Raw genomic sequence first — 241684 nt, forward strand, 5'->3', positions numbered from 1 at the left:
GACCTCCTTGCATCCTTACACTGGCCAGCCTGTTCAACCCTTGACTCCTATCCTGAAGGTGAGGCCAGCTGAGATCACAGGATGATCCTGATCCTGTTCCTGCGTTGAGCAGGGGGTTGGACTAGATGGCCTGTATGGCCCCTTCCAACTCTATGATTCTATGATGATCCCTTGGCTTTCTTGCCCCTCCCTAACCTGCCACACCTGTACATCAGACTAGCTAACACAGGATACGCGGTCTTATTCCTTTCCGATCCCCACTTCTATTTGGCTGAGCCCTGGATGAAAAGGTGATGCTTCCTCCAACTCCCTCTCATGACCTTCCCCATCTCGCCTACCAAGCATCCTCTCGTTGGCCAGAAACAAAGAATTTGGATGGTGAATCTGGAAGCCATCGTGACATCTTTGGAGTACTGGATCCAATGTAATGTCTCCAGTCGACTGACAGATAAGCCATGGCGTCCTGGCAACAGTAAGGGTAATGGTAGGGAGAAAGGCTTTGTACAGAAAGGCTGAGCGTTTGCCTGGCCATAGGGCAAGGGGGAAAGTGGGTGACCCCCCAAGTGTGGGGGGGGGGAGGGAGCAGGGAAAGCTGGTGCTGAGGCGTTTCCTTCCTGGGAGAATTTCTAAAGTTCCTGTGGAGACGGAGAAAGGCAGTCTTTGGACAGCATCTCTGACTTTGGGTTGGAACACCCTGCAGCACAGTCTCTGTGGTTCTTCTCTTTCTCAGGATTTTGGTGGCTGAGTGAGCTGCAGCATTTCTCAGGCAGGGGTCCCTGAGCCACAGGGCCAACGCTGCGATCTCGCTTGCTCGCTGAGCTGTTGCTGCTTGGCATTCATGGCCAGCGGCCGTTTTCAGTCCGTCCTCGTTTCAGTCCTCGTTGCAGCGTTCATCTGAAATGGGACAGATCCAGAACTACGTACCAAATCGTGCATCGTTGCTGGAGCCAAAAGCGGCTGCATTTCTGGCCACCTTTGCCATTGGTGCAAATGTTTCAGGGCAACTTAAACCGAGCATCGTCCTCCAGCACACACCCAGATATGACCCGACTACTTGGGGAAGGAGGAGGAAGAGGCAGCTCAAGGAGCAATGCAACCAAACAAGATATCATTACAGTCACCAGGGAGGGTGGGGCTTCTGCCCTCCCACCACTGCTATTTTCAACCCAGGAATCAGCACGAAAGAATGAGCATGAAGCTCCGAGCAAGTAGCTCAGCGGAGCTGTTGCTGCTAGATTTTGCGTAGGCACCAGCCTGGATGTGTGTCATGAGAGAATATGCTCAAGGGTCTGTTATAGCTCAAACGGTGACATATTTCTCCCGCTATGATCCGTGGGGGGGAGGAGACCTCCAGCAAATAAAAGGCAAGCAAAGTTCCTTTCTAGGCTGTCAGCTGGTAGATCTCCCATCTTTCCAGTGACGGGGCCTAGTTCCACTTTGTTTCCCCCATATCTGCCTGTTTTCCACAAGCCTCTCCTTTTTCAGGGTGCAAAGGAGGACAGGGTTCCCAAATTCTTCTTCAGCTGGGTTGAAGAAGGCGTTTGAGCTGGTGCAGCCTCTCCCGGCAAGAGTGACAGAAGTTTCATTGTTAAAAAATAAATCGATTCTGGTCACCGTCCCCTTCCCGTTCTCTCTTGAAATGATCGTTTACTGGCGCAACAGACCTTAGTGAGAAGGGATGCAGTGAGCATCTTGTGTCCATGGGTTTCATGCGCTTTCCAGAAGGTTACCTGGTTTCCTAATCCAGAGCCATCTTCATGTAGTGGTTAGGAGTGCAGACTTCTGATCTAGTGAGCCGGGTTTGATTCCTTGCTTCTCCACATGCAACCAGCCAAGTGACCTTGGGCTCGCCACAGCGCTGAGAAAGCTGTTCTGACCAAGCAGTAATATCAGGGCTCTCAGCCTCCCCTCCTTCACAGGGTGTCTGTCGTGGGGAGAGGAAAGGGAAGGCGACTGTAAACTGCTTTTGAGACTCCTTTGGGTAGAGAAAAGCGGCAAAAAACAGCTGCAGAAATCATACGGATTCTTCTTCAACCCGTCAGTGGGATGTCCTCAGTTATGCAAGCAGGCTGTCTTATCCTGGCTCTCTGTCAAGCTCTTGATGCAGTCTGGCTCTTTAATTACAAAGGGTTGCAGGCAATACCAGGTATTCCTCCTTGAACACAATCCCAGAATGTCTGCACCTTTTGGCATAAAAGCCATGGCTCTTCCCCTTCCGCCTTATTTAGCTCTTCCTTCTCTTTTCCTATCCCCTGAACTTTGTTTCTGCTTTCTTTGTGAAAACACTTGAAGGCTTCAGCCTTCTTTATGTGCCTGAGCACTTATCCACCGGCCCAATTTTTTTTTTTTTGCTGAGTGGGCTGAAGCATTGGGAATAAGCACTCTGCAGCTGGTGGGTGACCATGGCAGCTGGCCAACTCCAGAGAGTTTTAGAGCCTTGGAATTCCAGCAGAAGAGGCCAAGTACAGCACAGAAATTTGGAGGATTCCAACTGGCAAGGCCCTAGGAAGTGCACGAAAGTCACTTCCCCTTTCCCTGTTCTTTACTTCTGCCCTCAAATACTTTGGGACCAACTGCTCCTGAACATGGAGGTTCTATTTCTCCATCAGTGCTTTTGCGGAAATAAACAGGCTCGATTTAGGGATGATTCCTTGTGCCCTCAGGATATTAAATCCCTCAGGATATTAAAACACTATCTTCCAATAACTGTTGCTATTTTTTTTGTTGCCAAAGGGTTTTGAAGGGACGAGATGATCAGACGTGGTTTGTTGTCATCTGCTTGAGACCCTGGAATTCCGTACTGGCAGTCTCTCATCCAAGCACTAATCACAACGAAACTTGCTTAGTTTCCAGGATCTGTCAAGATCCAGCTAGCCTGGACTCTCTAGGACAACCTTTTTCAACCTTTTTACAATAGAGAAACAGCTGAAATATTCTTCAGGCTTCGAGTGGAACAATTGTGGAGAATATGGTTGGGAAACAGAGCTGTGGACACGCCCACCTGCAGCCCCTCCCCTTCCCACCCACCCCCAGGTCCATCATTGGCCATTTGGTGGAGGGGGCAGGCCAACATGATTATATATGGTCATATCATAGATAAATGTTTAATACATTTTTTAAATATGTTAAAGGTTAATTAACTCTCACCCATTCAGGAAACCCTTCCCAGGCCATCAAGAAACCCCAGGGTTTCACGAAACCCTGGTTGAGAAAGCCAGATCTAGGCCCCCCTCTTGCCTTCAAAACCTCTTCATGGGGCCACCAAGAGTTAGCTGTGACTCAAGGGCCCATCAGATTGGATGTTTAGGTCTGCAGCAGCTATTCTTAAACCTGAATTGAGTGCAAAACACTTTCACAAGTCCCTGACTTTTTATAGCCATGTCTGACAGCTGAATTGTACACATTCCATTCTGAATTAAAATTGGAAACGTGCTAAACTTTACAGTCATTCCAGTCGAGTGCGAAAGAGCCAGAATGATCCGCTCTCCACTGGGACTCGCTCTGGTCTGCCCGTGGCCGGAAGGAAGCAAGCCAGCCCAAATTGGTGCATCTCACAGAAACAACAGGGAATCTCTCTTGTAAGGGGCTACCTTGAGAGTGTCACTGTATCAAAAGGGATTAATTGTTGTGGTCACAACAAAATGGCCTGCCCTCTGTAGACAAGGAACAAAAACAGAATGGTAACTCATACAGAGAGACAACAGGCACCTTCCTCCATGGGGTAGGAGGATTCTTTGGGTCCATGGGCACTCTAGAGCAGGGGTAGTCAACCTGTGGTCCTCCAGATGTCCATGGACTACAATTCCCATTTGTAGTCCCATGAGCCCCTGCCAGCAAATATATATATATATTTAAAGGGTCTGAGCTACTCCTCTGCAACCAGCCCCACCTTGATTCATCTACGCAACTCAAAGCTCTGTATTCTGAAAGCCAAGAAGCAGTCAAGCTACTAACGCAGGCAGGAATTCACAAGAGCTGCTCCAACAGACCATATGCTGGGCTTGGCCTCTATGGCTGCCAATTTTGGGTTGGAAAATGTGTAGACTTTCAAGAGCCAATTTGGAAAGAGACCTCGGTGAGATCCCATACAGCCCACTCTCCAAAGTCGCCATTTCCTCTAGGGCAGGGAGGGCAAACTGTGGCTCTCCAGATGTCCATGGACTTTGAGCCTCTGCCAGCACATGGCTTGCACATGTTGGCAGGGGCTCATGGGAATTGTAGTCCATGGACATTTGGAGAGCTACAGTTTGGCCCCCCTGCTGTAGGAGAACAGATTGCTGTAGTCTGGAGAAGAGTTGTATTTTTGGGATATCTCTGAGTTCAACCCTGAGTTGGCCTGCTTCCCCCTCTAGCTCTGTCCAGCTTTTCCAGTTGAGGCCTTGGCATGCTGTTCAGAACCGAGGGCAGCTTGGAAGCTAGACAATGGCCGTCCTCCAGGCTGTGCTTGGCATTGCTTGGCAGCGTGCCTGTTTAGACTTCTTGAGGCATGTTCCTTTTCATTCTGGGACCGAAGATGGCATTCATTTCCAGAGCCCTGGGTGGTGCAACTTTTAAGCAAGGGATTTGTTATGAACGGCCCTCGTTCCAGAAAGCCACAATCCCTCAGGGCTGCTGCTCTGTGCATTGATCATGTGCGCCACTTCCTAACAAAGAGCTCATGAGAACCAGGGTTTGAGCTGCAGAAATTGTATGGCTTCTTATTCCACATGTCTGTTATCCATGCTAAAAAATAGCGCATCCTCAGTTATGTAAGGAGGCACCTTCCTCCTTGTGGGAGAAGCCCATAGGTGTGGGCTGAAACATTGTTGAAAAGTTTCTGCTGAGCTTGGTTCCTTTCCCTCTCCTCTGGCAATTTCCTCAATTCGTTCCCCCGGAGCCTGGATCCCAAAATACCCTCTCCTGGTGCCTCTGTTTATATTGCATGGCCGCCTCCGCTTCGCACCGTCATATGGCTTGCATTTCCCCCAGCTCAAGTATCGCCCATCTGCTCGTCAAATCTGCCAGCCCCTCCATCTTCTTCACTCCAGGTTTCCCATCTGGAAGAGGCCCTCTTGAAGCAAGCGTGAATGCCTCCCACCCTCCCCAAACTCAAACGCAAAAGACTGTGAAGCCTCTTCTTCTCCCTTCCTCTGGGCAGCAAGTGAGTGGGGAGCATCATTCCAGCCCGTTGGGTGGCTCAGTGGGGCCGTCCCTTGTCACCTTGTGCTCTTCAGATTCAGATCTCGCTGCTTTCCCTGCAGGCCTCCCTCAGATTTCTTGTAGCAATTCATGCATGAGCAGCAAGAATGCCTTTATGGGCAGCAAGGTGGGGGGAGACCGATATGAGCTATGAAGCTGTTATTTGGGGAACTCCAGGACTGCCCCTTTTTGCACAAGATATTTAGCAAGATTCGTGGGTCCTTTCCTTGGTTATCCATTTTTGGACGAGAAGGGTCAGACTTGGCAAATTGGTTTTTCAAAAGTCACCTGGGGAAATAAATCGATCTTTTGTTTAACGTCAAGGACTTTTAAATTTGGGGCAATCTGCAGAAACCTCACCCTGCCACAGAAAGTCGCAATGGCCATTCAACGGGCAGCTTTCGAAACACCAATTTGATGGAAGGTTAGTATGGAAGGAGGTTCAATGGAACCTCCATGTAAAGAAGCAGTCTACCTCACTGTATCAGATGCTGAGGGCAGACGGAAAAGCACCGTGACCATCAAGGTAGCGCAAGTAAACCACATCAATATGTTGCCAGAACTGGCCTGTAATAATCAAACCTGAGCTTTGAACCCTGAGCTCCTCACCCCCTCCCGCTGGAATCCAGGACTTGGTGGGAGAACATCAGCGCCAAAACAAATGGAGCAATGTGAAATCCGCAAGTTCTCATCAAGGACACTACCCTGTCCTCCCAGGAACCTGTAGAAGACAGATGGGGGATGGTGCAAAAGTAAAATGGGCAATAAAAGCAATATGCATCCTTACATCTACATTCCCCACCAACTACTTAATAATATATGGCAGAAATGGCATATATTCTGACAGGTTCTATTTTGCATTGCAGAATGAAGCATTAGTATTAGTCGATTTGCACCTGCTCGGAGGTACTTTGCATTTATTGGGTAGTGCTTGTCTGTGGCCCAATGCAGGAGGGGTGATACTGAAGGATATGATTAAAGTCAGGAGGGGGATGCATTGCTGGAAAGTTGCCTGCAAAGCAAATCCTTCCAGAGAACCCAAAGCAACCCAGAGCCAGGCACTGGGGAAGGGAAGGGAAGGGAAGGGAAGGGAAGGGAAGGGAAGGGAAGGGAAGGGAAGGGAAGGGAAGGGAAGGGAAGGGAAGGGAAGGGAAGGGAAGGGAAGGGAAGGGAAGGGAAGGGAAGGGAAGGGAAGGGAAGGGAAGGGAAGGGAAGGGAAGGGAAGGGAAGGGAAAATGTTGCGTAAGGTGCAAAAACCTGGTCCATCCTTCTCTTTCCTATCAAAGCCTATAGCTACTATTTTGTGCTTCTGTCTTGTCCACATTGAAAACTGGAAGTGGAAGCAAATCCCCACACATGCGCACAAAAGGGGGAAGAAGGTGAGGGATATTTACCCTTTGCATATGTGGTTTATCAATTTATGCAGTTGCCAGGCATTTCAGTTGGCCCCCCTGCCAAGAAATGTCCCAGAGGATTCTGTTCCCGTGTGCCATCTAGATTTTCTGCCAAAAGATCTTGGGTTGGCCCCGGGACATTAGGAGCCAAGTAATGCCTTAGTGGGGCTCTCCAGCCCTAAAGGCAGACGAGCAGGGATATGCGTGTTAATGTTTCTAATATTACGTCCCTCTCGGGGGCCTTTCTGTTCGGTGTCCCATGAGGCTCTGGCAAGTCCCTTTTTGGTGCACGTGCTGAATCTCATTCCTGTGCAGAGTTGCCAAAGGAGCATTTCCTTGTGAGAGCACCAGCAGCATTTTGCTGCAGTCTCAGTCCCTCCTCCCAGTTGAGCTTTTGTGCCAAGTGGAAGAAGAGAGCTTCCTTGAGGCAAGGCTGCCTTTTGTGTGGCCTTCAGCTCTAGCACAATCGAGACTCCTCCAGCAGCCCAGCGGTTTCCAAGCAAGACGATTGGCTGGATGGACAAAGGGCTTTCGCTTTCCGGCTTGTAGCCATGACTGAATGGGAGCCCTAACGGCGCTTGGCTTTCAGCTGTTTGCTTAGAAATAAAGACCTACCGGAGACGCAAACAGAAAACAACTGGTTCTCTTTTCAGAGGACAACAGCAGCAAAAAACATCCCAGCGTGTTTTAATCAAGGCACACTTGGCTGACTCTCTCGGGTCATTCAAAGGCCACTGTGCCTTTCTGTAGAATCTCTGCAACCATCGATGTGTATATCGCTGGCAGGAAGAAACCTGAGCGGAAGTCAAAAAGCCTTTATCGCTCTGGAGCAGTGGATGGCAGCAGCTAGCTGGGGGGGGTGTATTGTGTGTATGGGGGGGTGGGAGAAGCATGTGTAGCTGGAAGGGAGGCTAAGAAGCAATGGGTAGCAGGGGGGTAGCTGCCCCAGGCTCCCTGCTGGCAGAGACCCTCAACTACCCAGGCCTACCCAAGAGGGACAGAAAAGAACAATGGGTACTGGGTGTCACTCCTGTCACGTGGCTTTGGCAGTTCCTACCTGTCTTGCCCAGAGCATCCTGGACTTCTTCCCAGGGCCCTAGAATCACTCAGGCTGATCCTGGGTGGGATCCCTCCCACCTCCCAGAAGGCTGTTCTGGCAGCAGAGAGATCCTGGCCCCCAGCCTGGCTTCTCCAGGTTCCCCTCCCCTTGCTTCGAGCTTCTGAGCAGTCTGACCCCAAAGATGCTACCCCTTCTGTGCCAAAAAGGATCCCAAAGAGAGGGGGTGTTTCTGTCCAAGGGCTGGCAACGGGGCGTGCCCTTCTCAAATCCAGTCCTGCAGTCCACAAATCCTTCGGGTGGTGAAGCGAAGCTGCTTCTTCACTATTGAACTGATCAGATCGTACAAGGCACTAGAGCCCCAAAGGGGACCAATCCCCCCTCCTGTTTCCTTTGTGAGTTTGCAGGGGTCCCACCCGCTGCAGTCCTGTAACTGTGCCAGCATCTGTCCCTGAAACGGACAAGGCCTCTAGGCCAGGGATAGTCAACCTGTGGTCCTTCAGAGGTCCATGGACTACAATTCCCATGAGCCCCTGCCAGCATTCGCTGGCATGGGCTCATGGGAATTGTAGTCCATGGACCTCTGGAGGACCACAGGTTGACTAACCCTGCTAGGCAACGAATCTTGCACACATCCTGCCAGGTCATTCCTCCTCAATGAGATCTTGGCGTGCTGAATGTCAGCAGAGGGACTGCAGGTTCGAGCAAACCCAAGGTCCAGATCAGGGGTTGTTTTTGCACAGCCTTTTTTCTCTGGATTCTGTTAAAGGACAGGCCCAGGCTCAGGGCTCCATAGGAGACCAGTCTACCTCTTTATTCTCAAAGAGGGGCTAAGATTGGATTCGTAGCGGAGGCGGGAAAAGGGTGTGCATCTATATTAAGGTGATGGTGGGGGAGCAATGCACCCCGGCGACATGTGTAGACTTTTCCCACCTCCCCGCCAGACTCCTCGTTTCTCTCTCAGCCCGGGGAGGGTGTTTCAAGTGCAAGGCTGATCTTTCTTTTTATAGCCGAGGTAATTATATCATTTCATTAACCTCGGGCAGAAGCCAGCGAGCTCTCCACCAACACTTGGTTGCGCTGGGCCCCTGGAGCATGCTCTGTGCGCTGGGACCTTGTCACAGGTTTTGATGAGAACAGCTGGTTGGCACGAGGGACGTCGGTTTGGAGTGATTTCCTTGAGCCTCAGAAGAACAGGGATGCAACAGAAGGGTGTTGAAGGCTGCAGATCTGGGTTCATTTACAGATGAAGAGTAAGCCCTACTAGGCTCTGTTTTTGCCTTAAAATCTGAATCGTGCAAGGGATTCATAGGGGGAAATGCCTCCTTGTTAGTTATTTCCATTTGAGCAACCTTCCACCGTGGTGCTATTTTTCCTTTAAAGACAGCGGCTGAAAGGTAGTAGCAAAGCCCCTGAGCGAGTGCAGAGTAATTCTGCCACAGGGCCCCGAACGAAGACAGCAAACTGCAGAGCTTGCTTGTATGCCAAATCTGGGGAACCTTGAAGGCTAAGCCCTGTCTCCCCCCCCCCCCCCGCCCCTCATGCAGCTCCCTTGACAACATTCTGGGAGTGCACGGTGAAATTTATGCTCTATTTACTTAATTTATTCACAGTCTACCTTTCGTGTTGAGTCTCAAGGTGGAGTAGAGAAAAGTAGATCTGAAATTTCAGGAAGGCTTCAAAAAAAAAGTGTGGTACTCTCATACTAAGAGCCTCTTGTGGCGCAGAGTGGTAAGGCAGCCGTCTGAAAGCTTTGCCCATGAGGCTGGGAGTTCAATCCCAGCAGCTGGCTCAAGGTTGACTCAGCCTTCCATCCTTCCGAGGACGGTAAAATGAGTACCCAGCTTGCTGGGGGGTAAACGGTCATGACTGGGGAAGGCACTGGCAAACCACCCCGTATTGAGTCTGCCATGAAAACGCTGGAGGGCGTCACCCCAAGGGTCAGACATGACTCGGTGCTTGCACAGGGGATACCTTTACCTTTACTCTCATACTCTTATACTCTTCCACTAACTGAACCATACCCATTTTCTTTCTGCCAGAATCCTGCACCTTTCTCTTGGACATTCACCTTCTTGTTACCTTCTCGTGTGTGTTGTCCTCTTGCCCTAACCTGGGTGGCCCAGGCAAGCCAGATCTTGGAAGCTAAGCAGAGTTGGCCCAGATTAACCTGGAGGGGAGGGCTTGACTGCTCAGACAGGGGCAGCTTCAGCTGAGTTTTGAGTTTCTCATGGGGGAGCCCTTTTGCCTGGCTTCATTGAGTTTGTGCCTGTCTTGGTTGGCGGAGGGGGGGAAATAATGCACATCTGCTGCCTCTGCAGTCTGTCCCTTAATTCAGCCATGTGAAAAGTGTTCTCCATTCTCCATGTCGTTTGCGTGAGTGTCCACAGCTGAGATGAGGCTTGCTGTCAAATGAAAAGATTCTCTTGCCCGCCTGTCATTTTGAACAGTTCGACATAATCGCATTTTCCAATTATTAAAAACAAACACATCTTCAACGAAGGGGCCTCTTTCTGATATTGAAGGAAGCTTGGCATCATGGTGTCCTTGTTGATGAAAAGGATGCTTTCTACTAAGGGCTGGAAGGCAAAGCCACGGAGAACGTTTTCGTTTCCAGTCTTAATTACAGAAATACATCAGGACCAACATAGCCTTGAAAATGAGCAAATGTGCAGGGTACATTCTGGTCCTTCCAATTAAAAACTAATTGGCTACAGAGAGAGAGAGAGAGAGAGAGAGATGGGTTTTTGCACCCTGCATTTCACTACCCCAGTGGTTCTCAACCTTCCTAATGACATGACCCTTTAATACACTTCCTCATGTTTTGGTGACCCCCAACCATAAAATGATGCAAGGGTTCTTTCAAAGAAATGAAACTGAAACTGACCCATGGCGTGAAGATCCATTGCTCATGATTGTATAGAAATTGTTTTTTTCCCGGGGTTTCTCAGTTCAGCTCTGCCTCTTGTCCCACCATGCCCATCTCACTCTTTTCTGCTGCTCCAGACAGACAAACGCTCTATCTCGATCTACCCCACAAGGCTGTTGTGTGGTGCCTGCAGGAGGAGCAGCAACAGTGGCTGTGTCCCCCCCCCCCCCCCGGCCAAGCTGCTCGCTCTGCTGCAACCCCTGTGAAAGGTCCTCCTGGGAACCTCTTGGAGAGCCCATATCCAGCCGGTGCTGAGGCAGCTGCGTTGGCTGCCAGTGGAATTTCAGATCAGGTTCAAGATTTTGGTTCTGCCCTTTCACAGTCTGGGTCTGGCATACCTGAGGGGGCCGTTTAACTCCCTCTGCTCCTTGTGGAGCTCATTGCTCTGTGGACTCCCACAGGTTGGTGACCTCTGGCCCACCTGAGTTTCACCTGGCCTCGACCAACCTGGTGGAATGAGCTCCCAGAAGAACTGAGGGCCCTGTCAGAACTATCACCCTTCCACAGGGCCTGCAAGACAGAGCTCTTCCACCAGGCATTCCGAAAAAACCCAAAAAATATATAATCAACACATTTGGGATATTCAGTCATCACCGCAACACCTATGGTGTTGTAGCTTTGGGCTACATTGGTTGGACCCAATGGGGTTGGGTTTTTTATTGTTGTTGGGCTGGTTTTATTGTATTTTATTCTTCTGTTGTGAACTGCTGTGAGCCAGCTGGCCCGAGAGCAGTGGCCAACAAGCCAATTAAATCAAACTTAAAATAATTAGAAATAATTGCTAGTCATCTCTGCCAGCTCTGTGTCTTCGAAGGGGCAATCTGTGGGATAAGGTAGGGCTGTCAGGGTCTGGAGGTTGGGGGGTGCCTGGCGAGGGCAGAATTGGGTGAGGGGGAGGATCTTGGGGCAGGCGTGATTCCAAAGAGTCTAGCCTCTGAAGCTGCCGTTTTCTCCAGGGGAACTGATCCATGTACTTTGGAGAGGGGTTGAAATGATTGGGGGGGGGGATTCTAGGCTCCACCTGGAGGCTAGCCGAAAAGAGAATTGACAACGGCAGCCCAGTAAAGAAATGTATTCAAAATGAAGGTTTGCAAAGTATCTCACACAATCTAAATCAGGGGTGGCCAAACTGTGGGCCTCCAGATGTCCATGGACTACAATTCCCATGAGCTCCTGCTGGCACCCCTGATCTAAATAATGAATGAAGAAGCATGCCAGGAATGGGTACCCAGGCTTCTACCTCGTTCTTGGGAGAAGCCCTACTTCAATAGCTGCTTCCTTTCACTTCCTATATACTGATTGGTTGCAAATATTCTACGTAGTATTATTAGCCTCAAAAGATCTAGCTCTCAAGGTAAGAGAGAGTCTCTCTCTAAAGTGGCCTCTCCATTTCGAATAGATTTCATCTTGAATAAATTTCTTTGGCCAACTGCCATTGCCTTCTCGGCTTCCATCCCAATTGGATCCTCGGTCCTTCTCCGGCTCCACCTGGAGGCTAGGAACCCTAGTCCTGGGTCTACCCGGAAAAGCCCTTCCCATAGATGAATTAGTTGTCCCTTCTCCTTGTAAGATTTCCTGTCCGGGATCCGTCCAGGATTACTCCGACTGGCAGTGGCTCTGCGGGGTCTTTCCTACCCTCCGCCGCCTGGTCTTTTCCTCTCTCTCCTAGAGGTCTTTTCATCTCTCTTTCTGCATGTCAGGCAGAATCTCTTCCCCAGAGCCCAGAGGTGATAAATCAATCAATATTTTATTCACGGTCATTCAGACCAAAACCCAAATACATGCAGTTAAAACTAAGACAATACAAAAAGCAGGAAAACTGCCAATACTATAAAAATCTTAAAAATCTGACATCATAGTCAGTATTTAAAACATACTTTAAGTTACCAGTTTATAAGGTTGGATCAGAGAGAATTTTTTGATCCATATACCGAGTACGCAATTTCATGGCGGCGGTGCAAAATTTAGCTGTGCAGAGAGTTATTTGCTTATCTTCGTCTTGAAGCAGTACCTTGATTTTCTCCTTTGTGGAAGATCTCAGGTAAGTGTTCAAAATTGGCTGGATAAAGGTGCGTCTGATAGTGTCATAAATGGGGCAGAACAGAAGCACATGTTCATCTGACTCTATCCATCCGCTGGCACAAGGACAGAGTCTCTGAGCAAGGGGTTTCTTTTGGTGATAAACACAGCAAAACCCGAAGCCAGCGTGCCCTTCACCGAGCATCACTTTCTCCCCCCAGTTGAATCGGGGAGTTTCCGAGTAAGGCGGAGAGGAGACGAAGACGGCTGCCTTCTGGCGCGGAAAGAGGAAGGCGCAATCTCTGCATCCGTGCAAAGGGAGAAAGCAGCCATGGGGGTGGACTGCGCCCGCTTCTCCCCTGCCCCATCCCAAGCCCGCAGCTCACTTCGTCCGTCTCCAGCGCGGGGTTTGTAGAGCGAGCTGCCTCCCGCCCCCCCCCCTCCCCCGGGCCAAGCGCTCAGCCCGCCCCTGTTCTCCCCCCCCCCTCCCATTCTCACGTGCTTGACCTCTCCGGAGAGCCACCCGCAGCCCAGCTCGGCGGGGCGCCGGTGGACGCTGTCCGAGGTGCTGAAAGGCCGCCGGAGGGTCCTGCCGGCCGGGGCAATGCGCTTGCTTGAGCCTCCTGGGCGCCGGAGGTAGATCCCGCAGCGGGCTGCGCCGCGCTCGGGACGGGCTTAGGTCACCCGGAGGAGGCGGCGGGAGCGGGAGCGGGTCCTGCCAGCGCGCTCGTCTGCGGGAAACTTGGGCGGCCGCAAGGAGGCGAGAGCCGGACCCCCGAATCGGGCAGCGGCGGCCGGAAGGATGCAGAAGCGCAGGGCCGTCGCGGACCCTTTTCGGGAAGCCGGAGAGGCGCTGCGGTCCCGGCTGGCATTTCCCATCCAGACGGGGTGCGGGTTGGGAGCAAGGATGCGGAGCCAGAGCTGGCGGAGGAGCGCCGGGAACGTCCCGTGATCGCTCCCACTTTCTCTCCTTCCCCTCCCCGTCGCCCCAACCTTCATCTCGCCCGGTATTTGGCAAGTTCTCTCCCCGCCCTCCCGCCCTCTCTCCACAGAAGAGGACGAGCGCAGCCTGCGACTCCCTTTGAGTCGCCCCGGCCGAAGGAGACAAGCGTCCCGGCCGCTCCCCGCCAGGCTGCCTGTGGGCTCCATCCCCGCCTCCCCCCTGGACAGCCGTCCCGACCTCACCTCTCCCCTCTGGCCTCCGCTTTAAATGTAATCTCTTCGATGCCGGCGAGCCAGCTGCTTCCACTCCCGGGACAGCATCTGGATCAGCCCCAACCGGACTCTGCTCCTCCCCAGAGGAGCTTTCCTCGCCGGATGAGGCGCCGCGGCGAGCACCGAAGGAATCAGCTCCAGATGTCGAAGAGAGCCGTGGCGCCGAGCGGCACGGAGAGAACTGGGGCCAGCAAAGTAGTCCCGGCGGCCTCCTCGGGCGCTTCCAGGATGTGATTGACGGGGAGGAGCTGTCCGAGGTCCTGCACGCGTACCATGGTGGAGACCTTGACCGTGGCAGTCTTGGGCGCGCCGAACGTGGGCAAAACGGCCATCATCCGCCAGTTCCTCTACCACGACTTCAGGGAGGAATACAGCCCCACGGAGTCCCGCTACACCTACAGGCCCTCGGTCATTTTCAACGGGAACATGTATGACATGAAGGTCATGGATGTGCCCCATCTGAAGGCCTTCCCTGCAAACAGCGCTCAGGTGAGTGTGCTGCTTCTGTCCCCGGCTCAATGTGAGCTCATGGAAATATGTGCAATGCATAGTGGTGACTGAGTGCGGGGTGTGTGTTTACTCTGCCTCAACTTTACTTAGGAACACTGTCCGGTTGTTAGGAAAGGACAGGTCGTTTACGATTGCATCACCAGACTGACTCTAGGTTTCAGTATTTTCAATTAGATCCGCTTCCAGTTGACCGAACTTTGAGTCGGCAGGCTTTTAAGTCACACAGAGATCACCGTTAGATGTGGTGGGAAGCGTTCTGTGAAACTAGCAGATAGTATGTCTTTGTGAAGTAGAAATTGGCTTCCCAAGGAAGGGCATTTCCTTACCTGTTTCATCTTACTAGCAATTACAGGGACAAAAAAGCACTTTAAAAAAAGTTTCCTACTAATTCCTTTTCTTTCTTACAAGTCCACCCCATTAAATCAAATCACTGGCATTTTAAGCTGATTTAAACCCATAGTCACGCTGACTGGGCCATCAGCAAAAGAAATGGGATTGAACAACCTCCAGCCCTTCTTGCTTTCCTCTTAGCTGAGTTGTGCCTTGGGTTGCTGGAAGGAGCATTTTCCTCACAAAGTGTATTTAAACCTAGTTCTAAAAGACCATCAAACTCTAGCACTTAAATGCCTATTTGAGATGCTAATGGCAGAATAGAACATTTTAGCAAACCAGAAACAATCAGCTCCCTTTTGTGCCAGGAAACTTTCCCAACCCAATTCATTTGTACAGATAATAAGCAAATGTAAAATGCGAAAGAGTGAGAGAAACAGAGAAACAAAGAGAAAGAGAGAGGGAGAGAGAGAGGGGGATGGAAGGAAGGAGAGTCTTTCTTCTTCTTCTCCTTCTCCTTCTCCTTCTCCTTCTCCTTCTCCTTCTCCTTCTCCTTCTCTTCCTCCTCCTCCTCCTCCTCCTCCCTACTTCAAACCTTTCCATCCTTCCAGTCAATGTAGATCTTCAGCCTTTGACTGGTTGAATTGACACTCAGGACTGTCAGAAAGGAAAGTTTCCCTTACCTTCATACACTCTGTAAATAACATGTGAAATTCAGTGCTGGGCCATAAGATGGCATCTATCTTTATATAGCTTTATATAGCTAGGCTTTAAAAAATACAGAGTTCAGCTCTATTCGCAAGAGATTGGCCTTAGCAGCTACATATTTGGAGAGTTATGGGGAGGGGCAGGATTTGACCCAGCACCTGATCCAAGATTCCTGCTGTTCCTGCTGGTGCATTTGATGTCATTTGGCCACATGGTAGGACTTTGAATGATCCCATGGCTAAAGGGCAGCTTTTGACACACTAGAAAAGTTTCTTCTGCCAGGAGAATCAGGAACCTGCAGATTATAGAATCAGTCAGCGCTTCCTTAAGATTTTCCCAAGATGACTTAGTCAAGAGGAGATGGTACGTAAATCAAAACATAAATAAAATACATAACTAGTCGGAGAAGAGCTTCAGTGCAGAACTTTAGGAAAAGATTCACCACTAAGGGGGTGGGCAGTGTTTGAGGGCTCAGTTCTCCTTACATACCTGTTTTGTGCTGCCATAACTCAAACCAAAACTCTGGGCAGGGGTGTGCATGGGCCATGACTCCAATGGGTTTTAGGGAAAGGGCAGAATAGAACCAGGTTCAGGGCCCCTCTTCACTTTTTCTCCGAAGCAGCAACTCCTTAGCCCTTTGTGAGTTGCAAAGACATGATTGAAAGCACTGAGAACCATCTGCCGAAATCTCAGCAGCCAGAGGTTCCCAGAATTCGGAAAGAGGGAATTGGTGTGCTGTTCAGCTCCTCCCCCTGACCTCTCAATGGGCAAAACCAGACTAAACTGATGCAAAATAGAAACAATTCCTGCCAGCAAAACTCAGCTACCCATAAAAGGACGGTGCATTTTAGCTTAGTTCCTCTACTCTGGCCATTTCCTCCAGCACACATGCTGCTTCTCAGAGCTGTCCATGCATCCATCCTGGGCTTTAACATCCCTTAAGTAGCCAGGTGAAAAGTGAAAAATTGTGATACCTGCTGCTGTGCCAGCTAGAAACCCCCCACAGATGGTTCCTCCACCCCTCTCACTCACTCCACTCATAGCTATTCTTCTCCCAGCAGCCTCCCCTCTCTGCCTGCATCTCATCCTCTTGCTTGGAGCTGGGTCAGGAAGCCTCGTTTTTGGACTCCCGCCCTAACAAGCTAAAATCTTGGAGGATAGCCTCCCCAAGGTCATTGCTGTGTCTAAAACCCCTTCTAACACATACAGAGTGCCCAGGATTCTTGGACACCTCTTTGGCAGGGTTGGGAATTGTTATGGGCAAGGACCGAGATGCCCAGTTGTGCCCTAAGAGAATCTGACCCCCTTTCCTACCTGTCAAACCCCGCAGTGACTCTCATGAGTGGAATTCTGTTGTTTAAAGAAATTGACTTGTTCTTTCAGTTGGAATCTGTCCTCCTCACTCTCTTGCAGGGCTGATGAGGAATTCTCAGGACACTAGTTTAGTACTGTTTGGGCAGGATTTGGGAGCAGCTCCTGTTGCAGGGGAGCTGACAAACCAGCTATCCACTATAGGGGGTTCTGCAAGAACATTTCCCTTCGGAGCTGTTTTTGCAGGCTGCACTAGAACAGACACCTTAAAAAAAGATTCCTGCTTGTGTTTCTGTTGACTCCTGCAGCACTTCAGCATAATGGACGGGGTGTTAGACCAGGACCTGGGAGAACTGGGTTCAAATCTCTACTGAGCTGCAGGGCTGGCTGGATCACCCTTTCTCAGCCTCTCCTACCTCGCAGGGTTGTTGGGAGGATAACACGGGGAATGGGAGAACCACATATGCTGTCCTGGGTCCCTTGCAAAACGGGTGAGATTAAGATACACTCGCTGGATACATTTTCTTTTTGCCATCAAGTCACAGCTGACTGATGGTGACCCTGTCGGGTTTTCCAGACAAGAGACATTCAGAGATAGTTTGCCTTTGCCTGCCTCTTCTAAATAACCCTGGACTTCCTTGGTGGGCTCCCAACTAAAAACTGACCGGGGCTGTCTCTGCTTATATCCAGAAGTCTGATAAGGCTGGGCTAGCCTGGGCCATCCAGGTTAAGGCAGATACAGGCGCAATAATTAAAACTTGAAGATTAAATTATTGCGCTCTGCCAGTTACAACAGGCTGGTGGTCCCTGGCCCACAAGAGGTGCACTTGGTTTTGGCCAGGTCCAGGTACCTTTCAGTCCTGGCCCCTACCTGGCGGAATGAGCTCTGGGGGGAGATACAGGCCCTGGTGGAGCTTGCTCAGTTCTGAAGGGCCTGTCAAACAGAGCTCTTCTACCAGGCATTGGGTTGAGACAGGCCACCAGGAACATCTCAGAGCCCCCGTCCCCCACTTAAAACACTCTCTCCTGTGCCATCTAGCTCTGGCAACTATTAATATTATTATTTCAGTTTATTACCCGTCACTCCCAAGTGGCTTGTGGCAGTTTACAACAGTCTGACTAAAATTCCCAATAAAAACCCCTATTAAAACCAGACATAAAACCACATTGATCCAGTAATCTCAATACAAAAAAAGAGAAAGATACAGCAGAAAAACAGTTTGAAGCACTATCCATTCCTCCAATAAAAATTTCATAGAGGGAGGTGGAAAGAGCGGGGCAGAGGGAACCCGCACTCGCCATCTAATGGGGAGGGGGGAGGAGGAATTTCAGTGACAAGAATGGGATGCCAATTTTAGAGATTTTTTACAGATTTTGCTGAATTGTTTTAACTATGTTGATTTTATTTGATGTACACCAGGCCAAGATGGCTGGGTCAAGAGGGGCGGTCCTAGAAATCCAATCATGAATATCTGTTCCACATAATATATTTTGGGTAAGGCCTAGGAGGAGGAGCTAGTCTCATGGCTTAAGTGCCACAGTGCTTAACGCCCACTCAGGGTAGCCATCCCACCCCTGAGTGCCTCTTCCTCCAACCGGCTTGCCAGTCTGTCCAGCAGCCAGCCAATCGCCTTCCGTCCCCTACCCCAGACCACCCCTTCCTCCTTCCACTTCCCTCCGAGGCTCGGAGGCTGCAGATCCCTTCCTTGTGAGAGCTGCCCCTGCCGGTGAGTCCCCTAACAGCTGCCTGCAGCCTTTCCAGGTCCTGGGGGGAGGAAGAGATCATCTGAAGAGTTCTTCCACCCCACCCCACCCCAATCTAGTGTCCGTTGTATTCCTGAATGCAACAACCTTGGTCCTTAGTAAATAAATAAAAATAAAAGTCAGTAATGGCGCACAAGGTTCAGGAGAGGACAACTCCCTGGCCAAAACAACCACAGGGGAGTATTAAAAGTATGCCTTCTACTATAGCAGCTTCCTGGCCAGGCAAACCAGAACGAGAACTGAATGTATGCCCTGGAATGCCCCCGAGATCTCCCACAATGCCTCAGGGCTCCTCTGCAGTCAAGGGTTCCTCGAAGGGAGGAAGTGTTGAAAGGCTGCTACGAACCTCCTGGGCTAAGCCTCCTGCACTAGTCAGGATGGGAGTCGGTGGCAATGAAACAGGTGGGGAAGGCCATCCATCCTGTGAGATGCTGCACAAGGGACCACCTTGGTTAATGCACTGCAACAACGTCCTCCGTACGGTGAGACGGATCCGTCATTGGTGCCAGAGGAGCAGCTGGCTGCTTGCGAGCTGAGAGCCCTCTCTGGGAAGCCCGAACAAACCTGGATGTGTGAATTAGATTCCAAGCAGACGGACGGCTGCTCAGAGGAAACTGCGGCTTCTGCACCTGCCAGGCAGAGGCCAGGAGCTGGGCTCCCTGCAGTCTGAGCCAAAAGTGTGTATAAGGGGGGAGAGGATGAGGTTGGCCTCTTGGGGAGGGCTTGCTTGGTTTGTCCTGCAGCCCTGTGGTTGCAACACCACCGGGGCTGAGCCGAATGCCAAGTCAGCCTGCAGACTGGGGCTTGACCCTGAGGACTGGGAAGGGCTGAGCACATGCGGAGTGCTTTTTCTTTACGCCAGAGAATCTCTAACCAAGTCCCAAGAGTCAGCAGGAGATTTTGTGCCCGAACATTTCTGCCATTTGAAGCTATGTGGGATCCGCCATCTAACTTAAAGGGTAGTTATTGTGGTGTTGTGGTTAAGAGAGGTAGCCTCTAATCTGGAAACATGTGTTTGATTCCCGACTACTCCAGATTACCGCTCTTAACCACTCTTAACCTGAAGGACACATAACATGGTAAACAAAGAGTTAATTGCAAGGGACCCTTAGCAGGGTGGAGAGGCCTGGTCCGCTGCGCCCATAAGCTCCACCTACTGGCCAAGACCTAGTATGACATCTTGACAGGCTCTCTTTTAAATCAGCGGCTTGCAGGCCGTTCCGGGTTGGGGGAAACCTGGTGACTTTGGGGGTGTGGCCTGAAGAGGGCGGGGTTTGGGGGAAGGGAGGGACTTCAGTAGGGTATGACGCCACAGAGTCCACCTTTCACATCAGGGGAGCTGATCTCCTTTGCCTGGAGATGAGCTGTAATTCTGAGGGAATCCCCAGGTCCCACCTGGAGGCTGGCATCCCTACTGCTTTGGTCCGCAGGAAAACTCCCCCAAGCAAAAGTTGTGCAATGCCTTCCCTTTAAGGCCAGCTAAAGCAGCACAAAGCCCTGTGCCAGCTTTTCAAGCACACACCAAGTTACATAACCAAATTTGACCCTAGATGCACCTTTAAGACCAATAACATTTTATTCAGGGTGTGAACTCCCATGGGCACATGCACACTTCTTCACATACATGTTATATTTGTGGGACTTAAGTAAAGGCATGGCATGGCTGTTGTTCTTTGGATTTATGAAGTTTAATTTTTCCCCCTGAAGTTGACAGGATTGTCATGTTTCAGGGCCAGTCGAAAGTTTCACAAACCCCAGGAAGGAAATAGTGAGCATGGAGCTGTCTTATGAGTTTTCTGCAGCAAGCCCAGGCTGGACTACGAAGTTAGCTCCCCCCCCCTCCCAATGTTTCACTGAAAGCCAAAGAAAGTAAGGTACAAGAAGAAGAAGAGTTGGTTCTTATATGCCACTTTTCTCTTCCAGGAGTCTCAAAGCGGCTTACAACCTTCTTCCCTTCCTCTCCCCACAACAGACACCCTATGAGGTAGGTGAGGCTGAGAGAGCTCTGACAGAACTGCTCTGTGAGAACAGCTCTAACACAATTGTGACTATTCCAAGGTCACCCAGCTGGCTGCATGTGGAGGCGCAGGGCTCTCCAAATTAGAAGCCACCGCTCTTAGCCTCTACACTAAGTTGGACAACTGAATGGTTTTAGATGGGGTTGGATTAATGGGCCAAGGACTCTTGCTGTTTTCCAGGGCCCTTCATGAACCATTCCCTTTTCATCTGCTTCACAACAGATCTTCAAGCAACAGAGACCAGTTCCCCTGGAGAAAATGGCTACTTTGGAGGGTGGACTTTATGGCATTAAACCCCCACGAGGGGCAAAGCCCGTTCTACCCAGGAATACAACAGGCGCTAGCACACATCCCTGTTCTGTAGCTTTCTTGGGTGCTGACCCCCCCCCCCGCCCCATTCCCTGCTGGATCTTGAGATCCAGCGTGTTGGAGGTGATTAAACAGTAGGAGACATGTAGACGTAAAAAAAATGTGCATGGTAAAATCTTTAAATAGGTTGGGGTTGAATGTGATTCCCTCATCCAGAGACTACGCGTGGAGGGGATCCAGGCTGCCTGGCTGACCACAGGTTTCTTCTTTGTCCCCAGAGACATGGCTGCGGTCTTCCTTCAGGAAACCACCCAGATCTGTCACTGTGGCTTAGGCAGAGCTGTTTTGCTTTGTTTTCTCCCCCCCCCCCCAGGAATGGTCAGACCTCAAGAGTCGAGGGCTGAGGAACACCGATGCCTACGTGCTGGTATATGACATCTGCAGTCCCGACAGCTTTGAGTATGTGAAAATGATCCGCCAGCAGATACAGGAAAACAGGTGAGCCCAAGGGAGGGGGGGGGGAGAAGAGATGGAGGGGAGGGAGTCTTCCTTCCAGAGGCACATAGCAGGAAGGCCTGTGCCGCTGGGAGAGGGGCTGGGGGTCTTCACAATTACTACCTTTTCGTTTTGGGCAGTACATTAAATTCCATGCATGTTCCAGTTCCAGTCTCAGTCAGGCGTGCCAGGGTGGGTGGTAGGTTGTGGGAGGCTGCAGTTTGGCAAACACCATCCCAGAGCCTCCTTGGGAATGCAGAATGCAGAGTGAAGGCTTTGGAGCGCTGCCCAATTCTTTAAATAAAAATGTTGTGCCCAGATTTGGACATAGCAGTAAAAGCAAGGCAGGCCGAAAGCATACCGTTGCTAGGGGGAAAGTTGCAAAATGAAGCATTTCCCTAAAATCAACAAAATCCCTACATTTGTGTTCCTCAGTCTGGCTCCTGTTTATCCCCCCCCCCTTCCTAAAAATCACATTCTCCAAAGTCCCCCGTTGCATAACAGGACCTCCGAGATCTGAGAAGATCCCACGCAGCAAACCTGTTCCCCCACACAAAATCTGACCCCATGCGGAGAATTCAGCATTCTGGGAACGCTTATTTTTTTTAAGAGCAAACTTCTGGTGGTGAATATGTTTCCAGCACGCAGCCTGGCCTAGCAAAGTTGGCAGCCAATGAGACAAGCTCTGGAGGGGGCTTCAGTGCTCTCTATGGTCCTTTGCTCCTCCCCTCTGACTTGCAGGTACAGAATAAATTATACAAAGCCAGGAAACGTAGTAGATGCAGAATTGACAGCGCCCCATTAGTCGGACTAGAATCATAGAACAACAGAGTTGGTAGGGACCACTTGGGTCATCTAGTCCAACCCCCCGCACACTGCAGGACACCCATAACCCTATTGCTCAATGCAGCAAACAGTGTATTTAACCCTGCCCCTTTCACCAGAAATGTTTCTCACCTCCCTTCTGAAGCTCCAGGGCTGCCTTGGGTCATCCCTCTGGATTAAAATGTTCTGGTCCTAACTGGACGGACAGTTCAGGTACCCGGGGGAACGTACCCACTGGGAAGGTGACTCATGCCAGGCACTGTTGAGAGGGTGCAGAGGAGCGTGCAGAAGACAATCCAAGGCCTGGGGACCAAGCTCTAGAAGGAAAGGCTGAGGGGCATAGGGATGTTTAGCCTGGAGAAGAGGAAGTTGAGAGGGGACAGGATCGCTGTCTTTAAGTCTTTGAAAGGCTGTCACTTGGAGGAGGGCAGAGAAAGGTTCCTGTTGGCAGCAGAGGAGAGGACCCACAGGAATGGGTTTAAACTATGTGTAAAACAATATCAGCTAGATATCAGGGGGGAAATTTCAGTCAGAGTAGTTCAGCGGTGGGATAGGATGCCTAAGGAGGTGTTGAGCTCCCCCTCAGCGGGGGTCTTTAAGAAGCATCTGGAAAAATGCTCATCAGGGATGCTTTAGGCTGACCCTGCATTGAGCAGGGGGTTGGACTAGATGGCCTGTGGGCCATTTCCAGCCTGGTGATTCTATAAGACAGGGGTAGTCAACCTGCGGTCCTCCAGATGTTCATGGAATACAATTCCCATGAGCCCCTGCCAGCGTTTGCTGGCAGGGCTCATGGGAATTGTAGTCCATGAACATCTGGAGGACCGCAGGTTGACTACCACTGCTTTAGGACAATTCTCCCATCCAAACAGCAGTGCTTTGAGTTTGACCCTGGAGGTTCAGGGCAGGCTGGTTCCCGTCTCCTCCTGACCTGTGCAAAGTGGATTTCTGGCTTCTTTCCTAGGACGAGCAGTGCCAACGAGGTGCCCATCATCGTGGTGGGGAACAAGAGGGACCAGCAAAGGCAGCGCTTCATGTCCCGACGGGCGCTTTCGGTGCTTGTGAAGAAAAGCTGGAAATGCGGCTACATGGAATGCTCGGCCAAATACAACTGGCACATCATGCTCCTATTTAAGGAGCTGCTGGGCAGTGCTTTGGCCCGGGGCTGCAAGAACAACCACTCCGCCATGCGCCTACAGGGGGCGCTGCACAGAAACAGGTGCAGCGTTATGTGAGGAGATGCATTTCTTCCCGTGGCAAGCGGTCATGCACTCTTCTAAGGGCTTCAGGACTTCCGAGTGGGGAGGGGGTTCTGGATTTGGGGGTCAAATCCAGGTGGTCCATTGGGGTTGCCACAGCCATGGGGAAGGACTGTGGAGTCACCGCTGGCCAAGAAGGCACCCTTTGGAGACTAGGCTTGGTAGGTGCTTCCTGTAGAGAAGGGGTAGTCAACCTGTGGTCCTCCAGATGTCCATGGACTACAATTCCCATGAGCCCCTGCCAGCAAATGCTGGCAGGGGCTCATGGGAATTGTAGTCCATGGACATCTGGAGGACCACAGGTTGACTACCTCTGGGATCCTTAAGGCTGGCAGAACGGGAGGCAGGTAGCTCAGGAGCCCAGGCCACTGAGTAAGTACCACTGAAATAACAAATGTCCAGAAATATGATCGTGTATTTCAATGACGTTTGTGCCAGAGAAACTCCCAACATGCATAAGCAGAGGGGAGGCTGGAGAATTACATTTGGATTGTTCATGTTGAGTGTCACCATATTCCAGGCTGGCCGCCATGGGCTGGAACCCAAAGATGGTTAGATGAGCAGAGAGGTCCTTAAAATCGCCCGGCTTAGACCAAGGGGACACCTAGTTCAGCAAACTTCTTTTGCATGGCAGCACTCCCCCCCCACCACCACCACCCAAGACCACAAGCAAGGCATGAAGGCATGACCCAACCCTCTAGCTTTCCAAGGGCAGACCCCCTCTGAACACGGAGGCACTATTTCGCCACCGTGGCTGAGAACATCAACCTGGAAGAGCCAAAGTTCCATCCAGTCCGGAATCCTGTCTCCAGCAATATCTGGCAGGCTGCCCCCCGTAAGCCTCCAAGCAGGGGAGAAACTCACAGCCCCTGCTCCTTAAAGTGCTGCTTGTCTCAGCGGCTTGTGGATTTCTGAGTCCAAAGGACCCATCAGCTTTTGAGGTGGAGTAGACAAGATCTGGATGGCCTCCCTTGGAAACCCTGGCCTGGTCCCGGAAAGGGAATCTTGTGATGTTCCTGCCTTAGCAGGACTAACCCAAACCATTTTGCTATTTGCAGGGGGCACTTCAACACACACACACACACACCCCACGTTGCCTGGGCCACTATAGGGCCAGAGACACTCATGCACAGTGAAATGGCTTTCTTGGCCTTGACTGACCAGAAACTCCGGCTCATACATTGAGCATCTGTCTCCTTGCATGTCAATACTCATCCCTTTGAATGCACGGGCCTGGACAGAGCATGCCTGCAAACTGCATGTCTGGTGTAGAGCCAGTTTGGTGTGGTGGTTAGGAGTCCAGACTTCTAATCTGGTGAGCTGGGTTTGATTCCCTGCTCCTCCTCCACAAGCAGCCAGCTGGGTGACTTTGGGCTCACCACAGCACTGATGAAACTGTTCTGACCGAGCAGTAATCTCGGGGCTCTCTCAGCCTCGCCCACCTCACAGGGTGTCTGTTGTGGGGAGAGGAAAGGGAAGGTGACTGTAAGCCGCTTTGAGTCTCCTTCGTGTAGAGAAAAGCGGCATATAAGAACCAACTCTTCTTCTTCTGCATGATATTGTGCAGGGCAGCCACTGAACGGGTGGCCACCATCCAGGTGCCAGCGGGAAGCTGCCCGGCAGTTTCAAGAAGCCATGGTCAGCCTGGGCGTAGCGTAGTGAAGCAAGGAGACGCACGGAGGGAGGGCTCGTCTTCTAGTGCCGAGAAAGGAACCACAACTTGTCCTTGCAGAGGTCAGGAAAGGCCTTCATCCCACAGTGACTACTGCCTTCTCAGGAATTCATCACAGCATGGCCTGGGTGTGTGACCCCCCCCCGAGCCACAGCCACAAGAGTGCCCCCCCCCAAAAAAACGAACTCTGAACAAAAGCCATACACTGAACTGTGTCGTCACCTTGCAAACGTGGGCAGCAAATGCCCCGTCACCTACTGGGTGGCTCCAGAAACGTGGGGGAGGAAAACTTTTGATTCAAATGACACAGATGCAAGGCTGTGCGGGAGGGGTGGCTTTCTTAATCCCTCACAGCCACCCGTCCTCCTGCCTCTCAACTGCACAGAAGGGACAGGGCTAGGGAATTGCTCTGCAATGTCTAAGCCTGCCCCCCCCCCCTGCAATGTCAGCGGGGCAAGGGGCAGCAGCCGCACTTCTGGTGCCACCAATACTTAGTCTGCAAAAGGCACAGGGGCGGCGGGGCTGGATATCCTTGCACCCTTCCCTGTTGTCATGCTGTCTGTCAACATCCCTACCTGACCTTTCCAAGACAACAGCAGCAGTAGCGAGCCCGTCCAGACCATCTTCATCCCTGAGCCCAGGATGAAGCCTTGCCCTGAACCCGGCCATTGGTCAAGGTCCGTATTGGCTGCTCTGGCTGACAGCCGTTCTCTGGCCCACAATCTTTCCACTTGCCCTTTTTGACCCTTTTCACTGGACATGCTGGGGATTGAACCGGGGACCTTCTGCACCCAAAGCGGGAGCCTCACCGCCAAGCCACAAGCCATTCTCCAAAGGAGGAGCCCCAGGCAAATAGCGGAGGGTGGTCCTTATATATTCAATCACAGTCCAGTGGTGTGGAACGGAGGTTTCGGTTAAGGGCTCTCTATCACCACCACTACAAAACAAAATCAGCTCACGCCTTGAATAAACCTTTGTGGGTCCTAAAGGTGCCACTGGACTCTGGTTTTGTTTTGTTGTGCTGCTTCAGACCAACACGGCTACCCACTTGAATCTATCACACCCACTGTGCAATGCCAAGCTCCGACAGGTGATCAGAGGTTAGGAGTCGGGCCGGGCCGAACCTGGGGCCTTGCACGCAAGAAGCAGATGCCCTCCCACTGAGCCACACCCACCCCAACGTGTTCAGCCCTGTTTAATCTTCTTCCCCTGTGCCCTTTTCCCCAAAGAAGCAAGGGAGGCATGAAGACTTCTGGGAAAAGGGCACAGAAGGGACGGGGCCCGGATCCAAACCTCCACCAGCGCACCACACACCAACACACCTTTGCCTGCAAGAGAACGTACATTCTGGCCATCAGAAACGGCATCCTACATTTCCATCTCCCGAAAGGTTAACTAGCCCAGGCGAATGACCTCGCTGCCCCAGGGATACCCCCCACCCACCCCCTCCCTCCCCTTTCTGCAATAAAGACACAGAGACCAACCATTTCACTTGTCCATTTTTACTGTCTGGGTTTCAAGAGCTCGCAGGTCAGTTCAGTTAGCTACATTCGTGGGGTCGGATGGCGGGCGGGCGCTCTAGGGGAGGGGGGCGCTGGGGACCAAGGGCAGCCCCTCCTTATTACTTATATAAATATGCATAGATTCATTCAAAACACACCTACAGTACATCGAGGGGCAAGGGGACTCTAGCGGCCCAGGGGCCCGGAAGGTCGAGCGGGTCCCGCCGAAGTGAAATTCATGTGCAAGACTTCGGTGGCATCCCTCTCCCGACCTCCTCTCCAAAACGCACGTCTCGTTAAAAATATAATCCGCTATAACAGAAGCTTCTTGTCTTACAAAAATAAAAGCCCTCCAATTGCCGACTTGGGAAGCCGCTCGCTGCAGGCCACTCCCCTGTCTCATGCACACTTATCCCCTTGTCAGGAAGTATTTGCAGGACTCGGTCACCCATGAGGCTGAGGAATTGGCTCTTCTCCCAAGGGGGAGACGCGGGGTGGCCGGGAGGTCTGGAGAGCCAAAGTGCTATTGAATTCAGAAGGCTATGGGGCGGCAGGGGGAATCAACAGTGTTACAACGGGGAGATTCGCAAGGTATTGTAATAAAATTACACAGAGGGATTGGCGGGCTGTCTCTGGAGTCCTCTCCCACCTCCCTCTGTGGATCCAGTGCTCACGGACTCCCACCCCCCCCTGCACCCTGCTGAAAAGCATTTCACAGAAAAGGACCCCAAAAGCCATGCCATCTTCCAGCCTCAGTTTTTTTTAAAAAACAAACAAAGTACCACCTTTGGGATAAAATCCACCCCCTCCCCCCCACACCTTCCGGAACAGCAGCAATATCAAGGTCACAAAGGAAAGATGGCCAAGGCATCAGCAGCAGGGAAGGGAAGGGAAGAGCAGGCCAACGGAAGCAGCTGCAGCAGGCAAGCCGGGACAGGCAAGCCTTAGGCCCAAGTGCCTTCGTCGGTGACCCCTGACTCTGCTGGGCCCCGGGGAGGCTCCGCAAAGGAGGAGAATACGTTTTGCAAGGCGGCCCAGGTTCTGTGTTCGGCCTGGCGCTTGGAAGGGCTGTCCTTGGGCGAGGCGCCCCCTGCTGGGGACTGGCTGCCCCCCGCAGCCTTGTAGCTGAGGGGCGTGGGGATCTTGGTCGGCTTCTTGTCCGGCTGGGAGTCCGTGCGGGGCTTGATCATGGAACGCAGCTTGAGCTTATACATGGAAGGCACACGGTCGGGTTTCTTCAGGGACGATTTGGGCCTGAGGACGACTTCCTCGGGGGGAGGAGTTCCCGGGGACCCATTGAGGGGCTGCCCCGGAGGCTCCTCGTCAAACGCATGGGGCGGATATTCCGAGTCGGCCTCGGAGGCCATCAGTTCCACGGCGCCCCACGGACTGCCCGCTCGGGGCTCGGGGATTTCCACCCCTTCCCGGACCTCTTGCAGGCCCAGGTAGCAGTTGCTTTCGTCGGAGGAGCTCGACAGGGCGGGTTTCCGCCAGCGCGTGGCTCGGTCCAGAGTCACGGGGGAGTCCCAGAGGTCAGCCGGGTCCGCAGAGCCGTTGGGAAGGTCGGAGGGAGCCGCACCCGCGTCAGAGGCCCAGGCTCTCTGGGACGGAGGGTTCCTCTTGGGTTCGTCTTTGGGCTCGGCCTGGAGGCCGTACTTGCTGAAGAAGTTGAGGGAGGACGAGGAGGAGCTGGAGGAGCAGTAGGCGGAGTCGGCGGCTCCTTGGTCCGGGGTGGTCTGCAGGAATCGAGGGCCCTCGCAGCCCCGGCCCAGGGGCTCCACCTCTTCATCCTCCTCGTCCTCCTGCAGGCCCATCATCTGGGAATTGGCCAGAAACTCCTCTTCCAGCCGCCGGTAAAGCTGCTGCTCCTGGCTGGGGTCCAGGCGCAGCGGGGTGCGGAAGGTGTGGGCCAGTTCCTCCAGCTCTTGTCCTAAACTGTCTGAGGGCTGCCGGGCGTGCAGGGCCTCCCCGGACCGTTGGTCCCTTGGGGAGACCCGTGGCACGGTCAGACGTGGCTGCCTCTGCCTCTGGGACCCGGAAGCTGAGGGAGGTGCTCGGGCTGAGGGGTCGGTCACTTTGGTGATGGGGAGGGACCCCCTTCGGTTGGTGAGTGCTGGGCTCCTGGGACCTCCGGGCACAAAGGGGCCCCTTGCTGGGCTCTGGGTCCTGGGAGTGGCTCTGCCAGACCCTCCTGAGTTCTCCTTCGGGTCCTCAGCTCGTGCCCAGGAGTGCTGCCCATCCTTCCCTCGGTTGATGAGCAGCACGGGTTCCCCGACGGGCCTCCCCTGGCTGCGGGCCCTGGGGCGAGGGCTCTGGGCCCCTGGCTTGCCAGGCCCGTTAGGCAAGTGGGCACGGCCCCGGTCTTCCGCCTCAGTCCTCTTGGCCCCCGGAGAAGGCCTTGGCAAGCTGGCCCGCTCTCGTGAGTGGCTGCGGCTGTCCGGTAGCCTCCTGGGGCTGGCGCTGCCACGCAGAGCAGCTCCTTCAGAGACCCGCCTCCCTGGCTCCTTCCTCACTGTCAAGCTGCCATCTTCGTTTCGTCTCCTGGGCAGACTGCCACTGTGCACCGACGACGCCGAAGAGTCACTGTCTCCAGAAAGGCGACGGGCTCTGGGGGGTCTGGAGCAAAGGAGACAATAAGCATTTTTAACTTACTGTTTGCACGGCTTTGCATTTATCTGGTGCTTTTTTTGAAGTGGCCAAAAAGCCTCCTGACCACCCCACTGCAAGGTAGGCCAATATTACAGCTCCCCATATTGCAGTCCAAAGGGAGGGATGGGGCTGAGTCACAGCAACTCAGCAGTGAGCTATTTAATGAATTATTTAAAACGTTTGTCAGCCGTCTTTCGTCCTGGTGGGACTCAAGGCTGCTTACAAACATAGATGCGACACGTCAAATAAAATACATTAAAAATATAAGACCATTAAAAAAAGAACTCCACTCAGGACCACAGAGTTTGATGTATTGGTCCATGTGAACCGTTCTGAGCCTTAAGGGAAAGTGGCATATAAATGTAATAAATAAATAAATAATTGCGGGGCTGCCACTGAAAAACGCCGTCTCTTATGTGCCCACCAAACAAGCTTCTTGGGTTGATAGGACAGTCAAGAGGGTGTCTCCCTGCAACCTTCATTTCCAGGAAGGAACCCCTGAGAGAAAACACTCCTTCAGGTATCCCAGTTCCAATCCATTTGAAAGTCAAAGCCAACCCCTTGAATTGGCCTTGGAAGTGGATCAGTACCCAGTACAATTGTAATATTGGGGTCACATGCTCCTGATAGCATGCCCTGACCAGCAGCCCAGGTGCAGAATTCTCCACTAGCTGCAGCCTCTGGATACTCTTCAAGGGCCGCCCCAAGTGGAGCACATTGCAGTATGGATTTCAAGCCAGGCTGCACAGAAGGTATTTCTTCAGATCAGAAGTCACACTCAGACGTCTGGTTTATGCAGAGTGGGCTGGATTTTGTAGATCTGTTCCTCTTTTTGTCAGAGCTCTCTCAGCCCCACCTCTCTCTCAGGGGGTCCGTGGTGGGGAGAGGAAGGGATAGTGATCGGAAGTCGCTTTGAGTCTCCTTCAGGAAGTGGAAAGCAGGGCATAAAAACCAGCTCTGCTTTCCAGCACAAGAAGGTGCCTGCTGGTGAAATGGATCTAAGAGGTTCAGCCCCCTCGTACGCTCATTGCCTAGAAGATATGAATCTAGGACATCCTGGTTCTCACTGCCCCCCGCAGCCAGTATTCAATAATGCACATGCCAAATGCAACCCTCCTTTCCCAAGTTTTAGGCCCCAGTGCTCAAGTAATGTGCAGTCTGCTGGGTGTCCATATTCCATCTTACACAAAGATTTTTTCATCCCTCCCTTGGAAGATCCTGACATTGATAACTGTACATGGTGAGTCTGCCCCCTACCCACTATGAACAAAAGAGGATTTGGAAGAGAAACCTTTTTTGTTCTGTTGCTTACCGACACCATTTCCCATCCTCACCACCAGGGGGCAATATCACCAAAGAGAAGAAGAACGCACAGGTTTATTTTATAGCATTAACTTGGGATGAGCACAACTGCTTTTTTTTTTTTGTTCAGTTTGTGATCAAACCATGAACCGATACAAACCAGGAGGTTGGCTTGCTAACTGCTGCTTTTCATAAGGAGCAGAAAGCAGGAGTTTAAATAGGTCAAAAGTGGTGGGGAGCAGAAAGCAGGTGCTTAAATTGCTCAGTCATTTAAGACCTTGATTTCTGCTCCCTGACGCTTTTCACAGGGAGCAGAAAGCAGGTGTTTCCCTGCAAAAAGCAGCAGGGACCAGAAAACGGCTTTAAATGGCTCAGAATAAATCCTTGCTTTCTACTCCTTGACGCTTTTTGTGGGGAGTAGAAAGCAGGTGTTTCCCTGCAAAAAGCAGCAGGAAGCAGGAAGCAGGGGTTTTCCCCATGTCTCAGAGTTGTGTCCTGCTTTGTTTCATTTGTACTAACAGTCTCTGCTACCACTGGGTTGAGCTCATTCAGTCCTTGGGGAGTGGGAACTTCAAAACCTGGTTGAATTTGGGGATTTTACCAGATAATTCTTTTCCTTGACAAGCCTGAAAATTCCAGGATTCCTGGGGAGAAGCACAACAACTAAACTAAACTGGTATAAAACAAACTTAAAAATGTGCTGTGTGGCTGTGTCACACACACACACACCCTCGCAAATCTCTCGCAGTATGTGAGCAATATAAGACTGACATGTCACCTTCTGAAGCAGGGATGTTTATGAACATTCCATACCATCAGAATAGCACCCTTCTTATAAATGGGGCAGCTGCTGCACTGATGGCAATTTGGGGGAGGAAGGGCAGGAAAACCTTGGAGAGAGGGATGACACATTTGGAAACTGGGTTCGGTTTGGCTCACATTCTCAGCCTTAGTCTCGCAACTAGCCCAGTGCTAAATCTCAGCTGTCTGCTGCAACTAAATAATCTACGGAAAATCCTGTGCCCGGGCAGTCCTGATTCTGCGTCTGGATTTCTCAGGCTGTGTAGATTTCTGCAGGTTCTCTGTCTTTGCATAACGGATCCGTTTTGCGAGTCAAAAGGGAGCAGAAAAAGAATCACCCCACCACCCCCTACTAGAAACCCTTTCTAACCTTAGCTTCTGATATTTCAGCCCACACTTAGATTGAATCATAGAGTTGGAAAGGGGCAATCCAGGCAATCCAGGCCATCCAGTCCAACCCCCTGCTCAATGCAGGGTCAGCCTAGAGCAGAGGTAGTCAAACTGCAGCCCTCCAGATGTCCATGGACTACAAGTCCCACGAGTCCCTGCCAGCAAATTGTAGTCCATGGACATCTGGAGGGCTGCAGTTTGACTACCCCTGGCCTAGAGCATAACAAATCTTTGTCCAGCTGCTGTTTGAAGACTGCCAGCAAGGAGGAGCTCACAACATCCCAGCAGCCGATTCCACTGCTGAACAACTCTGGCTGTAACAAACTGGCTCCCATAGTCTTCCCCCACAAGTGAAAGCTGGATGTGGCCAAACTGTGGCTCTCCAGATGTCAATGGACTACAATTCCCATGATCCACTGCTGTGCTGCTGCTGGCAGGGGCTCACGGGAACTGTAGTCCATTGACATCTGGAGAGTCACAGTGTGGCCACCCCTAAGCCATTGCCAAGGGTTGATCGGTGCCCTGCCCTGGCTCATGGGCGTGCATACAAAAGCACATCCTTTTTGGCACTGAGATGGGAATGTAACTAGGCAATTAGATAAACATTGAATGCATATTTTGAACCTGCGAGGGAAAGCAGGAAGCAGGAGGGCTGATATTGCTCAAAAGGCAACGACTGATAACAGAAGCTGACCTGAGAATTTCCCCCAAAAGTAGGTTTTTTCCCAGCATTGGCCAAGAGTGGCTCAGGCACCCTGCAAACACACGTTCCCCAAACATCATCTCATGCCCCAGTGGATATTCCACCCGCACCCCTCTAAACGCAGAAACCGAACACGTCGATCTCTGGAGAAAGGGAATGCTTGGCTGAAGGAGCAAAAGGGCCCCAGGGAACCCACTGGGGAGCCCCCACAGCCCCCACGGTGCTGTGATTGTTCTCTGAGCTGAAGAAAGCTGAAGAGTACTTGGCCTCATGGATCAATCGCCTGGCTTGGCAGAAGGCAGCATCCATAAATAAAAATCGCTTTAAGGGTACCGTTCTAGTCCACGTGGCTATCAAGGTATGCTTGAATCGGTCTAACGGTGCTCATCCAGCCATGTGGATAAGTGCATCATTTCTACAGAACACAGCCTTGTAGGATATGGTTTGCTATGGGGTGGAATCCAGATGATCTTTTCCCTTAGCATCAATAGAAATAAGTCCAGTTATATGAATCGTTCCCCTGTAAGTGGAGGGCTAGGCCAGAGCTTCTCTCCCTGAGGCTGAAGAAGCTGGGGCTGAGTGGCAGAGTCTAGGCTTGGCATGCAGGAGGTCCCGGGTTCATTCCCCAGCATCTCCAGTTAAAAGGACAGGGTAGTAGGCAAGGCAGAAGACCCCGGCCTGAGACCCTGAAGAGCCAATGCTCTTGAGAAACTCAGGGTCTGATCCTGTAGAAGGACGTTTCATCTCTCGTTGTGTGAGGCATTCAGTTTTAGTTTGCAGGCAGCTAACATGTGTGAAAGCATTAAGAATATGATTTGCACACCTGCGGCCTGAAATTATATAGTCCGGGGGCTCAGTACAGGAAATCTTATGGCAGAATTAGAATTTGTAGGTTACTGAAGGAATCCTAAGATTTCTGCTTGTTTTCCCAATAAATTTGTTTAAGCCAATAAGGGGCATACTGGCATTTTTAGAAGAAGAGTTGGTTCTTATATGCCGCTTTTCTCTACCCGAAGGAATCTCAAAGCAGCTTACAGTCGCCTTCCCTTTCCTCTCCCCACAACAGACACCCTGTGAAGGAGGGGAGGCTGAGAGCCCTGATATTACTGCTTGGTCAGAACAGCTTTCTCAGTGCTGTGGCGAGCCCAAGGTCACCCAGCTGGCTGCATGTGGGGGAGCGGGGAATCAAACCCGGTTCACCAGATTAGATGTCCACACTCCTAACCACTACACCAAGCTGGCTCTTTATCAACAGTCAAAGTGGATGGCAGCTCAGGTGAAACATCCTTGGCTCAAAATGGCGACACAGTCAGAGCCAGCCTCCCAATCACCGAGAACAACCAATCAGCGAGCAACAAGCCTTTCCCGGCAGTTTACCTCAGGGTGTTGGGGCCACGTGGGTCACAGCTGTCCCGGTGGGTCTGGCCTGCGGACCCCCTGGAGGGACTGGCGGAGCTCTGGGCAGACACACCAGACCTTGCGGGCGGCCCATTGTGCCTCACAGTCGATGTGGCCCCTGACACCTGCCTCGGGGCAGCAGAGTCACCATTTCCTTTCGCTGGCTGGGCGGGACGGTTCGCCTTGGCGTGATTTGCCTCGCCCCCGCCCCCAAGGCGCTTGTCACCCACACGGAGGGGCTCCGAGGACTTGTGCAGGTTCATCGCTTCGGCCCGGCGTTGGCTGCTGGGGCTGGCGGCTTGGGGGCTCCCTGGGGCTGCCATCTTTTGCGGAGAGAAAGCGAGTCCTCGTGTCTGCGTCAGGCGGTGAGCTGCAAAAACAGAACGGCCAAAGAAGGTGAGCTGTCTGAGGGGGGTGAGGTAGGTCAAAGAGATGAGGTAAAGCCCAGCAAAACTGTGCTGGATCTCTCCGGACAGGCTCACAGGAAAGATCTTGCTTGCTGCTGCATCTCCCAGGCTTGAAAATCGCCAGCTGCTTGCTCACCTGTGGCGAGTAAGAATCCTTGCCAGGTGACCAAGCAAGCCAACAGTTTCTTATGGGCCACAAATGACTAACCTTCTTGAGCAGAGATAGTCAGCCTGCGGTCCTCCAGATGTTCATGGACTACAATTCCCATGAGCCCCTGACAGTGTTTGCTGGCAGGGGCTCATAGGAATTGTAGTCCATGAACATCTGGAGGACCATAGGTTGACTACCCCTGTTCTTGAGGATTAGCTGCTTTAATGACCGTATTCGCAAAGCTGGCATGGCCTCCTGCCTCCCAATCAGACACAAGATGGATGCTTGGCTGGCTGAATATGGCAGACGATTGGAAGGGAACACTAGCCACGGGGAGCCCATGAGCCACAAGAATATGCTATGGGGTGGGTGGGTGAAATCCTGTCAAATCACGATGGCCTTATGGGGATTCCAGCAAGGGGTTTTCAAGGCAAGTGATTCATCAAACATCGATCCTCCCAAAGGAAACAGCATGTCCTTGCAACCTCCAAGATTGTTCCCAAATCCAGTACTGGCTACAATCCAGTTCCCTGTTTTGCAACAGATAGAACGCTGGCCTCAGCCCTGCTCTGACGGGTACCAGAAGCCACCAGCTGTCAATGCTTGCCAAAAATGCTTGCCAAAAATGCTTGACAATGCTAACCCAGGGGTAGTCAACCTGTGGTCCTCCAGATGTCCATGGACGACAATTCCCATGAGCCCCTGCCAGCAAACGCTGGCAGGGGCTCATGGGAATTGTAGTCCATGGACATCTGGAGGACCACATGTTGACTACCCCTGTCCTAACCATCTAAGTCCCTTAAGGAAACTCTTTAGCCGTCGGCTGAACAGCTAGTTAAACGAGAGACAAGCAGTGCTCAGTGACATGTTCGCAGAAGCCTAGTTGTCTCCAAAGACTAAAACGCAAGACCTTCCCCCCCAAAGGCAAGGACATACGCTTGTTCCTAATCCAAATGGCACCGTGCAAGCTACTAGACCTCAGTGAAAGGTGGCACATTTCCCCCACTGGCCCCCAACTCCAAAAAGAAGCACTGGCATCTAACCAAGCCACCGAAACGAGAGGCAGAAGGCAGAGGATCAGAGCTGCAAAAACACCTGGATCCTCCCGAAATGCAGTGTAAGCAAACCCTGCCTCCATGCCCCGCAGGGAGGTCCCAAGCCTACATACTCACACAGCGAACTACATCGGCATGGGTCGTGTTTGTCCAGGTAGTGCTCCAGAGTGTCCCAGCCACCGCCGACCCGTACCATGACGTGACTCCGCAGGACCTGCATGGGTAGGCAAAGAAACAAACCTCACGTCAAGCAGACTGCTTGTTGGCTTAGGAAGAAGGACTAGTTTTTCAGAGTTACCGGGGATTGTAAGAGCAAAGCATTCTGGGTGGAAAGAAGAGGGACCTCGTGGTTCAGCAGGATTCAGTCAACCCCCCTGGCCAAAGGCTGGTTTGGCTGACTGTTTTCCCATCCATTAGATCAGGGGTAAACAAACTGCGGCCCTCCAGATGTCCATGGACTACAATTCCCAGGAGCCCCCTGCCAGCATTCGCTGGCAGGGGGCTCCTGGGAATTGTAGTCCATGGACATCTGGAGGACCGCAGTTTGACTACCCCTGCATTAGATACTCTCAGCCCTCCCTGAGGCTGAGGTTGCAAAAATCACTGCAGTCAGTTTCCAAAGTTCCAGTTTCCTAAACTTCTCATTTTTGCAAAGCCAGGTTTCTAGCCCTTAGGATCTCAAGGATATTTTTCAGCTTACAGATAGTGCTTGCTTGGCCATCTCATGGGCCAGAGGAACTGCTGAGACATATTCCCAGTGGGGGGCTTCAGAACCCTCTTGCGATCTCCTGAGCAGAATGATTAAAAATAAATGATTCCCTGCATCTATTTGAAATGGGCAGCAGAATTCAGCTTCCTGAGAAGCAACCTTTTCATTTAAAACCAGCAGGTTTGTAGCCCCGTGGGCTGCCAAAGCCTGCAGGCAATGCCCCGAGAGATTTCAGGAGGCCAAGAAGAAACCTTGCTGAGTGAGATTTCCACTGGACTGGGGTGGGTGGGAGGGGTTAGTTCTCTCTCCATAAACAGAGTAATTTAAGAATAATACCCAAACATGCCCCTTTCTGTCTGTCTGTTTGCTGTCTGTTTTCTATTGAATTATAAATGACTATTTGGCAAAAGAAGTTCTCTGCGGCCACTTCTCCGGCCCTCGAAATAGTTTCTGTAGAAACCACCTCAACACCTGCTGCCACTCAACCTGGTGTAGCCAGAGGGAAGCTGCTGATTCTGGCAAATGCTGCAGGTCGGCCATTTTTATCCCTGGAGGTTCCCCTGCTCAAATGCCAAACCATGAGCACTTTGAAAGCAGAGATGGCTTTACAGGGGGATTCATGGAGAAAAGGCCCTTCAGTGGCTGCTGGCCATAATGACTAAAGGGATTAATTGGTATGATAAGCTGATCTTTGATCGTGAATAAAAAACTCTGAACTCCTTTGATGACTAAAGGGAACCTCCATTCCTAGAGGCAGTCAACCTCTGAATGCCAGCGCTAGGGGGCAGCATCGAGGGAAATCTTTGGCGTCTATGCCCTGTCAGTCGGCAGCCCAGTGCAAGTGGTTGGCCAGGATGCTGGACTAGAAGGGCCACTGGCTCTTCTTCTGCTGCTTTAATATTCTGCAATATTCTAACCTCCCCTTCTCTGACACACAACACGCTCTGGATTTAAATCTGGTTTTACAGATTTAAAAAGACCAAATGAGAAAGCCGGGGGGGGGGGGGGCAGTTTCTGAAGCAGTTGCAGAAAGGAATGAAAACACGCCATCGAGAGATTCCGCATCATGCGGAATCCCTTGTGACGAGATTTTTTTTTTGAAAGCCCTGATCTAAAAATAAAAAATAGTGTGATAGATTTCAAGTTACAAAACAAGCAGCTTTAGAATGTAATCCAGATATTCCACCAATCTAAAGCCGACACACAGCCCCAGCCAGCAGCAGCAGCAGCAGCTGCACTGGGAGTTTCTAATCTGATTGCATTTTTAGCATGGTATTAAAACAAGAGACTGCAGAGTGTTTTGTCACTGAAAGATGCTTTCTCTCAAGGAATTGGAGCAGCGACCCTCTTCCTTTCACTTGTACGCGGCTTTCTGAGCCCCAGCTTCTATGCAGAAGGTCCCAGGATCACTCCCTGCCCTCGCCAGTTAAAGGGATCAAGTAACAGGTGATGGGAAAGACCTGAGAACCCGGAAAGAGCCAGTCAGAATAATCCTTGTTAGATCAAGGCTGTAACTCAGTAGCTTTATGTGTGATCTTTCCTTCCTAAGGAAACACACATGTCATAATCCTAATTGAAATGAACATATCTGGATCTGCCTTGGTGATGTTGATGCCATCCGTTCAGTCGAGTCCGACCCTTGGCGATTCTATAGGAAAGTCTCTGCCATGCGCCACTGTCTCTGACTGCTTCTTTTAGTTGGTTCATGGTCATCCCTATGTTGGCTTGGATCATGTTGAGCCAGCGGATCCTTTGGTGAACACTTTGTCTTTTGCCTCAGACCATACCGAGCATTTATGATTTTTCTAGCAAGTTTGATCGCATGATGTGTCCAAAGTAAGTGAGCTTTAGCCGTACTATCTTGCCTTCTAATGACATCGTTGGTTTGCTCCTCTCTAAAACTGTCTTGTTCATAATTTTGGCTGTCCATGGTATTTGCAGCATTCGTCTCCAATAATTCGAAATAATCTATTCTCCTCCTGTCTTCTTTCTTCAGGGTCCAGCTTACGCATCCATGGGTTGTTATGGGGAAGATAACGGCGTTGACTAGCCGGATCTGCCTTATTGGGAGCCAAACTGCTGGTCCATTTAGATCAGGGGTGACCAAACTGAGGCTCTCCAAATGCCCACGTACTGATCTAGATCAGTACTGTCTACTCTGTTTGGCTCTCCAAGTTCCCAGGCCAAGAAAGGGTTCCACCAGCATCTGCTACCTGAGATCCTTTCACTAGGGAGCCCGTGCACAGCAAAAACAGGGAGAAGAGAAAGGGACAGGAAAGAGGAGACATATCTGGAGAGGGGCTTACTCGAACGAAGATCAGCGCATTGGAATCTCCCACTTTATATTTGCCCTCCGAGACCTTGACCATGGGGAACTGAGACGGGCAGGTGCAATGCCCCAAAATCTCCCTTACCTAGGAGGGGAAAAATGGGGTTGGGGAGAGAGAAGAAAAGAGAAGTCAGGGTTCAGCAACAAACTGGCCAGCAATAACCCAGTATGTCTCCCTCCTTCCCTTCGATGCATTGAATCCCGATCTTAAACAGGGCCCAACAACTGCGTTCAAGCAGCAACACCCTGTATTCTTAGGAGCCACTTCATTTTCCAGAGATGGAAATTTATTTTAACCCCTTCACAGCTACCCAGAATCCATAATTCAGTTGGTACCATTGGTTTGGCTCTGCCTTTCTGGCTAGGGTGAAGCATATAGTGACACCTGTGGGTGTTCAAACAGCATAAACCAGGGACAGTCAACCTGTGGTCCTCCAGATGTCCATGGACTACAATTCCCATGAGCCCCTGCCAGCAAATGATGGCAGGGGCTCATGGAAATTGTAGTCCATGGACATCTGGAAGACCACAGGTTGACTACCCCTGGCATAAACAACGCCTCTTGGAAGGTCCAAAAGAGCGAGAGAACATTGTAATTACACCCAGCCATTTTTGACAAGTAGAAAGCCAACGGAACAAGTAAATCTGAGTGGGCAAACTCTGAAAAATATGGCTTCCACAGGTTCAATCGTGCACACGGGCAATTTTGGTCTGTTTTCTTCTTTCCTAGAGAACTTTCACTGTCCCGCCCTATGCCAATATGATGATTTACGCTCAGCCCAGCCCAGAAACCTGAGGGAAGGTTCGGGATCACCCTTTAACTTAAACCTCTGAAAACAGCACTTGTCCTACTTGCCCCCGGAATACCTAGCCACAGTGATCCCCACAATGGTCACCCTCCCCCCCCCAGGCTAGATTACTGTTAACTCACTATATGCAGGCCTGCCCTTGTCCCTGATACAGAAAATGCAACTGCTCGGGTTCTTACTACCCATATTAGACCTTTCCTTAAGCAGCTGCAATGGCTCCCAGCTGAATTCCAGATCAGCTTCAAGGTTCCGGTTTTAACCTGTAAGGCTATCTGCAGCCTAGGCCTCACACACCGTTGGACTGATCACTTGACTGACCGTATTCTCCCCGCCATGGGGGGCATTCCACTTGGCCAGGACGATCTGGCTGGTGATCCCTGGCCCCTGAGATGTACATTTTACCTCACCCAGGGCCAGGGCTTTCTCAGTACTGGCCCCAGCCTGGTGGAATGAGCTCCCAGAAGAGCTGTGACTCAGTTTCGAAGAGCTGTGATTCAGTGACTCGCTGGGTGTGCAAGACGGAGCTCTTCCGCCAGGCATTCAGTTAGCATCACCACTGGGCTGGCCCCCTCCTGCCATGAGCCCTCCCCTGGGATAAACAAGAACCATCTATAGGCAATGACTTCAGTATACGGGCAGGGCAGCGGATTTGTTTTAATCTCTTTCAACTGTTTTGTAATTTAATGTCGTTCTGTTCTAAGTGTTATTCTAATGTTATTTTAACTACTTTGTGATCGAATGACTTTTGTTGTTAACTGCCCCGAGCCGGCTCGCTGGGTGTGGCGGTCATATAAATCCACATAATTAATAAATAGATAAATAAATATTTTATTCAGCATGGGGGGGGAAAGGTCGGGTAAAATCGGGAGTTGAGATTTCTGAAGTCATTCAATCTAGATAACTCTTAAATGATACCAGACTTTCGTTCTGATGTTTTAGGCCAGGGGTAGTTAACCTGTGGTCCTCCAGATGTTCATGGACTACAATTCCCATGAGCCCCTGCCAGCAAATGCTGGCAGGGGCTTATGGAAATTGTAGTCCATTAACATCGGGAGGACCACAGGTTGACTAGCCTTGTTTTAGGCTATTGAGAGTTTCTTAAGCTTTTTCGCAGCGACTTAAATCTTTATGTTGAGAGGGTTTTAGTCCAGTGTTTTCCTCATATGCTTTCTTTGAGTATTCTCTGAGTCTTTCGGTTGCCAGTACCCCCAGCCCCCTTCTCTTCAAACTCTAGCACGCCTCCATTTTATCCTCACCACAACCTTGTGAGGTAGGCTAGACTGAAAGAGTGTGCCTGGCTCACAGTCACCCAGCGAGCTTCTATGGCACAAGTGGGGATTCGAACCCAGGTCGCCCAGATACTGGCCCAGCCCTCTTAAGCACAGCACCACACTGGCTCTCAGGAGTCAACCAGGCCTGAGAGACTGCTTGTTGCTCTCAGGAGAAGGCCCGAATCTTCAGCTGCCTTAGATCAGCACTCTAGTCCTCGCTGAGCATGAAACAAGGAACGGTAGGCCGAAACTCAGAGATGTTTCCTTGCTTCGCCTTGGCAACCCATTCAAAACAAGGAAGAGCCCCTCCCTGTCTACTGCCGGAGGAGGAGAAGCTGCAATTGGCAGAAAGCCACCTCCAATTTCTATAATTTATGACCTCTTGGTTCAGGGAAACTTCTTCCCAAGCAGACAGAAAAACAGTAACCCAAACACCAACGCCCTGACGGCCGCCTGGGCCGGTTTGGCTCCCTCTTGCCTTTGATCCAGTGCAGGAGAGGGAGCCGAGCTTTGCAACCTGGCTTAAGAAATGTTCGCAAACTCAGCACCAGCTAACCAGCACCTCCACCCCCCCCCCCCCCCCGATCCCCTGAGGCTGCAAGACTAAACTATCAACCAAACCCTTGTTACCGGGCAAAGAAGATTCTGCAGCCTGTGTATATCTAAAACTCTTGTCCTCCGTATATTTTGGTGTTAGTTCATTTTTAGGGTGCCATAAGGCTGCAATGTGTTTCTTGAACAGGACTTGGTTAGGTTGGGAAATACTTGGGGACTTGGGGGGGGGGGGGCTCAGGAGGGCAGGGCTTCAGGCGGGGAGGGAGTATGGCATAATGCCATGGCGTCCACCTTGCAAAAAGGCCCTTTTCTCCAAATAAACTGATTTCTGTTGCCTGGAGCTCAGTTGTAATCCCAGGAGATGTCTAGCCACCACCTGGAGGGGGCAAACAAAAAGGAAGCTGACACTGGCTCTGTGTAAACCAAGAATCTTCTTCTTCGTTCTTAAACCGCAAAGACAGGGCCCAAACGAGATCTGGTGCTAAACTCATTTTCAAGGAGAAACTACTTTTATCAGTGGCTTATGTTTCTCAGGTTCCAGCACTTAAACAGAGTATTCTAGATCAGTCTCAAGTATTTTTAGCGGGAGATCCTCCTTCAAGGTAGGCTATGACCATGCTGGTCCCCCACTAAAAATACTTGAACTTATGGTCAACTGGATGCTCTGCAGAATTGAATACTCACTGAGACTGATCTTGAATGCCCTGTTTAAACTCTGGAACTTGAGTAACATAAGCCACAGATAATGTAATTTCACCTTGAAAATTAGTTTAATACCAGATCTCGTTTGGGCAGTTTAAGAATGAAGAAGATTCTTGGTTTGCACAGAGCCAGTCCATCAACTTCCTTTTACTTCCCTTGGCTGGCGGGTCATCTTTTCTTGGTTTTCCCACCTGTAGGTTGGCAATCCTACTGGTTATTAGAAAGTAAGGTAAGCTAAAGTTCTCTGGAATCTCTCTGGTCATCATCATCTCCTGAAGCTTTTTGCCTTGCACACCACACAGGCCTGCTTGTGTAATGGCCTTTCTCTGCCTCTGCCTCTCCCTCTCGCTGTGACATTTTCTCTCTAGCTTTCTGGTGGCATTTCTCATAAAGAAAATTGGGAACTCAGGGCGAGGGATGCTCTCTGAGATCCTGAGGATGGACAGATGAGATGTCAGTAAAAGTAGGAGGGAATCACACCATCCGGTCACAGGCAGAAAGGCCTGGCCTGGACACAGAGCCAAAATCCATATGTAGGAGAGATGCAGCAAGAAAGAAGCAGCTGTGAATCTGATCCAAGTTTGAGGGGGGCGGGGTTTGTTTTCAGGGCATTTTTCTGATCAAAACTGCCTCCTTCCCAGTGATTCGTCACCCATGGAGGAAAAGATACAGGGCCATAAGGTTTATTTTCCCTTTACAGAGCACAGCAGATTATGGAATTTCACAAGGTTTTTTTTTTTTAGATAGATATCTAAAAAAAAAAAAAAAAGATTATGGAATTTCACAAGGTTTTTTTTTTTAATACCTCTCTCACAGAAAAAGGGAAAGTGGGAAATGTTTTTGTTCAGTGACAAATGACCACAACTTTTCCACATTAGCTTTTTTTTTTTAAGCTTGTGGAAACAAGGGCGGCAACACGGCTGAATACAAGTGCCAATTAACATTGAACATAATCCACCCAGAAATTCTCCTATACCAGCTTTCCTGGGAACTGTCAGTACACCGCTATGCTTATTTCAAAGTCTTACGCCAGAAACCTTCCTGATGACCGTACAAAAAAAAATCATTTTAAAAGAACCAACAAATATCAGCCATTGTAATATAGGAAGGCTATGTATAAGGAAATGTTGGCCTGCACTGTTTGACTGCATTTTATGATTGCTCAGCTGTCTCCACTGAGAAGCCAGCATGGTGTAGTGGTTAGGAGCACTGGTTTCTAATCTGGCAAACTGGGTTTGATTCCCCGCTCCTCCACATGTGGCCAGCTAGAAGAAGAGTTGGTGCTTATATGCCACTTTTCTCTACTCGAAGAAGTCTCAAAGTAGCTTATAGTCACCTTTCCTTTCTTCTCCCCACAACAGACACCCTATGGGGTGGGTGAGGCTGAGAGAGCGCTGATATCACTGCCCAGTCAGAACAGTTTTATCAGTGCTGTGGTGAGCTCAAGTTCACCCAGCTGGCTGCATGTGGGAGAGTGCAGAATTGAGCCCAGCATGCCAGATTAGAAGTCTGCACTCCTAATCACTCCAACCAGTGGGTCAGGTGGGGCTGTGAGAGCTCTGACAGACAAGATGTGTGAGAACAGCTCTAACAGGCAGTATTCTGGCAGTAGGGTTGCCAATCTCCAGGTGGGGCCTGGAGTTTCCTGGAATTACAACTTAACTCCAGACTACAGAGATCAGTTTTCCTGGGGAACATGGCAGCTTCAGGGTGTGTGGCATCACACCCCTACTAGGCTCCTTCCCCTCTCCAAACACTGCAGGAATTTCCCAACTCAGTCAGCAGCCTTAGTGGCCTCTGTCGGAAGCCCACCATTAGATCCCATCCCCCTGCAAGACAGATAGAATTACTTATTTTCCCCCAATGCCCCCACTTTTCAGTTAGATGTTGGCTCTCAAAGCAGCTCATGGGAATTTTTTTTTTTTAAGCAGCAACTCATGTTCAATGCCAAATATGCCTCAGGGAAGGGATCCTCCTAGCAGAGCAGAATCCAGGTACGGTATTGGGTACCTAGTTCCCACCTGCCTTTGCACACGCTCCTCTTGCTCTCAGTACAGTCTGAAAGAGAATCCATGGAAGTCGATGGCCTTTGAAGGCGCTGATGCAGACTGCTCTAGATTTTGCAGCTGAAGCAATCAGGCATTGCCCGTAGCTATCCTGCCACCAGGTCCTGTCCTGACCTGTCTACGACTGCTATTATCTACCTGCCTATCTCACCCTTCCTCTGAGGAATACAGCCTGGGAGCCTGCTTAAATCTGTATAACATCCCCCCTTAATGCAGTCGTCTCCTTGAGAAGCCTGGCTGGTATCTATGAGAAGCACAGTGTTCTGTCTTGATTGTAGAACAGTTTTGCCCAAGATGTATGCCAGGTCCCTGTTTGCTGGCTTTGAAAAAAAAGGCAAACAAAACCCAGCTTCCACATCCCACCAGGGGTTGGCAAAGTAATCATATTACTGCGAAGGACCTTTCCAAACTTCACAGGAGACAGTACTAGACCCAAATGGAAAGGAGGGGAGTGCACTGTTTCATCAGCCACTGGATTGGGCCCACCGACTCTCGCTCTACAAAGAAATAACAAATGTTAAGGGTGATCTCCCTTCTCCCTCCCATATAGCGTTTCCAGCCAGGCAATACAGCACTTGTCTAAGCCATTTGCTAAAATGCAAGAGTTTTGCACTTACATGCCATAAAAGTATGTCTGGGAGGGTCACTTTACAGTCACCTACGATCTACAGATGCCCAATAATAATTATTGTGTGTGCGGATATGTGGATCAACTTGGGGGATCAACTGGCATTCAAGGCCATCTTACTTCTGAAAGAATGTCATATCACCTGGACCTGAAGAGCCAGGTTTGATCAGTCTCTGCCCTGACCTTCCTAATTCTGTTCTGGTCCAACCCAGACTCATCAGAGCCACCCCAGATCTCCCAGGTTCACCGCAGACCAGCCACATCCTGCCTTTTGTCTGACCCACCACAGGGCCAAGCTGTACCCCGCCCTGAGCAACCCCTAATGCAGGGCTAGTCAAACTGCGGCCCTCCAGATGTCCATGGACTACAATTCCCAGAAGCCCCTGCCAGCATTTGCTGGCAGGGGCTTCTGGGAATTGTGGTCCATGGACATCTGGAGGGCCGCAGTTTGACTACCCCTGCCCTAATGGCTCAGAATTGTTCAGGCGGCATAAAAGAATTGCCGCATCCCAAGAAGTTTCTCGCTATGAGCCATGCATGCCAACAGAAATCTCTTGCAAAGAGAGAGGCACCAAAGCTGCAGATTCAGCTGTTTCTTGGCCAGAGAAGCTACAAGAAGTATCCGTCGCACCATCCAAGGGAAAGGGCTAGAAAGGAGGCCAGGATTGAGAAAAGGGACAATTTGTATCAAGTCCAGCTCATCCATTTCCAAATGGCTGCCCTTGACAGAGTAGCTCAGCACAGCAATGCTATGTCCGTGTGTGAGAGAGAGAAAGAAAATCTTTCATTCTGGAATGGTAAATCCTAATAAAGTGACACCATATGATCACTCTAGCAAAGAGTACAGCTTGCCAAAAAGTATTCACCTCTTTTTACAAAGCAAGTTTCTAGTCCCTATGATTGCAATGAGAAACATGGAATGGCTGCAGAGAACTCTGAGACCCGCTCACTTGTGAAGATGTCCACCTGCTGGGGCTAAGTTTCAGTGTCCTACTGCAGGGGTAGTCAACCTGTGGTCCTCCAAATGTTCATGGACTACAAATCCCAAGAGCCCCTGCCAGCAAATGCTATCCCTGTCCTCCTGCATTACTGTTTGCACCTATCCTTGGTCTGCAGGACCCGAATTATTAATCTGAAGGGGGGGGAGTGCCTTGCAGACTATTTTATGCAGATTCAAAATTAACACCCTTGCCTAATTATTCTCACACAACATAATTTACACAAATCCTAGCACGACACCGGGCTTGGTGCAGCATTTGGTTTGCCTGGGTGGCAGCTTGGATTCGATTCCCTCCCCCCTGCAAAGCCTCCCACAACAAGGAATTTTCCTCTCCCAGTAGATTCAAATGTGGTCTGAGGAACAGTGCTTGCACTCGAAAGCTCACGCCTTAAATAAATCTTTGTTAGTCTTAAAGGTGCCACTGGACTCTGATTTCATTGTGCCTCTCCCAATCGTTCCTCTGAAACCTCAGCAAGGCAGGAATTTGCCCCGGGTTGTGTAGGAGGATTCCGAGACCAAAAGAGGACTCTTTCATCAGGCCTCCTGTACCCAAAGGCCACAGCCCTGGCTCTGGCTTGCCTTGCCGCGTTGGCTGGGCACGGTTTCCCAGCCAACCGTGTTTTCTTCCCCGGTTTCTGACTGCACACGCAGGCACATGACAGCGCCAGTTTTCCTTGGAGAGGAGGAGGCGGAGCAAGGGAGGGGCAAACGGTGATGACTGCAGGAAAGGCCAGCAGATGTTGGATAACACAGCAGGGAGCAGGGTTCACTTTGAATAAAGCATCAGCGGCAGGAAGAGGGCTTCTGCATGGAGGAAACAAATGGCGAAACCAGGGGTAGTCAACCTGTGGTCCTCCAGAGGTTCATGGACTACAATTCCCATGAGCCCCTGCCAGCAAATGCTGGCAGGGGCTCATGGGAATTGTAGTCCATGAACCTCTGGAGGACCACAGGTATACTGTTTGAACCTATCCTTGGTCTGCAGGACCCGAATTATTAATCTGAAGGGGGGGGGAAGTGCCTTGCAGACTATTTTATGCAGATTCAAAATTAACACCCTTGCCTAATTATTCTCACATGGCATAATTTACACAAATTGTTGCACGACACCGGGAGTTGAGATTTCTGAAGTCATTCCATCTAGATAACTCTTAAATAATACCAGACTTTCATTCTGATGTTTTAGGCCAGGGGTAGTCAACCTGTGGTCCTCCAGACGTTCATGGACTATAAACGCTGGCAGGGGCTCATGGGGATTGTAGTCCATGCACATCTGGAGGGCCACAGGTTGACTACCCCTGGCCCAAACCCTTTGTCACGATGGGCCTAATTCACCATGGGCCTGAGGGATTGGCCTCCCCACGGAGAGTCAGGACGCAGCGAATCACAGGCCGGTGACGAGGCCTCTCCCCTCCTCGTGCAAATGTTTTATCAGCCAACGCAGAGTGGGAAGTTCTTTCCACATTGCCACAGCTGGCTTGCTGAGCACATCTCGGAAACCCACGTGGCCCGGCATCACCATGGAGACCAGACCTCAACAGCGGCTGTCTCCATGCCAGGCCTAAAGGTGGAGGGCGGGGGCCTGGTATTTTTAGCCGTTTTCTGAAAACGACCGTTGGGAGCATCAAGCGCAGCGCTGCCTTCTTCCATATGGGGCAAAGGGGAAGCACTGGAATTGGGAACACTCCATGGAGAGCACATTTCTTTCCGGCCACCCGGGGGGCTTTTGCTTCCCTTCCCGACCGCAATTGTTTCCAGATTGGCAAAAAGGAGCTCGGAGGAGGCAGGGATGGCCCTCATCAGGCCCCGTGCAAAGACATTTAGTGGGCTGAGGATGGAGGCTTCGCTGGCTCCATCTCACTGATTTGGCCTGGCGATGCCCAGTCTGGTGCCTGTGGAGGTCTTTTGGGATCCTTAGGATAATATGCAAAATGGCTCCAAAAAAAGTTCAGCACCTCCCCTGGTAGCTGCCTAACAAAGCACTCAATTCACACGAAGCTGGTACATTATAGCCGTGCATCTCTGGATTTGACCATCTCTCCCTGTGGCCCTTCCTTCCTTCCTTCCTTCCTTCCTATACATCTTCCTTCCTTCCTTCCTTCCTTCCTTCCTTCCTTCCTTCCTTCCTTCCTTCCTTCCTTCCTTCCTTCCTTCCTTCCTTCCTTCCTATACACCTTCCTTCCTTCAAAACCTCTGCCCTGACACCAACCCATATTTCTCCAATTTCAACAGTGCTCAGAATGTGGAGAGGCCCTGCTTGGTTGAGGAAGCAGAGTAGACTGCATAGGCTCCCATCCACCCAAGGAGAGCAGGTGATTTCTAGTGGTTGAGAGTATCAGATTAGGATCTGGGGCGACCGGGGTTCAAATCCTTGCTGGGGGACCTGAGGCCAGTTCCTCCCTCTCAGCCGTGCCTACCTCACAGGGCTGCTTTGGGGATAAAACAGAGGAGAGGAGAACAACGCAAGCTGTTTTGGGCCCCCACTGGGAAGAAAAACAGGGCATCATAAAATCCCTGGATGGTAAACGTCATCATTTCTCAAAGCTCGGATTGTGACTTGCTCTGCTGTCTGACACATGCCCCGAGCTGGCTGCCATCTCTGTGGCTGTCTCGCCCTGCCGTAATATAATCTGCTGCCAGGACAACACAGACACGCTCACACGGTCGGCCCAGCACCCTACCCACGCTTTCCCCCTTCGGCTTTCCTTGCCTCTGGAGTGGCTGCCAACGTGTGCCTATATTTGGGAAGCCTATTTGAAACTCATCCCAACTGTGGATGATCTGGACCGAAGCTGACGTCATCGCAGATTATACTGCCGCCTGTCACGAAACTAGGGCTTGCAAGGAGATGCACCTCCCATCCACAGACCCAAGCATATCTAGGGCAGTCGTTTTGAGCCACCTGCAGCGGGGGAACCAATGTATTCCCTAGGAAGGGACAGCCGAAGCGTTTAAGGGGGTTGGATTTGGAAGGGGTACAGGCTTACAAAACTGTGGTGCAAGGAGAATCAGAGGTATTTCCTTACAACACTAGGAGTCATGCTTCTGTATGTTGTTTATTCATGCATGTGTGTGTGTGGAAGATGGAATCAAAATGCAGCTGACTCATGGCAAGCCCAGGGGGGTTTATAGCAACAGATTGTCAGCAGTGGTTTGCTATTGACTTCCTCTATATCCGCCTTTATCTACTTTTTTACCATTGAGAAATCCCTGAAACATTCCTCAGGCTTTGAAAACTCAGAATAGGGTTGGGAAGCAGAGCTGTGGACAAGCCCACCTGGGGCCCCTCCCCACCCCACCCCCTCTAGGCCCATCTTTAAACCGCCCGCGGCGCCACAGGCGCTGCGGACTAAATAAAGCCGTAAGGCCTGGTGGGGAGGAGTTAGGGCGGGCTCTGTCCGGGATAAAAACTCGCTTTGCGGCTCCTGATTCGCTGCTCCAAGTGTCAATCCTGGACCAAGGAGGCAATGGGGAGGCGCGCAAAGCGTCTCTGCCATTGCCTCCGCCTCGATGCGGGGAAAGGAGGGTTGGACTAGATGACCCAGGAGGTCCCTTCCAACTCTATGATTCTAACGTTCTGTTTAGAGCCAAGGGGACCTACTTGGGGGTGGGAGCAAGCAGAGTAAGCCCTTCAGCTCAGACAATGTCATGAGCAACCCTTCTGGAACCGCCAGCTCTGAGCTTATTCTGGGGCTGCAGAACATCCCAGCCATCTTTTGACGTAAGATGATGGACACTGCTGCTGCAATATAATGAAATGCTGGAGAGCCCGGGACAGGCTGAGTCCTGCCCAGCAAAAGCCAAGTCAGTGAGAATCTGTCCTGAGCTGCTCCTCCTCCCTCCCCACCCCAGACTCCAAGGATGCCCATAAAAGCTGAGGCCTTGTCATGGAGCCCGGTCATTACAAAGCAGAGAAAAATGCTTGGGGGTGGGGAAGAGGCCCTTGAATCAACCCACTGACACAGAAGCACCCATCGCTCTTCTGGGACAGAACGGGGTCAGGGAAGGATGGGAAAGCAGAGTGGCTGCATCTCAGACACAGGCATCTTCTCTTGCAGAGGTTCCGCTTCTGGAGGCCGGAAAAGCAACGCCCAGAGTTCCAAGCAGTCCCGTGGGGGCAATCTGGTGGGAAAACGCTTTTGCATGGAGCAAACTCTGCGTCTGGTTCCTGAATCAATGAGGGCCTGAAAGAGATGCTCTCCAAAGGGCCGCCCTTACAACCGTGACTTCGCAGCTTCGGTTTCGGATCCCTGCAGAACAAGGAGTGGGAAAGGGTGTTGCCAAACCGCACGGCTGCCGGCAACCGGGAAGCAAGCAACATCGAGGCAGCTGAAGACGGTTTGTTGCCAGAGGCCCCAAAAAAACATCTAGATAGTACCTGCCTCTCCTACTCATTAACACGGGCAGGAAAGTCTCCAGGTGCCAGGAGACAAACAGGATGTGCCGAAGGTCACAGCAGCTGCAGTTCAGCCCAACAAAACCAAGCAAGTTCTCAGTGGACTGTCCCTGTGAGCTGTCTCGGGCCTCGGCTGCCTTTGACGGCACTCAGCCCCCACCCATATCTGAATGGCCCATCTTGTTGTAGACCCCAGCCCTGGACCATGCCACCTGTGCAGTCCCCACTGCTAGCAGCTTCCATTTGCCACGGGAGCTGTCTGCGGCCTAGCCAGAAATCCAGCCACTATCCAAGACTCAAGCCCCTTTTCCTTTTGGGGAATCTGACTTTTAATGCGACCAGAAGGTCCGTCATCTTGGAGACCACCCAGTGCCATGAAAGAAAGGGCTGGGTTTTGCTCTGCCAGACCCTGTGCCAATTCCCCCCTGGCATCCAGCAGTGCTGCCACTGAGAGGTGGCAGGTGCAGCGAGCACTCTGGCACGCACAGAGAGGTCACCCTCCCTGGCAGCGGGGGACTTAGCAAGGAATCGGGGCAGGGAAAGCGCTGCAAATTAAGAAGATTAGAGAGTCGGGAGAGGTCAGGCCTCCCTGCTGCCCCCCCCCTTCCTGAGAGGCTGTTATCAAAGAGCCCTTAGTAATCTAGCTGGGATTGAGGCCCTGTGGGCACTAAACTGGGATGGGTGGGGAAGAGGTGTCAAGCACCCATCAGCCGTGGAGCTTAGCACCTTCTCATTCTCTCTTACCTTTCAGTAGCACGGTGCCAAATGCTGGCTTAGAAACCACTTCAGCTTTCCCAGGACAAGCATTACTGACTATTCTCTGCATTCACCTTGTAGCCCAAATGAGGGGAGGCCAAACTGGGGCTTTCCAGATGTCCATGGACTACAGTTACCATGATCCCCTGCTGGCAGGGGCTCATGGTAACTGTAGTCCATGGACATCTGGTCTATAGCAGACCCCCCGCCATAATACCACTATTATTTCCGACTCCTTTATTTTTACCCAAAGTATTGTTCACGGTCGGTATTGTTGAACCTATGCAAACTACTGCCCTGTTTTCTAATTTCTGCCAGTTTTTGCCAAGGTCTTATTGTTGTGATTCCCCTGTTTTCTAACTTGGTGTCCCAGCCTTCCTACAATGCGTCTCATACTGTTCCTACTGCATTGCTAAATTTTGTAAACCGCCATGAGACTCGCAAGAAATTAAATGAAACCAGAGGACAGGAGGCCGTTGCTGGGGGCTGCTTTGGGTGCCTGGTGGAGAAAAAACAGCTGCATATAAATAGATAAATGTCTTTGACTGCAGCAACAGCCATTAAAGAAACAAGCCCATTATTTTTATTGAATACATTTATATCTTGCCAAATCCTCCAGGAGCTTTAACTCTTTCTTTTTTTTTGCCAGCCTTTCTCCAAGAAGCTCCAGCACAAATGGCTCTCCCTTCCTTCATTTTATCCCTGCAAGGCAAACTAAGCAACAAGACTGTGACTAGTCTAAGGCCACCCAGTGAATTTCGGGGCAGGTAAAGATTTAAACCTGAGTTTCCCCGCTCCCAGTCCAACACTACACCACACTGGCTATAGAAATCTGCCTTGCCTTGACCAGACCCAGGGCCTTTTTGGTCCTGACTCCTACCTGGTAGAATGAGCTCCCAAGAAAGCTGAGGGCCTTGCAAGAACTTTATGAGTTCTGTAGGGCCTGTAAGACGGAGCTTTTCCACCGGGCTTATGGTTGAGGCTAGCTAGGACAACAGGATACATCAATACATCATCCCTCCCTTTGTCCCCTCCCCTTTTTCCCCTCCTGGAAGTCGTAAACTCACTTTATGCTGGTGCTAACATTGCTTAGCTGTTGATTTTATTGCAAATGAATGTTTAAATGTATTTTTATTACTCGTTCTATTGTTTTATTAATTGATTGCACATCATCACGAGATGGCAAAGCTCGGAGAGGGACGGCATAAAAGCCTCAAAATAAATAAATAAGATACATAGGGGTGAGGGGAGAACCTTTTATTTGCAAAATAACCCCCCAGAGATCAGGGAGGCTGAAAGAATCTCAACAACAGCCCCATGGCTTCCCAAGGGATGCGGCACCCATGCCATAACATGCCGGAGCTTTCTAATTAACAGCCTCGTTAGACATAAGGATGGTGGGGGAGAAGAGACGGTCGCAGATGCTGGCGTGTCTAATTTATTCCAGATTCCTTTCCCTCCCTATTCCCAAGGCCCAGGGTGAATTTCAGTACAGCATCCGTCTGGAAGCAGAGATAAGACCCTCCAAGAAGTGAGATGCAGTCAGGGGGGCTGATGTGTCCCTTGTCTCTTAAAACTGAGGACTTATAAGGCTTGCGTTTTTCAGGGAGGAAAAGAAAAGTCACGATGAACAGGACCTTCACGGAACTGAGCTGCCTGTCTCAGTCAAAAGTACAGAGAACCCCTGTGACTTCCCCTGCAGCTGGGAGGCAGACCTAAAACCCACTTCTCTCTGGGCACAGATGCCCAGACCTGGTCACCCCTCCAGAACATGCCAAATCCTACCCCTGGCTTAATAATGGCCTTTCTCTTGAGACACCACCTTGGAGACACTCCAGCATCACCCCACCACCCAAGTCAACCATTAGAAGAAGAAGACTTGGTTCTTATATGCCGCTTTTCTCTACCCGAAGGAGTCTCAAAGTGGCTTACAACCCCCTTCCCTTTCTTCTCCCCACAACAGACACCCTGTGAGGGAGGGGAGGCTGAGAGAGCCCTGATATTACTGCTCGGTCAGAACAGCTTTCTCAGCACAGTGGCGAGCCCAAGGTCACCCAGCTGGCTGCATGTGGAGGAGGAGTGCAAAATCAAACCCAGCTTGCCAGATTAGAAGTCCACACTCCTAACCAATACATCAAAGTGTACAGAGTACCCATACTTGCACACATGAAAGGAGCACATGAATCAGGATGGGCTTATTGACCCAGGCGGTTGAGGCGAAGGCTTTTTCCTCAACCACGTCACAGAAAAGGCACAGAAACCACTTTGTACAAGGTGGCTGCAGACCCATGGGAACAGCCTTTACTAGGGCTCTTGGCAAGTGAAAATGCTGTGTGTGTGCGTGTGTGTGTTATAAAGAGCAAACACAACAAAGGAGCATTTGGAAACACACACAATCGATGGGTCCCTTTGGCAGAGACCCAGAGCTGCCCGGCGCTCCCCATGGAGGGCGCATTCCACAACAAGCCCACAGGTGTTGCTGTGACATGAGTGGGAACAGCACCGCAGCAAACAAAACCTGTAGCACACGTGCACAAAAGCCACGAACGCACATTTGCACTTTGGGGTCGAAAAACAAAACAAAGGCTGCTCCAAAGGGCAAGCCACAGGAGCTGCAATGCAAGGACACAAACATTAGAGAGGCAACAGAGAAGCTGTGGAGGGAAGCCCAGCTCTGAGAGAGCTGCAGTTTGGCTCCGGGCCTTGATTGTGGCTGACTCCCTTTGTGAAGGACTCGCTGGAGAGAACAGAGGCCCTACTGATCTCCCAAGAGGGAGAGGCCAATGGTCCCTCATGCGCTCTCCCCTCTGAGCCACCCCTGCAGCCCTGGGAGCAAAGGCCTTGGCTTGGCTTCTGCCAGGAGAGCGGAGAGGGCAAGGCAGCCACCCGCCCAGCTTCTTCAAGGCATGCTCTGGATCAGGGGTAGTCAAACTGCGGCCCTCCAGATGTCCATGGACTACAATTCCCAGGAGCCCTTGCCAGCATTCGCCAGCGAATGCTGGCAAGGGCTCCTGGGAATTGTAGTCCATGGACATCTGGAGGGCCGCAGTTTGACTACCCCTGCTCTGGATCCTGAACTCAGAGGCCCAAGAGGCTCTCTTGCGGGTGCCTCCGGTTTCTGCCCGCATTTGTTCAACGGCTCCCTTCCAACCACCCGACACCCTGTCACCCCTGCGCTTGGCCATCACAACCAACTGAAGCTTGTTGGAAGATTCCTGCATGCAAGGAGCTGTTAATTAACTTCTGTGCACAAGGAAAGAGGAGGCACATGAAGCCGACATAAAAGAGTTTCCTGCTCAAAACAAACAGTGGTTTATTGGCAATAATAGAATGTAACCTTTAAAGGTTCTCGGATTCTCTCTTCTGGCCATTTGTTACACTTGGCTGTTAACAAGAGAGAACGCAGACGACAGTTCTATGGCAAACCCCTAACTGGCCAAGATGGAGAGACACAGGCAGTATCTGGCTACATTATACCACAGCTAAGCACATGAACCTTCATGTTTCAGCTCTCAAGGTGACATAAAATGGCCACACGGAAACCTGTGCTGCGGCTTGGGTACTGACAGCCTACCCAAGTTCTTCTGCAGATGCATAATGGGAGCATTCGCAGCTTCCCTGGACTAAAATTCTGGTTTGCTTCCCCTTGAATCCAGCACTTTCCTGACTGTGCTCTATGGCTTTCCTTTTGGAAAAGTATCTGAGAAGCTCCAGAGAGCCAGCTTGGTGTCATGGTTAGGAGTGCAGACTTCTAATCTGGTGAGCTGGGTTTGATTCGATGCTCCCCCACATGCAGCCAGCTGGGTGACCTTGGGCTCGCCACAGCAGTGAGAAAGGTGTTCTGACCAAGCAGTAATCTTAGGGCTCTGTCAGCCCTACCTCCCTCACAGGGTGTCTGTTTTGGGGAGAGGAAAGGGAAGCTGAATGTAAGCTGCTTTGAGACTCCTTCGGGTAGAGAAAAGTGGCATATAAGAACCAACTCTTCTTCTTCTTCAGTAATATCAGGGCTCTCTCACCCTTCCTTCCCTCACAGGGTGTCTGTTTTGGGGAGAGGAAAGGGAAGCCGAATGTAAGCCTCTTTGAGACTCCTTCAGTAAAGAAAAGTGGCATAAAAGAACCAACTCTTCTTCTTCTTCAGTAATATCAGGGCTCTCTCAGCCTCACCTCCCTCACAGGGTGTCTGTTTTGGGGAGAGGAAAGGGAAGCCGAATGTAAGCCACTGAGACTCCTTCGGGTAGAGAAAAGCGGCATGTAAGAACCAACTCTTCTTCTTCTTCAAATGCCAGCTACCCATCTGTTATTACCGCCAAGAGATCAATCTTTCCACTGGAGCATTGGTTCAGAGGTCTAACCACACCTCCTCCAGCATAGCCTACCTAGAAGGCTCTAATTGTACCCTGTCTCCGAGATGGAACACAGAGGAGAGCCAGGGAAAACAAACAGAAAAATCCCATCAGACTTTTAAGGCCCATGAAAAATGCAAAAGAACGCCAAATGGGGTGGGGGATCTTCTACAGCAGCACCACTCTGTTCACGTAGGGAAATAGGATGACCCAGCATTCTAGAACAGGGATAGCCAACCTGTGGCCCTCCAGATGTTCATGGACTACAATTCCCATGAGCCCCTGCCAGCAAATGCTGGCAGGGGCTCATGGGAATTGTAGTCCATGAACATCTGGAGGACCACAGGTTGACTACCCCTGTTCTAGAAGATTCCTTTGTAGGAGGGGAAGAGTTTTGTGAAGCAGAAACTTGGGTTTCTCTGCAGGGAGGTTGATGTTGAAAGATAGAAAAAAGAATTAAGCGCTACACTGTGTGGTTTTCATCGGGTGGCGATAGAACGTGCTGCCAAGTCACAGCTCCCTTTTGGTGAGCCCGTGGGGTCCTCAAGGCAACAGACATTCAAAGGTGGACTTCCTTCGTGTCACAACCCTGGGATTCCTTGGAGGTCTCCCATCCAAATACTAGACAAGGCCAACCCTGCTTAGCTTCTGAGCTTCTAACACCATAAGATGCATGAAGCCACCAAGGGAACAGTGGCCAGGCACATACGATGCGCAAATTACTCTGTGATCTTCATGTTGAAGACAGCCTGCGGATTCAACGCAGATCCCTGACACACAGAACCCTCCCAGATGGCCAGTTTTGCCAGCACTGAGATGTGCGAAATGGGCGTGCCTCACCTTGTAGACACTGCTACGAGTTTCCACTTGCACAGCTATAAAAACAAGAAAGCCGGGTCTAAGAATAAAGTCCGCGATCTCTCCCAAGGCATTCATTTCAGACTGCTTCCAAAGGGAGGGGGGACCTTTCGGTGACTCATGCCTCACAATCAAATTATAGCTTCCATCGTCTCTGTAGCGCCTGGGCCGTATGAACTGCTTATTAGGGAATGACAGACCCGGATGGGACCGCAGAGAGGGTCAGCCCAAGATGTTGTGCACCACATCTGCCTGCATCATTCTCTCCCAGGATGCTTTGCAGTGATGCTTCGACTGCTTCCCTGGTACCTCTAACAGGCTGCTGCTCCAACTTGCTGTTTAGGTTACTTTCATGGTCCGGGCAGCTGTGGACTGAAAGGGTCTTGCACAAAACTGCTGCCCAATTGCGAGTTGCACCTCTGGTTCTGCCACGCTTTGGGGTTTGTTAAAATGATTGTATAGAGAACTTTATAAAAATTAGTGTGTCAAAGATATAAAATCAGATGTTGGCAAGTGTTGACCTCTTTATTCTGATATTTCATCAGGTTACTTAATAAATGTAGTTCCCCAATATAGCATTTTTCCCCTTCCTGGAATCTCAAAATATACATCAGCATTAGTAAATCAACATTTCAGATCCTGCTGTTCTCTGTCTCTTTCCCTTTCTAGTTTTGCACCGTAAGTATTTCTGCTGCCATCAAAAGATGGACTAATCTTTCAGTGTTCTGTTTATCCTATCAGAATATCTTAAATGTCTGGGACTAGTCAATGAATCCATAGAGATATCAATTCCTGCAGATATTGTGACTTTTTGTTGCCAGAATTCCTAGATAGGGGGATATAACCAGCAGGTAAAAGGTAAAGGTATCCCCTGTGCAAACACTGGGTCATGTCCGACCCTTGGGGTGACGCCCTTTAGTGTTTTCATGGCAGACTCAATATGGGGTGGTTTACCAGTGCCTTCTCCAATAACCAGCAAACAACTACTAAATATTCTATGTAAATGTTCTACGTTTTATGTAAACCACCCAGAGCCGTAGGGAAGGGCGGCATAAAAATCTAAACAAAATTAAAATTAAAAAAAATTAAATCTGTTTGCACCCGTCCCGATCGCCAACGGTTTGCTCAGCATCAGAATCTACTTGCTTCAATAGTGGACCTAAATGATCAACGTGAAATAATATATGACAAAGTCTCCCAGAAAATGCAATTTATAATTTTCACTATTTTGAGACTTTATTTCAACTCAGTTTAGATCCACTATAGAAGATCCACCCTGCGAAACGGGGGACTGCTGGATCCTCATTTGGATTTCAGCTGGAACTAACCCACTTGCCTGAACTATTTTTTGCATTACACTTCTTGTAGTATTGTACCCAAATTTATTTATATTATTTATTGATTGGTTTTGTATACCGCCACTCCCAGCAAACTGGGTCACGGTGGTTCACAGTCATATAACATAAACAAAATCCAGTTCCACAAAACCACATTCAATATATAACTATGACCTAAAACAAATCCCAAAGCTAAAAATCTATACTCTACAACATGGCAGTAAAAATACTCAAACTCCTCTCCCTACAGTGTCAACATTGGAGATGGTAAAAACAGAGGAAGATTACCCGACAACTCAGGGCACAGTCTAATACCATGCCCAGGAACCTAAAGGGAACCTGGGAGGGGGGACCCAATCTTATACCCCAGGACCACCACCCGAGCTCAACCAAACTCCTGGTGGAAGAGCTCCATCTTGCAGGCCCTGCGGAACTCAGAGAGCTCCATCAGGGCCCACAGCTCTTCTGGGAGCTCATTCCACCAGGTAGGGTCCAGGACTGAAAAGGCCCTGTATTCTGTTTGGTTATTAGTTGTGATGGTTTGGTTACTACTTGTGGTTGTCTTGGTGCTACTTTATAAATTACTATTTTGCACTTTTGGAAGCATTATTATTTACTATATTTTCAGAGTCACAATTGCACAGCCCTCTCCTTTTTCCTGGTATTTTCCATGTACTGTGTACCCTGGTTTTTGTTTTTTATGTCCCCATCTGGAGGTTGGCAACCCTAGTTCTGTGGCAGTCAAGTCAACATGGGAAATAAATTGCTGAGTTCAGAAAACATACCAAAACCCCCACAACACTTACACAGCTCTGCATCCAAATAATGATGAGCCTCCGGGGAGGGCGGTATAGAAGTATGATAAATAAAATAAGACCCATTTCTACGCATCACTCCCTGGTTTGGAGTCAGGTCCAACTAGCTTAGAAGCCTCTTTTATGGTTACCAGCAGCTCTGGCTGAAAACAAAGGCCTCTCCTAGCAGCTGGAGATGCCAAAGGCCTCCACCTGAGACCCACTGCAACCAAAGCAGATGTGTTCTCATCTCCCCTAGTTTGGTATGTTCATGAGCCACCTCCCGGAATAATGCCTTCAAGTGCATAAGGAAGAAAAACAGAAGCTGCTATATAAAACCCATGAAAAATCAGTAGATAACACTGTCCCAGCAATACAACCTAGTGAAGATTTTTTTTGTTTTAAGAGCCAGAGCAATCAGGAAGTACAATGATGGAACAATCATAACAATGGAAAAGATTACAGCGTGGGTCAGTACAAGCAGGATCAGGATTCCTGTACTACTGGAGGAAAGGAAAAAGAAAATCACCGCTATCTAGCCAAACTCTGGCAAGTGGGAATAACTACTTTCGCCAGGTACCAACAACAGACCCTTGAGCATAGAAACACACAAAGATGCCTTATATTGAGTTAGGCCCTTGGTCACTCAGGTTGAGTATTGTCTACTCTGGCTGGCAGCAGCTACTCAGGGTCTCAGGCTTAGTCCACACCAACCACTACCTGAGCCTGTTAAACTGGAGAACTGACCCTGAGACCTTCCGCCTGAAAATGCAGTACTCCACCAGCGAGCCACAGTTCCCTCTGCAATCTAAGACCAGGTGTCAGACAAACCTACAATGTCAGGTAGGCATTTGACAGCCAAAGCACTGCAACCTAAGAGACTTAAAGGTAAAGGTATCCCCTGTGCAAGCACCAAGTCATGTCTGACCCTTGGGGTGACGCCCTCTAGCATTTTCATGGCAGACTCAATACAGGGTGGTTTGCCAGTGCCTTCCCCAATCATTACCGTTTACCCCCCAGCAAGCTGGGTACTCATTTTACCGACCTCGGAAGGATGGAAGGCTGAGTCAACCTTGAGCCAGCTGCTGGGATTGAACTCCCAGCCTCATGGGCAAAGCTTTCAGACAACATTTCTGCTGCCTTACCACTCTGCGCCACAAGAGGCTCTTCTAAGAGACTTAGGTCCCTTTAAAAGCTCCACTTGGGACATCCTGTATGCTCCAAGAACATCTTTCCACCAGACATGTCATAATATTTATCCACCACAGGAACAAGAGCGCAGCAGCATGAATGCTGCTCTTCTTCCCAGGTACATCCCAGCCCCAAAACAAACCAGGGATCTGAAGACAAAGTTTATTACAGGCCGACACATCAACATCATAGTTTGTGCCTCAAAACAGGAGCTTGCATAAAAATGCCAACCTAGCCAAAAGGCTAAACCCGCAAACAGTCCGAAATAGAAGCGGTTCTGTCGAGACAAACACGGCAGTGTTCGTAACTGAACGGGAACCCTTTTCAGAGCTGCGGAGGCTAGTGGGTTTGTCGCCCAGAATGGTTTGCAGCTGGCAGCGCCCCTTTAAGGACCCACATTCATAGGCTGCAGAGTTAAAGAGGGCGCAGGCATGAATGGGGGCGATTGAGCTGATGTCTGTTCCTTTGGGTGGCGTTGCTGGCTTTCAACATACTGGTGCCAGTAAAAATGTGAAGGCCAAGGTGGGTTGGGGAGGGGGAAGAAATTTAGAAAAACATTCCATAAACATTCCCCATAGGAGGCACGTCTGCATTGTTATCCCCAGATGGAAGGCTCAGACCTTATGGCACACGTGTGTCCAACCTGTGGTCGCCAGCAGTATTTCAGAGGTGAACTTGTCCCGTTTAGAAATGCTGAAAGGGTCCAATCGGCAGCACCACAGGGCCAGGCGATCGCAGCTCTGCTCCTTTTCAAACGCTGGGGCAGCTGCGAGGAAGGAGTCATGACTCTAGACTAGTTCTAGAAAGGATCAGTGGTCAGGATCCTGATGGTCCCAGAAAATCTGGAAGCAGCTGTGGAAGAAAGCGTTTACCTATTGTGTTTTTTCCTGCCTTTCCTCCAAGGCACTGAGAGCAGAATAAATGGCTAACCCAGCCTTAGTTTTTATCTTTACAGCAACTAGAAGGGCTAGGCTAAGTGAAGGAGACTCTGCACAGCAGGGGGAGGGAGGTGAGCCTGGGGCGCCCCCGTTTGACTGGTGCACCATGCCAGTTAGCAAGGAAAACTGGGCTAAAACGAATAAAATGAATTTCAATAGTGAAAAATGTAAAGTTCTGCATTTAAGTAGGAAAAGTCAAATGCAGCACTATAGGATGGGTGAGACCTGTCTTGGCAGGAGTACATGTGAAAAGGATCTGGGGGTCTTAGGAGACGATACTCTGAACATGAGTCAGCAGTGTGACACAGTGGCTAAAAAGGGAAGTGGGATTTTGGGCTGTATCAAACAGAGAGTATCGTGTCCAGATCATGGGAGGTGATGGTAACACTTTACTCTGCTCTGGTTCAGCCTTACTTAGGAGCACTGTGTTCAGTTCTGGGCACCCCAGTTGAAGAGGGATGTAGACAAACTGGAACGTGTCCAGAGGAGGGCAACAAAGATGGTGAGGGGTTTGGAGACCAAGACGTATGAGAAAAGGTTGGGGGAGCTCGGTCTGTTTAGTCTGCAGGGAAGATGACTAACAGGTGATATGATAGCCAGCTTCAAGTACCTGATGTGCGGTCACATAGAGGATGGAGCAGAGTTATTTTCTGTTGCTCCAGAGGGACAGACCAGAACCAATGGGACGAAATTAATTTGCAAGAATTTTTGGTTTAACAGCAGGAAGAAGTTCCTGACAGTTAGAGCGGTTCTTCAGTGGAACAGGCTTCCTTGGGAGGTGGGAGGTTCTTCTTTTGGAAATTTATAAGCAAAGGCTAGATTGCCATTTGACAGAAATGCTGGTTCTGTGAACTTAGGCAGATTGTAAGAGGTTGGGCAGAAGGGACTGTGTCTGAGCTTGGCTCTTGTGGCCCTTTCTTCCGTGCCCAGGGAAATGCTGATAGCCACTTTGAGATCAGGAGGCGAATTTTCTCCAGGCCAGACTGGTTAGGGATTCTGGGGTTTTTCTTGGAGCAGGTGGAGACATCATCTGATCACAGAATTGGGACCACTGTGGGAAGCCAGGTAGTTGTGAATTTCCTGCATTCCGCAGGGGGTTGGACTGGATGACCCTGGAGGTCCCTTCCAACTCTATGATTCTATGAAAGCTTGCACCTTTCCCAGCAAGGTGCATGCTGGAAGTCGATCATTCAAGGCTACACAAGCTACAGGGCTCTCTGCCCCTCTTCATCCATCAATGAGACAACCAGTAGCCTGGCCACTGCAGACAGAAACAGTGGCATATTTGCCCTGCAAGGATCGGCATGTCTAAGCATGGCCATCCAGTTTTTCTCTAAGCCACAGGCTGCATCTGGCTTCCCAGATTGTTTTTTGTCACATATACATAGATTGCCCTGTCGTCAGCATTAATATATATGTAAATAGGTGTACGTCAAGAGAAGTCTCCTTTTATAACCGGCACAGTTACACAGACTGGCAGATACATTATGCAGCGGTGCCTATTTCCCCCTACTTTTTGCATAATTTATTCTGATTCGGTTAGCCAGCAAGAAGGGCCAGGAACTAGCGAGAACACCGAAATGCTACTCCCAACCATGGGAAGCATTATTTCAGCTCTCTATTTCTCTGGCTTCGGGATTACAGCAGCTGGTGACCACACCCTTTCAGTCACATCTTTATAGCCTCTAAACCTTTATAGCCTCTAAAACCAGGGGTAGTCAAACTACGGCCCTCCAGATGTCCATGGACTACAATTCCCATTAGTCCCATGGGAATTGTAGTCCATGGACATCTGGAGGGCTGCAGTTTGACTACCCCTGCTCTAAACAGGGTTTCGTTGTCTGAAATGTGAGGTTCTCCGGAAGATGAATATCACAGCAGAAAATCAAGGAACCTTTTCAAGGCAATATACTTGCGATAATGTATATACTGAATTCCAATACAATTTCTTTTATATATATACAAGAAGAAACAACCATAATGGTTTCCAGATAATTTCCGTTTTCAATGACTTCTTCAGTGGTCGAGTCCTCTAATCCTCCAATATCAGTTTGTTGCAGCAAAAGTGGAAAAATCCTACCGCCTTTCCTTATATTACTGCTTTAGCATCAATAGGCCATTGGCTCAAAGGTACCGGGGAATGCTAGTCAAATATCACAGCAGGGCAATTCACCCTTCAATAACGTTGGGGCTTTTGCCTGGGACCCTTGAAAGGCTCTACACACACACAAACACAAACACACACATACCTCTTTAGGGTAAATTGTTCCCCTTTTATTTTCCCAAACCCTAGGATACTCTGGGGGTTATTTGAACCAAATCACAACCTTTACGTTTTAAATACGGGCTTTAAAGGTGGGGAGGAAATTATCCCGTCCTTCCAGTGCATGGAAACAGCCCTCCTTGCTGAGTTTGTTTAAGTGAACAACAGGCTGCCCCACTGCTTCACCTCAAGCACTCAAAAATATGCTTGGCCTCCCCAGCTCTGAAGGAAGCTACCCAATATCTGCTGGCTGGCTGGAAAAGTCTCCAGAGAAGAGCAGTTGGGTTGACAAAGGAACTCAAAAGCATCCTGCAAAGAAGCCCCAAAACCCCCATCCTGCAATGGAGCCCAAAAACATTTAAAGCAGAGACAACAAACATTCGGGTGTGATGTATTGACCGTTGCCAAATATTTGAGAGCAGGAAGAACAATCGTTACTCAGATCCACTGAAGCAAGGAGGAGCAACTCTGAATCACAGGGGAGCCGGACTTGTCAGCAAACAGCACAACGGACGTGCTCGAAGCCTGACTCCAGCTTGATTCCCTACGGCTTCAGAACCTGGCGCTAAGTGCAAGCGCAGGAAGGATGAGGGCACCGGACTTCCTCCCTCTGCCCACTGCATTAGCATCTTACGCCACTCTTAGCTGTGGATTTACTGGCCGGCCTTCTGCAAGGTGGTCCCTTGGAAGTAAAGCCACAGCATCTGCGCAGGCCGGCCGGCCGGGATTCCCCAAGCGAGCCACAAAATGAGAAACTGGCTTCAGTGTCTGACAATGAAGCAGCTTCAAGGTGTTTTCAAAAGCAAGCCTGTAGCCCAGGTGCAATGGGGTTAAAATCGCAGCCTCTAGCCCCTGTGACTGCAGAGATGGGGTGGCCAAACTGTGGCTCTCCAGATGCCCATGGACTACAATCCCCATGAGTCCCTGCCAGCATCATGCTGGCAGGGACTCGTGGGAATTGTAGTCCATGGGCATCTGGAGAGCCACAGTTTGGCCACACCTGGCCATTTTTAATGTGCAGGCCAAAAATGTGCAGGCCATTTTTACACGTTTACACTAATGTGTGGTCCCCCTTGACCTGGGTAGCCCTCATCTCATCAGATTTTAGAAGCAGGGTTGGAAGCTTAGAAGCTAAACTGGCTGGTATTTAGATGGGAGACCTCCAAGCAACATTGGGGTCATGATCCGGAGGCGGGGAATGGCCAACCACCTCCAAACGTCTCTTGCCTGGCTGCCAGACAATCCAAGGATCTCCTGGCTATAACAATGTGCGCGTCATATGCGGGGGAAGTCTCCGAAAATGAAGAAGTTGCAGAACTTCATTGGCCTGAGGTCTGACTGAGATCCCCGTGAACTGCAGAAGCAGAGCCAAAAAAACTTGCATAATGTACAAACATAATCCAATCTATCTTTTTTGTGGATTTGGCAGGGGTGGGGCTTCACCCAACCCTGATCTAAAGAAATCTCCCCTCAGGGAAGACAGCTGAGCTGGGCAGAGTCTTACTGCAGGGTATCCTGAGACTGTCAAGGAGACTTCCTTTTCTTATTCTAAATCCACCATGCTCTTAAGAGGCTTATCTCTTGCGTAAGTTGCCCCCACCCTGAGCCTCATGGGAAGGGCAGTATATAAAAACAAAGCTTATTATTATAGTACCTGCATGAGAGCCTGTCCGGGATATGCTTCCTAACTAGGAAGAGCAGCTCCAGAGCAGTAACTCACAGAGAGGCATGATGGACAGCCTTCTCCGAAAAACTGCTGCTCTGTAGGAGGAAGGTTTAGATCAGAGGGAGTCAACCTATGGCCCTCCAGATGTTCATGGACTACAATTCCCACGAGCCCCTGCCAGTGTTTGCTGGCAGGGGCTCATGGGAATTGTAGTCTATGAACATCTGGAGGGCCACAGGTTGACTACCCCTGGTTTTGATGACTGAAAATTATCCAGTGCAGAGGTGTAGTAGTAACCCACTGCAACTGGTGATTGTAAGGATAGGAATAGTAAAGTGTGCAGACAGAAAGCACACATGAAAACATAAATCAGATCATTGGTCCATGAAGGTCATTAATATCTATGCACAATGACAATGGCTCTCCTAGGTCTCAGTCTTTATTGTCGGACTTTGATGTCACCTATTACCTCTTCTTCTCAACTAAGAAGAGTTGGTTCTTATATGCCGCTATTCTCTACCCGAAGGAGTCTCAAAGTGGCTTCCAATCACCTTCCCTTTCCTTTCCCCACAACAGACACCCTGTGAGGGAGGTGAGGCTGAGAGAGTCCTGATATCACTGCTCATTCAGAACAGCTTTCTCAGTGCTGTGGCAAGCCCAAGGTCACCCAGCTGGCTGCATGTGGGAGAGCGCAGAATTGAACCCAGCTTGGCAGATTAGAAGTCGGTGCTCCTAACCACTGCACCAACTAGAGATGCCAGGAACTGAACCTGGGGCATCCTGTCTGCCAAGCAGATGTTCTATCAATCACAGCCCTTTCCAGCAAGCGACAACATCTGTGGATAAGTACTGAGGGCTCATGGGAGTTTCCCCTTGTTCTAGGAATGCATACACACAGGCATGCCCTGGCAGACAGCTTGGGAAGTGCTGACTTAATAACGCCCCATGCAATGTGCTTGAAAAAACACCTGGAATATTAGAACTAGAAAGTTTACAACCAATAACATTTTTATTCAAGGCAGAAGCTTTTGTGTGGACACACATTTCTTCCGATAGACTTCTTTTGTATAGGAAGATGTGTGCTTGAATGCAAAAGTTTATACCTTGAATAAAATGGATGTCGGGACCTTGAGGGGTCAGCACCAGCCCAGATCCAAAGCCCCATCCTTCCCAGTTGGTAAGGGAGATTGGGAAGCAGGGTGCTTGCCAGTAGCACCCCTTTGCCATCTAAGCCAAGGAAAAGGGGCAAGAGCAGACAAATAACATGCCAAGAAAGAGAGAACAGATCCGATGCCCGCTAGAATCTCTGACCTGGCCCGTGCTAAGAAACAGAGCTACAGAGATCAGGAAGTCCCTGGTTCGGATCATGCCTTTGCCACAGCAGAAGCATCTTCAGCAAAACTGTATCTCTCACCCCCAGGCCTCCATCTATTCCACATAACATATTCCTGATAAGGCCTTGGAGGAGGAGCTGGTCTCATGGCTTAAATGCCACTCAGTGCTTAACACCCAGTTAGGGCGGCTGTTCCGCCCCTGAGTGCCTCCTCCTCCAACTGGCTTACCTGTCTGTCCAGCGGCCAGCTAATCGCCTTCCATCCCCCACCCTTAACCACCACCCTCCTCCTTTCACTTCCCTTTGAGGCTCAGAGGCTGCAGATCCCTGCTGTGTGAGAGCTGCCCCTGCCATTGAGTTCCCTTCCCAGGGGCCTACAGATTTCAACTTTTACCGGTCCTGGAGGGAGGGAGAGGCCATCCACAGAGTTCTTCCACCCCACCCCACCCCAGTCCTGAATGCAATGGGCCTTGCCCCTAGTCTGCAATATAATCCAGATCTACTTTCCAGAACAACAGTAAGGAATACTGAAAGATAGCATATGAGTACTATATAAATGATAAGACTTAAAATGGTGAATCAGCTCCAGGGCAGAGGTTGAAAAGCCACTCAGAAATAGCCTACTTGTCCCCAAGCCCAGGGGTAGTCAACAAAAGCTGGCAGGGGCTCATGGGGATTGTAGTCCATGGACATCTGGAGGACCACAGGTTGACTACCCCTGCCCAAGCCTGTCTGTGTGTGATTCTTTTCAGTGAACGGGTTAAATCTTAACATGCTGGCCAACAGAAGCAGGGACAGCTTCCTGAAGAGACCTCATGACCAGGACAGACTTACCAGCTCATCCAGATTCTTGAGGTCACACAAGGTTATTCTCTGAGTCCTGCTCGGGTAGACAGGCGACTGGGGCCCTAGATCTTCACTCGTCTGCTCTGTCTCCAACTCTCCGTAGGTGACTTGATCTCTCATTTCCTCCTCGATTTCTTCCTCCATCTGGATGAGCATGGGAGCCAGCATGCCAAACTTGGAGCCCTTCCTGGCCACCTCCAGAAGGCAGAGGACAAAGTTCTTCTCGTTCTTCTTCAGCACCAGGTCATTCGTTTCGAACATCAAGACATCCTGAATGCCCAGCTCCTGGCGGCACCACTGGATGAAATTGGAGATGTTATCCCTGGCAATGAAAGAGCCGGGCACCACGTTTTTGGCCTGGAAGATGACCTCCTTCTGGGGAATCTTCATCCTGGCAGCTGCTTCCGGGTGCAGCTGTAGGAACTCCAGCGCTATGCGGTTGACGTTGTTAGCATGCTGGCAGAGGTCGTAGCCGGTCTCCAGAGCATCCATGAAGTTCTCCACCTGGATGTCTAGGTCATAGAGGGTGTTCAGCCACTCCGCCAGGTCCTCTTTCATGGCGTAGAGATACTCCTCGCTGGAGCGGAATGGGCGGATACTCTTGGAAGCGGCCGACTGGATGTTACTCTGGTCCGCCATCTTGCATTCTCTCTTGGAGGGTTACTGTCAAGGGGGGAGAGATGGGGAGATGCCACCCGTTAGAACAGCAGGAGGAGAGGAAACCACCTTACCTAGACGGCATGAGCAGGATTTATAATAAACCAGCGACACCAGCCTTGGTCAACTATTTGACTGTTAAGAAACCCCTGAAACATTCTTCAGGCTTTGAGAAACCCCAGAATTGGCATGATCAGGCTGAATATGATTGAGAAGCAGAGCTGTGGACACGCCCACCCAGGATGGCAGCATCCAATCCAGGCTTTCTCAAGCAGTGTTTTGTGAAACCCCGGGGTTTCTTGATGGCCCTGGAAGGCTTTTCCAAATGGGTGGGAGTTTCTTTTTTTTTTTTTTTGAAATTTGTTAAACATTTATTGGCTGATATGACCATATATGGTCACGCGGATCCTCCCCCCAATGGCCAATGATGGGCATTTAGGGGGTGGGAAGGGGAGGGGCCTAGATGGGCCTGTATCCAGCTATGCTTCCCAACCATATTCTGCATGATCACATCATTTCAGGGGTTTCTGAAAGTCTGAAGACTCTTTCAGGGGTTTCTCAATGGTAGAAAGTCAAGAAAGGCTGATCTCATCCACCAGGACTCTCCATGCATTCTTAGTAACAAACCACTTCTTCCAAGTCTTTCTTCCAGGCCTCTGGTTCTCAAAATGGAGGTTGTTCCATACTGGGCAGTGCCTCACCTGGGAAACCTTCAAAGGCCATGGAGGCAGGGGGGGGGAAGCAAAGCACACGCTCCAGTTAGGAGCCCCTAGACCCTTTGTTCTGTGCCTGTTTTACTCAAAAGGAAGCTTAAGGTGTTCCACAGGGCTCTCTCCCATGAGAACCTCGGAAGGCACAGTCATGCTCTTAAAAGAAACCTCTCCTTCTCGTTCTGCTCCCTTCATCCCCCAGTCTCTCCCTTCTCCCCTTTTGGCTTGTGCAGCACTCTGATGTACGGGAGGGAAGAAGGAGGGCTGAAATCCTGGGCCTCTTTCCAGCCCTTGAGCACCAGGTCAATGTTTTTAAACTGGGAGAACAAAGAGCTTTTCACAACGGGCTTTGTGATCCATAATTCTGTTAAGCCGAATCTGAGCGGTTCAGTAGAACTGGGCGATAATAAATCGGTCCACACCAGAGGAGAGTCCGATGCTTCTGGGGAGGCTGGGGAGGGGGAGGGACATGGCTGGCTGGGCCACAGCCCCAATTCTTTTCAGGTGTCTAAACAAACTTTGCTTGGCTGAAGGTCTCCCTGCCTAGCAGATGACTCATATGTTGTATTCAGGAGCCAGCTTGCTGAACTGCAGTTCCCATTCAAAGTCTGTGCACTTTAGCGAGGGAAGGGGGGGGGGGAGAGAGACGACCTCTTTGTACACACTGCTGTTCTCTCGCTGTTCACGCTGCCTAATGCTGGGAAAAGCTCATAAGGGCTGGTTACTTAATTAAACTAAACACAGAGACCTGTGTTCCCAGGCCAGCCATGCTCCATTTGAGACAAGACTTGGCCCCTGGGGTAGTTTTGTTTTTAACCCCAGCTTGTACTCGGTCCTGGGACTAGATGGCAGAATTAAAGCACACATGAGCATGTGCAGAGGGCCTTGTGACAATCTCCACCAAGTCCACAGCAGTTGGGCCAAAGGGAAGGCTATGACCAATGGCCAAGCATTTAGTTTTTCTTTACTGGTTGATTTATATCCACTCCCAATGACACAGCTCACGGTGGGTAACAATAAACAGCCCAACATTAAAATCCCCTTAAAGCAATTATAGAATCCCTATAAACCCTCGCAGATGGCGAAAATTTCCCGCAGTAGAGCCTCAGGGGACAACGGCAGGGACACCGATGACCTGGCTAGTCAACAAGGGACGGAGATCTAACCTGCATTGGCCTCAAACAAAGACCGGGAGGAAGAGCTCCATCTTGCAGGTGCAGTGGAACTGATAGCTCCAACAGGGTCTTCTGGGAGCTCATTCTTACTTTATTTTTCCTTTTTATTTGTTTTTTAACTTTTATGCATCGCAACCTGGAACTCTATGCTTTGTCGAGCGGTCGATGCTCAAGCACTAGTCTGCCACTAACCTCAACCTTTAATTGCAGTTTCTATTTCCTGGTGGGATGAACTTGAAAAGGCAATGAAGGGGTTGCAAATTATACAAAGAGCCAGCGTGATCCAACAGTCTGCATACTGGATGTGGCGTAGGGAGACCCCAGTCCAAATCCTTTTGCAACTGGGAAAGTCTTTCTTAGTTGGAATAATGCACTTTCTTAGTTGGAATAAAATGGGAAGGGGGGAAAGGCCGAGTAGGGGGGAAATCAATGAATCCTTCCAGCTCAGCCTCCTGTTTCTAGCATGGCCTGGCAGATTCTCCCAAGAAAGGACAGCTCTTCTTGAAGATTATAGCCAGAATCTGGAATTTGGGGATATACAGTCTCTGGACTTGGAGGTTCCAGTTAGCTGTCCTGGCTAATAGCTCCTGACAGACACACTCTTCCCAGAGCCACCCCCCCTTTCCAGTTTGAAAGGCAGGCTAAGAAGTGCACATCTTGCATTAGTGAATTTTATACCCGAGAATCAATTTTATACCACCCAAGGATTCACATGTGAGCAGCAACCACTGCATGGCCCAAAGAGATAACAGCGATCATCTTTCCCCGCAAGGGTAAGAAGCAAATCCGCAGGGAACTTGACAAGGACCCAGATTAGACATGACAATGGCAGACACATTTGCTTAAATCTCGGTCTGCCCCACTTACATATAAAGCAGTAGGTGTGTGCCGAGGCCTGCGCTTTCTCTGCTATCTCTACCTCCCCCTGCAAGAGATTTCTTCCCAACCAAGATCTCTTCTAGTACCAGAGATCAGCTGGGAAGAAAAGTATCTGCAGACTTTGCAGATCTGAACCGTAGGCAGAAGGCATGTTTCACACACTGCGATGCAGTGATTTGGGCATCCCATACAAAAAAAAACTAGAATCATAGAGTTGGAAGGGGCCATACAGGCCATCTAGTCCAACCCCCTGCTCAATGCAGGATCAGCCTTTACAGAAGGCTCTCCTGGGAAGTCCAAGTTCCAATCTCCACTCATGACACTGCCCAACCTTGGACCTGACATAGGCTCAGCCCGACCTACTTCACAGGATTGTTGTGGAGGCAAGCTAGAGAAGGGGAGAAATCAGAGCACTTTGGAGGAAGAGTCTAATACAGGGGTAGTCAACCTGTGGTCCTCCAGATGTTCATGGACTACAATTCCCATGAGCCCCTGCCAGCATTACTGGCAGGGGCTCATGGGAATTGTAGTCCATGAACATCTGGAGGACCACAGGTTGACTACCCCTGGTCTAAGAGACCCATGAGCCCTGCCCTCTATACTCCCTAGTCACTCTGCACTGGGCATCCCACCTGCTCCTTTATACACAACCAAAGCAGACCCAGACCTGACCAAACCAGATAGCTTCGTTGCCTGTAGGCCAGCCAGGCACTTACTCAACAGCTCAACCGTGACTCAGGATTCAGTTCTGAAATACGTCATCTGAGCCACAAAGCTGATCCCACTCGAGAGGGAGACCCAGCCGAGAGAGACTCACCAGCCCTTGCTCAAACGGAGAGGGAGCAGAGGGCCTCTGGAAGAGGAGAAGGAATCAGATAGCCAGTTCAGACAAGCAGGGCCATCCCTCGCCAACCCAGGCATCAAGTGGCAAACTGCATGAATGAAAAGCCGCCACAGATGGCATCTTCAGGTTGCATTCCCAGGGACTCAAAGGCAAAAGTCTGCAATGGTTTTACAAGTGCATGTTTATGCTACGCTATCTAATGATGACTCACATGTGTGAATGGACTGTCTCTGCCATGACATCATAGGAAGAACTTTCCGATCCCCTCATAGGTAGTTTCTAAAAATTGAGGACGAGGTCCTTGAGAAACGACTCACACCTATCTTGGGCTATGAAGGTGTGAACCGAATTCCATTGAAAGCATGGGAGCGCAAGGCACCCTCATTCACGCATGCGAGTCATCCCCCGCCACCAGGCCTTCCTGAACCAAACCCAAACAGACAACTGCCCACCCCCAGGCAACCTCGGCGATGCACACACACCTGTGTAAGCCAGCCAGCGTCCAGTTCACACGTGTCGCCGCAGTTCACCAAGGAAGACATCTCCGCGGTGGTCTTCGGGCTCCCTTCGCGCGTGGGTGATCCCACGCCGACCCGCCGCCAGGGCGGGCGGGAGAAGCCGCTCAAGCCGCCCAGCCCTCGCAGCCGCAGCCACGCGTCATCCCGGGAGCCTCTTCCCCACGTGCGCGTTCTTCCGGGAACTTTGCAGGAAGCGAGTTGCTTTCGACCTCGAATCCCGCAAAACGCCGACGGGAGGGAGCGAGACGCGGATGATGCCGGAGGCGCTCCAGCCGCCTTTCCCCCTGCGCGGCGCAGGAGCTCCGGGAGCCTTTCCCGGGCGGCCTCGGCCTCTGCCTCCGACTGCGGCGCCTGAGCCGGGCTGGCTGGGAGGCTCCGCTTGCCGCAGGCTCCTCGCTCCGGATTGCGGGCCGGGGCTTAATCCGCTCCAAGAGGAGCCCGGCAGGAAGGGAGGGAAGCAAGAGGTGGCGCCGCCCGGGGAGGGGCCTCTCCGCCCCGCCGAGCTTAGCCCAGGTAGGCAGAGGCCGGCGATCCGCCTCCGGGACTCAGCGCCTCCATCTCCCGATGCGGCGGCGATGGCTGAGCCAGAGCTGGGCCGGCCCTCCTGCGCCGCCTTCCTCCTCTCCTCCTCCTCCTCCTCCTTCCCGCTGCCGGCGCCTTGATCTCATCCGGATCAGAAAACGAAACACGCCCATCCTCCCGCTCCGGGTCAGCGCCTCGTTTTTTTTTCCAGGGAGCGCCAGGTCGGCCCCTGGCCAGAAGAAAGCCCTGACCTCTACAGCGGCCCCCATCGATGCGTCAGGGCTGGATTAGGCGCGTAGGGGAAAGCACTCTGCACGTGCTCAGAGACACCGGTTCGTTGCTTTGCTAATTTCGGGGAGAAATGCGGCTCACGGCGTTCAGCGAGGACGAGGAGGAGGATCTGGAGCCGGGGGGGGGGGGTGAAGCCCTACTAGGAAGGGCGGAGGAGGGACTTGGGAATGTTCAGCCTGGGGGATAGGAGGTTGAGGGGGACATGATTGCTCTCCTGATGTAGCTGAAAGGTTGTCACTTGGAGGAGGGCAGGGAGCTGTTCCTGCTGGCGGAACAGGATCGGGCTGCAGTAATGGGTGTAAACTGCATAGAATCATAGAATCATGGAGTTGGAAGGGACCTCCTGGGTCATCTAGTCCAACCCCCTGCACTATGCAGGACACTCACCATCCTATCGCTCAGCCACTGGAACCCGCTATCCCCAGAACTTCTTCCGGATGTTTAGATGGAATTTTTGGGGGAGTGTCAGTTTCATCCCATTGGATGAAATTGGTCTGTAGTTGGGCAAGCAGCTGTGAATGGCATTAAATATTCTGCCATTCTTACTTATTTATAGACCTTGCCACTAACATTCCCTCCAGGCCAAGACTGGCCAGGGATTCTGGGGGTCCCTGCGGGGGGCATCATCTGGTCATGGGACTGGGGTCACTGTGGGTGGGTGGGCAGGCAGTCGTGAATTTCCTGCATTCTGCAGGGGGTTGTGATTCTGCTGGCTAGATATGGGGGGAGACTTCACAGTTCAGTTGCCTAAGGAGATGGCGAGCTCTCCTTCACTAGACAGATAACATGGATGCTTGAAGCTGATCCAGCATGGAGCAGGGGGATGGACTAGATGGCCTGAATGGCCCCTCCTAACCCTTTGGCAATATGACCCTGAATAAGAGAACCTTTTTTGGTTTTGCTTTGAAAAGATCTTTTCCCCCAGCCAGCTCTAAGACTCCCACTTGCCACCTACTGAGTGCATCCCAGTGCCTCACCCTGGCTATGTAAACACTCTCCAGGGATTGGTCCTGGTTAAATGAAGCACCCACCCACCCTCCTTCTTGCAGGGTGCTGAGCTAGATTTCCTGTTCCTCTTTGGGTGGGGAGAAGAGTTTCATGTTATTCTGATGCTATGGAAACTCCCTGTTTTTCCTTGCCCCATGAAAAACCACACAAAGAGGAGTTGGGGTGGAGAAACACTAGCAATTGGAGGGAGGGGAGAAGAATATACACCTCTGTCTTTCTCTCCTTCAAATTTGGAAATGGCCCAGAAACATGTAGAAATCAGCAGTTAGGAATTTTAAAGAGACAGGTCTTCCTTGAATTCTGGATCAAGTTTAAGGTTCAGAGGGACTGCCTTTCTGCCTATACCCTCCAAAGTACTCTCTGTTCTTTGAATACCAACCAGCTGTGATCCGTGGCCCCAAAGAAGAACACTGGCCCTAACCAGGGCCAGGGCATTTTCTCTCCTGGACTCCACCTGGTAGGATGAGCTTGCGAGCGAACTAGCACACTTCCGCTGAGCCCTTTAATCGGAGCTCTTCCACCAGGCTTTTTGTTGGGGCCAGTGAATCAAGTAACATCTATCCCACCCCCCACCAAAGCCACGTCCGGACTCTAAGAGAGCTGAGCATTAGAATATCCGTCTGGCCGATGCTGACATTGTTGCACAGTTTAATGTTAGCTTAAATCTTATATTATTGTATCTTTTTAATTTATGTTGTGTTTATATGTTGTACACCGCCCAGAGCTGGTTCACTGGGAGGGCAGCATAGAAATCAAACTATTATTATTATTAATAACAATACCTCTGCTGCAGACATGTCTGTCCTGCTGACAAAGCACAGGCCAGTGAGACAAAGTGACGTCTTGACCAGAAAGTCCTGTTGAATGGGTCTCAGCTAGCAAGCCTGGCAATCACCATCCTGAGGTCGGCTAGATGTTTATTGTACATCCTCAGGATTTATTAATATGTACAAATGGCAAAACCATTTATTATCCCCGAGGAAGGTTTCCTGTTGAAAACAGGCACTTTACCTGGGGGCCCGTTTTGATTAATTCTCATAGACTTTGGACTAATAAACTACACAAAGAAAGTTTTGACTTGTGAAAGACATTTATTAACCAGCTGACAGATTTCTTTTTTTGCTTCATTGGGACACTCTGATGAATCAAGGGTTCTGTTACCTTTAGGTGGGGCCTGGAGAACTCCTGGAATTACAATTGATCTACAGGTGGGAGAAAATGAGAAAATTCTCCCCGGGGCCACCTCCCTATAGGAACTTCCCAGCCCAGAGCTGATAACCCTGCTGTAGAACAGTGTTAATTTCTCATGTATCAAAATGTGAAAGTCCCAATCCTGGCAAGAAGGCAGGTGGCTGGTGGATAACCACAGGGGAAGTCTCAGAGTCTGCCTCCTTTGTGGGTTCTTAAGCGTTTCTGTGAACTGTGCTTCCATGTCTCTTGATTGAGACAAGAGACAGACGACTGAGTTGCCCTTCCGTGGTTGCTAAATGATGTGTGGGCAGCCATGGCTGGCTGACTCAGTCCCTACTTCCAGATAATATCTTTGCTACTTTATAGTGTTGCTTTCTAGCTTTCTGTCTCATGCACTGGAGCATAATTCTTTGCAAATATGAAAGAGGCAAACTGATCCGGAAGACTACCGTAGCACCTGTAAGAAACGGTGCTAGTTTTGTAAGATTTCTACTAACAAGCAGCATTTTATGTCTATAAAAATAGAGTAAAAACTACACCACACCATTGGCTGAGCTAATGCGATGTAACGGAATGTCTGTAAATATACTAACTTCTGAATGGGAAGAGGCAGTCATGAATGGCGCTGCTCAGGTCTGAAAGATTTGTCCCAGGGAAGTGAAAGACTAGGATCTGGAATTCAGAGAGAGAGAGAAGCAAGAATGAAATGGGCCCTTTGGTATTTAGGGGGCAAGATAAGAGAGAAGAACCATGAAGCCTCACAAATCAGAATCATAGAGTTGGGACCTTCAGGGTCATCTAGTCCAACCCCCTGCAGAATGTAGGAAATTCACAACTACCTGTCCACCCACAATGACTCCAATTCCGTGGCCAGATGATGCCCCCCCCCAAAAAAAACATCCAACAGAATCCCTGGCCTAGAGAAAATTTGCCTCCTGACCCCAATGTAGCAATCAGCATTTCCCTGGGCATGCAAGAGGAACTGTGAGAAGGGATGTAAAGAAATCAGAATGGCAGAATACTTCATGCCATACTAGAGTGACACCCTTCTAAATCCACTGAAGACAACAGAAGGGTATAACTCTGGGTGGGATAGCATTGTCTATTTTAATGCAAAATATTCTTCAGATACTTGGCTTTAAATATCTATTGCAACATTGCTTTGCAAAAAGCTGACCGCCTTTCTACTCAGAAAAAAATGGAATCTTATTTTTAAATCACCTACACGCACATCTCCTGAGTTTTCGGAACAGACGTTCAAGATGAAGACCACATTTAAGTTGGATACATCTTTCTGAGAATCTGATATGAGGGTTTGCGCAATTCCTCCTGTGACATCAGGACTCTGATCATTCTGACAAGCGAAAGGCCCAGTTAGGAGCTGTGCTAGAACAGTTTCCATTTCAGCGAAGGGGTTTGCCGCCGTCCCCACCCGTAATCATGTTTATCCACTCTGTCATCAGAAAGGAGGGCAAAGTCCCTTCCTCACCCTCCAGAGACACGTATGCATCTTTTCTTGGTAGCACTGAACTCACGAGGGGTGAAACGATTTCTGCCACGCAATGGAATGAACTTCTTGTCGTTTCGCAGTTCTGTGCAGAAGATACAAGTCCTGATTGCTATTCTTTCCCTCGTGGTGCTCTGCTGAATTCTGGGAATGTATCCCACCCACCCACCCCCTTGCGACTTGCGTTCTCCAGGCTTATAAAATTACAGGCCAAATGGAACCTTTTGGACAACGTTTTTTTGCTGGCTACCATGGGCGCTTTCCCACACACTAAATAACACGCTTTTGCAACTGGATTTTGCTGTGTGGAATGGCAAAATCCACTTGTAAATGGTCGTTGAAGTGGATTGGAACTGCATTACTTAGCAGGTGGGAAAGAGTCCCACACATGGCTGTAAAGAAAATATAAAAATGGAATTAAAATACATGGGCCTGAAATGAGCATTTTGCACATGCACAATTGGCTTCCCTCTCCCACATACACACATTGGGCATTGTGTATTCACATACGGACTGGAGTACACACTTAGCCATATTAAAACAAATATCATATATACCCACGTATAAGCCGAGGAGGACTTTTTCAGTGTGAATACTGTGCTGAAAAACTTGGCTTATACACGAGTATATACGGTACTTAATAATTGAAGGTATTGTCACTCTTTTATATCACCTAGGTTTTTAATAATTCAGCATACTCGTTAACAGGGGTGACCACACTGTGGCTCTCCAAATGCCCATGGACTACGATTACTATGATTCCCTGCCTGCATGGTGCTAGCAGGGGCTCATGGTAATTGTAGTCCATGCTGCTGAAAAGGACTGGTTTACCTTTCTTTGAATCTTATGTTATAGGGCAGGGTTGGCCAAACTGTGACTCTCTGGATATCCAGGGACTACAGTTGCCAAAAGACTGACCACACCACAATGTCCTGCTGTGAAAGAGAGTTCCTATGCACCAAGACAGTCACTGAATTATTACAAGCTCATCTGGGCTCCCTTCAGCTAAAGTACCACGATTAGCAGAAGGGATCTGCAAGATCCCACCCCATGTGTCTCTTCATGAGTCACTGCTCTGAGCTTGCTTCCTCTCAACCGGGAAGGGTGCCTGGATCAGTGATTCATGCAGGAGAGAGAATGGTTCCTTTGAGGGTTTGTACTATTTCAAGCTCTAAAATGGTTGGGAGTGCTAAAATGAAAACTTCAGCCCTCTGATTTTAATTCAGGAAATGTGTGCTTCAGCTATCAGGAGGGCTTCTGGGAATTGTAGTCCATGGACATCTGGAGGGCCGCAGTTTGACTACCCCTGGTCTAGAAACACAGAACAAACAACTTCCCTAAAGAACTTACCCAAAGTGATTGCACTTTGCTATGAGAGGGACACATCCCACGTGAGAATCATCCAGACTCTTTCACATCCTGCCCAGCACTGAAAGGAACTCTGTTGCAGCTGGTTGATGAGGAATTACTGGATAACATCTTTAAAAGGGACCCGGTGGACACTTGAGTTGAGCCCCTTGACCAACAGTAGAGATAGTCAGATCTTGGTGCCCTGTACCTCACCCTTCACAACCTAGAACACACCACTCTGTGCAACACACAAGAACAAAGCAGGTGCAAGGATTGTGGCCTAGGACCCACTGTTGCAAGTTGCACTTTGCTTTCCTTTTCGGTTCTGAACTTCTGTTTTCCTGGTAATTCCCCGGATTCACAGGGCTAATTTTCTAGGCTGGGGCTATCTAAGTGACCACCCACACCCATGCATCAGAAGAGGGAAAGCCCAACTTCCGTGGTTTCAAAACCTTGAGAGCTCTATAGCAGAGCAGGTGTGCATTTTTTTCTCTTTAATTCAGTCTGGAAATGAAAGATCCCTCGACAGCATAGTCAAACAAAGGTGAATTAAAAGTCTTCATTTGCATGAATGGAGGAGGGAGGAAGAAAACCAGGTTGCATTTGCAGGGCTGCAGACACACAATAGCTTTTGAGAGCTGCCAGTTGTCTTAGAGAAGTTTCACGCGTATCCAATAGGTCTTGTAGGTTTTCCAAAACCCAGCCAGACCAATTTACTAGGGGCTATGTAAGATGTATCCTGGACTAACATCAATCCTTTTTTTCCAGCTGCTTCCAACTCTCTGGAGGAGTAAACAAAACTATGGTCCTTTATCCTAAGATGATCTCATCCCTTCTGCCTGCTGTGCTGCAAACTTGGCCAGGATTTGTCAGCCGCTGAGTCATGACCTCATTGTTAAATTGGAAAGGGTTTTTCTTTGTTTTGTTTTGTTTTTTTGGAACAGCAGCTGTCCAGAGCAACATCCTGAGTATTTTGTTCGAAAGATGCCCCGAGGCTTGGAAGCAAGAAACGTTTGTAGCAATTCTGCTAAGGGAAGATAATGCCCTTCCTGTTCACCAGCCAGGAGGGAAGAGGCTGTATTTCCTAGTGAGCAATAAGGGAAAACGTTAGCACCGATCTTCTGCTTTTGAATGTTCAGAGCTGGGTGTACTCACAGTTAATGCAGGGCGTGGAAGGCTTGGGGCTGGGGAAGATCACTAACTACGGAAAGCTGCTGTTGATAACCCCCAGATAAACTTCCAAGGAATCCCCAGTCTTCCCCTTCTACAAGAAATGTTTGAAAAGCACAGATCTAGGCCATACTCCATGGCTTCCTAGCCCCCTGCGGTTTTCTCAGAGTCCTTCCACGGGCAAACTCATGTCTATATGAGCTGTCCAGAAGCCATTGGCCCACCAAGGTCGGAATGGTCTAAGGCTGGCAGCTGCTCTTCAGGGTCTCAGGTTGAGATCATCTGTCTGCTTAACCTCTCCCTTCCGTGACTCTAAGACAGTCCAGCCGATCAATGTTAGGGTTTTCAATATCACAACAACACGTGTCTTCTGTATTTACACAACAGGCTGTCTTGCCAAATCATGGGTTGTTTTGAATGCCACAATAGCTGAGCACCCAGCCTCCATAAGGAACTTTCCACTAGGATTAGGAAGTGCACTCTGCCTCTAAATCAAAATGGAAAGCAGAAGTCCGAGACCTCTCTGGTAAGGCAGCCTCTTTGCCTATCGGGTCATAAAATAATGGGCTAAGAGTTCCTGATTCATTAAAGGGAAGTTGCCATGGCCGGTCAGAAATAGCTAACAAGGCTCTTTTAAAGCATTGCAAGAATTTCTGGGAAGGCCGAATCACAAGAACACATTTTCATCGCTGGTCCTAGCAACTCGGTAGGAATGCATCCAGCTGCCAGTGCCAATAGGGCAGTTCTCTGGAGTGCAGTTTCTTGTTGGTTACAAGGAGCAAGCTGCTAGTCCTGGTTGCTACAGCATAAAAGGGTGTCCTTGAGAGAAACCACTAGGGTGCTCACGCTAGGACCCATGCCCATTACGCAACTCTCCCTGCTCTACAAAGGTGGTCAACCCGCAGATCAATTTTGAATTCTCAGACTGGCATTGATTAAGTTTGCAGGGCAGACTCACAGGAGAAAAACTATGAAGCATATTATTTGTAGGAAGATATATCGATTTTTTAAAAGCATCCTAAACATTCACCTTTATATTATAGGTTATTTTATTGAAGAAGAGTTGGTTTTTATACCTGGATTTTCTCTACCCAAAGGAGTCTCAAAGCTGCTTACAGTCGCCTTCCTTTTCCTCTCCCCACAACAGACACCCAGAGAGGTGAGTGAGGCTGAGAAAGCCCTGATATTACTGTTTGGTCAGAACATCTTTATCATCTTTATCATCGCAGTGGTGAGCCCAAGGTCACTAAGCTGGCTGCAAGTGGGGGAGCGGGGAATCAAACTAGGCTCACCAGATTAGACACCAGTGCTCCTAACCAAACTGGCTCTCTGATTATTGATGTAAGCAAGTATTGTGTATTTATTTAATTGTAATTCTTCCTCCAAGGAGCACTTCCCTCCAATTTTTTTTTACAAGAGGATTGTGAAATGGGGCTTCCATGGCCGGGTAGGGATTTAAAGCAGGATCTCCCATCACACTCGTTCCATTATACGACACTGTCTCTCCTCATAGAATAACGGTATAGTTTGCTAGAGAGCCAGCTTGGTGTTGTGATTAGGAGTGTGGACTTCTAATTTGGTGAGCTGGGGTTGATTCTGCACTCCCCCACATGCAGCCAGCAGGGTGACCTTGGGCTCACCACCACATTGAGAAAGCTGTCCTGACCGAGCAGTGATATCAGGGCTCTCTCAGCCTCACCCACCTCACAGGGTGTCTGTTGTGGGGAGAGGAAAGGGAAGGCGACTGTAGGCCGCTTTGAGACTCCTTCAGGTAGAGAAAAGCGGCATATAAGAACCAACTCTCTTTCTACCGAGATATTTGCTTTTGAACCAGGCAGTGGGCTGAATCTAGAGAGGATAACGGTTTTCCTAAACCAACTGGCGGAGGGAAGGCGGCATGCTCTAGCCCAATCCCATCCAATCTCAGAAGCTAAGCAGGGTCTGTACTCGGGAGGAAGATCACCAAGGAAGGCTCCGAAGAGAAAGTCAGTGGCAAACCATCTCTGCATGACTGGAGAACCCCTTGCTGGGGTTGCACCTAAGTCAGCTGTGACTTGACAGCACTTCACACACAAGCCAGATGGGGTACCTGGCAGAGGTATGATGTCACCAGGAGCCTTCCCAGCTTGTCATCTTAGACATCTTCACCACCACTGAGAGGACAGAGAAACTCTTCTCAAGGGGTCACATTCTGTCCTTTTTGATGACTCTTGGCCAATTCCACAAATCAGCTGGAGCCTGATCCCTCTTCCTTTGGGTGACTTAGTCCAATTCACTTGGGCAGGCACCCCAAATGGCACCCCTCTCTCACCAATTAGGGAGAGCCACCATTCCCTAGGTAGCTCTCCTGCACAACTCCGATGGAAATGAATAGGAGGTGAACAAGAGTATCGTCGTCTCCCACCCTTAACTGCACCCAAATCCAGTTTCATTCTAGTCATTTGGCTGTCTCTCCTTGTCTGGCAGGTTTATACCTTTGCAAGTAAAGGTCCCCTTTGACTGCAACATATCTGGCAATTAAATGTGTGGGTTATTTTGCCGAGAAGAACCAGTAGAGTGGGGCTATGTCTTGGAAGATGCTACCACCTGCTGTTGAGATGCCAGACGCATTAGATGAGCAAGAAAGAGTGGGTTATTCTTCCTTTTATTTCCAATTAATTATCTGTTTAAAGACTGTTTCCTGGCAGGACAAGAAATGCAAAAGTCCCCCCAAATTATCATGAGGAGGTCATAGATGGATAGCCATTTCCTGCCACTGCGTCATGACCCCTAGTGTTCCTTGGAAGAACTTCCTCCAAATCCTTGAAGGTCTCCCATTCAAATATTAGCCGGAGTTGGTCCTGCTTAGCTTCTGAGAACTGACAGCTTGCCTGGGCTGTTCAGGTTGGGGCGCAAAAAGAGATTTGCTTCTGTGTAAAAATATATAGCATGGGGCTGGCTAGGCAAGCAACGCTAGGAGAGGGGGTAGACCTGCACTTCCTGTTATTTCTTTTATCCTGCTTTTCTCCACATCCAGGACTCAAAAAGAGCTTTTGGACATTATTGTCCCCTCCTCTGTTTCTTCACAAGAACCAGACAGAGATTTTGTGAAGAGCCCAAGTGGGCATCTGACCTCACTCGCCACTTTATTCGCTACACCACACTGGCTCAGCTCTCTTCTTTTGCACATGACCCTCAAGGCAAGAACAAGCAATACTGAAAGCGCAAGACCCACATTGCCCCTGCTGAGCTGTATGAAGTTCCTGAGCCACAGTTTAGCCACCTGAAATCTAGCCTGTTCAGGGTGACAGACGATGCATTTGTCGTTTTATCCTTGTGACCTTGGAGCAGAGAATGACTGCCTTAAAGTTTTATGGCCTAATGGGAATTTGGACCCAGCCCCACTCATTCGAATGCTCCCAACCCTGCTGTATCCCCTCCTAAAGCAATGCCCCTCACTCAGTGTGCTCCTTTAGTTTACAGGCCGGAAAGGTCACCTTTAAGACCAACAAAGATGTATTCAGGGCGGGAGCTTTCGAGTGCTTGCACTCGAAAGCTCACGCCCTGAATATATCTTTGTCGGTCTTAAAGGTGCTCCTGGACTCTGACTTTATTGTGCTACTTCAGACCAACACGGCTACCCATTTGAATCTCTCGAGGCCGGAAAGGGGATTGCTGAATTCAGGTCAACATTCTCGGTATACCCAGCTTCTTATCTGGCTGCTCTCAATATGCAGCATGCGTATGGAGAAAAGGTACTTTGAAGTGACAGTCTTGATCCGCACCCAGTTTCTGTTCTTGTCTCCCCTCCCCATTTGCCAGGAAAATACTTTGTAGGGCAGAGAGCAAGTCTTGAATTATTAACTAGCGCCAAGGCCTTATCCTAGCCCATTGACTTTCTAGCAACAGCAGCAACGGAGAACACCCGGAGGATTAACCCCTGTTGGGCAGAGATGTGGGAAAGAGAGGTGGGCAGCTGAAGACTCGAACTCAGGATCTTGCACATCGCACATGTGCTTGGCCATACAAAAGAAGTAGCAGCCAGATTCCCCACCCCCAAGACACATGTAATTGACATCCAGGGCTTGAAGAGAAAGAATAGATACAAGCAAAGGCAGTGAATACACAAATGCTTGCTAGTACATAAAGAGCAAGGTTTTTTTTTGCATAGGATGCCCACTCAGGGATATTATCAATCTCTCCCTGCCTACTGAGGAGTTCTCTGAGGTGCTGAAGGGGCCAGTGGTCTGTCCCTTGCTTAAGAAACCATTGCTTGTTCTTCAGGACCTGAGCAGCTACTGCCCAGTCTCGCATCTTGCGATTCTGGGTAAGGTGGTTGAGAAGACTGCTGCAGATCAGCTCCTAGCTTTCATGGAGGAAGCTTCGTTCCTCGACCCATACCAGTTGGGCTTCCATCCTAGCCATGGGGTAGAGGTGGTGTTGGTCACCTTGATGGATGATCTCCAGTGCCAGCTGGATAGGGGTGGTTCGGCCATTCTTGTAATATTAGATCTGTCGGCTGCATTTGACGTGGTTGACCAAGAGCTCTTGGCCCACTCCCTCACCTGGACCAGGATTCGTGGGACATTCAGTGGCTGCTCTCCTTCCTATGGAACTGGAAACAGTGGGTTGCCGTGGGGGAAGAGTTGTCACACTCCTTCCAATTCCAATGTAGAGTTCCTCAAGGAGTGGTCCTTCCCCCCCCCCCCCACACACACACTTTTCAACATCTTTATGCTCCCCTCTGGCCCAGCTGATTTGAAGCTTTGGGCTGGGCTGTCATCAGTATGCTGATGACACCCAGCTCTATAACCTCATGGATGGCCACCTGCACTCCCTCCACCAATAATTTGCCAGTTCAGAAGCTGTTGCTGGGTGGCTCAGGGTCACCGGAAACTCAATCCCCCCCAAGACAGAGGTGGCTGGGAAGGGAGGGGGCAGACCAGGAAGCATGATTGCCTGAGCTGGCTGGGGTGCAACGTAACATCACTTCCTGTATCAGGAATGTGGGAGTGATCCTTGATGCTTCCCTTATGATAGAGGCCCAGGTCACAAGAGTAACACAGCTGGCATTTTTCCATCTTCACCAGGCAAAGCTACTAGCTCCCTACCTGTCCCCAGAACACCTGACCAAGGTGATCCATGTAACAGTCACCTCTGGGATTGGATTTATGTAACTCACTCTATGTGGGCCTGGCCTTGTCCTTGATCTGGAAATTGCAACTAATGTAAAATGCAGCTGTTAGGGTCCTCACAGGAACACCTTGGAAAGCCCATATCCAGCCAGTGGTTGCAGCCTGGATCAGGTTCAAGGTTTTGATATTAAACTTTAAGGTGCTTCGTGGTCCGGGACCCACTCTGTGGGTACAAATTTGTCGGTGGCTCCTGGCCTACGGATGTTTGCCTGGCCCCAGCCTGGTGGAATGAGCTCCTGGAATTGCTGAGGTCCCTGAAGGAGCTGTCACAGTTCCACAGGGCCTGCAAGACGGTGCTCTTCCGTCAGGTCTTTGGTTGAAGCCAGGGCGCGGAAAATCTAGAGGCCCCTCGACCTCTGAGCATATACTTAGGAACAACTATATTGTGATTATCAGAACCTTGGGAGTCTGACCCTGAGGCGCTGTAGGTGGGGGATGGATGATTTTGGATTTTTTTATATAACTTATTCTCACCATCAGATTACCTTGTGGCTTTAATGTTTTATCTTGTGGGGATCTATTCTGTGTTGTAACCCACTGCAAGATGATTCAATAGCCACAGGTAATAAATCGAGCAATAATAATAAAGTGCTTTTGAGTGTCAGTCAATTTGTAGCTTTTAAGGCAAGAGATAAGCAAAGGTTGCTTGCCATTGCTGTCTTCTCCGCAGCAGCTGTGATCTTCCTTGGACTGTGATCTTCCTTGGACGTCTTCCGTTCAATTACTGCAGCAAACTTGCCTTGCTTCTGACCTTTGATGAGCACAGGTTAAGAGCCACCTGATTACACTCTCTTCCCAGAGTGCAGCTAGGCTGGCCAGCAGCCATTTAGGACGCTCCCTCTGCATGTAAGAAAAACCCCAGCGAGAGATGCGACACAGGAGTGATGGAGGCTTTAATAAGTTGCCAAGGGGCGAAAAAAACTGGAAGAAGCCACCTTCGTTTCTTAAAATACCAGGAATGAAACACTTCATAATTACATTTACCCAACTTGGCAGTTAAGCTGACGATTGTAAGATGCTGTTACGCTTTAACAGATGAGGCCGTGTTTTGTTTAGATTGGAAGTTGCTTTTGCATTGTTTCCTGTGAATGACCCACGTGTGGCCTTTATCAGCTTTTGCGATAGCGTAAGGTCCTTGCCCAGCCCTCCATGTTCCACTGGCGCTTGCGTGGAGTTTGGAATTATTCCTGGGCTTCTGGGTAACACAGAAAGACAGGGCAAGAATTTCCCAGCAGAATTAAAGATTATGTCACATCTAATCAGTCTGCAGCCAACACGAGTGCCAGACCAGATTAAGTCATGTGAAGAAGAGCTGAAGGGAGAGGGGGGGGGGGGGGGGAAAGGTGTCCTTCCCCTTTCTCACACTCCTTTGTGAACTCCATGAAAAACAGGATGACATTATTCAAAAGCAAAACAAATTAAGCTGGAAGGGAAAAAACCTCAAGCTCCCATATTTAAAAAATTTCCATTTCTGGTGAAGACTGTACAGGATGGAAATTGCTTTTTACCATGGGTAGACTGCCACCTAGTGGCTGCAATAACTCAGGACTTGTCTGTGGATATTAGTGACTTGAAGAGGCAAAGGCAAACCCACCGGACATTCAATGTGGCATCATTAGAACTGCTGTGGCTCTGGAGACTAGCTACCTCCGAGGACATGTCATTCCCCTCACTGATATATTGAGGACTTGCATATTTTGAACACCTGATGTTTAATAGCATAGCATCAAGCTCCCCTTGATTCTATGCTTTTCACATTTTCTCCCAAGAAACCTCCATTTGTACACTGGCACAAATTTAGATTCTGCAGGAGACAAGGTGTCCAGCTGCTATCTTGGCATGATCTCAAGGGAGACAGACACGAGCCATTACTCTTTACCACTCCCCTGCTTGCCTAATAGGCACAAAGTCTTATTCACTCAGAGAAAATGCAGTTGGGTCTTGCATGTCCATTTCACCCTGACAGAGAAAAGTACACCAAGAGATCACACATGACAATTAGCCATAAAACCTGGGGTTCTGAACACACTGAATCACAAGAAATAGTAAATCTGGGTTCAGCCCTTCACTCCATAAAGGGACAATATGCAGGGGGAGTAGCTCGAAAACTGGTGATAAAGGGCTGTAATATTCTATGCTAAGAGGTAATTTGATATTAATGCTAGATGGGGTAGACACACTACTCTTTGCAGCAGCAAAATGGAACAGTGGTCCAGTTGCCCCTTAAAGACTGACAATTTACTGGCATGAGGGCAATTATATCCATTGTTGGGGGCTGCCATCAACTTAAGAGATGTCGAGAACACTTTCTTAAGCAGGACAAAATCCTCAACCAACATCTAGATTCCATTCCCTTTCTGAGCGAAATGGAGCCAAACCTGTTTTATTATACCTGGATGGATGAATACAAAAGAATGCAACACTGTAAGTAGATACAAAATCATTTGCGTTAGCAGCTGTAACATGCCACAAAATATACAGGTGTGACACATGGTTAATGTGTACAGTGTTGCATTTTGCCTTTGTATTTGACATTTTCACAGTGTATCTTCCTTGTTGTTTGGATTATGATGGCAGACTATTCAGAGTTGTTTTGCAGTACCGTTGCCAGCCTTAAAGGAGCCTGAAATTCTCTTGGAATCATGTTTTTCAGACCACAGAGATCAGTTCTCCTAGAGGATACAGTGGGCCAGACTCTACAGCAGCCTTTCTCAACCAGTGTTTTGTGAAACCCTGGAGTTTCTTGATGGCCCAGGAAGGGTTTCACAAATGGGTGGGAGTTAATTCCACTTCTGGGATTTCTCAAACCCTCTGGAATGTTTCTCAAAGGTAAAAAAGTTGAGAATAGATCCCTCCCCCAGGCACTGCCTCCAAACCTCCGGGATAGTCAACAAGCTGAAATTGACAATCTTACTTTGTGGCCAGATCAGAACCTGCTGGTATCTATTTGCTGTCCAGAAGCTTCACACAAAGTTTTTACCTGCTAATGCAGCGGAATCGGCAAAAATGATCTGGTTGCTTCCCAATGAAGCCTTGTTCGGTAGATGAAGGATCTTGGTATGGTGCACCCAGCTTTAGAGTCACACAACTGGCCTGGTTCCAAGCCACCAATTGAATCATGAGCCCCTGAATGAAAGTTTAGTCATTGGTATGCCCAGCAATGTGATTTTTATTTATAACCAGGAGACAAGTATTGGCAAACGACATTGTTGGAACAATCCTAGCATCCAAACTGAAGGATACGTTCTGCAATTCATCCTGCAGGCAAGTGCAGGTTGTACCTCAACAGGTGTGCTCCACAGCCTACTCTGATCCTCCTATGTTCACAGTGAGCCTCAGGGCTTTGCAAACGGCAGTTATGCACAGCTCCTGAGCAAACCCGAACGATCTCCATGTAGCATGGGTGCCTGAAGACACAAGGGCAACTCTCCAATGGGAGTGCAGCCGAACACATGCTGAGCGCTGCGTTTATAAACATTTGCAATTTTATTTAAAAAACATCACAACCATTAACATTGTTACAGGTAAGTTTTCCACCTCCTGGCTTTCCACAGATTTACTGAGCATGCTCACAACAACAGTTTCTCATTGGTTTTTAGTTAAACAACCATTTAAAAAAAAGGAAGGAAAGAAAGAAAGAAAGAAAAAGAAATAACTCGGCACACTACCATTTAACTTTGTTTTAATGTTTCTCCACAAATGGTGAAAAATACTAAGTACAGACAAGGAATAATCATAATGTTGTGGGCAACATTATAAATATGGAATTATAAATTTAAAACATTTTTTTCTGGTTTTAAAAAATAAATCTGGTAGTAAATGCAGTCCTGCAGGGGGAAGGGGGTCGGCTGCCCCTAGTAGGGCCTGTCTCTGCGCTCCTGGCGATGCTCTCCCCTGTAAGAAAAAGGCAGAAGGGGTCAGGGGCTCAGACAGCTTTTCCAAGCAGGCCTTTCGGCCAGAAATCCCAATCAGAAGAGGATTCTATGATCAACCACCACAGACACATTACTTCCCCCTCCCCGGTGGTTCTCACTCGGAGCTGCCCTCTCCCCTCCTGGCAAGCTGCTCACACACACACTTGCCGATGCCATGCCAGTGCCCTCGCCTGCCCCAGTCATACTTGTCCATTTTTCCTGGTCCTCCACGTCTGCCGCCTCTGCCTCCCATCTGCTCCATAAGCGGTCCGGGTGGGCCCCCAGGTCCTCCTCGGCGGCCCCCTCCAAAGCCACCTCGATCCATGCCCCGGCCACCTCTGAATCCGCCTCTGTCCCCGCCACGACCGCCGCGGAACATTCCTCCAGGGCCACCACGATCCATGAGGCCTCCCCGGCCTCCTCTCATGCCACCAGGGCCACCCCTGCCGCGGTCACCACCTAATGCCAAAAAAACCCCAGCATCAGTCATTCCAGTAAAAGGGTCGCCAAGTGGGGGGCAGCACCAGGCAGGCTGCTGAAGACCTGCCCCCCCCAGTGTGCTGCTGAGCTTAACTAGGGGGGGTTCCAGCCACCTTCACCTTAGCCAACAGGACACCTGATCCTTCATCCCATGACAAAGGAGCAGTGGCAATGGACACAGCTGCAAAATAAATGTCAAGCACCAGAACGCCAGACTTCTGGAGCACTTATGCCCTTCATACACAGCCTCCGCAAGGAAGATCCAAGAGGGAGGTTATTTCAGTCTGGTTCTCTCCTCCCCCCACCCCAAATCCCTTGTAGTGCTGAACTGTTCCTAACAGATGCAACTGAAGGAGGAGTGGTTCCTGGGGATAATTCCCTCAGATGGAACAAGGATTCAGAATGCCCAAACAAGCTGTCATTTGCACAACAGAAATGGGAATATGAGAGGCAGTGCCTCTTGCACGTCCTTCTTCCCTGTACCCCCAAATTCGGCACTGAAAGTACATTAAGAGTCTGTGAAATGGCAGTGAGTGAGCAAGTTGGATGAGGTCTGAGAGATTTAACAATGTGACTCAATAGACAGAACTATTACTCAATAAACCCTGGCACAGAGGCGCGGAACCAGCTTTTGGGCACGAGCTTGAAGCTGGTGGAGGGGCATGAACAGGCAGGCCATAATTACGGGGTGATTTGCTTAGCTCTTCCTCAAGGGAGCACTGAAACATGATCGCAGACACCTTTAGCACACAATTTGGGTAGGTGGCAAGAGGTTTCGTGGCACAGAACCTGGGAGAAAAGCAGGAACGAGGTGCAAGGCTGAGCATTTTATTAGATCGAGGTCTCTACGTCTTTTGCTAAAAGCTTCATCAGGGTCCAGTCAAACTTAGTCTGATGAAGAATGCTTGCTCTCGAAAGCTCACGCCTTGAATAAATCTTTGTAGGTCTTAAAGGTGCTCCTGGACTCTGATTTTTTTGAGGGACCAAGGTGTTTGCGCATAGGCTGAAGTGGGAGCACAAAACCCCCATGCAGCCTACAATGGGGCTAACAGGCTGATGCACGGTGATGTACCCCTTGAAGAATTTTGCAGAGGGGCACCACCAACTGAACCACCTGAAACTCTTGAATGGCACACTCTCAGTGGCGCATTGCACATACGTTCCCCCAAAGCCAAGACCCTTGAGGCCCGCCTGGTACTCCAACAAGCAAGAGTCCTTGCCAGGAGCTATACTGCTTTCCTAGAATCACAAAACAGTAGGATGAATTCAAGGTAATCTCAAATATACTTAAAGTTATGTCAGCTGCTTTGACAGTGGGGAAATGACACAGCTAGTTCCTCACCAAAAGTCACTGGAGCCCCTGCCAGCCTTCCCAAACTGCCCTGATGGGTGAGTAGAACTGGAGCCAGGCAAGAGTAGCTGACAGGGGAGGGCCAAGAGGAGAAAGTTCCTGCTAACAAATATTTAATACCCTTCCAATCCCAGCCACAGATCCTCATATACCGTGTATGCAGACCCAGTTTGCGGGGGGAACATGATGTACATATGCCAACTGTCCTAACTCGTGAGACACGTATCATTGACATGGCTGGCTGTGGAAGTTGCCAGTGACAGCATGTGCCTGTGTGAAGCTCCTGGCTGCCATTTAAGTGTCACAAGTGGTCTTAAGGAGACGCTAATTGTGGCTGGGGGTTAGGCTGGGGCAAAAGTTCATTCTCATTCATGGCCAGGCCCCACACAAACGGAGGCTCCAGACCCTGAAGACTACCAGTTTGGGCACACTGCTTTTCCTCCACCACTCAGCAGCCACACCTTCCCCCGATGATTACATGGGTGCAAGCTTTGCCCCCCAGGGGAGAGGGCACCAAAAGCCTGGAGCCTGCCCTGAGAACAGCCTGAGATTCACCCAATGTAAGCTCCCACCGCCAGTATAAATTCCTGCAAGAGAACATGTCCATGGTCAGTGCTTCCAATCATCATTGGTAATCGTATGACAGCACGTGAGACAGACTCACCTGCCCATTTATTCTTGCAGAAGTGTATACACAAACGAAGGAAAAATATACCACCTGTGCAATTCCCTTACCACTATTATTTGTCCCGTATATGAGCCCTCTAAGTGGCAGCGGTTTTCCAAGCAAGAATCCAGGACCTTGTGAACATCACATAAGCAGAGATCAGTGTCAAATAGTCCAACTCCCACCCCAGATCACTGACAATAGGAACATACCTGGAGGGGGGAAGGGTGGGGGAAGAAAGCCTTCTGGTTTAGGAGCCTTGCACTGGTTGCATTCTGTTCTCCAGGCAAAATTCTGGTTTCCACAGCCCCTAGAATGAACCAGCAGTCAGTGAAGATGCCAAACAGGTGCCTGAGCTTCACGTACAAAAGCAGAGGCCAAAAAATAAAAAATAAAAATAAAAAAATAAAAAGGGGGGGGGGGCAAAAAGCAGACAGGCAATGGCCTCATTCTCAGCACTGGTGACCAAAGCATGTCTGGGTAACTAAAAATGGACTTTTCCCACTTGCAAAGTGGGTACTGTTAAGATCGACCACCCCCCAGAAGCTAGGAGACAGGCTGAAAGAAACACTGCTGCCAGGCCTGCCAGTAACAACAATGACCTTAAGTTCTGGGGGCATTCAAGGCAAGGAATTAACCTCTGGATGTGTGGACAAGGTGTATGGAAAGGTGAGGTGATAGGGCACTAGCAGATCCAAGAAGGGAAACTTGCCACTGTCTTACTGTAAATACCCTCCAAGTATCATGGGGTTCTACTGAGCATGACCATAAAAGTACAGTTTGTCCAGTTATGCAGCCACTGGTGCACAAAAGCCATTAGGTATTAAGTAAGCGCATGGCTTACGGGTTGGGGCACTGCCAGTCTCCTGCTCGGTGTTGGACATTTCCGCCACCCGAAGGGTTTCCTCTTGATCCTCGTGGTCCTCTTGGTGCAAAGCCACCTCCGCGGTCACCACCTCTGCCTCCCATGCGGCCCATTGGACCACCAGGGCCACCTGGGCCACCAGGAACTCCTGGACCTGGAAAATGAAAAAAAAGAGCTTAGTTGTTTCATGCACACAATAAAGGCTCCTTAGTTGATAGCCAATCCATGGTCCTCAGGTTAAGGAACATCATGCCCCAATGGTTACCTCCACGGAGAGGGGGAGGCATGCCACGGGGCTCACGAGGGGGCATTCCTCCTCTCAGGCTGTTCAGTGGCATCTTCTTCCGAGCAAGAGAGACTTTAAGTTTGCTCCCTTGAAAATCTTTACCTGGGAACAAAACCGATAAGAATTGTATTATCAACATTTCTAACAGAGGGAAAGACTTAAATGGCATCTATATCTATTTAAGTAGCTTCCTCTTTGAGGCCAGATGACTTACTATTCTGAGGGGAAAAACTGATTTCAGTATTTCATAGTTCCCTCTGTTGACACATCAACCTTTACACACTAAACTCAAATAATCAGCACAATGTAAAAGTTTTACTTATCACAAAAAGGCCTAAGATTCTGATAACGCACACACACACCCCGCCACTGGCACCCGGGATTTCAGCTGGCAATGCCTGTAAACTCAGTCCCATTAATATATATGGCTCATACTGCACTGTTCCTGTAGGATCACCTGCCTCAGACCAACCCTGTGAAATGTTTCCTGCATAATTATGCCTATGTGGCACTCCTACACCTTTTCTGAGCCACAGGTTAGTGGACTTACCATCAAGCCATTCTACAGCTGCTTTGGCAGTGGGCGGGTCATCGTAGCACACAGTAGCATCCCCTTTTGGCTTTCCTGTATCCTTGTCAAGGTAGATTGTGATCATTGGCTGTCCATTTCGTTTGTTCATCTAGGTTAAAAAAAAACATGCACGGGTGGAACTGGATTCTAACTTTAAGCAAGTGAGTCCACACCTCCCGCCACACAAAGGATTCTGAAGCCTGTTGTAATTAAGACGTTAAATTCCTGAATGAAAGGCAGCCTTGGGATGATGAAAGAGGCATGGAATAGCCAGTAAGTAAAAGTACAAACAGCTGCTAAATATCAACCAGTCCTACCAAGGAACACAGGCTCCACCTTAACTAAAGTATGGCCTGCAGTCCAGTCCATTGCTCACCTTGACAGCGCCACACTGCTTGAAGAAATCTGTTAGGTCCTCCAGGGTTACATTGTCAGTCAGCCCCTGAACATACACTGAACTGTTGTCAGCATCATCATCTAGGTCTAAAGGTGGGCCTATGGACAAAAAAAAAAATGTTAATGCAACGGTGCTGTTACAAGAACTTCCTTATGAAACCAACTATTCTTAGGGTAAAATGAACCTCAATCCCAGCTCATCCCTTAAAATCATCCACATGGGCTATTTCCCCGACTTTCCCAGAGGGCATTTTGTACTTCCATGAGACTGTCCCCAGCTAGACTCTTAGAAGTCTCTGAATCATTGCAAAATTAGTGGAAGTAGCTGCTATGGGGGAGGGGGAGAGAGACTATGGCATGGCAGCACCCAAGAGCATTCAAGATCAATGGAGTCCTTCTGAGTTGCAGCTGAGATCTGTTTGCAACACATGACCTGATGAACAGATCACCGAGATAAGGGCCTTTCCCCCACGCAACCCCCTTCACTGTACTCTAAAAAGCTGCTCCAAGTTGGAGGTCTCCCTTAATAGCATTGAATACAACATTGTGAAGTGGAGACAGATACAGGCAAGAGTCGTTCAGCATTAACTTCCATGTCTGATGTGGCACTACTCCAGGGCCAGCCTTGCAAAAATACCATTATTGTTGTTAAGAGTCCAGTAGCACCTTTAAGACCAATAAAGATTTATTCAGGGCGTGAGCTTTCGCGTGCAAGCACTCATCAGACTATGAACATATTACAACATAGCCTGACGAAGAGTGCTTACAGTTGAAAGCTCATGCCCTGAGGTGCTACTGGCCTCTGATTTTATTGAGCTACTTCAGACCAACACGGCTACCCATTTGAATCCATTGTTGTTGTTGTTGTTGTTTTTAAACAGCACTTTATTACAAGCAAGAAGTCATTGAAGCAAGCTGGAAAACTAGGTGCAGTCCATCTAGGGGGTTAGGATAGAGAGCAACTTACCTAAATCGAGATCTGGTCCTTCATCCATGTGTCCTGCCGCCCCAGGGGGAGAAAAAATCACAGAAGGCATTGTTAGTACACGCCTTGCAGGCTATTTTACCAACACACACACAACTACCTATTTACAACCGCCATTTGATGGCATGTGTTAAAACTCAAAATTGACCAGCACTGCAAAAAAGAAAAAACTTGCAATGCACACCCTTTATTTGTCGCTGGGATCAGCTTGCTACTTTTAGCAGCCTTTTAAAACCATGACCTGATATTACACTTGGTTAAAGGGGCGTTCTTGGGCCAATCAGTGCACGTTTTTCCAACGTTATTTTATTTTAAAAAACCAAAACCTCTTATACGGTTCCTTCCCCAAATTACAGAAGTAGTTTCTCTCAAAACTTCATCACCCTTTGTTCTGTAACCATAGGTTAAAACCTCATAGACCCCTAGGCATTGCCGGCAGTACCCATTAAAAGTCATGTTGCATTATGGCATTTTAACCACTTATGGAAAAAAAATATTTATGGCTTTTATTTTCTGGCTGCATTTTTTTTTAAACACTATCCCATTGTAATGCTCAAAAACTTACCACCAGGCTTATTGAAGCCACCTCGCTCTCCAGCGCTGCTGGGGGGATAAACGAAGAAATGAAGGCCTTTCCCTTTAATAAGCCAGTACCGCTCGGAGCCTCTGGGGCTCACTGGGAAGAAGGGCACTGGCTAAACATATCCAAACAATGCATCTGTCTGTCTGTCTTTCTGTCTCTCATCTCGTCACTAGGCCTTTCTTCAGGGCAGCTTGTTCAAATCTCCTTTACACACGTAACCTTTGCTTGCCTGGGTTTAGACACCCCACTCCGGCAGTTGGACACTTTTGTTGGTATTAACAATGCAATACCTTGCCACGAAAAAATAAAAACTGCGCCTTTTCATGTTTATTGTGAAAACAAGATTGCCTGCTACTCAAGTCCCTCCTCCTCATGCATATGCAAAGTTGCACCCTCAGCCTCTTTGTGGATGGGAAAGCAAACCAAGTTCTTGGGAGAACCTTTAAACATTTAACAGTTTGGAAAAACAAGAAGAAAACAGCAAGCCCTAGAACACAATTCTGATGACAGTCACTAAATCTTTCCATCTAACTCCATACATTCAGGCCTCACTACCGGATTTAACAGTGTCTGTGAATGAAGAGCTTTACAGAATAAACCAGGGTTTAAAGGTCTAGGGGTGCAACTTTGCAGACACAACACAAAACGCACCACAAAAATCAGTGCACTTTAAATTTAGTACAGGGTGATGGCCACAATTTTTTTTAAACTTGTGGGGAACTTGTGTCTGATCAGTCAAAGGCCACCAAAAATGGCACCGGGGAGAGGATGTGAGAAAAGGGAACTATTTGTACAGTATTCAGAGGAGGGAAAAGGTCAGCAATCTATTAGCAAGTATTGCACCTTTAATCCGTAAAAGATTTATTGTACACAATTCCAAGCTGTTGCATGCAGCTTTGCTTCTTTTGTTAAAGTATATATACCATTATATGTCATGTTTCCCTTTAACAGAGGTTTACACTTTAATGTTACACAATTCTAAAGTTTATACCTCCCCTCTAATTTCATTACCAAACATCAAGTACTGTATGCAGTTACCAAAGTTACAGAAGATTTCCATTTATACAATGAACACATTTGGTTAAAAATATTCTATGTATATTTTTTCCTCTCCATATGGACACCGTGTCTAGTCCCACTTTTCATTATGCTGCCGGCTGAGTACTGAGTACGGGTACTTTTTAAGTACTGAAGTGTATACAAGGCTCTCACTTTGTAACCTGTAGCATATAAATGCGACAAAGCATGTTAAAAAGTTTCCATGTTTAACAGCCAGTGAAAATATAAAAAATATTGAGGCAATGAAAAAGGGCATGTTAAGAACATTGGGCTCCTTACCTGCAGGAGACAGACACTGAAATGCATCACCACACCATGGGGAAAGGGCAGATCCCCCCCTCTTCTGCCCCTTTGATGATTAATCTGCTGCTTTATGGAGCCTGTTTGGGCAGCAGAAAAACTGCAGCCCTACAGCAAAATGAGAAAAACCTCCCCCCTCCCCCAGTAAATAATCTATAGATAGTTTTCACTGATTCTACAGGAGCAGTTTTTGTGTACAAGTGTGAAAGTGGAGTGCCCTGAATCAAAAGGGCTAAAGATGGCTTGAAACAAGAGATGTGATGATGATCATTTCAAGTGTCTACGTCTACTTTAAATACATCTAGGAACACCTTACAGATGAAATCTTTTACACAACTAGGGAGCCCTTTTCCATTCAAGCCAATTTGTAAGGGTTAAATTCTTCAACATGTTAAATGGCTTGGTCATTAACTGAACAGGTTTTAAAATAAAAGCAGTTGGGCTTCAATAAAGACTTTAAACCATTGGGATCCATTTACTCAAACTATGCAGAGTGGCAAATCTGTAAGATGAAATGTATTTGAGGTGAGCAAGAGCAATCAAGTTTTCACCACAAATCACCTTTCGGTACTCATATCCCTTCGCTTTTGCTTAAGTGAACACTCTGCATAGCTTTAAACTATGTTGTCTAAATGGATGGAACACACACAAACAGACACCCTTCATTTAGCCTCATTGACCACACCTTAATAAACTGTTAAAAGGTAACTGAACCTGACCAAGCAGGCTTCCCAAACCAGATTCTGCCAGTTACAATGGCCAACCTGATTTAGAACACCTGAGAGCTCCAGTGGGGAGCTGTGTTCAGACTGGACGGGTCTTTTAGCACAGTGCTTGTTTCTCTTCTAAGTCTAAAGCAACCTGCACACACACAGTGGTCACACTAGAGCGCTGGGCTTCAAGAGAACAATTAATCACCATCCATCCAGCTTTGACACTAGCTCAAAGAGCTACTGCCAAGAGCCAACACAGCTAGGGCGAGAAAACGCTTTACAAAAGCAGAAGACACCATAGTACATACCTGTAACATCAAAGCCCAGTGAAGGGGGGAGGGGGAAACACAACATGTGGACTCCTTTGGAAGGGGTGTGTGTGTTCAATCCAAAGACTTAAACCCACAGAGGATTTTCCCTCTGTTTAACCATGAAGGGATCTGAAAGCTTTGCAATTTTAATACCCAGAACCCTGATCTCCAAGCCCCAATCAATTGCAGGCAAAATACATCCTGCTCCTACTTCCCCTTGCAAGGCACTTCTATGGATTCACTAGTAGTATGTCTACTTGCTATTAATGGATATTCTCCATAGAGAAGTGATTTTGCATTTACATCTTTCAGCCCTTCTTTGTACTGCACATCCTATAGGGTAAAACCATATTAGATGAGAAGAAGAAAAGGTTTGCTCTTACCCCAATCCACCGCGGCCGCCTCCTCCCCGCCCACCTCTGCTCACGCCTCCACGATCAAAGCCCCCTCTGCCCCTGCCCCGGCTATCAGGGCCGCTCATGCTCCGGTTTTCTCCTGGGCCCGAAAAACCTCCAGAATCCTGGCCATACACACCCATGCTGCTGGGATGGTCCTGACGGAATGAACCTGTGGAACAGCCAATGCGACATTAAAGAGGCACCATTCATTCCCACTCTGCACACATCTTCCAAACATGATCTATTTAAAATTTATATTTAGCTTATTTATATTGTAAACTACCATGAATTCTGCAAGGGAGAAATGTTTTAAGTAAGTTTTACTAAATGTTTTAAGTAAATTTTAACATGCAGCTGATATCAACAGTCTACAGTAAAGACAAGCCATTAGGACTACTACCAGATATGCAAAACATCCAGAACTGGAAATCACCAAGTACACATTTCAGCTCTCCTTACATTCCTGTACTTCGCTATACCCCGTGGCTAGTATAGATCATCATAGTTTTCCTGAGGACTAAGTATTCTGGCAGAACAAAGGCTGAAGATTATTTGTAAATTGCCTAATTAGATACAATTAAAACATATTCAATAAAATCAATTACAATAATAAAATATAATTTTAGCCCCCTCCCCTTCACACACCCCACCACCTACCCCAGACGGGAGTTGACATCAAATACAAAACTTCTGATCGCCCTGATCTTAACCACATGCCAGGTGGAAGAGTGCCATTTTACAGGTCATAGAGAATTTTTAACAGTTCTGTCAGAGCCCATAGCCCAACCAGCAATTCATTCCACCAGGCTGTAGCCTGGGCCAAAAGGGTCAAGACCAGGTGCTCATCCTTGGGGCTAGGGCTCACCAGAAAAACTAAACAGGAGCTAGCTGAAGCAGATGATTCAATCCCCAAGATACCATGCATTTTTAAAGGAGGTTCTGTTTTCTCAAAGTCCCCACAACTACAAATTTAGAAGTTCAACAGGGCTCACTCACTTTGTTGCCCATAGCTGCTGCTCTGTTGGCTGTACTGGCTTGGAGCCTGGCTGTACGATCCAGTTGGAGGTGGGTAACTAGTGGGGGGCTGCTGCCCATAGCTTGTCTGCTGCCCATAGCTACTTTGTTGCCCATAGCTGCTTTGCTGCCCATAGCTGCTTTGCTGGGAATAAGAGCTCTGATCGTAACTACTGGGCTGTGATGAGGAATAGCTGAAAAGACATTCCAAAGAACAAGGAAACGGCTCTTAGTAAAACAGTTAAAAACTATTGCAATGCAAACAGGAACAAAGAACAAAGCTGTTACCTAGGCTGTCCAGATGAGACAACACAGAAAACTAGTTCATTAGTACCAGAGATGACATCACAAATGAACACAAAGTTTTTTGGGGGGGAAATCATCCCTCTGGTATGGCCATTAGGAATATTCAGACCGATGTGGAGCACTATTCGTTGTTGGTTACCAAGCACTGGCCTTTTATGAGGTCCCTTCAAGCATTGGGGCATTTTTTTTTTTTTGCTGTATCCTCCAAACTTTTAAAAACCAGTCTCTTTACCACAGCTGTTAACCTCCAAGCTTTTCAATCACTGCTAAACATTTCTAACTATGATATGATACCCTCCCATTCTTCTACTTTGTTACATTAATTTAGAATTTTTTAATAATCTGATTTCTCTTCATCTCAAGGAAGAAAAAGGCCACACCAAGTCCAATAAAGAAAGGTTACGTTCTACTGAGAATGTGAAGTTATATCCCCTGAAGAAGCTTAATGCGAAACAAACATAAAGATGTTTTTCCCTACAAGCACCAGATGTTTTTTCTCCCTATTTTCTTCATCTCTACAAGCATGAAAGGAGAATGGGTGCCGAATAATTCTCCGAACACATCACCTACAGAACTTGGCAGTCTTGAGATAACTTGCCTGACGGAACGTAGCATCATCAGCTCTTTTCTAAATCCAGAAGCCAAGCAGTATCACATGTTATAACTGTGTCCAGTCACACTTCCTGAAGATTACCTCATTATCTGCAGTATCACACTGAGGAGCAGGGGTCTAGAACCTCATGCCATAACAATCGACACTAAAAAAAACTACAATTGATGAGCCAAGGGGATATAAAATGTAGAAGATGTTTCAAACCAAGCTGTTTCTTACCAAGACTTAAAAAGCATCAATACATGGCATAACAAAGGCATGTAACGTTTTCCACCAAGAATCCTAACCAATAGTCTATGGCAGCCTTTTTCAACCTTTAGACTGCGGAGGAGCCTCTGAAATAATTTTTCAGGCTTGGAGGACCCCTGGAAATGTCAGCTGCTCATGCCTTCCTCCTGTCATGCCCCCCAGAAGTAACATGTCACTGGAAGTGACCATTCACCCTCATTTCACTCCTAACAGTACAGCAGCTTTGAAAGAATGGCAGGAGCTGAGAAGACAACCTGGACCACAATCCTACCAACTCTCCCCCTTTGATTTTTATATCCATGGCCTCACCACTGAGCCCTCTGGGTGGAGGCAGTCAGTTCCCTAGCTTGTGGCCAACTCCATTAAGGTAAAAGAGGAAAGGCCATGGGCCCTTGGTTGGGAATCCCTGGTCTATGGGGACAAAAAAAGAATCAGGAAGACTTACCTGGTGGGAGGATAGGATGGAGGTGCAGTAACTGGTTGCATGGGGTAACTGCCAGGCACCTGGTAACTGTAGTTACTCTGTCCATATCCTAGACTGGGTTGGCTGTACCCCGTTGTACTTGATTGAGGCTGGCTAGTCTCAGCAGGCTTACTGCCATCTTGGGGTCTAAAAATTAAATTCAGCAATGAGGACATATCTTGCACCAAGACTGCACATTCTGCCCATAGGTCTACCACTTTTACTGGCAGGTGGAATTTGTGCCCCAAGAAATAATCCTATGTCCATGAAGATTCTCTTTATAAATTATCTGCAAGCCAGTAAATGTTTAGATCATTTTGGACTCATTAAAATATGACTTGGCAAATCCTAGTACAATGAAACTGACTGATCTACCTCACCTCTATTTATTCAAACATACCCTCCAGGTAGCTCAGGGATAGAAACGATTTTCTTCTGCCCATTTACACTAGCCATTCTATGTGAGGCAGTTGGCTAAGTGTGACTGGCCCATGGCCATCGAGGGAGTTTTAAGATACATTATGGACTGAACACACACCGTCTTCCTCCAAAACCTAGCTGTCTAATATGCTAATCTGTATCTAGCATAAACTCTCAGCAAAACAGTGGACACCCAGAGAGGGGTATATCATTGTTGGGAAATATATTTACCGCCCCACAAGCCAAAGCTTTAATTAGTCGATGTCTATATGGTACCTTGCAGGTGTAGATGTTGCTGGTTGCTGCCCATAAGTGGGGTAAGCAGGCTGGGTACCATAAGCTGACGGGGCAGCATAAGAAGCCTGGGTGGTAGTGACCGTGGCTGTGGTTGCATCGTAAGCAGCAGTTCCATACCCTTGGACAGGCTGACTGTAAGCTTGGGGGGCAGTTGGGGCAGTATAGCCTGGAAGACAGAGAAAAAGATCTTTATACACATGTACTTCTTGTCACTTTGTGTTTAGCCTCTTTCCTTCCATCAGTAGAAATAAACAAAAATACCTAGCAGAATTAATGAGATAACACAGGCTCTAACTCAGAAGTAGAATACTTCAAAGTGCTAACAGTACCCTGCCAAAGCTAGTAACGTTGCACATTATAAAAGAATCAGCACAGAAGCCCTTCAAGCAGCCACTGCTGACAAAGCAGGACTGCAGCCCTAGCAAATGGCAAACACATAAAATACATGGTTCCCAGGATGCCACAGCCTCATCTAATGTTGCTATGAAACAGGCAAGTTCCTCTAGCTTAGAACACAATATGATTTCAGTTCACTAAGTGGCAGAGTGACTAGATTTTCAGCAGTTTGGTTTCATTACCATTTAAAACGGTAATGATATTTCTCATTCATACTCTCTCAAACTGGCGTGGCCATGGGTTATTGCCTAGTCTGCTCCCGACCACCAGTAAAAACATATGCAAACCAGGAAAGATTTTGGCACAACCATATCTTTGTTAAGGCTGCATTAAACTAACACTTAAAAAAAAACATGCCATTACCTATCAGCCAGTCGTTTTTTTTTCTCTTTTACCTTTCTGTAAATGCTTTATATATAATAAATAATAAAACTATTTTTTAAAAAAACATGCCAGAAGTTACTGTCAAACTAAAACAAGTATGCCCACAGCCTAATAAATTCCCTGCCATGTATGTGGGTGGCAGCAGTACCATCACAGGAGTAATGGAAACATGATGTCCTCTCTGAAAGTCATATTTGCCATTAAAACTAAAGTAAACAAGATTTTATTCGCTGCTACTCTGAAAAAGCACATGTGAGAGATAGGAAGCACAGTACGAACACACACCCCATAATGATTAGGTAAGGGCTGCAACAGGGTCTCTCTTTTTTTTAAAAAAGCACTTTTAAACTTGAGTAGCACTACATTATTGAGGAAACACTATTCGAATCACTGTACTGAAAGCTACTATCTCAAAATAAGTTCTAAGGTTAATGGCTACACTTGAGCAGAGACTAACTACAAGTAATGTGAACTAGCACATTATGGCCAGGGGTCATTAACACTGAAGATAACCCAGAGAGGCTTCCTGACAAGATTACAGATAAAATTAATTTCACCCACAAGATTCAGCTTTATGTGCATTAACATCCCAAACACTGAAAGGTTTACCATCAACTCCCAAGACTATATATATTGTATTTAAAAATGATCCTTTAGCCCACAATATATATAGGAATATAAAGATGTCAAAACTCAGAAACCTGAAACCATTCAGTAAGATTGTTGAAAACACGAATTAAGAAAAACTGAACATACAGTAACTATCCCAGAACTTCAATTTACTATTTTTAAAAAGAGACATATAATGTTCCATACATTAATCTTGTTTGGAATATAAACCACAGTTTATATGTCCCTCAGTAAAAGGAAAAATTATAAAAAATGGTTCTGGATTGCACATGCCACTAGTCAGCACCTGAAGTAGTTTTTTAGATCCTGAGCAAAACACGGATCTCAGGAATAGCGTTCAGAATATAATATCTGCTTTTCTAATGGAACCTAAGGTGTTCATGTACTTGCAAGATATATTCTACAGTGAACTGACATAGTCAAAACCAAGTTTTATACCTTCAATGGACAAAGCTAAACAGTATGTTTTTCTAAATACTTCCACCCAGGGTCATCAATTCTAGGCTGTAAACACAGGACAAGGGTTAACTAAGGATTTTGGCACGTTCTGTTAATTTAACTACTAAAATAAAGGTATAGCACCAATTTACATCTTAGAAGATGTAATAAATCTCTTCTATTCTTCAAGCTTCAAAAAACCCCAGAAATGGCATGATCATGCAGAATATGGTTAAGAACTGTGTACATGCCCATGTGGGGCCCCTTCCCCTTCCTATCCCCTCTAAGTCCATCATTGGCCATTTGGGGGGAAATGGGTTGACATGGTCATACATGGTCTTAACAGCCAATAAATATTTAATAAATTTAAAATATATATAAAAAATTAATTTCCACCCATTCAAGAAACCCTTCCATGGCTGTCAGGAAACCATGATTGAGAAATATTTTGGCTCCAATGCTTAGAACATTATGTGTTTCCCTCCCCACCTGCTAAATCTACGAAAGTAGGGAATGGAACCAGTGAAGGACTGGATGTTGTCCAACAAGTGGGTGTGTGAAGGCCTGATGATATAATGCATTTACAGAAGGAAAGGTACTTGTTCGAAATTATGTTGGGATTTAGGGAATGGAGCCTCTAAATTCTTGGGCACAGTGCAGAGTATATTCTGTCTGTCTAGAATAGGCTGTTTCACACAGCAAATCCTAGGAACACATATGACATCATGGGCTCAAGAATATTCTTGCCAGTTATCTCAGAACCTATTCCATTTCCAAAAAGGCAGCTCTAGCAAGACTGAAGGTTCTAAAAAACTAAAACCTATTGACCTATCAGTTTTGTGAAGGCGAACAAAACTCAAAGCATTTAAAAGTAATTGTGTGATAATGGTGCATTGTTTTTATTCAGCCCAAGCTGCCTGAACCACTCTTTAAAAGCCTGTAATCTGCTACACAGAAGTATTGATTTTAAGTACAATGGAAAAGACATGCTGTTTCAAACAGTAGCTGGATGCTATTAGCCAAAAATGTTCTTGCATGCATTTTTAATTCAAGCCATAGGATCTAGTGGTTAATGTACATCTTTCAAAGTTTGGCTGTTTGTTCAGGACATCAAAATAAAACATCAGGATGAACAGAACTCCAGTTTGAACAGCACAAGCAAAATAATTTACAGAACATTTATGAGGACACTGAAATACATGTCTTAAAGAGGAACCAATAACATGGAACATGCAGAGATGTTAGCAACTGCTGAACATGTCTACTCATGCTGTTCACCCTTTAGGAAACCGTAAAGACCACCAAGTTCAGTTAGGCTGAATACCCTGGTCCTCAATTGTCATTTTGATACATGAGTTATATCTATACAGTTACATATTCAGAAAGAGATCACAAAATTAAATTATTTATATAGCTATGGGGTTTATAAATTACAAACAGCAAAACTGAATCGCCCTGCATTATTACAAGTTATTGTAAGATTTGTTATTGTTATTACTAGAATAAAAATGCCTAAAGGGTTAACATCATAAATTTAGACAGGATGAACAGCATTTTCCATGCAAAAGTGAGCAGGATATTCAAACCTGTACTGGTCCCTTCTACTGTGGAAGGCACAAGACAAGAAGTAGAGGGCATACCATCAGAACAGGCAAGCAATCCTCAAGCAGTAGAAATATTTAGAAAACCACAGTACTGGCACAAACGATACCAGTACTCTCTTCCCATTAGTACAACTTCAGGATCTGACCAGCAATGCCTCAATCTGCATGTTATTTAAAATATTAACATGAAATTTCCTTGCAAATATTAACTTCCCACCCTTCCGTGAGGTTAACCCCCTCTCCCGTCCCAATGAAATGAAAACAGGCTGCAAGGCAGGAGGCCCAAACATACCAGTTGGAGGCTGCCCATAGGAACCTGCATATGCAGTCTGTCCATAAGTTGCAGTTGTCTGAGCCTGGGTATAGCTGACATCGGTAGGCTGTCCATAAGTCCCATAGCTTTGCTGCCCATAGGCCTGTCAAACAGAGGAAGAGGATTTCACTGGGTACTGCACCCTGTGTTGTATGCCACTCACTGTCAACTTCCAACAAACCAAATATTTTAGCTTAATGACAAATATTTCATTTCTATGACCAAGTCCCTGACTAATTTAACATTCCCCTTTGCATGGAAACAGGTATGCCTCAGTTGAATGCAGGTCTGACAGCTACCACAATAGCAAAGTGCTTGTGTTTTTGAAGATAAGCGCTATGATGATTGTTACTTCCTTTACCCCCTTACAGGACATCCTGGAGGGCACCAAACTTGCTCCCTTATAAAGCTAGAAGGAAGGGTTAGGGGCAATGGTGATGGAGAAACAGTAATCTCAGGATCACAAAACGGCACCTCCTAAATACTTATGGAATGACTGCAGAAATGTATTCTTAAGCAGTTTTATTAATTTGTCCGATAAGATATTTTAGATTGCAGTGATAAGTCTTTATTTTAAATAAGTTGGTTCTGTTGCTTTCGCAAGGGAAACTATCTACACTTATAGTTTACCTGGGTGGTCTGTGCATATCCTTGGGTTGGCTGAGCTGCATAAGCAGTATAGCTGAAAAAGAATACAAGCAATGTGAAGACGCAGAATATACTGATAATAATTTAAGGCTGTAAAAAAACTAAGCACAATCCACTTGCAATTACATCAAAGTGCCCTTTAAAAAAGAAGCCTAAATGTTACTTGCAAAATATACTGTTTTCATCCTTGCAAAGGCCAACTTACCCCTGCTGAGCTGCTGCTTGGCTGTAGGTACTATAGTCTGTGGGTGATAATACAGAAAAAAAAGTATAAGATGGGGAAAACAATTCATTATATCAAACAAAAGCTCAGAAATGTTACAACCACCCTCTATTTTTAATCTGAAAAGCACCCCCAGGATTTGGAAATCTGTGTACACAAAATGTTAAGTATCTTGGGGCATGCATAGAAGATTGAAACCTTTCAGTTTTGTGAGTTTCCCTGTTATAACCAAGAAACATTCAAGGAGCACCCTGACTACATCAATACATTTTTAGAATGCCATTAAATACTACTGTTATGCTCTTAAAAATGATTCTCTTAAATTAATTCTATGCCAAATATAGAATTCTAGAATTGGAAGGGGCCGTACAGGCCATCTAGTCCAACTCCCTGCTCAGTGCAGGATCAGCCTAGAGCATCCAGGATAAGTATCTGTCTGTCTACTACTTGAAGTCTGCGAGTGAATTCACTACCTCCTTAGGGAGTTAATATGGTGAAACAAGTAACCAACAGACTGAAAAAGACTCCCAAGTTGTTCAAAATTCATGTGTGAAAGACACAAAGGCACCAAAAAGAAAAGTGTCATTGACTTCTGAAATACAAGAAAGTAGGAATAATTTAACCATGACCCATTTGTATTAAAATCCAGGGACACATTGCTGTGAATTAATGTGTTTTCATATTTTCCACTGAAAAATGGGCCAGGCAGTTTCAACTTTATTCTGCTGCCAACTACAGATAGAATTAAACATAGAATCGTTTCTATGTTGACAAAGCTCTCCTGAAATATGCACTTTGATGTGTGTGTTTTTCTGGTGCTATCTCCTGCAGAGATGACAAGTGAATCGTCCAAGTCTTCCAGCACCAGTTGTGTCGAAAGACACCTCCTTGTTCGGCACTGTAACTCAAACTGGATTATGTTGTTTTGGACATATATTCTCTTTCATTCAAGCAGTTGGCTCATTTAAAATATGTAAATATGGTAAGGCTTTAAGAAACTAGGAGAACTAACAATTCTCAATGGCAGGTGTTATTAAAGACATTGCTAACAAGCATAGCCAGAAATCCATACCTGACAAACTTGGGAGTAACTACTTTGTTAAAATCCACAAATACTTTCCCCCATTCAGCATTTAATCTCTACCCTGTGATTCAAACACATAAGTGGTCTGATTCAACACAGCTGATACAGAAATGGTTTTCTAAGGTGTAATTTGTACAAGGTCTTTAGTCACATGATATAAGAATGCAATCCCTTCAAACAACAAAGAGCTCAAGGAAGTCTAACACAAGAGGACAAACGAATACCCAGTGCAAACACCTCAATAAAGAAGTATTTTAGATTTATTTAGATTTAAAAAGGAAAACTGCAAACTTTCATTACTAAAAAAGACACAAAAGGCTTTATTCTTCTGCCCCTCCCCCCACAAATGAGAGATCTTGTCAACTCAGCTTTGCCTGAGTTCCACTTTTAAAAAATCCACTTATCTATGATAGCTATGCAGTCAGGAAGTGTATGGAAAGTCACAACCTTCTGGCAATAGCAAATGAGTTCAATCCAGAGGGACAGCCATATTAATCTGCTGCAACAACAACTTAAAGGTCTTAAAGGTGTCACTGGCACCAAAATTTGTTCCAACAAAAAACAATGTAAGCCTTATGGCTTCATACACAGTTTTTATCTTAGCATACTTTTTTTCACATCACAGTCCTTTTAAACTCTCCAAATTGCTAGTGCCTGATTTTGACTATTAAAAGCAGAGAGAATCTGAGCTGAGTTCACTTCCATTTTTAAGTTCCAAATAACACTGAGGCCTAACTGTCAATATGATTATAATACAAATAACAAGACAGCAATCATTGTTAAAAATGCCACACAAAGCATTCTTAAACATAAATCACAATTTCTACTGGCATAGTACCTGTTTTGCACCATGCAAATATAAACAGTTTAGATTAGATTCAGTTTAGATAAAGTATGTGCATTCAGTTTACCTAAACCAAAACAAACAAACAAAACATTACCTTGCCAGTATTTTCCAAGCCATAAACAGATTTTCTAATCTGTTTTAGCTATGGATAAAACTGACACAAATAAAAGCCAAATTTTCCTGGCTTTTATTTGGGCATATTCAGCTATACCAATCAGCTGTCCCTTTTGCTCATCCCCCCCCCCTTGCAAGCAATAGGGAGTGAAATGAATCACTAAAATGGCTGCTAGCCATTTAAACCCTTCATTATGCAACCTCTACTCCCCCTCCAAAGGGATAAAAGAGAAAGGGATTGCTAAAATGGCTCCCAGATATTTAAACCTGACAGTTGCCAGATGGGCCCATCAAGCTCTTAAGTTTAAATGGCTGACAGCCATTTTAGCTATCCCTTTCGCTTTCCCCCTTCTAAAGGGGGGGGGGGAGAAAGAGTCTGAATGGGAACACTAAAATGCTTGACAGCCATTTAATCTCTTGGTTTTGCACCTTGGCTCAGCACCACCCTGGCTGGCCTCCTTTGCAAGTTAGTTTAAACAGAGCTGTAAGGAGGAGGGCAGCCCAGCATCAACCACAGCACAATGGAGATCTCAGCTGCCATGCCCAGCTGAGCCTGTTATTTTTAATATTATTGATTTTTCTTCTTGGTTCTATTGGACCTGAACAACAAAAGATTTTTTGTGTCCATCCCTAATTAGTGTATTACTAGCTTCCTGCTTCTCGTTAAAGAAGTCCTTATAATTTTAAGACTAGATTCAAAACCACTAACTAGTAACAGCCAACACAGTAACAGAAATCATTGAGGTTAAAGATCATATCATGCCTTGCTCTTTCTATATGGAAGGAGAAGAGAGGACTTATGTACACTTATTATCCTAACATCTTAGAAGTCTTCACTAGTTTGACTTTCAGTGTCTTTTAGGAATGCTTGGTCTTGAGAGTACACACCAGCAATCAAGGTGCCAATTTTACCATTATTACACAACTGACCTATGACGTGCCAGGGGTGCAGTTTCCATCAACCTCAGCCAAGAATTGTGGAAGTTTTTAATGTGCTAACAAAAAGTTTAATGAGGCAAGCAATATGCATCTCATGTAGACAACATGTTTAATTACACTGTAATCCACTGGTATGCTTAACACATACTCACCATTTGTATGTGTCAAAGCTACCTTTTTGAAGCACAACTTAGCTCAGTGGAATTACTTAGATGTAAACAAGCTTTAAGTATTTGCAAGGTGCAAATCTGTTCCATCTAATATTTCTGGTACGCATTGGAGGAGTGTATCTCGTTTAACACCCACTCAGGGTAGCTGTCCCACCCCTGAGTGCATCCTCCTCCAATCAGCTTGCCTGTCTGTCCAAGGGCCAGCCAATCACCTTCTGTCCCCCACCTCCTTCCACTTCCTTCTAAGGCATGGAGGATGCAGATCCCCCGCTGTGTGAGAGCTGTCCCTGCTGGTGAGTTCCCTAATAGTTGCCTGCAAGGGGGGGGGGGCTGTCCACAGAGTACTTCCACTCCATCCTCCTAATCTAGCACCCATATTCCTGAATACAACATGCTTGGTCCCTAGTCCTGAATAAAACTTTGTTGGTCTTAAAGGTACCACTGGATTCAAACTTTAACTACCACCAGGCTTTCACACTAACATCAAACTTTGAATTCCACTGCTACATCGGCCTTAAATTGCCAGAATATCAACAAAACTAATTTGGTTTGTTTAGAGCACACAATCCACACAAAAATCAGTGGCACATCTATTCTCCCTTTTTCTTTCCTCCCAATTACATAGTTTAGTAATTACAGTTTAGTAATATTTGCATCTATGTTTCCAGAGAATGATCCATATGACACCACATTGCCCACATCAATTTTTCAGCTTGCCCTCCTAGAAAGTCTTTCCTGATCACTAGTCTTTCCTATTTTATCGAGTTTTTATTTTACATGTTGTTAGATGATAAGTCATGTCTGACCATCGCGACCTCATGGACAATAATCCTCCAGGCCTTCCTGTCCTCTACCATTCCCCGGAGTCCATTTAAGTTCGCAACGACTGTTTCAGTGACTCCATCCATCCATTTTACATAGTACCATTTTATTGGATACATACATAGAATGCATTTGGAAACTATGACTCCAGTGGCTTCCACCAAAATGTGACCTGACTTCAAGAGCCCTCCTCTTTGGTATACGGGTTTGACCTTCAATCCTCCCCCCCAATACTACTACCTGAGAACTAGTTCTCTTAAAGCAGTGGTTCTCAACCTTCCTAATGCTGTGACCCTTTAATACAGTTCCTCATGTTGTGGTGACTTCTAACCATAAAATTATGCAAGTGTTCTTTCACAGAAATTGAACCGAAACTGACCAATGGCGTGAAGCTCAATTGTTCATGATGATTGGATAGATGAAGTGATTATAAATTGTATATAACTTGGTGGGCACCTTCAGGAGGAGCGGCAGCAGTGGTGGAGTCCCCCTTCCCTGGCAAAGGTACTCGCCCTGCCGTGACCCCTGTGAAAGGGTAATTCGACCCCCAGGTTGAGAACCACTGTCTTATTCTATTTACACAACAAACTTAAGGCAAGGGAAATGATGTTTTAAAAATAAAACCAAAACAGCAAACCCAGCTAGTGGAAATGGAAAGGGATCTATAAGGGAAAGTAGTGTGTTTGAGAGTGAGATCAAGGAGGTAGTCTCCTTCTGATCCAGTGTTGCAGCAGAAGGGTCTCCTTTTAGGGCGGCAGTATGTTAACACAGATATACTTACGTTAAAGCAATTTCCCATCCCTTACTTTACACTCCCTCCCATTCTTTTGGGAATGCAACTAGAAACACCCACACGGATCTCTATTCACACACCTTCTGCTGACTTCACCTTGGCCCATTCCGCACACGTTGGATAACGCACTCTCAATGCACTTTAGAAGTAGACTTCCCTGTTCCTCATAAGAAAGCCCAGCTGCAAAAGCACACTAAAGTCGCATTGTCCCACGTGTGCACAACAGGCCCTTGCTAATTCGCTACATTCCACCGTGCTTTATAATCCATGAGGTTCATCACAACAAACGTTGTCGATCTTGAGAACCGAGGAGGAAAGAAAGGCGCAAACACGTGTTGGCCTTTCGCCAGCCCCGGAGCACGCGAGACTCACGGCGAGCCCGAGGAAACGTTAACTTATCCATCACTTATTGATTTTTGCATTTATATCCCGCCACTCCCCCGTGGCGACTCGGGGAGGCTCACCAAACGAGAACGGCGGCCTCCCCCAGCCTTCTTACGCGCTAAGCTTTAAAGGTGATTAAAACGCACGGCAGGCACCCTCCGGCCGGCCCATCGCCCGAGAGGTTTAAAAACTTGGTCCGAAGGGTCGCGCTGACCTTACCTCACCCCCCCCCAGTCGCCCTGCAGAAAAAGACGCGCAATCAGCGCGCGCGCCTCCCCCAGCCCCCCTCCAATATCCACCCCCCCTCTTTTCCAGCGCGGGGGTGGCTCCCCTGTATGGCCAAAGGCCCCACCTGCGCTAGGCGAAGACATTGTCTCCCACACAGCCACGCGGGGAGGAAAGGCCAAGGCGGCAAGAAAAGCATTAAAAAGGGGAAATTAATCCACTCGGGCGGCGCGGATAACAAAGGCTGGGCGTCACTTCCTAAAGGGGGGGGGCTGCTGCACAGGCCGCGCGCTTCCCGCCGCCTCCGCCTCAACCTCCCCCCCCCGAGGCCTTCCAACGGCCGCCCACCAACTGCCGCCCTCGCGCTCGCTCTGTCGCCCCCCCTTCAACGGGGGGAGGGCACCGTCGCTTTTCTCCCCACGCCTCGAAGGCCCCGGTGTCCTGTCCCCCCCATCCCTGCAGGCCCCGGCCCGGCTTCGCCTCACCCGTCGACGCCATTTTCTTTCCCTCGCCACCGCCTCCACCGTCTTCTTCCTCCTACTCTTCAACGTCCTCCCGGTCTTTCTGCCGCCCGGCGCTGCGCATGCGCCAAACTTGCCCAGCTCGGGGCCGACCACTGGCGGAGCGTTGGGGGGGGGTTCGCCACTCCCTCTGGATTCTTGTTTTAAATTCTCGCCCCCTCCCCGCCGCCCTTGACAAAAAAGGACTATGTGAAAAAGAGAACGAAGAAGGCAAAGGTGGAGAAAAAGAGCGCGGAGTGCTATCAGGTCTGTACGTTTCTGTGCAGCGCTTCTGTACACCCCCTTCCTGGCTGAGGGAATGGCTCCTCCCGACGCGGCTAGGGGTCCTCTTGCAAGAGAGTAGCCGTTTGAGAAAGGCCGAACGGGTGATTCTAGGGAAGGGAAGATGGTTGCTAGTTTGCGCGGAGGGCTGGTCGGAAAGTTAATTGGGAGCCACGATTGCTGAATTAGGCGGAGTCTCAGAAAGGCGTCTTATGTTGACGACTTGGATAATACGCGTCGAACATTTAAATTTTAATTCACTGCTTGCTAGGTGTGAAAGGCAGATGTTTAAGTAGCAGAACAAAATTTGAGTCCAAAGGCACCTTGAAGGCCAACAAAGATTTATTCAAGGCATGACCTTTCGTGTTCACGCACACTTCCTCCGACAATGGAACAGGGATCATAAGAGGACAGATATAAGGAGAGAGTAAATCAGTAGCAAATTAGTAAACAGCATTACAATGTCCCAAATAGGCAGTATGATGATAATTCTTTGCTAGAAAAGCAAATCAGTCCTTTGGGCTCAGTGGCCCTTCACAAAAACGTTGGGGCAATAAAAATGTTAAGGTTGGTGATTAATGGCAGACACTGTCCCAGATGTGGAAATAAGTAACTGGGAAAGTGCCTGCCATTAATCACCAACCTTGTCCGCCATTTTAAGAAAGAACAGGAAAGAGGGCCTGCAGGGAGTCCTGCTCACACCTTTCTAAAACCACCAGTGGACCGGTGTTTAGAGTAGCACCGGTCTGCTGCCACTAACATAGCAGGAAAACAAAACAGGCCAGCTTTAAAAAAAAGAAAACCCATCCAGACTAGCTCATGGGAATATAATCTGTGCATCAAGGGATGCTTCTAGGTTTTAGTGGCCCTTTTGGTTAAAAAGGTATGCAGTGTGCCCTCCATCCCTTTTCTAACTGAGATGGTGGCCTTGAGAACTGATAAAGTGCTTTCGCCAACCCAAAGTAGGCACTGTTGGAGTGCGATTGGGGAAGATACTTACTGGTAGTGTATTTATGAAATGTACACCCCTGTATCATGGCTCAGAAAAAGAGCCATTACTGTGTAGTAGTCAGAACCTCCCCTAGTTCAATCTTGGCGTATTTCAGTTATACCTTTTAAAACAGGGGTAGTCAAACTGCGGCCCTCCAGATGTCCATGAACTACAATTCCCAGAAGCCCCTGCCAGCAAATGCTGGCAGGGGCTTCTGGGAATTGTAGTTCATGGACATCTGGAGGGCCGCAGTTTGACTACCCCTGTTTTAAAAGGTAGCAGATGTTGGGGAAGACCATTCTCCATGGAAGAAGAAGAGTTGGTTCTTATATGCCGCTTTTCCCTACCCGAAGGAGGCTCAAAGCGGCTTACAGTCGCCTTCCCATTCCTCTCCCCGCAACAGAAGCCCTGTGGGGTGGGTGAGGCTGAGAGAGCCCTGATATCACTGCCCGGTCAGAACAGTTTTATCAGCGCCGTGGAGAGCCCAAGGTCACCCAGCTGGCTGCATGTGGGGAAGTGCAGAATTGAACCTGGCTCAGCAGATTAGAAGTCCGCACTCCTAACCACTACACCAAACTGGCTCTCCATGGGGAGGGTCAACTTGATGGACCTATGGCCTGATGCAAATTGTGGGTGGGCACTCACAGGTCTAAACTGGAAGGAAAAGTGGTAAGGCTCACCACAGGAGACCAATCTCAACCTCTGCCAAAGGTTGGGCACGTCTACATTGCAAGGGTTGTGCAAAAAACTTTCCACAGACACATCGATAAGGCAGCACCTGGCCATGAACTCACAATCAAAACGTTGCCATCCTTTGACCTTAACCTGGGTGCTGGCTTTCCCCACGGGCTGCCTGGCCCACAGCGGCCTCTGACATGGTGCGCTGTGTCCAAACAGCTGCCCTGCTGGGACCCTGAACAGTTCCGAAGGGCTTACAAGACAGAGTTGTTCTGCCAGGCCTACACTGGCCTCCCTAACCACGAAACAGGAAATATTCCATCCAAAACACCCACCCGGCCAACAAAATTGCATTCCCTCTATATTAGGTTAATGAATTACAAGCAACATAATTTAATATGTTCAAAAACTGTTTACCGATGTGAAGTTAACTGTATGAATCCCGTTGTTACCTGCCCTGAGCCAACCAGGAAGGGAAAGCTATAATTTTAAAATTATTATTATTATTATTATTGTTAAACGTGCAACTCCTCCAAGCACAAGGCAGTTCAGATGCAGCACAGCATCCAGACAGCCAGTGGGCTACAGACAAAATGAAGCATTGATGAAACGGGCTTCAGCCATCCCCTGCTTGTGAATCAGAGCTCCCTTCGTCTGATGCTTCTGTTTTCAAGGGTTTCGCTTTCTTCTCTTTCCAAAAGTCAATGTGAAAGGTTGACCTTAAGATGGTAAGGGAGGGTCTGGCTCTTTTACAAGTGGCTTCTGCTATTTGCTCTGCCCTCCTCCATGGCCTGCCGGCCACACACAGATACCACTGAGCCCACCACTCTCTACCTGGACCAGCCCCTGATCTAGCAAGGTAGAGTAAGCCTTTCGCTTCCAGATTTGGTCCCCTGGCTCTCGGGTGCAGGGCCTCATGAGGTCTTGCCCACCTGGTCCATGGGCATGGCTGTACTGTGGTTCCCCTCAGCTGCTGCTTCAGGCTGGCAGGAGTGTGCTCAAGGAAGCACCAAGGGCCGTGGTGGAAGAACAAGAATCTATATATTATTGAGCAAATGTTAAATAAACGGGGGGGGGGGGACATTGTATTTTTCCAATTAGAGAGGGGAGCAAGACTTCCCGACCTCCATAAAACGCAGCAGCAAACACAGGGTCAGAGTTCGAATCCCCTGGCGGATTGATTCCCCCTCCCCCAGACTTCGTCGCTTTCGTCTAGCGGTGACACTTTAGCGACGCCCCCTCGCCCGTTTCAGGCATGTGCAGGCGAGACTCGCAAGCGGCCTGCATGGGAAAGACTGCAAGCGCAAAATGGCTGAACTGCGCACCGGTGTCTGCCGTGCCGAGGAGCCGCCGCCGCCGCTGCCACCATCCGGGCTGGGGCGACCACGGCGGCCCGACTCAGCAAGCAGCTGCAATTGAGCCCGGTAAAAGGAAGCGGTCTGTCCGCAGGCTGCCGGCGGATTTTGCAGAATTGAGAGGAGCGCCCGTTTGGGAACTGGAACATACTTGGATTGACACTCCGGGACGTTTCTGCCCGGAGAGGAGCTGGGGTTCAAACACGACCTTGAAATGCTCTTGAGAATATCAGAACTGGGTCAAAGCAAGGGTCTGCTGCCCTGGCAGAAGCTGCGCATATGTTAGTTAGAGATATACTGCCCCTGAATGTGGAAGTTCCAAAGCTGTCTTGCCTTTGGCCTAGCTTTTGTCCTGCATGAATTGATGTAATTTATATAATCCCTTTATAATAGCCGGATGAACCATTGCCACGTACTGCTAGTTTCAGCATCTGAAATACTGTGTTAGGAAGTGTTTTGTTTTGTGTCTCTGGAACTGCCAGCCAAATTGCTCAGGTGAACCTGAGATGCAGGAGAGGAGAATTTCCCTCTTGGAAGCCCCATCTATTTTAACTCACAATGTATAATCCAGTCTTCAGGACAGTTAGAGGCACTCGAACACTCCGAAATGAATCCCATCGCTTGACTCAGATAAATTCAAGTGGGTAGCCGTGTTGGTCTGAAGCAGCACAACAAAACAAAATCAGAGTCCAGTGGCACCTTTTAAGACCAACAAAGATTTATTCAAGGCATGAGCTTTTGAGGGCAAGCACTCTTCCTTAGTCTGAGGAAGCCGCCTTGAATAACTCTTTGTTGGTCTTAAAGGTGCCACTGGACTCTCTGATTTTGTTTTGTTGACTCAGATAAGACTTCATCTGTTTTTGTTATCCCATAGCCTCCTTGAAATGGCATCATTAAATGAATTGTTGGAAGCAGCGTCCGCAGGTTGTTATGGGTTTTCCAGATTCTGTAGCCTGATGTTTTGCCAGGTACTGTGGCTGGCATCTTCAGAGGAAGGACACGACAAGGTGGGATTGATGGAGAGTTTCCCATATTGCCGTGTCCTACCTCTGAAGATGCCAGCCACAGTTACTAGTGGAATATCAGGGACAAACTGCCAGATTATCCCCATATAGTCTGGAAAACCCAGCATAACCAGGGCACTATTCAACTTGCCTTTATTATACTTATAGTTGTGGGAGGGAGACGATGACAAATAAGTTGGTACTGTCAGCCGTCACATCCATGGTTCAAGTCTTCCCTTCAACCTAGGCAATCTTATGTCTCAACTAGCATAGATTTCACATTTGTAATAACAGAAATATACAAACTGTAATACAGGTAGACATAATTTTGGATCACCTATATTTACAGGGCTGCTGTTAGAATTACTGAGGCTCCAAAAAGCAAGCAATCTGCTAAATATCAATGTAAGCTGAAAAGAAAACCTATCGTAATCCCCTGGTCTTACCTGTAGCTCTCTGTAATAGAACACCTGCTTGGTAGAGGATTCTTCTGAATTACCTGAATCCCAGAGAATCCTTGCTAGTTATGAGCTCCATCCATAAAATGGGTCCCTGCTTATTCTGCAAAAACTGAAGCAGCTCTTAAAGCTGTCACCAATAAATATGAACCTACGGTCCAAATTTTAATGTTCTCTCCTAGGGGGATGCGGCTCAGAAGGCGTCTGATCAGACTGTGGGGGTTGCAGCACCCTCCTATTGCTTCTTCCACCCTCCCACTGCTTCTCTGCCTCTTCTGGCTGATGGGCATCGGGGATCACTTGGCCTTAGTGCCTGGCCTGCTACTCAAGCCTCTCCATGGTAGGTGTTTGGCTCCTCTGGGTGGCTCTTTCCCTTCTTTGATGGTTCTAGAGGTCTTGGGTCCAGGCGCTTAACTAGTGGTATGTGAAGATCAAGGAGGAAATTGCAATGTGTACAAATGGAGAGGCCTTACACGGGCACAAAAGCAAGCACACAGGCAGGCACCCAAAGCAACATGAACTCTGTGAAATCCAAAACTCTTCCACCCCCCCAATCCATTTCAGACTCATTTCAGACCCAAGCCTTCTGATCACATGTTGGCTGGGATCTATAGAGACCAAGGAATGACCACAAACCCTTTCTGCATGCAAACAGGTTTTGTGTGTAGGCATGCACATGTGCGCAGATTAGAGATGTAAACATTTGTGAAGTGTGGGAGCTGGGGGGGTGATGATTAGTTTTTCTCTTTTTTGAGGCAGAAGGGAACAATTAATGTGAAAAAAGTTGAAGTTTCATACTTATTTAACTCGTTTAGCAATATAAAATGGTTAATTTATCATATGTAGTTGGCATGAAAGGGGACTATTTTCAATGTTTAGAGAATTTTGTAATGTAAATGTCTTAGCTTTCTATAAGCAACATTGTGAATATATCTATCTGTTATACAAAAGAGAGGGCAGGGAAGCAAAGATGCAAGCTGCTTTAATCTACAATGCCTTAGTTTTGGTATTCTGAGAAATGAATAGCTCCCTAATCACTGAAGTGTTATGGAATATCTGTGCACATTCCAAGTGCAGAAAAGTTTTTAAGAAAGAACAGAAGACTTGGGGATAGGGGGAGGGAGTTCATGATTAGTGGGAAAGGGGTGCAGTTTGAAGTAAGCAGAAGAGGAAGAAGCGTTGGTTTTTACACCCTGTTTTTCTCTACCGGAAGGAGCCTCAAAGCGGCTGACAATCGCCATCCTTTCCTCTCCCCACAACAGGCATCTTGTGAGGTAGCTGGGGCTGAGAGAGCCCTGATGTTACTGCTCTGTGAGAGCAGCGCTATCAGGGCTGTGAGTAGCCCAAGGTCACCCAGCTGGGCTCTCTTCAGGCGGCACTCTTCAGGGTCAGTTGTTCGGCTTCCTGTTTCTGCATGTGTGTCTTGGTGCGTATGAATGAATGAATGAAGGCGGGCGTGGATATGGACACCAAGAGAGTGTTGCATAGAAACAGAGGACTACATGAAGCTGCTTTACACCAAACCATACCATTGGTCTAACAAGGTCAAGATTGTCTAGTCTGCCCGGCAGCAGCTGTCCAGTCTCAGGCTGTGGTCTTTCACCTCGCCAGATCCCTTTGATGCTGCCTAGGATTTGAACCGGGGATCTTCTGCATGCCAGGTGGATGCCCTACCACTGAGCCACGGCCCCCCTTCAAATAAAGATGATCCTGAACTCGTTGCCTTCTCCGTCCCTTTGCAGCCTATCGCCTGGTGACCTACTGCCTGTGCCACGAAGATGCCACCTGGCTTCTCTTCAACGTGATGCTCTTCCCACTGCTGGGGTGGCGTCAGGAGCTGCGTCTGGGCACCCTCCGCTACCTCCACGCCTCACTCCTGGGAGCCACCGTCTCAGCCCTGCTCTACCTCCTGCTAGCTGGACTGTGGGATGCTCAGCCTGCCACTTCTGTTGGTGGCTACGCACCTGTGCACCTGGCCATGCTGGGGCACCACCAAAGGCAACAGAAGCAGGGGGGGGTCTCAGGAGCGATTCCGGCGGCTCTTGCAGCCGGGGTGCTGCTTGGGGTCAGCCGAATCCTGTTTCCCAGCTCTCCTTTCCTCTTGCACGCCAGTGGGCTGCTGACGTGCTTGGCTTGTATCCTTTTGCTGCTCTTGAGTCTGCACTGGTGAGCATCCATAGCACAGGCCGTCCTGCTTCCTCTAGCAGAGAGCTGCATACAGTGCAGTCTTATGCAGAGGTGTTCCAGTTGAAGCCTGTCGATTGCTTTTTTGTCTACACAAACCTACTTTAGCCAGGAGACTTTACTTGCCCTAAATGCTAATGGGTATTTGGCCATAGCCCTTGCCTAATAAAATGGCCCATCCATAAAGCGTAGCCTTGAAGGAAGACTGGCATTATTCTGTCAAATACCCTTATCTCATACCACTTTGATGTTGGCTAATAGGATAGGCCTGTTCATAGTAACCAGCTACGAGTGAGCATAAACCTCTTAAGGGGGACTGGAAGGACTTTCCCAGGCAATTGAGCCACTGCTAGGTTTTGTTGGGACCACTTCTGCAGGGCCTGGTTTTAAAATGAATTCGGATGCTTTGTGATGGATCCTCCCTTGGAAGTCTTTCTTTGTGGAAGAATGGCAGCTTTAAGGTCTGACACAGGATATGGAGAGATTCAAATGAGTAGCCGTGTTGGTCTGAAGTAGCACAACAAAATCCGAGTCCGGTAGCACCTTTAAGACCAACCAAGATTTATTCAAGGCGTGAGCTTTCGAGTGCAAGCACTCCTCCTCAGACTATGAACTGACCATCATGACAGTAGGAATATATAAGCAAAAATCAATCCTTTTACATTAGTAAACTGTGTCACAGCATCCAACTACAGCCATATGCTAATTCTTTGCTAAACCAGCCAATCAGACCCCTTGAATTCAGTTGTAGTTCATATGTTTTTATGGCAGATCATTTACTGTAAAGCTCCTGCCCTTAATTATTACAGGCATAGATGGTCCTGGCTTTCCTGGTTAGGAGGAATTTTCCTTGACAAGCTGGGGACCCTCTCAGACTGTGCTGGAATCTTCTCCCGACTGGAATTGTCAGAGAGAAGCCTGGAAAGGTGGCACAATGGGATCATCTGCAGGTCATTGGCAGGGGTCTCTTTCCTCCCTTTTGTCAAGCCTCCGGCCACCGGACTCCTTCCAACGACTGACCCAGCAGCCAGAACTGAAAGGTAGATGTAAGACCTGCATATGCAAAGTATCAGGGATATTTCTCTGGCGTGTGGTTGGATCCTCTCTTCATACTGGATGGGCATGTAATCAATATCTTGGTTTGAATCTCCAAGGATATTGCACCAAACCAAAGTTTTTTTGGCGGGTTGAGAAGTACATTGCAGGTACACCCATGGCCTTTGGTGAACTTTGTACTCTAGTTTTGTTTTTTATTTATTTGAATAGATCAAACAAATCCAGTCAATCGATCAACAATATTTACCTTGGAGTTTAGAACTGAAATCGAGTACCTACTCCAACTCTAATTAATAGGAGAGCTCTCACTGACAGTTCTGAAGTCAAGAATAATCTTAATAAATAATACAATAATTTGTCCAACCCACAGGGCCGTCGGTACGCTGTAGTTAAATTGCTGTTCTCCTTTGTTCTGCTGTTCCAGCATACTGTTCTATTGTCATCATTGTATTGTTACTGTTTACAACTGTTTACACGCATTACCTTTTTATATGCGCACTTGCATTTTTTAAGCACAGACCCAAATTTTTAATTTGTGGAGTATCTCAATTTGACTTCATTCAAAACCTTTTTTTTTTTTTGTCTTTTCTCGTCCAATTCTCAGAATTCCTTCTGCTGTGGAACTGCAGTCCCAACCGGTCTTCCCAAGAGTGTTTCCCACCCAGCCTCCACCTCCACCATCTCTCCCTTACTGGGGAGAAGAAAAGCTGGAGCAGGAATCCGGCCTGCCTTCCATGTCTGTTTTTCCATCTCCCTTCTCAGGCCCCTCTGGGGCGTCAAACATTCCTTTTTCAGCCCTGCACGAATCCCTGATGGAGGAAGAGATGTTGCAAGCTGGAATCCAGGCCTCCCTGCAGGATGCAGCCGATGGAAAAGTAAAACTATCCAAATCCTCGGTGTCTTCTCTCCGGTAAGGAGAATTCTAAGAAAAAGGTGTTTCATGGTGCCCACATCTCTGGGGCAACACTTTCTTGGTTTGTGCGATATGCTGAATACTGGGGTTTTAAGGTGTTTTTTCAGTGATACACCCTCCATTCAGCTTGAAGGGGACGCCTCCCAAAGAGAGACACTTCTTAACAGTTGTCACCCACTAAGGGAACACCCACAGTTGTCTTTGGAAGCTAAACTGGGCCTTTTGGCAGGAAATCAAAGCCGTTCAAATTGGGTCAGTCTGAACTAAGAACTTTAAATGCGGAATGCTAATGTGGGCAGAGTTCTTTGCCAGCAGCAAGAATAAGGCAGCAGGATCCTGGCCGCCCAAGAGTATCTCAGTTAAGAGGTCAAGAAGTCCTGGTTAATGAATGGTCTGTGTTGTGTATGTGGGCTAGCAGAGATGGGGAACGGGGATCCTAGAGCTAGCATCAAGGACGCATGATTGCACACAGGATCCAGCCTGCTATTGGTTGGTGTAGTTGTCCAATCAGGGGGCTCTGCTTTGGCTCATGGACAGGAACTCTGCTTCTTGGCTTCATGTAATCACAACAAGGATCCCCGTTTCTTCATATGGTTCTCTGGGAATAACCAGGAGGAAAGCACAGAGGATGTCTATGTTGGGGACAGGAGAAACATCAGGCCCCTTGCCTGAAGTTTTCACCAAACAGAGCAAAAGCTTGAAATGCCCCCCCCTCCAAATCTTGGTCATTTGATATTCTTCTTTGAAAGGCAAGTTAGGCGGTTGGACTAGATGGCCTGTATGGTCCCTTCCAACTTTGATTCTGTGATAATTATCTGCCCAAGCTTCTGACCATTAACCCGTCTTCTTCATGCCTCCCTCCCTGCCAGGCTGCAGCAGCTCCAGAAGATGGGTTTCTCAACAGAACAGGCAGTCGTGGCTCTGGCAGCCACAGGCCACGTGGAGGGTGCTGTATCTTTGCTGACTGGAGGCCATGTTGGAGACTCAGCCGTGGTGACTTCAGAGGGCCAGTTGGCTCATGGCAAGCCGACGGGTCCCCACCAGTGAGTCAACACAGGAAGGAAGTCTCTGCTGATATTGCTACGTTTTGGGAAGGAAACAAGCCATTCCCAGCATGAGTATAGGCTCTTCTTGGAATCTAGCAAGGAAGGCCGAAACAGGAAGACCAACAAGGAGCAAAGCTGATACGGAGGTTCAGTTGGACGGAAGCTTTGCAGTTTATGACCAAGCAAACACCACCCAAGGGGCAAACAAGCTGTTGGCTGGGTGGCAGAATTCCAGGTGCTCCAAGCGAAGAAATCTTCCCAGGGAGAATATGGCTTTTCCCTTCTACCACCCAAGACTCCTGAAACTACAGGATCTAAGATATGGATACCAGTTGCCCTTTTTTCCCCCTGATTGAGCATTTCCCCCCTCATTCCAAGCTGCAATCATGAAGACCCTTGAAGAAACAAAATACAGTTACCTTCCCTTGCATTCAAGAAGAGTGGAGCAGCACAGAATACATGTCCACCCCGGTAGATGAATTAATCTCTGATTGCAGCAACCTTTGTGTTGGCCAGGGAGCATTCTCACCACTGTCTGCTACTACTTGAGTTGCCCGCAGGACCAAGTACCTATTCTCTCAAATGAGTAAATGTTCCACGATCACCTGGGAGGCTAATAATTTGTGATCCTGGAATGAATAACCTGCAGGACTCCAGGGACTTAAGGCGTCTAAAATCCTGCCGTTTTGCATTCAAGGACTCCAAAACATAAGCTATTTCTGTGCAAAGCGACTGGTAGGACTGTGAGGAAAAAACAAAAACAGATGGGCTTGTGGCACCTGGGAGGACCATTTGCCAGGGAATGGATTAGTTCTGTGTTCTTTGAGGACTAAAATCCAGCAAACACCCCCACTTCCTCTGCTGAGAATGGAATCTTGTACAGCAGAAATATTTCATGGGGGAGGGGAAATCAGGTCCATTTGGGTTCCATATTAATCAGGAATGTGGATTTTATGGACAAACACTCATAAATATCCAGTAAAAGAGTAAACATAAAACTGAACATCCTTCAATAGCCAGGCTATCTGTGAGCATCCTCCGACTAACTGTTGTGCATGGAGTTGTGCATGACCACCGCAACAGAGACTCACAGTCCCAAGAAAAGCAGGCTAGTGTGCTGTTTGTTCGCAATTCTCGTCTTGAGCTCCTTCTGCACCGCCACTGCTCTGTTCCCTGCCCGATGTCCTACTGCACCAGGATACAATCTCTGCCCTGGGCTTAGGTGCTCTGACAGCCCCGGGCTGCTCAAGGCCAGAGTTGAGGCCGGGCTAGGGAGTCTTTCAGATAGGATTGCAAAAGGCCAAGCTTCCTAGGATATGAACTCAAGTATCTCAGCGGCCACAGAGATTTGCTTGCCAACTGCTTCCCTGGTAACCTCACCTTCATGGCACACTTCTCAGGGCCAAGCCAGAAGAGACACTGGGCATTCCGTGACGGGAGTTCCTTGCTTTAAAACATAAAAAATAAAATGCAATAAAATGCAGCATGGTGGTCCCCTTTTCCCTTGCATCCTTGTCCTGAACTGAAAGAGCCTCAAGAGGGCGCTGTTTGCCATGAAGAACTGTACTTTTAAAAAACTGGGTGTTCTAGTCTCAGAACTCTCTGCATCTTTTCTGGTTTGGCCCCCAGCAGGACAGCGTGGCTGGAACATCTGTGTGTGGCCGGGAGAAGCCATAGCTCAGCGGCAGAGTACACACCTTGCATGCACACGACCCCAAATTCAGACTCTGACATCCCCCATTAAAAGGGATTTCAGATTAGCAAACCTGGGGTAAGAGCTTGGAGATCTCCTCCCAGGGAATAAAAGCTATGCCATCAAAATAATTTGAACCACACCTAGAACGTCTTGCCAATTAGAGCGAGCTAGTGGGATCAAGGGTTATGACCGGGGAGAAGGCAGAATTGCCTCTGCTCTGACTCCATCGCGGGTCCCTGTCGCATCTCCTTCCTTCTGGGCCTCTGTTTTGAAAATCCAAAGTTTCCAGAGCCATGTAAATGCGTGCCGGGGGGGGGGGGGCACGTTTCCGCAATAAAACCACAGTAGCCCTTGCCCCGGTTTGTGCTGTTAACCGATTCCAAAAGGTTTTGGTGCAGGGATTCAATAGCTCTGCGTTCAGGTTCTTCCCATCAGTAGCTTTGAGAGAAGCCAGTCTGGTCTTCCCCAAGTAGACCTGGATGCTTAATAAACTGAAATGAAATGCACTCACCCAGTGTCCTCCTGGCTCCAGTTAGAGGAAAGACGCTCTGCTTTCTCTTGTACGAAAACATGCACACTGGACTCGTGTTCTGAGATGTTTTATTGGCCTTGATAGGACTGGTACCCACATCTGAAATCCTAAAGTGTATACGATACAAAAAAAATAGTTCCCTTCCCCTCCATGCTCCTCAGAGTGCCTGCTGAAGACATTTGCCGTTCAGCTGTGCAAAAGTCTCAAGGGCCTACGGTTTGAGCAAGCGCAGACGGGTAGTCTTCTGCCTGGGTGGAAACGCCCTTCCCATCCGACAACTGGCACAGATGCCTGAAAATCTTAGCCAAAAGCAAGTTTTTAGCCCTCAGTGTTTGGGGAGATATGCAAGGGGGAGCTGCATCTCCAAAAGGGCCTTGTGTTTCTATGCCCCCTCCTCTTCCGGCCCTGGATGTCCTCCTTTTTCATCTAGGGCCACCAGGTGACTATGCTTCACAAACCTCACTGTTCGACAGGGCTTTGTGGATGTGGGAGACAAGCGTGCCTGCAAGATTCCAGATGTCCAGGTCAGGGGTCTAGAGCAGGGGTGGCCAAACTGTGGCTCTGCACATGTCCATGGACTACGATTCCCAGGAGCCATTCTAGCTACATCCAGGGGCTCTGCAGCACCAGGAGACCATTCATGTCTTTGGGAATTGCAGTGCTGGTAAAAGGCTGCCTCCAGATGATGGGGAAAGAAATGCATTATACCGTTGGTGGTGAAGTTAACACTGAAGCAGCCAGATGGAGGATTTTGTGTGTATATGCATGTAAAATCTTGCTACCAGTGGTTGTGGGGCTATCATGTCTGACTTTTTATTTTTTTTCTTGATTTTTTCTTGATTTGTCTTGATTTTTGGACAGAGTAGTTGTACGCTAGAAGTGCACAAAAACCATAGTTTTACGAAGGGGAAACAAGCTCATAGTAGGGTGAGGCAGCCTTACAAATGCCTGAAGGTTTCACCCTTCCCCCAAATTTAAAAGCACAAGGACATGTTTCTTGCTGGGAGTGCTCAGGCTCCTAAACAAGAAGGTTGTGGTCTAAATAGCATTGGGGGGGGGTGCTGATGATCATACCGCTTATGTTACAGGTACTAACCAAAAGGTACCTAAGACATTCAGTCTGCAAGGCACTCCAAGAACATTAGTAAGGGTAAAGAATGTGGCAGGGAATTTTTTTTTTCAGAGAAAAAATACTGTGATTGGACTAGGAGTCATTCAGATGATCTCCCTCTGGATTCCCACGAGAACAGAACGACAATTGTGCATCTTTTGCATACTGAAACAATCTGGAAAGGCCTCCGGTTCTTTCACCCATTCCCTTGCCAGCCTGTCGGGGAAGAGGAGCCCCTAGGCAGGGGGAGCCAAGAACGGATGCGAGAATGCAGCACAGATCTGCAGCTCTAGTCCAGTGAAGTCCCAGGCTAGCATCCAGCCCCACAGTGGCAGGGAAGTATCAGCAAACTACAAGCCAGTGCATCTAGGGAAGGGGGAAACGCATCCCTGCAAAAATAGCACCGAGAGATGGAGAGCTCCCCCTGCAGGACGATCAGGGAATCACAAAAGGTGCACACAGCCCCGGTTCCGGCGACCGTTTAAGTCAGGCACACGACAAATGGGTTACAGACCCCTTGCACAAAAGGAAATAAATACCAAGCAGGGTTGTTAGCAAGCAAGTATTCTCCCAGGCACAGTGGTATTGCACCCCTTTCTGCTGCTTCTCCTTGCGACGGTCGGAGGTGGGCAGAGGGCTGGGCACCGCCCCAGAGGAGACCGCTGTGAATGCCAGGGTGCTTTCCTTCTGCACTCAGCAGGCAAGCTGGTTGCTCCTCATTCCGTCTTCTTCTCTTTCCTCTGGGCTTGCTGGCGTGAGGTCACCCTGTCGGCTGCCAGAATCTCATCACGCTTCCCCCGGTAGTAGCTGGGGGCGCTAGTGGAGGCAGGACCAAGGCCCGATCCCAGTTCTGGTTCTATCGGCGTGTGAAGAAGAGGGGAAAGTAGAGTCAGACCCAACGTTCCTCCCTCTTGCCATGGAATTTGACATCCCTCCCCCCACCCCCAGCACGATTCTCAGCTTTCATTTCTCCTAGGTTTGTTTTTAAGAAAAAGTTCTAAGCCTCAGCGCTTCAGAGGTAAGCGTGACCATGGACGGGTGACATCTGGTGACGTTTTGGATGCTGAAGAGGAACGTGCAGGGATTTCACTGGTCAGCTTAAGGCAGGCTTGCTCAACCAGGGTTTCGTGAAACCCTGGGGTTTCTTGATAACCTTAGAAGGGTTTCCCAAATGGGTGGGAGTGAATTCATTTCAATGTATTTTTTAAATTTTGTTAAGCGTTTATCAGGAGATAGGACCATGTGTGATCAGGTTGACCCACCCACCCCTCCCAAAATGGTCAACAGGCCCAGAGGGGATGGGAAAGGTTGGGGCCCTGAGTGGGCGTGTCCACTGCTCTGCTTCTTAGCCATGTATTCTGCTTGATTGGGCCACTCCTGGGGTTTCTTGAAGCCTGAAGGTTTCAGGGTTTCTCAGTGGTAAAAATGTTGCAAAAGGCTGGCTTAAGGACAGAGAGGTGCCCCTTGTGTTGGAAGTCACTTTGCTTTAATAACCCGTCTTGTGGGACGTAAATAACTGATTCATTTGGATAATATATGTAGACTGCAAAAGCTGGATGACGGGGCAGCGGGGCAGAGCAGATACCACCCCCCTGACATGGCCAGGGGTAAGAGAACAATGGAAAAGGTGTGACCGCAGGCTTAGATAATAAAGCTCATCTTACTACCAAAGTAAGCAGCCACAAAGGCATCTCCTAAGTTGTTTTTCCAGGCTTGAGGGGAGGAGGTCCTGAATTAAGGTCCTGGGAAGGGAGTGTTTTTCTATTTTCAACTGTACCCCAGAACTGCTGCCTTTCAAGCAGGGCAGGAACTATGTTGTCTCCATGGGCAAAAGCCTTGACTTGGGAAAGACCTGGGGAGAGGGTTGAGCCCTGCTGCCCCAAAGGACTCTGTCCCAATTGGGGACATTCTCCAGCTGCCAACAGCGAGCGAGCCGATCACCCACATTCTGATCTCCCTACCCGTTTGGCGCTTCAGCCCGTGCCGTTTAAGGCAACTCCCTCCATGTCGAAAGGAAGTATATTTTAAATATCCAATGGTGGAGACAAACATCAGGGGAAGCCACCGCCTTTTAGGCCAGGCTTAGGAGCTTCCTGGAGGCTTCTGGGAGCTGCTGTCAAAACTGGCCTGCTCTGTGAAATGGCCCTTGGTCCCATCCAGCAAGTGATTCCTGTTTGATGTTACCTGGCAGTTACTCAGGTGTACACAGAAGCCAGACCCCCCCCCCTTAAATTCTGCCTCAGTTCCTTACAGCAGGGGTAGTCAACCTGTAGTCCTTCAGATGTCCATGGATGACAATTCCCATGAGCCCCTGCCAGCGTTTGCTGGCAGGGGCTCATGGGAATTGTCGTCCATGGACATCTGGAGGACAACAAGTTGACTACCCCTGCCCTACAGTGCTTAGTTCTGCACCCTCACACAAACACATACACGCTAATCCCATAGTGCTAGTTCACTGTTAACTCCCAGCTGGTCCAAAAGAGCTTATTTCCCCTGAACGTTCAGGCTGGTTTAACAAGGGTGCCATTGAGCATAGGCAGAGTTGGACACGTGCACACATGCTTCGGAACAGCAGGCCTCCATGCTCTTGGGTTAAATCTGCCCCCAATTAAACGCCACCATTCTGCAGAAACATTGGTCCGCTTTTGCAGAAGTGGGGTATCTGCTGTGCTGGCTTCCCTTTGGATTCATGCTGGAGTGACAAAGAAGGGGCTCAGTCCACGTAGCCACTCATGGGTGGCCATAGAACAAGAAGGGTCAAACAAACAATGCCATGCTGGAATTAAAAACAAGAAGAACTTTGTCTTCTGCGGGGGCTTTGAATACACAGGAAAAAACTGACCTTGCATGCAAAAGTTTTTTTTGTGGGGGGAGAAAGCCCAGGCTGCAGTGAGACTCCTCAGGCCATGGGCTCTCAATCCACTTGGTGAAGGCATCATGCTAAAGGAGGACGGAAGGAGAGGTAGGAGAGGTGAAGCCCTTTGGTTTATTGTTACCTGGCCAGATGATAGCTTCCAGCAAGGTGACCCTCCTAGCCAGGAGCTCCAGCCGGGCCTGCTGCTCTAGGAAGCTTTGTAAGCTAATGGCCTAGTGGAGATTGAGAAGAACAGAGTGCGAATTCATTCACTCTCAATACGGGGAGAGAAAGATGGGGAAGAAAAAAAAGGGGGGAGAGCCTGTTGCTGAGAGCAGAATCAGAACACCAAGGGGTCTTGAGAGGGGGTGGGAAATGCTGCTGAGTTTGGAGGGGGGGAAGTTGCCCATCTTTACTTCTCTGGAGGAGACCAGCACCTGGACAGGATTTGCCTTCTCCGTCTCAGACTGCTGTGGAATCCAGGAAGAGAGGAGTTCAAAAGTTCTTAGTTCATCTCCTAGCATCACCTACAGTACCCAGTCGGAAAGTGTTCAGAAACCACTGGTCTAAAGAAGAAGAGTTGGTACTTATATGCCGCTTTTCTCTACCCGAAGGAGGCTCAAAGCAGCTTACAGTCACCTTCCCTTTCCTCTCCCCACAACAGACACCCTTGTGAGGTGGGTGAGGCTGAGAGAGCCCTGATATTACTGCTCGGTCAAAACAGCTTTCTCAGTGCTGTGGTGAGCCCAAGGTTACCCAGCTGGTTGCATGTGGGGGAGCGCAGATTCAAACCCGGCTCGCCAGATTAGAAGTCCACACTCCTAACCAAAGTGGTCAAGCCTTCTCTGCCTCCCAACAGATATCAGGGCCCTAACTCAGAGTGCTCTTTCTGACCTTTAGATAGATTTCTTTTGAAAGGCTGTGCGGGTGCAGTGTGTAACCATAACGCCATCAGCTGGCTCACTTGATTGCACACTAGGGAATGCTGCACTGTGCTTTTTTGCCTGTGCGAGGTCCTCCACACTCATCTCCTTTCACCACAAGTGTTCCTGCCCACTTCCATCTGCTCCTCCTTCCTGAGCAAGCTTTCTCTGCTTTAGCTTCGCTGTAGACATCGCACAGACCAGCTTAAAACTCTGGGCACCTTGGGCCAATGTGCCCAGTTAATGAGAATCAAAAAATCTGGGCCATGATTGACCATGACAAGAATGAACTGGACATTTTGGGTGGCTGGGGGGGGGCAAGAAAAGGTTGAGAACTGCCATCCTTTTTACCAGCTGCTGCGCCTGTGCACATATGTAGACCTATGTGTGGACAACCATATTCTGCGTGATTGTGCCACATCTGGGGTTACTTGACGCCTGGAGAATGTTTCAGGGGGTTCTCAATAGTAAAGAAGTTGAGAAAGGCTGGGCTAGCTACCCAGTGTTGCTATTGGCATCTAAAGTATGCTTTTCCTGTTAAAAAGAGCATGAGTAACCGTTACCTCCTTCTGCCACCAGAGGGTATCCTGTAATCACAGATGGCCCCAGGAACAGGCAGCAGTGCCCCCTAATCTGGCCAGAACTGGGTCAGTACACGTTTCCACTGCTTTGGTTGTGAGTTGGCCACACTGCCTTTGGAACCCAGAGTGGGTCCAGGAGACCTTTTCCATCCTCATGGCCTGGCAATAACCGGAGCCAGCTGTCCTGTGCCCAGCAGTGCCGCTGTCCCCCCACTGGCACCCAGTGAAACATCTGGAGAGAAAGTTTGGTTCTGGAAGGGATCTGCTGCCCATAAGCCTACCACGACAGACAGGGCTGATGTTTTCAGGACCTGGGTTTCTGCAGCTGGACGATGCGGCGATTAAATTGTTGCTCACCTGCATTACCTGTGCACAGCCTTTGCGGCAAAATTGACCACCTGTGTCCCATTGGGTCAAACACAAGACTGCCTGTCACAGAACCTTGGCACACCTGGTCTCTACCTTCTGCTAAGGACCGTCAAGCACATGGCCAGCCAAGATGCACGTCTTGTGGATCTATGTTCTTTTTGCCAAGCACAGGGTGGTCCCCTTTTCCCTAAGCCCCCTGGCCTGGGGATTCTCTCCTTCTGTCTGTCTCTACTCACCATGAAGCCCAATCATTGTTTCCAAGATTAAAACCCTCTCAGCTAAAATCTTCAAAGCCTCTCGGAGCTGGTGTAACCCCTCCCCCTGCGGACGAAAGAGACAGATACAGCCGTGAAGGGAACGCACAAGGGGGGAGGGGGTGTGCAGGGGCGGGGAGGGAAGAGGCTGGGGAGGGGGGAGGCTGAAGTCTCGCCTTTTCCCTCCCACCCATCCGGACTCCTTCCAGCCATTCCAGCCCTCCCCGAGGGCTGTGTGCAAAGGGAGGGGGGGAGCAATGCATAGATTAAGCCGGGCAGGGAGAACAACCGATCTTTGCAAGGTGGTGCATCTAGGTGCTGGGGTTATCGTCATCAACATGCACATACAATCCACTAGGAGAGAGGGGCATTCAGGTGGTTCAGTTTGTAGGGAATCTGTGCCATGGGTTGGAGGGAACATTAAAAAAACAATAACAACCATGCATGCATGCCCACATTTCCTTCCCTGCTGCATTTCTTGTTCTGCCTAAAAGAATCTTCCCTACAGCGTGTCCTTTAGGACAGGGGTAGTCAACCTGTGGTCCTCCAGATGTTCATGGACTACAATTCACATGAGCCCCTGCAAGCAAACGCTAGCAGGGGCTCATGGGAATTGTGGTTCATGAACATCTGGAGGACCACAGGTTGACTACCCCTGCCTTAGGAGGCTTGGGGGAGCTTCGGTTCTCTGTCCTACCCCAGGTGCTGCTGCATTCCACTACAACCCAGAGAGAACAGACTGAACTTTTACCCACGACCCAATCTTATGTAGAAATCGGCCCTAATGTGTCCAACTGCAGACAGTGCCGTGTTTTGCAGCCAGAATATAAGCCACCTTGCAGGCTGCAGCAAGCCCCAATGCCCCCCACCCATTCCCCCTTCCTCCCCATCCTGGCTGTGAGTGGGGAAGAAGAGTCCTGCAGGTTTCTTTTGAAGTGGAGGGCTTTCCTCACAATGGGATGGAGACCTTACCAGCCAGGGGCAGAAGGGGCAAAAGCCATTATCGTAGGCACAGGAAGGCATCAAGGCTGGAAGATTGCTCACATAGCAGGCTCCAGGTGTACCTCTTAACAAAACCCCTGCACCTGTCCCACTGGAGTAGCGGCTGATAAACTTTCTAGGCTCAGGACTAGGGTTGCCAGCTCTGGGTTGGAAAATATCTGGGGATTTGGAGGGTGGAATCTGAGAGTGGCAAAGGGGTCATTCCATCAAGGGGAACTGATCTCTGTCACCGGGAGATGAGTTGTAACAGCGGGAGATCTCCAGCCAACACCTGGAGGTTGGCAAGCCTACTCCGGACTCACCTATAATGCCAAAGTCTGCAACATGGGGCCCATGAAATCTTTTAAAAAATACATTCCTCTTTCTCTTTCTGCTTTTCACGGGGCATATGGGCTATACAGCAGACACCCTAGCTTGGGAACCTTGGTTCTGTGTATTCACAGGGGCAGTAGAAATTTAAGCCTCTGAAATAGAGTCCAATAGCACCTTTAAGACCAACAAAGATTTATTCAGGTCATAATCTTTGTTTCAGAGCCTCTTGTGGCGCAGAGTGGTAAGGCAGCAGTCATGCAGTCTGAAAGCTTTGCCCATGAGGCTGGGAGTTCGATCCCAGCAGCCGGCTCAGGGTTGACTCAGCCTTCCATCCTTCCGAGGTGGGTAAAATGAGTACCCAGCTTGCTGGGGGGTAAACGGTAATGACTGGGGAAGGCACTGGCAAACCACCCCGTATTGAGTCTGCCATGAAAACGCTAGAGGGCGTCACCCCAAGGGTCAGACATGACTCAGTGCTTGCACAGGGGATACCTTTACCTTTACCTTTAATCTTTGTTGGTGTTAAATGTGCTATTGGACTCTGTTTTTGTTGTGCTCCTTCAGAGAAACACGGCTACCCACTTGAATCTAAGCATCTGCTGAAGCATACCCCACTCGTGAGTCCTGACTCGTTAAAAGATCCGTGCACCAGAACCCAGTGCTATGCAATAAGGTGGCAAAACCTCTGTAACAGCACAGGATTTATATGCCTCAATTCCTAACTATGATTCCTCCTCTCGTTCCCACAATGAAAAAGAAACAATTAAAATGAAACACAGACAATGAATGGATCTCTCATCTTCTTCCTTCCTGCAGTTCTCTGGATAATGTTCATCCAGACACTCTTTCTCACATACAGTGGATTAATGCTGAAGCTCCAGTCAGTGTAGTGTTAACTAGCTCAGTGAAATGTCAACTGGTAAAAGTATTGGAATCTGTGGTGTGCATGGTTCAGAGACATATGAAGACCATCCTGCAGGGGGCATCAGAGAATATGCGTATTTAGCATAGTTAGCTTAAGAACTTCCTGCTGTTTTTCAACCCGTCTCCTCTTATATCCTGCTTGGCTCATTTGCAGACTTCCTGCTCCTTTGAGCGCCTTTCCTCCCTGCTTTCTTCCATAACAAAGAGAGTTAGATGGTAGGACTCCCTTTCCTCTCTCTCTACAAAGTTATTTCTCTTTGAAATAAAACTTAAGCAGCCCGGTGCTCTGCTGTTTGCATATTCTAAACCCCGCCAACACAAGAAACTCCTCTGAGCAGGAGGTTAATCCACTCCTGAAGCTGCAGCAAACAAACAACAGGCTCTCTGCTGTGTTCTGTGTTTGTTTGATGGAAAAATAACTCCCTTGGTGGGCATAGCAGCAAGCCGTTATTTGACTGCTGCAAGTGTTCATTTTGGCTTGGTAAGGCACGCTAGGGAAGACACACAGTGGATGGGGAAGGACAGAGAAAAACCTAGCCAAGGTCAAGCATCAGCATTTGGTAACCCAGGGGCCAACTCCAACCCTGGGAAGGGCGTTACCTGCCCCATTACTTGTCAATCTCAGGAGATGGGCATAGGGGGACTGGTGGCATATACGACACATGGCCTGGAAGAAAGTTCCCAGCACTTGGTTGGGAAATACCTGGAGATTTGGGAGGGTGAGGCTCGGGGAATGGAGACCTCATCAGGGTACACTGCCATAGAGGTCACCCTCCAAAGCAGCCATTTTGATCTCTGCAGACGGGAGATCCACTGTAATACCTGGAGATTTGCAAGCCCTACCTGGAGGCTGGCATCCCTAGCCTGGAATCCGGTGGCCAGAAAAAGATGGCAGGAAGATTTCATTCACCTCCCCTTGTCCCTAGAAGTTGCCAAGCTGATATAGGTGCATAAGAATAGGAGATGGCGTACATGCGGTTAGTGGCAGAGGATGGTGTGACAGGCAGTGGGGTTGGGGTGGGGGTGTGCATGGATGGCGAGAAAGATGAAGTAACCAGATCCCCAGAAGAGGTATTGCTCACTCTCTTCCCCAGACATATTCAGGAAGAGGGCAGGATGGTCAAGCTGGCACCTCTCACTTCCACCCGCTCTGTGGGACAGGACAGTCATCACTGATTTGGACCGAAAGCAGGGGTGTCTTGTTGGTTTCATGTATCGAAATCCACACAAAAACAGCCAGCTCCAGTACTTTTAACTGCACTGACTGTTTACCTCTGACAATTTACCCCTTTTTTAATGGACCCTTCAGGAGCTGTGACATCCTACAGCAGAGGCCTCCAATATGGTGCTGGTGGATGCCAGGGCACCCGCCAAGGCCTCTTCTGGCACTGGCCAAGTGCTTTTAGAAAGGGGATGGGACAAAGCAGGGGTTTTGCCCAGCAAGGCTTTTGTTCTGCTGGGCTGATTTATTGGCATCCTGTTAAATATGGCTTCTGTCTGAAATGTTGCAGAGTTCTATAGAACCTCTCTCCCTGATGTTTTGAGGCTGGCTCCGCCTCTTGTAGCAGCCATTTTGTGATTGGCCACCATTTTGAGATTGTACCCGCTGCTCTGTGTCAGAATTTTAAAGATGCCTACAGGCCCCCCCAAAAATTGAGACCCTGTCCTACAGCAAACACAGATCTTGGTAATGTATGTTCCCGCTAGAACATGGGAGAACTACAGGATGTTTCTCCCATCTTGAAGGAGTATGACCTTCCAGATCGTACCTTCCAGATTGGCATGTTGCAAATGAGGCTATATTATTTAATCAAGGCATCAATTAGACAACTAGATCATCATTCTTCTGATTGATTAAAGCTGTGCCCTTGATTTGAACTCTGGTGCTAGAGAAGACTCTTGTGAGTCCCTTGGACTGCAAGGCGAACAAACCGGTCAGTCCTAAAGGAGATCAACCCTGCTTGCTCCTTAGAAGGCCAGATCCTGAAGATGAAACTCAAATACTTTGGCCACCTCATGAGAAGGAAGGACTCCCTGGAGAAGAGCCTAATGCTGGGAGCGACTGAGGGCAAAAGAAGAAGGGGACGACAGAGAATGAGGTGGCTGGATGGAGTCCCTGAAGCAGTCGGTGTGAACTTAAACGGACTCCGGGGAATGGTAGAGGACAGGCAGGCCTGGAGGATCATTGTCCATGGGGTCGCGATCGGTCGGACACGACTTCGCAACTAACAACAACAACAATTGGGAATAGTTTTTTTTAAATTAATTGTTTTCTCTAAAAAGTGCATAGAAAAAAGCGGGTTGCCAATCTCAACAGATTCTTCCAGCTCTACTAAAATGGATGGCTCTTCCAAGGTAGCACTTCTTGTTGCATGCATATCACATTAGCAAAGTAGCAAAGCAAATGATGTTTTTTTTCTCCCTTTGGCACCATCATAAGCAAATATATGCTGGTGTGTGTTCTTTTTCAGGGGGTTAGCCATCAAATCACAACTGACTTATGGCGATCCTGTGGGGCTTTAAAGGCAACAGACGTTCAGAGGTAGTTTGCCATTACCTGCATCTGTGTAGCAGTCCGCGATTTCCTTGGAGGTCTCCCATCCAAATACTATACTAACCAGGGCCGATGCTGCTTAGCTTTCAAGATCTGATAAGATCAGGCTAGCCTGGGCTATCCAGGTCAGGAAATTCTGCTACAGTAAGTGAATTAACCTCACAGGAATAGGTGTCTTTTATGCTGTGCCTAAACCTGAGGGACCGCCTCCCCGCCTATGCCCCCAAAAGAGCTCTGCGCTCTACTACCACCAACCAGCTAAGGATCCCTGGCCCTAAAGAAGTCCGCCTGGTCTCGACCAGGGCCAGAGCATTCTCTGTTCTGGCCCCTACCTGGTGGAACGAGCTCCCAGAAGAGATCAGGGCCCTGACGGAGCTTAAACAGTTCCGCAGGGCCTGCAAAAAGGAGCTCCTCCACCAGGCATTTGGCTGAGACCAGACGTAATCAACAGCGACCAAGGGCCCCTGCTCCCCCCCACCCCCCCCCCTCAGAATTCAATAAATAAACCACCCCCCTCAGAATCCCATCAATAAGCCCTGGACCTGTTTGTAGTACTTTATTGTTATACCGTTATATTGTGCTGTTATTTTGGTTACAATTATTAGTTATCAGTTATACATGTTACAGACTGTTTTATGTATTGTTCTCTGTTATGATGTAAACCGCCCTGAGCCTCCGGGGAGGGCAGTATATAAGTATGATAAATAAATAAATCACAGGGGAGTTGCTTGTTTTGTAAGCAGCTCCTGCACAGCTGAGAAAAATTTAAGCAACACAGGAGGATGGCAGACCCCGGGGGTCTTCTATACTGAATCGGAACACACACACCATCCCAGCACTGTGCCAGTTGCGGTCCCTGCTGATGTGGGGGGTGGGTATCTAAACTTTATTGAAGTTGTACAGGAGATGATCTCAGAAAAAAAAAACTCAGTTCATAAAGGGGTAGATTTGAATGTTGCAAAATGACAACAGGTGCCAGTGATGGTATAGATAGAAGAAGAAGAAGAGTTGGCTCTTATATGCTGCTTTTCTCTACCAGGAGTCTCAAAGTAACTTACATTTGCTTTCCCTTTCCTCTCCCCACAACAGACACCCTGTGAGGTGGGTGAGGCTGAGAGAGCCCTGATATCATTGCTCTGTCTGAACAGCCTGATCAGTGCCGTGGCAAGCCCAAGGTCACCCAGCTGGTTGCATGTGGGGGAGGAGCAGGGAATCAAACCTGGCTCCCCAGAAAGTCCGCACTCCTAAGCACTACACCAAGCTGGCTCTCTAAATGACAACAGGTGCCAGTGATGGTATAGCTACAGGCCAACAGGCACTTTCCTGGTCAGATTTGTCTCACCTGAGCTGAATCTCTCCTGCGGAAAGAGTTTCAGGGCTCACTCCTGCCCTTGCTGTAGCTGAGAGGGGGATGTGCATCTGTTTGCAGAATACTGCAATCGGCACGCTCTTAGTCCTAGTTTGCACTGAGATGGTAAACCTGTATCTGCAGAGTGTTATTTCAGGTTATGGGCATAGGTCACCTGATTAAATGTCTCTGTATAGAAATAATTCCCTGCACAGATAAAACTTGATGTCATGGAGAACAGATCTAGCCTGCTTGGCTGTCTGGATATGTAGGAAGCATCTCTCCCTCCCCCCTCAACTGAAAGCTCCCGTCTACATTCTAGTCCAGGTAGAAGTTGATCACCTCAATGAGAATTAGGCTTTTGGGTGTTGTGCTTCGCATCACTTAAGAGCCATTCTCCTGCTATTTCTACTCTGCTACAAATGCTGTCATTTAAGGATAAATTGCAGATTCTGTCCTTAGAGAGAAACAATATTCTGGCTTCCTGCTTGCATTTCCAGGAAGTGTGAAGAGCACTTTAAGTATCACCTCTGTAACTGAACATTGCTGTGACAGAGGTCAGAAAAGACACAATGCAGAAGTGTTAGGTGCTAGCATACCAATCCTGGATAGATAATCCCCCAGGTGGGGTTGCAATGAGGAGAAAGGAGAGTAACAAGGAGAAAGGGAGAAACTCAGGACAAGGCTATCTAACTCCCTTTCTCCGTCTTTAGGAATACTCTTGAAAGGTCCCTCTAAGGACGCTGCAACTGAAGCTTGCTTTTTGCTTGTCTTTTTGTTTGCTATCTTTCTAGCCTACAACATGCAGCATTATTGGGGTAACACTTGGCTTTACTTTCTTTCTAGTGGCAGCCAGGGCTGGTAACACAACATGCACCCAACATGACACTATGCCTTTAAGGGCCACTGCTCATCCCCCTCATAAGCTTCAAGACCCGTGGAAGAAAGAGACACAACTCATCCCTAACAAGGGCTGCTTTGCTGTCATCTCTCCAAAGCCTCTTTACCACCTTTGTCACTCTCTCCCCACTATTATCTTGTAGCTGTCAACTATATTCCTTAAGGCTGCATTCTTATTTCCTGTCTTAACTGGCGGCAGCAGCATTTGATCATGTCAATCTACAAACACAGGTGTACCCAGCTCTTTGCCAGACCTGTTACCTGAGATCCCTTTCACTGAAGACTGAACCTAAGACCTTCTGGTTAACAGCATGTGCTCTGACCAGATTACAGTCCTGCATCAGGGTACCAAAAACTGCATGGAAGTCTCAATGGTGGTGGAGGGGAAATAGCATTCAAGAAATTGGATTATTTGATCATGGCAGGAGCAGCTCAGCAAAAGACAAAAGAGAAGGCAGCTGGAGCACCAATGCATGGATCCACGACCTGCATTTGTGGTTTAGATGGGGTCAGAAAGGGGTGCTGGTGGTAGCTGTTCAGTGTGGGGTTTACAGTGCATAAATATTCCTTGAGAAATCCCCATACATGGCGAGTCCCTTGTCCAAGCAAGATGCAAATTTTATCACGGGGAAATTCTCTCTTTTTCACGAGAAAGACTTTGCGATTTCAACCGCTATATATAGGAAACTATTCTGTGAGGTTTTTCTTAGCGTGGAAAAGAAATGATTGGAAAAACTGTTGAATTTCAGGGCTATAGGCAACCATTTAAGGCACAGAGCCTCTAGGATAGTGGGGTAGGTTCCAAACTCTTGTAACAGTGAGTTCCCGCAAAAGAATGTCCAGGAATGTAGGCATCTGCTCGGGATGGCAATATTTTAATGACACTTATGAAGCGACCACCTGGGCACAGGGCTGCCAACTGCTCAGAAACATGCAGCATTTCCTTTTCCATTTTTTAAAAGTAAAGTGATTGCATGTCTATGTGCAGGTGCAGAATTACACATCTCTAAGCAATAAACGACCACAGCATCGGACTAAGTGGATTTTGGCCTGCAAAAGCTAATGCCAGAATAAACCTGCTTGTATTTATAGTGCCACAAGATTACTTGATGGGGCGGGGGGGGGGGGGGGGAGAAGAATACAAACATGACTGCTGTGACTCTTAAACAGAAACAGGAAATCTCAAGATAAAGGGGAAAGGACCCTCTAATTTCCCAATCCTTTATGCCAGGGGTAGTCAAACTGCGGCCCTCCAGATGTCCATGGACTACAATTCCCAGGAGCCCCCTGCCAGCATTCGCTGGCAGGGGGCTCCTGGGAATTGTAGTCCATGGACATCTGGAGGGCCGCAGTTTGACTACCCCGATGCTTTCTTCAGACTTAGCAGAGGAGATATCCTATATTTTGGATCTGATTGTAGGTGGATCCTGGGCGTTAGGCAGACTTCTATAGGGATAGCGGTTTTCAGAGGATGGGTGTCCCTGGCACAGAAGGAAAACAGCTAAGAAATGAGGGGATGGCAAGAAAGGCAAGGTGCTGCTGTCCAGTACTTACCCAAGTGCCTTTCTCGCCTGGTTCACCCTTGGGGCCTGGTTCACCCTGAAACAGATGGCATTAAAGGAAACAAGTCAAACAAAGGATGACTTTGCATGTGTGTGAAGCACAACAAAACAGGGCAGGGGCAGCCCCCTGGTGTGTGGTGACACCCCGTGAGCCATGGTTGGCCCAAGAGCAGCGAGAAGCTAAGCCACACGGAAGACTTGGAGAGGGAGATGCTGCCTGCAGTTCTGAAAGGGGTATGTGTACAATCAGTGTAGCTATAATTCAGCTGGAAGATATCGTCTGCGTTTCAGGGTCATGATCCAGAGCAGGGGTAGTCAAACTGCGGCCCTCCAGATGTCCGTGGACTACAATTCCCATGAGCCCCTGCCAGCTGGTTCACGGACATCTGGAGGGCCGCAGTTTGACTACCCCTGATCTAGAGCTTGTGATCACTGCTGGCTATCACAGACACAGCAATAACAGGGAAAGGGGAAGGCCAAGGAAGTAGCAGACATTACAGGAAAAAGAGGAAACGTAATATTCCAGCAGTGCTCAGTAAGCTGGGGGCCTGGGTGACATTTGGGGTACAAGAGTGGGAGGAAGGCACAAGACATCCCATGGAGTATCAGAAGTGGGGGGGGCTTGGGGGGGGGGGAGGTTGAAAGCCCAAATGCTTGCAAAGGGCACCATCTGGAAAATGGTATCTCTTGTTAATTAGTATCAGGGTCTTGCCACTAAGTAACCAAGTGTCTTTTGCCTTCTGTGACAGTGTATTTCTCTTCCCCGCACCGCGTTCCACCCACTTACGCGCTCTCCATCCAGACCTCTGTGGCCAGGATATCCTGATGGTCCCTGGTAAAGAAAAAACACAGAAGTCTAATTATGTCCTGCTGTGGTCTTCTTCCTCTCTGGCTCCCAAAGAGAGCGCCCCCCGCCCCAATTGTGCCCTTTCTCAGTAGCAAAGTGTGGCAGAGCACCTCCAGTCACACCTGTAGGCAAGAGTGACCATTCTAGTTGCCCTCGATATGTCCCCCCATATTATGAGACTGTGTAACACAGCCAAGAGTCTCCTAGTGCTCCACAGCAGGGGTAATCAACCTGTGGTCCTCCAGATGTCCATGGACTACAATTCCCATGAGCCACTGCCCGTAGGACTGTTCATCTGCATGCTGACAAAAGCTTTCCTGCTTGGTTTCAAGAGTATCAATCTGCTGTTAAAGGCTGAACAAGCAGGCCAGACCCTGTTTTCTTTCTGGTCAACAAGTAGGAAGAAGACGATGGCCAGTTGATGGACAACTGCAGCACCAGAGACTTGTGAGAAAATTAAAAGCTGGGGCAAACTTGCTAACATTGCCGAGATATTTGGGCTGATCCTGCGTTGAGCAGGGGGTTGGACTAGATGGCCTGTATGGCCCCTTCCAACTCTATGATTCTATGATTCTATATCTCTGGCTAGTTGGAACTATCTCTAGATGATCTGATGAGGAAACTTCTGTAAATTGGTGGCTTTCTTTCTTTGGGTGTCTCGTAGGGGAACCATATGCATGTGTACACAGGATAATAACACTTTGCAGAAGCTGCTGATTTTTGTGGATATTTTTGGGTTGCAAAGCCGAGATAGTAGTATAGGCAGTAGACAGACAGGTTTCATGTCTCGGGGGTGGAGATATCCTTCCCTTGTCCATCCTTAGCTTTCTGCTCAAACAGGAAGGGTGTTTGAAACAATATGAAAACTCGCCAAACCCATTTATCGGAAGTGGGAACCAGCTAAGCACGTATGCTGCAAACAGCAATCCCTCCATAAAATTCCTTTCGACTCTCTGAATAAAACTATCACTTGCCTCTTCCCAGAAGACGATAAGAGAGGATCCTAAAGAGAACTCCATCCTTTTGACTTGAACTCAAGTGCCAAACGTAGAAGACCTGTTTTTTTATACTCTGCTTTTTACTACTCAAAGGAGTCTAAAAGCCGCTTACAAACACCTTCCCCTTACTCTCCCCACAACAGACACCCTGTGAGGAAGGTGGGGCCGAGAGACTTCTGAGAGAACTGCTCTCAGAGAACTGTGACTGGCCCAAAGTCCCCCAGCTGGCTGCATGTGGAGGACTGGGGAATCAAACGCAGTTCTCCAGATTAGAGTCCACTGCTCTTAACCAGGCAACCATACTGGCTGTCTACATTATTCCCAAAGGTAGCTGGGAATAATTAACATATTTCAGCAGTCTGGCAAACACCCTTTGAAGCTTTCTGCAGATGTTGGGTCCACCCCATGTAGTCAGATATGAGAGGATACTCACCCTCTCTCCCTTCTCCCCGGGAATACCGGCTGCTCCACCAGCACCTGGCCTCCCAGGGATTCCCTGCATGAAATCACAATTTCATTATCGAACAAGGTGTCTCCCGCCACATATACTCTCCCACCAGGCAGCTGTCATCCACTTTGGCTGGCCTGGCTCTTGCCTCTCTCAGAGTTCCTAAGACAAAGGTTCGTTCATTTCAACCCTTTATGAGAGCCACCAGCCAGGAGGAATTTGGGGGTGAGAACCCACATCCTTGCGTAGTACCTCCATGTGATGCCATTCCTGCTTGACCCCATTACATCTGGTGCTTGTGTGTGTGTGTGTTCTAGGATTCGCCTAAAACTCTATTGTTAAACCTGAGAGTGAATCCTAGAGAGGTGCACCTGAAGTAATGATGTCACTTCCGGTTTTGGCAGAAGTGATGTCACGCCCCAATGTGATGCTGGTCACATTGGTCTAGCCTAGTCTTGGAAGTGCCAGTGGAGGATGGTGGCAAGCAGTGGGAGGTCTCCATGGATGGTTCCCAGAGCTGCATTGGTGGACTTTTCTCAAACAGAGGTTCTATGCCTAATACATAGAACTATGCCCCTTTGGCCCAGGCTGCCATCAGAAGTCAGCACCAGAGGCCTGACTGGCAAGGTTTTGGTGCCAATCTCTTACCAAAGGGAGAGGGTTTGGGAAAGAGCATAACCTCTGCCACTTCTGCCTAGGGGTCCCTCCTAGCAAGGAAGGGGAGATGGTCCCAGAGGGAGTCTGTGACATCTCCCCTTTGAGCAGCTGCTGACTGAGGCTCTTCCACCCTCTACCAAGCCCTATCAGTGCCAAAGGAGTCACCAGTTGGAGTCTACTCTCTCCTCCTGGGAGGCTGTGTGTAGCTGTATAAGTGCAGGTGAACATGTGCATCTGTGCATGAAATAAGGGGCTGCCATCCCAGCCCCAAACTGAAACATTGCCCCACAATGAGGCACTCAGTGACTTCTACAAATAGTGCTGCCTGCCAAGTGAGTCACAGCCCACAAACCACACATCGTGACCTACCAGCTATGCTCACCTCCACAACAAGCACATTTTGCTGTCCTAGGCAGGCAGGGAAAATGGGAGTATTTCTGAGCCCCTGGGAAGCCCTGCACATGGCTGGTGCAGGGCTTTGGCCAGTCCGGCAGCTCGCACAGTACGCTTAATTATTTCGAACCATTGGAAACCAAGTATAGCTTCTTCCCTGTTCTGCTTGCCAACCACTCTCAGGCTGGTCCATCTGGTTCTGAACACAGCAAGGAACCGGATCCAAGTGACAAGGACCAGGCTGCCCCGAAAGAGAAGAGCAACCTACACTTCCTAGTCTAATCCACCGTCCAGTTCCCCGAAAACTGGGGATCCGAATGCCTGGAAACATCTGTATCCCTTCTGAAATGAACCACATCTGCCGCTTCTGCCACACTGGTACTGAGCACCCTTCTCAGAAAAGTGGTGTACTTACGTCATGGCCTGGTGTTCCGGGCTTCCCAGCTGGCCCTGGTGGACCTAGATGGAGAAAGATGACTTGTAACCTTGGTTGGGAAATAGTTTTGCTGGAAAGCCATTGTGACGGGAAAGGGTGGCATCGATAGCCAAGAATCCCAGCCTAAACCTCCCAAAGTAGCTTGTCTGTAAATCCCATTTCTGTAGACCCTTCATATGCCTTTTTCATGTCTGTTGGTAGCAGTGAGTGTGCATTCGGCATCAGTGAACCAGGATTGCACTGCAACCATGGACTGCCTGTGGCTGATCCTGGGTTTACACAGATTCTCTCTTTCTTCGTCCTATAATTTGGGGATCGTCAACCCCCGGTCTGCGGCCCGGTACCGGGCTGCGAAGGCCTCAGTAACGGGCCACCAGCGGCCATGCCTGCCTCCCCCCCTCCGCAGCGAGAAGCTCACCAGGCCGCGAAAGAAGCGGCTGCCAAAGCGGCCGCTTCGTTCGCAGCCCAGCTAGCTTCTTGTTGCAAGAGGGGGGGAAGAGGCAGGCGTGGCTGCCGGCACGCCTGTGGACACAAACGTGCATGCGTGGAGCTGCAGCACATGCACGTTAGCACCCCCTGGTGATGAAAACATGCGTGCCTGGCAGCTCAGCGCATGCACGTTTTCACCACCAGGGGCGCTAATGCACATGCGCGGCACCCGGGCTGCCGGCTCTTCCCCACCCCCGGTGACGGTCCTCAACCATAAAAAGGTTGGGGACCGCTATAATTAACATACATATACAAAAATCATGCAAATTTAATAAACTGACTAAAACATATAAATAATGGCATGGATCCAGCCATCCACTTAGCAGAGCGGGGCTCTCCTCCTTCCAGCAGCAGCCCACTGAGCACCCCTGCTATTTTGTCCTGGGGAGGGGGTGTCAGTGGATACTCAGGACCTGCATGAGTAGAGTGGAGGTTTACAGTGACACAAGGAACTGGCAGAAATCACCATCCCCTCTTCCACAAATGGAAATGTCATTGTGCTATTGGTGAATCTAAATGGCTGGACACATGCCACTAGTTAATGATACTATTATAGTATTACTGCATCTAATAGTAAACTGCTAGTTTCTGTGTAAATAAGAACAGCTGTACAACTGGACGGCTCTCTCTCTCTCTCTTTCTTTGTGTGTGTGTGTGTGTGTATACTTGGCATAATTTCCCAGAAATGAAGAAAAATATGACTTTGTAAATTAATAAAGAAAAACTTGAGAGAGAAACCTGGGGTGAGTGGGGGGACAGACGGCTGGAACCACCAGCCTTTAAAATGCTTCGGAGGGGACGGAATGTTGACAGAAGCTGAGCATCAATCAAAGGGAAAAAAATGGGAGGAATGAAAAATTAACCAAGAGAGTCCGACAATCCTGGAAGGAGGGGGGATTTAAAACTGTTTCCTCATGGACTCCTTCCTTGTAAATAAGAACAATGGACTAAATTCTTTTAATCAGAGACATAATGCCTCGGAATAAATTCAGTCAACTTTCAGTTCATTAGCAAATTTCCTCCCTGATTTCATCCAATTCTTTTCTAGGAGCCCCCCTCTCAACTCAACCTAATGAATTCCACCATGTCTTAAGAACGTCTGCCTTCTGTTCCCAGGTTCCCTGGATGACTCAGTTGCCCGTGTTTCTGAGAAGAAGAAACAGGCTGGATTTAGATGTTTTACTTTCTTTTCATTGTATGTGCCAGTTTGGTGTAGTGGTTAGGAGTGCAGACATCTAATCTGGCGAGCCGGGTTTGAATCCCTGCTCCCTCCCATGCAGCAGCTGCGTGACTTTGGGCTCGCCACAGCACTGAGAAAGCTGTTCTGACCAAACAGTGATATCAGGGCTCTCTCAGCTTCACCCACCTCACAGGGTGTCTGTTGTGGGGAGAGGAAAGGGAAGGCGAATGTAAGCCGCTTTGAGACTCCTTCGGGTAGAGAAAAGTGGCGTATAAGAACAACCGCTTCTTCTTCTTACCCAATAGCAAGCGAATACCCTTGCTTTCCTCTGCCTCAAATTAGGATAAGGTCAGGGAGGTACTTACCCATCGGCCCTGGCAGCCCAGGTGGGCCGGCTGGCCCTGTGATACCCGTTTCAATAAAACTGTTTGACAGAAGAGGGTCCCCTATGACAAGGAGTACAGAGAAATCAGGGTGTGGTCGTGAGCCTTTGGAAACCAGACTGGTTGGGAAAGAAGCTCATCCTGTCAAGGTCGCAAGGATTGATTGATTTATATTTATTTATTTATTTATATTTCTATAATGCCCATTTCTTTGCAGCTCTGGACGGTTTACACTGAACATTATATAACTTACATGGAACGTTATACAGACTGTAACATCAAAACAACTTTCAATAAAGCATCAAAAAGATTGTAATACATATATATAATATAAATAACAATTAATCACAATTAATTAATTTATTGAATTAATTAATGTACTTCATTAATTGATAATGAATTAACAATTATTATCTCATTATATTAATTGTTAATTAATTAGCAATTAATGAAGTACAGGACACAGAGATGCAGGAACATTTACAGGTCTAAGACACACTATGCCAGTTTCTTCAGCTGTTACTGCTGAGGGTCAAAATGTACCTGAGCATCCGCACCAAGGCAGAGGGCAGCGACATCATATAATCAAAATTCAGATCTACAAAGAGCCATTATTTAAGGATGCCCCTTTTCATAACCTAAAATATTCATGGTAACATTACTGATAATTGATGTGTTGCTATAATCCATAAATTTTCTGCAGCCCAAACAATGAAATCTCACACTAACTAATACATATATACAGGAGAAATCAGCACAGTTGTTTTATGGGACCACCTTTTCCACTACGTCCCCGCAACGATCAACAGACCAAAACCTTCTAAGGATCCTCGGCCGAAAAGGTGAAATTGGCCTCAACCAAGGACAGGGCCTTTTTGGTCTTGGCCCAGACCTGGTGGAACACTCTGCCAAGAGAGATCAGGGCCCTGCAGAACCATAACCAGTTTGGCAGGCCTTGCAAGTCAAAGCTGTTCCGCCAGGCCTACCGTCAAGACGTCACTACAGTCAAGAATTGCTGGCCTCACTGCCGTAAACTGAGAGTGGTCTCCCACCCAAGGACTAATTAGGGCTGACCCTGCTTAGCTCTTGACATCTGACCAGATCAAGCTAGCCTGGGCTATCCAGGACAGGACTTGAAGCAGAATAAGTCTTCTCTAATACCCACTTGGTTGGCCCATGCTTCTTTCCCCCAGTTATATGCTTGCTATATCACCCTGGTGCAGTGTGGGCCAACAAATATATAGCAAGGATATATAGCTATGCTTTGCAGACCTTCTCACTGGCTGAAGCAACGTGAAAGAGAAGGAAAACAGCTCCTGTTTAATAAGGGTTTCCTTTGTTTTAGTAGAACAGGAGCTCTTTCCCTAATTTTCATCATGAAGCCAGTGAGCGAAAAAGATGACATTTCACAGTTTAAACAATCACGTTTTTATAAAGTTGGCAGGGTCTCTCTTTTTGCACATAGCTACTTACTTTGGTCTGGGATTTCCGATATCTTTGGCCCTACTGGGGCTGGCGGACCTGGTGGGCCAGGGGGACCAGGGAGGCCAGGTAAGCCCTTCTCTCCAGGGAAGCCCCTTGCACCTTCCTTTCCTGGAGGGCCTGGAGGACCTAGAGGAAAAGCAAGAAAACCCTGAGAAGAGAGATAGGCCAAGAGAGGTGGCTTATTCCAGGGCTTGTTGGCAATACACAGGCATGGCTGGGATGAGAGGAGCCACAAAGGCATCACACAGGCAGGGCTGCATCTATGCCCAGACAGCACTGGAGCACAGGAAAAGCACAGATTTCATGGTGAGCACAAAAAACACCTTCCTGAGAGTCTCAGCTTTCACTTTTTAAAAAAGAGATCAGGTTTCTAGCCCTCATGGCTGTGAGGAAACCTCAAAGGTGGCTGAAATTTCATATGCCAGAGGAAATGCTGAAATAGATTCCCAGTGGCTACTTACTTACTTTATTAACAGTAATAATAACAATCTAATTGTCTCAATGTGTGCATCTGTTCCACATAATATATTTCTGGTAAGGCCTTGGAGGAGGAGTGTGTCTCATGGCTTAATTGCCACTCAGTGCTTAACACCCACTAAGGGGGGCTATCCCGTCCCTGAGTGCCTCCTCCTCCAACCAGCTTGCCTGTCTGACCAGCAGCCATCCAATCGCCTTCCGTCCCTTACCACTGACCACCCCCTCCTCCTTCTACTTCCCTCCAAGGCTCTGAGGCTGCAGATGCCTTCTGCATGAGGTAGGTGAGGCTGAGAGAGCCCTGAAAGAAACTGCTCTGTGAGAACAGCACTATCAGGACTGTGACTAGTCCAAGGTCACCCAGCTGGCTGCACGTGGAGGAGCAGGGAATCAATACTGAAGCAATATTCTGTAGTGGTTAGACTAGCAGTGGTTAGACTAGGCCCACGGAAGGCCAGGTGCATTCAGCCATGAAATTGAATCATGAACTACATGGATCTTGGACCAGTCACCCAAATCCTGACCCAGTATAAAAGGCTGTTTTAGATATTAGAATGGAGAAAGGTAGAACACCCCTTTGAGCTCCTTGGAGGAAGGGCAGGATAGGAATAGCCCAGTTTCCAAATTACTTAATAGGATAGAGTGGATTAATAGGATGGTGCCGGCTGCTCTATTAAAGGCTGCTGACAGATCATGAAACACCGAAAAGGAAACATTCCTGCCATTCATGTGCAAATGGCAATCATCCATCAGAAGGGCTCAAGTGATCTCTGTCTCCAAATCTGGCCTGAAACCAGATTCTAATGGGTCAAGAGCAGATGTGCTCTCCAAAAACCTCTGGAGTTCCTTTGTCGCCACCCTTTCAATCAGTGGTATGCGAAGTGCCATCTAGTTTCAGCAGACTTACAGCCACCCCAAAGGCTTTCTCAACTTTCTTACCATTTTTCAGGCTCCATTAAAGCCCAGCAAATGGCTCAATCATGCAGAATATGCTTGGGAAGCATAGCTGTGGACACGCCCATCTGTGGCCCCTCCCCTTCCCAGCCACGGGGAGGGGTTTGACATGACCATATATGGTCATATCGCCCGATAAAGGTTTAACAAATTTGAAAAATATATAAAAAATGAATAACTCCCATCTATTTGGGAAGCCCTTCCAGGGTCACCAAGAAACCTCAGGGTTTCACAAAACCCTGCTTGAGAAAGCCTGACTTAGGCTTTTATAGGGTCATGGATGGTGTACAGCAGGGGTAGTCAAACTGTGGCCCTCCAGATGTCCATGGACTACAATTCCCAGAAGCCCCTGCCAGCATTTGCTGGCAGGGGCTTCTGGGAATTGTAGTCCATGGACATCTGGAGGGCTGCAGTTTGACTACCCCTGCTGTACAGAAAGAAATGAAAACAGATATTTTTTTTTCTCCTGGGGTGCTAAGGGCACTCAAGGAAACTGATAGGCAGTAGACTGAAGTAATACTTCACACTGGGCATAATTAATATAGAATTCACTATCACAGGGTGTGAGGATGATGACCACTCGCTTAGACAGATTTAAAGGATGATTGGGCAAATCATGAAGGAGGAGAAGTCTGTCAAGGGACATCAGTTATGGCAGCTAATCTGGCCCTCTAGTCTCATGTCTATCTGAAGACTAAGGCCTGGGCGGAGACAGTGGGACAGGGGTAGTTGCTAGGGGTGTCAGGTGCTCTAAGTCAGCTGACAGGGGGAGGAGCTTTCCCGGAGTCTTTGGAAGGGGGGAGGAGTGCCATGACATGCTGACCTCACCCAGAAATGATGTCAGCACTTGGGGGTGGCATGCTCTAGCTTTGAGCAAAACTCTATGGTAAAATTTGCTCAAAACCATAGAATTTTGTCTCCAAACCAAAGCATCCCTCCCGACAACCTGACGGCACTCTGGATCAAGGTATGTCAGGGAGGGAGATTAAGGGGTCCAGGAGAGTCCAGAAAGCGGGGGTCTCCCACCCAGAAGGGTAAACACGGCAGCCCTAGTTGCTGCCTTGACGCCATACTTGAAGACTTCCTGGAGGCATCTGGTTGACCACAGTTGGAAAGAGGATGCTGCAGTAAATGGACCCTGGATCTGATCCAGCTGGGCCCTTTGCACACTTCTTACGAAAGGTACAGAGTACATTTTTAGCTTTGCGTATCTTGCAGCTGAAGACCAGGAGCATGTGGAGACAGTAGAGAAGGAGGGAAGGTGGTGGTGGGGGAGAGGTTTTGATCTTCCCACTCACTCCCCCTAAGTCCAGGGAGGTCCTGAACAAATAAGTGGGACATGAGAGAGGAGCTCGGCCTAGGAGGGATGCGGAGTGTGTGTGTGGGGGTAAGTTAATGGGTCCTCTGTGGGGTAGGGTTGGCTGGTTAATGTTTAACTCCAAATGGCCAGAGGCAACTTTCTCTGGGACGCCTTCCAAACCCAATAAACATTAAGCAGACCCACAGAGACGGCAGACACACTGCCAAAAATAATCGCAGTTCCATGTTAGCTCCTTTCCCTGCCAGGTCCCTGGCCTGGTTTGCAGGGGGAAGCAATCTCCCTCACTCCCCTTCCCCCAGTAACCCCAAAGCTACAGGGACTTATCCCCGAGTTTAGTCTGGGCAGTCGTTCAACTTCCTCAGATACTCTCATCTAGAGTTTCTCAAACTTCTGATGGTTGAGGCACGCTTTCCCCCCGAATGACAATTGGAGGCACGCTTCGCTCTCGCATCCAGTTTTCCTTTGAGAATGTGAGCGCTGCAAAACTGGCTTGCCCTCAGAGGAGTCCACCACCCTTGCATTTCTGCAGGAGTCACTGTTCTGAGCACCTCTCCTTAGTAGACAGGGCAGAAACTTGCGCAGAGGTGCAAAAGGATGGGTACCTGATTACCTTGGGCATAACTGACCGATCCAATCGTCACAGCTGTGGGGAAACATGACAGACTCTCTCAAGCACTTCTAGCTGATGATGAGGAAGCAAGGCCAGAACAAGGAACGATGCAGAGCCAAACGGGCCACCTCTTTTGTCCTCTGGGATCACAGAAGCCTTTGATTATTTAATGACTTTATTTATCGTGGCGCGTGAGCCATTCTTTTGTGGCAGACCAGTGTGCCCAAGACTACAACTTGCATATTGCTTCTCTGAAAGCCGGCACTTTGTAATAAGGAATAGAGTGCTGAACTAGGATTCGAGGAGACCTGGGTTTGAATCCTCACTCCTGTCATGGAAACTTTGGGCCATCCCAGAATCTCAGCCCTGGCCTACCTCACAGCGTTGTCTGTTGGGAGAAAACGGGGGAGGGAGGAGCAACGTTCCATGTCATTTGAAGAAGAAGAAGAAGAAGAGTTGGTTCTTATATGCCGCTTTTCCCTACCCGAAGGAGGCTCAAAGCGGCTTACAGTCGCCTTCCCATTCCTCTCCCCACAACAGACACCCTGTGAGGTGGGTGAGGCTGAGAGAGCCCTGATATCACTGCCCGGTCAGAACAGTTTTATCAGTGCCGTGGCGAGCCCAAGGTCACCCAGCTGGCTGCATGTGGGGGAGTGCAGAATCGAACCCGGCATGCCAGATTAGAAGTCCGCACTCCTAACCACTACACCAAACTGGCTCTCTGAGCTGCAACTATGAGCTGCAACTATGGAGAAAAGCAGGGTATAAGTGAACGAAACAGCGGGACTGTGGATTGAGAAGCTGTTCCATAGTCGGAATGAGAAGAATGGGACTTGTGTTTAGCCTTTCTCGCCTTCTTAGTATGAGGCTCTGGAGACAGAGATGGAGCAGCTGGGACCGTACTGGCCTCCGAGTTTGTGGGAGCCAGGGACGGTACAGACGGCACGGATAGAACTGATGGAACTGCTTTACATTTCTCCACTCGAGTTAGAACCACGGCCAGAACGGACCGATGTGAACCCAGGATGAGGGGCAGGAGCAGAGGAAGGCTCGGATGCCGGCTTGGAAGGGGATGGAGATTGTGGGCCTCGGAGGGCCTTCTCCCAAAGAGAGAAGGCCCTCCGAGGCCCACAATCTTAAGCCTGGCAGAACAATCTGCAGGTTCTGCAGGGCCTGCAAAACGGAGCTCTTCCGCCTGGCGTTTGGTTGAGGCTGGGCGCGATGAGTACAGGGGACTTTCAAACTCCTCCCCCCCTGGTCCTTGGGTATTAGACCTATATAGAACTGCCCTTCTGTATTCCATATCTACTCCAGCCCACTGAATCAACTGCATTGGAGGCTTGGGAGATCTTTTAGTTGTACCGCCATCTTGTTCTGTTGTTTTTATATTGTTCATCTGTATTTTATTTTATTGGGGAAAGATTTGGGGATTTTATTGCTAACATTTTATGATTTTGTGCATATGTTGTAAACTGCCGCGAGCCAGTCCACTGGGAGCGGCGATCCAGAAATCAAATTATAAATAAATAATAAATATCAATACAAGTCACCCAAGGCTTACCTTGTGGTCCGGTAGGACCCTTAACACCAGGAATACCAGGAGGTCCCCGGATGCCGGTATCTCCTTTTGGACCTGCTGGGCCAGGAGGCCCCTGTGAGGCCAGTCTTCCTGAAATGGAGGAAGGAAAAGGAGGCGCTCAGGAAGCGGTTCATGTATTTATAAGCTCATGAAAAGGAGGCGATAACAATGAGCACCAACAAATGTGGCTGGCTTGGACAAAAAGGGAGTGGTCAAGGTTCGAGATTTTATGGAAGATGTGCTCCCTCCAACCGCATGTGCATTGGGAACAGAAGCTGAGCACAGGGGAAAAAGCTATCTAAACAGGTCCAGAGGTGTACTCTAGCAACTTGGTACATATGGAGAACCATTGCTCTATTGGAGATATGTTGTGAGGAGGAGAAAAAGAGCTGGTTTTTATACCCCGCTTTTCACTGCCACAGTTTGACTTTTCAGGACCCAGATGTACTTTTCAGGACCCAGAATTCCACAATTTCCTGCCTTCCCAATGTGGCAGGAGGGACCCTCGTGTCAAGTAACACTGAACATATTTTTTATTTTTCCGCTTTGGCACCAATTATATATAGCAGTACTGAACAACAAGCAGAATTTCATGGCAATTTGGCACACTATGCTGATTTTGCCATCATGCCTCCTCTCCCAGCACACCCTGCTGTGACTCACTTTTGGGTACCACATCACAATTAGAAAACCTTGGATTTACAGGCTCTCCCTTAGTGCGGTGGTTCTCAACCTTCCTAATGCCATGACCCTTTAATACAGCTCCTCCTGTTGTGGTGACCCCCAGCCATAAAATGATGCAAGGGTTCTTTCACAGAAATTAAACCGAAACTGACCAATGGCGTGAAGATCCATTGTTCATGATTGACCCGTGAAAGGGTTTTTCAACACCCAAAGGGGTCCCAATCCCTAGGTTGAGAACTACTGCCTTAGTGCATGTGGAATGAACGGATAAGGTGTGGCAGATGCCTGAATATGATATGGGGGTGGTTGGTTGGAAGTTTGCTTTTCTTTATCAGAGGATAACCAAATAAATGCATTTAACACTGGGGCATCACATTCTGGTTTATGGAACTCGCTAGATTGCTTTGAATTTAAATGGCCTGTGGAGTTTGGTGGTGGGTGGGGGCCGGGGGACTCGATAGCTGCCATTGTTGCTAATTACAAGGGTTGAAATTTTTGCTGTGGGGATTTTTTATTGTAACCCGCCATAAACTGGCCAGTCCGGGAATGACGGGTTATAAATTAAATAATAAATAAAATCAGTACATACCGTCCCGTCCTGGATTGGTTGTCCTCAACCTCTCTCTGGGGCCTGGAAAATCTGCTGAAAATAGAGAAGGTAAGACATAGGATAGAGTCTTTGCACATGGGAGGGGGCCAGGCATAGCTGACCACCTTCAGACCCTTTTTTCCCTACTGTCCAGGGGCTTCACACTCATTAATGCCCCTTGCAAGGAAGACAGAAACATGCACACAGTGCATGTGAGTTTGAATGCTGATTCTGGGTTGAATACAGGGTTGAATATACCAGAAGGGCGACTAGGATGGTTGCGGGGTTGGAATTCGTGCCTTAGGGGGAGAGGTTAAGAGAGTTGGGTACATGTAGCTTGGAGAAAAGGAGGGCACGGTTCGATAGGATAGCTGTGTTTAACTACGTAGAAGGTAGGCATGTTGAAGAAAGGGCCAACTTGTTGACTGCGGCCTTAGAGACAAGAACTAGGAGCGATGGCTTCAAATTGCAGGAAAGAAGGTTTCACTTCGCATTTTCTGATGCTGAGGGCTGTTCATAAATGCAATGCACTGCCTCCTTGGAAGCCTTTAGGCGGAGATTGAATGAGCACCTGTCAGGAGTGTGTGATTTTTAAGTCGGAGAAGGTGTGGGGGGTTGGACCTTTGTGGTCTCTTCCAGCTCTGTGCGATTCTGATTCTGAATAATGCAAAAGAGCAAGACACCTGTCCCCAAATCACTCATAAGCTTCTGCTTCCACCCTCCCCCCTGTTTCTGACAGTCAGCAGTCTGGATTACCCAATGCCAGGAGAATCTCGGGCCATGGACACTGCCTGACCAGCAACAGAGCATGGAGTACAGAAGTTAATCAGAGCTGCTCATGAACTTGTCTCAGAACATGGGAGCAACTTACAATCACTTCTGTAAGGTTTCAGGTGTATTTCCTCCATCCTCCACTAAGACCAGTCGTGAGGGCTAGCGTGCTAGCCATGCTAGCCATGAGGGCTAGCAACTTTGGATTTAAAATAATTAAACTGAAAGGAAGGCTGATTTCTGTGACCATTTCAACATCCCCGTCGTCTTCCAGAAAAATGTGGCGAGCCACCGTCTTGACACTGGAGAAATGCCATCGTAGCAGTCACAATGCTGGTCACTGTGCCAAAACTATGGTTTCGTGGTTCCTTCGCCACATAGTCAACACATAAGCATAGTTGTGTTGTAAACCATCTGTGAGGTTTTAAGGAATCTGTTTCTGGTGCCCAAAATGCTGCATGATGCACATTTTTGTGTGTGTGCAGAAATGGAAACGAGGAACAGCACTGACTTGCCTCACAATGGGTCCAGAGATTGCTGGTACGGTATCTGAAACAGCGGGGTGTACTGGACCCCTCTGCCCCTAAATTACACAGTGGAGACCGTCACCCACTTGATGCCACCTATTCTGTCCACCATCGTATCCTTTGTGCAAACAGAAACCAAAGAGATTCTCTTAATAATTCTTTCCCTCTTCTCTTTCTCCCCCTCTTGTGTCCCAAACCAGAAACACATGTTCTGTCAGGGCAAGGGAAGGCCTGATAAATCTTTCCAGCTGCAAAAAACTTAAGCCAAAGCTGGAACCATTGCCAGACCCAAGAACAGTCCCAGCACCCAGCTGCTTTCAATTTAAACTCGCCCTCTGCCTGGTGTACTTCTAACCAGTTGTGCTGCGATGCTGGCGGGAGATGGGGAAGGGGGGGGAGGGGAGGGGAGGTCAGATGGCTGGAGATGACAGTCAGAAGCAAAACTCAACTGATCCCACTTCTCTCCGGGGAAGTCACAGCCAATCGCAGGATGCTTCTGCCTTCTTCATCTGAACTTGGAACGCTTACGGCGCATGCTGGCACTCAGCCGACCAGTGCAACTTGCGTGAGGGGCTCTCTGTGTGCGCCACAATGCTGTGAGTGCACAGAAAAGCCACAGAAAACGGCATTGGCCGCAGGATTGTTTCCTGTGAACCTCAGCGCTTTGTGCATGTGTGTGTTTAAAGATTCAAAACAGGGAACTTCATGGTGCAAAGATGCACTTCAAAGGGCTGCATGCTATGACACTTGAGTGATTAGAAAGGCTCCAGGATCGCTGTTCACTGGTTGCTTAGTCAGTGTCATGGATGAAACCCCTTGATGAAAGAGAGGCTAGAGCAGGGAACAGGCCCTGATCCCCCTCCACCCACCACGATCCCTTTCAAGTCCTTTAGGACAGGGGTAGTCAACCTGTGGTCCTCCAGATGTCCATGGACTACAATTCCCATGAGCCCCTGCCAGCGTTTGCTGGCAGGGGCTCATGGGAATTGTAGTCCATGGACATCTGGAGGACCACAGGTTGTCTACCCCTGCTTTAGGAAAGAGGAAGTGCGGGGAAAAGTGGCTGCTTCCAATTCCCTAAGACACCTCCCAGGATTTCTGCAAGCTAAAAGACTGCACTGCTTGTTGCAGGTTTTCCAGGCTGTGTGTCCCTGGTCTGGTTGTTTTAGTCCCTGACATCTTACTAGTAACTGTGGCTGCTATCTTCAGAGGTCGGACATGACAAGGTGGGGATCCCTCTGTACCAAAGTGTGGAATGTGAGAGCATTTTATTTACTTGTCAGGAAGGTTATGTATCATGATTCTGTCTTATTTAGGAGTCTCCCAGGGGGTGGACTGGAACTTTTGTTGTTGTTGTTATGTGCGAAGTCGTGTCCGACCCATCGCGACCCCATGGACAATGATCCTCCAGGCCTTCCTGTCCTCTACCATTCCCCGGAGTCCATTTAAGTTTGTGGGCTGGAACTAGGAAATGTTTTTTCCTGTGTCTGTGCTTGGCACGGGGAGCTCCACATCTTGCCATGTCCTACCTCTGAAGATACCAGCCAGAGTTACCGGTGAAACATCAGGGACTAAAAGTATCAGAAAACAACCACACTGCCTGGAATACCCACAACAGCCAGTTGACTTCAGCTGTGAAAACCTTCGACATTTCTTTAAGAGACTGTACATTTGTTCCAAAGGTTTCTAGATCCTGCCTATTCCTCTCCCCACACCCAGCAAATCAAGCCCTTTCCTCCCGGTTCACTTACCTTTTGTGCTTTCATCTCCTGGGCTCCCCTGCGCAGCCAGAGAGCCCCAAAGAGCCAAGGAATCTGCAGTGGCATCTCCCTTGGGGGACTGTCGTCTGCTGGGTACCAGGGAAGTCACAGACTCAGCTGCTGAGAAAGTTGCTACCTGTGAACAAGAACATGCAGAGGATGCAGAGGAGAGGGACAAAGCCCTATGAAGGAAAGGCTGAGGGACTTGGGAATGTTCAGCCTGGAGAAGAGGAGGTTGAGAGGGAACATGATGGCTCTCTTGAAGTAATAGAAAGGCAAGCAGGGGGCAGAAAGGGCCTGCAGTAAAGGCTTTAAACCAGGGGTAGTCAACCTGTGGTCCTCTAGATGTCCATGGACTACAATTCCCATGAGCCCCTGGCATATGCTGGCAGGGGCTCATGGGAATTGTAGTCCATGGACATCTGGAGGACCACAGGTTGACTACCCCAGCTACCAGCTCAATACCAGGAAAAAGTTTTTCACAGTCAGAGTAGTTCAGCAATGGAATCGGCTTCCTTAGAAGGTGGTGAGCTCCTCCTCACCGGCAGTCTTCAAGCAGTGGCTGGACAGATATTTACCTTAGATTATCCTGTGTTGAGCAGCGGTTGGACTAGATGGTCTGTATGGCCCCTTCTGACATTATGATTCAAAGTCCCCAGTGAAATGACCAGATCTGCACATTCTTTTGCAGTTCCCATTCATTTCAGTGGAGGCTTGCACAGGAGAATTTCCCAGCTGACTCTATGCCCCTCGTTAAGTTAGATCTCTTAGCATCCTACATGGCTGTTCCTAATGGCATCTAGAATGTGCTGTCTTATATCTGAGCACTGAAATACAGATATGGGGAAACATGGGCTGGAGGCAAGCAACAAATCAGAATCAGCTGCACATTGATTGGCCACCAGAAACAACCAGTGGAAAAGGACCTCTGGCAGGAGTCCCTCACTGGATGAGCCAGGGTTTAGCCCGGTTCCAGTTATTTGATCCTGAAGGTGGCCTGTTGCTCTAAACCCAGAATTCTTTGTTGCTCCAACTTGCACCCAAAGAAGGTGAGGAATTTTACCTGTGCTGGCCTATTATTGTCTAGAGCAGGGGTAGTCAAACTGCGGCCCTCCAGATGTCCATGGACTACAATTCCCAGAAGCCCATGCCAGCATTCGCTGGCAGGGGCTCATGGGAATTGTAGTCCATGGACATCTGGAGGGCCGCAGTTTGACTACCCCTGGTCTAGAGGCTTCCTGGATTGGGGCTGCAGGGGTGGGAGGGAAATATCATATCAAGCAGCATGGCTGAAACACACCCACAGCCACACCCACTCAAGAATAATAGAATCACAGAATAATAGAGTTGGAAGGTACCTCATAGGTCATCTAGTCCAACCCCCTGCACTTTGCAGGACACTCACATCCCAATCGCTCATCTACTGTAACCTGCCACCCCCTTGAGCCTCCACAGAATCAGCCTCTCCGTCAGATGGCTATCCAGCCTCTATTTAACGATTTCCAAAGATGGAGAACCCACCACCTCCCGAGGAAGCCTCTTCCACTGAGAAACTACTCTAACTCTCAGGAACTTCTTCCGGATGTTTAGACGGAATTTCTTTTGAATTTATTTCATCCCATTGGTTCTGGTCCGTCCCTCCGGGGCAAGAGAGAACAACTCTGCTCCATCCTCTATAAGACAGCCTTTTAAATACTTGAAGAATACTTGGAGATACTGACCTTGGCTTCCAAGTAATTGAGGCGCTCAAACAGCTCTGACATTTTGCTGCAGTTTAAACAACCTGAGGAGGTAAATAAGAGAATAATGTGGTGGGTGTGGGTGCCTTGCAGGAGATACCTGTTTGTTTCCTTGCTTGTTTCATTTATCCTGGCAACTCAACAAGTAGTCTGCAGAGGTAGCTGACATCAAAAATTGAAATGAACCCAGGACACTGCATGATTCTGAGTTCAATCACTGGCCTTTCTAGTTCATTATAATCTACTGGAAGCACATCTCTAGATCTCAGGCAGGGAAAACTATTTCCTGAGATCCTTTTGTTCATTGTAAGAGTCAGGGATGGAACCTCGATTGGGCTGCTGAGAGGGTAGCAGAAGAACCCAGGTGAGAACCGCTGTCCTAGATTGTTTCATCTTCATACCTGTCGAGTATGTGGACCTGCCGAGGATCAGAACTTGAGGTCCGTAGCAGCATTGTACTGATTTGCTCATGCCTGGCTGGTCTTCCTGTGGGAGCTAGTAGGTTCAAAGGCAACTGCCATGCCCTGATTGGACATGGCACAGCCAGATCCCCTAGGGATCCAATCACTTTAAGCCAATCAGTTATCCAATCGTTTGTAACTGTGGGAAGTTATTTTGTTCTGACTTGTATATATTCGGGGGGACGGGCTTGGGGGGGACGGGTTCAGTTCAGTTGTACCATGAACTGAGATCAGTAATAAAGAGCAGAATGATTCCAGAGTCTGGGTTCTTCCGAACCCAGATTTTACAATCCCCTTCATTAAACTGTGCTTTCATCGATATCCCAAATTCCCTTATTTTACACAGATATTTTGATTGATTTTTAAGATTCTCCTCCCTCATTAATCAGGCACCCACTATTAAAAATAACTCAAAATCCACTTTAAAAAAATCCAGTTACCTACAAAAGCCACCAGTGGCAATCATCAATGCAAAAGAGGGGGAGGCCTCTCCTCAAGGTGGAAGTAGACAGTTTTTAGTGGTGGGGCTGCTCTGGAAGAACCTTGGCTGCATATCAAAATATATCTATTCCCCTCCAAAAAAAATTAAGCAGGGGGGAGGGGCAGGAGAGACCTTCTGCAAACACTGTTTCCTAATGATCAGTTTGAAATCAGAACTCTTGCATATCCAGCCACCTTTACAACTAATACGGTTTGGGCTGTTCTCCCTCTGTTCGCTCCTCCCCATCGATTTCCCTGCAAAGGTTTTCCCCGCTGAACACCGTCTCCCATCTCTCTAGACAAAATAAAAAGAATGAATGTTATGTGAACCTTCTCCCTCTCATTGAGGAGAGAGGAGGCAGAGCTCTCCTTGGCCCCTGGGTTAAAGCAACAAGGACAGGAAACCTCCTAGCTCCCAAGCATAAGGTGAAGACAGGCATGGCATTCTAAGTGTGGTGGGGGTGTGAACACTCACTGGCTGCCCTAAAAATAAAAATCTATGGAATTCGGTGAATGTTTGTTAAAAGTTCTTCCATCCCATTCAAAATATAACTTCTGTCTTCACTCGCCATTCTTGCCTTTCTACCCTATTTATTTATTATTGATTGATTTGATTTCTTACCCGTGGCTCGTGGCTGGTTACAACCATAAAACCCCAAAATAAAACAGAACAATCCCCCTCTTAAAATTCTAACCCGCCCAGACAGTGAATACTAAAACCTCCCCTCACCCCCATCCAATGCCTCAGAGATTGGAGAAGAGCTTGCTGATCTGGTTAACCTGAGGAGGCGACCTTGATCTTAACTGTACCCGCCTCAACCAAATGCCTGGCGGAAGAGCTCTGTCTTACAGGCCATGCGGAACTGTGCAAGCTCCATCGGAGCCCTTAGTTCTTCCGGGAGCTCATTCCACTAGGACCTGCTACCAGGCAACGAAACCAGTGCAATCATTTTCATTCATTCGCGCACAGGAATACAAAAAGGCAAAAACATTGGCGTGTGCAGGCCCTGCGCTTGTGACATTTCTGCACATCTGGCAGCACCATCCGCAAGTTAGAAGGAAAAGCCAACAGTGCACGGTTTCAGCTGGCCGGTCTCCTCATGAGGTCACCCATAAACCTTCCCCACCCCCAATCTTGGAGCAGTTTTCACTTTAAAAACAAGTTCCTTTTTTTAAAAAAAGAGGCAATAAACGAACAGAGAAATCCATGACTGTTCGTGGAAGGCTTTAAAAGTTTTGTTCAAAAATATTAAAGTTGGATAAACAGTGGCCAAATCATGGTGGGAGGGACATCACGAACATACAGACCAGTTGTTTTACTTGCAAAGCTTGGAGAAAGAAGGACTCTTACCACAATCAGAGTTGCCAGACACAAACATGAAGCTGCCTTAGACTGAATCTGACTCTTGATCAAGGTCAGTATTGTCTACTCAACTGGCAGCAGCAGTCCAGGGTGTCAGGCAGAGGTCTTTTTTGCTGCCTAGTCCTTTCTAAGTGGAGGTGCCAGAGACTGAACAGGAGACCTTCTGCATGCAAAGCAGAGGCTATTCCACTGAACCACAGCTCCTTCCCACTTGAAGAAAAATAGCCTGTCCCTTTAATAGAGGGTTAATGTGTGGAAATGGGCGAGTTAACCTGTTCATGGCATGGAAGTAAATAAAATTCCATTATGCCTGTATTAAAGGCACAGGATTTTTTTTTCTCCCTCTAGCAGGACTGTTAGTAACCCTATTTCAAATCTACAAAAAGTCATAGTCAAATAAACTTTTTTAGTCTTTAAAGGTGCCAAACTGGTGCTTATTTTTTTCTGCTTTTTGCCGACTACTACATCTGCATAATAAAATGCTGCCTGCTAGGATATGTGGGCGTATAAAAATTTGAATGTGCTGTTTTTCTTCTTCTGAACAATTGTTTTTATTTGCATGCAAAGCTTTGCAGATATAAGCACTTAAGACTATTACAAATAAGATTGTTTTGACTGTTGCCTTTTTATTTGTATGCAAAGTTATGCAGATTTAAACAGTTAAAACTAATGCAAATAAGATTGCTTTGTCTATGTGAGGGTGTATATTGGTATTTTTGTGATGGGTGATGCATTTTCCACAAAACTCTTGGGAAAGTAAGCACAGGCAAACTACATCTGCTTGGGATGTTTCCAAACATTGATGATTCTCTGAGTGGCCTTTTTTGTTGCTGTAAATGCCCAGATGCACAGCATACTAAACACATGGCAATTTTCCCTGCATTTCCCTTGCCTCTGCCCCCAAATGTATGTATTTTTATTTATTATATTTCTGTCTGTCTGTCTGTCTGTCTGTCTGTCTGTCTGTCTGTCTGTCTGTCTGTATGTATGTATGTATGTATGTATAGATTTGTGGATTATTGTTCATAAATTGTAAACCATGAGAAGAGGACCGTTCTGAAAGTGCTCATGTTGCACAGGTGATGCTCTGTGATCCACCCGAGGGTTCTGATCTATGGGGTGACAATCACTGAACAAGAAAGATGGTGTACAATATTGCAAAAGTATCGCAAAAGAGAGAATCAGGGCAGCTTGTGCTTACTTAGCATGCAGATGGACTGTGCTCATGACGCCAGGCCAGTAGAGCCAATTCCCACACTCCATGGATTAGTGCCTTTCACTGCAGAACCAATTCTATTAACCCTTTGGCAAGTGGCAAGCATGACAAACTCTCATCCATCCACTGTTGCCCAAACTGGAGGGGGAAATCGACCTTCAGCTTTTCACCCTTGCCAAGATTCTCCAGATCGCACGTGAACGTTCTGCATTCCTTTACAGGAGGTTGTGAATGATCGTGGAGCAAACGCACCAAAGTGAACGAAGCCAAAACAAATGTTCGAAGTAAACTATGAAGAACGACGGCGTGTTGCTTACTGTATGTACGGATCAGATCAAAGAGAACAGAGCAGGGCAATCAATCCCCTTCTGAATTTTATCCCCGTGGTCCACACGGCAAATGTACGTTCCCTATTTGGTTGCAAATCAGTTTGGGTTTTTACAGAGTTTTATGACATTATCCCGTGGTTGCAACCCAGTTTGAGTTTTGTGTCTCAAGAAGAAAGGCGCGATATAAATTTAACAAGAAAATAAATATTGATTATGACTCTGTGTTGGCCAAATGCACATTATGTTTAACACATGATCCCAATGGGGACTTGCATGTTCCCTGTAACAGTGCCCAATTCTGGGCTGTCCATGTGGGGTGTCATTCAATGCACAGGCAGTATCCCAGAGTGACAAATAATGCATCCCTGGGCCATTTGGTATCGGGAAAATGGCATAGGAGGGAAGGCTAAAAGTCCCAATCCAAATTAAGAGGATCTGAAGAGCCTGGAATTTTTCAGTTTAGAAAAGAGACAACTAACGGGGGACATGATCGAGGTTTATAAAATTATTCATGGAGTGTAGAGGGTTGACGAAGAAAAATGTTTCTCCCTCCCTCAAAATATTAGGACTCGATAAATGAAGCTGATTGGCAGTAGATTCAGAATGAGCAAAAGAAAATTTCTTTACAGAGAGAGTGATTAAAATGTGGAATTCGCTGACAGAGAATGTAGTGATGGCCACAGGAATAAACAGCTTTAAAAAGGGATTAGATGGATTTGTGGAGAAGAGGTTTATCAGTAGCTACTAGTCATGGTGACGGAGGGGAACCTCCACATTCAGAGGCACTAAACCGCTGAATCCCGGAGCCAGGAGGCAACATCTGGGGAAGATCTTGGCCTCTATTCCCTGTTGACGGCCCTCCTGCATAACTGCTCAGCTTCTGTGTGAGACAAGATGCTGGACTGATCCAACAGAGCTCCTCTTATGTTCTTATCAAGCCCCTGCAGTTTTTTCTAATGAATTGCTATGGGAAACATGCAGCTGCCATTTGGTTGCACGTTCCCATGGTGATCATGATTACAGACTGTGAAGATCAAGATTGGGGACCACTTACAGAAAGTTATACTGTGCATTAACATATTTAGCTTGACCCTATGCCTTTGTTGCCATGGAAATACTTATACACTGTTCCATCTAAAGTGTATACGGGGGGCGATGCAACCAGGTTCTGCATGTTTCTAGTATTATCAGACGAGAAATGTCTGTGGGTGCACCTGTCGTCTATTCTCTGTGTAATCAACTGTTTTTAATACGTAAAATAATTTTCTAATGTGAAGGAGGAACATATGCATAATTAAGCCTATATGTGGTGTGTATGTATGTGTGTGTGTGTGTGTGTGTGTGTGTGTGTGAGAGAGAGAGAGAGAGAGAGAGAGAGAGAGAGAGAGAGAGAGAGAGAGAGAGAGAGAGAGAGAGAGAGAGAGAGATGGACCGCCCAGCTGAAGCTTGAGCGGAAAACCCAAGACTAAAAACTGGTCCAGCATTCAAAGTACGTGACCTATAGGTCAGGGGTAGTCAACCTGTGGTCCTCCAGATGTTGGCAGGGGCTCATGGGAAGTGTAGTCCATGAACATCTGGAGGACCACAGGTTGACGACCCCTGACCTATAGGATCGCCAGCTCTGAAGAATTTGAAGTTTGGTGAGGGGGGGATTTTAATGGGGTATAATGTTATAGAGTTTACCGTCGAAAGCAATCATCCTCTCCAGGTGAATTGTTCTCTGTTGTGGGGAGATCAGCTGCAATGGTGGAATAACTCCAGCGACTACCTGGAAGGTTACAACCCTAATGACATCTCTTTTCATTTGACTGCTGATTGCTCGTTTTACCTTTTTATTATGTTTTTTTATGTATTACCATTTGTGCTGTTTTTTACTGACACATGGAATTTTCTTTCTCATTTTAATGTGGTATGTTTTCTTTCAAGTTCTGTATGAATGCTGTTTCTGGTGGATTGGGGGAACAGGGATCTCTAGAAGTAGCTAAAACAATGCATGGATGCTTGCACACTGCATAGAACTCATTGGAGGAGGGGATGCTTTCCTAGAGACTGTACCTGAATAGGTTGCAGGTCGGACAGGTAACCTACGCAAAGAGGTGCTTCCATGCCCAGCGTCCTGAGTGTCCAGGTAACTGACGCTCTCTGAAAAGGCAAAAGAAAAAAGACATTTGTGAATCGCTCAGCACACAATCCGCTAGGCTGTAATCTCCTTGAAGGACGAGGCAGTCTGTGGGAGTGTATTCCAAATCCTAACCCGACTGCAATGCTTACTGCAGGTCCTTGCAATCTGACTGAACTGTTCTTTACATTTTATAATCCATCTTGAGTCTCAGTGAAAAAAAAAGCACACTTTGTATAAAGCAAATAAACCAGTAGTAAAAACAGTGCATTCAGGCTAATTTTACCAGCAGGAGAAGGTTGATAGCCAATGCCTTGGTAGAATACAAATCAGACTACGATAAAGAACTCTGTGAGGAGTTGCCTCAGAGGCAATCTGGTAACTTCAGCGTGCACAAAATTCAGCTGCCAGAACATTAAAGAAATATGATACCATAAGCAGCCAACTGCCTTCCAAATTGTTTCTGGGACTAATTCAAAATGGTGGTCCTTGAAGCTGTAAAGGTTCAGGTCCAAAGTACCTGAAGAACTGCTTCCCATGTACAAACAGTCCTGAATTCAGATAACAAGAAGAGTGGCTGCCTATGGTAAATAGGGCATGAACCAGGAAAATGTTCAGAGAGCCAGCTTGGTGTAATGGTTAGGAGTGCGGACCTCTAATCTGGCGAGCCGGGTTTGATTCCTCACTCCCCCACATGCAGCCAGCTGGGCGACCTCAGGCTCACCACGGCACTGAGAAAGCTGTTCTGACCGAGCAGTGATATCAGGGCTCTCTCAGCCTCACCCGCCTCACAGGGTGTCTGTTGTGGGGAGAGGAAAGGGAAGGCGACTGTAAGCTGCTTTGAGACTCATTCGGGTAGAGAAAAGTGGCATAAAAGAACCAACTCTTCTTCTTCTTTATGGCATGCCTGTTTTTGAACCACAAACTGTTAGCCACCAAGCAAAACGGTTGGGTTCACAAAGTTCATGATACAGTAGAATGCCTCCCAGTGGGCTAGAGACACGAAACTTTCAGGGGATCTCCAGATGACTCTCCTCTCCCTGTCCTCCAAGTGTGGTGAGGACTGGATGTAGAAGGTCCACGTTACAGCCCATAAATAAGGTGCTCCTAGGAAAATGCTTTCTGGGGAAATGACAGGTGCAGGTTCGGGAGTGTATAGAATGGATCCTGTTCAAGCTTGATATGTCAAAATCAGAGGATGCTCCTCTACATGCCCTCCAACTGCCTCCCTCTTTACTTTGAAACTTGGTCAACATTTAGACTGAATGGAGACAGGCTGCCTGGAAATGTATCCATTCACAAACTGCCATGAACTGCTTGAAGGTTGTGCTAGTTGACTTGCCATGAACTTCGCTTAGCGAACTACAAACTGGCCAAAATTCATCACAAATATGAGTTTCTGAGCCAGTTTGTGTCCCTTCCTAATAGTAATCCATGCTGGCTGAGGTTTGGCTGTTGGCAATTAGTAAGGTATTCTCAGATGTAGTCCCTAAACTATGAAACTCCCTCCTCTAGGAAATAGAATTGCTTTGTGGCATATGAAAGCATATTTATTCTGGAAAGCCTTTGAAGGGATGTGATTAAAATCATAAGAAAAAAATATTGCATTTTTACTGAGGTTTTATTTATTTTTTTTAATTATCATATGTTATGACTTTACTCGGACAGTCGCCTTGGGTATTCATTTTGGCGTATAGATTCACTGAATAAATAAAATAAATAATTGTTTAAGGGTTCAAATTGCCTAGTTATACTGCATCAGAGTTCACATCATTATATATGATGACTGAGTTCTGATGTTAGTTAAGATATATTAACCAATACTGATTTTTCTTTCTTTCATGTGCTGGTCATTCTTTCAGTTACCTCCTTTATTTCATTTCTCAAGTATTAATATTGGCAGCTGCAAGTGCAGCAATCCACCCCCAAGAGAACCGGGAAAATGGGTAGAAGATGTAGAAGTGGCACTCTGAAACCTGTTTTGTTTAGTTTTAATATTGTTAATGTATTATTTTTAGGATTGTGTTCTATAATTTTTTTCTTGCAAGTAACCTTGAGGAGAACTCTAGAGAGGAGGCACAAATTATTATTATTATTATTATATTATTATTATTATTATTATTATTATTATTATTATTATTATTATTATTATTATTATTATTATTATTATTATTATTATTATTATTATTATTATTATTATATTTGTTTCCCGCCACTCCCTTACAGCTCATGGTGGGTTACAGTATCCTAAGTCCCCATTAAAAGACAAAAACATTAAACATTAACATTACCAACATGGTGGAGATCAGCAACTCAACTTCCCCCCCTCCCACTACTGGCAGGTGGAGAGAAGGTCCTGATGATGTTCACTTCAGGTCCCAAATCCCAGGGGGGGCATAGATCTATATCAGGGGTAGTCAAACTGCGGCCCTCCAGATGTCCGTGGACTACAATTCCCAGGAGCCCCTGCCAGCGAATGCTGGCAGGGGCTCCTGGGAATTGCAGTCCACGGACATCTGGAGGGCCGCAGTTTGACTACCCCTGATCTATATTATCAGCCCCGGCCTCAACTATTATTATTACCTAGGTTAACAAAACGAACTGGTCAAGTGGAGGTTCACCTTTTGTCCTCTTCTCAAAAATGCCCGTCCAGTTTTTAAATTTTTAATTCCTTTATTAGAATATTTATACCCTACCCTTTAAAACTGACCAGAGTTGTAGCAGCTGACCAGAGTTGTAGCAATCAATCAGAATTACCGCAAAAGAGAATACGGAGCAGAATAAACCTTCTGCACAAAACTATGTGTATATTTAGAGGTTGTCATTAAAGTGTTGAATGGTTACCAGACAAGCCCTTAAGGGAAACTGTCTCTTTATTCATTTTTCCACTCAAGGAAAGATCTCAGCATTTTTTACATATAAATTCCCGTGGCATAGCCGTGTTAGTCTTTTTGCGGCGGCAAAAAATAATAGCAATAAAATAAAAGGAATCTCATAGCACCTTAAGGCCTAACAGATTTATTGATGCTTAAGCATTCACCGGATGCCTGAAGAGAATCCTCACTTCTTGTACAGGCTATTTTTTTTTCATCCTTTGAAATTACGTAACCCCTCTAGAATTAACCATGGCATTAACAACAGATCCGTGGGTTCAATAACTGTTCTCCTGCAGTCATATACAAACAGAGTTGCCAACCTCCAGGTGGCACCTGGGGATCCCCAATATTACAAGTGATCTCCAGATTACCAAAATCATAGAATCCTAGAATCATAGAAGAGTTGGAAGGGGCCATACAGGCCATCTAGTCCAACCCCCTGCTCAACGCAGGATCAGCCCTAAGCATCCTAAAGGATCCAAGAAAAGTGTGTATCCAACCTTTGCTTGAAGACTGCCAGTGAGGAAAATCAGTTCCTCTGGAGAAAATGGCTACTCTTGAGGGTGCAGTCTAGGACATTACACCCTGCTGCACTCCCCGCAGAGACCCCACCACCAGAATTTCCACACAACCCTTGTATACAAAGCAATGGCTAAGATAAGATTTTAACTACTATTGTTGTACATCAGGAAAATGGTTTACATTTTAAATAAATTCAATTAAAAAGAAAAAAAATAACGGCCAACATGGAAGAAACTGGACCTCATACTGGTCTGTGTCCCTGAAATCTGTCAACACAGTCTGTTTTTCTCCCTTCCGGGGTTACTTCTGCCACTAAAGTACCGATGGAGGAAAAAGGAGCAAGAGAATAAGACGTGGGAGATGAGAATATTCACCAGCATTCACACTCAGGTCCCTTTTGTTGCTTAAATTGGACTCTCCATTCTTTCTTCGGGATACAACCTCTCCCAAAGAGGACTGCCCACCAACACAGGTAGACTTGAGTACATTGTGCATGCTGTTGACGGGCAGCAGAATCCAGGTGAAGCCTAGTATGATCTCCAGACTACAAAAATCAGTTCCCCTGGAGATAATGGCTGCTTTCATAGGCAAAATTCTATTGTATTATACTGTGCTGAAGTCCATTCCCCCTCAAGCACCCCCCACAAATCTCCAAAAAAATCTCTTCCAATTTTTTCAGGAGTTGGCAACCTTGCAACAAACAAATAGAACTAACAAAGAGTAGCACAATTCGATGAGAAATGTCCCTACTGAAACCAGCCTCCCTCAAATAAAGGAGAGCTGTGTACGAGTCAATGCAAGGAGTATTTTTCTCTTCAGGTACCAAAACATTACCCCTGGCCCTCAGCGATCTTGGGCAGGCTCTTAGCTGTCTTCAGCTTCCCTGTAAGAACTTTAAAAAACTGGCCTGGAGCAGGAAAACATTTGAATAGTTCCTGGCATGTTTTAACAGGGTAAGTTTGAAGTTTGAGGCCACCTCATAATTCTGTAGATGAGAAGAAGTGAAAACCCAGGATCCTGGTCGGCAGCTTGCACTGTCAACCATCAGGCATTTTTCCAACGTCCCACCCACCCCAATGACCCCATATGTTGTTCTCTCAGGCCCAGGGCCTAACGTACCAAAATATTTTAGACTTCACACCAATGAAACCCACTAGGGTCTACCCCTTGACCTAGCAAAATAGTTATTCACTTTCTTCAGAGTCAGCAAAATTGGGCAGGACCCATGAACATACGAAAGTATAGCAGTAACACCATCTGCCCCCTGATCTCTGACTTTGCCTACTGTCCTCCTACTTTAAATATCACAAATTGCCAACCACATTTGGAACTGAGCAAGGGCTGAAAGGCCAATGAGATTAGCTGCACCCACTGACTCACCCCTGTGCAAGCCAAAATAATGGGGTGGGCCACAGTTAAAAGGAAGAGCCCAGGTATGAGATTCCAGGTTCAGTCCCTCACATTTCCAGCAAAAGGGATTTCAAATATCAGGAGTTAGTAAAAATGCTTGCTACACACTGTCAGAAGAGTCACTACTAGGCAGGTAGTTGTGAGTTCCTGCATTGAGCAATGGGTTGGACTAGATTAGCGATCCCCAACCTGTAGGCCGTGGACCACATGTGGTCCGTCGACTAATTGGAGGTGGGCCGCGAAGGACGCCCTCTCCCCCCCCCAGCCCTTTACTTCATCCCCCCCAGCCATTTACAACACACTGACAATTTCAGTCAGTCAGTGTCAGTCAGTCAGTAACCTTTTATTGGCATAAAAATATGTATAAGACATATAAAAATAGGTTTTAAAATTTCAACAAAATAATAAAATAGGCCATGGGGTTACATAACCAAACAGATTGTAAAATGATTAAATAAACTATAAAAGATAAAATACAAGGTAGGCAGCATATTATAAAAGCATCTTAGTTAAAACTCTGGCAACTAAAATGGTTACCTCTGGGTCTTTGTCAGAGACAAATTTGACAATTTGAGACGGCGAGTTTGGAGCAAGGGACTGGGATCCTGGACTCTTGAATGGAGTTCACCAAGCCCCTGTTCCTAATCACTCATTGGACAATTTAATGGACCTATGAGAGGCCTCCGTTAAGGACCAATCGAGTGTCTTGGCAGGAGCCTCAAACATGTATATAAGTTCCCCGGTGTTGCTTCTTGTTGCCTGATGTTCTTGTGCTTAGTAAGGAGATGGTTGTTTGGAGCTGAATTGTCTGTGTTTTTCCTAAAACCCGTGGATTTAATAGCTTCCCTGTGCAGAGCCTTTCTTGGTGGTCTTCCATCTGACCCTGCTGAGTTTCCAAGATCTGAGAACATCAGGCTACACCATTCCCCCTCCCCTTGTTCCTGTCAAGGGGTAGGCAAATTAGGCAAAAAAAAAAACCCTCTAAAACCTATTTCCGCCAGACCAGAGTTGTGTGTTAGAAGTGTTAAAAATGCGAATAGGGAATATCATATGTAACCTACTTTTGGAACAGGGAGTGACAAACTGTAGCAAGAAGGAAAGATGGTTTTCAAATGATTTTAAAGAGCGCAACGTGTTTTTCATGGGCTGTTTCAAGCTTACTGCAAGAGCCAGAATTAACAGGGGTCATTGTATCCCCTCTGCCCAGAACGCTTTCGTAATGCGTCTGAAGAGAGAATGGGCCAGATGACAGCAACAGGCAGGAAAACAGTGCCGGGTAATAGGATGGACAGGATCTAGAAGAGGGCAGTGCCTCTGACCTAGCAAGGGAGGAACAACGGATGGCTTCCTCTTGCAATCATCTTAGTGGGTCACTGGGTGGGGGATTAAAGAATATTGTCATAGAAAGGCAGGCAGCAGGCCTAGAAAAACACATCCCTGGCCAGGCAGGGAAAACCTGTCAGAAGGGACTAGGGGGTAGGACACTCTTAACACTTGATTCTCTTCTGTTTTCTTTCAGCTTGAAGTATTATTTAGGGCTAACAATGATATAACGGCTGCGGAATGGTCAGAAAGGCTGAATTTGGGTTGCATCCACATGGCAACGATTCTCTAATTCCCTGTCATCACGGCTTCAAATGCAGAGGCCTTTGTACTGGCAATCTTACGGAGCATTCACGTAAGAGTTTTATGTGTAGGGTGCTTTGCTCTCTCGGTTCCCAAGTGATTGTGTTTGAAATGGCATTAAAAATCCATTAGCAACCAACACCCAAAATAGTTTACAAAGTCCATCTGAATAGACCCTTGGATGCAGCACAAAGGCACACAGAATCCCCCACAGGTTGCTTATTTCCAACATACATGGTGGAGGATGAAAGAGGACGAGACTTATAATTCTACCTCCAACTAAGCACAGAAGGCATAAAAGTAACAAGCGCCATGCTCTGCTTCACTCCAGTTCAAAGTCTTCAGGAGAAGAAAAAGCTTTTGCTTCCTGGCAAGCTGGTACCGTGGGCATTTCGTGCTGCTCATTCAAAATGTTGACTAACAACTTGGGGATGTTGGCCAGTTCCCCAGAACTGCATCATGCCTTCCCTCTGCACCATTTTCCTCAGAGAAATTGGCTTGGCTGATCTTACCCCCAACAGGGAAAACCAAATGCCCATGGCTAACAACTGCTTGGAGGTGCATTTCTGTCAAGAAAATTCAAAAGGAAAGGCTTGAAACCTTCCCACTGGTTTGGGAAATTCCTGGAGCGAAGGGGTGATACTTGGGGGTATGGTTGCCAGTTTGGGATTGGGAAATACTTGAAGACGTTTAGGGTGGAGCCATAGGGGTGGCCAAACTGTGGCTCTTCAGATGTCCAAAGATTACAATTCCCATGAACTCCTGCTAGTATCATTCTGGCAGAGGCTCATGGGAATTGTAGTTCATGGACATCTGGAGAGCTAGCTGTAGTGTGTACAGGGCTTTTTACCCAGTCTCAGTTGGAATAAATCCCTTTCGTCTACACTCAATTCTATTTCCATTTTGATCACTTTAAATTTTCCCTCTGCAATATACATGATTGATCTGGAGTGATCCTACCTTTCCCCCGCAATATCCAGAAGTGGATATAACCCTCAATATTTGAAAAAACGGCATCAGAAAGCCTGGTTGAGAAAGCCTATTCTATAGCATGTGTAAAACATAACTACATTTTCTCCAAGAACTGTTCTTTTCTTCGCTTTCCAGTTCTTCGCCCATACCAACCTCACTGTTGTTGTAGCATAAAAGAAGACCCTTGTTGATGATATTCCTAATCTCTTGTATCTTTATTTTGGTCATTTGTTTTCTTTTGGCTAATATGATTATATTTAACATTAAATTTAAAAATATTAACTTTTTTTTAAAAAACCCTGCTCTTTTCCACTGTCTGCTGACAACATTCACACATACCCCTAAACAGCAAGACGAGGTTGAGAGATGTTTATAGCATGAAAATATTCACTGTCCAACTGCAGGCCACACTGGGGGCTTTTCATCCACCTCTTCCTGTTGAATCTCTCCTTCTGCATCTTTCCTCTCACCATCCCCCCTGCCCCTTTGCCCTCCCGCCCTTTATTCCAATCCCCCCCCCCATTGGTTTCTCATTTCCCACTGAGCTCTGCCAAGTTCAGTGCAGGGAATATCTATCTACAGGCTAGGATTTCACAATAATGGGAATTCACACCAGGTGTCCATTCTTTATTACGGAGCATTCCTCGCTTCCTGGCTGGCTGCCCTCTATTATGACTTGGGCCTGCCGCCTGTTGCTCTCCCTTTTCCACGCAGTTGTGCACGGCATTTTCCTATGGCCCTTAGCCCCTAGCTACAGCCTGGCTCACACATATTGGGGGAACAAGGTAGCAGCCAAGTGAAAAAATAAATAAATAAATAAAAGGTGGGAGAATGGCTTGTGCCACTTTGGAAATGACAGGTTTCAGCTTCAAACATTCTTTTTAAAAAAAAGACATCACTGCAAACAGAAAATTAACACAGTAGGGAGAAAGATATGCTGATATTACTCTTTGCTTGCTGTGCAGGGTTTTCGGTTTGCAGGGAACCAAGTGTGGGTCCAGGGGCACCTTTAAGACCAACCACGTTGTATTCAAGGTATAGGCTTTCATGTGCATGCACACTGCTACAGATAAAAATCTGAAATCCATTGGCAGGGAGCTTTGGGTTCCAAAACGTGACCTTCCCCCTGCAATCTGAAGTGGTCCTGTACATTTGAATACCTTTGGTCTCTTGTCACTTCATTCGGCTACGTGTGTGAACCAAACTGAAGCGACGGGTACGGCTTATAAACTCCCCACCACCCAGCAGCACCATCAATCCCTCAGCTCTTTGCACAATGACCTCCAATGCATTGTCGTTTCCCAGGCACACTTTAGTCCCAAAGTTTTTCCAACGTTTTCAAACAGTATTTTTTAAAACCCTTATCTTCCCCTGCTCCAAACACGACTGCATCTACATACTGCTTAGGATAGCGATCCCCAACCTGTGGGCCGCGGACCACATGTGGTCCTTCAACTAATTGGAGGTGGGCCCTGAAGGACGCCTTCTCCCCCCCCCCCCCCCCGGCTCTTTACTTCATCCCCCCCAGCCCTTTACAACACACTTCATTGTTGTGGCGTGTCTGTATCTTATTTTGAAGGGGTGTTTAAACATTACCATAGCGATCAGAGAGCGTTAGGGCAGTGGTTGAGAGTAGAGGAGTAAACTACCCCCCCCCCGCCCACCGGGCCTCAGTAAAAGGCGTTGAGTGGTCCCCGGTGAGTGGTCCCTGGCATTGAGTGGTCCCCGGTGATAAAAAGGTTGGGGACCACTGGCTTAGGACACTTGCTAGCCTGCTCATACCATTCCAACATTTTGCACTGAGGTTACCCAGAAACTGCAACCTGAATTAATGAAGCAAATCCAACCTATTTGCATGAATTATCTTTTTTTTCCCCTTTTTTATTCACATGGATGCCTAGGCGTGGGAGTCAGTATTTCTTTGCTACACCTAAAGGTAAAGATATCCCCTGTGCAAGCACCGGGTCATATCTGACCCTTGGGGTGACGCCCTCTAGCGTTTTCATGGCAGACTCAATACGGGGTGGTTTGCCAGTGCCTTCCCCAGTCATTACCGTTTACCCCCCAGCAAGCTGGGTACTCATTTTACCGACCTCGGAAGGATGGAAGGCTGAGTAGACCTTGAGCCGGCTGCTGGATCGAACTCCCAGCCTCATGGGCAGACACCTTAAGACAGCATTTCTGCTGCCTTACCACCCTGCGCCACAAGAGACTCGCTACAAGAGACTTGCTACACCTAGCACCTTCTGATTTTCAAATGTGACATTGCAACCTCTCCCTGCTTCCCTATCCAACTGCCCTCGCTCTTTCCAATAGGCTCTTCTATTCCTCCTCCCACCACAGTCAGGAGGAGAACTTGCATGCTCCAAGTCTACCTGGCCTTGCTGTCCTCTCATCTGGGTCCATTCCTGTTGACTTCCTGGTTTAAGAGAAGGGAAAGGGATGGGATGCATCCTTCCAGTTCCCCCTCATGAATCATTGCTTCCTTCACCTCGGCCAAAATGGGCCCTGAACTTCCCTCGTCATGGAAAATGTCACTGTTTGAAACCTGGGACCTATTCACAGCTGGACGAGTGCCTTTTGTTAAGAACAACTTCCTCCAGCCTCTCTTCACTCAACCCCAGCAAACTCCATCCATTTCCAAGTAGTACAGGACCATCGACAATGAGCACAGGACCATCTACAATGAATACGACCATCTACAATGAATACAGGACCATCTACAATGAGCACAGGACCATCAACAATGAGCACAAGCCCATCTACAATGAGCACAGGACCATTGACAACCTTTCAAAGACTTAAAGGGGGGGAAGATGATTGCTCACTTCAAGTCTTTGAAAGGCTGTCACTTAGAGCAGAGGTAGTCAACCTGTGGTCCTCCAGATGTTCATGGACTACAATTCAATCATCGAGTCTCCGCATCGAGTCTCCTTTTTATTAATTTCTACATTAAATTGACAAATTTATTTATAAAGGGTTTATATCTAAGAAAGATTTTGCAGTTACCATGCCTCTTGCTAATATATATTCAAATTCGCCATAATTCTCCTCGAGGGATCCATTTCAGGTAACAGAATCTTATTAGGTAACTCAGCAAAGTACCATGAACTTGGCACCAAATAAATTATAACGCCACATTCTGCAGACCCACAGGACATAAATTGACAGGCTAATCCCAAACTCCATAAATCCTGCCTCTAGAAGCCCACACACACAGCAGCAAAACACACTTCTAGTTTTCCCTGCCTTAAATACTTCCAGTAGATCTCAACACAGCTCCCTCAGCCTTTCGTTTTTGCATAGGCCTGAAGAATGTTTGGAACAAACTGTGTCTCAAAAGGCAAGAGACAAGCATAGCTGGTTTACTATTGCCTCCCTATGCATTAGCAACCCTGGACTTTCTTGGTGGACTCCCATCCAAATTCTAATCAGGACTAACCTACTTGGGGAAGGCACTGGCAAACCACCCCGTATTGAGTCTGCCATGAAAACGCTAGAGGGCGTCACCCCAGGGTCAGACATGACTCGGTGCTTGCACAGGGGATACCTTTACCTTTACCTTTAACCTACTTACCTTCTGAGTTTGAGCTGGCCTGGACCATCAGATTGGGGTCCAAAGATGACCTTTAAGGCTTAGAACTAGGTTGGATGGGACACATGATCTCCTTGAAGCAGAGACACATCTGTCTTGATCCCATACCTGCCTCACAGTTTGCCCCCGTGTGTCCTGGACAGCATTTCCACTCCAGAGCTGTGACCGTCTTGTAGGCCTGCTTGTACGTTGGTCTGACGATGATTCTGTAGCTGGTGGGAGCAGAAAACAGAAACAGCCAGTTCAGGAGGCAAGGGCAGCAGGGACATCTAACACAGCATGGAGGGAAACAGGGGATGGAAACATTGATTAGGAGAAGGAACGCTCCTGAAAAGGAGCATGTGACGAGAATGGGTCGATCTTATTTTATCAGCACTGACATCCTGAACCAAGCCAACAATAAGACTCGCCAAATCCCCAGCACCCCAGACTCAAGAAGCAGTGTCTGGTGGCGCCACACTGAATAGCAGTACTACTACTACTACTACTAGTACTACTACTATTATTATTTTAATGTAACCAAGTCGACACAATAGTTATGCAGGCAGACTGAACAATCTCCCTAAATACTAATGTCTCAAATTTTCAATCCACTCTGTTCCAGCTGGGAAGAGTACCAAGAGCTCTGTCACATCTCCTTGGAAAGTACAATGCTCACATTCCTGCAACAGATGGGAAATAGCTTGGTGGGTTGCACCCCAATCACATTCAGGAGCTGGCATTTTGCTCCACTGAAACAACAGGTCTGCACAACTGCCAAAGCCTGCTCGTATTTTACTAGCCCTCTTCCGTGCTTTCCGCAGCAAAACAAATCCTGCGGGCCTCTCACTGGTGCTTATCAGGTCGTGGAAATGGAGTGGTGCTAACGGTAGCTCGTTCACACCTCATTAAGGGGTGCGTGGCCTCTGCGAATCTGTGCAGTCACAATCATGTTGTTTTGCAGAGGGAGACTATTCGGTCACCCCATACACTGAGCCCTTGGAAAATCAACTATGCACTAAACCTAACTTGTTAACCGAGCAGTCTGTGCCAATGTTTGTCTCACATCTCCAATTTGTGTGTTCAGTCATTCACCCAACAGAAGCCTTCGCAGAAGGCCTAGAGAGAGTGAGCCGGCTGAGAGCCCTGAGAACGAACCCCAAAATGTGAGTCAGAGACCTCGCAACTCTCGTCGTGAAGGGAGGCAAGGGAGATTCAAGCAGCACTGGGTACTAAGTCCTCCCTGGGGCTCCCACGGCACCATAGGCCTTGTATGTTTGTACTCAGAGGGGAGAGGGAATGGTGCGGTTGGGAAAGGAGTGTGGAGTATGCTTCTCTTTCCTCACCTGCCTCCAGTGCAACCCATGGGCCACCGGCAGCTCTGAAAGACTCTCTGCAGGTAGGTTCCATTTTGGACGTGGCAGGAAACCGTCCTGGTGACAGTGTAGGAACACCAATTCCTGAAAGAGACCGATACACACAAGATGGGACATCCAGTTATTATCAAGGCTTCATTTTATCTGGCTAGATCCAGGGAGGGTGAGAGACATTCTTTTAATCATCGGCCGACTGATCTAGATATTTTTACCCTGCTTTCCTCCCTACTGAGGTCACAAATTTGCTTCTGACGTCATTTCCCCGTCTCCTGTTCTACAAACACAACAACAGCCCAGTGAAGTAGGTACAACGGAGAGAGAATTATTAGCATAATTTTATAAACTTTTGTTCAGTCTTCCTTCAGTCATCTTTATTTTCTAAACTCAAAAGTCCTAGTCTCATAGGAAGGCACGCTCCAGCCCCTTAATCATCTTGTGTTGCATCCACACCACTGGCAGAGTTTAAATGGCCAGAGGAGCTGAGCACTGCCGGCTTAACTATACTGAGACTGGAAACAACTTTGTAAAGAGAAAGTGGAGAGAGGGAGAGGGACCTAGCAGTCTGACCAACTTGAGTCTTCTTCATCTGAAGGCAAAGTGAGGAAGGAGTGCGTTTAAAGGAGCAGGAAGTCACCAGTTGAGCCAAACAGGACACAGGAAGAGATTATTTGAGAATACCCAGAAAATCCTGATCTAAATATGCTAACTACATGCTGTATCTGTAGACCTGCCGAGGACCAAGCTTGAGGTCCGAGGCAGGATCGTAAACCTGCGCTGTGATTGACCAATGCATGGCTAGATCCCATCTGCCAAATCCAGTCGCTTTAAACTGACCAATAACACACACTTGCGGGAAGAACTCTTGTATACAAGTTCGGGTTGGTTGTGAGTTTCTTCAGTTCAGTTTTCGCCTCTTTGTACCATCATGCTGGGACCACAATAAAAAGCTGAAATGAACCACCAGTGTCCTGGTCTCTGCTCTCACAGATCTCTGAACCCACAGATCTCCTCCAAAGCCCCCTGTAACATATTCTTCATATAGGCTGTTGAAACATGCACAATACAGATCTTGCATATACTAACACATGATTAGATACTGCATAAATGCTGTACTATAGTAATCGTTTGCTTTCCCCAAAGGCTGAGCCTGCATGGGTGTCCTACTCCGGATACGTTGGATCATTTAATTTTAGACGGTCCTTGTTTTGAGAGTTCTCAACCGGCTTGGAGGATTTCCTAATATCACCCATCTGGATGGGAAACAGTGTATTGAGGTAGTACTGAGCAAGAAGGATTCTGCTAAGAGGCATGCAATTGCATCAATTTTAGTTTGGATTTTGGTTGTTTACTTGGGAAAGGATTAATGCAATGACTGCTTGTAACTGCACATGATTATCTGTTACCGTTTTGTTTTGCAAACTGGTTTTGCACTGAGACAGAATTTTATTCTTGCTCCATTTTACTTTTGCTAGGCCAATAAAGGCTCTGCGTGTCGGTCTAAAAAAAGTACTCATTTGTTACTGGACTATTTTGTCTACACAGGAAAATTAATTGACAGTGCAATATCCAACCATGTGGTTGCTCTCTTCTGTATTTTTTTGCCAGCTTTGTAATGCACTTCCTGAGACTTTTTTTTTTTGCTGTCAAGTCACAGCTGACTTAGGGTGGCCCTGAGGAGTTGAAGTTTGCAGACTATCTTCAAAAGCAGCCCCAGGCGGAGAATGTGTCTGGTCCAATTGTTAGGAAGGAATATATGGCAGCAGCCAAACGAGGAAGAGCAGCCACTGGGAATCAGCCTGAAGTGGTAAAAAATGCTCCTGGCCCCCTAGATCAGAGGTATTCAAACTGCGGCCCTCCAGATGTCCATGGACTACAATTCCCATGAGCTGGCAGGGGCTCATGGGAATTGTAGTCCATGGACATCTGGAGGGCCGCAGTTTTGACTACCACTGCCCTAGATTATCCAGACAAAGTGAGGAACACTTGAAATGCTGGTGACAGGCCATAATTTTTTAGTAATCTAGAGAAGAATGCTGTCTGAGCTCCCAACCCCTATTTGACTCCCATTAGCAGCCCATCTCTGAGAGCTCCCTGTTTTTACAAATGACACCTCGCTGGGGCTCAAAAACAAGCTGCCAAACATATACCCCACTTGGCAGTAAAGCATAGATCCTCTCCATAATTTTTGCAGACAGTCCATTGTGTGTGTGAGAGAGAGAGGTGGTGGTGGTGGGGGGGAGACTGCACACGTGTGAGCGTAATATGGAGGAGGGGGAAGGAAGACTTGAAAAGGCTGGAAAAGGGCCCTGGAGAGGTGATTAAGGATTCTGGCGAGCTAACAGGAAGGGAAATTCCCTCCAGCCCCGGGAACTTGGTGCCAAGTCTTGATCTTGAGAAGTCTGTAATTTTCCATGCCAGAGTTATAAATCTCTGAATGGCAGGTCGCTCTCTTAACCCTGCAGGGAGTTTGCATGACCTAGCAGTGCTACCCTGCCGGTCCATCTGCCACAATAGCCTATATATGTTTACATACGCCGGTCCTTTCGGAGGGGAGTGCAGGATGAGGCTTCTCCATTGCAGCCTGCGAACAATTAAATCAGGTAATGTGAGCCTCTGATGTTGCCAAAGGACATGCAGTTTAAGGATTTGGTTCCAAGCCATCCTCCCAACTCAATGGAGGCCTTTTGGTAGAGCTAGGAGTTTCCTGTAGCCAGGACCAGAGGCAATGAGGCGTGCCTTCCAGAGGCCTCTATTGATAGTTCTAGTTTGCAGATCTACGTCCCTGGTAGACTGTGGTCACTCACTGTCCTGCCTTTCAATACATTTCACTAGTATCCATTTGCCCAGCCTGGAACTCTGCAGGTTTCTGTCTTTACTGGGTTACCTATGACAATATGTAGTAGTTTGTCCGGGACTTTACAGCCATGTAGACAAGAGTCTTTTGATGGAATCTTCCCCAGGACGCGCTTGAAGGGAAGGAGTTGACTCTGGCAAGAAGGAAGGCCCTCCTAGCCAAATGGGAATCCAACTGGTAGAGATAAGCAGGTAGGAGTTTATAGTTGGATGAAATGCCCCAGAATTGGAGGGAACAAGTATTACATGGGATGGAAGATAGTTTGCATTTTGATATCCTCAAGCCTAAGCGAAATTGCCTTGAAAATGTCTTTTTCACTCAGACTCATAGGCCACACAATATTGAGCCCCATATTTTTCAGTTTAAGTAAAATTCTATTGTACCAGTTGGAAATGTACGGGTCGCACAATAGGTCACATGGCAGGCTACCACAGAAGATATGTCACAGGAAGTGACATCACCACCCGTGTTAACAGGCGAGCTCAAGGAGGGCTGAGGGGAGGAGTGATAGGATGCGGTCTAATGCGGAAGCAGGTGTTATGGCTCCGCCCCCTTTCAAGGGCAGAAACGAGAGCTCTCGCCGTCAGGAGGTGGAGCAACAGAAGTGGCCAGCCCATTACCGGGCCAAGCAAAGGATGGCCCTCAAACCATGTAGGATGGGCAGGAGTCACAGTCGCCACTGCAGTCCCGAATCTCAGATGAGGACAAGATAACCCTTTGTAGTGTCTTCCAACTCTGTGTGATTTTGATTCTGGTTTAGCTTAGCTTCCGAGTGGCAGGTGAAGCCTCCTCTTCTTTTCATAGAATCATAGATTTGGAAGGGACCTCCATGGTCATCTATTCCAACCCCCTGCACAATGCAGGAAATTCACAACTACCTGCCTACCCACAGTGAACCAAATTTCGTACCCAAGTGACCTCCACCACCACAAAAAAATCTCCAGAATCCAGCTTGGTCTGGAGGAAATTCACCTACCAACCCACAGTGGCAATCAGCAATTCTATTGTACCAATTGGAAATGCAAGGAGGGTATGCAAGGAAGGGCACCAAGAGACAAACACTGGCACATCCCTTCCTGCCCCCTTCCCCCACTCACAATCTGCATAAGTTCATAAAATCAGAATTTTCTCCCCTCCTTTAGGTTGGTGAGGCTGTGGGTAGTCAGGGCCCCTGCCCACATAGAGGTGCTGCCCCTGTTTCCCATTGGCTAAGACCATCCCTGGTTTCTGTACTCTTGGTACCACACTGGGTCCATTGCTCCAAACTGACGTTGAATGTCTTGCCATTCTTCCAAGGAGCTCAAAGCTCAGCCTTAGCCCAACAGCCACACTGTAAGGTTGATAGACAAATATTCATTTAATACGGCACCTTGGCCAGATGAGAGGTTTAGCAATGTACAATAGAAAAATACAGGCATCCCCTGTAAACAGAATAAACAAGGGATCCTTAAAATGTAAAGTTGATAGCTAAATACTGAACATTTAATAGCCAAATCCCTCTGTATGACCATTTGACTGTCTCTCACGTATACTATATTTGTGAGCACAGTATTTTGCAATGTGTGGCAAAGGGAGCCTTCCTTCTCCATAGGAGGGATTTCATTTTTATTTCTTCTGTATGTATTCCCTACGGAGAGGGAAGATGAGCCTGGTCTTAGCGGATATAAAAAAGGGACACCTAAAGAACACATGCTCAAGAGATTCGACCTCCCCAGAATTACAGGGTTAAAGTCTTTCAGCTCTTGGGACTTTCTTAAAGTGGCCCTGGAGAATGGCAGAGGGGAACACTGAGCCAGGTGGCTTATGTAAATGCCCTCCTAAGATGTTTGTCTTCCAGCAAAGAGACATACTCAGCCCAGGCTGGACGTATCTGGTATTTGGTGGTGCAGAATACTCAGGGGGGGGTGTGAGAGCACTGTAAGGGGCACCAGGATAGTATACTTGAGAGTAGGGTTGCCAGCTCCAGATTGGGAGCTACATGGAGTTTTGACATTATAGCTTCCTCTCCCTGCCCTCCCCAGGCTCCGCCCCCAGAATCTCCAGGTATCTCCCAAACTGGAGCTGGCAGCCCTAATTTTCTGCCTTAGCCTAACCACCTTCATGATTAAGCACACTGAACTGCCTATTAAGCCACTCTAGCAGCCTGCCCACAACCGTGCCGTCAAATCACAGCTTACTTACGGTGACCCCACAGGGCTTTCAAGGTGAGAGACATTAGGAGGCGGTTTGCCATTGCCTGCCTCCGTATCATGACCTTAGTGTTCCTTGGTGGTCTCCCATCCAACTACTAGCCAGCGCTGACCTGAGAAGGCAGCTGTGTGTGGGTGTGTGCTGAACTGGATAACCCTTTGTAGTTTCTTCCAGTTCTGTTTCATTCTGATTCTGCCTCGCTTCTGGGATCTGATAAGATCGAACCAGTCTGGGCTATCCGGGTCAGAGCCTTCACAACACTGCATGTAGAAAATCTGCAAAAGTTGCCAGGCTGACCGCATAACTTTGGTGCGGGGGCTCCGTTTACAAAACGAGGGCAGAAATTAACATAGGCAGCGAGCACAGCAGGGGCAGGATTGCTGTAGACCAGCCAAAGCCCATGTACATGGCACAAGCTTCCCTGCAATAGCTCCAGTCCCGGGGAGACTCCCCCGGTCCTCACATTCCTCTTGCATTCCTAGTCAACCCTGGCCACATCACACCACCCCTCCGCTCCTCCGGGACGAGGGCCCTACGCCGTCACTCTCTACCGCTCCGGAGTCCACCACAAAAGCCCCTTTATGCAGCACTCCTTCCCTCTGAAGTGGCTTTATGCTACTGGCCTGGGGGCTTCTGGCTCGGTGGGCGGCCCCCTTTCCAGAGTGACGGCTGGGACTCCTCATGGAGCGGAGGGCCTCTTGATTTTAAGTGGCTGTCTCTACGGAGCACGGAATGTAAGCACTCAGCACGGATGGAGGCTGCGTTCCCGGCCCACATCGGGATGGGTGCCAGTGGCCAAGCAAAGCGGGGAGCAGAGTTGTCCCCTTGCAGGGCCCACAGCAAGGCCACAGAAGGAGGATTGCTCCTCGGCTGCCTCTCTCCCGCCCTCCAGCTGCAAGACCTCCCCAGTCACGGTTCCCATGACGCTCGAAGGCATCCTGCCCGCCTGCCCGGTCTTGGGAGCGACGTCATCTGGCAGGACTCTCTGCTGATGCTGCTGAAATTCGTGACCTCCTCAAGGCAGAATTTAATAAACATATCCCAAAGAACGGAGCAGTGATACATGGCAGGATATGCTACAGGAAACACACGTATTGCATGCCCCAAACATGGGGTAGCGGTTAAGAATGATGACCTCTAATCTGGAGAGCTGGGCATGATTTCCCACTTCTCCTCCACATGCAGTCAGCTGGGTGACTTTGGGCTAGTCGTCCTGTCAGAGCTCTCTCAGCCTCACCAATCTCACAGGGTGTCTGTTGGGAAGAGAGGAAGGGAAGGCGATTGGAAGCCACTTGAAGACTCCTCCAGGTAGTGAAAAATGAGGCTTATTCAAAAACTCATAACGCAAAGACATTGTGCCCTTTGGAAACATGAGCAAATAGCAAGTTTCCCAAGCATGCGCATTCTACTAATAGTTACAAATACAAAATACAGGGGGGAGTGGAAAAGATAAAAACTGCAAAGATGGCAACAGAAACTAACCTATAGACCAGGGGTAGACAAACTGCGGCCCTCCAGATGTCCATGAACTACAATTCCCAGAAGCCCCTGCCAGCATTCGCTGGCAGGGGCTTCTGGGAATTGTAGTCCATGGACATCTGGAGAGCCGCAGTTTGACTACCCCTGCTATAGACCCTTACTCCTCAGCTCATCTATTCCCAGTTGTGTTCTAAGCTGTGGTACATAAGGTCGTATCACCCCATGAATGTTTAACAAATTTAAAAAATATTATATATTAATTCACTTCCACTCATTTGGGAAACCCTCCCAGGGCCGCCAAGAAGCTCCAGGATTTCATGAAACCCTGGTTGAAAAAGCCTGCTCCAGACCGAAGGTCCTTTTCTCTTTGGGCCTTTCCCCCACAAAGCCTCAGTCTGTAAAAAGAACAGCCTCTCTCTATCCTATTCAGGAAAATCCACTCTGCTCGTGTTCAGTGCTCCTCTTTTGGATCACTCCTTCTTCCTTCTTGCATTTTGCAGTGCCGTAGCTTAGACCTGTCACCTCTGAAGCTTAATGTTGTGCAAAGCTGGCCTGGCCTTATGACCGTAGCAGTGATGCTGGGCCCGGTGAGTCTGTAACATGAGCAATCACCATGTTCGAGAGTCCATTGGTCACATCTTGTGACCTGCCAGGTAGGTGAGGCTTCTATCCCTATCTTGCTACTACAGTGTGTCCCCCAGGACATCAACCAAACCAAGTATATGGCACAGGGGTAGTCAAACTGCGGCCCTTCAGATGTCCATGGACTCCAATTCCCATGAGCCAGCGAACGCTGGCAGGGGCTCATGGGAATTGTAGTCCATGGACATCTGGAGGGCCGCAGTTTGACTACCCATGATATGGCATCATATGTGCATGGCCGACAGGCTGCATTTGGTGTGATGAATCAGAAGTTGTTTAGCCCCATCTAGACCTTATGCCTCCACCGTATGTCAGCGTTACAAACACAGGCCGGTGACCACCCACAGGATGTCTGGGTGACCCACCCATTCTTCCTTTCCTACCAGTGCTGTGCCTATAATTAGAGGGCGGCCATTCAAAGTGAAGGAAATCCTATGTGCTTCCTTTTCCTCCCAATAATTTCCTCCCCTCTCCATCTTAACCTGGAGACGAGGATCTGACTGCCTTGTAGCCTCAGACTGCTTCTAAACATAGAACGGCCGTACTTAACCCATCATAGCAGCTGACGTCACCACAGGCCTTGGAAGGAGCCTGTCGCTTGGGCTTTTTCTGCAGAGTCGAAGTCACAAAGGAACACGCTGTGTGGTTGAGGTTCCTATCCAAAGCATGATTTACCATATCCTTGACACGGGAAAAGAGATGTACTTGCTTAAGTTCAACGAGATATGAACAGCACGGCAAATAAGTGAGTCCCTTCAATGTAGTATGAACTGGTCAGGGTTGTCAAATGTTTACTAGGCCCTGCTTCTGAGCCTTTAATTTCCAGACTGGCCTGCAGACATTCACAAATGATCATGAAGAAGAAGAAGAAGAGTTGGTTTTTATATGCCGCTTTTCTCTACCCGAAAGCGTCTCAAAGCAGCTTACAACCCCCTTCCCTTTCCTCTCCCCACAACAGACACCCTGTGAGGGAGGTGAGGCTGAGAGAGCCCCAATATTACTGCTCGGTCAGAACAGCTTTATCAGAGCTATGGCAAGCCCAAGGTCACCCAGCTGGCTACATGTGGGGGAGCGGGGAATCAATCCTGGCTCGCCAGATTAGTAGTCGGCTCTCCTAACCACTACACCTTGCATGCTCGTCTCCAATTTGTTGTTAAAGGATCAGGGAAGGTCATTCTTTGGACTTTTAGTCCCCCTAGCACTGCTGCCTTGGGTCAAGCCAGACCATGGGTCCATCTGGAAGTTCTCCAACCAATAAGGACTTTCCCCCAATATCTGTACTTGAGATCCTTCTTCTACCCAGAAATGTCAGGGATTTGTCCTGCAACTTTTGTATACAAAGCATATGCATCATCGCTGAGCTGTAGGTTTCCCTGAAAGGAGGGCCAACTCCTTGTGAAAAGTTTCTTAAATAAATGCACAACTGACAAAGATCCATACACAAACCTGCTCGTCATCATGAAGATACAATGTAAGCAACAGCTGTTATTTCGATACCCTCATTTGTGTACGTAAAAACAGTAGAATCGCGTGACACTTTAAAAACTCTCCCCTCCTGGTGGAGGAAGCTTTTATGAGATTAAAAATGGGGCCAAGGCCGCAGGTACAAAATCAGGTAAGAGTATTTTATTACTTGGTTAAATTTCCCCAAATTCCCTATACGTTTTGCCAACAGGCTTCATCAGGGGAATTGGTTCATCTTGCTGTAGATCTTTTAAAAAAAAGTAAAAGAACAATAGGTGCTGCTCTTTATTTTCTTGGAAGCTTTTGTGAATCAAAATCCACTTTAGCAGACTGATGAAGAATTATGCTCCAAGGACACCATACATGCATGATGAAAACAAAATAAAAGGTGTGTGTGGAATGGGTGGGTAGATATTAAATGAGTAAAGACCTTAGATGGAAAATCTTGGAGGTGAAGCCTGAGGAGAAGAAGGACTTCAGAAAGGGACAATGCTATGGAGTCCACCCTCCAAAGCAGCCATTTTCTTCAGAAGAACTAAGCTCTGTAGTCTGGAGATAGTTGTAATTCCAGGAGATCTCCTGGACCCAGTTGGGTGACCCTGATGGGCAGGCAGAGAGTCGGGGTGGTATAATTTGTTAGCGTGCTACGCTAAGGTCAAGAAGTCCTGGATTCAAATCCCGATTCCATCTTGAAGTTCAACCAGTAACTGCTGACTGTTAGTCCCCCCTTTTATGGGGTTGTTGTGGGGGTAATACAGCAGGAGATAAAGAGACCATGCATGGTGCTCGGAGCTCCTTGTAGGGAGGACAGGATAAAACATGTAAAGCAGGGGTTGTCAACCTGTGGCTCTCCAGATGTTCATGGACTACAATTCCCATGAGCCCCTGCCAGCGTTTGCAAACGCTGGCAGGGGCTCATGGGAATTGTAGTCCATGAACATCTGGAGGACCACAGGTTGACTACCCCTGATGTAAAAGAACTCATAAAAGTGAGCTCTGGCTCAAAAAGTTTCTGCCACAACAATGGTTCCTGGAATCTCGATTGTTTTCATTTTGTTTAAAAGGTACATTTCACAGAGCCAAAGCAGCACTCGGTTAAGGTCTGCTAAAGCAGCCACTTGAGGCGCCTGAGGGCTGGTGAAGTGAGTGGGAGGGGTCCAGCCCATGATACTCTCCACTGTGGAATTCTCCTGCACATCATCACAGAGAGAAAGACTCCTTATGTCTCCTATTAATTCCCGGGAGCAGGATTTGCAGTTTGAACTTAACTTTATTTAAAACACTTGTAGACCACTTTTCCTAAATCCAATGGAGTTTACACAAGGGCCGACAGGATTTGGAGATTTCCTGCCTTGGGCACCCAACTGACTTGGGCTGCCTCTGTCTGAACTTGTTTTATTAGTTACATGCTACTTGAATATAATGAGGCTGATGAAAACTTATTTTTTTTAAAAAAAACTCTTGAAAAGGAAGCTAATTAACACACTGTTAGCCAATTAAAACTTTTTAGTCAATTAACTCTCTGGCTTTTAATCAAACTGTGGATTAAATGCATTATATTATCTCAGTGCACTTGATCCTTCCGATGGGAAGGATCAAGGAATGCCAAGGAATACTGGCACAATAATATTTTTAAGAAATAATACTTGTAGAGCCTGAATCAAGGAATATATATAGGTGGTTCCTTAAAAACTGAACAAGTTTTTAATTTTTTTTTAATCAACAATTTATGTGTATTAAGCCTCCAACCAATGTGGGGGACCATGAACAACCAGTACTGATGCTCAAGGGTACATTATGTTCCTGACCATGTATAGTGCTGCAGGTGTGATGGATGCCCCCAGATACAGAGCTTAGTTCAGCAGACTCTGTCAAGCATCTAGAGCTGCCTCAAAATTCTCAAATTTTTCTAGATTGAGAAACCCCTGACACATCCTTCAGGCTTCGAGAAGCCCCAGAAGTGGCACAATCATGCAGAATATGGTTGGGAAGCAGAGCTGTGGACACGCCCACCCGGGGACCCTTCCCTTCCCACCCTCTCCAGGCCCATCATTTTGGGAGGGGGGGAAGTCGACATGATCATATGTGGTCATATCACCCGATAAATGTTTTAACGAATTTAAAAAATATATAAATAATCAATTAAGGGTCTTCTGACCACTCTCTTGCATAAGGAGCCATCAGATACCTGAAGAGGTCACATGCTCCAGATGTGGGGAGGGGACAGGTGTGTGTGTGCGTGTGTGTATGTGAAGAAAAAGCAGGTTCCTGTTTAGAAATTGACAAGGAGACAAACAGGAATGCAGGGTGCTGGCTGATATAAAGCACAATGGTGTGCAGACCCCTCCTCTAGAAATCCTGGCTACTCCAAGGTATGTTTCCACCATGGGCATGAGTGGGTCCTATTAAGATTGGGACTGCAGTGCACTGAGCAAGGGGGCTTAGATCCTCCCTTGGGTCTTAAACCCGAGAGAAAACCACCATGGCGGTAGAGATGCCAGCCTCCCGGTGGGACCTGGGGATCCCCTGGAACTGTAGCTCATCTCCAGGCAACAGAGACCAATTCCCCTGGAGAAAAGGGATGCTTTGGACAGTGGACTCCATAGCATTAGACTCCACGGAGGTCCCTCCCCGCCCCAAATCCCACCCATTCCCAGCTCCAGCCTCAAAATCTCCAGGTATTTCCCAACCCAGAGCTGACAACTCTACCTGGCAGTGCTATTTGCCCAGCTGGGGGCTGCACAGTGCACTGGTAAGCTACATGTTATGTTTCAACTGTGGAGGGTCACACTCCCTCTCTCAACCCAAATTGGGACCTCCCAAGCCTGGGAAAAGCTATACTTCAGAGGACCTCTCCATCTGCCCCGATGTCTCCAGGGAAAAAATAACATACACTTAGGCCTTAAATAAACTCCACCTTCATCTTCTTTGTAAATAAAGCAACTATTACAATGATGCTGTAAGTCTCCAAACTCAGAGAAGGGCTACGCCAGGGAATTCTTAGGGAAGTGGGAAATCCTATAAGCATATGAAATAATAACTATATGAGATATACAATACAGTTGTATAAATATACCCTATATAATATGTGCACAATAATGCATCGATTACACACACCCCTGCATATGCACGTATACAAGCGCAACAAAATTATAGGCAGTGGAATGCAAGAAGTTCTGTGACATTTCTTTGGAAACTTCTAATTAACTTTGGCCACTTGAGAATAGCAATGGTTAGGGGAAATATTTTCTTATCTGTGGTGTCAGAAAAAACCCACCTTTGATTAGAGCAGGGGTAGTCAAACTGCGGGCCTCCAGATGTCCATGGACTACGATTCCCATGAGCCCCTGCCAGCGTTCGCTCATGGGAATTGTAGTCCATGGACATCTGGAGGGCCGCAGTTTGAGTACCCCTGGTTAGAGAATCTTTCCTGCACATTCTAGCTGAGCTCTTTGGAAGATCCTAGGCAGGCTGCTCTTTTTCACACAGTACAGGTGAGATGCTAAGAACCTGCCTCCCGGCACTGTTAAGATAATAACTGGGAACCCCCACGAAGCATTTCACGTGCTCCAAAGGAAACGAGACAGCAAGGGTAAATAACAGCATTATTTTATTCACACAGCAGTCCTGTGAAGTAAGCTAAGCAGAAGATTAGCTGCTTCCCTGAAGCCGACCCAGAATGCTCTGAATCTTCTGCTTCCAAGTCCCACACGTCACTCTCCATGCAGGACTGGCCAAAAGAAAAATATAATTCCTCAGAGTTTCAATGTTGTACAGTAAGTGGCTCTGACAGCATTTCCCCCAGTGTGCCTTCAACAGCTGTGCAGAAGGCAGAAATTCAGTCACTAAAACATTCCTCTGTTCTGCACTAGGACCGTTTCTGCACTGGAGGCTTCACACAGGCTGCAGGCTGGAGTTTGAGCTGAGGCAAGTTGCCCCACCTCTTCCTACTCCCGCACATGGGAGCATTTGGCCTGGATTTGTGCTCTCACAAGGGATACGGGGCAGTGAAATTCCCAGTGTGGAAACGGTCCTGGGAGCGGCTTCACTTGTTGAATATATGCCTTTAGTAGGCATCTTTGGGAAGCAAACCTGACTTGCACTAGGCCAGCTTAGTGGAGTGGTTAAGAGCGATGGCTTTTAATCTGGAGAGCCAGGTTTGATTTCCCGCTCCTCCACGTGCATCCAGCTGGGTGGCCTTGGGCTAGTCACAGTCCTGTTAGAGCTGTTCTTGAAGAGCAGTAATATCAGGGCTCTCTCAGCCCCACCTACCTCACAGGACGTCTGTTGTGGAGAGTGGAAGGGAAAGCACTCATCAGCTGCTTTGAGACTCCTCCAGAAAGTGAAAAGAAGGCTCTATAAACTAATTCTGCTGCTTCTTCAAATGCTTAGCCATCAACATGGATTAGGATGCAATTTAAAGTGGATAAGAAGTACTTATTCACACACATCTTTTAAAAATGGAATTCACTGTCACAACATCTGGGGAGGTCCACTGGTGACTTTTAAAGGGACTTGAGCATAATCATTTATCTGCACACCTGGGAATGCATCTATCAAGTAATAGCTGAAAATGTTAGATGGAACCTCCATGTATGGATGCAAAATCTCTTTAAATACTGGGGATGGAGCTTATTGAGCTGGAGCTTATTGAACTGATCCTGAAAGGCAATTATTATGTCCTTATGGAATGCACAACCACAAAATGTGATGGGTTGGGTGGGAGAGATACTCATGACCTTATATGGCTTTTTAAAAAAAGGATTAGGGACTTTGCTATAGGATGGATAAATGGAGGTTGTGTTTTCAGACTCAGGCCTATTATGAACGGGTATTTTCCCTCGCTTTCACCCAGCACGTCCGTCAGGTTTTCTTTTTGGTTCTGCATTGATTTCCCTCCCTTCAGCACTCAATTTGCTTTCTGGTCGCTGTTTCCCCGGGGTTTTCTAAGAGTGGTTTTGTGGTGGATTTTCCTGCACGTCGCTTCCAAGCCAAACGTAATCGCAAGGCAAAAAGAGTCCCTCAGATTCCCCCTCTCCACCCTTTCCCCGCCCCTTGCAGGCCAGTCTGAGATCATCCCTCCCAGTTTGCACCTTCTGTTGGGAGGATGAAAGTCAGTTGCTGATGTTGCAAAAGGCAGCTGGGCAACTGACTTCCTATACCTGGTCACCACCACTTGCCTGATTAGGCTCAAACTTTCTTCAAGTTCCAGTACCCATAGGGCAGGGGTAGTCTGCGGCCCTCCAGATGCCCATGGACTACAATTCCCATGAGTCCCTGCCAGCAAACACTGTCAGGGGCTCATGGGAATTGTAGTCCATGTCATCTGGAGGGCCGCAGTTTGACTACCCCTGCCATAAGGCATGACCACCCAAGTCTGGCTGAAGCACACAGTGACTTCCATCTTCCATATCTTCCATATCTTGGTCCCAAGCCTCCTTCTGCTCCACTAGTGAATCCAGCAACTCTGGCAAGCCCCTGTTTGGCCACCAGCACTAAGCAGGAGCCCGACTCAAGGACAGGTGGCTACCAAATCACCAGAGTCAAACTGGCAAGGGGGACAAGCTCAGGTGGTCATTCACCTGCTGAGCTGGGGGGGGTGTGCTGTCAGTGCAACATACACCCAGCTGTTCGCTCACTCCCTTTCCTTGTGGCATGCCTGCCACTGCCTCTCCGGACACCTGTTCTGCATTTGTACCTGAGGGCGCATATCATTTAAAACTTTTAATGCGCACGGATGTTCTACCTCCAGCCAATCTTTTAAAACTTTCCCTGCCAGTATTTTTTTCCTTTGGTGATTCAGGGTTAGCGACAAACTTATTTTGCAAACTTATCCCACTTACTTAAAAAAAGAAAGAAAGAAATCCCAATTTTAATTGCAAAAGCAGTAGTGGAGCATGCACACCAATGAAGTGGGGGGTGGGGAGAAGAATCACTAATATTCTGCCAAGATGGCTGCCCGAGAGTATATACAGCTTGAAGAATCTCTCGTTCCTGTTTCAAAAAACATGCCCAGTGTGAAACTGATCAACAAGGAGGGACTAATCACAGTGCACACATAAAAAAGGAAATTTCCGAGTATTTCTCATTGGCATGCAGAAGAAATACAGAAAAATTGGAGTGTAGGAGGAGGGGGAGCTGCCGAGTGCAGGCACAGCATTTGAAGTAAAGCCTCACCAACTTGACCAGTGAGAATCAAAATGAAGCTGTGCATGCATAAAAGGCCTACCAGATGTTCTTTTTTTTGGGGGGGGGGAGAACAGAGAAGCGCTGTTGCTTTGACTGCACTTGGAGAGCTTCCCAAAGATGCTTAGCTGGCTTCTGCTGGAATAAGGATGCGGACTCGCAGGACGCTTCTCGATCTGAGGCTGCAAGGCAATTCGTAGGTTCTTGTGGAACTCGGAACCACAAGAGCTGATGGGGAAAACCAAGCCGATAGGATTAGCCGAACTGCAGGAGAACGGCTCTGTCAAAGCCTACACATTCTGAGAGATCACTGGAACCTACGGTTGCTCATTGGGTAAAAATGCCCTAGCTCAGGGCTAGTCAAACTGCGGGCCTCCAGATGTCCAAGGACTACAATTCCCATGAGCCCCTGCCAGCAGGGGCTCATGGGAATTGTAGTCCATGGACATCTGGAGGCCCGCAGTTTGACTACCCCTGCGAGTTAAACCGAAGCTTAAAGACTGGAAGTGCTAAAGCTTTTCATGTCGTGGCTGGAAAGACTGGGGACACATCCCCTTACGCTTCTATGACCCTTGTTTCCCCCAGGCTCCCCTCGTGGAACCTCCATGTTCACACGCAGTATACCAGAATGGAGCACCGACCCCGGGAAAAGGCTAGTGGGCCTTCGCGACCGGCTCAGGGCTCCCCAAGAGGCATCTGCCCGGTTGCCTTGGGAAACAGGATGCTGCAGAGAGAGGCGGCCGAGCAACCAACCCCTCCTTGTCCTGGAGGCGCCGGGACAGAAAGCAAAGGCAAAAAACAAAAACAAAAACAAAACCGGCCCGCTTACCTCCGCTGGGCGTACTGGAGTCCGGCGTGGGTCCAGGTGCAGCTGGCCGCGTCCAGGAGCAGGCAGCCCAGCCAGAGCGTGGCCCGGAGGAGGCACTGCCACCAGCCCGGCCACCGTCTCCGGGCTGCAGCCATGAGGCTCTGGCGGGCGGGCGTCCGTGGGGCGCAGCCTGCCCTTCCCCGCCGAAGGCTCCCTCCCTCCCCTCCCCTCCAGGCAGGAGGCGCTCAGCGAGGCGCTCTCATTGAGAAAAAGCCGCGGAGCGCCAGAGGGAGCTGCCTGCCTGCCTGCCTTGGCGGTGGCGCCGTGCCAGGCGCAGCCGGGACAAATCCGGGGTGAGTCGGGGGCCGGGAAGGAGCTTGCGAGCCCCAGCCCCCCCCCTCCCTCCCTCCCCGGTCTCACTTTTTTCAAACAAGGGCGGGGGCGGAGGACTAGTGCGGGGAGCCTCTGGCGCCGGAGCCCCTGGGCGAGAAGTCCGCAGCAGCTGCCGGGCCGGGGGCGGGGGGGCGGAGTGCGCGCGTGTATGCGCGCGCGTCCAGGCAAGGAAGCGGCGCTGAAATCCATCCGTGGAAGCACACACGCACACACCATCAAAGCCAGGGGAAACTCCTCCGTTTTCAGACTGGGGGTGGGGGGCATCTTTGCAAAGCGGAGGAGCCCCAAGGAGAACTGGCTGGCCTGCAGCTCCCCCCCCCTCCCCCCTCGCTTTTGGCCTCTTACTCCTGGCAGAACTTTGGGATTCTGCGGTGGGCGCCTTTTGGGTTTCCCCGCTGCGCAACCCACAAGATCCCTCCTGGGATCCCCCCCATTTCCCCTCTTTCTTTCCCCCTCGGCTGGAGTAAGGAGCAAGTAGAAGTTTCACAAAGGACAGCGGGGGGGGGGGGTGCTGCCCCTGCCCGTTTCCTTCTCTTTCTGCCTTTCATGTGCAAACTGTGCAGAGGTTTCCGAATCCTTTTTCCTTCTTACACTGGCGATGGGGGTGGGGGGAAATGATGATGATGGACTTGGGTCATACACAAGGCTGTTCAATTTCTTCTCCCTCCTCCTTCAGGGGGGAAGCCAGTCCTGTTATCTAGGGCAGGGGTAGTCAACCTGTGGTCCTCCAGATGTCCATGGACTACAATTCCCATGAGCCCCTGCCAGCGTTTGCTGGCAGGGGCTCATGGGAATTGTCGTCCATGGACATCTGGAGGACCACAGGTTGACTAACCCTGATCTAGGGCAGCCCCAGAAGAGACCCAAATGCAGAGGGAGGTTTTCAGGTGGCAGGAAAGAAAAGGGACCTGGTGAACACAGGCCGGCAAGAGTTAAGCCAATCGCCCCCTAGCAGCACGTGACTCCGTGGAGCATTTCATCTCCATGTCAGCACGTAGATGCTGCAAATTAGGCGAAAATACGGGATCTGGCAAGAAACCATCCAACGTGTTCTGAAATGAGACGGGAAGGAGGCAGCCGGCTCAGTCTTGACCTGGCTGATCATCCCATCTGGCCACAGGAAGCTGCCACGGCCGGAGGGGGGTCATTCCGGAATGTGACGCCTAAAGTGGTACAGTTCTCTTCATCTCCTTCTTCCCTAAATGCAAGGTCATTCTCCTCTGTGCAAGCCTGCTTAGATGTAGCTTGCAAATTCCTGAGTCAAGGGGCACCTTTAAGACCCACAAAGTTTTATTCAGGATACAGGCTTTCGTGTGCAAGCAGGCTTCTTCAGATACCATCACTGCTGCCCACCTGAAATCTACATTCTTTTGTTGTAGTGGCACATGCAAAGCCCCGGCTAGATCTTACCAGGAAAAGCTTTCTCCTGAAGAGCTTAAACCCCCACTGTGTCTTGCTTTCCTTGCTCTCCATAGCCCTTATGGAGGGGAAATCTTGCAGCAAAGCTATTTGCCTTTTCCTGGGGAAAACAGAGGCAAGGCAAGTTACAATATCAGGTGGGGGAGGAGGTTTCTTTGGGGAAACAAGGGCAGAAAGCCCCCCCCCCCTTCCACCCAAGCCTTTGTAGACCAGCTCAGAGTGTTGTATTTTTTTTTTTTTTTACAAATTTCTATTTTGTGACTAGGTCCATCCATTGAGCCGCCATTTTGTAATTGGTTGCTCTTGAGACCCTGGATTAAAAAAATCAGCTCCCAGAAAACTAATTCTGTCCTGCCCCGAAATAGTTCTCTCTAATCCTTTTGACCTCCATAGACCTCCTTCTCACTAGCCACTGAGAAACCCCTGAAACATTCTTCAGGCTTCAAGAAACCCCAGAAGTGGTGCAATCCTGCAGAATATAATTGGGAAGCAGAGCAGTGGAAACGCCCACCTGGGGCCCCTCCCCACCCCCTCCAGGCTCATCAATGGCCATCTTGAGATGGGTGGGTGGGTTGACACAACCATATATGGTCATATCACCCAATAAATGTGTAACAAATTTAAAAAATATTTTAAACATTAACTCCCACCCATTCTGGGGAAGGCACTGGCAAACCACCCCGTATTGAGTCTGCCATGAAAACGCTGGAGGGCGTCACCCCAAGGGTCAGACATGACTCGGCTTGCACAGGGGATACCTTTACCCACCCATTCAGGAAACCCTTCCAGGGCTGCCAAGAAACCCTGCTTGAGAAATTCTGCCCTATCTATGAGTGGAGCCCAAAGGTGTCCCACTCGTTATGCAGAAAAGGATGGTGAGTTGAGAGAGGGTGTGCATGTAATTTTTGGAGTGTGCTACACCAAGATGAGTGTGTTAAGGAATGCTGCCCCCACTTTAAAAAAAAAACACTCCTTATACGCAGTGAGTGCATTAGGAAGACGGCCATGCTAAACCCTCTCCTACGTCCATGCTGTTATTACGCTGAGTTTGGTTTTGCATGGGATATACAATGAAAGCTAGGAAACACAGCCAGCGCATTCTAGAAATTTACCCCCTCTTCCTCTGCATAATGTATAGAACTTCTCTTATTTTGCATAAACTATAGATGAGGTGTTAAAATTCTTTCTGAGCCGTACCACTTCAGGGTATAGAAGGTGGTATGTGAGAAAAATTTGCTCCCATCCACAATGCTGGCCCATTGAGGAAAAGACCAGGTTGGATCTCTGCCTTCTGGCGCATTCTTTTTTAGCATACGGCTGAACATTTGGCCATGCAATCTCCCACCTGCATTTTGGAGAAATGTCCTGTTCCTGGGAACGAAGGCGGTTAAAGCATGCTATGAGCACAGCAAAGATCCTGGGCACATGTTACAAACCTCACAAAGAGACCGAGGAATGGTCTTAGGGTTGCCACCCTCCAGGTAGAGGCTGGAGATCTCCTGGGATTACAACTGACCAGACTTCATTGATAGCTTGGTTATTTATGATGTATCGATTTCAAACATGTATCCCCCCATTTCTCTAGGAGGAAGCGGCTGCTTTGGAAGGAGGGCTGTTCGGCATTACACCCTGCTGAGGTCTCTCCCCACCATAAAGCCCACCCTCCCCAGCTCCACCCTCTGATCTCCAAATATTTACGAACCCAGAGTTGGTATCCTGCATTACCACCCACCCACCCCCATGTTTAGTGCCAGGAAAAGCTTTTTCGCATCTACTGATTCTTGGACATGCCAGGGTTGGCGTGGGAATGCTCCGTGAGAGAAGCATGGCTTATGATGTGATCTGGCTCAAGTTTGATGTGCACTAATTTAAAGACAGACAGTGCCCTCTGGTGGTTAAGACAGGAAGCAAGATCAGCCCTTGCTTGAGGTTGCCTTTTGCTGTAGCAGACAGCGGGTCCATCTGTATCGTCCACTCAGATTGGCAGCAGTTCTCAGGTGTTTCAGACAGAGTTCCTTCACATCACCAACCACCTGTTCCCTTTTAATTGGAGATGCCAGGGAATGAGCCTGGCTGGGACCTTCTGCATGCCAAGCAGAGGATCTGCCGCTGAGCCATAACCCCTTCCCGCTAGGGATGGAGTTCATTAATTCAACGGAACTGAAACAGCAGGTCTCGGGAAAGAATGTTCTCTCCCAGAGAGCCTGGAAGGCTGCTGCTAATCCCAGTACTGAGATAGGGGAACTAATGGCCTGATTCGGCATAGGAAGCTTCATTTGCTGTTAGAGCCATGCGAGGTAGACTAGAAGGACCCCAGCTCAGAGCCCCACTCGGTGGTAAAGCATGCTGGGTGACCGTGGGCCTGTCAGTCGCTCTCCCTCTCAACCTAACCCGCCTCACAGCAGCCTTACGTGGTGAAGGGGAGAATTATGAATCTGAATTCCTTGGAGGAAAAGTGCAAACTCAAAAGTAGCATTGGTGACAGGTGGAGGGGAGGCTGCAGGGAAATCATTTTGGATCTGCATTTAGCCCGCAGAGGAGGCACGGACCTGAATTCTTGCCGTTGGCTGGAAGGAAAGACTTTCAGGGAGCTGTCAGTACTTATATATCACTTTACTTTGCAGGGAACAGATGCTGCTCCAGAGACTTGCGCTGGCTAACGTGCAAACGGGTTGGACAACTCCCGCTTCTTTCTAATTTTCTTATATTTATATACCGGCCCTCCCCTTGCGGCTCAGGGTGGTTTAAATTGTTTCCACTCCTGCTTGTTTCCGCTTGTGCAGAAAGCTTCCCAGGTGTGCCCTGTGGGGCAGCCGGTCTCCAGAACCGCTACCCACCCAGGGGCAGAAGGGACCACTGTGGCCATTGCAAACCAAGAGCAACATGCATCAGCCCAACTATTTTGCTGTCCTTACATTTCGTTTGGCTGGCTTCCATTTGGCATGCTTTGCCAAGCAGCCGTTGATTTTTATTTATACTCAGGAGACACAAGGAAGAGGCTCCTCAGACTGAAAGTGGATCCCGCTTCAGCTGCCTAAGCTAGTACAGCCTCACTCAGGTGCCTGCAGATCCTGTTTACAGATAACACAGGTGTTCTGTCTGTGTTGAAAGGCCTCTGGCAGGGGCCCCGGACGTCTGGTTCCTCTGTCAATTCCACCAGGAGGATTTGTGCTGCAAACAGAAGGAGCCAGCTTTATGGACTAGGATTTGGCAGCTGACTGTAAGCGGAGCCCGGTGAGCGTGCGAGAAGAATAGCCCGGTGGTGCTCGATTAAGTTTAACGAGCATTCTGAGACATGCATGGGCTCCTCTCCCACACAGCTTTGGGGGACAGATTTCTCTCCCCCCCCCCCCCAAGCTCACACACAGAACTTCTTCCTGTTTGCCTGGATAGCAACAAGTGAAGCCATAATTCAATCGAGGGAGTTTTTAAACTGCTGTACCTGTTGAACATCTATCTATCAAGATGACCAGATTTTAACATTGGTAAAGCAGGACACCATTGACTGGGCTGGTTCTTGATTAAAAATTTGGTCTATATGGAGCAACAAAAAGTTTCATAGAACACACAGAACGCAAAAATAGTATTGTAATATATATATATTTTAAATTTCAACATAAGTACAATTTGCCAGGTACCCCCAGATGTCCCTCCAAATCTGGTCATATCTATCTATCTATCTATCTATCTATCTATCTATCTATCTATCTATCTATCTATCTATCTATCTATCTATCTATCTATCTATCTATCTATGCTGCCAGACTGCTATCTCGTGGCAGCTAACAATAAAAGCATACAATAAAAGCATCTAAAATACAATACTAAAACCTGTAAACACCCCCCCCCTGGAATGCTGGCCCCTATTACAAACCTGGTTTCACCAGACAATACCAAATCCCAAGCCCTAATCTCCCCGGGGAAATGTCATAGCGAGAATCCTAGAGAAGAGGCAAGCTCTTTCATCAGACTAGCCTCAGCCAAAAGCCTGGCGGAAGAGCTTCATCTCACAGGCCCTGCGGAACTGAATCCGTTCCGGCAGGGCGCTCAGCTCTTCCAGGAGCTCATTCTGTTATGTCTGTGGACATTTGACAGCAGATGCAAATGAAGGCTTCTGCCATCCTGTGAACTAACCAATCTGGTGGACCTGTTCAGGTCCAATCAGACTGTCCCGCTTGGAGCCAATCAGGGGCTTTGGCGGGCCGCCTGAAATATATAAAAGTGCCTGAGCATGCCTGTTTTTCTTTGTCTGCTGTTTGGAGTTTGATGTTGGACTTGCTAAATAAAAAGAGCTGTTTAAAGAATTGGAGTCTGTGTTTACCGAACTTGCAGAATTAATACACTCCACCAGGCTGGCCAGGCCGACTTCTTGTGGACCTGGGATCACCAATATATTTGTACCAGCTGAGCAAAGATCCCTGTGGGGAACATAGAGAGACAAACAGTCTCACAAGTACACCAGGCCCAGACCATGTATAGCCAGGTTAAAACCAGCACCTTGAACCTGATCCGGTACTCAACAGGCAACCAATGTAGCTGCCTGAATGCTGGCTGGCTATGGGCCCTCCAAGGCGTTCTCATGAGCAGGGTTAATTAACCTGTGGTTGTTCCAGATGTTCATGGACTACAATTCCCATGAGCCCCTGCCAGCATTTGCCCAGGAGCGAATGCTGGCAAGGGCTCCTGGGAATTGTAGTCCATGGACATCTGGAGGGCCACAGTTTGACTACCCCTGGGCTAGACAATTGCACTTCCTGATCTGGCCCTTTCCTACCAAACCACATGACCTCTGTCTTAGAGAGTCTAAGTTTCAGCCAGCTTCGTCTGAGCAATATTGAAGCCTCTTTTGGACAACTGGCAAATGCTTCTGGGGGGATTCAGGGCGGCCATCCATCAAGAGATAGAGCTGGGCTTCTCTTTCAATGGATCCCACATCTCCTGTCCTCGATTTCCGCTTAAAAGTAACTCCAGTTCCAAATTGTTAGTTTGGACAAGGAATGTGTTATTAAGAGCCAGCTTGGGGTAGTAGTTAGAAGCTACTAGTCTGGAGAACCGGGTTTGATGCCTCACTCAGCCACATGCAGCCAGCTGGAACCTTGAGCCAGCCACAGTTCTTTCAGAGCTCTCTCAACCTCACCTACCTACCTCACAGAGTTCTGTTGTGGGGAGAGGAAGGATTGGTGATTGTAAGTCACTTTGAGACTCCTCTGGGCAATAAAAAGCAGAATAAAAAAACAGTTCTTCCTTGGATATACTTTGATTTAGCATTTGCTTAGGATGTCTCTCCCCAGCTTTGTACCAGATCTCTCCATAAACTATTCCTTTTCAGACCATTAAATCAGGTCTGCGTCCTTCTTTTCCTGCTGAAACTTACTTTTCACAGAAACCTCTTTAGGGGAAAGTTCCCAGTTTTTCATTCCCTACAAAAAATATGTGAGCTAATTCCCCATGTCAGTCGAAATGCAGGTTGATGGGTTTGCAGAGCTGCAGTAGCCAACTTAAGTTACCCTAAGGTTCTCTAATTCAAGGGATGTGCATTACTCCATATTAATCCTTTAATAGGAAACTGCGGACACAATCTAATCAAGGTAAGCACTTTAAAGCCCAATAAGAGAGAGAGAGATAAGCATGTGCTGAAATCTTCCATGGAAACTAACAGGACTTTATAAAGCGCTTAACTTGAACTGCGTTACACCCCATGCCTTTCTTTTTCATCTTGCATTCTCTGAACCAAGAGGTCCAATGAACTCACATACACCCTGCCAGCGGAGATATTTGAAAGAACCAAACACCACACAGAGAGCAAGGTGCAGGGTCAGAGAGATTTTATCTTTTATTTTCCCCTTTTTAAAGATGGGTCTCACACAGACCGGAATGTAAAGGCAAGAGAAACCAGATGGTGTTTGTTATGACCGACTGGCTGCGAGAAAAGAAAAGGGAGAGAAGAAAAACTTGGCTCCATTGTGCTCCAAATTAGTTGCAGGCCAACGGCAGGGCTGTGACGAATTCCCTACGCTGGCAGAGTGCATTGTTGCGAGGCGATGACAATTTATTGCCGGCAAGGAGAACTGAAGACTGTCAATGGGAGCTTTCATTGGGTTTCTTTTGTGGATTAGATGTATTCGTTTTGCTCAGTGGTTTCCAAACTCTATTCCAGAGAACCCTGGTGGCTCCTCAGAACGTTATTAAGGGCTCCTCATGGAGAAGATTAGCACAAGTGGACAGGCTTTCGCAAGACGTTTCCTCAGGCAGGGATGCCAGTCTCCAAGTCTCCCCTGGAATTATAGCTCATCCCCAGACTAAAGAGATCAGTTGCCCAGGAGAAAATGGCTGCTTTGGAGGGTGAGTGTCATAGCATTATATTCCTCTGAGGTCCCTCCTCACCCCAAACCCCGCCCACTCCCAGGCTCCACCCCCAAAATCTCCAGGTATTTCCCAAGCCAGAACTGGCAATGCTATTTCCCTCTGTAATGTAGAGGCTCAGTGGAGTATTGGGGTTATTCCATGACTCTCCATTAGGCTTAATCTTGTGTGAGATCCTATATGAATGAAATTAGAGTGTTCTCTGGCAGGGGCCCATGGGAATTGTAGTCCATGAACATCTGGAGGGCTGCAGTTTGACTCCCCCTGGCATAGACTATAGCAGGGGTAGTCAAACTGCCGCCCTCCAGATGTCCATGGACTACAATTCCCAGGAGCCCTTGCCAGCATTCGCCAGCGAATGCTGGCAAGGGCTCCTGGGAATTGTAGTCCATGGACATCTGGAGGGCCGCAGTTTGACTACCCCTGGACTATAGCCATATTGTGGACAACGGAAGGATGCCGAAAAGTTACAAAACGACAGGTCTGTTAACTTGCCCTCAAAACCACCTGAAAAAGCCTCTTCCAACCATCTCTTGAAAAGGCAAAATAGGGACAAGGAACACTGGGAAGAGACAGACGAGAAAATAGGGTTTGCTACATGGAGCATGCGTGGAAAACAAGGCTAGGCAAGGGGCAGAATGCCAAAGGGGCACCCCCCCTCCCTTCCATCCCCACCACAGCATTGACATGTAAGGACCATTCTGAGGTTCTCCTCGAGGGGCTGGTCTGACATCTCCTCCCCAAACTTCACTTCGCATGTACAAGGCACTCGTAATATATTCTGCTATATGCCAGCGCCTCTCCCAGGAAACATGTCGGTACATAGATAGCTGTTCCGTGTTATTATCTTGAGCCATCTTACATTTCTGGAGTTGTAGGCTTGGGTCCAAAGGCCCAACCAACCAGCAATCATCCAGGCCCTTGGGGGATGAAAGGAAGCCCTTCGACTCCACACCTGCTGGTCTCACTCATTGACGCCACCTTAACACTGGAGGCCAAAATGAAGGATTGAAATCAAACGGCCAAAATGTTTGCATGAACACCAGCCCACGATGAAGCGAAATATTGTTTATTGGAAGGAGGGTGGGGGTGGTAATCCAAAATATCGTGCAGAGGTCTGGAGCAAGGGTATAACAAAAGGAAAAAAAAAATCACCTGTCCGAATTTAAGTCGTAGAACCAGCTCATGGAAGCTTAAAGACGCTGGCCTGCAGGGGCTTTGCCGGATAAGGTAGGAGAATCAAGATCCAAGAGCACTAGCTCTGAGCAGGAAGGGTGCAGCAGAGATTCTGTTCCAGAGTTACCGAACAGAATATTTTAAAAGTATTTGTGGGAGCTGATACACTTAACAGAAAACTTTTTCCGTGTTTTAAGTGCAAGCCTAACAGCTCAAAAATTCCATGATCTGAACACTTCAGTTCTCCGCTCGCCTTCCCTACAAGGGTAGCCCACCCATCTAAGTCTCCAGAATCCCCAAACTGTGTTGGTAAACAGAACTCGGAACAAGCTGGATTAAGGGTAGATCTTGTCCTCTCAAGCATCACAGACATTTGATTACTTATTACTGTCCCATTCTAATATGTGTGAGGAATGCCAATTACAGATGTTCATCAGGAAGCCGGATGAATTTCATGCTTTGCATGCTACAGGTTCAATCACTGGCATCTCCAATTTATTAGTTTTTAAAGTCCCACTGTCCACTAGGCAGCTCAGGAATATGTGCACAATTCTCCCTTTTCATCTGCTTGAGTAGCTGATCTGGCACCTGTGGGAGCAAGATTATGCTGACCGGTTAGGGTTCACCCAGTGAGTTAAATGGCAAGCGGAGGTTTGGTCCTTGCTTACCCCAAATCCCTGCATGTGCCTTCTAGTCCCCATGATTACATCATGAGTGTATTTAAATATTAGACCACTGAAGACGACCCCAGGAGGGGTTGAACGGTGTTTGGCTTTCTGGCTTCTTGCTTTTTATCCATGGGTCAGAATGTTTTGATTTTGTGCAATAGGGCGTGATATATGTTGATTTTTTAAAGTTTTATATGTGCAGATGTATTGAAATATATATTTGTATTTTAATATTTTATATTCTGTAGCTGTTCAACCTTTCCTTTTCTCCAACCCCCTACAGCACACTGGTTCTGAGGGTGGTGCTGGGAAAGGCCCTTGATGAGGAAGAGCTGCTACCAGTGGTTAGGAGTGTGGACTTCTAATCTGGCGAGCCGGGTTTGGTTCCCCACTGCTCCCCACATGGAGCCAGCTGGGTGACCTTGGGTTCACTCAGCACTGATAGTTCTGACCGAGGGCTTTCTCAGCCTCGCCTACCTAACAGGGTGCTTGTTGTGTGGAGAGGAAAGGGAAGGTGACTGTAAGCCACTTGGAGACTCCTTCTGGTAGAGGAACATATAAGAACCAACTCTTCTTCTTCAGAGCTGACAATATTGGGCAAAATAAATCAATAGCTGAACAAAGGTTTTATGGGTTCGTAAGATAATGGTGCATGCTAGGGCCATGCACCATTATTTTCAGAGAGCAGACCCTTCCAAAAATACATCACACCTGATTTTGCTACCCTCGATAGGTGAACTGAAGCTTGGCCTAGGGGAAAAAGGATGCTTTGCATGTCCCAGTCAAATAGATGCTGGTAGATAAGCTGGGGAAGGCCCATGGGGAGCTACTGCCTGTCAAAGCAGATTGGCCAGACCACCGGTCTGACTTGGTATAAAGCGGCTGCATCTGTATGAGCCATGCTGGGAGATCTGTAAGCAATTAAGATGTGCAAACTGAACTATTGGCGGAGGAAAAAGCAGCAGGGGGTTTGGGGAAAAGAAATTTGCAGCCAAAGAACCACCATGGAAAGAAATGTGGTTACAAGGCAGGCTTGGGAAAGACGACTGGAATTGATTGCCAAGCCTTCAAAAACAAAAGGTTTCTGGGTGGCTTTGGATAAACTCAGACAGCCCCAGCAGAACCCTCCCTGGGACTCATTCCACACTTCCTTGGGGACGGCACAGTCTTGTGCACATCGGCAGTGTCTGTTCGAGGCAGCTCCAGTGGTGAATGCTCTCTCTCCACTAACAGACCCTCCTCTCCTCTTCCCACACCCACAGCTCTTCCCTTGTTTATTAGTCATACCCGCTCCCCAAGGACACACAGTGTCAGAGATTACCCCCCCTGCTACAGCCACCCTGTAACTGAATATTATAACCGATTTTGCATACAGAACTAAGAGCAGAGAACTAAGCAAGCAAGACTACACTGGTGAGGAGGCCCGAGAAGTGGGAATGACTTTCATTGCTGAAATTCTCTGAAGGACAGGTTGTTTAGAAGACAGGCTTGCTTAAAAGACTGGGTAAACAGCAAAAGACTGATTTGAAGGTATTTACATATTGTGAGTTGGACTCGCTACTTCATTTTTAATTCCTTTTTTTAATTGTTGCTTTCATATTAAACAAATTTCCAAAACCATGGGGTGGGGAGAGAAGCACAGATTGAAGATTCTAGCACATGACCACAAGCTACGTTCAACCCCTTGGGGCTCATGCATCATTCATCTCCATCTATATGTTGCTGTTGTTTTAAAAGAACAGGATCCCCCAAAACCGTGAAACGTATATCTTTAGACAGCAATACTCTCCAGGCATCACAGCAAACTGCTTTCTAATTGAGGAGTTGCAATAGGTGGGAACAGGCCAGTTATGGTACGATCCAGCAACGTGGCTTCTTCCTTCTCTTTCACGGGGCTGTGCCATAGTAATCCTGATCAGCGGAAAAGGAGGCAGCTCAGATATCTTGCACAGAACAATGAAAGCTTTCACTACTCTGGTTAAAAGAAATTACTCTGTATGACGAAGGTAGCTGAAATGTTTGATCCAACAGGTAAAATTCCTTGAATGCCAGCAAGACACTGCAAAAGTGAAATACTGCAGGATTAGATCAAAGCTAGACAAGGCCTCAGCTACAAAACGTAACCGGAGAACCACTAGGAATAATATTAAGTTTGGGGACAATTCTGGCGGTATTTCGGGTATAGCATGAGCCGTTCAGCGATGGCATGAGCAGTATCAATTTTCTCTTAGGCCCAGGGTCTACCAGGTACAAAATTAAAGTCCAAAGTCCAGTCTGAGTGGGAACTCCATTCTGGTGGTACTCGGGAGTTGTGCCGATATGACAGCTTCTTGCCACAGGAGTACTACTTCTTTCGGCCTCCTCTTTCTTTGAGTGCTAAATGAATCACTGATCCGCTTGTCATGTTGTAGTAAGCCAGAGAATTGGAGTCTTTGATGAAAATGCCCTGCAAGAAACAACAAGAGGGTCATGACAGTGCCCTAAACGTAACTTAGCAAGGGGCAGACAAGGAAGAACCCACTACTTCACACAAACCCTTTAGGTGAAAAATTGGCCTTCTTCTGTCATATCCAGGCAGAAGGTGAAAGGGGGAATTTTAATGCCATTTTAAACAAGCCACTGAAGATGGTTCCATGTGCATGTAATCTATATACATAAAGAGTGATTCACACTACTGCCAGGGTATGGAACATTCAAAAGGCTCCAGAGAAAGCCCCGCCTGCCAGGGTCCTTTCAAAAATTCGGCACACTGGGAGAACTCACCCACCCTCCGCAGGATGCAGAGAGAAAGTTCTCTGCACCCTGCAGGGGCAGTGCTGGGGCCAAGGAGCTGGGCAGCACCCCTCCCAATGAGGAGAGGGACTGCCAAGCTCCTTAAGACCCCCACAGGGTGCAGAGAGAAGCCTCTCTGTGTCCTGTGGGGGCAGTGCTGGAGCCAGGCCTCTCCCAATGGGGAGAGCCGCTGACCAGCTCTAAAGATCCCCATCAGGCACAAAGGGAAAGCTCTCTGCACCCTGCAGGGGCAGCGCTGGGACTGCCTGGCTCCAGCCCCCACTGGAGCAGGAGCAGCGCCGGCTCTAGGGTGCTGGGCAACACCATTCCCAATGGGGAGAGGCGCTGCCCAGCTCCTTAAGGCCCCACCCCCTCAGAGCGAAGAAAGAAGCCTCTCTGCTCCTGCCCAACCCCTTACCTAGCGCCCGATGTATTCCTAGATGCACCGGGCTTCATTTCAAGTGGTTAAATAATGGAAGAACACATCCAGGGGAGTTCTGGGACCATTAGTCAAGTGCACTCTAATGTTTACACCAGGCTTTCTCAACCAGGGCTTCATGAAACCCTGGGGTTTCTTGATGGCCTTGGAAGGGTTTTGCAATGTTATACATTTATCGGGTGATATGATCATATGGAGTAATGTCGACCTTCCCCCCCCCTCCCAAAGTGGCCAATGATGAGCCTGGAAGGGGTGGGGAGGGGAGGGGCCCCAGATGGGCGTGTCCACAGCTCTGCTTCCCAACCATATTCTGCACGATTGCACCTCTTCTGGGGTTTCTCGAAGCCTGAAGGATGTGTCAGGGGTTTCTTAATGATTAAAAAAAAGTCAAGAAAGGCTAGTTTACACAAACACATGAAATTCACCTCCCGGTAGCATAGCAGCACTGACCAAACACTCACCTCATACTGAAGCTTCTGTTTCCCAGCAGGCATTCCAGTCGCCTCGTGAATCTTCACCTTTATAACAGAAACCTGGAAACCAGAGAAATGCACTCCTCTTCAGCACACAGTGCACTGGACATACGACAGAAGGCAGCATACGCTAGCCGTACTTAGTATGGTACCATAAAACATTAAAAGGTGGAGGCTTTTATCAGCGGCCTGGCAGCAAGGACCGCTGAGGACTAATGCAAGGACTTCCATTCTGCTTCTGTTACAGCACAGGAATCGTTCAGCTCAGAGTGTAAATGGATTATTCCAGTAATGCTACAACACTGAGGGTCCAGCAAACCATCCCAAATACCCTGGCACTCCACTGGAATGCAATTTAGGGTAGGAAACCAGACCCACTAGCTACACCTGAAACAGATGTGTGATTGAGGGTTTTTGATGTGGAACATCAACTGGAGTGCTCCCTCATACGGAAACGTAGATGGATGTGACATCTGTTATCCCATCTGAGGAAGCACATCAGTAGATGGCCCGCAGCTACAGTGCTGGTGGTGCAAGAGCACTGAGGCCTAGCACTGAGGTGCGTTCGTTGCTCTGGTGCCACTGCCCCTGCCAGTATTCCAAGGCTGCTTCAACCATCCGAGGAGTGGGAGCAGCCTTGGAAGACATGCAGGCCCGCTTGAGGAGATAAGCCATACAACCTGTCGATTTCGTACACAAGGTGCAAACTAACATCTTCATAACACTACGCCTGTGCGCACATCCTCCAGGTAAAGAAGCCTTTGCAGGCAAATAGTGCCTGCTTTATTACGGCTGCTCAAGATGGGAGTCTGTGCAACAGCCAATATAGCTGGTCTCCAGATACCTGTCAGAGGGTGAGATGCGCACCTGAGAATACAGAACTTGCCCATCCCTTATTTAAGGAAAGCCCTGGGCCACGTACCTGGTCAGAGAGCGGGAGGGTGAACACGAGCACCTGGCCATTCAGCTTCCATTCAGTCTTGTCCTGCATGTTGGGAACCTGGACTTTGACTGTGACTGGACCCTAATGGGATAAAGGCAATAGTGCTGTCAGACAAAGTTCAGAGAAGGCACCAGAGGAAAAAAGAAAAGAGAATGATAAAGTGCTGTAATAGCCCCAAGCTTCTTCATGGAGGAGCAGTATTGACTTAGCTCATTCAAATACATTCTCCTACAAATTCGTAACTGCTCTGCCCTTTGTTATGATACCAGGCTGAAAAGCTCTTTGCTGGGGGGGGGGGGATGTATAAATCAAAGAAAAAGTGGCTGGATTTATCAAAGCCGCCACTGAAGCTACTAACTGAGTACTAAAAGAACTATGTTAATCAATCTTGCACAATTGCTATATTTTGCTTTTTACGACCGAATTACTGAAAGATCTGTCGACTGCATAACAAAGCTGTCTCTCTGTCACAGAAGGGACACAGGAAGAGGTGGGCCCCAACATGTTACGCTGGAAACAGATACATGTTTTTACAGTCTGCCAGCCCAGTCTGCTTCCCCCTGCATCTCCCAGACAGTATTGTAACGAAAAAGCAGTATGTTCAAATGGAAAATAAAGCATATAAAATGTTGACCTGAACCTGGATGGATAGGGTTCCCCAACTCAGCCCCCATGGGACCAAAAAGGCACCATGGAAGATCTTCCTGTGGACTAACATAAAGGCAGTGTTACTGCTTTGAGTTCTTAGTGGCACACCTTGTTTCTGCGTAGAAACTCCTCCTCTGGCATGAGGCTGTCTTCAGACTTCAGCTTCTTAGAGGATGGCTCATCGTCCATGGGTGGGGGCGGGTGAACAGGAGGCATCGGTGACGGGGCAGCAACCGGCGCAACAGGAGGGGCAGGAACAAATGCTGAAGTAACGGAGAACGGATTAATTTGCACAAAATCATTAGCAGCCTTTTGGGGGAGGACTAACCGGAACAACCCAAAGCAACAGTGTCAAATGTAGAAATTTCCAGAGAGCATGCTATCTACATTTCCCGGAGATCAGATAGGAAAGAAAGCTTCCCAAATACCAGCCAAGAGCATATCAGTTCAGCACTCACTTTAAGAAATGCTAGAACTGTGCATAAGGCAGAGAGTTCCCTTTGTTATAAGAGCTGCGTGCCTCCTACCTGCACTAACGGATGCTTGCATGTGTGAACCAAGTAGCAGAAGACTTAGACTAAAGAATGCAGAGTAGGCAAATCAATGTAGCAACAGTGGACAGAATACAGGATCTGAACTGGGGAGACCTGGCAAAATATCTGATTCTCTCTTTATCCAGCCTAAGCTGTTGCAAGAAATAAGATGACTTCATATATATGGTGTCACAGTCATCCTTTTATATCTGGCCCTTCTCTAAGAGCTCAGTGCAGAAGTAACAGCCTTAAAGGGGTTATCTTCTCCCAAAGATAAACAGCAGGAAGCACATGTAATTACTACAGAGGAACTCCAGATATTGCTATAGAGGAAGAATAAGGAACCTGGCTAGGCCACAGAGAAACAAAGCTCTCTTTTATGAACGTACATTTGACACTCCTGCCCTTAAGAAAACAAAGACAGACACAAGAAAGGAAAGCCATCAGTGGTAACTCCAAGGCAAAAAGGAATTGACCTACAAACATAGGAAAGCTGCAAGTTATCTCAGAGCCAAGCATTGCATCCACAGTGTATGGAATTTCACACTCATGGTCAGACTTCAAATTGACAATAGCCAGTTTGGTGTAGTGGTTAGGAATGTGGACTTCTAATCTGGTATGCCAGGTTCGATTCTGCACTCCCCCACATGCAACCAGCTGGGTGACCTTGGGCTTGCCACAGCACTGATAAAACTGTTCTGACCAAGCAGTGATATCAGGGCTCTCTCAGCCTCACCCACCTCACAGGGTGTCTGTTGCGGGGAGAGGAAAGGGAAGGCGACTGTAAGCCGCTTTGAGACTCCTTCGGATAGAGAAAAGCGGCATATAAGAACCAACTCTTCTTCTTCTTCAAGGAAGGAGCAATAGGAAGCTGCTTTGTAGCAACCATGTGAAGGTTATGCATGTAAAAACATTAATGTGTCTCAGTCCTAGTTCTGCCTTCCATAACAAAGTAGGCTAAAGTGGACTCCAAGGCTTCCATCATTAGGGGCACTCTTAGGAAGAGAGAATGCTATTCACACAATTTCTATACGCATCTGTCCGGTTTCTAGTGATCACATTAAGGGGCAATTTCAGAAATGATATGACAGCAAATGTATGCAGCCAATCCTGATTTTCATGGACAGGCACGTGTGGGTCTCATTCACACATTATGCTTTTAAATCATAGAGTTGGAAGGGGCCATACAGGCATTCTCGTCCAACCCAATGCAGGATCAGCCTAAATACACACTTTAAACACACCTGGTATGCAACCACCATTATTCTCGGTATCTTGGGACTTCAAATGCTTGGTTCAGAGACTGTACAATATTAAAGTATCAACACTCAACTCCGCTGTCAGTTTTTTGGCTTGGAATTACTGGGTTTTAGTGCTGGGGGAAAAAAGGCATTAGAATAGTTTTGGACAAGAGCACCACCATGTGACAGCCAGTGGCCTGAGCCAGCACAGTAGTAACTTTGAACTAATCATCTGAAACTTGGCGGACAGATGGATTTGTACACACAAAGCAGTCAGACCTCACTGGCTAGATAAGCTGGGCTTACAGCTGTGTGTCAGTCGCTGTGGTGCAATGCAGCTGAAAAGCGTACCAACAGATTTAGCACTTGGCAAGGGTGCGTCCTGTATTCCTGCCTCGGTTTCTCTAGCAACAAGGACAGTACCTGGAGCACCCAAGCTAGCATGCAGCCACAAAACCTTTCAAGAGCAGTGACACTCGGGCCAAGAAGTCTACAAGAACAAAACTACTGACACACAGACGCACACCACAGCCAGGATCCCCTTTGTACCACTCTGGACAGACAAGAGAAGTGAAGGCATGCAAATTAGCTTGGCTTGAAGGTTAGTGATTAGCTGAATTACCTCTGAGGTCACAATGACACTTAAGCAGTTACCTGGACTGTTGACTGGTCCCTGTCTGTATCCTATATTGTAACAATTAGATACAATAGTTAGTCAATGGCTTCACTCAGCTGCAACCTATGATGTTTACAGAAGGCCTATTTAGATCTCAGGTTTAAATTGAAACTATAAGGAACAATCTTACGTTATCATCTGGGCCCCGCATACCACTACAGGGCATGCTGTAACTCAGCATAACCTCGATTTGAGCACAAAGCATGTCTAACCCCCAAATGCCTGTACATACTTAAAAGCAACTCCGGAGCGTACACTTCTGGGTTTTAATTTTGTAGCACAGTCTGTAACACATACAAGTCTTAACGAGGCTTTCAATGCTGGGAAAGCATCCCAGAGAAGTAATAAACAATGCCGGCTATACTCTTCTGGTTCATTTGGAATGTTAAGTTTCTAGAGTACTCAACGAGGCACAGGTAATTTGGAAGTACTATAAATCACCCCCGTCTTCGTCTCTTTTGCACAACTGCAAAACACTGCTGAGGGGAAACATGGCACTGAGCAAAAGAAGAAACTTTGCATCAAGCACCTGTGGAACAGGAGTTATGTGAAGAAGAGGGTCATGGAGGCTAAAGAGTGAGTTACCAGGGGGTTTGACCCTCCATGAATATAGGAGATGGCGGAGGGGGACGGGGACTGAAGGGACAAACCAGAACTGGATGCTCACCGGGGTGGAGAGGAGTGAACTGAATTGGAATGAAGATGAACTGTTCTGTCTCTGCTCACTGTATAGTCCCTCCTCTTCAGACATTTTTTTTTTGGGGGGGGGAGGCCATCTATATCAATTATATTGCCAGGACAAACTTCATAGTTGAGCAAGCTACAGGTTGTTGCTGCTTTTTAAAAAGGGGCAGCCTGATCCATCAGATATCGCAGCAGTAGAACCAACCATCAGGACAGCCACGCAGCTACGCAGTTACCAGTTTGACATTTAAACCACCCTGAGGACCCTATTTGGATGGAAAGGCAGCATGGAAATGTTCAAAATAAAGTAATTTGTTCAGCAAATAATTATGGCTAAACAATTAATCACAGGGGACTTTCAGGGCTTGATTTTGTTTCTGAAGTAGCCAAAAACAGCCCTCATGAAAGTTGCAAGCTTGAAAACTGGTGTGATAACATGGTATCTCTTAGCGCGGCACAGAGTCGGGTGCTGAATGTGCCACTGCAAATGAATCCTGAGCAACCAATGGCACTCAGCAGCCCCCCAGGCTTTGCTGCAAGTGAGCAAGAACTTCCCAGTTAGAAAATGCTAAACTCTCTAGCCTTGTTCACAAGTTACAGTGAATGCACGTACAATCCGTGTCCAGTGAACACTTGATTGTTCTTTGTATGCGCCTTCACACATTACAGTCAATGCATATACAGCTGAATGTGCTATGCAAACTCCGCACTTATCTAGGTTCCATTTGCGAAGTGAGTGCACGTTGGCTCTTTCATACAAACAGATGTACACGCGACAGGCAGGATGTATGTGCACTTGCTGTAATGTGGAAATAAGGCTACTATTAAAGAAAGAGAGATTTTCTGCACTTACCTGTTGGCACAATCATGGGAGGAGGACGTGGTGCCATAATGGGTGGTGCAGAAGGTGGCATTGGAACGACGTTGATGCGAGGGGCATGTATTATCGGTGGCATGGGAGCAGCAATGACAGAGCCCGGTGGCAAACGGACCACTGAAGTCATTGGAGGACGAGGCATGACGGGAACAGCACTAACGACAGTTGTTCGGACAGGAGGTGGCATCTAGAAGACATAATATTTAGGTTGCAAAAGAACCCGAACACTTTTTTTAGAGGGGAAAAAGGAGCAGAAGAGCTATGTAAGTAAACAGCATACTGAAGGCGGACGGGGGACTGATGCAATTGGGGGAGCACTTGTTGGCATGTTGGGAGCTGACGAGAGGGGTGGAGGCTGGGGCATCTCATTGGGTTTGCTTGGACCAATCTTCTCCTTGCTGTCATCTTCAGGCACCAGCCCCTTGGCCTTGTGGATAGCTTCAATCTGCTCTTGCAGAGTAATGTTGGCTTGAGCAGCCTGCTGAGTCCGGGCCATGCTGCCAGAGTGGCCATCCCAGGTCACCTAGAGAAAGAAAATGGGGCAATGTGAAACCCGATGCACAAAGGCCAATAACAACAAGCCTGGGGAGGAACTTCGACTCTTTCTCATCCCAGCAGCACTGAAAAGAAGCAACCCAGCGTTTGCTGCACCTTTTCTTCTGGCTTCTGGATCTCCTCTTCCCCAATCTTCTTCCCAATAGCAGTCTCTTCCACGCCAAAAATATCAGTACGGCGCTCAGCCAACTGTTTCAGGCTGCTTTCGATATCCAAACCTAGACACAGAAGGGGAAAAAAATGATGACAAGGTTTTATTTTACAAAACACAGCCTCATCTAAATGCTCTAAGCCAGGGGTAGTCAAACTGCGGCCCTCCAGATGTCCATGGACTACAATTCCCAGAAGCCCCTGCCAGCATTTGCTGGCAGGGGCTTCTGGGAATTGCAGTCCATGGACATCTGGAGGGCCGCAGTTTGACTACCCCTGCTCTAAGCCAAGGATTCTCAACGAGGGGTCCACAGCCTTTCCTCTCCTGCCTTAATGGACTCTGCCACAAGCTATGGAAGCAGCCAGTTCCACTGCTCCCCCCAAGCATGGGTTCTCTTATGGGTTCTGCACCTGGGAGGGGACAGAGCCTGCACACACCTCCTCCTTTCTTAAACCACCTCCTGTCTCTTCTGCCCTCAGTCCTCCTTGACCCTGTCTTTTAACATGGGTGGTGATGTCACTTTCGATGACATATCAATTCCGAGGGGGTAGCAGGGAGGCGTCACCAGCTGACCACTTCTGGGGCTCCTCGAAACCTGAAAAATCATTTCAGGGGCTCCGCCATGGTCAAAAGGTCGCAAAAGGCTGATCTAAGCTATCAGTAACTACTGCTACACAATAACCAGAACAAACCTACGGAAAAGGTTTTAAAAGGTACTCCCCCCCCCCCAATCCTCTATATTCTGCTTTAAAGATTCAGTATAACTTGAACGTGGGCAGATTTTACTTACTTTACTTACACCCACTTCTTACATTTGGCCCCCAATGAACTCTCATCCAGGAACCTCACAGGGACAGATCTAGTGATCTTCAGCAGCAGAGTGTCATGTGCCTTCAGAACATTTTCTGGGTTATCGGAAGTATTGGGTTGTCTCTGCAATTTAACTTAACACCTGCTCTGAAACTGCTCTTTGAGAATAGATGAACTCTTAAATGCCAATTGGTAACTTTCCGATTTAAGTTCAGAGTTAATCTAGCGTAATTATTTGCCCTATGCTAAACATTTTTACAGCTAAGGACACAAACAAGATGGCATTTTTAAAGGACCTGAGGCACCTGACCATCCACTCTCCTTTGAAGCTTGTAGGAAGCAAGTAACTGGATAAAAGCTGGAAGAACACAGCCAGGAACGGCACATGACTGACCTGGGGCATAAACTTCATCATCACTCTGCTTCTCCCGGAGAGAGCGATCTCTTTGCTCCAGCCAGCGAGGATCCAAAAGCCCAATGCGCATGTGTTCTTGCATTTTGCTGGCAGGAATCTTCTCTCCGGTGATGGGGGAAACCAGATACTCATCTGGGGCTGGGGTGGGTGGCAACGGCTTGGAAGCTGCAGGGGAAAGCAAGCCACATTGTTACGAGATTACTTTAGCTACTCTTGGGATCTGGCATGCAGAGAAACATCAGGACAAGGTTATCAACTTACCTTTAGGATCATAATCTTTCCTGACAATAACTTGATCTGGAGTGGGAGGAAGGGGTGGTGGCATTGGAGCTTCTGGAGGTGGTGGAACTTTCTGATTCTCGTCTTCTTCATCAGAACCCTTTACATTTGAAAATGAGAAATTGTGATGTTTCAACACAGACCCATGCCTACGTCTTTCATATCAACCCACAGGAGCAGTGCTGCAACCTGTGGGCAGACAGTAAGTCGGGGGTGGGGGGGATGACGACAGGTGAGGAGACGCAGTCCTCTAAAAGGCTGCAGACATAATCACTTCCATGTATTCTTGTGCTGCTGAATTCTACGTGTTCTATCTGTTTCCTGTTCCTTAACCATGTTTAACTGGCTGGGCTGAGTCATTTCAAACCATGGTTACAGCTTTGAAATCAGTGTTAAAGACTGGTTATAATTTTTATTAGTAGCTAACGCTAATTATTGTTCACACCAATACAGAGGGACCATCAAAACTTAACTAGAGGCTTTTTCACACAGGGTGGGAAGAATGTGATGGCTTTAGGCTTGAGGAACATGTGTCTATCCTCATCCAATCCAATATGGCCAAAGATGCTTGGCAGGAGGGATAAAGCCAAGTTTTAATTTGGGGGAGAATTCATTAATGGCACTGTTTTTCTCCAGAGTGGGTGAGTAAGGCTAACTGGGGGTCCTTCTCATGAAGGTTTTGGTGTTCTTGATAAAAAGACAAAGACAGGTTATGTACCAGTGGAACTATTCATCAGTTTCATCTGATTCCATGAACAATGGCTGTCCCATCTCCTGGCTCATGGAAGGTTATACGTTTAACAACGGGGATCACTTGCCAAGGTGACTGATGCAAACCTTGACTGTAAATTTAATTGGATGGATCCTTGTATAGGATGGGACTAGCTGATGTCCAAGCTCCTCTTCTGTCCACAGAATGTTTTAATCCTTTTCCTAACCTCCTCTCTCAGAATTACACTGCAGACATTAAGAGCTGAGTATATCACTTCAGAATAGCACTGACGATCCAGGACATAATTTTACGCAGCTAAGAAATGAAATCCTCACTGAGCTCTGGGGTTGAGGAGGACCTTTCAATAATATCTGCCAGTCTACTTTCAAGCCTTGCTAAAAACTGAAATGACTTTGTCCAGCTACTCACCTCATCCATATCCTGCACTTGAGTGTCCTGGTCTAATTGGGATGGAGTCTCCTCTGTCTTCTCTTGTTTCTCATCTTCGTCGTCCGACTCTACCTCCATCTCCACTTCCTCGCTTTCGCCAAACTTCTCATAGCGCTCCTGGATCAGAATGCGAGCTCCCAGCTCCTCAGGGGTGGTGGGAGGGGGGAAGTTCCCTGTAATGGGGAGGGGGGGGGAGGAGAGTCAGCTTCACCACCAACAAATTGCAGAGCAATTTTTGAGCCATACACAATGCGGTGCATTACAATCAGTATATTACTTTAATTAAAATTGCTTTGAGAGCATAGAAGAGAGACAGCATTCTAGGAGTACAACTATGCCTCTGATCACAAGTGACCCTTCCTTTTTTAGGGGATCTGCTTCCCAGTTACACTAAGATCTTGGCAACAGCATAATTTACTTCTTAGTCCTTGAGGTAAGTAGCATTTTTTCTTCAAGATATACAAGACCTTTTGTAACAACATTCAAACAATACACTTAAATACAACAAACCAATATGTATGATTTGGGGGTTCTTGCGTATTGGGCGTCTGTCATTTTGGGTGTCTAGTATTTGTGTCGCTGATCGCAGCCATTATTTCTTGCTCTAGTATTGCTTCTTAATATTGTGTTTTTCTGTAGTTACACTTGTAAAGCTGCCTGTGGATTCTTGCAAAATGAAAAAGGAAGGGTAAAAGTGTTTTAATGAGTAAGAGCTAGTTGCAGAACCTTGCTCAGTGGGCTGGAAGTCTACCGTTTCCACTACCACGAAGTCATGCCAATCGATCTGGGCATACGCAACACGTTCTCTTTCCTTCTCTTCCTCTTCCTTCTTCCGCTCTCGTTCCTGAAACTTGGCCCACTCCACTCTGTAGCATGCCTGCCCGGGAAGGAGAAAGACACCAAAAAGGGGAAATTGAGACCTTGACACAGGATGTAAGGCACCTATTCCTACTCACAAAGTATCACACAGTGATTAAACAGAACTAAGCGCTGGCCAATTTTAGAACTTCCAGGACACCAACGGGGACATATCTGAAACTCAGTGCCATATCACCAGCATGTCTTCTGCGAGGATCTCAACCCTCTTCCTACCTCAATGCTAAACTCTATGCTCACAGGACACATGCAGAGTTAGTCTTCGTAGCTTTAGATCGACTGACCTAGATCAAAATGTATGGGAGCTGATTTCATAACCAGACCACTAGGTCTGCTCCTCCAACTAAACATTAGATGCAAACTTTAACAAAACACTGAAAGCATGGCATCACAGGAAGGAGAATTCTAACCTGCTTTTCACATTAGCTGGATCATTCCAGCTAATAAGGAGGTAAACCAGCAGCTTATTAAATCTGCACAGGTACCTTCCTTAAATGAGCATCAACAACAGTGCACATTCCGTTCTTAGGGCTCTCACTGAGCCAAAGGACACAATATCAATTCACTTTGCCTTCATCTCCAGTTATGTATCGAAGTAGCAACCATCTTCCCCCTACTTTTTGGTTTTGGTTTCCCTGAAGGCCTCAAAAGAAGGCTATGAGTTTACAATGTCAGTCCTGCCTTCAGACAGTCGGACATGGTGCCACTGATGTCTGAACTTGGGACTAAAGTTCAGGGATTCAGTTTACGGACTCAGCAGAATGCTCTTAAAAGAGGAACGCTGTGTTTAACATGTGTACATTTCAGTCTTAAGGGAAGGGGGGAGCTGCCATAAAACCACTAAGTCCAGAATTTCAAGTTACCTAAACTGCGCCACTGTGGGGATGGAGGAACTGAGTTTTGTCAGCAGCCTGCTCATTTTCCCTTAGTCACCCACCAAGAGATTTTTATATCCTGGTTTGGGTAGATTCATTATAACAAACCTTGTAATGCCAGCCTGTTTTACAGATGCTACTAAATAAACCACAGCCATTGACAGCTGTAGACCTCATATCCAACCTGACTTATCCAAAAGTTACAAGTGGCAGGGTATGTGGAAACATCTGGTAGGGGAAAACAACACAAAAATAAAGTTCTGTACTCATAGGAAAAAGAAGAGCTGAAATCAAGTATTATCCCTGTTATAAGTACTACCATTCAGATTCACTATATTTCATCTTTTTAACGTGACTGACTTGGGGCCACATTGGCTCATTACAAACATTACAAGCAGTAATATGGCTCATCTACACGCTTGTGCTCTCCTCCAGTTGCACATGGGCTACAATTCAAGTTATCCTCCAGTTTGTTGTGATGTGATCCACTCTGTGGGGCTTTTGTGGGCAAGTCAGGTGGGGCAGGTAGGAGAAAGGCCAACTACAAATGCTGAACAATTACAGCTGAATGCAAGGGTTTCTTTTCAATTGCAATCTGTGTGACCAGGGAGAAAGCGCACAAGGACAGCCCACGAGCAGCGCTCATGCCTGTCGCACAGAAACATTTGCCTCGTAACATAAAAACTTTAAAAAACTGATTTGTGACAAGTATCACAAGGAAGTTTTTATGTCTGCTTTGCAAACTGACTGCTGTGGAGCAAAAGGAGTTTTTTGGGAAGTAAAATTATCACTTGAACACAGGAAACTGAGCTAAGATTTGCAAAACAAAACAAAAAAAATCACACATTATTTCTAGATTACCTGGTCCAACACTTCCTTGGGGTTTTCTGCCTCCTTCTTCAGCTTTGTGATTAAGCCCTTAGGTGGGATTAAGATCTGAAACACATTTTTCAAAATGTCATTGAAGGCTAGAGTCCTGATTACGGTTTAATGCTGTTCCTATTGCAGCAAGTCCACTGAAAAAGATGGTACAGTAGCTAAGCAAATTTAAGCTATTTATCAAATTTTTGGATTAAAAGTGTGGAATATAAAAACTTGAAAGAAAGTGGATCCAAATTCTTCCTCAAGAAAAGCCAAATAGTGAACTGTATACATTATGAATGTTAATATTCACCATATTTTATGTAATTATAATTATTTATTATATATTATAATTTATTGTGGCTTTACTAGTCATCATAGGTATATGGGACAAAAAGCTATGCACTGGAACTCCACCTCCAATCACTGGAGAAGTTCTTCACCCACCACATGACTGGGATTCTACCAGGAATTGTACACACAGGTTCTATTCTCTTCATAGCAATATGTGCTAGAAAATTTGCTTTAAACAAAACCTGACATTCTCAGGAAAGTGAAATTTGTACCAAGTACCACATTCTATGTCTTTTTGCGCTTCTGCAGAATGACAAGTACTCAGGAAGTCAGTTCTGAACATAAAAGTCTTTAAAGTGAGAGAGCCAGCAATACACAGTGGTTAGGCATATCTGACTAGGATCTGGAAGACTTGGGTTCAAATGGCCACTTTAGCGTGGAAGCTTGCTGGGTAACCTTGACCAGTCACCCACTGTCGGCCTAAGCCACCTCACTGGACTGCTGTGAGGATAAAATGGAAAAGATGAGAACTAGGGAAGTCACTTTGGATCTCCACTGGAGAGAAAGGCAGGACATAAATTAATAGAACTAAGGGCTAATGGACTTCTGCTGCATTTTGCTGTAATAGACTAACACAGCTAGTCCTTGGGAGTATACGCAAACTTGCCTAAAACTGGCAAGAGATTCTAGAAAAAAATGCCAGTGATACACAGTGATGACAATCAACACAGCTGTGGTTTGTGTCTGCTGGTGCATTCCAGATCGTATGAGAGTTATCTCCGATTACCTGCCAGTATTTTATTTTGCTGCTACCCATCTGCTTCCTGGACAACTATTTCTCTAATAGAACTGAACATATAATCAGAATGAGAGTCCATTTTGCCCAATATCCTTACCAGCATTTCTTTGCAACCTTATAGATAAATAGCTTAGTGTATATTTCCTATCTCTGAAAAGCACTTTTGCTGCTTCCTTAAGGGAGAACATTGTAGCCACATCCACAAAGAGTTACCTTGGTATACTGTTCCACCAGTTTGGTGAAGTAGTTGAAGAGGCTGTGCTGTGGGCGCAAGAAGTCGAACTGATAGTTTCTTTGTTCCTTCTGCATCAGCTGGGTGAGGAACTGCCTGCCATTCCGTGCAACAAACTGTGCCGTCAGTTTTACCACATCCAAATCAAAGGCAGAAATTGATGGGGGATCTGCAATGAACTCAAACTCTGGAGGGGGCTCCTTTGGAATGACAGTTTCCTGAATCACCTGGGCCTGTACCTAAGGGAGAAACATGCACAAATAGATTACCATCTGGTCTGAAGGAACCAGTACTCTGCCTCAGTTAAGTGCACAGTTCATACAGCTTGAATGTAGCACCAATTACTAAGGGCTTAACTACACAGAAAAGAAAATCTTATCAGAATAACTTCAAACATGTGAATATAATGAGTAATCATTCATATTTCTGAGAGGTGAAGCACCTCATCTCCTGAAGGATAAAAAACACGGAGACAGACTACAAGAGACTTCAGGCACCTGGACTTCCTGCAACTAGAAATATTTACCTTCTGGGGAAGTTGCTGTTGAGCACTCTGTTGCTGCTGCATGACCTTTGGAATGGCCGCAGAGGGCTCCTGAGCCTTCCCTTCCTTGAACTCATTGACTTTGTGCCGGTAGTAGGCATGGTAAGGATCGTTGGGGTTCAAGAAATTGAATTTGGGGTTATTTATCTCGTTCTGACGGATTCGGGCTTCAAACTCAGGACCGTTTCTGCAAAGTTAAAACAAGCAAGAGTCACTGCCAAAAAGCCATCAAGATTGCCACACAGAGACTGCCAAAATAACAGAGCCTGTTTACCTCATCACTGCCTTCTTATATAACACAACTAAATAGTCCATGACCAAGATTTCTCAAAGACCATCTATTTGTCTGATTTCTCAGGTCATCTTTAGAAGCTGACCTCCACATACTCTTAGATCTGATCAGAAGAAAGGGCAGTGATACTGCAGATTTAGAGTTTACCTCTGAAGAGGCTTGCCTGGCTTTTTGCCTTACAAGATTTATTTACAGTTAAGTTTGTTTTTTCTTCTAAAGTCTGTAAGAAGCTGATAATTGTTTTTGCTCCATGATGCTTTTTTCAAGCCTCAAGTCTGACATCCACTAGTTGAGTGTAGCAGCTGTCTTTTTATGCTGTCAGGTTTTTATTTTTTTTCTGTTCTATTTAAAATTTATGGACTGCTAAATGGGCAACCTTTTTTTTGGAAAAGAAGCATAAAAAAGCAACACAATTATATATATATATATATTTAAAAATCTGGCTTACTGAGCTTATATGAACCCAGACTATGGTAACTCACCTGGCCACAAAGCTAGCTGTCTTGTCCACAATATTTCTAACCTCTGGTGGTGGGTAAATAATTCCCACAACAGGTTTCGCTGGTGTTGCTTCTTCTTTTGGCTCATCCTCAGGCTGCAATAAGAGAGTGAATTGAAAGATGCATATTTCCCATACTCCACCATTAACAATGTATCAAATTTTAACTTCCTCTACGTGGGCCTCCTCTTAACTTTGATCTGGAAACTGCAACTGGTACAGAATGCCACAGCCAGGATCCTCACAGGAACACTGTGGAGGTCCCATATCCAGCCCACTCTCCAAGAATTTCATCAGCTCCCAATTGAATTCCAGATAAGACTTAAGTTTTGGTTATCACTTTCAAGGCTATACACCATCTAGGCCCAGTGTACCTGGCCTCAACCCAAGAGCTGGTGGAAGAGCTCTGTTTTGCAGGCCCTGCGGATCTGAGACAGGTTGATGGCATCATGCAAGGAATAGGGATAGGGCCATGAGATGGATCGTCCAGGCCAGCCTGATCTCAGAAGCTAAGCAGGGTCAGCTTTGGATGGGAGACCATCAAGGAATACCAAAGTGAAGATGCCAAGGCAGGCAAGGGTAACCTAAAGCAACTACCCAGTTGGCCTAATACAGAGATTAAGGCTGGGATGTGTGGTGAAGAGTAGCTTCTATCTAGACCAGGGGTTGTCAAACTGCGGTCATCCAGATGTCCGTGGACTACAATTCCCGTGAGCCCCTGCCAACGCTGGCAGGGGCTCATGGGAATTGTAGTCCATGGACATCTGGAGGGCCACAGGTTGACTACCCCTGGTCTAGACCCTCGAGCTGCCACTCACTAAGCAAGGCACACGGACGGCCCCACAGACTACATCTCCCAGGATGCCCCCTCCTTCCAGCAAAGCATCATGGGAGCCAGGCTCCCCGCCCCTCTCACTAGGCCGCGCTTCACACCTGGGGGAGAAGCGAAGGGGGAGCTTTCCCTCAAGAGAATCCTACCTGTTTCGCTTCGGGAGGCGCTGGCTGCGCAGGCGCCATCGCCTGCACAGGCCCGGCCGGCATGGTGCCGCTTCAGTCCGACGCCAGGAACGCAGCAAGAGGGAAAACGACAAAATGTCGACCCTTCGCGCACTGCCTGAGAATACGTAACAGACAGCGGGGCCTATTAGCGCATGCGCGCTTCTCCGACTTGGAACGTTTCCCGGCCGAGTAACTACGCTGACGAAAGAAAAGAGCATGCGCAAGCTTCAGAATACGTCATCCCTTCCACCGACCCGGAAGGCGTTCTGAATGGGAACGAACGTTTCGCCGGAAAACGGTTCATTCTATTGACAAAGAGAAAAGGAATAGGAGCTATAGAGACACTTCCGGATACATATTGAACATACTTAGTTGGCATGGAACGCGACACGAAGGCAGTGCGGGCGAGCATTCAAACTTGGGGAGATCTAGCTCTCATTCTTTAGCTAACTAATTTGCTTTCTCCTTATATCTGCACTCTTGTGATTTGTGTTCCATTGCCAGAGGAAGCGTGTCTGCCCTCGAAAGCTCACGCCTTGAATAAATCTTTGGTGGTCTTAAAGGTGCCACTTCAGACCAACACGGCGACCCACTTGAATCTATCTTTAACGACGTGCTTTTCCAAAACCTTTGCAGTGGTTCGCTACCTGAACTTCCTGGAAAGTGGGTGCATGTAAAATATTCTCTCTTATCATCATCATCATAAAAAGACAAAAGCATTTTCTGTATAGATGTAAAACAGCCTCTCCCTCTGTATCCATGATAGGCGAACTAGCCTTCAAAAATATGGATGAACCTGGGACGACGTGAGAACCACGCTGACGTTTTCTACAATCGTGGTTGAGAAGGCTCTTTTGCCCCGCAGATGGCCGGAGGGTTCGAATGGAAGCCGGTCATCGAGAGCCATTAGTCGGGGGTGGGATGTTCTCTATCGCTAAGTCCTGTTTATGTGGAACGTATCAACTACAGCCAGGGGCGGAGTCTCGGAGGGCGTTCGTGGTTGCCGTGGTGACGAGCCTCTGAGATCCCGGAAGATGGCTCAACAGGTGAGTCTTTCCATAGCTGGCATAGAGGACAATATTCTCTCCTTGATCAGGCTGGGAAATCCCTGCCTGTCTCTATATTCAGAGCATAAAACAGCAGTCAGCACAGCATGTGCTAAAGATACTAGTCCTCAGCAGAGTGGTTACTATATAAGCATCTGAACACCAGTGCTAAGAAAGCAACCTCAGGGGAGGTCTTGGTCTCTGTTGGCCCTCCCTTGTATCTGGTTGGCCACTGTGAAACAAGCTGCGAGACAACCATGTGCCAGTAACTGTGGGGAGGGTGGAGGTCCAATTTGCAGAAGGAAATGCATGCAGCTCATTAGCCACAGCTAATAGTATTGCAATAATATTGGTACAGCTGGCCAGATGCATGTTGATTGTCACTTATGTCTCCCTTGCTCCAGGCATATCTGTCCTGCTATTGAGGCGCTTTAGAATGACATCAGGGTGACAATATGGCAACTTTGCTGGGCAACCAAAACTGTATGGAAAGTCTGAGGAAGGATATCACTGATCTACAAGGGACAGTCATCAATGTTTTCTCCCGAGCCGGGGCTGTACGCTATCCTTCTTGGAAGTTTCCTGATAAGGTGTCCTGTGACCTGGACCTGGTGGCTTTGCTGGACCATTACGATTATGTTGAGAATGATCCAGTATTTACTCAGCACTCCCACGTGGTTCTTTTGGAACTAGTAATTGACAGGTGAGGACATCATGTTCAGAGGTGGATACTGTAATAAACTATGGTACTGTCAGTCAGTAACCTTTTATTGGCATAAAATATGTATAAAACATATAAAAATAGGGTTCATGGTACTGGAATACAGAGCTCTAGGAATTTTGCAAGCTGCAGTTGGTAACCTTGTGGCTATCTGGCCACAGAGATGTCAGTCTATAAAAGGTGTCCTCCCTGCGGGGAGACAAGGAGGAGGCAAGAAGCATACAAAGCTGGGTTTATTTGCAGGTTGTTATTTGTTATTAACATCTGATCAACTGATTTGTTCAACCAGGATTGGTTGTACAAACCACAGTTTCAGCAAACTCACCCAAGGATTCAGCCATCCATTCTGATTTCCTGTCATCTCCTGGGCCACTTTAAACTTATGAAACTTTCAGTTGCACAAGCTCTGTTTCCTTTGAGGACTGCATCATCCTGAGATCAGGCATGGCCCATTGAAAGCTTGTTAGATTAATGGCTAACAGTCTAAGATCCTTGAAATCTAGAACGGAGCCATTCTGTTGGATTACACTGCAACAGACTTTGTTACAAATCAGGGCGTCTACCCGGACTCAGTATAATTGCTTAGTGGTTGTAGCAGTAGCACTAATAAACCCTGGTGTGCCTGGCTCCTCTGAACAATTTTATATGGTCTCTGGTCGCCCCTATCCAATTTTAATGAACATAGAGTTATTTTTAAAAGTAATGTCCCCAGAGGTCTGGTAAAATTCCACCCAAGCTGGATCGTCCAATTATTGATTCTTGCTATGGTGAGAAAAATACTACTGCTGCTGTTGCTGCCATCACCATCTTTAAGTAAGACAGTTCCTTTGCCCGTCTTTTTTTCTAAGGCAGCCCTCCCTACTGAGCTCCTCCCAGTTGGGGGGAAATCACAGCCACGTTGTGTGGCACACTATATGTGGCTTGAGCAGAGAGGCTGTAGTGTGAATGGTGTGCAAGAAAAAAGGGCCCAATTACATGGCTGGATAAATTGGCCCAGGATCCCAGGGCTCAGCCATCATATAATGCGGATTTGCACTCTCCATTGCTGGATTTCCTTTCTGCCCTTTGAAGGCTGCTGTTGCTGCTTCAGAGCTTTGCAGCATACACTGAGAAGGTGATCAGCGAGCAACCCGTGCCTCCATCTAGAGTGACCGGATCCTGCATGTCTATTGGGCTGGCTGTGAGGAAGTACTGGAACGGCATGCTGAAACTGGGGACCCTCTATCAGCAGCTTGTGGCTGAGGTAGGTGGTCTGGGAGAACTCCTCACCCATTTGTGTGCAGCTTGATAATTGTGGCTTTACCCACCTGCAGTTTTTCTTTGTGCTTCCTCTACTTGCAAGCAGCAGAAAAGATCAAGAAGTCTCCCAAACACATCCCAGAATAAAAGGCATTGTTTTTTAAATTATTATTTAATTAATAAACGCTATTTCCTTAATGTGAGTAGTTTCTAACTTTGCATCGTGAAATGTCCTGGCTTTTGGAATAGCAGGATAAAAACATTTTAGATGAATAAATAAGGAAGGTTTCTATAAAGACAGTGAAGAGGTGGGTTGGACCTAAAGAGATGACACAGGCCCCTATTTGACTGTAGACCAGCCTGGTCTTGGAAGAGCTCCTAAAGTAATTTTTCAGGTTTCAAGGAGCCCCAGAAGTGATGTCAGCTGGCCAAGCCTCCCCGCCACACACCCCAGAAGTGACATCACCACCCATGTTAACAGGCAGGCTCGAGGAGGAACTGAGGGAGGGAGAGGCAGAAGGAGGTTTAAGCCAGGAGGAGGCATGCAGGCTTTGCTCCTTCCCGTGGACCCCTGGTTGGGAATCCCTGCTGTAGACTGACATTAGGCTGGGCTGGACTGCGGGTGGAGCAGACTTGCAAGCAAGCCTCACCCCAATACCATCTAGATTAACTGGGAAAGTGATCTCTTCTTTCTTCTCTCCTGCCTAGAAAAAACGTAATGAAGAAGTCTCCAACCTGAGGCCTTCACGGCAGATGGAAAGGGCTGAGAGTGAGCGGTTTAAAAGCTGCTCATCAGCCCTTTCAGATGTGACTTTGCCCAGCTTCCGGTCTTCTCCACTGCCCATGTCAGCAAGCAGTAGGCTCCAGGACAGTGCCACCAGAGTCTCCTCTCAAGCACAGATAAGCCAGGGCGTCCGGAGCATCCATTCTCAAACCATCGAGTCATCCCTAGTACCGTGTGATGCATGTGAGAGGGCTCAGGTCAGCCTCAGGGAAGTGGGTAATGCCATCATCCACATCTGCAGCAGCCAGAACCTCCCATCATCTCTGAAACGATTCCTTCAGATGGTCGAGGAAACCATCGGTCAGAAACCCCTCACAGCCACGGACATGAGCTACTGGGCATCCGAGCAAAGCAAGGACCTCTCCCGCATCAACAAACATCTCCAGACGCTGACCGAGTTGGTTGATCCTTTGAAGCAAGAATTGGAAGCTGCTGAGAAACAAAAGGAGGAGCTGAAGAAGCAGTTGGAGACGTTCCAGAGCTGCCTGGAGAAGGAGAAAGAAGCCCGGGAGCAGCAAATGAAGGAGGCAGAGCGGCTGTCTGAAAAAAAGAATGCAGAAAGTCTGCAGCTTGTGGCCACACTTGAGAAGGACAAAGAGCACCTCCAGAAAAGTGAATATTCTTTCCCATCTCTTTCTCTAGACCTGTGTGTCTATCTGTCTATCTGTCTTTCCATCTAATTATCAGCTCCCCCCCAAAAAAAGAAAATAAGCATGCAGAAGAGGGCAGACTGAGGCTAGTTCTAAGGAACCAGTAGAAGAAATAGAATAGCCTAATCTGTGTGACCTCCTGGCAACCTCCTGTGCCCAGTTGATCAGGACTTGGGAATGCGGCCATGTATTTCCAGCCATGAGTATGCTTCTGCGGTTATCTTGTGCACATCAGCAGCTGCAGAGCTGTATCAAGGAACCCTGGTACATCTGAACTCTTTCCCTTCCTTGGGATAATGTCAGTAAATATATATTGGTTGGGGTGGGTGATCAGTCTGGCAAAGGGCCTCTTCATTCCATTCCTGACCTTGGGCTTTGTACCAGGACAGCTTCATGGAATGGTCCTCCTTAGCACAGGTATCCTTGTTAGAAAGCACAGAGGGAATTGAGGTTGTACACAGATTCATATGATGGGGGGAGGTGGTGCTTCATGGCATTTTTGTTTCCCGCATTGCAAATGGGGGAATCTGCATATTCACTCTATACATTTTAAGTGGATTTCGTGATTCCTCTTCCTGGGGATACTGGAAATCATAGTTCTGGAAGGAGGTAGAGCTGTGAGCCTCCAACTGCAGTGTCCAACATTCTTTGAGGAAAGCCATCGAAACGGTAAAAAAAACAATGTCTGTAGCATAACAATTCTGGTTTTCTTCCCCCAATTGTTACAGCCTGCTTCTGCCTACTCTTTGCAACTTCCCTTTCGGTTCCAGTCTGCAACTCAGGAGTGTCCTCTCCTTTTCTATTGTGCTGTTAGCCAGCTGAATATTATAGGGTGCTTTGGTGTCAATATTTGGGTGTTTGTTTTTTGTAGGACAGGTTTTCTTGGAGGAACAGATCTCCACCTTGAAAGAGACACTTCAGCAACAGCAAGCTACCTTCCGAGAGTTGGGTAAGATCAGAGGCCATCCTTCTGGCATTTCCATCGGTCCCCTAGCCCACTGCCCTCAATCTCCTATTCATTATGTATTTGCATAGAGCCCTGGTCGCCAGCTGCCTTTCTGAGACAGTGTCTGATAAGCCAGTAAAGAGTGGTGGTTCACACTTAGACCCCTATTCCTAAAAATTCCCACTAGCAAATCCTGTCAGCTACAGATGCCTCCTAGTTACTCAGACACTTAAAAAAATATGTATGTGCCCTAATGTCATTAACCTGAGGCAGCTGAGATCCATTGAGGCTGTTCAGAAACCAGGTGCGCTTACAGTCTGTTGACATTAGTGGGCCTAGGGGGGGGCAAAGGTTTGTATGTTTATTTGAGAGCAAGCCCCACTGAACTCCATGTATGTGTTCAAATCTGATTTATGATGACCCCAGCAAGTGGTTTTTAAGGCAAGTGAGAAGCAGTGGTGGTTTGCCACTGCCTTCCTCTGCAAACCCTTCCTTGATGGTCTCCCCTTCAAGTACTGACCCTGCTTAGCTTTCAAAATTTGATGAGATTGGGCTGTACTGTGCCATACCATACCACCTTCCATGGCCCTTACTTCCTAGTAAACACACACAAGTTCAGGCTGTGCCTCTCAGCTGGATTGTGAACACCACCTTTTGCAATTCAGCTTTGAGCCTGGCTTTGCTGAATCCTGCTCCCACCCCACCCCACCCATCCCCCAAAATGAAGTGATCCAGCCTTCACTCCTGAGCTGTTGTGCATTCACAGAGCGGACCAAAAGCAGTCTTCTGCAGGAGCTGCAAGTGAAGATGGCTGGCATGGTGGAGAAGAGCCAAGTGACCAGTGTGGAGGCCCAGCTGGCGGTCCTGTTTACCCAACTGGACAGCACAAAGCAGCAGCTGAACTGGACCACCGCTGAGCTCGACAAAGAGAAGGCCAAAGTGGAGAGCATGCTCCGTCACAAAGAGGTGAGGCCAGGGCAGAGACCAGCCTTTGGCTCAGCCGTGCTCTTGATTAAACCGACCACAGAGTGTGCAGCCCTGCTTTCATTACTCTGAGTCTTTTTCCTCTCCTGCCAAAGTCTCTCCAGGCCAAGCAGAGGGCTCTAATGCTGCAGCTGGATAATCTAGACCAGGAATGTGAGCAGCTAAAAACCAATCTGGCCGACAGGGAAGACGACATGTACGTGCTGCAGGAGCAGGTGAAGGGCCTCCAAGAGGAGAAGCAGCAGATCCAGGATCAAATGAAAGCGCAGCAGGTAGGGTGTTGAAAAGGGGGGCTGTGAACAGCCAGGGAGAAAGAACAGCTCCTCCCATCCTGTATTTAGGAGTTGGTTATAGTGAGAGGGCAACAGTTGCTCTTGCCCCCGTTGGTCTGATCCAAAGTTTGCCCTCAGAGTTTCATTCCTAAAAAAAGTAATAAAAATGAATCTTGCACTTTGGGATTTTGGATGGATTTCATCTGTGCCTTGATTGCTGGTGTTCGGAAAGGGGAGGTCACTTGTAACCAGCTCCCTGCCTGGAGAAGAGTGGTGTCCATAGGCCAAAGCCATGGGGTGTTATCCAGAGGGGGCAGCCAACATCAACTTCCAGGGTGCTTCAGCCACATCCCCTTGGCTGAAGATGTTCTCTATCTCGGCAGCTGAGATGGCATAAGGAGTAGGGAAAGAAATGCTAAACGAACAATATTTCTGCATCAGGCTGCTTGATTTTGCTGACTGAATGATAGGAAGCAGCACGATGGACTGCTGGAACACCAGCCCCGTGAGGGTGGTATGGGGTGGGTCCTTTCTTCAGGAAGAGGTAGGAGCAGATGTGAGTAGGTGTGTTTGCTCTTTAGCCATATTGCACCATTTGGCCTCTCCAAAATCTGCCAATTCCTCCTCTGTGCCTGTTTCTGGACTGGACCACGTGTGGTAACAGATGAAGATCACAGAGCTGAATGCTCCCCTGTTTCCTTCCCTCCTAAAGCTGTTGTTTAAAGGAAATTATCATGGTAGGGAGGGGGACTTTTTCCAGGACATTCTTGATTAATTATACACAGAAAATCTGTTAGGCGAGGAGCAGTGTTCCATGCCATGACTGTTCTTTGGTTCTTTTTGCCTCCTTTTCCTCCCCTCTTCCAATTTATCCTTTCAACAAACTTGTAAGATTAGGTTGAGGGAATGTGACAGGCTCAGAGTCACCTCGTGAGTTCCACAGTGAGAGTAAACCAGAACCCCAACACCACACTGGTACGGACAAGACCTCTTGTAGCTACGAGAACTAGGACTTGTCTCCATCTCCCCCTGGCACCTCAAAATCAGCACTCTGAGCAAACCTGCATGCATAATATTGCTTCATTTTCAGGCTCTGGCATCCAGGAAAGTTCGGGAAGCTTAACAGCATTCCTGTCTCAATGCAGGAACTCTTGGAGAGAGCACAGCAGGAAAAGCAGAGCATGGAGCAGTCCATATCTGAGCTCCACAAGACTGTGTCACAGTTGGGAGACGTGAACCAACAGCTGAAAGAGAGGGAGAGACTCTTGGTGTCCTTCCCAGATCTTCATCTCCCTGTGGAGACACAGTTTGAAAGTAAGGAGCCAAACAAAGGGACACCTGTGTGTGCTGGTGAATGTGGTAGCCTTTCCTCCCCACCTTCTTTTTTGACATTGTTGCAGCAGACTTTTGAAGACCCCCCCCCCCTTTAGTGGGGCTTTCAAGACAAGAGATGTTCAGAGGCACATGGCCATTGCCTACCTTTGCAGAGCACCTCTGGTATTCCTTGGCGGTCCCCCATCGCAATATTAACAAGGGACGACCCTGCTTAGCTTCCAAGATCTGACGAGATTGAGTTAGCCTGGCCTATGTCAGAGTAGACTTTTGAATGTTCCATATTCTGTTTTCATCCTTGCCGTTTAGGTAAAATCACCATCTCCTTTCATATTCTTGAGTGCTCGATCTCGGAGGATCTTCAAGCATCTCCCGTTACCCCTATCCTAGCTCGCCATTCTGAACTTTGTCTCAGATGCCTTGCATTTTTAAGAATGCTAAAATTTTAGCAGTAGCCAAATATTTTCCAGATGTTTTGTCCTTTGAGTCATAGCTATTTCTTGTGCTCCAGAGCATTGTCCCATAGGGCTTTGAAGGGAGAAGGGAAAGGAAGGAAAGGCAAATACTCTTAGGAGTGGCTGGCAAATAAGGGGAGCACGGTAGGCTGTACTTGGGCCTACAGGACGTGGGCTCAGATCCCTTGGAGGCAACGCCCATGTTTTCTCTCCCACACTCTAGTGGTCGGTGGGACAGAAGTTGAAGACAAATATATTTGGCACATACCTATCATTTCAGAGTGTTCCCGAGTTTTTCATATACAGGACCTAAGGCTGGTAACAATTATTATCTCTTTGTTGTCGATTTGGGGAAGGAGATAAAAACTGAGAAAGATTATGGCCCACCAACCAGGGAATGAGATTTTGAAGCAGGCAGGGCTGCCTGATTGACCTCTCAAACTCAACAGCACTATGCGGCACCAGCAGTCAGGAAAATAATGGCCAAATAGATGAACAGACATTGTAGCTTGCCAGTCTGTTGGAAGACCTTCATGGTGACGGTGGCTGTGTAAGCCAAGGCTTAGCTCAGGGTCTGAATGGGAAGGTTAAGGGGAAGAAGAGACTCCTTTACCAAGGATGCAGCTTGGTGAAAAGATCTGGTCCAAGTGACTTTCCTGAGGTGCCTTTCCACGTGTGCCCTTCATGAATGATGTGCCCTTCAGAGCCCCGTCCTTTTGCAGAGGTGGTAGGCTTGACCTCTGGCCCCATACTTCCTTGCAGGCACAGGGGATATTATGGAGGACATGGGGAAGCAGCTACAGGCCAACAACATCCGCATCAGCGTCCTGGAAGAAGAAAACACACGCCTCCGAACTGCTGTGGCCAAGATGAAGGAGTTGGCACAGCAGGAAGCACCAAAAGTAGGTGGGCAGTGCCAGAGAAAGCACCAAGGGGGAGCCCTGCCTTCAGACACACCTCACAGGAGTATTGGGTGGCAACAGCTGGCAAACTGAACGTAGGGGTTAAGCAACAGAAGCATTCCTGCCACACAGGTACTGGGCAGTGAGACGTCCAGGGACGGTCCTTTAGAACAGTGGTCCCCAACCTTTCTGAGGCTGGGGACCGGCAGGGCATCAGGCCGCCCCCGCTCATTGGGCCGTGCCCGCGGGCCGCACCCCCACGGGCCACGCCCACGCATCGGGCCGCACCCCCGCGGCCCGGCCCTGATTCCCTCTCCCCGCCCTCCCGCAGTAAGAAGCTTCCCGGGCCGCAAGCTTGCGGCCTGGGAAGTTTTTTACTGCGGGGGGGCGGGCCGCGGGTCGCGGCCCGCAGGTTGGGGACCACTGCTTTAGAACTTGGCTTCCTCAGGATGAATGGTGGCACTTAGAGGCATGTGATATTATTGATATTTCTGTTGACAAAAGTGTAATCAGAGCACAAGTAGAAGCAGAAATATTTTTACAGCAAGCACCACTACGGCCAAACCCCTACTAGATGTCCCAAAACAGCAGTTGTATCCTGAAGATGCTCAATGTTGTTCGTTTCCAGCCGAGAACTTTCAGCTGTCTGCTTCGCCATGTCCAAATCCAAACTGCTTCCAGCTGTCTCAGTGTCTCTTGCAAGAGGATGAGTGTCACAACCTGAAGCCTGGAGAGAATTTCTCCAGCAAGTTCTTTTTTAATAAGCCCCTGAGCACCCATTAGCTGTGCAAAAAACATAGTGTAGCCAGTTCACAACACAAAGCTTCGGAACTCATAGCAATACAACCAGAGTCATGCAGGCAGCGTGGCTTGTGTCTCTGTTCTTAAACCTTGGAGGCCTGTTCCAGGGAACCCCTGGACAAAAACACACACACACACATCATATTCCTATTTCCAGGCCCCAGCTGTATAACTGGAGGTGCCCAAGTGCTACAGTCCTAACACGGAGCTCCTGTTTCCATAGCTTGTACCTCCAACCCAGCTGTGGCTTCAGTCTGCAAAAGCGGGGTGTGAAGACAGCACGGTGCAGGCTCCCACAGGGTAAGTGGACTGGCTGGTAGATTATCCAACCTGTGAAGGGGAGGTGGGATTCTTGGCAAGACTGGAGAAGGCCCTCTCCCCAGCTGGCTCTTGGTTTTGCTCCTTTTGCAGGCAGCATTTAATAACAAGTTTCCAGGGAGCATTGACAAGGTCTCCTAATAATCAAGCCGGCCCAGGAAGCAGGGCTCAAAGCAGATCTCGAGGAAGCCATACCCCCAGCAGAGACAGCTCCGCCTCCCACAGGACGTCTGTTAGCCCACTGGAAAAATCTGCCTCTGCCCAGGCCGCCCAGAAGGTAGCATTCCAGTTCACCATCCCCCACGAGGACTTCACTGTCTGCACCTATGCCAGAGGAAAGAGGAAAGGCAAGAGCAGGCCCCCAGCCCATTGCAACCGGAACCACCAGAAATAAAAGCCCTCAAGAGGAACAATTTCGAATAATTGCCGAGAACATCACTGGGATTCTGCAGTGAGGCAGGGCATGGAGCTTGGTGGTAAAGAGTACGCAGTGACTGGCCCACATGGGAGCAACAGGCTCATGTATCCTGTCCTGAATAGTTGGTCTAGGGCCTTTTTGTGGTTGGCTGGAGAAGGTAGGAGCGCTTTGTAAAGGCAGCTGCAAAGGTGTTCTTGAATGGCAGGACATTTTTTGAGGGTGTGGAGAAGAACTCAATGGTGCCTTTACCATTCTGCAGAGGCTCTCCAGTGCCTTTTGTGATCCATTCAGGGGTATCAGAAAAAGTGGACAATAGGGAGCTGGGTTTCAATAGACAAATTGCAGATCTTTGTATGTTGCTGATATTGTTTTTTAAGCACCTGAGGAAACAAGGCAGGGGAGAGAAGACAGGTTTTTCTCCTCAGATTGCACCATGTCCAAGACCATTGTGGACAGAAGCTGCTGTCTGCCTGTTCTGTCCCCTCTAGGGGCTCAGGGGGTGCTAAACATGAGTAGGGACTTTCTTTGGTGACTGGGAAGCTGTGAATGAGAGCTGGAGCTCCATCCTCTACTAGTGTGTGCCATGGCTGAAGAAGGTGTGCATGCGCAGTGTTGACTTGCAGTACTGCTGGCCAGTGGCGCTCCTTCCCACACAGTTAGTTTCTCTTCCAGTTGTCAGGAGCACACAACGGGTTGTGTTTCTTAGTTCATCCTGTCCTCTGTTTCCAACCTGAGGAAAATGAGAGCCACTGGTGAAGCTACTGCCTAATATTTCTTCGTTGACCTCTCTAATCTTGAGGGACAGGATTCTGCCCAAGCCTAGAAACATCTCAAAGTAAAACTGGAGGAAAAAATTCAGTGTCCTGAGAATTATTTTAAAAAGCACATTTCTAAACTGTCTTCCGGATAGATTGGCTTGAAAGGAGGTTGCATGCACTATCTCTGTATGAGTGCCTGTTAGCATCTTTCCAGTAAGGAAATACACACACAGAGAGAAGCAGAGGGGATGACCTTTTCTTACTTTCATGCCAACATTTTGAAATATAATTATGAATTCAGAAAAAAACAAGATGCCTGGATTGTCAGTCCGTTGAGAAACACTTCCCCCTTACGCCAGCAGATGACACTCTGTGATGCTTTAGAACAGTAGTCGTCAAACTGTGGCCATCCAGATGTCCATGGACTACAATTCCCATGAGCCCCTCCCAGCGAATGTCCATGGACATCTGGAGGACCGCAGTTTGACTACCCCTGCTTAGAACAAGGCTTCCTCTGCTAACCTTTATACAAATGGTGAAATGGGATGATGCCTCCTGGGATCCAGCAGGTTAAGATTTCACACCCAGGCCTGGAAATGAGCAGAAACTGGCCCTCAAGTGAGTCTCTGTTCTGTGCTGAGGGGCTCCTCTGTCCCCCTTAGGGGTTCCTGTTGTCTTCTCCTGTTGTCTGTGTTTGACCTGGACAAGCCTTGAGATCCTCATGGCCAAGAGGCAATAGAGAAATAAAGAAACGGCAGGGTATTCTAGTATTTATGGGGAAGACACAATAGAAGGGCAGGATGATAATAAAGACCAGCACATGTTGCTCTTTGCTTGGTTTTTATTAGTATGGGGTCTTTACAGGCCCAGGTCGTGCTTTGAGCCCTGCAACTCCATTGGGGCTGAGGGTACAGCACGTCCACACTATTGCTCAGCCCGGCAGCTACAGTCAGGCCTTTCCCTAATAAGTTAGTATAAATTAGCAAGCAATGGTGATCCAACTGAACAGCCCACCCCTCAGGAACCCTTCCTGCCCACAAGAGTAAAGTGGCTGTGAAGGGAAAAGGAGCAGCCCAAGTCTCACTTCCACAAGTAAGGAGGCACAAACCATCCCCATCACAACCAAACTTACTGGTGCAACCTCTGGCCACGCCACTGGACACACCAAAAGGGCAAAGAATTCACTCCAGGGTGAAGGTAAACAACTGGGTCCAAAAACAGATGAATGCATTATTTTACATACGTACAATTCCCATCCCGAGGAAGCCCAAAGTGCTAAGAGTGTTGCTTCCTCACTGCCCAAAGCAGCTGCCAAGCCAAAAGGCTTCCCTCCCACACCACTTTCTCCTGGAGTGCCAGCGGAACAGTCCTTGAGGAAGGGCCACCCTCTTGCTAGCTGTCTCCACAGCAGTTTCCTGAAAAGCAGAGAAGGGGAGGGGGGTTCCTGTTAAAAGGGATGGAACCAGAAGGCTCACTTGTTCGTTGACTGATGCACTGCCTGCCTCCCAAGTGATGGTTAGGCCACAGTTACTGTCTTTTGCACCAGAGGGGGAGAGAAATGCAGGCTTTTCATGGTAATTGTCATGTGGTTCTCTTGAAAGCTGATCATGTAAAATCTGGGAAGGATAGCACAAGCCTACCGAGAACATGCATATTTCTTCTTTACTGGACTAACAATTTTGTTCTTAGCGGATACCTATGAGCAAAGCATACCACAAAGGCACTAAGCAGTTTCCTCCCAGTGGGAAACCACACATTTTTAAATATACAAGTGCCTCTGACCATGTGTAAAGTGCCCACCCCCAATCAGCCTAATTGTTTTCAAGTGTGCCTTGCAAAAAGCTGAACTAGGGAGTCTAAAAACATGCTGGCATTGCCACCTCTTGTTCTGGCTACCACCTTGGAGGAGAGCCTTCTGGTTGTAGTACAGATCTAGGCAACTATATTATTAGGATTAAGCCTAAGTGACAATCCTACCCTGAATAAGTTGTTGGATCATAAATTAGCAGAGCACATCCATCTCACCCCAGTGTTCCATGCAAAGCTCAAACTTGTAAACCAGGTTTTAAAACCAGGGAGTGATTGAAGTTGCAACAAATATTGCCTCTAAGAATATACTGAATGTCCTTCTCTTTTTCCCCACATAGTCACAGCCACCTGTAACACATCTGAAATTCAAGGACGTAGCTCTGAGGCAGGCTTGAAGGAAGCATTGTTCCTTTCCACCTGCTCAGTTCTCATGCCCAGCTCCACAAGGCAGGGCTATGGCAAGTAAGAAAGCCTTGCAAAAAATACTTGCTCTCAGCTGTGGCTCTGGCTTAGTAATCTGCAGAAGTAGGGCCAGGAAAGAATAATTTTGTGGCTGCTGACTTTCCTGCAGTGGAGGTGGGGGACGGGCAGGGAATCTTACCCAGAATGTTGTGTTTGCAGAGTGGGCAGGTCTGCTGCAAGAGGAGCCATGGATCAACGCAGTCCCGGTGAAATTCATGCAAGCAGGGTAGGACTCGAAGACACTGTCAAGCAAGCAGAGAAGGACAGGAGCTGTGCTGAAGGTTTGGACTACACCAAACCAGCAGGGTGGTCAGGGAAAGCTGCTCATCTCCCTCCCACCGTGGGCATGGCAAGACTCCCCAAAAAGGGCAGAAAAGGGTTGGAACACTTTCCCTATGGAGAAAGGTTAACGAGACTAGGGCTCTTTAGCTTGCAGGAAAGGTGATTGAGGGGGTGACATGATAGAAGCATACAAATTTATGCATGGGATACAGAAAGTAGAGAAAGAAGTACTTTTCTCTCTTTCTCACAATACAAGAAACCATTCATTCAATGGAATTAATTAGCAGTATGATTAGAATTGATAAAGTTCTTCTCCCAAAGACTAATCAACACATAGAATTCACTGTCACAAGCAGCAGTGGTGGCTGAGGCCATAGCTTCAAGAGGGGATTGGATAAACAGACGGAGCAGAGGTCCACTTATGGCTTTTAGCCACAAGGAATAGATAGAACTATATATATGGGGCAATGATGTTCTGGTGCTGGGGGGGAGGGGCAACAGTGGCAGAACTACTAGAGTCTTGGCCCCACTAGAGGACCGCCTGATGGCACCTGTGTTTGTGCCCCTGGGTGTCACAGTGTTGAACTGGATGAGCCACTGGCCTGATACAATATGGCTTTTCTTATGTTCTAAGGCAGGGATAGTCAACCTGTGGTCCCTCCAGATGTTGATGCACTACAATTCCCACAAGCCCCTGCCAGCAAAGTCCACCAACATCTGGAGGACCACAGGTTGACTATCCTCCTGTTCTAAGGCCCAAGGGCCTTGCACCAAAAACAATTCAACCAACAGACACAAGAAAAAAGACGAGAGTCACACAGTTTCTGGCTCCCATTTCAAAGGAGAGAAGGAAGTTGCGCTGTACCAAGTCTATTAAGCCTAGTATCACCTCCTGTCACTGGACGCTGCTCTCCAAGGTCCCAGCCCAAGTCAAACTACATAGCTCAGTGGTTTTCAGCCTAAAATTGTGATTGGATTTTTTTTTTAAGTTAGGGCATCTATATTAATCTTACCGCTTTCTGAGGCACATTCTTGTTCCATGCCAAACGTTACCTGGTTCTTGTGAAATTTGTCCAGACAGATGGCACAGCTATCAATCTCATGAGCCCAGCTCCGAGGCAGCTTGCCAGGGTGGTAACGGCGGGTTTTCAGCGCCGACAGCCTCTGTGCAATGTGCTGCTTCAGGTCCAGCTACAAAAGGGAGAAAACCAGGTTTAGGCCCTCCCTAGTAATGCACTGCAATCTTTCTTCTGGACGAGCAGGATGGGGCGGTGGGGGGAGACATACCTCAGAGTCTTGGTCCAGCTGGCTATGCCGGGACTGCCGCTGCGCCTGCACAATCACTCCTGTGCACAGGATTAGAGCTATCAGCAGGATGGCGTTCCACAGCTGCTGGAGGTACTTCTGCAAAGAGGCCACATAAGAAGTAGAACTCAAATGACCGGATAAATGTCAACAAAGTGGCATCCTGTAGCGAGTTACACATTTCTAAGCCTATTGATTTCAATGGGCTTAAGACAAGGTTATGCTGCTTGGGTTTTATCCCCTTTAAATTTCAGTGATAGTTTTAAAAAATAAGCCAAAAATAGACAGTGTTGTTATACAAAAGGAAAGCAACATTCAAAAGCCACAGCAAAAAGCAGCTGTAGAGTACTCTACCTATCCCACTTTTATTCCACCTTTCCTGCGAGTTCTCCATTTTATCCTCAGAACTCTGTGGGATCGATTAATGTAAAAGAGTGATTGATCCAAAGTGATACAATAAGCCTCAAGGCTCACCAGTCCTGACCCGGGATTCTCTTGCCCCAGTCTGAAAGTAACCACTATTGTACAACAGCTCTGAGTTTTATTAGGATATAATATCATAAAACATTGAGTCTTTCGCAAACAAAGCTGACTTCCTCTGTGCCTCGCTACAGTCCATCCCTTCTGGTGGCCAACTGCACTCTAAGGAGTCACGGGGATGAGATGTTTTTTGAGAGGAGAAGGAAAACAAAGATACCTCCAGAGTATGTTGGTTAGTCAGCATTATGTCTACAGGAACTATTAAGGCAACCTGAGACCTAAAAAACTGGAGGGGAAGGATGAAACATTCTCACTGTAGAGGGAATCTATCAATACTGTAAAATAAGAGGCAATAATGTCATCGACAGCTAGAAGGATAATTACACAATGTGCTTCAGTGCAATATAATGCTGTCCAGTTATTGCAGTTCCACAGTTGGAAGCTCTGTTATGAATGAAATACTAAAATGGCTCAAAAGAGCTGCACGGGTCAGCAAAAGATGTTTTACTTGTAGCAGCAAGTAACTTACTAGTCATTTGCACACTAGTCATTTACTTACTAGTCATTTGCACACTATGTTAGCAAACTTCAAGACAGGGAGGGGGAATATTATACAGGACATCTCAGAGGGACACAAACCTGCACTCTCGAGCTGTTCTCTCCTGTACAAATGACTCCCTGCCATTCTCCATACAGGCCGCCCCTGGAGAGGCCACAGGTTGACCACAGGGTCAAAGTCACCCCCTAAAAATGAAACATGCAAAAAAGACTCTGCCGACTCAGCAAGGGAAAAAGTTCAAGGGAACATTGAGCATACAAGAGGTTTATATGCACATCCATAAACCTAGGAAGATTTCAAAATATCTGTTTCTAATACAAGAACTGCTATATAAATTTCCTACTCAGCAGTTGTGACTATGAAGAAAAACAGTCACTTCTAGTATTTTATCTACAAACAAGAGGAAATCACCTTATAGTGAATGCATACAAGGCCAGCACATCCTACTTGTCTACCATTTTTATCCCACCTTTCCTCCTTTAAGGAGCAAATGCAGTTGTCCGTCCTCCATTTTTCCCCACATCCCTGTGAGCCTATGACAGAGTAACTCATCTAACGTCTCCCAGTCTTCCCCACTGTAGCCACCATCCCACACTGGTACTCACAGCATGCCATCTATCCACATCTATATGGAGTGAGTTGAGATGGATAGGACTAGCAACAGGTCTCTTTTCATTACTTCTGTTCACAACTGGAAAAGCATCTGCCATTAATCGCTAACCGTAATATTTTTATTCCCCTTATGTTTTTGTGAACGGCAACTGAACCCAAAGGACTGATAATTGTTATTCTAGCTTTATATTATGCTGCATATTTGTAGGATATCTACGTGACACTGTTTACTAAATTTACTCTGTACTCAGATCTGCACTGTGATGATCCCTATTTCACTGTCTGAGGAACTGTGCATGCACATGAAAACTCATGCCTTGAATAAAACTTTGTTGGTTCTGAAGTGCCACTGGACTAAAATTTTGTTCTGTTACTTCAGACCAAAACGGCTCTGCACCTGAAACTATACACACCTATAGTATGGCCTCATTAAATACTGTATGTTGACGTGCAAGCCAGTGGCTTGCAAAGCAAATTTACACACCACAGAAATAATGAACGGCAAGTGAAAAGACTAGATGCAAATATATACTACGTAAGTCCTCTAGTAAGAGGATCAAAGCCATCTCCATCATGCATACCACATTTTCCAGCAGCACAGCTTGGTATGTGATTTTTGCTGTTGCCCGGAGACCCCTGCAGGCAAAAAGATTGAGAACAGTTAGATCCATCAGTTTCTCTGTCCCATTCTTGATAACCATTACCAACAGGAATAGAGGGAGGGAACACCACATCTCTTGACCTACACGAAGCCTGCCCTCCCCCCAAAGTAAAATTAACCTCCCTCATTGAGCAAAAGGCCTGTACAGAAGAAGAGGGCACCTCACCCACACCAACCCCAAAGGCCCAGGCATGTTTTAAACAATTATGGGTTGTACTGTAGCCACAAATCAGAATCTCAGTGGAGTCAACTCAGCTTTCTATCATTATGCCCGGGTTTCCCAGCCATGGTATCATGGGATTGTACGATACCACAAAGACCCCCAAGGGTACCATGAGGTGGGATTTTTCAAAATGGTGGCTGGGGAGAACCCTTCTATCCTGTGCCTGCCATTTCCAGCGCTGAGCAAGGAGGAAAGAAAAAGGGGTTTTAAGCTTTTAAAAAAATGTCTATCCTTATTTGGGCAGGTTGACCTGCCCCCTCTCAAAGTGGCCAATGCTGGGCCTGGAGGGAGTGGGGAGGAGAGGGGCCCTGGCCATTTAAACCTTTGCTGGTTGAGGCTTCTCTCATTTCTGGGGGACAGGGTGGCGTGGCCAGCTGGCATCATTTCCTGGTACCTCGAAGCATGAAAAAATGTTTCAGTAGTACCTACACAGTCAAAAGGTTGAAATAGGCTGCATTATGCTGTGCTCCAGCCCTTGGGTGGTGGCGAGTTAGAAAGCTAAAAGTGCAGTCCCAACACAATTTAGAATAGCAGTGTAAAACACTCCAAAAATGTGCAGTAGTTGGGGCTATGGCCTCCAATAGCTTTGTTCATCTAGTACATCCCATTAACATGCACCACCATTATCACATTTCAGCTCTGCTTCCTCAGCAAACTGGCAGAGGGTTGGAGATTTTTTTTCTTCTTCCTTCTTTTAAACATTTATATTTTATTGCTCTTTTCAAACTAACACCAACAACTGTGGCAAAGAGTACAAAAGACACAGCTTCCATAACAATCCGGCAACTAAAATAATCCACACTGGCTCTGGAGAAGATCCCTTTCTTCCTCCAAGCCCACTTCCATCTCTTTATAGGATTGCCAACTGCCTGGAGAAAAAATGAGTAATAGACGTTTAGTGGGATGTTATTTACCAGGTGACATCTTTTACAGCCATGAAAAGCTTTGGCTTCCCTTAAGCCTCTTTTTAAATGACTAGGCATTTTGCTCTAGACCTGCTGCCTAACTGCTCTTCCCTACCCATGCCCTCGTTCTACCCTTTGATTCTGTTCTTCTTGCTTGAAGCCACATACCCTTCTAACCAGCCCAATCCCTCAGCAACCCTCCTTCCGCCAGGGTTTCTGATAGCCTCTCTCCTCCTTTGGCTGTTTCTATGGCCCCTGACCGTACAAAAGTAGCCTGCTGCCACTCTTCAGCATCATCCAATGCAGAATATGGCTGTGTAGATTGTGTGTGCCAGCCAAATTTCCCTTGTGGGTTTGTGTATGTGGACCGCTGGCCTCTGGCGTGGATCTGGCTCACCCAATTAGCAGACCTACTTAGAGTTCTGTGGTGCTGTATTCAGCTGAATGAGGCTTTAACGCTCCAAGAGTTGAATGCGGCGTTGATCTCAAGGGTGGGTGCAAGTAAAACAGCATGTCACAGCCCGATTGCCTGCAGTCAGTTCATATTCACCAAGGGCAGCCAACAGAACAAGTGCTTACAGGCCTGAAATGGAAGGTGAAACAGATATACTGCCCCTTCGCTGTCCCCTGAATGCCCATCACTGCCAGTCTCACCGCAACAAGGCTCCAAGGAGCTTGGTAACGTTTTCTGAAGTCTGGATAACGATCACCGGCTTTGACAGAACCTGGGATACATCCAACTGCAGCAGAAAGGAAAGCAAGAGTCACCAGGGCTGCTGGGATGGCTGCCGGCTCTTCCAGACCGTCCCGACTTCCAGCAAAGAGAAGGGAGTGGCAAGCGCTTACCTCTCGGATCGTGTTCTGGTTCAGTGCAAGAATAAGCAGGGCTGAGGCACCCAAGACGAGGGCCCGCTTCATCTGCGGGAGAAGATGCCAAGGAAAAAAGTGAGTAACACCTCACTTGAGTCTCTAAAGGCTCCAGATAAAAAGAATTACAGGTCCCTGCTTGCTTCTGCTAGCTTGCCAGGGCTACACTGTTTTCTCACCAGTTTTCTCCCATCATACTAGAACTCCAGAGGATTGTGTCATCCCTCCCCCATCCACACAGCCAGCACAAGCTGTCTAGCAACCTGATTCTAGCACATTTAATCTAAAACATTCAGAGGTTTGCATTCCAGTGGTGCAATCCTATACAGAATTATAACCTAAATCCAGGGGCATAACTCTGTTTAGGATTGTACGGTAAATGATATTATAATAGTATGATAGTACTATAAATGATAGTACAATCCTATACAGAGTTAGACCCTTGGATTTAGAAAGGTATAACTCTGTATAAATGACACAGGAGAAGGAAACACAAGCTGCTTCACTTGGTGAAGTTGCAGAATTCTGCCCATTCTCGGTAGAGCATTTGGGCTAACTTGGCCCACAGTATGCACAAGCCTGGTCACCAGCACAGTCCCATATTGTCAAAAACATTCTTACCTCCATCTGCCCGGGCTCACAGCCTGTGGTTTCCCTGAAGATGGGGCTGGTTCACACATACAAGTGTAACATTTGATTACTGACAACTGAACATGGGACCTGCCTCCACTGCATTCAAGATGATGCTACAAAGGCAGTTCTACCTGTGACACTGTACCTGTAATTGGCTATTCACACATGCAGAGCATCCTTTCATAATGCATGGGACGGATATGCATCTGTGAGAGGGTAAGAGTTGCAAGCATGGCGAACTTACCTTGTTGACCACAGCTGTGGTAAAAGATTCTTCTCTGCTGCCTCTGGAAATCTCAGCCTGTTCCTCACCTACCGGGACAACGCCAATCCATCCATCATCATCTTCCAACTTGGGGTCAGTATCCCCTACCTTAAAAAAAAAGGAAGACATACTCTCAGTGAGGTCCAGGCTGACCCAGCATTGGTCACTATGCGAATGAGCCCCAGACACATTCCACTTGCACACTCCCTCATGTTGGGCCCAACAATCTAATTAAATGCTTTCACCAATATACCAACTCCATAGCTTGGAATCCTGTTTTGTAAAGGAGCAAATGAGTTTGAAGGCAGCGTAATGACCAGCTGTAGGTTGCTGTGAATGTTTTAACCATTGAGCATAAGGGAGGAGGCCTGTGAGACCATGGATCACCCATGCTCAGTTAAGAATCATAGAATCAAAGAGTTGGAAGGGGCCATACAGGCCATCTAGTCCAACCCCCTGCTCAACGAAGGATCAGCCCTAAGCATCCTAAAGCAACCTAAAGCATCCTAAAGCATCCTAAGCAACCCTAAGCATCCTAAGCTCTCTGAGTGATCTTGGACCAGGGGTTCTCTCAGGCTCATCTACCTCACGGCGTAGCGGAATGGATTAAAAAGGGAAGAGTTCTTGGGGGGAAGAGCACGATCAATATGTGATAGATTCTTCTCATCTGAACCAGGCATTACTGCTTGTAGCCCACAAACCTCTGACCAGTTGCCCACCAGCACCCAAAGACACAGAGTGTCACCCTCACTGCAACTTTATCAATAATTCTTTAACCAAGTTTTCCCCCTAGGGATTCCCTTGCCCCAATTTTTACAAAACAGACCCTGGAAATTTTGGAGAGCACAGATTCTGTGAAATATCCTCCCATCTGGAATGAGTTTTTTTTTTTAACGTAAGGTTTTATTCATTCAAAATGTGTACTATGAAGATTTTTAGGTAATACAACAATCTACAACAATGATAATTAGTGGCTTACATATGGCTCTTTGGCATGCCGCCTGGAGCTCTTCTGAGTACTGTTCCCTAATGTGGCACCTGCCCCACATTTCAGAGCAATGGGCCAAGGCAATTGCCTGATGGGCTTGTGTTGGCAGATGGTTCCCACCTTGAAAAAGCCTCAGTGAGAGGAATGTCTTGTGTCAGGGACGGAAGGAAATGTGAGTCTTCTGGTTGACAGCAACTGCAAATATGGTTCTTGATGAGCCACAGAATACCACCAATCTACATAGTGATAATTCCTATGCATACTCAACATATTCAACATACTTTCAGGCACATGTTTATAGTTTAAATTAGAGTAATTTTGCTCTACAAATATGCTAGAATATATACATGCCGCTTTTCTCTACCCAAAGGAGTCTCAAAGCGGCTTCCGTTCATCTTCCCTTTCCTCTCCCCACAACAGATACCCGGTGAGGCTGCTTCTGTTGCTCTGGCATCTTCGCCCTCAGCCAGCCCTCTGGTCTACCTGCAGAGACAAGAATCTGGAAGCTGGCCTATATCCTACGGGCAGGTGTGGCCAAACTGGGTTCTCTCCAGGTGCCTGTGGGCTACAATTCCCATGCACAACATGCCATGCCGGCAGGGGCTCATGGCAACTGTAGTCCCTGGACGCAGTCTGGTCCATGGCATCCCCAACCTGCCAGAGAGACCCTTCAATTACCCTCTCCTGATGGATTCAAATGGGTCGCCGTGCTGGTCTGAAGTAGCACAATAAAATCAGAGTTCAGGAGCACCTTTAAGACCAACAAAGATTTATCCAAGGTGTGAGCTTTCGAGTGCAAGCAGAATGCTTGCACTCGAAAGCTCACGCCTTGAATAAATCTTTGTTGGTCTTGAAGGTGCTCCTGAACTCTGATTTTATTGTCCTCACCCGATGGGTTTTGTTAGTAGCAAGGGTCGGGGTCAGGAACGACGGATGAATGATGCTCCGTTTAAAGGGATCTCAGTGGGGGCAGCCAGTGTGCTTTCGGTGGGGAAGCCGCCAGACTCGCGTGTCACCCTCTTCGACGGGGGTCGAGGGAAGACGGAGGCCGCCCCTTGTCTCCCGTGAGGCGGCCCGAAGACTCCCTCCCTCCCGGGGAAGGCCGCCCCGAGGCCCGCTCACCAGCACCAGGCCGCCCCGGATCTCCTCCTGCTCTTCCTCCTCCTTCTCCTCCTCCTCGCCGGCTTTGGGCTGCGGCTTCTCTCGCTCCAGGCCGGGCCTGCCGAGCAGCGCGCCCTGCAGGGTGTAGCTCCCGTCGGCCTCGGCCAGCTCCTCGGCCGGCGGCGGCAGCAAGAGCACCTCCACTCGGGCCTGCCCGGCCGCCACCAGCAGGCCCCCCAAGTGGCCCAGCAGGCAGGAGAGCAGCACCGGCGCCGAAGCCGCTTCCGCAGCCGCCATCATGGCCAGCCAGCCAGCCAGGCCCGCCTCCCTCGCTCGCTCGCTCGCAGCCGGCGGCGGCTGAGGAGAAGCCCGCCACGGCCCGCCCGAGAGGAAGCGCCGCCGACCCGGCTGGGGGGCTTGGCTCGCGACGGCCGGCTCGCGAGGAGGCTGCGCTGAATGGAGACCGGCTTTAGAAATCCTAGTGGGAGGGCTTCATCCGGCCTTCAGGACCGACTCAGGCCCACAAGGTCCTGGGGGTAGAATGCTGTTCTGTGTAAAGGAGCGAACGGGATAAAACATTTCTTGCATTTTATGTCTGGTGACCATTGAGGAAAGCACATGGGGAGCCGGGTTGGTCTGAAGTAGCGCAATAAAACTGGAGTCCAGGAGCACTTTTAAGATCCACAAAGATTTATTCAGGGCGTGAGCTTTCGAGTGCAAGCACTCTTCGTCAGACAACCCTTGCTTGCACTCGAAAGCTCACGCCCTGAATAAATCTTTGTGGGTCTTAAAGGTGCTCCTGGACTCTGGTTTTATTGATAAATGCAGCAATGCAGAAACGCCTCTGGTCAGTGGAGGCATTGGCAGGCACTGATTTTATTGAGGCAATGCTGGAAGCCTCAGGTT

At 48.0% G+C, this 241684-nt stretch overlaps 8 protein-coding genes across 24 annotated transcripts; 3 read left to right on the plus strand and 5 right to left on the minus strand.

The window, feature by feature from the left end:
• Positions 1 to 13080: 13080 nt before the first annotated feature.
• Positions 13081 to 23557, plus strand: RASL10A (RAS like family 10 member A). Its single transcript, XM_077307880.1, has 3 exons — positions 13081 to 14281; positions 21116 to 21240; positions 23027 to 23557. Exons 1-3 carry the CDS (start codon positions 14066 to 14068, stop codon positions 23295 to 23297), a joined length of 612 nt encoding a protein of 203 aa, XP_077163995.1. The 5' UTR covers positions 13081 to 14065; the 3' UTR covers positions 23298 to 23557.
• Positions 23558 to 26479: 2922 nt separating this feature from the next.
• Positions 26480 to 71527, minus strand: GAS2L1 (growth arrest specific 2 like 1). Its single transcript, XM_077308037.1, has 6 exons — positions 70889 to 71527; positions 66130 to 66804; positions 38367 to 38474; positions 35469 to 35565; positions 33718 to 34108; positions 26480 to 29111 (listed from the first exon to the last, which is right to left on the minus strand). The coding sequence occupies exons 2-6, from the start codon at positions 66778 to 66780 to the stop codon at positions 27440 to 27442; spliced, it is 2919 nt and encodes a 972-aa protein (XP_077164152.1). The 5' UTR covers positions 66781 to 66804; positions 70889 to 71527; the 3' UTR covers positions 26480 to 27439.
• A 15275-nt stretch (positions 71528 to 86802) lies between these two features.
• On the minus strand, positions 86803 to 110003 carry EWSR1 (EWS RNA binding protein 1). 8 transcript variants are annotated; one of them, XM_077308872.1, is made up of 19 exons: positions 109878 to 110003; positions 103997 to 104033; positions 103774 to 103825; positions 103123 to 103246; positions 102813 to 102830; positions 99358 to 99544; positions 98644 to 98808; positions 97013 to 97224; positions 96002 to 96185; positions 93218 to 93252; positions 92635 to 92667; positions 91648 to 91766; positions 91251 to 91380; positions 90680 to 90802; positions 90394 to 90568; positions 89762 to 89859; positions 89618 to 89683; positions 87258 to 87510; positions 86803 to 87031 (listed from the first exon to the last, which is right to left on the minus strand). In XM_077308872.1, the coding sequence occupies exons 1-19, from the start codon at positions 109888 to 109890 to the stop codon at positions 86992 to 86994; spliced, it is 2064 nt and encodes a 687-aa protein (XP_077164987.1). In that variant the 5' UTR covers positions 109891 to 110003; the 3' UTR covers positions 86803 to 86991. The 8 variants fall into 8 exon arrangements, with proteins under 8 accessions (XP_077164987.1, XP_077164986.1, XP_077164989.1 ...); XM_077308871.1 differs by having other exon boundaries at positions 93218 to 93255; XM_077308874.1 differs by lacking the exon at positions 102813 to 102830.
• A 3080-nt stretch (positions 110004 to 113083) lies between these two features.
• On the plus strand, positions 113084 to 121351 carry RHBDD3 (rhomboid domain containing 3). 3 transcript variants are annotated; one of them, XM_077307224.1, is made up of 6 exons: positions 113117 to 113267; positions 114843 to 115000; positions 116403 to 116795; positions 117719 to 117884; positions 118505 to 118810; positions 119683 to 121351. In XM_077307224.1, exons 2-6 carry the CDS (start codon positions 114847 to 114849, stop codon positions 119858 to 119860), a joined length of 1197 nt encoding a protein of 398 aa, XP_077163339.1. In that variant the 5' UTR covers positions 113117 to 113267; positions 114843 to 114846; the 3' UTR covers positions 119861 to 121351. The 3 variants fall into 3 exon arrangements, with proteins under 3 accessions (XP_077163337.1, XP_077163339.1, XP_077163340.1); XM_077307222.1 differs by lacking the exon at positions 114843 to 115000 and having other exon boundaries at positions 113084 to 113267; XM_077307225.1 differs by lacking the exons at positions 113117 to 113267; positions 114843 to 115000 and adding an exon at positions 115939 to 116047.
• Positions 121352 to 122138: 787 nt separating this feature from the next.
• EMID1 (EMI domain containing 1) lies at positions 122139 to 189347 on the minus strand. 4 transcript variants are annotated; one of them, XR_013226120.1, is made up of 17 exons: positions 189074 to 189347; positions 173400 to 173513; positions 172183 to 172286; positions 161010 to 161096; positions 155088 to 155149; positions 153358 to 153502; positions 150309 to 150362; positions 149018 to 149125; positions 144086 to 144223; positions 142595 to 142675; positions 140540 to 140583; positions 139060 to 139122; positions 137569 to 137613; positions 136774 to 136818; positions 128162 to 128246; positions 126195 to 126285; positions 123996 to 124054 (listed from the first exon to the last, which is right to left on the minus strand). XR_013226120.1 is itself a non-coding variant. In XM_077307219.1 (16 exons), exons 1-16 carry the CDS (start codon positions 189205 to 189207, stop codon positions 123915 to 123917), a joined length of 1455 nt encoding a protein of 484 aa, XP_077163334.1. In that variant the 5' UTR covers positions 189208 to 189347; the 3' UTR covers positions 122139 to 123914. The 4 variants fall into 4 exon arrangements, 3 of the variants coding, with proteins under 3 accessions (XP_077163334.1, XP_077163335.1, XP_077163336.1); XM_077307219.1 differs by lacking the exon at positions 128162 to 128246 and having other exon boundaries at positions 122139 to 124054; XM_077307220.1 differs by lacking the exon at positions 126195 to 126285 and having other exon boundaries at positions 122139 to 124054.
• Positions 189348 to 200632: 11285 nt separating this feature from the next.
• On the minus strand, positions 200633 to 218199 carry SF3A1 (splicing factor 3a subunit 1). The gene is made up of 17 exons (XM_077308924.1): positions 217980 to 218199; positions 216985 to 217097; positions 216193 to 216397; positions 215648 to 215905; positions 214342 to 214416; positions 212456 to 212606; positions 211709 to 211902; positions 210550 to 210667; positions 210268 to 210453; positions 209009 to 209130; positions 208638 to 208880; positions 208334 to 208544; positions 206775 to 206804; positions 204455 to 204609; positions 203678 to 203779; positions 202744 to 202815; positions 200633 to 201517 (listed from the first exon to the last, which is right to left on the minus strand). The coding sequence occupies exons 1-17, from the start codon at positions 218040 to 218042 to the stop codon at positions 201416 to 201418; spliced, it is 2400 nt and encodes a 799-aa protein (XP_077165039.1). The 5' UTR covers positions 218043 to 218199; the 3' UTR covers positions 200633 to 201415.
• A 94-nt stretch (positions 218200 to 218293) lies between these two features.
• CCDC157 (coiled-coil domain containing 157) lies at positions 218294 to 230273 on the plus strand. Of its 5 annotated transcripts, none has more exons than XM_077308925.1 (11): positions 218294 to 219046; positions 219451 to 219749; positions 220839 to 221010; positions 221715 to 222402; positions 223312 to 223389; positions 224153 to 224352; positions 224466 to 224642; positions 225788 to 225956; positions 227192 to 227331; positions 228356 to 228432; positions 228544 to 230273. In XM_077308925.1, exons 2-11 carry the CDS (start codon positions 219502 to 219504, stop codon positions 228842 to 228844), a joined length of 2250 nt encoding a protein of 749 aa, XP_077165040.1. In that variant the 5' UTR covers positions 218294 to 219046; positions 219451 to 219501; the 3' UTR covers positions 228845 to 230273. The 5 variants fall into 5 exon arrangements, with proteins under 5 accessions (XP_077165040.1, XP_077165041.1, XP_077165042.1 ...); XM_077308926.1 differs by having other exon boundaries at positions 227192 to 227335; positions 228544 to 228699; XM_077308928.1 differs by lacking the exons at positions 218294 to 219046; positions 219451 to 219749; positions 220839 to 221010 and having other exon boundaries at positions 222196 to 222402; positions 223317 to 223389.
• Positions 230274 to 230449: 176 nt separating this feature from the next.
• Positions 230450 to 241328, minus strand: RNF215 (ring finger protein 215). The gene is made up of 10 exons (XM_077308930.1): positions 240800 to 241328; positions 238669 to 238797; positions 237771 to 237842; positions 237579 to 237664; positions 235717 to 235771; positions 234604 to 234708; positions 233467 to 233583; positions 233233 to 233370; positions 232037 to 232139; positions 230450 to 231041 (listed from the first exon to the last, which is right to left on the minus strand). The coding sequence occupies exons 1-10, from the start codon at positions 241076 to 241078 to the stop codon at positions 231019 to 231021; spliced, it is 1107 nt and encodes a 368-aa protein (XP_077165045.1). The 5' UTR covers positions 241079 to 241328; the 3' UTR covers positions 230450 to 231018.
• Between the last annotated feature and the right edge of the window lie 356 nt (positions 241329 to 241684).

Source organism: Paroedura picta, chromosome 13 (genome assembly GCF_049243985.1).
Source record: "Paroedura picta isolate Pp20150507F chromosome 13, Ppicta_v3.0, whole genome shotgun sequence".
Taxonomy (NCBI): domain Eukaryota; kingdom Metazoa; phylum Chordata; class Lepidosauria; order Squamata; family Gekkonidae; genus Paroedura; species Paroedura picta.

What these genes read in the sequence shown, in the direction of transcription:
- EMID1 (XM_077307219.1), bottom strand. Translation starts at nt 189,207, where the DNA reads ATGGCTGCAGCCCGGAGACGGTGGCCGGGCTGGTGGCAGTGCCTCCTC. An exon ending in GGGGGCAAACTGTGAGGCAG is followed by an intron (nt 161,097 to 172,182) that starts GTATGGGATCAA and finishes TTGCCTTTTCAG; the next exon opens with AGAGCGTCAGTTACCTGGAC. An exon ending in TCAATTACTTGGAAGCCAAG is followed by an intron (nt 153,503 to 155,087) that starts GTCAGTATCTCC and finishes TCTTGTTCACAG; the next exon opens with GTAGCAACTTTCTCAGCAGC.
- RASL10A (XM_077307880.1), top strand. Translation starts at nt 14,066, where the DNA reads ATGGTGGAGACCTTGACCGTGGCAGTCTTGGGCGCGCCGAACGTGGGC. An exon ending in TCCCTGCAAACAGCGCTCAG is followed by an intron (nt 14,282 to 21,115) that starts GTGAGTGTGCTG and finishes CCCCCCCCCCAG; the next exon opens with GAATGGTCAGACCTCAAGAG. An exon ending in CAGCAGATACAGGAAAACAG is followed by an intron (nt 21,241 to 23,026) that starts GTGAGCCCAAGG and finishes CTTCTTTCCTAG; the next exon opens with GACGAGCAGTGCCAACGAGG.
- RNF215 (XM_077308930.1), bottom strand. Translation starts at nt 241,078, where the DNA reads ATGATGGCGGCTGCGGAAGCGGCTTCGGCGCCGGTGCTGCTCTCCTGC. An exon ending in CCACAGCTGTGGTCAACAAG is followed by an intron (nt 237,843 to 238,668) that starts GTAAGTTCGCCA and finishes CTTCTCCCGCAG; the next exon opens with ATGAAGCGGGCCCTCGTCTT. An exon ending in CTGCAAACACAACATTCTGG is followed by an intron (nt 231,042 to 232,036) that starts GTAAGATTCCCT and finishes TCTGCTTTTCAG; the next exon opens with GAAACTGCTGTGGAGACAGC.
- CCDC157 (XM_077308925.1), top strand. Translation starts at nt 219,502, where the DNA reads ATGGCAACTTTGCTGGGCAACCAAAACTGTATGGAAAGTCTGAGGAAG. An exon ending in AGCTACCTTCCGAGAGTTGG is followed by an intron (nt 223,390 to 224,152) that starts GTAAGATCAGAG and finishes GTGCATTCACAG; the next exon opens with AGCGGACCAAAAGCAGTCTT. An exon ending in CACAGCAGGAAGCACCAAAA is followed by an intron (nt 227,332 to 228,355) that starts GTAGGTGGGCAG and finishes CTGTTTCCATAG; the next exon opens with CTTGTACCTCCAACCCAGCT.
- EWSR1 (XM_077308871.1), bottom strand. An exon ending in GCCTCCCCCTCTCCGTGGAG is followed by an intron (nt 90,569 to 90,679) that starts GTAACCATTGGG and finishes TTCATTTTCCAG; the next exon opens with GTCCAGGAGTTCCTGGTGGC. An exon ending in GACTGGCAGTGCCCCAACCC is followed by an intron (nt 89,860 to 90,393) that starts GTAAGCCATGCG and finishes GGTTCATTCTAG; the next exon opens with GGGCTGTGGAAACCAGAATT.
- GAS2L1 (XM_077308037.1), bottom strand. Translation starts at nt 66,780, where the DNA reads ATGGCGGACCAGAGTAACATCCAGTCGGCCGCTTCCAAGAGTATCCGC. An exon ending in TCAAGAATCTGGATGAGCTG is followed by an intron (nt 38,475 to 66,129) that starts GTAAGTCTGTCC and finishes TTCCCCTCCTAG; the next exon opens with GTAAGGGAGATTTTGGGGCA. An exon ending in ATGCGCTGATCTTCGTTCGA is followed by an intron (nt 35,566 to 38,366) that starts GTAAGCCCCTCT and finishes CTACCCATGCAG; the next exon opens with GTCCTGCGGAGTCACGTCAT.
- SF3A1 (XM_077308924.1), bottom strand. Translation starts at nt 218,042, where the DNA reads ATGCCGGCCGGGCCTGTGCAGGCGATGGCGCCTGCGCAGCCAGCGCCT. An exon ending in GAAAGATTATGATCCTAAAG is followed by an intron (nt 210,454 to 210,549) that starts GTAAGTTGATAA and finishes TTTCCCCTGCAG; the next exon opens with CTTCCAAGCCGTTGCCACCC. An exon ending in CAGTCCCCCGTCCGCCTTCA is followed by an intron (nt 208,545 to 208,637) that starts GTATGCTGTTTA and finishes TATGTCTTCTAG; the next exon opens with ATGCCACCTCCTGTCCGAAC.
- RHBDD3 (XM_077307222.1), top strand. Translation starts at nt 113,099, where the DNA reads ATGTGCAGGCGAGACTCGCAAGCGGCCTGCATGGGAAAGACTGCAAGC. An exon ending in GCTGCTGACGTGCTTGGCTT is followed by an intron (nt 116,796 to 117,718) that starts GTATCCTTTTGC and finishes GGACCCTCTCAG; the next exon opens with ACTGTGCTGGAATCTTCTCC. An exon ending in CCAGCAGCCAGAACTGAAAG is followed by an intron (nt 117,885 to 118,504) that starts GTAGATGTAAGA and finishes TCCAATTCTCAG; the next exon opens with AATTCCTTCTGCTGTGGAAC.